At 39.2% G+C, this 288,358-nt stretch overlaps 1 protein-coding gene and 1 pseudogene across 2 annotated transcripts; one reads left to right on the top strand and one right to left on the bottom strand.

The window, feature by feature from the left end:
* Nucleotides 1-154,518: 154,518 nt before the first annotated feature.
* On the bottom strand, nucleotides 154,519-155,671 carry LOC127194303 (serine/threonine-protein kinase VRK1-like; annotated as a pseudogene).
* Nucleotides 155,672-236,406: 80,735 nt separating this feature from the next.
* Nucleotides 236,407-238,624, top strand: Lratd1 (LRAT domain containing 1). Of its 2 annotated transcripts, none has more exons than XM_051143496.1 (2): nucleotides 236,407-236,625; nucleotides 237,656-238,624. In XM_051143496.1, the coding sequence occupies exon 2, from the start codon at nucleotides 237,692-237,694 to the stop codon at nucleotides 238,568-238,570; it is 879 nt and encodes a 292-aa protein (XP_050999453.1). In that variant the 5' UTR covers nucleotides 236,407-236,625; nucleotides 237,656-237,691; the 3' UTR covers nucleotides 238,571-238,624. The 2 variants fall into 2 exon arrangements, with proteins under 2 accessions (XP_050999453.1, XP_050999462.1); XM_051143505.1 differs by lacking the exon at nucleotides 236,407-236,625 and adding an exon at nucleotides 236,778-237,010.
* Nucleotides 238,625-288,358: the final 49,734 nt, after the last annotated feature.

The raw sequence follows: 288,358 nt of genomic DNA, 5'->3' as shown, positions 1-288,358 counted from the left end.
TCCAGATTTTTTTCTTTTTTTCTTTTAGATTTAATAAGGGGATAGGAGACAAAACAAGTATACCAGGATAAGTACTAAGTTTGTGTAAAAGACTGTTCAACTGTAGGTGGCAGTCACCAGAAACAAGGAGTAGAAACAGAAAAGTGGAGCTGAAAAAGATCAGACTATACATCTGAATAATCCAATCTGCAGTTCTACAAAGCACCCATATAATGTTGTCTCAATAGTAAATCAATATTACGGCCTGGAGTGTCAAGTGATTGAATTAAGAAAACAGATTCAAAACTCAGCCGTTGGTTAAATTTTCAGCTAGTGCATTAGTTGTGAGATGGATGGCAGAAATAAATAAACACCAAAGCATCAAAATTTTAAAAGGGATGACACACATGTGTATCAATGAATGGTGCGGGAGACTGAGATATGAGAGAATCCCTTAAGAAGAATTCAGGGAATTAATGAGTCAAACCCACTCGAGAACAGCAGTAGGAAGAGTGATAAACACTAAGATCCTTTGACAATGACAAAGCCAAAAAGGTATATCAATGGAAACATATGAAAGATGTTGAAATGAAAGATAATAAAATTTGAATGGGATCCTAGGAGGTAGAGATAATAATTTGGCACAGGATCAATCATGGGCAAGAAAACAATAGAATAGAAATTAATAAAAGCAAACCAAAAAAATACACAAAATAACAACAACAAAAATTCCAAAATACAACAACAACACCAAAACCACAACCAACCAACCAAAAATAATATTTTCAAAAACATACATGAATGATTATTTCTGATATACAAATAATCAATCAACTAACAGGACTTATTTGAAATGCATGATCAATCCCTTCTAAGAGCATTAATACTGAACAGTACATGTGTATTTGTGTACTACTACAGCCAGTAATGGCAGAGGTTTAGAAGAAGCAACATTCAATTCTGTTTACTGTTAGTATCCAGTAATATGTGCTGGTCTCTAGATGAGGAGGTAAGCAAGTTTTTCTTAATTCCATTTAAAGAGATTTATACTAAAACAGTGTAAATGAGACTTTGACATACTTACACCAGTAAAGGCAATTAAATATTACCATTACTTTATCAAATGTGATAGGAAAATACATGTATAGCTTTTGGAAATCCCTTAGCCATAACTATGGTAACCAGTGCAGTGCTGTGATTGTAAGATTGTTTTCAGATGAAGTCACTACTCTGAATAAGTCACCTCTTTTTGGAGGAAATCCTACTTTGATGAGGTACCTGTTTGGATTGAAGACATTAAAACTACATCTTCCTTTAAATTAACTTGAACATTTTTCAGAAAAAGTAATATTTGATTTATCTCCATACTTGTAAGGGAAATTTTAACATGATACATGAATGAAACAATAGTGTTAAGAACAGCATTTTGTTAGGGAAACTTTTATTAGTTTGTATGCTTTTCTTTTCCCCATGCTTCAGTAATTACTGGGCTAGCTCTTTAGGTGCATATAATGGCTCATTTCCTCTCCCAAGAAGCAGTGTTACCTAAGGCAGGGTTCTGGATGGAAATGTGACATCAGAGACAGATGGGAAGAAGTGGGTGTTGTGCAGACTAAAGAATTCTAGAAAAAGTTACCTGAAGCAAAAAGCAGATATTTGAAAAGCCACAAAAAGTATCTGCACTGAAAGTGGTCAGCACTTTGCAAAAGAGTGACTTGCATGTAGTTGCATGCTTGTTTGCATGTGGGTGTTTTCATGTATGTATTTGCATGTATGTGTGCAGATGAATATGCCTGTTTGTGTTTATGCAGAAGTCACAGAAGGATGTCAAGTGTCTTTCTTTATCTCTACACACTTTGTTCTTTTTGAGACAATGTCTCTTGCTGATCTTGGTGCTCACCATTTAGTTTACGCTGACTGGCCAGTGAACTCCCACTGTCTGCCTGTCATCACCATGCCATAAATGCTGACGTTACAGGAATGCTGGCCCATGCCTGGCTTTAACATAGGTCTAGAGGTTTTTACTAAGGTCCTTAAGCTTACATGGCTAATTCTCTTTCTTACTGAGAAATTTACCAATCCTGTCTACACAGGTTTTATTTTCAATATACCACAGATGATTTAAGACCCAGGGATAACCAACTTTTTGACACTTTTTGACTTTGTGACCTACAAACATTTTTGTCTTTATTCATAGCTTTTATTGGTAGCATTTAACTCGTTGAACATTCCTAGTGGTTGTAAACCCCAGTGAAAGCAAGAAGAGGGAGGATCTACATTTACTTGGCATAGTCACTCTTTGGGCCTTGCCCAATATGTCCAATCTCTGTAAGTCAATTTAATAAAATAATTGAGCTATAGTTAAAAATTTAAAGATACACCTATGCTTTTTATTATAAGCCTAAAATAACATTTTATCATAAATGATTACATCTCACTTAAAATTCCAAAATATATCACATTTCTCCAAACATTATGTGCCATTCTATCCATATGTTAGAGCTTCAAGTCTTGATATGATAAGATTGAATAATGAAGCCTCTAAAAGTATGACTAAAAAGCTGGGTGCTGTGGCACAGCCTGTAATCCCAGCACTCAGAGAGACAGAGGCAAGCGGGTGTCTCTGAATTTCAGCCCAGCCTGGTCTACAAAGCAAGTTCAGGATAGCAAGGCTACAGAAAGAAACCCTGTCTCAAAAAACCAAGTAACCGCCCTTCAAAAAAGGGAGTATGATGAAACTGGGACTCTATCTCTCTGTATTTCTCTGTCTCCCCCCACCTCCCCCCGTGTGTGTGTGTGTGTCTGTGTGTGTGTGTCTGTGTGTGTGTGTGTCTGTGTGTGTGTTTGTCTTCTTACCAATGAGATTCAATGCAAAAGGACTTCCTTTCATCTCTGCAAAGAGAGAAGTCACATTAAGAGTTGATGTTCTATCATCTGAGGAAAACAAGGACCTTTAGCTTCAGTGATAGTTATGTTTAAACACGAATGCCCCCCAAAGATACCTGACAAAAGCCTTCTGCACATGACTGAAGATGACCACAAGGTGCCTTGAAGTTGTAGGTAAGGTCAGTTTTCATCCCAATGCTGAGATTCTTTCTCTGGTTTAACTGATAGCCCAAGGCCTTTTACTAAACTAACTTGTATAATAAACATTGTTGTATGGATTAATAAAAAAGACAAAGTATTTATTTTCTCAGTTTCAGCCTTACAAAATGTCTTATACTTGGCTCATTAATAAGATATAGCAATGATTGGTGACGTGCTCAGTTCCATCCTAGGCACCACCTCAGCTCAGCGGCAGCTCCCCTGCAGTGACACAGTCTGGGTGGAGCACTTGTTCCACCACTGGCGCTAACTCAGAGCAGCCGCAGTTCTCCTGCTGTGGCACAGGCCAGACAGAGCTCTCGGTTCCACCAGCTCTAAGACTCTGGTTGGACACAGTGTGCAGTTTGAATCCAGAATTCCTGGCTGAGATTGGTGGTCAGTTCGGGCCCTGAGTCAATAACTGACCACAGCACGCACTTTGGGCCAAAAGGTCCTAGTGGAGCTTGGTGCGTAGTCCCAGCCCAAAAATTCTGGCTGAACCCTGTGTGCATTTTGGGCCCAAAATCCCTAGCTGAGCTTGGCAGACGGTTCAGGCCCTGAGAATCTAGCTGAGTTCTGCCCGTGGTTCGGTCCCAGTGCTCCTGGCTGGACTTGGCAGGGAACACAGAAGGCTGTGGATACCTTGGCCTGACCCAATGCTCATTCAGAGACCCAGAACAATTGCAGGATCCACAGAAGAGGGGGACTGAGGATCACTGGCTGTGAGAGACCAAAACAACAGGGCTAACCTCCTAACATCCACACCAGTGAAGCTTTGAGCTCGTAGCCTAGGGAAATCGTAAGAAAACAAGTGAATCTATCGTCAGACACCCTCCATTCAACTCTGGAAGCTACCCAACAAAAACAAAGACGGCAAGATGTCTAAAGGACAACGAAAAAGCATATGCAAAAAAACCCAAAACAACATGGCGTCTCCAGTTTCCAGCTATCCCAAAGAAAACCACCCAGAGAACTCAAATACAACGGAAATACAAGAAAATGACCTCAAATCCTTAGTAATGAGGATGATAATGGAGGAAACAAATAAAATTCGTAATCAAATGCAGGAAGACGCAGACAAACAGGTGAGAGACATAAAAGAAGCACATAGAGTGGAACTGGAAAAATTGCAGGAAAATGCAAACAACCAGATGAAAGAAATAACTAAAACGGTTCAAGCTCTGAAGACCTATAAAGAGGCAATGGAAGAAACTCAGGAATATACAAAAATCAGATGGAAGAAATCAAAAAATCAGTTCAAGATCTGAAAATGAAAATGGATTCAATGATAAACACACAGACAGAAGAAAAACGAGAACGTGAGACCTCAGAGAAGAAGGCGAGCAACACAGAGGTGAGCTTTTCTAACAGAATCCAAGAGATGGAAGAACGAATCTCAGGGCTAGAAGATACAATCACAGATATTGAATCAACCATTAAAGAAAATGCCAAATCCGGAAAACTCCTGACACAAAACATCCAAGAAATTAAGGACACCATGAAAAGAAGAAATTTGCGGATAATAGGCATTGAAGAAAGAGAAGAATCAGACTCCAGGGCCCAGAAACTATTCTCAACAAATCATAGAAGAAAATTTCCCCAATCTAAAGAAAGAGATGCCTATAAACATACAAGAGGCCTACAGAACACCAAATAGAATTGACCAGAAAAGAAAAACTGCCCGCCACATAATAATCAAAACACAAAACATGCAGAACAAAGAAAAAATATTAAAAGCTGCAAGGGAAAAGGGCCAAATAACATTTAATGGTAAACCTATCAGAATTACACCTGACTTCTCAGCAGAGACCATAAAAGCCAGAAGGGCCTGGACAGAGATCCGGCAAACCCTAAGAGAACACAGATGCCAGGCCAGACTACTTTACCCAGCAAAATTATCAATAACCATTGATGGAGAAAACAAAATATTCCATGACAAAAACAAATTCAAACAGTACCTATCCACAAACCCAGCTTTACAGAAGGTACTAGAAGGAAAACTCCATCCCAAAGGGTCAAGCTACAACCAAAACTACCCAGGAAATAGATAACTATCCCATGGCAAAAACACAACTACACAAACGCTCGACTGGAAACAACATCAAAATTAAGACTCTTAACAGTCACTGGTCATTAATATCTCTCAACATCAATGGCCTCAATTCTCCAATAAAAAGACACAGACTAACTGAATGGGTACATAAACAAGACCCAACATTCTTCTGCATCCAAGAAACATCTCACCCATAATGAAAGGCATTACCTCAGGGTAAAAGGTTGGAAAAAATATTCCAAGCAAATGGTCACAAGAAGCAAGCAGGTGTAGCCATTTTAGTATCGAACAAAATAGACTTTCAACCAAAATTAATCAAAAGGGATGAGGAAGGACACTTCATACTCGTCAAAGGTAAAGTCAACCAAGATGACATCACAATTCTGAACATCTATGCTCCCAATACAAGGGCACCCACATTTGTAAAAGATCTCCTAAAAAAGCTTAAACCACACATCGATCCCCACACAATAATAGTGGGAGACTTCAACACCCCACTCTCACTGAAGGATAAGTCATTGAAACAGAAACTAAGCCGAGAAATAACATCATTAACCAATGCCATGGGTCAAATGGATCTAACAGAATTCTATAGAACCTTTCACCCAAACAAGAAAGAATACACCTTCTTCTCTGCACCCCATGGAACCTTCTCCAAAATTGATCACATCCTAGGTCACAAAGCAAGCCTCAACAGATACAAGAGGATTGAAATAATACCTTGTATCCTATCAGATCACCATGCTCTTAGGCTGCAATTCAACAACAACAGAAATAACAAAAAGCCTACACGTTTGTGGAAACTAAACAACTCTCTGCTAAATGACACCTGGGTCAGGGAAGAAATAAAGAAAGAAATCAAGGAGTTTCTGAAATTCAATGAAAATGAAGAAACAACATACCCAAATTTGTGGGATACATTGAAAGCAGTGCTAAGAGGAAAATTCATAGCACTAAGTGCCTTTAAAAAGAAATTGGAAACATCGCACATAAGCATCTTAACAACACAACTGGAAGCCCTAGAAAAAAAAGAAGCAGAAACACCCAAGAGGAGTAGACGCCTGGAAATAATCAAACTCAGGGCTGAAATTAACAAATTAGAAACTAAGAAAACAGTCCAAAGAATCAACAAAACCAAAAGCTGGTTCTTTGAGAAAATCAACAAGATAGACAGACCATTAGCCAAACTAACTAAAAGGCAGAGAGACAGTATTGAAATCAACAAAATCAGAAATGAAAAGGGAGACATAACAACAGACACTGAAGAAATTCAAAGAATCATAAGATCCTACTTTGAAGGCATATACGCCACAAAATTTGAAAATCTAAGGGAAATGGACGATTTTCTTGATCAAGTTCACTTGCCAAAGTTGAATGAAGAACAGATAAACAAGTTAAATAGTCCCATTTCCCCTACAGAAATAGAAGCAATCATCGATGGTCTCCCAACCAAAAAAGTCCAGGGCCAGATGGTTTCAGTGCAGAATTCTACCAGACCTTTAAGGGCGAGCTAATACCGATACTCTTCAAGCTACTCCAAAAGATAGAAATGGATAGAAAATTACCAAATTCATTCTATGAGGCCATAGTCTCATTGATACCTAAACCTCACAAAGACTCAACAAAGAAAGAGAATTTCAGACCAATTTCTCTTATGAACATAGATGCAAAAATACTAAATAAAATACTTGCAAATCGAATACAGGAGCACATCAAAGATATCATTCGTCATGACCAAGTAGGCTTCATTCCAGGCATGCAGGGATGGTTTAATATACGGAAATCCATCAATGTAATCCACCATATAAACAAACTGAAAATAAAAAACCACATGATCATCTCCTTGGATGCAGAGAAAGCATTTGATAAAATTCAACACCCATTCATGTTTAAAGTTTAGAGAGATCGGGGATACAAGGCACTTTCCTCAACATAATAAAGGCTATACAGCAAGCCAATAGCCAAAATCAAAGTAAATGGTGAGATACTCAAGGAAATTCCTCTCAAATCGGGAACAAGGCAAGGCTGCCCACTCTCTCCATATCTCTTCAATATAGTACTCGAAGTTCTAGCCAGAGCAATAAGACAACAAAAGGAGATCAAGGGTATCCAAATGGAAAGGAGGAAGTCAAATTATCCCTCTTTGCAGATGATATGATAGTGTACATAAGTGACCCTCAAAATTCCACCAGAGAACTCCTACAGCTGATAAACACCTTCAGCAAATTGGCTGGATACAAAATTAACTCAAAAAAGTCTGTAGCCTTCCTATACACAAATGACAAGCTTGCAGAGGAAGAAATTAGGAAAACCACACCCTTCACATTAGCCACAAGCAATATAAAATATCTAGGAGTTACCCTAACTAAGCAAGTGAAGGACTTGTATGAAAAAAATTTCAAAACTCTGAAGAAAGAGATTGAAGATGACCTGAGAAGATGGCGTGATCTTCCTTGCTCATGGATCGGGAGAATTAACATAGTAAAAATGGCCATCCTACCAAAAGCAATCTACAGATTCAATGCAATCCCTATCAAAATAACTACACAATTTTTTAAAGACATTGAAAGTTCAATTCTGAACTTCATATGGAAAAACAAAAAACCCAGAATCGCTAAAACAATCTTGTACAATAAAAGATGCTCCGGAGGAATCTCCATACCTGATCTCAAACTGTACTATAAAGCAATAGTAATTAAAACAGCATGGTACTGGCACAGCAACAGGCTGGTTGATCAGTGGAATCGAATCGAAGACCCAGATATGAATCCACACACATATGGTCACTTGATTTTTGACAAAGAAGCCAAATCCATTCAATGGAAAAAGGATAGCATCTTCAACAAATGGTGCTGGTCTAACTGGAGGTCTATGTGTAAAAAATGAAACTGGACTCATATTTGTCACCTTGCACAAAACTCAAATCCAAGTGGATTAAAGACCTCAACATAAAACCAGAGACACTAAGCCACTTAGAAGAAAAAGTGGGAAAGAGCCTGGAACATATTGGCACAGGAGACAACTTCCTGAACAGAACACCAACGGCCCAGGCCTTAATGTCAACCATTAATAAATGGGACCTCATGAGGCTGAGAAGCTTCTGTAAGGCAGGAGACACTGTCAAGAGAACAAAGCGACAGCCTACAGACTGGGAAAAAATCTTCACCAACCCTACATCTGACAAAGGTCTAATATCCAAAATATATAAAGAACTCAAAAAATTAAACACCACCAAACCGAATAACCCAATTGAGAAATGGGGCTTGGAACTAAACAGAGAATTCTCAACAGAGGAGTATCAAATGGCTGAGAAACACGTAAAGAAATGCTCAACCTCCTTAGTCATCAGGGAAATGCAAATCAAAACAACTCTGAGATTCCATCTTACACCCATCAGAATGGCTAAGATCAAAAATTCAAGCGACACCACATGCTGGCGAGGATGTGGGGAGAGAGGAACACTCCTTCATTGCTGGTGGGAATGCAAACTAGTACAGCCACTTTGGAAATCTATCTGGTGCTATCTCAGAAAAATGGGAATAGGGCTTCCTCAAGACCCAGCTATTCCACTCCTTGGAATATACCCAGAAGATGCTCCAGCACACAACAAGAAAATTTGCTCAACCATGTTCATAGCAGCCTTATTCATAATAGCCAGAACATGGAAACAGCCTAAGTGTCCCTCAGTAGAAGAATGGATAAAGAAACTGTGGTACATATACACTATGGAATACTACTCAGCTATTAAAAACAAGGAATTCCTGAAATTTGTGGATAAATGGATTGAGCTAGAAATGATCATAATGAGTGAGTTAACCCAGAAGCAGAAAGAATCAAATGGTATATACTCACTTATATCTGCATACTAGCCCAAGGGGCATGTCCCACGAAAGCCTTCACTTACCAGGAAACTGGGACAGAGGGGAAGGCATCCTATTGGGACTCTAAATGAGAGACGCATGGGAGAACAGCAAAATAAAAGGATCCAGAGGGTCCTAGAAATCTACAAGTAGAACAATATGATAGGCAGATTTGGGCCCAGGGGTCCCGCTCAAACTAAGGCACCAGCCAAGGACAATACAGGAGGTAAACTTTAAACCCCTTCCCAGATCTAGCCAATGGTCAGAATATTCTCCACAGTTGAGTGGAGAGTGTGATACGACTTTCTCACGTACCATGGTGCCTCACATTTGACCATGTCCCCTGGAGGGGGAGACCTGGTGGCACTCAGAGGAAGGACAGCAAGTAGCCAAGAAGAGACTTGATACCCTATGAGAATATACAGGGGGACGTAATCCCCCTCACGAACAGTCATAGGGGAGGGGAATAATGGGAAAATGGGGGGGGGGGAGGAATGGGAGGATACAAGGGATGGGATAAACATTGAGATATAACAAGAATAAATTAATAAAAAAAATAAAGGAAAAAAAAAAGGTATAGCAATGAAAATCATCACTTAAAAGTTAGAAAAGAGGAGGAAGTCCCCCTCAGTAACAGTCATAGGGGAGGTGAGTAAGAGGAAAATGGGAGGGAGGGAGGAATGGGAGGATACAAGGGATGGCATAACAATTGAGAAATAATGTGAATAAATTAATAAAATGTATTTTTAAAAGTTAGAAAAGACATTCATATATAAGAAAAGGGAGTAACATTAGGTCTGCACATATTATGGCCATCTAAGTATAAAATTCCAATATCTTAGTGAGAATGTTTAAGCTAATAAATGAATCCAACAAAGCTTTGTTGTAAGTTCGAGGCCAGCATGGTCTACAAGTCCAGGACAGCCAAGGCTACACACACACACACACACACACACACACAAAAAAAAAAAAAAAAAAAGAAAGAAAGAAAGAAAGAAGAGAAAGAAGAAAGAAAAAAATTCAACATGTAAGATGTTGTGATATTTTGATAAAATTATATAAACTATTTAAAATGGAGATTAAGAGGGAAATCTTCATATGCAATGGCAACAAAACCAACAACACATTCAGGAAAAAATTAATCAACATTTGGAAACAATAAATGAAATAATAATTTATATATATATATGTATAAATTAAGAAAACCTATTAAATTAAGGAATTATACAATAAGTTAAACAATAAATTAAGAAATTATATTTGTGTGACATTTATAATCATATGTATAATATGGTATTTTGTCATTAAAAATAGAACCAGAAACTATAAATTAACAAGTGTCCCTAAAAAGAAGATTTCTGGTTTATAATATGCTAAAAGAAAAACTATCCCACTTTTCTTGAAAGATCTGAAAATATATAGGATAATACTGAAAGGCCTTCTCTCCTTTCTGTGTTCTAACTTAGTAAATAAACTAAAACATGCATCATGTTTTATTCTTATTAATCATTTTTATATATTTTTATATTTAATTACCACATTAATCCTCTTCTTGATGAAAATTGCATTTTAGTCATGAATCTTTGAGCATAGATCAGATTCACATTTTGAAATTGCGCGCATGCGTGTGTGTGTGTGTGTGTGTGTGTGTGTGTGTGTGTGTGCATGTGTGTGTGTGTGTGTGCATGTGTATGTGTGTGTGTGTTGTGTGATAAAGACCATGACAACAAAAACAACTCAGGGGAAACAAAGGGTTTGTTGGTTTTTGGAGGGGTTGGGGGGGCTTTTTTGGTTTTGGTTTGTTGGTTTGGTTTGGTTTGTTAGTTTGCTCATATTTCTCTGTCACAAGGAAGTCAAGGAAGAATTCAATCAAGAGCCTGGAAGCAAGAACCATGAAGGAGAGCTGTTTCCTAGCATGTTCTCCACGGCTCCCTCACCTTGCTTTTTTCAACAATTAATTGAAAAATTGTCCATAGACTTTCTTACAGGCCAATCTGTATGTACGCATTATCTCAACTGAGGTGTCTTCTTCAAGCATGACCCAACTTCATGTCAAGATGATAAAACAACCCAACCAGAACAGTATATATGTATGTGTGGGCACATACACACATGCCATGATGTCCAGGAGAAATCAGAGACAACTATTGCTTCATTGCTTCCAGCATATGGCTTCTAGGGAGCAAACTCAGGTAGCTAGGCTTGTTGGCAAGCACCTTTATTTACAGAGCCATCTTGCTGGCCCATAATAGTCAAGCATTATAAGCACATCTCCTTGTTCTTCTAGCTCTCACTGCCTTCACAACTTTACATTTAGTGTTCTGATTAGTTTTCAGAACGCACAGTCAGGACAAGTAGGAACCCTTAAACTTCAAAATCTTCTACACACAGAAGATACAACTGTCCCTAATTTCTGTGTGAAAAACATGACTTAGTAAATTTCCCTGGGTTTTTAGTTTACAGGTACTCATAAGCCAAGGACATTTTAAATGACAGCCAATCTAAAATATTAATAAGTTAATATAGACTATTTAGTAACTCTTAGAATTGCATGTTGCTCTCACACACATTACCTTATACCAATTTTTGAAGTTGTGGTCATTCTTGTGTTGCATGTGACAGATGAGTAAATAAATATTTAAAAGTGCAATAATTAAATATGTCTCTCCACTTAGCATAGCAGACCTGAAACCAAGACACACTGTCAACTTCTATAATACCTAGTGAGATCATCTTCATGACTTCAAAAACATAGAAGCAAATTTATAGAGGTAAATGCTGTCCTTTTATCATTTTTCTCAGTGTAGAATGTATAATCTAATAGGAATAAAACATTTATTGGATGTTACATAATGGTTGTGTGGCAAATAGTGAAAGAGTGAATATGTTCTTGCTTCCTCTTCCATTTAATTAGACATACAGTAATTATGTGAAACATAATGTATTGGAAACTTGATTCTAGCAATGCCAAGAGTATTCAGAATTTCTCTATTCATATGCACATACATATATATATGCATATACATATATACTTACATACATACATACATACACATGCATAAAAAGAGACAAAATATTTACTATATAAGTATTCACTATATATTCCTAATAATGTGTTTTTCCATTCTATATGCTACACATAATGAAGCATCAAAGATATCTAGTTTTGATAGAGCACTTTTAACTAATAAGTATGTACCTTCAGAAAAATATAGTTACATTTTCTGAACACTGTACCCTTACCATGAAGACTGGCTTAGGTTAAGAGTATGGTATGTATCTTGAATCATTAATGTGACAATCCAGACAGTGTGTTATAAGCATGTAGAATCATATCTACATATAGTAAGGGCTTAAAAAATATAGGCTCTTAATATGCCATACTTCCTATAAATTTCTTTTTCAAGGAAAAAAAACCTAGTCTTTCCTCTAGAAGCATTTGGAAACAGCATCACTCATTACCCATACTGAGAGGAGCCAACATCTTGCTCAGAAGAGGCAGGACTAGAAATTACTAGGAAACATGTGTAGCACAAGAAATGATGCCCATTTTATGCTGTGACAATCAGGCACCAATAAATGAAGCCCTACGGTCTTGCTAACTGAGACCATTTTGCAGCCACCACCAACACCAAGTGGAGAACAACCCTCTGGCAGGATATGAACAGACGGCGATATTTCTCAACTGCAATCCCACAACCATGAAACTTGGCATACCCAGGCATCATTTTCACCCTGAAGAAAAATGACTTTTAAGGAAATTAAATACCAGCTGCATGAATCCCAACCAAGAAATGAGAGAGAAGTAGAGAGTGGAGTATGCAACTTAGAGAATCATCTGTATTTACCTCCTCAGAAAAGAAGCACTTTATATCACCAAAACTGAGTATTGATGGGTGAAAATGCAGGTTGGAGAGTGGGAAGCAAAGGAAGAAAAACTTCAGCAATTAACACATTTTGACCTTTCAAGTAGGGGGTAGGATTATACATTTTCTATGAGTAATTGAACTATGAGTAGCTGGCATGAACATTAAAAAGTATGATTCAAAATATAGATAACATAAAAGATAACTGTAAAATAAGTGCAAAAATTTTCAAAGTGTCATGTATACGTTATTATTCTTTATAAAATTTGTATTTTATCATCGATAGGCATTCTTTACTCACTTGCAGCCAAGTATCAGAAAGTTTCATTACCATGATATAGAACATAATAGGCAATTATAGATTTATGAAGCCTTTATTTTTATGTTAATACAACTTAGCATGTCTACCAAAATCTTTTGGTAGGTTTACTAAGCCCCAGGGATAGGTACTACCCGAGGGATGCTGATCCATGTCTTGACTTTGCTTACTGTCCACTTAGACATACTGCTGCTGCTGCTGCTGCTCTAGCAACCACAGTTTGGGGAGCTCTGCTACACTCCCAAGCTCATGATTTATTTGTGATGTTCTGGTATTCCTAAGACTCAGCCATTCAAAACATAAAGGCAAAAATCATGTTTGGAATGACTAATTTCAACAAGATAACTATAAAGTTACAAAGTCTTGTGCATACATTGTACAGAATACTGGAGAGCACATGCTAAAAGTATGCATTAGTTTCTATGATTGAGTGAAGATCTTGAGAAACTGGCAAAGGTGATATAGAAATACTCAATTGTTAAGAACTGGAAGCAGTAGGGATGAGAAAGTCAAGCCTCCTAAATTGGATAGAACAAGAAGAACAAATGTTGTAATCTGGACAGGACACCCACTGGCATCCAGCAGTAAAGCAGTTGAAGCAACATTTTGAAATCTGAATCAAAACACATTATTAAAAATAATAGTGTCAACAACAAAATCAAACAAACAAAACCTATACAGGGTAAGTTGACTGTAGAGTCAAGGTCAAATGGCTGTATTTCTACTCAAAAGATGAAATGGCATACTGGGGAGTATTGATGCTTACATGACATCTATCTAGTCCACTCCTTTTTGTTGATAACAGATTTCTAATTCTATTCAGGCAGGATGGTACCCAGTCCTCATTCTGTGTAAATTATGATTTCTGTAGCGTGATTGTTCTAGAAACAAGAAGGTCTGTACTTGAATGCACAGTAAGTTTACAAAGTGATTTCTGGGAATTGTTTTTGTGATCAAAGAGAAAGACAAAGATGAAATGTCACTCCTGATTCCATGGTTAGCATATGAAGAGTCTTCATGCTTAGATGTGTAGCAGCCATCTGGTAGCCCTGAGTGGGGAATCCCACTGGCTAGCTAAAGATGGAAGTTTCAAAGACCGAAGACTATGGATACCTGATCTATCCATCTCTAGGCTTCATATCAAATTGCGATCACAAAGTTGAGAAGACAGTTAAATCAGTACAATTATTGCCTTCAAAGCAAGACTACTGAGTTCAATATCCAACTTGAGCAAGGCAGGATAAGGAAAGCAGAGATGGGTGAATGCCCAAGAGTCACATGCCAGCTAACCTAATCTACCTAGTAAACTCTAGGTCAAAGAAAGACATAGTCACAATAAATGGAAAACACCTGAGAAACATTATTTGATAAATACACTCTAGTCTCTATATGCATACATAAACATCTGTGCATAACCCCCTTGCACCTACATAATACTATTTGGTGGGAGGGGCACTTGTTAACTTATTTTAGTTCTTTTTGTTTGTTTGTTTAGTTGCTTTTGTTTTGTTTTGTTTCTTCAAATCAGGATGTCTCTGTCCTCGGCTCTCCTGGACTCCCTATGTAGACCAGGATGGCATCAAACTCATAGAGATCCACCTGCCTCTGCCTCCCCGGGTTCTCGGATTATAGGCATGTGCCACCATGCTCAGCTTTATTTTAATTCTTAAGAGGCAAATTTATACAGCTGCACATAAGGAGTGAGCCATAACTAGACTTAGAAAAAAACAAAGACAGGTTTTTTTTTGTTCAGGACGTATTTAGTCTACAAAGCCAAGCATTTGGAGAATGACAACACAGAACTTTAGAGGATTGATTATCCTTCTAAGTTATATATCTGAACATATCAATCCCATTTCAAGTTAAGTATATCAATGTAAATATAAGCAAGAAAGGATTCTTCAAAGAATTGTAATACAATGATACTTACCTGGAGCCCTGCAATGAAAATTCATTGCTACAGTCAACTATAGATATATTCAAGGGGGTAAAGGGGAAGGGTGGCCTTTCAAGAAAGAATGAGGCAGAATTCTGTCTGTGGCAGAAATGAGGACATTTTGCCCAGTGGCCAGTTTGCCGCATTTGAAGCCAACTCCATAATGAGGTTCTTTGATGCTCATCTTCTTCTTTGAGTTAACAAGTTAACAAGGAATTAACTTGCCTTGTTGTCAGATAATCTTAAATCAATAAAAACCATCTTTAAATGCCATAGTCTGTAGGTCTCTGAGATTTTTGAAGACCATATTTAACTATTTCACCTCATATATCCATAGAATCATATCTACCTAATAGACCTAGGTTATATATTCTTGTAATAAAATTAGACTAGTTTTTGACATGAACATGATTTGCATCCATATACAAAATTCAATACCTTTGAATTAAAAAATAACCTTATTTGTGAGTAACAATTAGGGTCTTCAGATGAGGAGTAGATTCAATATTCTACTTTTGTTCTATCCTCCCTCTATATTTCTAAATACCCCTTTGCTTCTTTTCAGCTCCTATCTCCTTACTTACAAAAAAAAAAAAAAAAAAAGAAAGAAAGAAAGAAAAAGAGATACATCCCTGAGTCAAACCTAGTTTCCCCTCTGTAAAAGACCAATAATACTTATAACTAACTCCCAATGAAAATAAGCATCTGTAGACCAAGAGAGTAAACAGAAACTTATCCAATTCCTCTTAGAGGAAATGGGACATCATTCTCTTAAGGTTTCTTTAGGCTGATTTTGGGCAAATAATTCCTTTGAAGGTCCCCCCCCAAAAAATTGGGGAAATGGTTAAGTAAGGCAGGGACAGAATTTGTGGTCCATTTTTCATAAGTTGTGAAATTCCAGGCTGCTATCTTTGATTCACTTGGACTTGAGTTTTGTGCAGGTGATAAATATGAATCTATTCACATTCTTATACATGCAGACATCAGATACTTTCTTTTTTCTGTTGTATGGTTTTGGCTCCAACTGAAGAACTTATAAAGGTAATGTGGTAAATTTACACGATGGCCTATGACTCAGGTATTAAAAATAAGACATTATGAATTTGCAGGCAAATGGAAAATACCATCCTGAGTGAGGAAACCTAGATCCAGAAATACACACATATAAGTTGACATTATCCATAAAGTATAGGATAACTGGTACAATCCACAGACCCAAAGAAGCTGAGTAACAAGGAGGGACCAAGTGGGGATGCTGGAATTCCACTCAGAAGGAAAAGTAGCCATCTGAAGTAGAAGGAAGGATGGAATTGTGTGGGATAGGGGGTGAGGAGGGGAACAGGTGGGGGAAATCATGGTGGGGAGAATGAGGGGAGAGGACTGGGAGAGAGAACAGAAATTGGTGAGGAGTCATCTCTGGGATGATCTGTAGCCCTGGGAAAGGTGGGGCTCCATAGAGTCTATGGAGTGACTCTAGCTAAGATTCCTAGTGGCTGGGGCTATGAAGCCTGAAGCCGTTGCCTCTTGTGGCTGGGTGGGACCTCAGTGGAAGGGTGCAGACACCAACCCACCACAAAACCTCCTAACTAAAATGTGTCCTTGCTACAAGATGTACAGGCATAAAGCCAGAGAAAATATTGAGGGAATGGCCAAGAAATGACTGGCCCAACTTGAAATCCATACCATGGGAGAAATCCAACCCTGACAGTATTAACGATACTCTGCTATGCTTGCAGAGAGGAGCTTAGCATAATAGTCATCCGACAGGCTTCACCCAGCACCTGCTGGAAACAGACACAGAGACCCACAGCCAAACAATAGGCAGTGTTTTGGGAGTCTGTGGAAGAGCGGGGAGGAAGGATTGAGAGAGCCTGAGTGGGTAAGGACACTACAAAAGACATACAGAGTCAACTAACCTGAGCACATGGAGGCTCACAGAGAGTGAACCACCAACCAAAGAGAATGTATGGACTGACCTAGCCCCTCCCCTTCCTCCTGCACATATGTAACAACAGACATGCAGCTTGTTCTTCATGTGGGTCCCCTAACAACTGTGGCAGGGGCTGTTTGTGATGCTGTTGTTTCCTTTTAAATCACTTTTCTCTAGCTGAGCTACCTTGCCTGGCCTCAGTAGGATAAGATGTACCTATTCTTGCTGCAATTTGATGTGCAAGGACGCGTTGGTACCCATAGGGGCCTCCCCTTCTCTGAAGAGAACAGGAAGGTGGTTCGAGGACTGGTGTGAAGGAGGACTGGGAGGAGAGGGAGGAGCGGGTTGTAATAGGGATGTAAAGTAGATAGGTAGGTAGGTAGATAGATAGATAGATGATAGATAGATAGATAGATAGATAGATAGATAGATAGATAGATAGATGGAAGTTTTTATGTAGCAACCTATCATGGCAGGGATGGGGCTATATGTTTGGCTAGCATTTAATATTATTGCAAAAAACTAGAACTCAGTGCTAAGACTATATGAGATTTCAACAACATGTTTCTGAACACAAACAATTAGAAGATTGTTATCCTGATATTCTTCTTGCTTCAAAAGACATCCAAAATGAAAAGGATGTAGAACTGGGGCTTGATTTAATATTTACATTACAAATTTGCATGACTATGGCTTAAATTGAAGTGTGAACACCTCAAATTCTCACCTATTCATCAGGGCTCTCCCATAAATATCTTCTCTAGGGATAAATTAAGGAATAAATTCCTTATCACAAGTGAAGGACCACTAAAAGATATGTTTTTACCCGAACCCAAAAGATGCTAAACTTAAGCTTATAAAATCCCAAACTAGCCAAACATTCCAGAAGCACAAAGTCACAAACAGCCAATGGAAAAAGAGCCCAAATATCTGGTGGGGTGTTCAGGGAAAGCATAAACAACAGAAGGTTAGTAATCAGAAATCACATGACTCCAAGCTGCAAATTGACAAGGGTTAATGTACAAATAAAGATTATTCTCTGATCAAAGAATCCACCATTTCAAGTTGCTAACTTGGAAGTGTTATAGCAAATGGGAACTTGGAGGCACAGGAAGGAAGCCAACACTGAATGAGAAGTAAGGGATTAAAGCTTCTGCAGAGTCCTAGTGTACTTATGTGAGACACTCAGAGTAAGGGTGATTTCCACATTTTATATTATTCTTCTCCTTGGGGCAGAGTTTGAATTGACAGGACAAAGCTGTAGCATATAACTCGACATTTTAAGAAGCTCAGGCTGGCCCTGAGCATTAATGCTATCATAGCCAATTTTAAATAGCATCAGGGCAAGCTACAGAATGTAGCTAATTTCTCACCCTTTAAGTATATATGGATTGTTTACATTTAAAAATTAGCATCTTTCTATCACACAAGAGATATTGGAAGCAACACTCTAGCCACAAACACCCTGCTCTGCACCCATATCTTGGTTTTAAGTGTCACTCCATAAATGGAGCCAGAATGTCATGAAGAAAAGACTTATTTTTGGCTAAGTAAAGAAATATGAAATGAGCTTGGAATATCTCCAAAGTACCAGAAAGCAAGGATCTTGGAGTGAGTTTGGAAGAGAGAGGAGGATAATGAAGAAGGAAGGAAGGGAGGGAGAGAGGGAAGGAGGGAGGGAGGGAGGGAAGAAAGAAGGGAGGGAGGGAAGAAAGGAGGAAGGGAAGGAGGGAGGGAGGGAGAGAAGGAAGGAGGGAGGGAGGAAGGAGGGAGGAAAGAAGGGAGGGAGGGAAAAAAGTAAGGGAGGGAGACAACGAACTTATAAATACACAAATGTATGCATTCAGTATTATTAAAATGTTGTCTAATAAGATAAATAAATGAGGGATAAATATACCAAGAGAAGCCTGCACATTTCTTACAGGTAGTCTATCCTTCTGGAGGAGGGGAACTGCCTGCCTCATTCACAGTGGCTGGAGAAAGCTACTTCTTCAGTGATCACAACACAAAAGAAGGAAATTTAAAAAGTAACTAATAACAACAAAAAAGAAACTACATGGATGAGAAGCCTGACAAAGTCTCTGCCTTCACCAAGTGACTAGAGTCACAAATCCTTCTCTCTGTGCTCTTCATCCAAAATGTCCAAGCCCAGTCAAATGAAGGGAACAAAGAGACAAATGCCAGTGTAGCCATTTTCAAGATGGTACCATCTGCTCTTCCAAATTGGCAAAGCAACAAGAACAAAAGAAGTTCGAAAACTGTTACAACCAAGAGGGCTTTATAGAGACGATATTAAAATCCACTTTGATATATTGAATGACATCTCTCAGTGGGAATAAGATCATTTGTAAGACCTAAGATAGAAAGTGTGAACACGTGTCAATATGAATGTGCCAATGTTGGCTCATTAATTATAAGTTATTTATTTCTGGGGATTTGTGGGAAATACATTTGGAGTTTTTTTTTCCCCAGCAAATCTAATTATTCTGATACTGTTTAATAATAAACAAAGAAGGATGTTTTCTTACTAATACAAGATGCCAATGTGTACTGCCCTTTCTTTCCAAACTCAATTGTTGTCCCATATAGAGAGAAATGTGGCAGAGCCCATAGCTGCAGAGGAATGCAGTCTGCTGTTAACATCTTGCCAATTCAACTTTGCAAGCTGAATAACCTCCAGCAATTAAAATTCATCCAAATAAGATTACATTGTTAATGCTGAGAACAAGACTATATGAGGTAATAGAGAAATCGTGGAAAAGGAGAAAAATTAAGGGAAAGGGAAAAGGAAAAATAAAGGAAGAAAAGAGATGCTGCAGCCACTTCAAAGTACCAGAAAGAAAGGAAATTTTCCAGATCCTCTTTCTACTTAAGCCCCACCCTGTATCCCATAACCTGCTTTAGTTTCCACCAGATGCAGCCCCTAAGCCTTCCCATTCAGTTCTAAATAAAGGAACAGCTGAGAGTGGGAAAGTCATCAAATGCTATTCACTAACACCAGGTGTTCGACCTGCCTCCTGGACCAGGGAACAGAGGTGGACCATGTGCCCTGTCACTGTGAACAGTCTATACAGAGAACAAACAGGCTTGTGGTTACCCTGATCCCTCCCCCTCATCACTGCCACCCTGGAGAGAACTACTGACAGAAGAACAATATAGTGACCTCATACGATTTTAACAAGTCTACATTGATATCAAAACTGGCATTTTCAGATATGTATAAATATGAAACAATAAATCATGAGAAATGTATAATATATGAAGAGAAGTGTTGACTCAAAAGAATGAAGTAGAAACTAAGAAAGTGTAAACCATTACAATCCCTGACATTAATACCTTAATCAATATTTGTTGGGAGGTCTTAAGAAGAGAATAAAACATAGCATTAGCAAAGATCCCTTGACAGGAAAAGTTTGATTTTTAAAATCAATATATTACCACTTGATAGATAACATTGACATTGAGAAAAACTAACACTGCCATTTAGCAAGCCCATGTTACCAAACAGAAAAAAATCCAGATCTTATATTTATTACTCTTTGCTGTTGTAAAAGTATGCCTTAAGTGAATATGAATCATTGAAGAAATAGTTTATTTTGGCTTAAAGCTTCCGGGGGAAAGTCTGTATGATGAGAAAGTATGGCAGCAGAGCTATAGGAAGAAGCTGGGAAATCTCATCTTCAACCAAAAATAAAGAGCAAAAAAAGCAAACTGGACTGAGGCAAGGCTGTTGATTCCCAAAAGTCCAACCCCGGTGATATTTCTTCCAACAAAGCTGCACCACTGTCCCAACCTATGTCACCAGCTAGGGACCTGATGTTCAAATATGTGAGCCTATTGCTTTCTCAGAAAACAGGGAATAGGGCTACCTCAAGACCCAGCTATCGCACTCCTTGGAATATACCTAAAGATGCTTCACCATACAACAAGGACACATACTCAACCATGTTCTTAACAGCCTTATTCGTAATAGCCAGAAGCTGGAAACAACCTAGATGTCCTCAGTCAAAGAATGGATAAAGAAACTGTGGTACATTTACATTATAGAATATTACTCAGTTATTAAAAACAAGGAAATCCTGAAATTTGCAGGCAAATGGATGGAACTGGAAATGATCATTCTGAGTGAGTTAACCCAGACCCAGAAAGAGACACATGGCAATATACTCACTAATAGTAGGACACTAGCCCAACAGAGAAGTCTTCACTTAGCTGGAGATTGGAATGGATACTGGGACTTCCTATTGGGACTCTAGGTGAGAGAGGTAAGGAAGAATGGGGAAACAGAAGGATCCAGACTGTTCTAGAATCCTGTAAAAAGACCATTAAGGCTGACTGATCTGGACCCAGGCAGGTCAGCTCAAACTACGGTACCAACCAAGGACAGTGCATGCAATCAGCTTACAACCCCTATACAGATCTTGCCAATGGACAGCACATTCAACAGAATTGTGTGGAGAGCAGGGACTGACTCAGACATGAACTCTGGTGCCCTCTATTAAACAACTTCCCCTTAGTGGGGAGACCTGGTGACACTCAGAGGAAGAGTAAGCAGGCTACAAGGAAGAGACCTGATAGATCTTATAGTGGGAGACAAGGTTCCCTTCTTTCACAGACCTAGAGGAGGGGAATAAGATGAAAGAGGGAGGGAGGGGGAATGGGAAGATACAAGTGAGGGGATAACAAATAAGATGTAATCTGGATAAATGACTTAAATAAATAAAAATTTAAAACATATGGGAGCCTATTAGCGATATTCTCATTCAAGCCACATCTCCCTAAGAAAAGCCCTGACGTTTCTGACAGACTTAGGGAAGTCCTGGGCCATACCATAGGAAAGTGAAAGAAAAGAGTGGATTGAAAAAAATACAATGGATTAAATATGTTTGTTCTTGTTACTTTTCTGTTCTGTGAACAATAACATGGCCAACAGCCACTTGGAGAGGAAAAGATTTATTTCAGTATCACCTACAGACACAAATGCAGAAACTTGAATCAGAAACCGTAGAAAAATGCAGCAGCATAATAGCTTGCACCCTCTCTCTTGCTTAACTACCATTCTTAACTACGTTTCTTAACTACTTCCTTGGGATGGTACCACCCAAAGTGGGCTGGACCCTATTCTATCATTTAGCAATTAAGAAAATGCCTCATGGCCATAGACCAGGATAATTTAAGCAAGTCTTTATTTAAATGTCCTACCTCAGTGACTCTAGGTTTGTGTCAAGTTGGCAGCTGAAGCTAACTATGAAAGTACTGAAAGGATTTACTAAAGTCTTAAGAGAAAAATGGAAGAACTGATAAAACTAAACAGAGAACTGTCCTTGCATTGAAATAAAATCTCATATATACATGTCTGTGGTGATGGTCCAGATTTCTAAGAATTAAGAGAGAAATATTTTAATATCTCAAAAGAAAAAATATGGATGCTTTAACTTTAAAACAAGCAAATTTAAATCAGAAGGAAATAAGAAAAGTTGAATAATAATAGGAGAAAGGGTAAAGATGTTAGGAATTAAAACATGTACATTAAAGACAAGACTGGAGATTATCTACATAAAAGATCCTTGGTAAACCTGATCCTAGAACCACCGTTTGATTAAACTAAAACACCTAGAACCACTGTCCAGGAACAGTGTATGCCTCTATATTGAAGACACCACACACCTGTGTTGCATGGCATCAAGTTATAAGTAAAATAGGAAGACTGCTTGAGAGCCCCAATAACTACAAGAAGTACTGATAGCCAGCCTTATAAACAATATAAGAATATAATCCAGATACAAAGAATTTTACTTATGTCAGAAATTATTTTGCACAATGTCATGAGCATAAAATAAAATTGTAATAATTCCAATAAGCTGATAAGATGACATATGGCTAAATTTACACATAAATAAACAAAGAGGAACTTTCAAGACAGAAAATTGAAAACATTGGAAGTAATTTTTAATCATCTAACAAGGATTAATATCTAAACATATATGGCTTTTACTTAGCATAATAGCAAAAGCTCCAGTAATCATATTTTTAAATGGGCAAAATTCTTCAATATGTACTTCTCAGATTAATACATGCAAATAGAGACAAGCAGGTGAAAAACTAATAACCATCCCTGATCATCAGAGAAATTGTGATATATTGTTTCATGTCAAGTAGAACACTTATAATCAAAACAATGCAAAATGTAGCAAATGCTGGTGTAGGTGTGAAAACAGGAGAACTATAAATGACTTGTGTGACTATATATAAATTAATCCATCCATTATGGAAAACAATGTGGGAACTCATTTTTAAATATCTAAAACTGGACCTTGAATTTGGGGTTCAATGTTACAGTACATGTATAGCATACGCAAGGCTCGGGGCTTAATCTCCAACACCAAAAATAAGTTCAAAGTAGGGAGTCTCTCATAACCCAACAACTCCCTGGACACAGACATACCCCAAATTAATTTCATCAGCAAGTTGAAGAGATGCCTGCACGGTGTGTGCAGTGATACAGGACCGACAATACACAGTATGAAGAATCAGTCAAGGTGTCTCTCCATGGACAGATGGTTAAAATGTGGCAATGGGTTGCCCTTTACCTTAGGAAGTTTAGACATCAAGAAACTGAAGCACATTCTGTCTAGCCACAGAGATGAGGAGCAAAGGACAAATGTCCACCACATGTTCTCATTCATAGGCAGGAACTATTTGATCCCAGAACAGAGAAAGATAATGGTGGCTAGGGACTGGAAAGGGGTAAGATACAAAGTAGGAGGATGAGCAGAAAGCAATGAGACAAAGCTCAACAAAGCAAGTAGAATTCACTCTAGTGTTCCACAGGTCACTATAATGATGTATTTCAGGATAGCTAGGAGAATCAAAAACTTCCCAATATGGAAACACATAGTGTTTTAAATCGAATGCTAAATATCCTGGTTTGATCATTTTGTATTGAATAAAAGTATGGATTTTATTATATATATTCATTGTTCCAATACAATCACTGATTATTGAGAAATGTGGGTACTATGTTCTAATCTAAACTATCTTAAACTGTGTTATGACTGGTGTCTTGACTCCATTGAGATTTGCATGCAGAAAGTGAGTGGCGCCCTTGACCCTGTCACCTGTGATGATATGAGCAAAGCAGCCCTGGACAGAGAAGTTGAACTGCAATGAGGTTGTCTCACCACAGGATGCAGCCAATTACACAAGGATCTGGATGTCCCAGCATTGTGGGTAGAAAGCCAGGCATAGCACCTTACAACACATTAACTAGGCATTGTGGGCTGCATTCATGGGAGGTGGGTAATGCTGGACCACAGAGCTGATCATAGCCAGGAGCAAAGTCGAGCTGTGCACTCACTAGCCAGCTCTGTTGGGAAGTGAGTGCCTTCATCCTGAGACCAGAGTCATGTGGTATTCGCCAAGTGGCTCATATATTAATTATGTCAAACTGAAACATAGCCTTACAGTAAATTTATTCTGCCATTGCAACATTTACATTTCTATATAAGAGGTGTCAGGTTTCAATTAATATCCACAAGCCCTGTTTGCATACTTTCTTTTTTGTTTTAATTTTTATTAAATATTTTACATATATATTTATATTATTACACACATATACAGTAAACTACCTACAACAAGAAGAACCATGAGACAATCAGGAATTATGTGTGTGTGTGTGTGTGTGTGTGTTACATTCATAGTGGTTTGATTATTTGTATTTGGCAGCTTTGAAGAAAACATCTTTCCTGTCTTGGTGAGTCTAAAATTCTGAATGTAAACCAATATCTATCATATCTCATCATTATCAACTTAAAACATTTATCTCTACCTGAAACCATCTTAACTCCTAAACAGCTAAGCTTAGTTATAAACTAAACTATCTGGTCCTCAACACCATCAGATACTTGAGAAGGAATAAAATTAATTACCTGAGTATACAGGGAGTCCCAAGTTAACAGCTTCCCAAATGAAAACATCACAGAGACAGTTTGCTACATGACATATTTATGAGGCAGGAACTATTGAGGACTTGCTTACCCTGTCTTGGCAGAATTTGGCCATTGTCTGCCTGCATCCAAGGTTGACCATTTTTAGGCATAATTCTGTCTGTGGTAAAAATGAGGACATTTTCCCCAGTGGCTTGTTTGCCACATTTGAAGCCATCTCCATAAGGAGCTTCTTTGATGCGCATTATCTTCTTTGAGATAGGCTGAGTTTTAGCAGAAGTTAACCTGTCTGATTGTAAATGTATCTTTGAAATAATAATAAAAACATCTTTAAATGTAATATTCTGTGTGTCTCTGAGGATTTTGAAGACCTTATCTAACTATTTTACCTTATCTTTCTATACAATCATATCTTTCTGTTACACCTAGGATGTACATTCTTGTGATAAAAACAGACTAGTAATTGGTATGATTATGATTTGATAAACTAACAATTAACTTTTATTACTTGCTTTTCCTAAACAGCCTGCAATAGTACTTTCAAAGTATTAAAAGTAAACCTTGTATCATAATTGAGTTGTATGGTTACAATACTGCATATTAGAGTATATATATATATATATATATATATATATATATATATATATATATATATATATATATATATATATATATATATATATATACATACACACATAATGTGGGTAAATAATAATCTTAAATATATGCATACTTTCTTATTCCTTTTACTCTGTTGATTCCCCTCATTTGGCACCAATGAAAATTTTGTCTCTCTTCTGAACTCCGGATCTCGTCTTCTTGCCTTGTCTAACTTTGGACTCTTCTATAAAGAGAGTGTCCTCACCCACTTTATAGAACACTCTGTCATCTTATTCCACATCACAAAACTCCAGGAACTAATCTGAATGGTGTAAAATCTCCTCTGTGGACAAGAGCTTAGGAGTGAATTTATAAAGATTTTACAAGCATTCATCTGTATTCATTTAAGAGGAAGAGTATCTGGTTGGACTTGGGTGTTTTAAACCATAATACTTCTCTGTGTGAGTGACTGCATTTCTCTCTCTCTCTCTCTCTCTCTCTCTCTCTCTCTCTCTCTCTCTCTCTCTCTCTCCCTCTCTCTCTCTCTCTCTCCCAAAGAAAACCTCTCACATTAATGTGCCCATCTCATTAAATCATTCCAATGAGACAATGAACCATATTTCATTAAAAACTAGTGAATATTATAAATAAACTTCAGTAAGGAAAAGTCAATTTAGAAAGATGGTATCTTAATGATAAGGAACAGTGTGAGGGAGGTGTGCCTGAAAACATGTGTGTGCTCCAAGGAGCACAAATAGTTTTTATTTCAAAGAACACGAATCCTGAGGTCACCATGTTGTTGAGTGGCTGAGTTATACAAAAATAATTATTTAGTTTATCAGGAAAAAACATGAATAGCCCTCCAACCCTTGATTATTTTCAAATCGTTTAAAGAGATTGTTGTCCATGTTAAATTGTTCTTAGCTGATATATTTATGTCTTGGTTTATTGCATGGTATGTTTATTGTTGGAAATGTTTTTGAAGTCTTGTACAATTTTAGGTGGTTTTTGAAGCTAAATCTAGCAAAGATCTTGGTTTTAGAGGGCAGAAGGATTTTTTAAAAGCCTTAAAAAATTAGTCTCCAGGCCTTGCACCATTTTAGAATTGTGATTTCAGGATATATAACCAGTTCAGCTTTTAATATTACTTTCAGTTCTTGTCTCTATTATTGGTGCTAAATTCTTAAGGTCCCTGGCTTGGCATTTTGGCAACACTATAGAGCTGATGTTATGATTGGTAGCATCTATTCAGGAAACATGTATGATATTCAGTTATCCTACTCTAAAAGTCTTTCATGAAAAATAAAAGACACTGACTTTATTGCATACCTAATATGTGCTAAGATTTGGGGTGTTTAACAAAGATCTCACAGTTGATACATGGTTCCTTTGTATACCATTTTATATAGTGGCTTCCTGCTTGGTCGGTCAAATTGAATAGGGGAATTGATACTATAGTGATCACGTAGGATTCATGTGATGCCCATTTATTCTCTTACAAATAATGTGGGCCTAATTGTTTATTGACAACCATATTTGTGTTCTTAAATAACCAGAAATAATATCAACAGTAATCAAGTCTCTCCTGCCCATTCTGGATTCTCCTTGTTGTAATATGAAAATATTCAGGGTTCTCTTCATGGCTCATTGTGTTATTTCTGTATCATATTGTCAGTCTGAAACTCAAATTCATGTAAGATTCATTCACCAGTTCATTAGAAAATGGTGTGTTTCATGTCTCCTATATACTAGTAAGTGGGAAAGATATAATAAGACAGTGGTAAATGAATGTCTGTCCTGTTAGCTCTATGTGCTACAAGACAGGAGGTGCTGTGTTCAGGTCTTGAACAGGCTTATTCTGTTGGTGAAGCCTCTGAAATACATTGGAATTAAAACAAGAGGAAATTCCAATCAATGCAATCAGTTATGAGAGCAGTTTTACAGTGTGGGCAATCCATACAATTGTATAAACAGACTGTTGTTGGTCAATAACAGGGAAATCTTAATTCCAGCTAAGCAGAAAGGATTAGACTTACAGAAGAGTTAGCTATTTTATTGGCCTTCTCAAATTATTGAGTACTGGAACCATGGGCTCAAGTTACACAGCAAGTATTCTACCATGGAGATGCACCTGTCACTCTTCTTTTTTTGTTAAGACAGGATCACACTATGTCACTCAGCAGCACTAAACTCCCTATAGAGTCCAAGGTAGACTCAACTTTATAAATCTCATGCCTCTGCCATCTATGTTCTGGAATTCCAGTCTTGAGCTTTCTGCTTCTTAAAGACATGTTGAATTTTGACATAGTAATGCCATTCACAGAGTCCATTCTTAATAACTTTGCATTGTAGAAATATCGAATAATGGACCAAAAGTTCTAGGAAAAGAATGCTGTGAACAAAAGACTTCACATGGGGATACACAGGCTACATTTGAGTAGATGAATAATTTTGCTTCATTAAGTGTCTTTCATTATACCCAATTGGCATGGGAAGATCAAGGCACTAAAGGAAAATATCTTGAAATATTACAAGCAATTCTTGTCTTAACAAAAGCAGATTAGAAAAATTGTCCTTCATCACTAGAGGATGATTCTAAAGAATGTGGACCAGCTCATTTCTTCACTGCTAATAACCTTGACCACACCCAAGGTCTAGTTTCAGTATACATTGGGTACAATATTTAAAGGAAACTCATACTTTGTTGTTTCCATGAAATCAGTTCTAAACAGGTTTAAGAAGAATGTTTGAAAAATAATGTATGGTTATTTGTCTTTATCATCTGCAATAGTTACATCAAATACTTAAAAGAAATTGCATGTTGAGTTGGGGATTCCTCAAGCTTATTTTAGAATGGCCACCATTTTATCCTGCTTTTAAAGTCATGAGAATTTGAGTCTTCATCAGGGACAGCATCGACTTTGAGATATTGATACATCCTCAGAGTTGTATCCACCATTGCCTGTCTTGGCAGAAGTCAACTGGCTCCAGAATCTGGAGTTGTATTATAGATGAGCTGAGGGAGGCAAAGGCCATCATTAGTCAGTCACTGGCATTCTGGAGTGATTTCCTGAATGGACCTCCAGCGAGAAGACTTCAAGGGAACATGCAAAAAAGAGCCTCATATGATAAATAGCCCGTTAGTGACTGTGACACTGTGCTGCCCAATGGCATCAACCCTAAGTAAACTGCCCATCTAAAAAAAGCATTTGTCAATGTTTGTGAGTCTTACATCTGTCTCAAATAGTTCAATATACACACCAGCGTGGAGGAATAAAGCATAGTAAAGTATGAACAGATGCAAAAACTGACTCCAGACATTCAAAGTAAAATATGCAAGCTGAGTCAGCTCTGAATTGGAACTAGAACGGAGTACAGGCCAGAAGGGGCCTTAGATTCAAAGGTTTGTCTTTATACTAAATTGATATGCTTAACATCCCTAAGGTCAAGTCAGACAATGGCAGGGGAGATGTGAAAAAAACCTGACCAGAGGACTGGCTGGAGGAAAACTCTTTTTCATTCCACAAAACATAGAATATCAATAAAGTACTAATAGAAGGTTGGTATTACCTAAAATTAGAAATTTGAATTTCACAATTATGAAATGATTCAATTTTTATAACAAATTATTTCTTTTAGTTCTTGGGGTGCAGGGTTCATAACAAAATCTCAGTTGTTATTACTGTCATTCTGTGTATTATTACAGACGTGAATTCAGTGTTATAGTTGTATATGTCACTGATAAATATAAAAATTAAAATTCTACATGATCCTGCTTGGTTGTTCTAGAGCACTGCATGTAATCTGCTAAGGGTTGGCTTGAGGAAAACTGGGTTAGATTCTGGGAAGGTTGATAGGTTACATACATACATACATACATACATACATACACACACACACATGCGCGCGCACACAACCTACTATTTGTTCTGAATTAGTTTACCTATTAGATAGATACATAGATAGTTTACTAAATGCATGGCATAGAGTAGAAAAATTTAAGTACTGTTTAATATTTTTTATTCTAAATTCTATTCAGGAGAGAGGAAAGTTAAGATGGACTCAAAATAAATTTTTTCTTCTATTACAAAGAAAAATATATGCTATTTATGGGAAAACAGAATGAGCAAAATTCACAAGAATAAGAAAGACAAATGTCATATATCCTCTTATGTAAAATGTAGGTTAAAATGCGTAACTAGGGAGAGAGTAGTTACAGAGGCAGCTCAGCAGATGAAAGTAAGTTCTGCTCTTGTTCAGTTTCAAGAACCTATATCCACCCGCAACCTTCACAGGATCCAATGCCCTCTTCTGGCCTCCATGAATACCTATACTCCCATACATAAATCCATACACAAACACATGTGTAAAAAATATAACATTTTGAAATACCAAAGAATTACTTAGGAATAGAAAATAAACACTAGCAAAAAAAGAGAACACAGTGCCTGTGAGTATATACTTGAAATACATTATGTACGTGTATGAGCCCCACTATTGTGTGCAATTGGTATACAACGATTTAAGAAATGATTCAGACTTGGAGTCATTTTCCTTTTCTCTTATGCATTACTTCTTTGGAAATCTCTACTAGTAAAGAGATTGCCATAAAACGCCTGGGCAGAAATCTACTCATGTTGTTGCTGTCAAGCACGGCTCCTTGGGGAAAGAGATGAAAAGTTTATGTTCAAGTTGCCTGCATGAGGGTTAAGAGGGTTATCAGTGCAGCTAACCCGTGCCTCAAATAACACCAAAGTCCTTTGCAAGAAGAGGGCACCATTTTTCAAGACATGAAGATGGATTGGCATTATGTGTTTTATTATTAAAAAGCCAAAGCTGGAGATGATTAAGTTTCTAGGAGTCACCCAGTGCATCAGATAAGAGGTGGCTCACTTTGACCATGTAATTTCACCGCTGTGTAGCAATCTGAAAATGAGAAAAATGTCGTGTCAAAAGAAATTCATCAGCTCTTTTTTTCCCACCATGAAATATTTGCTAGCAACATGAAGCCAATAGCATGACTTGAGTAACAGAAATACGGTAAAGATTCCTTAAGAAAATAAAGTAGAACTTTGCCATTATTAATTATATAATGATGAGTAGGATGGGTTATTTTTCCCAGTTTTAATTATACGCTATCCATATACTATGACATTGCTTATACAAAAACCCACAATGTAAACAAAGTTAACATAAGACAAAATGTGTATATCATAGTATGCTGGCCAAGAGTAATAAGAGTTCTTTTTATTCTCTATTGAACTTCTAAAATTATTTAACTGCTTCTTTTTAAAATAGGAAAAATGCAACATTTTAGAAGTGATTTAACTAAAATGTGAATGGATAGAGACATCGCATGTCTAGAGAGGTCTGGGAGGCTATGATGGAAATACGGGCTCTTGAACACTGTATACTCACATCTTATCCCATGCTGCCACTCTTTCAGTCACTCAGGCATATGTATCCGTGTATCTCCAATTTATGTCCCTGAATAAAAGTGTGCTGTGCTTTGAATATATGAGGATTGGTAAACAACTTTTTAAATTGCTATATATCATTCTATGGTTTCATACATTGCCTTCAGGTAATTACTTTACTCAAAATTTGTATTTAAAAATATAAAATTCAGTAGTTATTCTTTATTCTATCATGATATAATTTATCAATCTATACTTAGCCCTATTTTTACCAGGCCAGAAAATACATGAGAGATATCCTATCATGCCATATTTCACAATCAACTATTTTTTCATATAGAACTCTTTTTGTCCTTGGCAAAACTGCAACATGCAACCAACTAATATGTAAGTCCTTTATAGGTGAGAAGGTTAACATATTGAGAATTTAAATCATCTAGAAACAAAAACAGTAGTAAATTTATTTTCCCTTCCTCAAGAAAGCTTGGATTTATACTGCTCTGTTCAGCTTCAGGGTCAACTGCAGATTATTAACATAATAGCATGCCCAGAGTCACTTTTTTATTTATTAAGGTTTTATTTCAAAAGAGTTAATTCTTGCCTTATTTTAGACTCTTATAGCCTAAATCCTATAATCAAAAGGAACTTCTATTTAAAAAGAGCCTTGTGTGGTTGCTAATCATACCTGGATGTTTATTTTTTTAAGCAAGCAAGATTTTACTCAAAACAATAAGAGCACACTTAGAAATTTAGACAGATTCACCACACAGAGTGAGTTGCAGAGGCACTGCAGGGCACCTGCTCAGAAAGTATCCTTAGTGAAGATATTTGGAGATTACTTCTGGGGTTTTGAAGGCACAGTAGGATTTTTTGGTAAAGAATTCTGTAAAGAATGTAAAGATTTTTGAAATCTAGCCAAAAGCAATAACAAAATTTATAATAATGGTAGGAACCCATCTTGACTCATCTCCTTTCTTGAAAGCTCTTCTAATGGAAAATAAGATGTTACATAAAGAAATCGCATCTCTTTGTAGTTGCTTTTCCTGTGACTATGACAAAATGAGTGACTAGAAGCTACTTTAGAAAATGAGGATTTATTTGGCTTTGCAGTTTGAGGGTACAGCCTGTCATGGTGGGGAATGCATGGCAGCTGCCTTCGCTCATGCAGATGGATTATGAAACAAACAAACAAACAAAAAAGACATATTAGTGTTTAGATGGCTATGTTCTTCCCCTCTTCTTGCATAGGAGGTCAGCCCATGAGAGGATATTTCTCACACTCAAGATGGATCATTTTCTCTCACTAAGTCTCTAAAAATGAACTCACAGACACACCTCAATCTGTGTCTCACTAATACACTAGTGGTCCCTTAATTCAATCAATATGACAATAAAAGTTAATTATCACACAACTGAAATGTAACTATACATTTTTACAGTGTCAAGCTAATCTCTCTGTATCTTTCCAATTTTAGTGTATGTGTTACAAAAGCAAGCACTATAATCAATTTGTATTTCTTTTTTCAGATCTTGAAAATGCCAATTAATATTTGAATCTACATATACTCAGTAAACTGAGTCAAACTGAAACAGCAGAGGTTTAGAGACTAAAGAAGACACCCTCTAATGAGACAGGACTCCTAGTGGACGGAGGGGAACACCAATCCACCCAAAAAGTTTTTGACTCCAAATTTACTCTACCTACAGGATGTGCAGAGAGAAAGATAGAGCAGAGATTGAGGGCATATCAAACCAATGCCTGGCCCAACCTGAGACCCACCCCATAGGAGAGAGCCAATCCCTGACACTATTCATGATTATCTGCTATGCTCACAGCATAGCTGTGCTCACAGCTATGCTCACAGATAGCTGCCCTATAGAGGCTCCACCCAGGATGGATCCAAACAGATGCGGGGACTCATAGTCAAACATTGGGCAACATGGAGGGAGTCTTGTGGAAAAGTGGAGAGAATGGATAGAAGGACCTGGAGTGACAGAAGAGGCACAAGAAGGCCAACATAGCCAACTAACCAGGGCCAAGAGATCTTGATGAGACTGAAGCACCAATCAAGGACCACTAATATAATGGTCCTAAGCTCCCCTACACAGAAATAGGAAGGAAATGAGCAGCTCAGGCTTCATGTAGGTCCCCTAGTAAGAAGGGTGGTCTTTCTCTGTCATGGACTCTGTTGCCTGCTTTTTGATCACTCCCCGTGGGCTACATTGCTGGCCGCAAGGAAAGGGGACATGTTTAGTCCTGATGCGACGTGATGAGCTGGGAGATTCCCCTTTTCTGATGAATAAAGGGAAATGGGAGAAGAGGAAGGGAGGATGGGACCAGGAAGAGAGGAGGGAGGGGGCTACGATCAGGATGTAACATGACTAAATAAATAAATTAGAAAAAAAGGAAACATGGCAATCTCAACACACAAACAAATTGAGTTTCTTGTTGAAAGGCTTTCCCTTGTAACCTTTACAAACAGTATAGAGTCACTCTCCATATGACATTTGTTTCCCAAGTCTTGTTTCTACAAATGGGGTGATGTCATATGTTAACTGTTTACCATGTGTAAACAAATTCTCACCCTCCAGAAAATAAAATATACCAAAAAGCCAATGCTCAGAAAAAAGTTGGCATAAAGTATTTCATACATATGAGTGCATATAAAAGACATTTAGTCTCCATAAAGCAAGACTGTTGACAAGTCAAATTTTTAAAGAATTTATAATTTAATGAAAAAATATTTATTTGGATTGAAAAGATCATTACCAGAGGACAAAACCACTAATAAATATTAAAATCACGATGCTTACGAGGAAATCAGGAAAAAATGTGAAGAGAATCAAAGAGAGGTGATTGCACACATATCAAATGGCTGGAAAATTCAAGAAGCCTGATAAAGACATTTATAAAACTAATTCAGAGAATAATTAAAAACTTAATCGAATTGAAATACACATATCTTACTCCACTGAAATTCAGGCCTTTGGTTTGTACATATAAAAATTCACAAACGTAATAAAAAGCTGAGAGCAGCACAAATAATGCAGTATATTTGCACAATGAAATACCATGAGCCCAACAGATGCTAACTGGATTTTTGTTTATATCCACAATATGAAATCATATACCTGTGGGGGGGCATACAGATGAACACATGTGAGGCTCTAAAGTGCAATGGAATATATGGAACAACACATCCAAGATAGCCACATTACGGAGAAAGGTGTAGAAGTGAAGCTATGGACCAGACGAAGAATCATATGATTGGTATTCTAGCAGCATAATAATCAATGTAATAATGAGATGTTTTTTATCAATTCTGGATGTAAGGTAAATGGACTTCTGATATTATCTTTTTATAAACAGAAACAAGATGGGTAAGATGTTTCTTAAGAAATTTATTAATGGGGACAGAAGAAATGGGATGGTTTGTAAAATAAAGCTTTGGGTAATAGAGAGGCAGGGGAATTATTTTTCAGATGGTTAATGCTAACCAATATTTCTGAGAAATTGAGAACATCTCACTGGGTAAATTTATGATTCAAGTGAGAGAATGACTAGCCAGTGACAAGTACTACTGAAAAGCAAGAGAGAAATGAGCTTAATACAGCAGTGGAGTCACTGATACATAAATATTTTATTAAAAAATAGAAAGTAAATAGGGATTAAAGTTATATGGTTTGGAAAATTATATTGTGAGTCTGCTGATAGATTTTGAGAGATAGTTTTGCATAGAGCTTTTGTTGCCACTGAATCTTGCTAGAATCTTCTATTGTTGCCTCCGAAGTTGAGTCTGGTGGAAGAGGTGGACTCCAGACGTTGCTGGGTTGATATATAATATTCTGGTCTCCTTGCTAGAGAAGGGAAGCTCCAAAGGAACCAGTGATGACATTACACTGCCATTCCTGCAGAAATCCACCTCTATGTAGGTCATTGCCAACTTTTTGAACTATACTAGCTCCCTCTTGAAAATGGGTACTTCTTGAGAACAAAATCTTTTTTAAATTTTATTAATTTCTTCAGATTACAACTCGATTGTTATCCCATCACTTGTATCCTCCCATTCCTCCCTCCCTCCCACCTTCACCCAATTCCCCTCCCCTAGGTCTATGACCAAGGAGGACCTCCTCCCCCACTATATGGTCATGGGCTATCAAGTCTCATCTTGGTAGCCTGCTTATTCTTTCTTTGAGTACCATCAGGCCTCCCCGCTAAGGGGAGGTAGTCAAATATGGTGTACCAGAGTTCATGTCAAAGTTAGTCCCCACTCTCCACATAACTGTGGAGAATGTTCTGTCCATTGGGTAGATCAGAATAGAGGTTCAATGTTTACTATTGTATTGTCCTTGGTTAGTGCAATAATTTGAGCAGCCACCCTGGGCCCCAAGCCACCCATCACGATGTGCTTCTTGTAGGTTTCTAGGACCCTCTGGGTCCTTCTATTTCCACATCTCCTATATTTCTCTTAGCTAGAGTCTCAGTAGGATGTCCTCACATCTATCCCAATCTCCTGGTAAGTGAAGACTCATGGGGCATGCCTTTTGAACTAGTTCCCAATTATAAGTGAATGTATACCATGTGAGTGTTTCTGCTTGAGAACAAAATATTAGTCAGGAAGTTGAAAGGGCAGGTGTGCTATGACAAAAGACTAGCTTTAGTTCCTCCCTAGAAACTTATCCCAGGGGAAGTGTAGGATGGACACAGGAACAACTTGGAAGATGGAAACGGAGCTATGGCATACTCTTAGAATTTATGATCCTAGACACACACACACCTGAGAGATGAACACCCGCTGTCACACAGTATATATTAAGAGAGCTTCCATGTCAGAAATGATAAAGCAATTCATATCTGATGCCTTCAGTTTTCAGTTTGAAATATGAAGGGAGGTTATCAGCTGAGAGTGATGAGGAGAGGGTTTGAGAAGCAAATTAAATCTGAAGTCCTTATCCTGAACTATGATAAAGAGCGAAGTTAGAGGCACACGGTCAAAGTCCTAGTGACCATTCAAAAGAGCAGAGCCTGTTCTGGTTTGTGAACGTCCTCTGACCAAGTCAGTGCCTCTGTGACTACAGTAATGAAAGGGGTAATTTTAACCTAGGAATGGGAATTTTAATAAAAGCTCAGAAAATAATAAAAACAACACACTGTATGCATGGACCCAATAAGGTACTCTGTTCTCAGAGAAGTGGCAGGCATTTGAAGGAAGAAAAAGAGGACCAATGAGAAGAGACACATATGGGCAAAGTGATATGCCCAGGGAACACAAGGAAAGAAAAAGAGTAGGAGACAGAAGATGTATAAAGCCTCTGAAAGATTAAACAGACAGGTGACCCAGGCATGGCAGGAAGAATATACTCCTTCCAGTACCGATGCCAGCCCAGATCACAACTAAGGATTCCAGAACCATAAGATAGCCATTCTTTGTGGGTGAAGCCATTGACTTCATGGTAATTTGTTACAGTGCAACAGGAAGTTGACATCAGTTGATACTAATATTTAAAATCAGCAGTTCTAAAACTCCTCTGAAATAATATGCATGTTGAAGAAAAAAAGTATAAAATTCTTCAACACACATTTCCAAACATGACATAAAAAGATCTACTTACCAGAATTACAGTGATGAAAACAGCAATGTTTAAGAGTAAAATTTCTTTAAATATTCCAAGTACATTCAATTAATAGCTTTGTTTCAAAAGAATTTATATTTTTAAAATATATTATCCAATGAAACAAATATATCTCCATATGTCTATGATGTGTGCATATTAATATTCTATATCACGTTGATGTAAAGCTCACATTCTCATTGAGCTTCTCTGGTATTAGAATAAATTTTATACTTAATGACATATACTTCTCAATGGAATGTGATGAGTCAAAGAAAAGCATTTATTGTTTTATAAAAAGTCATACTATTTTCTTTAAAAGAACCTATATTCCTCACACTTAACAGATTGTGGGGTCAGATGGAAAGGTGAATATAGGGACAGCCAGTTTTATTATTTAGGAGTCATTTTTAAAGTAAAGAGTTATAAAATTATGTACAACATGAATATTTTATGAAGACAGAAATTGGAGGCTACAAGTTTATAAAAAGTGAAATATCACCACAAACAAAAGGAAATACAGAAACTAATGAAAATGCTTGGTCCCATCACTTTGTGAAGGCTGGTTTGCTATATTCTTTAGACACATGTTCATTGTGTATATTTTTGCAAAAGAAGAATTTCACAATATTGTTTCTGATAGAAATAAGCACTTGGGCTGTATTTCTATAGCTAGCATATCAAAAGATAATTTAATCTTTCCTTTGCAATGGTTGGCTGAATTTAATTTTTCTAAGTTATTAATAGTCTACAGATTTTATTTTTAGCTTCACAATGAACTATTGGCAAGTTATGTAAACTGTAAAGACCATGATCTGCTAGTATTCTTTTGGGAACATTTTTAATATGTTCTCAGATTTGAAAGGCTTTGTTGTTGTTTTTTTCCTAAGAGAGTAATTTCTATTGTAAGCCCTACTCATCACTCTACTTACTGTTGGCTTGTTTCAGGGGACAAACACCTTCCAGGTAGGAACAGTGTCTACCCAGTAAGTTCTCAGGTCCTCTATATTTGTTAGAATGCCTTGATGACTCCACATACATAGCAGGCCAATTGCAAGTATAGAGGGAAATCTGAAGACCTTATAATTTTAAACTAAGCACGAACAAAACAGGCTCCAATTTAAATTACCATTAATCAGATTCCTCAATATCTGGAGCCACTGGACAGGAGGCAGGACTGGAGCAGGGGGGAGCATGAAAACAGAGTAGGAAGACTGTGGCCATAGTCTGCTGTAATCAACAACTCCAGCATTGCAACCATTCTGAAAACAAATAACTAAGTGAATTTATTAATAGGGCTCATTTGAATTCCTTAAACATGTATGTTGAAAGGGTATATCGAGTTTTACTAACTACTAAGTAAATCTTGCTGGTAGAGATAACAAAATTATAGATTGACAAAGGAAGGATGGAGAAACAAAGAGATACTCCAACTACATGTTGGAATAGCAACTAGAAAACAAAATAGATTTGAAAAGCAAGAAACATAGCCATGGCAATAAAGCAAATGCTGAAAATAAGTATTAGCTTTTAGAAAAATGAAAATATAGTTTCCCTGTCCTCTGACTTTATAGCCCAAATTCCTGGGTATTACATACACAAAACTAATACAAAGTAATTCTGAAAAGTGAAGACCTGTAGTCAGATGAGATATAAACTGATGAGCTAAGAGACAATCCATTGCAAAGTTCCTGGGCTTTCCCCTAAAATATGTTGCCAAAAGTTCAAACAGAAGTCTACTCTTGTCATTCAAATAGTAAAGAAAAGAGTCATGCTATGGAATCTTAACTACAGTGGAAATATAAAGAATGAAAGCACTTCACAGGAAGATTAGATTGCCACCACAACAGTCCCTACAAAAGTATTCCGTGCTTCCATGAGATAGAGCAGAGCATGCTGAAGGGAGCAAGGGACACTCCAACACCTCCTGGCAGAAATTCCAGCAGTGTCATCACCCACGTGTTCCGGGAGAAAAGTGAGGGACCAGTCCTCCATCCTTATCTCATTTACAAAGGTCTTTTCTTCCATTATTTCAGACTTTGACCACCCCCCAAAGGTCAGCAGAAATGCTCAAAGTGGTATCGTGAAGACCAGATGGGGAGCCATGACAAGAGACCCCACCCATCGCACCCATCACAGTATTAGCAGAAGGCATCTAGAGAACCAGAACTTCCATCTATGCCCAGCAGTGATAAACCCCTACCCCGTTCAGTATCAACAGAGAAAAAGTAGAGAATTCAGACTTCTGTCATAACTTGACACTAACAAAACAGGGCACCATTTCTGCTGAAGGGATGGTAGAGGAAGCGTAGCTAAAGGAAAAGAAATAAAATCCATAGCCTCAAAAATTAATGAGCATGCTTAGATAAAATAGTCCATCATTAGCATGGAAAATGTGAGCCTGCTCAAAACACAATAGATACCTACTTTAAGACAATAGAAATCCTAGATTTGTTGGGCAAGTTAACATCACGAAAAGAATTCAGTGCATGATTACAAATATACCTGCATCAGTAGACCTAGAGGGGGCAATAAAACAATACAATATATGAAAAAGTGTTTATGGAAACTTTTATTAAGTATAACTTCATTTTTAAAAACTCAGGAAACAGTCTCAACAGAAGAATGGAAATGGCAAAGGAAAACAATCAGAATTTGGAGCTAAAATAGAATCTACTTTATCTAGAGGAACTAGATTGGTTATAGATATGCAGAGATGCACAGAACTACAACAGAAAAACCACCAGCCCTGTCAGGACCAGGAGAGGATGAGAGGATGGAGTCAAGAAATTATTTGAAGATATGCTGTTTAAAAAAAAATTATTTTGCCTTAAAAAGTTGTGCATACCCCAAATAGAATATATAAACTACGATATGTTATATTAACATTCAGTTTCTGTTCTGAAAATGTTCTAGGTCAGGTTCCTAAAAAATATAAATGTATCAGCACTGCTCAATCAAGATGCCTGTGTTCCTTCCTGAAATGTCACAGGAGATTGTTTCCTTGACCTTTCAACTTATAGCAGCTTCCACATTCCTTGTTCTCTCTTCTGGGACCTTCTTCCTCTGTCCTCCCACCTCCCTGGACCTTGATCCTCTGGCCTCAGTCTTCCCCTAACCTAAATTTGTCCTCCATCCTCTGGACTATCTTGCACTTTTCATGTCATGTTTTCCAGCTTTACCTGCCTAGCATCTCCCTCCTCCTTTACTGTCTCGAGCATTCCTTCTACAAGAACTCTTGTTATTGCACCTGCTCTACCTAGATATTGCTTAAACATGTCTGCAAGAGAGTTTTTCACATTCAGATTTCAGGGACTAGGACGTCGATGCTGAGGAGAGGTGATATTTCTTTAGATTACACAGTTTATAGACCACAGCAAACAAACATACGGCCACAACAGCAATGATGACAAACCACTAGCAAAATACCTTGGAAACAAGGAGAGAAATTACATCTTTCCATACAGGAGAAGCAAACTGAATGTTATCTTATTTCTCAAGAGAAAACACGGAGAGTGAAAAGAAATTAAATTAAGTTTTATACTAAATAAAGAAAAAAAAACCCAGAATTCTACCTACAGTAAATTTAAAATAAACATTTTTTTTAATTGGCTGTGTGAATAGCTCAGCAATTAAAGCGCTTTCCATGTCAAAAAGAATCAGGTGCCAGTATTCATATAAGTATATGTGGGAGTGGTGGCTCCTCTGCAATTCCAGACCCAAAGACAGAGATTGAAGATCTCCATATAATACTGCCAAGCAAGGAGAGAGGAATCATTGAGCTCTGAGTTTGACTGAGAGATCCTGACTCAAAGAATTAGGAATAAGAACAATCATAGACAATTCCAAATACCATATTATATACACACTTATGAGCAACTACATATACATGTACTCACATACATGCATACCACATATAACATACACATGAAAAGAGGGAAAGGAATAATGATGTGTGTGGACATGACTCAGCGATAGAGCATGGCCCCAGCACGCATGCTTAGCAGTTTAATTTCCTGTTAAAAAACAAAGCAAAGAAAAAAACATTTCAGATGAGCAAAAAGTTATGAGAAATTGTATACAAAGTAACTTCCCTCAAAAAAATACATCACATAACTACTGAGATGCATGTAAACACATACACCCCAAAACAAGCCCATAAAGGTGAAATGAAAACAGTCATGCAACTCACAAGAAATAATGAAAAAGGGATAAAAGCAATACAGAGAGATAACAATAAATGTAAAAGATTAGAGTAACAATTGTACCCTTTAGTATATCACAAACTATATTAAATGCAAACATCCTACTGCACCAATTAGAAAGAATTTGGAAAATCCATCAATCCACCTCAAATATAATGAAAGCACAGCAGGCTGAGAGAAACAGAATAAGAACATACAAAGAAACAGAATAAAGAAATTTCAATGATATACTTCGACTGTCTATATTACTATCAAATATTTAATTGACCAAATAAAATTACAGAGAAATCAGAGCGTTAGATAGTAATGAAATGATCAACTCATTGAGAAGATGCAAGTGTTTCTTTATTTTTTTTTTCTTGTTTTTTTTTTTTTTTTTGAGACAGGACTTCTCTGTGTAGCCTTGACTGTCCTGGACTTGCTTTAGAGACCAGAAAGGGCCCAAACTCATAATGATCCGCCTGCCTCTGTCTTGCTGAGGTCTGGGAATAAAGGCATGCTCCACCATGCCTGGCTAAGATGCAGTGCTTCTACACATATATGTACCAAACACCAGACCATGACCTGTGAGAGATAGTAAGTATGACAGAAGCCATACAAGGAATAGGTAAAACAGAATTACACTAAAGAGTTAAAATGTCTCTCAGGCTGGAGAAATGGCTTAGCAATTAAGACCACAGACAACTCTTCCAGTGGACCTGGTTTCAATTCCCAGAACCCACCTGGTGCTTCACAGCTGTCTCTAACTCTAGTTTCAGGTGATACTATGCCCTTTTCTGGCCTTTGCAGGTTTACACATGTATGTAATGTATAGACCTACATACATACAAACTGTCATACATGTATACATATATGATAAAATAAAGCTTAATATTCCTCTCTCAACAATTGACAATACTACAAAAATATTTAAGAATACATAAAATTTCAACAGCAGCAGCAGCCAACAAGGAACAAATGACATTTAAAGGGCATTGGTTAAACACGTTTTCTACACATGTGAAATCAAATTAGTAATCAATAGCATATAAACTTCAAACCATATGAAAAAAGTCTAAGATACCTACTGGTCTTAAAAAGATACCTCATAGAAGACTATGTGAGACTTTCTTCTGAACAAGACAGGAATGTTGTACCCATGATAACCCAAGCATGTGTTTGCCTGCACAAGACTGTCAATGATTACATGAATAGACAGACATTGCAACTTGGATGGGAGAAAATATCACAAGGCCTCAACCTAGAGAAGGTGCTGAAGACAGGCAAATGTTGCTCTCTCTCTACGTCATTTCAGGGAAAGGATCCCAATCCCAAGTGTTCGTTCCTAAACACATGTAAATAAAGGCAATACTAATTGAACTCAGTAGTTTTTTAAACATTTTTTTTATCTTTTACATATACATTTATATTATTACACGTATATACAATAAACCATCTATAGCAAGAAGAACCATGACACAATCAGGAATTATATAACTTTTACACTCTTAGTGCTTTGGCTGTTTGTATTTGACAGCCTTGAAAAAAACAGTTTTCCTTTTAATACATATTAAGTGATCATATATTTGAGAGGGTGTGTTGAGGGAACAGAGAAGTTGGAATGAGGTAGATATGATCATTTCCCACAACACCAAAAATATCTGATAGAAATGAAATATTTATACATATGTATGTATATGAATTTATATTAATGAATATTTATGTTATATATAATATATCAGTGAAAGTTAAATTAAATTTACCAAAACCTATAGAATAAAGCCAACATAATGCTGGGTGGGATTTTGTAGCAGTAAATGTTTATATCAGAGAAGAAAATTTTGTAAGTAAATAACTAGGTCCTAGAAACAAGTTAAGGGAAAAATGAATAGTCCAAAACAAAGACAGAAAATAACATGAAAACAAAATGAAAGAAATTAGAGAGCGTGACAATAAACCTTGAATTCCTTCACTAGTGGAAAGCTCTTTATCCGCCTTTTTCTACCTTACTTGTTTATGGTTGTGTTGCTGACATTGGGGTTGGTTTGAGAAAGGATTGAAAGCAGTTATCCTCACTTACATTTCTAGCTTAAATTTTGAAGTTCTAAAATCCTGGCCAAGGTGAGCAGTTAATCTCACATAGGAGGAAAGTATAATTTGGATATCTGTAAACTTTTCCCTCTTTTAAAAAGACCAACTGTTTAGTCAAAAGTGGACTGTGACATTAAACCAACGTAAATTATAAGAAAGCTACATGAGTCTTCTGGTCTCAGTTTTCAGATTTAAAAGTTTTATAGAAACATGAAAGGAAAGTGCCATTGCCTACATACAGAGTAGGGAAAGGAAAAGTAGTCTATCCGAGTTTAAAGTCTTTTTTGTTTGTTTGTTTGTTTGTTTGTTTGTTTGAGACAGAATTTCTCTGTGTAGCCTTGGCTCTCCTGGACTCTTTGTAGACCAGGCTGGCCTCGAATTCAGAGATCTGCCTGCCTCTTCCTCGCAAGTCCTGACATTAAAGGCATGTGCCACCACTGCCCAGCTTCTTTAACAGTCTCACTTTACATGCCTCTGGATAAAACAGAGACCATGCTCACCAACTCCCAACTAATCAAGTCCTCCCAAAGAGTATGTCTCTAATTTTTTAAGATCAAAGAGTTCTATTAAGCTTTGCTCCTGAGCAATATAAGACAATCATTCTTTTCAAAGTCCCGCAAAAGAGGCTGCACTCAGTAATAGAAAGAACTTTTAATGTTATTTTGAGAATTTCAAGATAGCTGACAGCAAAAAGAAGAATAAAATATTGTCACCTCCAGGGCAATCACCAGGTTATAATAAGTGTAATATTCTCTTGTTTTGTCTAAAGATAAGCAATTAAAATATTTCTCTTTAGACCTCTTTTATTCTATAACTCATTCACTAATTTTACTATCAGTTTGTAATATTTATACAAGGGGAAACTGGAGAAATTTGTGAATTTATCTAAGGTTAGGTGTATCACTTGTGTGCCACTGGACGCACTCAGTCCTCCCAGACAGTGATACTGTGAGGAACCATAATGAGAAAGATGACTCATTAAATTGCTTGGCCTGGTCCAATATGCAAGCTCTACCAGTTGTAGGTAGGAGCTTGGTCTTGATCTTGGTCTTCTTCCCTATGAGGTCCACATCTTAGCCATTACATGAAAACACTATAACTGTTGCCACCTGAGAGATGAGGAAAATAATGGAATCTGAAAGATGTTAAATAACATGTTATATTAGTCAGGTTCTTCACAAGAACAGAGGTAAGAGAATGAATTCATATTAAAGGAGGATTTATTTGATTGGTTTATGTAATGAAGCTGTCTTCATACTAGAGTGACTAAAAACCTGGATGCTACTCAGCCTCTCAATCTGGATACCTCAGCAGTATCAGTGTAGCACATGAAGGCTTAGAGTATTCCTGGAGACCTACTAGTCTTCAGTTCACTTTGGAAAGCTGAAGAAATTAGGTTCTGCTGTCAATGAAAAGTATCTACAACAGTAGCAGGGCAAATTAACTCTTGAACAAACCATGAAGACAAGGAGAAAATCAAAAGCTTTTCCTTCAGTCCTCTTTATATATGGGCCTGTGACACAAAATGACACTCATATTCCTTGTAGGTCTTCCCAATTCAGTTAATATAAACAATAAAATCTCTCTGATTCATGACCCAAAGATGTTCTATTCTAGATAAGTCATTACAGGTATGCCCACAAGCTTGTCTCATGGGGGATCCCTCAGCCTGTTAAGTTTAAAATTAATATTAACCATAACAGATGTCTAAGCTATGATTTCACAGCTGACAAGGGTCAGAGGTCAGAATCAAATGCTAAATGCTGACCATAGTTTTCTGAGCATCTCTGCCATCTCAAGTAGGAAAACAATCATGCGGCATTAGTGACTGTGTTAGTTTCCAAGACACCACCCTTCCTCCGATAAGCATCAGAACAGAATGAGGCCATTAGTCACTCTGAAGAAACCCTAAATGAATCCCATTAACCAAAAGCATAGAATCTTGGGGGCATGTCTTAGAAACTCTCTTTGGGGACTTTTCTGAACAATTATGACTTTGTCGCCTTCATCAAAGCATTGTCAGCTAGCACTTAGAGAAGTCAGAAACCTCATGAAATGCCCTGTGGGCCAATGAGTATTTTTTTCACTCAGAAGCAAAAACCCACATAACCCTAGCTTGCAGAAGAGATTAGGTAACCAGAAGCAGGTCAGCCAAGAACTCACTTGCCTGCCCTCTAACCTTTGTAAGGCTTCACATGATCAGCAAGAAGGGAAGACTTCCATAGGTCAACAGCCCTTCCTTTATTACCTTAAATCATATGCAATATTATTATTCTTAGGTACAAAGACAAAATTATAACTAAATGAAACCATCTTTTCAAAGGAGACAAAGAAGACCTGAAAAACTGTCCATCAAAAATAAGTAAATAGGGAATGAGAATAATAGCTTAGCTTGTAAGGTGTTGGTTGGGCAAACTTGAGCACTTGAATTTGAATCCCTCAGAATGTACATAAAAGCTACGCAGAGCAACACACATCTATAATACTAGTGCCAGAAAGTGAAAACAAGTGTATCCTCAAATTTTATTGGACAATCAGTCTAGCTAATCATGGAGTGCCAGATTCAGAGAGAAATCCAAACAGATGTTTATGATATCACTATCAATTAGCATGAAGTATTAAATTATCTGATTTGATAACACATGAAGCAAAATAGCAAGATAATTCATTTTGATTGAATTCGTTGAGAAGCTTAAATTATTGCCTAGACATGGCAGGGGAAATGCATCCATGAACTCAACAATATGGTTGCCTGAACATGATAAATAAAATGACCATATTAGTTGATATGCCAATGTAGATGGGAGAAATTTCATAAGGTCCAACTCCTAGATCGAAGAGGTAATGGTGGTCAATGGCTGTTGAGGGATGGAGAATCGGTTTCTCACAGAGATCAATCCAAAGTGATTATCCTGAACACTGTTACCTATGAGCAATTAAGTGCAGTCAATATACTGTATACACACAAGTATAACAATAATAAGGAGCTCAGAAATTTGGGAGGGAAAAGAGGAGGTAATGGAGGAGTTGTAGGGCATGGTAATGCAGGTCCATTGCACACACATAAAGTGCGCAAAAAATAAAAACTTAAAACGAAACATTTAAATCAGCTTATCAATTTGGGAGATGACATTTCATGAACCTCACATTGTCAATCAATTATCTACACAGCCAAGTTGTCTCTTAAATGCTTGGTCTTTATGGCCCTGCCTCTCAAGTGCTGAGAGTGTGGGCATCTCTAAGAACTTACAGCTTAAACCACAAAAATCTTCCTGATTTTAAAAGTGAAAATAGGAAATGAGTGTTAACATTTTCACATTTTAAAGTTTACAAAGCCCATGTATATGTCTTTAAATCGTAACAAGTCTTTCAGGCAGACAGTAATGTCACTAACACCATTAAGATCCAGAAAAAATAAAGTCAAGGACCAAAGGCCTTGGCCTGCCTTGAAATCTCACATTCTTCACAGTTATATACCTTCCCTTAAGAGCTAACAGTTAGGAGAGGAGAGCTCCCTGTTCTGAGAACTGAGGGAAGTGAAAGAGGGATAAGGAAGGGAGGGTACGACCAGGAGGAAATGAGGGACGGGGCTAAAATCTGGATGTAAAGTTAACAAATTAAAAAAGAAAAAGAAAAAAGAGCTAATAATTATGTATGTAAAAGTTAGTGGAAAAAGGACTAGCCATTGGTACAATCCAGGTTTTTTTTTTTTTTACCTTAGTAGAAATTAAAATTCTACAATAATTTTCAAAAAGCATCCATAGACCTACTGAGTGAATGTTTATACCACGAAAGAATTCTGAATGCACACTGAGGTTAATTATTCATTTCAGGACCCTAGAGTTATATAGCTCTTCATCTCCCATCAGAATCTATAAGGTGAGATAACACACACTCTCACCAAGGTTTTCTGTGGAGAAATGGATCATGTTTTAAAAGTAGAGGCTCAATTCTTCCCCTCTCTAACCATCAAGACATGGTTTCTTACCCAGAGCTGAAACTGGTTCTAATATACTTTTCAAATGTTGTGACCCAATCCACCAACCAATAATGTTCCACCGTTATTTGAATGAAACAGAATTCTTGTGTCCTGAAAAATCAAAATGCACTAAAATGCCATGCATTTCCTTCCTTTCCTCACCCCCTCCTTTATGGAAAGAGAACTTTCAGTTGAAGTGAAGGCATCTCTTCTGCAGACATGAGATGAGATCTCTGTATGAGAGGCATTGGGGCCTTTAGGAAGACCAGATGTGGCCTGGCAAGGCAGAGATCACCACAAGAGGAGAAACAGAATGGAACTGGTGCTCTGAGAAGAGAGACACAGGTAGTCAGTCTTTGTGTCTCTGATCCTCAGTGTCACCTCATCTTGTGAGGCTGAGGAGAGAGACCTGGGGCAGCCTCTCCTGGAGGAAGAATGCTTTGTCAGGAAGAAGCACATAAACCCTGGGACTTCTGCTCATTTTCTCCAGCTGTGGTTGGACTTCCAGCTGCTAGACTACAGGCCTTGCCATGATCAACTCAGATCAAATATAGCATTCCCAAACGTGCCTCCTTCAGTGCAGCTGGTGCTAATGCCTCATGCAATGTTCTTTAACGCTTTAACAGAGTGTGAATAGTTCATTGGAGGAAGCTTGCTATGGATTTTGTTCCTTCTTCAAAAAAATATCAATCTATCAATTAATCAAAAACAAAGAGACTTGTTAGAGTTTCACATCAATGCCAGATCCCAGTCTGGAGATTTCTTTCTTAAAATGACCAGGAAGACTTATTTCAAAAAGAAGACATTGATCATTCCTTGAGCTTGCTAAATTTATTTTCTACTGTTTTGTATGATGTGTGTTTTCTAGTTTTTCTTTCTGTTTCTTTGATAAAATACTAACTAAAACAAACTTGAAGAGGCGGGGTCTTAATTTGCCCTGTATTTCTCCATCCCAGCCTATCAATGAGGAAAGTCAGGGAGGGAACTCAAGGCAGGATCCTGGAGGCAGGAACTGAAGCAGAGACAATTTAAGAATAGACTGTTCTCTGGAGCTCACTCAAGTTGATTTTTATATATCCCAGGAGCACTTGCCCAGGGGTTGTACTACACACAATGAGCTAGGGCTTCTCACATCATCATAAATCAAGAAAATTCCCTCACAGGTTTACTTATAGGCCACCTTATAAAGGTATTATCTCAATTGAAATTCCCTATTCACAGATGACTCTAGCTTGTGTCAAAATGACAAAAAAAATTATTCCATATAGAAAATAGATATGTATGTGTTTGTATATATACATAATACACACACACACACACACACACACACACACACACACACACACACATATATATATATATATATATATATATATATATATATATATATATATATATATATATACTTGTTTTTGAAAAAATAATATATACTATAGTTGCATAGATATTTACCTCTATGGAAAAGAAAGGTCTACAGTGGCAGCAACAACAATGTCTAAGGCCTAGGAAAGTCCTGTTCTTTGTTTTCTACTCCTTTCTATAATTGTTTCCTGCCCACCATTTAAGATTTAGGCAAGTGAGTTACTTCTGTGATGCTGCTGCTTAAAATAGGAGAGAAAAAGTAAAAGATGTGTCAAAAGTAGTTCAACTCAGTCATTAGCAGCAGACAGGAATCAAAGCAGAATGCACCAGTCAGGGCCATGGTCAGATGTGTACAGTGCCCTCTATTCTGCAAGACCTTTGGGAAGGCAAAATGCAAAATGAGCAAGGCTGTTAATGCTGGCAGGAGCAAGTCCAAATTACTTTACAAACATAATGAAGAAGGGAAATCCATAGATTCTCATTTCCTCTCCCTGGTTATGCTCAACACTTAGCTGCCAATCAATTCCAAAAATTGATTATCTAATAGAATGCTGCATTTACAGCTGCAGGAAACAGTGAGTTCACCATTACTAGAAAATAACTGCCTGGAGGAATAAAATGGAATTGGCAAGGAGAAAGGAACATAGGGCTATCCTTCCAAGGAGAGAGACATTAGGAGATAAACATCCTGCCCCCATTTTGCTTTAGAAAAGCGTTTTTGGACCGTCGAGCACTCAGACTATTCTCTTTGCAAATATCTTAAGAACATTTTTCAAGAAATGTAAAAATAGTTTTACTTATCATTGTTCAGATAATCATCTATTCTTGTTTTGTATATTCTGATTTTACCTTTTCATTGTCTCTGACTGGGAAAGAAAAAAGAACACACAATTATTTGGCCATAAACAATTAAAATCAGGTACCTACTTGCTAGAATATTCCTATAATTTTAATTGAATTAGTAATGTCCATTTAAGTCATCATAGTTGTTAACTACAAGAGCTTAAAAAGCTTCTCCCAACTCCTTAAGTATTCCCCTATGCATTGTGTTGTTAACTTGATGAAGAAATTAAGTCTTCCTAAATGTACTTAGGAGTCCACTTCCTGAGTAAAACCCACATGGGTTTTAACTAAGTGGAGTGTAGATGGCTTGCGAGTGTTTATAATGACTGTTGAGTGTTCAAAGACTTCAAATGAGAACATGCTCACATTCAAGAGCTTAGTAAATGGACTGTGTGTATCAAGCACAAAGGAAACTAGAGGTGAAGATATCTAAGATGACAACACAGGACTACAAGTTGCATAAGTAGCAAGCTTTCAGTGGTCAGATACGGGTTAGTGGGTTTTCATCTCTATTGAGAAATAGCTGAAATAACTACTTTATGAAAAGGCAAGGTTTATTTGAGCTCACAATTTTGGAGGATTCAGCCCTAAATAGAAAAGACCTTGGGATTCTTATATTCTTGCTGGTTGGAGAACACATGGCAGAGGAAAGACACATACATCATCTACCAGAGGGAAAAGGCAAAAAAGATGACAATGTTACACATTTGCTTGAAAGGGGACACACCCTATGACAGCTACTCTTGACTATCAGTTTTACAGAATTAATGTAGAGTCATCTAGAAGACAAATATCTAGTTAATCCTGTGAGAGAATATCTAGATTGGGTTATCATCTGGGCTTGTGTGTGAGGGATTGTCTAGGTTGGGTTATCATCTGTGCATGTGTGTGAGGGGTTGTCTACATTAGGCTAGTTGAGGTTGAAATATTAACATGAACTGTAGAACAAATACAAAGGGACAATGGATCTATCGTTGCTTTCTGACCATGGTTGCAATGTGGCTAATTGCCTTTAACTCCTTCCACCAGAGCTTCTCAATCAAGATTACCATACCTTCAAACTGAGTGCCAAATAAACAAACCAGTAAGCCCTTTGTTTATTTTGTTGTTTTTTAGCAGGTGTCTTATTACCATAAAAAAAAATTAACTAAGGTACTCTCAATGTCCTACAGATGTCTCATAGTCCTTTTTTCCTGAACATCCCATAGCCTTCCAGGGGTGACAACCTGAGTCCCAAGCCTTCTGTGCATGAGCTTGTCTAGCACACAGACATTGCAAGATAAGTGGCCATTGTGAAACTCCAAATGATACACTCAGAGGAAATGTCAGAATGCTGTTTCTTTTATAGTAATGACACTGAACATTTATCTAAAACTTCCCTTTTTGGGGGGTGGGTTTCAAGACATGGTTTCTCTGTGTAGCCCTGACTGTCCTGGTCTCCCATTGTAGACCAAGCTACCCTTGACCTCACAGTCATCCATTGGCCTCTGCCTCCCCAAGTGCTGGGATTTCAGGCATGCACCACCAGTTCTGGCTTAAACTTCCAATTTTCAATTCTCATGTTTAAAAAAGAACGGAACAGTCTAGCTCATGCAGTGGACACTAAGTATTAAAGAGTTATCATTATTTATGACCTTGGAAAATATTTATTGCACTGCTGGCTACATCTGGACTTGTTTTCTACACTAAACACCTATGAATATCTGGAATGCATAGACAGAACCTTTACAATAATTTTTATGGAGTGAAGGAATACAGGCTACATTCACCTCAGAAGTTACTGTCTCCTACCGAATGTCAAGAAGCTTTGATAAAGCATGAATCAAAACAACACTTGAGCTTTAGTCCCTTGCTAGGTAAGGCTCATTCACGCAAGAAATGAGCCAGCCTTTCCACCAGCCACTCCTTGTATTTTCATGACCATGAAGAAGGATTAATAAATGTGTGGCTGAGGAAAATTCTAATTAAGTGCAATGCTTTATGAATGGAAAGTCTAAAAATTTATGGAAGACTTGAAAATCAAGAGCATAGCCCAAAGTTACCTAATAAATATGTCTATAAATACATCAGCAGCAGAAAGACCACCGATGACAGTAAAAAGGAAAACCTAAATGAAGAAAACTCACCAGCTCCAGTTAAAAGTTTCACCAAAGCTCTACTGTGGAGGTGGTGGTGCAGCCCATGGATATGCTCTTGTATCGCTAGAGTATTACGTGTCTGTGATCTTCACTATGCTGCATGGACCTTATCTCTCTGCACGAGTTCCATTGGTACTGCTGTCTAGTTAACTGTAAAGGTTTTATTTAAAATAGCTATCTACACACTGTAGATGTGGACAAGTACAGTCATCCATTCTCCAGTACCCAAAATGAGATTACTAGTACACAAAATAAGAGAAGAATGAGACCAACCTCTGCTGTTTACAACACTTTTGTTTTCTTTAAGCTTTATTATTATTATTTTTTTTTTTAGTTATATTTTATGTGAGTAAGTGTTTGGCCTGCATGTGTGTCCATGCACCACCTGCGTGACTGGTACCCATGGAGACCAGAGGGGAATTTGTATCCCTTAGAACAGGAGTAACAACCAGCTATGAGCCACAGTGTGGGTGCCCCGAACTGCTAAGCCAGATATCAAGACCCCACTATCTTTTGAACTGTTTTCAGCAAACCATTGCATAGAATATGGTATGTGTGTTTGTGTGTGAGAGAATGAAAGAGAGAAAGAGAGAGAATTTTTACTTTCCCACGACTTGTTGGGATATGTATCATTTTGGAAAGAGTCTACTCATATTCAAGCAAACACACACACACACACACACACACACACACACACACACACACACGCACACACACACTTTACTATATTCAGAGGTAATCCATCAAATCCAACTGCGATTACTACAGGTTGCAACACATTTTATAATTGTTTCCTTCTTGTAATTTCTCTTTGTAAAATTACGTCCTGAAATGTTTTAGCTCCACACATCAAATAGGTCCTGTTTGTCTTATAAAATCTTTTGATATAAGTAGCATAAAATATGCCACATCTATTTACAGTTTAATTCATTTCATTCAAGACTGCTATTGTTTTAAACTATTTTACTGTCTTTAAAATACTGTTTTTAAATAAGCACACACTTTTCTACTCAGGCTTTTACGGAACATCAAAAAAATGAAGTAGTGTTACATTTTATTTTCTAGTTTGTTTGATTCTTGTTGCTATTTATCTAATAGCGTTCTCAGATCAAGGCAATTTCCTACAAGGGAAACCCTGTACTCACTAAATACAGAGACCTACTTCACTCATTATCATGTTCCTATGGGATAATTAATGCACAATATATGTATATAACAGAATAGATTTCAAACATAAATGGATGACTTCAAATGACAATAAATATTAAGTAAAATGGTAAGAAAACCAAATAAAACTTAGTTTTTAACTAAAATAGCATTTTTGTTATTAATTTTGAGATTCTATCAGATGAAAAAAGGAGAGGGAGAACAAAGAAAGATAATGGGACAAGAAAAGGAAAGCCTTATTACTAATTGAAACTCAAAACCTCCAACCTTGGCTTCCCAGTCATTCTTGGGTCACATGTTGAAAGGATGAGATGTCTCTCCTCTTGTGGATCATCATAGGCCAAGCAAGTGGTGCTGTAGATTCATTTTCTGGTTGTTACAAATTATTGTCACTTTGATGGCTTCTGAAATCCACTAAGCTCTGTCTCTGGGTGAGTCCAAAAGGTCATTTCCAGGAAGGAGTAACCCAGGGCAGAACCTCCTTCTCCAGGGTGGAACTCACCTTCCCATCCTAGCTGCTGGTGTTAGCCTTCACTGAGGTGAATATCCAAGCTTTCAGGCCTTCAGCACCAGATTGGGATGCTGACAGTCTTAGTTTCAGGGACTAAACAGTCCCAGGTTCTCAACCTCCCCAGCATATGGAACGCTGTTGCTAGAGTACCAGACCCTTTTTGTATAAATCAACCAAATAGATTCCCTTGTATAATTTACATAAATTCCCTCAGCTCTGTTCCTCTAGGAAATACACACCAGCAATTAAGGTCTATAGATGTCAGTGTGTTCTATGAAATAAAATGACCTATATCTAGGTCTCTGATTTAGATCTCAGGGATGAACTGGTCTCACTTGCTTAAATTTCCATAGACGGGCATAAATAAACATTGGGGCATATTTGGTGCTAAGTTATGACTTAAAAATGTTTTGAAACATAGAATTGATTTGAAGTTTTATCAAAAATTATACCTAGCCTATTATGTCCAGATCATCTCTGAAGATGCTGGAATTCTAGGAACTTCTGTGCAAGCACACTCTTGGTCAGCAAGGAGTCTCTAGCACACATGGACCACTGAGCTCACTTGATGTGGCCCTGAGAAGAAGGAAGGCAGGACCTGGTGGTACTTTCCCTGGTTCCCATTTTGGGCCTTCACTATGACCTCTACTAATGAGATATCAAAAGCTATAAGATAAATTTCAGCATTAGCACCTGATTATGTTCTATGAGGCTTTAGGCCATGTCTGTCATATCTTCTGTCCCAGTGTATATGCATATATTAAGTCATATATATCACCATATGTGTGAATCATTCATACATATGAATATGAATATAGATAGTAATTAATATATATTTATCTTATAAACTATATGTATATTTACTATAATACCATATTTACTATATTTTTCCATTTTGTGAGAGTTTTGGATATCATACAAAGTGTTTTGATCATATTCATTCCCCCCCCAACTCTTCTCAGATCCACTTCTTTCCATACCCTGCTAACTTTGTATCCTCAAAACACAAAAATCAAGTCCAATTTGTGCTGCCCAGATATTCTTGGATGTGTGGTCTTCCACTAAGCATACTCAACTTATCACAGAATATATTCTTAGAGAAAACAGTCCCTCCCTCTCCCAGTGGCTAAAAATTAGATAAACATGATTTTTAATAGCAATTTCAGCCCAGACAAACATCTCCTCTGTTGGCTTTTGCTTTCTTTTGTCCTCACTGATTTCTTCTTTTGCCTAGCTTTCCTTGAAGTCTTGATATGTACGTGCACTCTATGCCAGGTCCAGGATCCTCAGATCATAATTTTACAGCACTGCACAACTGTACACTTGTAAATAATCACACACACACACACACACACACACACACACACACACACACCATAAGAACACCCCTGCACACAGGCACACATACACGCACACACATGTATGAAAGTGTACTTGCCCTTCTACCTAGCAGAGCAGCATGCAAATAGTTAAATTCCTGACCCATCTTAACTTGTCCTGACTCTTTCATCTTTGCCTCTGTGGTGTTTGTTTCTACCTGGTTAAGCATCACCATTCTTTGTGTGAGAAATGGCAGCAAACTGAGTCAGTGCTAAACTGAGACAGAGTTCTAGATTTTGAGTCAGAAAACCTAGAATAAGGCTGAAGTTCATACAAGCTCTGAGTTGCTGGGGATTGCTCAGATGGGTGCTACCAACAGAAAATATAATTTTTATTCATGAGTGATTCAGAAAGCTCACAGTAGATACAAATACATAAAAAATCAATCCTGGGCACGTCCTTCCGCCATGAGGATTTAATATTCAATATTTAACCACTTATTTTAAATGATCTTATCAGAGATTTCTTCCTATCAAGCTCTATTGGTTTATTCAGGCTGATAGTTAATGTGCATTGATTCTGTACGGCACTTTTTCAAGCAATCAACTCAAAGGCACTCAGCTAAATGTGGGGTCATTTTCACTACCTTTCCCATGTTGGGCAAATGGATCTGGAGAAACAAAAAGGTTAGAAGCCATCTTGGAAGCGTCAACCAGCTTTGCTATCTTTAAAGAAGGAGGAAAAAAATTGAGAGAAAGGAGAAACCACACTGCCTTATTGATAATTCAAGGTTGTTAACCAAAGGCTCCATACCTGCCTCTCCACAAGCCCTCTATTTCCCAGGGATCAGAGAAGGGCAAATTAGATCATATATCTGAAGTGCTTGGACTCCTTGTAGGAATGGGGCCATATAAATCCTAAGCATTGTCACTTTCCATTCTTCTTGTGCCTTTGACCTTAGCTCACTGAAAGTAATTTATAACTGGTTGTAAGGGCAGCTGAGAATAGCTTCATCCACCTGCCCTGCAAACAAGCCTGAGGCAGGGAGTGTGGGCTAGTCACACTCACTTGACCACAGGACTCCCCTCCACTGCCTGAGGAAACATAATTATAAGGACAACAGCCGCTGTCACCAGCCCTGTGGTGCAAGATTGAGTTACTGTCTGATTAAGTTGGTAGGCTGTCGGAGTGCTGCCTCCCACTTATCTGCCATCCTCCCCTCATAAGTGAGAATGGAGCTCACTATAGCAGCATGTCCTCTGGTCTGTAGTGCACTTCATTGGAAAGTGTTGCTGTAGTGTTTTCCCTAGTCACAGTGTTGAAGAAATAAGAAGGAAAAGTAAATGCAAACATTTCTTAGAAGTGTGATGAAACATGTGGCAAACAATATACACTTAAAAATAAACAGACAAAAATAACAACAACAAACCCTCAGCTCCTCCATCCTTGCCTTGTTTAATATAATTTCATTCTCAGGTATCAAACTCAAAGTAAAAAAATCTTTCAGACTGATGTGCTGGGGCACAGCTGCTGTTTGCCAGGGCGCTGCTTTACTGATGCTGTGAGCTGGGCACTGCTGGTATGTGTTTGGGCAATGCTGCACTGTCACTGTGTGCTGGGCACTGCTACATTTTCCTGGTACATTGGGCACCACTGCACAGCTCCTGTGTTCTGAGAACTGCTATGCTACCTCTGTGTGGTGAGCACTGATACACAGCCCATGTCTGCTGGGCACTCCTGTACTGCCCCTGTGTACTAGGCACTCCTGCACTGCCCCTGTGTGCTGGGCACTGCTGCACTGCCCCTATGTGCTGGGCATTGCTACAGTGCCCCTGTGTACTGGGCACTGCCTCACTGTCCCTGTGTTCTGAGAACTGCTGCCCGCCCCTGTGTACTGGGCACTCTTTTACTGCCCCTGTGTGCTGGGCACTCCTGAACTGCCCCTGTATACTGTGCACTGCTGCACTGCATCTGTATCCTGAGAACTGCTGCACTGCCCCTGTGTGCTGGGCACTGGTGCTGTGTCCTTATGTGCTGGGCACTCCTGCACTGTCCCTGTGTGCTGGGCACTGCTGTACTGCCCCTGTGTGCTGGACACTGCTACACTGTTCTTATGTGCTGGGCAGTGCTGTATTGTTACTTGGGAGGATGAATCAGAGGACAGTGAGTTTGATTCCACTGTGGGCTACAAATCAGATGGCTTGAAACCACATGAATAAAAAAAGCCAAAGACAAGATCAAATACAAAATGTTACACTTAAAAAACAAAACAAAGCAAAACAAAAACTTCAGAAGTGTGTGTGTGTGTTAATTTTGAAATAATCTCAAACTTTGAAGAAAAATATGAAAATAACTCAAAGAAGTCCCATGTACCTTTCAGACTTTCTCTAAACAATAATAAACACTTGCTGTATTCTCTGGTTCTATTATATTTGTCTGTATTATTTTATATTATTTAATAGTAACTTTATATAGCAATACTTGTTTTTTTCATTTATTAAAATTGTCCTTTGGCAATTTCATAAATGCATGTGTGTGTGTGGGGGTGGGTGTGGGTGTGTGTACAAAATGTATTCTGACTACTGTCATCTCTCACTCTTATTACTCGCCCATTGGGGTAGCTTACAGACAGGAGCTTATCAGAGTTGCTCTCTGAGAGGTTCCACCCAGCAGAGATGTGAAACATACTGAGACTCACAGACAAACATTGAGCAAAGCATAGGAAGTCTAGTGGAAAAGTAGGGGGAATGATAAAAGGACCTAGAGGGGACAGAAGAGCTACAAGAAGACCAACAAAGGCAACTCACCAGGGCCCAGAGGGGCCTGTGGAGCTTGAAGCACCAAGGACCATGCATGGACTGGACCTAGGTCCTCTACATAGATGTAGCCGGTGGGCAGTTCAGGCTTTGTGTGGGTCTTCTAGCAAAGGGAAAAGAGGCTGTCTCTGACATGGGCTCCATTGCTTGCTTTTTGACCACTTGCCAAAGTAGGACTGCCTTGCCAGGCCACAGGGGAAGAAAACGACCTCAGTTGTAATGTGACTTGATGAGCTGGAGCGGGTGGATGGGGAGCTCCACTTTCTGAGGAATAGGGAAGGGAAGAGGGAGAAGGGATGGTGGGGCTGGGAGGGGAGGAGGGAGGGGCTATGACTATGATGTACAAGAATAAACAAACAAACAAATAAACAAACAAACAAACAAACAAACAAATAAATTTAAAAGATTTGAAGAAAAAAAAAAGCAAGAGAAGAAAACCTTATCCCTGCAAGTTCTTTAGGTACACTCATGTCTCTCCTATATCCACATCCATCACAATTTTTCATGCTGTGCTAGCAAATCCTGACTGTCTTACTCCTTTCCACCTTCTTCATACCAGCTTGGCCTCTACAAAAATCCCAGCAACCTGCTTCTCCAGTTCTTCAGTACTCCCCTCTGCTGATGATGGTGTTTCCACTACTATATTTCTCAGAAACCAGAGGAATCCTGAATGTGAGTTTCAGAATGGTTCAGGGCTCTAGCAGAATATCAACATTGACTCCACCACCAATGTTGTAGACAGTAATGGAGGTATGACAAAATCCAGAGAGCGTCCCCTGGTTATAGGCAAGGGATAATTTCTTATTTTGAGATATTTGTTCCATAAGTAGGCACCTGGTTCTCTATGACTATTTATTCCTTTCCAACTAAATATTATGGTTTTCTAAGCCTGTAATTATATGTCTTGTTCTTGCTTCTCCCACTAGATTGAGTTTAGGGAAAATCCTAGATCTTACAAATTGTTTCCTTCTTAGTTCCCAGCAACAGGAAATGTAGTGATACAGCACATTTGTTTACTTTGCTCAAATTAAACAATAAAATGAGAAATAATGAAGTAGGTACAAGTGAGGGGAGAAAACAAGCATAAATAAAAAGTAAGAGATTTTGTTTTTACAGATAATGCATTGCTGTGAATTTGTGTTTCAAATTAAGGAGGACGAGGAGCTATGAAGATAGGGTGTTATTGCATCGTTGCCACAGCCCTAACTCCTCCAATTTCACATGCTTCTCCTTGTATCTAATAAAAGCAACACAGTTCCATGGAAGCACTGCAGAAAAGCATTCCTTCAGCACTATATGGGAGCTGTTTGGAGGAGCTTACAAGCAGGAACTGCTTTAAACCACATAACAATCCTACAATGGATGTAGTATTTGGGTCTCAGGACAGCTTCTACACTTTATATTTCTGAGGACCCCAAAGAGTGTTAGGCTGTATGGCTTCTATTAACTTTTAACCTGACAGAAATTAAACCTCTTGAGTTTTATATATGTGTTTAATCTTTAAATACTACATGATATATTGACATAGAGGTATACATGGTTTAAAAATATTTCTATATATGATTCTTACAGCTTTCTAGCTTCACAGCATCTCTAATGAACGACTTACAAGTTTCAGTCCAATTCTGCTTTTGCATTGAACGTCTCATATTTTTTGTTCAAGTAAAAGAAGAAAATTAAGCCTCATGTATAAATGTGATTGGATTTTTACTAATTGGGATTTCCAACATTAATTATTAGATAAATGTGATGGGGTATTTGAATCTCTCTCTTCTATAATGGTTATATTATAATCCTAAGTGACTAGTGGTGATTTCTCAAAGTCCAGTGTGAATCTGAAACCTTATTGTGAGAGCTAATAAGGTCAAGTTGACAGGCCCTAGAATGACCTAGGAGGCAAGCCTCTGGGCATGGCTGTGAGGGAATATCTAGCTGAGGTTGATTCACATGAGAACACCCATCTTAAATGTAGGTAGCACCATTCCATGCCCTAGATGTTTAGACTAAGTATAAAGGAAAATGTGGTAGATGAAGAGTATATCCATATCCCTCAGCTTCCTGCCTGTGGGTGCAACATGACCAGCCTTCATGACCTCACCCCTGTGATGGACTATATACTCTGTAGATGTGAGTCAGAATAAGTCCTTTCTTACTTTGCGTTTGCTGAGTATTTTGTTGCAGCAATGAGAAAAGTACCATGTGTGAGCAAGACTTTTGAACTGTGATATATTAATATTTCTTGGTGTATATTATACTTGGAATAGATATGTTCATATATTATTCTGATCTCAAACTTACTGCAATGAACCTCCTGCTTCAGTTTCCCAAGTGGTGAGATCTTAGAGGTGAGCTATCACACCCAGCTCCTGTGTTTCACTTAATTTATTTATTATTTTGATATGTTTTTATACATTATTTGAGAATTTCATACATGCAGACATTGAATTTTGATCATATTCACTCTCAACTCCACTCCATAATTCATGGGCCTTCACTATTTGAAGTGTGTGTACCCATCGAGCTATGTGAGTGTTGACCTTTTGAAACATCTGTCACCTGTATCAGAAAAAAGGTAGCACCACTATTATCACTACTATCTAAAGAGAAAAAATTCAAATATTGGGAGGCTGTCAGGCACATGAATATGAATTTTCCAAAACTAATTTCCATAAGAATGTTAGAGGAGTTTTTCGTCACTGTTGACAAATGTTATTATTTGTTTTCCTTGGAGTAATAGGCTCACTTTGGCCATTGTGAGATAATATCTGACAAACAATTTAAGTACAATTAACTATAATTCATTTGTTATTTATTCTTTTATAAAAGTCTTACATGTCATGAAAGAAAAGTAACTAGTCAACTCAGAACTGAAAGAAAAGTGCAAATTCATTTATATTTTTAAAAAAGGAAGCTCCAGTCTTCATCAGAAATGCTTTATAAATACTTTTCATTATGTAAGGTAGGTTTCTCAATTTAATATCTAATAAAATTGGCTGTTTCTGTTTACTGTTTCTTTAAATGAAGTGAGGTTGATTTTTATTTGTTTGTGTCTTCTCCTAATAAAATCTGTAGGCATTGAATTTCTCATAGTCCATGTAAATCACATTGTAAAAGTGGCAGTGTGTGGAAACCCTGGAATCCTCTGAAGAGTTTCATGGGCCCTCAGTATTACACAGAATAAACTTAATTTAATATTGAATTAACCCATTTTGCAAGTGGGAAAATTAGAATATAGACTCTCACTGAAAATCATAAAATTTGGAAGTGCCAAATCCAGGATTCCAAGGTAAGCATTCAAACTTCACACAATCCAGGGTTTAGCCATCATATCTCACTGTTTTCCCACTATACCTTCTCTGTTCGTGGAATGATTTAGGAAATGTACAGAACAGTGATTCATATGTATGATGTGTTTATCAATGATCTTTGGAACATAGCCCCCACAATAACATGGAACTCTGTTAGAAGTCTGTGTTTAGCAAATGACAGAAAGCGCTTCCTGCAGGCAGATGCTCAGAGAAGGAAAAGCCTTAAAGTATAGACATTGTTACAAGCTACGGAACCTGAAGAGGTTGCCTGAGCTGGTGAGGTATCTATAGTTATATTTTATTTCATGTGTTTGAGTGTCTTGACTACATATATGTGCATGTATCACATGTGTGCTCGGTAAGAAGAGGTCTTTAGTTCTCTTTTAATTGGAGTTACACTTGGTTGTGAGCAACCATGCAGGTGCTAGGAACTGAAGCCAGGTCCTCTGCAACCAGTGTTCTTAACTGCTGTTCAGTTCGAATTTATCAAGTTTGCCTTCTTATAAGCATCCCTTAACACACAGTAGACCTTAGATATTGAAAATTCCCCCGCCTTAGTCACAATCAAATATCTTGAGCTTCTTATAGTTTCTCTCCCCTTTGCTTCTACTTTACTCTACTGCCATATTTCTTCCAACGATACTCAACTGAAATTCCTCTCTGTTAATTAGTGTAGTCAAATGTACCTTCATCTCAACCTTTCAGATTGCTTGAAACTTCTTGTAATATTCCTATTTTCTAGCCTCTCTGATTCCACTTTTTTCTGGCTCATTCTCAAAGGCTAACTCCCTACCACTCAAGGTCCATGCTGGAGTTCCTTTTCATAGTTAGCATCTCATCAATTTTTAGGGCTTAAAATGCACACACCTTTAATCCCAGCACTTGAGAGACAGGCAGGCAGATCACTATGATTCTGAGGCCAGACTGGTCTACAGAGTTTGTTCCAGGACAGTCAGATCTATACAGAGAAACCCTGTCTTGAAAAACCAAAGTAAATAAATCAAACATATTTAATAATTATACAAAGGAGAGAGCATTGGTTCTTAACCTTCCTAATACTGTGACCCTTTAGTACAGTTCCTCACTTGGTGAACAAACCAGAAAATTATTTTGTTGCTACTTCATAACTGTAATGTTGCTACTATCATGAATCATAATGTAAACATCCAATATGCAAGATTTTTGTTATGTAACTCCCAAAGGGGTCACGACCCACAGGTTGAGAACCAGTGTTCTACTTGCTAATGAATCCAAAGGTTTCACCCATTCTTGATCTTTCTTGGCAATCCAGTCCTGTAACCCCAAATATTTCCTAAATGTCTCCATGTAGTCCCCCAATGTCTCAAATAAAACACAAGAAGCATCAAATGCTTGATTTCCCTCCTGAACTCTCCATCACTTCAAGTGCTTCTCCACTCCATTAAGTGATGGAACCATGCGCTCATCTGAGCAAGCAAGAGTTGTGACAAGGCACCTAGGCATTTCTTTCTTGGCCTTACTTCCCAAATGAAATGTATCACTGTATTTATAAAAGAATAGGTAAATGTGCTGGAGTGAGTGTGTGTGTGTGTGTGTGTGTGTGTGTAAGAGGGAGGAGGGTGAAAGAGAAAGAAAGATGGTGGGATGGAGGAAGGGGGAGGGAAGGAGAGGGAACAGAAGAGAAAGGGAGAGAGGATAGGCAGGAGAGGGAAGAGAAACAGACAAAAGACTTACTGAAAACAGATCAATAGTAGAATTCCATTTACTTTTCCTCATTTCAGCATCAGCATTACCCCAAGTCAGGCTACCCTTTCTGCTTCAGTCTTCTGAGATGATGCCTTTTAACTGCGAATTGTCCCTTTGCTATTAATGTGCCTTTCTTCCATGTGTCCTCCTCTCATAAACATATATGTATATATATCGTGTGTCTGTATCACTCAAATACTTACGAATAATCAGCAGATCTCCATCTCAGCATTATAACAAGTCATATCCCGTATTGTCTAACACACCCCTGTAATAGTTGCCTTCTTGTTGGCTTTTAGATCAACTCTGGCACCTAATTTCAAAGCTTTACACATACCTACTCCACCTAACTGGACACTCTTTCACATTTTGCTTCTATCATACTTAGACACCAAAAGATCAATACTTGAAGAAATGGTCCACAAACCCTACAAAGAGAGATCGCTTAACTCATCATTCATGACTACAGAAAGTTCTTCTGCCTTTTGTTTCAGATATGGAAATGTCATTGTTTGTCTTGTCTCAACACACACATTTATCTCTGGTTTATCAGGTAGTACATCTGATTAAACTGTGGCTGTACACCCAAGGTCTTATATAACTGTTCCTGTCAGTTTGTTTTAAGCAAATGAGTACTATGCTATCCTATACCAACATAATTGTCCTACTATATGAAATTCTAACCAGACTGCCCTTTTAACAAAATTATTTTTTTTCTTTATTTTTTATTCACTTTACATCCTGGTTGTAGCCCCTTTCCTCCCAGTCCCACCTTCCCTTCATCTACCCTGCCCCCTCTCTTATTCCTCAGAAAAGGGGAACCCTCTTCTCATCCACCCCAGCTCATCAAGTTGTATCAGCATTGAGCAAGTCCCCTTTCCCTGCAGCTGACAAGGCAGTCCCACCAGGGGGAATGATAGATGGAAATAGAATTAGGGAACTAAGTTCCACCATTGTGTTGTGTCTTGCTGTCTCAAAGTTTTATGCTGATTTGGAAATTGTAATGTTTACTGCTGCTCTTACAAGATGTTTAATTATTTCTTAAATATTTGCAGCCTGTGTAGGAACTTTTAAAGGATATTGTATCTTTTATTTTATTTTGTTCCCTCAAAGCCCTACTATGTAAGCATGGCTTCAGCCCTATTTCACATATAATAAAGCTGAAGCACAAGAGAGCTTTTGCCAGAAAATTAACCAAAGCAACATAGATAGTATGTCATGAAGGCAGGATTTAAAATAAGGGCATCTGTCACAAGGGCCTGTGTCCTTAAGCATTGTTCCCTGGGGCTTTCTACGGTTGCATCGTAAAGAACTTCATCAATCAGTCTGTCATCAGTCCCTCTCTGATGTACACAGGACTTTTTTCCCTTCATGTTCATTTGGTTCTATCCCCTCATATGCACAGAAAATGCAGAGACAAAATTTTAATATAGCTTTTACTGATGAATGATGTGTTAAAAGTATAGGCCTATGGGAGTACGCAGAAGGCAAGTAGCTAATTTACCTGAGAGCATTCCAGAAAATTGTCTCCTTAAGTTAATGTTTTTCTTTTATTTTTTGAAATTGTAATTTAATTGCATCATTTCTCTCTTCCCTTCCTTCCCTCTAAGCCCTCCCAAAAACCCTTCATAGCTCTCCTTCTATTTCAAGGTATTTATTCATTTGACCTGAAGGGTAAGGGAGTGGTGATAAGGACAGGGAAGTTAAGTCATAGTAACATTTCCTGTGCATTGACTATATGATGAGGGACTGGCCTATTATCTAAAGTTATCAATTGATTTTAATTATACATCTTTAAAATATGCAATAGATATGACTATCCAAAATTTTAGGGTAAAAGAACAGTGAGTGTTTCAAGATCCATAATATTTCCCAGTGTCTAGGAGAAAAGTACTTTCTTGTGTTCCAACTTTAACAGGTATGCCTTCTACAGGGCCTTGAGAGTAAGCAGGTGTTTGGGGTAGAATAAAAAGGTACAAAACAAAAGAGAAGGGAAAAACACATATTCAGGCCCAGTGGGGAGAAACAGTAAAGTATCTATAAATTGAGAAGTTTAAAATGCTTCAAGTTCATCAGAAGTAACATCATGGAATGTGTGAACAGTGCTAGAAGATGTTAGAGGAATCCTCAGATGTCATGTTTACAGTCTGGGTGGAGTTACAAAAGTCCGGAGGTTGTAAAGCTTCACTGAGAGGGGAAGATTCCTCATTATGATGAGACTGGACATGTAACTGGCCAAAGACGTACCGTGTATGGATTAAAGATAACCCTCTTTCTACTTGAGATCTTGGAAGCCCAAGACCACTCCTCTTATCACCTCAACGTTTGTAGCTAAAACCCCTACGTGATATATTAGTGGGATAAATAAGTCCTTTGGAACAATTTAATGATATAATTTTATTGGAGTCTACAGAGATGGCTCAGTGGTAAAAATCACCCATTGCTCTTATAAAGGACTTATGTTTGTTTTCCTGCACCCACATGACAACTCACAGCCATCTGCAACTCTAGTTCCAGGAGATTCATAACTCTTCATGTATTGCACATGCTGTATAGACATATGTATGACAAATATGCATATACATAAGACAAAAACAATTTTAGGTAAGATTATTGGTTTGGCATAGAGATCTGCCTAATTTTCTCTGTGTATATAATTTCTTCATGGCTCCTAGCTCAAATTATGTCTAGAGATAGGTATTTTATATCTCATATAATAGGTTTATTGCAATGGAAATAATTTGAGTATGAAGTTCCCTATAATTTGACAGTATTTAAAGGTTAGATTGGGTTCATGATTTTATCAGACTTCTCAATCATAAGATCTTATATATATAGTGACTTTAAGTTATTGAGATAGTAAGCTAGATGTATGAAGTAGTTAATTTAGTAATTTGAGTTTAGGCAATCTCTATCTCTATATGATAAAAATCAAAGTTCAGAAAAAAAGAAAATCTTCTGTGCAGTTTTGCAGAAACACTAACAAAACCAAGAACTGAACTCAAATTATTGCCAGGCCAGTTAGTCTTCTAACTCTCCATTGACTCCCCAAAAGCAAGCCAATTCTAGCTCTTATGTCCTTACTCTTCTAATATTGCCAGCAAAACCATGATGCACTTTTAATGCAATTGCCATGGAAAAAGTCTTCTTCCACTCCAGTAAATCACACTGTTTTCAGTAACTTAAGCACATCTTTGCCTCAACCAACTTAATTGTCAACCTTGACTGGAAACACCTGAAAGTTTCCTGCTCAAGTTTGCTTATGGTGGTGATTTGAATAAGAATGGCTCTCATAGGCTCCTCTATTTGAATGCTTAGTCATTACTCAGTAACACTATTTAAGAAGGATTAGGAGGCGTGGCCTTGGTGAGGGAAGTGTGTCACTGGGCGTGGCCTGTGAGGTTTCAAAAGCTCAAGCCAGGCCCAGCTACTCTCTCTCTCTCTTTCTTTCTACCTGCTGCCTGTGGATCCTGAACTCTTAGCTACTTCTCCAGCTCCATACCAGCCTTTATTCCACCATGTTCCCCACCATAGTGATAATGGATTCAACTTCTGAAACTGTAATCAAGCCTCAATTAAATGTTTTCTTTTATAAGAGTTGTACCCATGGTGTCTTATAACAGTGACTAAGACAGTTGGTAACTATCTTAGGGATACCCAGATAGTTGGCAAATCATGAGTCTGAAATGGTATGTTAAGAGAAGATCCATTGTCAATGGAGCAAGACACTCATATATCCACTAGGAGTAGGATGGAATGCAAACACAGGCGTGGTGGGTTTACTCTTTTATCTCAAGATAAGACCAGTGTTTCCTACTCATGGACTGCATACACACACACATATGCAGGTGCAGGACACATAAGGCCACTATACACATCTGATGACTTAGATAAACATGACTAGTATTTGTCTCAGGTGATAGGCAGATACCAATCACCTGTCATGTACATCTGCATATAGTCTGTCTGACTGCCTGTCATTTACCCAAGTTTTTCCATCTCTCTGGAGAACACTGTCTAACAGAGACGGTTGTTAGGCAAGAGTGTGATCTCTGGTGGAGTCAGTCTTCAATATGATTCCACCTAGAAATTAAAGAATATAAATTATAACATGATTTCCACCCATTTGGAAGTAAGAATTTGTGTTTGTATTTAGCTGAGGGCACTTGAAGAAGCTGCAAGTTATCAAGAACTAGAAGATGCTATGGTCAAGGCTATTGGAATAGATATGAGCTTCACCTTTAGCAGGGTAGCCTATGGGTAGTATATTACAAATGCAAAAGTCTGCAGGCCCATTGAGACATACTCGATTTCTGGCTGGATGAAAATGAGTAGATAAGACTTTCATGGGACATGCCCCTTGGGCTAGTGTCCAGATATAAGTGAGTATATACCATTTGATTCTTTCTGCTTCTGGGTTAACTCACTCATTATGGTCATTTCTAGTTCAATCCATTTGTCCACAAAATTCTGGAATTCCTTGTTTTTAATAGCTGAGTAGTATTCCACAGTGTAAATGTACCACAGTTTCTTTATTCATTCTCCTACTGTGTGACACTTAGGCTGTTTCCGTGTTCTGGCTATTATGAATAAGGCCACTATGAACATGGTTGATCAAATGTTCTTGTTGTGTGCTGGAGCATCTTTTGGGTATATTCCAAGGAGTGGAATAGCTGGGTCTTGAGGAAGCCTTTTTCCCAGTTTTCTGAGATAGTGCCAGATCAGAGGAAGGATAGCAGGCTACCAAGAAGAGACTTGATACCCTATGAGCATATACAGGGGGAGGAAGTCCCCCTCAGTCACAATCATAGGGGAGAGGAGTAAGGGGTAAATGGGAGAGAGGGAGGAATGAGAGGATACAAGGGATGGGATAACAATTGAGATGTAATATGAATAAATTAATAAAATATATTTTAAAATAATAATAAATAAAACTGAAAAAAAAGAAAATGAGTAGATAAGACAAGTTTGGTTTTTGTTGGTGGTTTTCTTCCATGAACACATAATTAATAATGCTTAAATCTAAATTACATTTAAGTTAACAAAATCTAAACAATTCCTTCTATGAAAGCATTATCAGAATGTAACCACTAAGTCCTCTGCAACTGTATGGCCAGCTACATCACTGAAGCTTAGACTCCAGGAGTGATAACCGTGTGTGTGTGTGTCTGTCTGTCTGTCTGTCTGTCTGTCTGAGAGAGAGAGGGAGGGACGGGATGGAGGATGGAAAGGGAGGTGCACACACCACCTTTGAAGAGACTCATTCATTTTTAAAATAAAAAACTACTTTCCCTGAATCCTGGGACAGAATGACTCTAAGATAGATGGGAAGGAAAGGTGTTGTATTTGTTGAGCTCTCAAGCCCTAGCAGTTTTTTTAAATGTCAGTTGTCTCAAACTTTATGTATAGATGCAGTGGTTGAATTGTGTATGTCAGGAATATACACTGCACCCCTAACACCCAGTTCCTGTGAATACGCCCTTGCTGGGAAATAAGTTAGTGTACCTATTACAGTGGCATCCTAACGGCAGTAGGATGGCTCCTAATGTAATATGGTTGGCATCCTTATTAAGAAAAACAAAAATTGCCAGGCAGTGGTGGCGCACGCCTTTAATCTCAGCACTTGGGAGACAGAGGCAGGTGGATCTCTGTGAGTTCAAGGCCAGCCTGGTCTACAAAGTGAGTCCAGGACAGACAAGGCTACACAGAGAAACCCTGTCTTGGAAAAAAAAAAAAAAGGAAAAGAAAAAAGAAAGGCAAAAATTACATGAAAACATACATGCAGTAAGAACACCACATGACGACAGAATCAGAAATTGGAGTAGTGCAATTAAATCCTAAGGATACAAATAAGCTTCCACCAAGTCTCCAGCTGATGCTTTATCTCAGACTCACAGCATCCAGATTGGGATAAGGGTAAACTTTGGTTTCATCCACACAGTCCATGGCATTTCATTTTGAGCAGTTGTAGGAAACTTATATGGTGACAATGATGAAGGAAACGAGTGTTTTGCCCCTGAAGCTTACACTAGCCCTATTTCTCTAAGAGGATTCTGGGCTTTGAGTCTCAGGGCTTGTGTACATGTTCAGAAGTCCTCACAGAATGCTGATGTAAGTTCATGGAGTTGTCTGGCCTTCCATTCTTTAGCTGTCATTATGTGAATCACTGTGAAAGAGTATTGAGGTGTCTCCTGCTACCTTCACTGAGAGACTGACTGCATAAGGGACATCTATAAATGTACTGTAGACTATAAACCCAACCACACCAGAGACATAAATTTATGGTACAGGGAAAATTATCAGGCTTCTGGAATGGGGTAAAATTATAATATGCATACATATGTACATATAGCATTTACCTTCAAAACACTGCCTTGGAGTGGTTGCTATCATTCACCAGGACCAAAATCTCAAGGGCAGAACCCCTATGATACAGGAAAGCCTGCATCGTCTAACAGGATTCAAACATTTGTAAATACGAGATGGAAGCTAATGCAGATGGCAAGGCTGAAATGCCAGCCAGACTCCTTTTCAACTCTCTTGGAATAATTGGGATCTTTTCTAAAGGCATATCTTGAGCCCAAACCTCAGAGTGAGTCACACAAGTGTTCTTTTTTAGATAATAGTGAAATCAAGCCTTAGAGGATTATTAGTCAGCAAAATTCAATTTTGGTAAGACTGTACTTTGGAAAAGGAAATGAAGAGATATGAGGGCAGATTTAGACCTGATGGGGAACAAAATCTGCAAGAGATTGCAGAAGAGAAAAAAACCAAGCTGTCATCTGCCTCCCTACCCTAGTGAAAAGAGAGGACAACTGGAGCAGGTAATAAGAAGTGTCTATTCATAAGATTCAAAATCTCCTCCCATCTGCGGGGTCAACATTAAAGCATTGCCTTTCCTGATACACACCTCTTGGGAGGTCTCAAAGCCAGAATTCCAATTCACCGGTGCTGGTGAGAATGTGAGCTGTCTGGATATGCATTCCTTACTGCTAAACATGCATAGTGTATAATCACCTTGGAAGACATATGACAGTTTCTTATAAAGCCAAGCATGATCTTTCAGAGAATAGAGAAGCCATGTTCTTGGAACTCACTGAAGGGAACTGAAATCTTATGTCTATAAAACAATATGAACACGAATGTTTAAAGCAGATTCCTTTCTAATTCTACCCATCTGGATAACCCAAGTGTCCTTCAGTAGGTATATGGTTTATCCCTAATTCCACCTGTCTGGATAAACCTAGTGTCCTTCAGTATGTAAATGGAGAATCAAACTATTATTCTTCCAAACAATGAACTGGTATAACTCAGCTGAGCTCCGCAGCTGTGAAAAGACGTGAAGGAAAATGAAGGGCATGGCCTTCAGCTAAACGTCACCATCAGGTAAATCTATATGTTATTACTCTTTAAAAAATAGTCAGGAACTATAGAGATAGTTTGAAAAAAATCACTGGTTCTCAGGGGTCTCAGGGGAGTAAATAGGTAGAACACAGAGGATGTTCAACAGCGATACTATCCCATGTTATTATGTCATACATATTATATTATATTATATTATATGTCATTACACTTTTCAAAGCCTATCAAGTGTGTGGCTTCAGGAATGACTGATAATATAAACTACAGACCTAGGGGAATGAGTAAATGCCAACATATGGTCATTGTGACAGGTACATTACCCAAGTACACTTATAAGGAAGTTATAGGTGTTAGAAGCAAGAAGTATATTGGAAATTTCTATATATCTTGCTCAGTCAGTTTTCACTATGAATTGAACACTGTTCCCAAAATATAAAGTTCATTTTATTTCAAAGAAATTGTCAGTAGCTTTCTTCAGTTACCACATTGCTCTTGCTGCTAAATGACCTTCCTTTTTGTTAGTGGTATTCCTTCCTCTAGCTACCCTTCTGTCTCACCCATGTGGCAGCCTGCACTTATGCCACTATCTCAAAATCTTTAGGCCTTTGTAACTGGACCACTGTCTGAACCCCCTTGTGTGAAGCCATTCCCTGACGGGACCTGGGCTATGGCAGATGGCACTGCTCCAGCCGCTTCTTTCATAGAACACTGAACTGAGAAAGCCGCTATCAATATTCTCCTTCCCAAACAAATTCGACCCAAATGTGGGACAAATTAAACTATGGAAACAGTTCTGTTAGCTTTCTGTGGCCTTTATGTGCCTCCCATGCCTATGTTTCTACTTTTATTTGTATTGTCTGATAGTATATAGTCAGCACATAGGAACAGTGGTTGTATGGTCTATAGTAGCTAATTAAATAAAGTTTAGTTCTGCAGAAAAAAAAAATTGGCTATGTCCTTACTTCACTTGGTTTGTCCCTTAGTTTTAAAATCCTAACTTCTCACTAAGCAAACAGATACTCAAATTGTTCTACAAACTCCAAAGAGAGGCCCGTTCATTGTAGAAGGATATATCAAATTCTCACTCTTTCAAGTCATAATATTCTAGATCTTGCTTTACTGAATGTATCTGACAAAAAATAGGGACTCAGATACCTATGAGTATTGTGTCATATTTCTCTCTAATTGATGGTATTTCCACTAAGGTCTAGGCAATGTTCCTATCTGTGAAAATGAACTCATGGGAAAAAAAAAAGGTGTTTTATATTTGCTCTAAAATGCAGAAAGACAAGTGGCTGGCACAGTGAATGAAGGGCAGCAATGAGGAAGCGTTGGGATGGAAGATGAGCAGCCTGGTCTAAGTGTGCTAAAAGTTTGATCTTGAGCAGCAGTTTGTCAGCAGCTGCAGCGGAAGAGAGGAGAAGAGTAGTGTCTGCTGGAGCGGGAGGATTTGGAATGACAAGGGAGAAAGTAGATCTTTACATGAAAGAGGAGTAAAAGGTATGGGCTTTTCAGAAAGCAACAGAGACTGCAAATATGGAGGAAGTGACATAAAAAGGGGGAGAGTGAAGAGACAGAGAACAGCTTGAATATGAAGGCTTTTAAAAAAAACAGAGTGTATATATTATATCCTGCAATGGACATATCTGGATGAGGTTTAAATAGAGAAGAGTGCCCTGGCAGCAATAGAGGAGCTATCTTAGAGGGAATGGTCCTGTGGTGAGCACCTGGGGAGATGGCACAGCTAGTAAGAGTGCTGGAAACATTAGGACCTGAATTAAAATCCCCAGAAACCACATCACAGCCCAGGTGTGGTCACAGGCTCTCCATAGCCCAGTGCTGGGGAGAAAGCACAAATAGCTAGCGAGGCAGCAGGGGCTTGCTGGCTACTAACCGAGCTCCAGCATCACTGAGAGACTCTGTTTCAGAGGAATAGAGAAGGTGGGTAGAGGCAGTTATGCAAAGCTCTCTTCTGGCTTCCGTGCACAGATTTGTGCTTGCAGATCAACACACTGAGCATTACTCACCCCACACACACATACCCCCATACACATATACCCAAAATGGAAGTGAGGCAGTGAGACTTCTTTGATACCGATGTGGTCCCTTCAGGGGCAGATGATTCATGCCTAGAAGATCATTCTGAAGAGTCAAGGACATTAAGTCTGCTTCTCTTCGAAGTGAACTAGTTCAGCACTGACTGACTAGTTAGGAACCAACCCTCAAAATCATGACATCCCCCAGAAAACCGCTTGCTTCCCACAATCCATTCCTAAGCTACAGTAGGCGACAGAGCACTAAACTTAAAAAGTTACCTCTGAGATAGAAGCTGGACCCAGTTCCAATGTGGAAAAATTATTTATGATATTAACTGACTTATTTCCCCATTTAACTATTTTTTCTTCCTTAATTAGTGCCAGCTCACTCTAAGTTATGAAGCTGGCCCTAAAAAAGAAAGACCAATAAGATATCTGTAAGGACTAAGTGAATTCCTTAACAGTGGCTCCCTAAGTATATTTTTGGAAGCCAGAGGTGAGTCAGTAACTGGCTCATTGTTATTCTGTGTGAAGGAAACATTTTTTTCCCCAGATGTATTGCCTAGTGTCTGGTGACAATTACAGCCCACCCATGACTTGGATTCATTCTAATAGCAACTCTTGATTTAGTTGGCAAGACATTCAGGTGCTACGACTCTCTGAGTCTAAATCCAAAATATTGTCTCTCGTCCCCCTGGCCACTTTGTAGTCTGCCCCTGATGACCCAACCCACTCAGGGATCTCAGACTGAGCACCACATCCCTCTCCCTCCCGAGGCCTTTCATGAGAGGGAGATAGGGTGGCACTCAGGAGAAACTTCTTTTCAGTATGTTCAAGTTTATTGCTATTGTTCTTCTGAGGCCAGTGCTGAATGGCCATGGTACCCTTTCTGCACCACGCATGTGCCCTCTGTGTCTAGGAGATACATTCTTGAGAAGCCAGTATGTGGATTCCTAGAATCCCTCCTGGTAATCCTTTGACCCACCGGGACTTCTCACTTTGACAGTTTGCCTTCTCCTCTATTCCTCTCGTCTTCACCTCTGCCCCCTTGAGACACATCCTACAGACTCTGACGGCTTCCAATCCTGGATATCTAAGAGATGTCCCAAGTCTAAACATACTTTGGAGCACCCATCTGGACACTAACTACATGCTGCATTTAACAGCAGGAGTCAGGCTGGCTCTCCTTGCTCTGATAAGACCCTGAGCCACCTGGTACTTCTCAGCTAGTCATGGGGCTCCCACACTATGGTACCTAGACTACCCCCAACAAACCTTCCTACCTGATGGGCTGCACTGCAATGAAGAATGAACTTCACAGGTCAGCATCCAACTGGGAAGGGGAACCCCATGCCCTTCTTGCCAATTCCTTGGAAATCTCTGGTTGATTGCCTGAGAGAGTGTGTTCTTGCCCATGTGTAAGGAAAAGGAGAAAGCTTTAAGGATGACAAACAATTCTTGTGCTTTCATCAGTTGTCTTAGAGTTTCTGATATCTTCTTTGCCTAAGTTGTTCAGGATAGAAGAGTGGAAGTCACAATCTAGTTTAGCAATTGTTTCTTGGCCAAGTACTGGGAGAGGTAACTGGCCAGAGCTTCTTGTTCTTAGGATTGAAACTTTAACCAAAATACTAAAACAATAGGAAAAGCCCCACTCCAGCATCCTATTTTAACAATATCGAGACTTGAAAAGGCCTTTTATCACTGTCGTTGTTCATAGCTCTTGAAGGAATGTGCTTAGAATACAGTTCCACCAGCGACTGTAGTATGTGGAAAACGAAATTCTGGCAGAAGAGTCTTTAAGCAGTTCTGTAAGTGACAAGAGTCTCCTCTGAGCACAGCTAAGGCAGAAGGCTTAAAGATGAGGCTGGTCTCAGTATGTGAGAGGCAGTGGAAAGATTTACTTCTTGATCCACCCACTTGAGATGAAAATGAGGAGTGAGAGAAAACATCCCTATAAATTGGGAGAATTGTAGAGTGTGTGTGTGTGTGTGTGTGTGTGTGTGTGTGTGTGTGTGTGTGTGTTTCTGGAGATAAAAATTTAGTCTTCATGTATGCTGGGCAAGTAATCTGTCAATAAGCTGCATTCTAACTGGAAGAATAAAAAAAAAAATGAGGTTCCCTATTCCTTTCTCTGTGGGGCCAGCACAGAGCTCTTTTGCCTTGCAAGGAACTTTGGTGAAAGAGTAAGAAACATAGGGAGATCAGAGCTCTGGCTGCCGCACTGGAACCATCAGAAGTATCTGTAAGGGTTAGTGGATAAGCAGACTGCCCCCCCCCCTTCAGTGATCAAGCAGGTAAGAAGAAAGCAGTGGTACTACGACCCGAAGGCTATGCTAAGTCAGCCTAGCAGATCATATGGATCTTGAAGGGACAAGATTGGTAGCCAAATCTGACAGAGGACACACACATTAGTAATGACCAGGAAGAAGCCCAATGAGCCAGTATCATAGCACCACTTCCCTGTCCACTCCATCCCTACCTAAGGCCAAGAGTCTGTACAGATTACTTCTCAGCCATGATGGTGCTCTAATAATACAGAAGGAAATGATGGAAATAACTTATAAAAATGGATGTGAAGTATTGGGCTTGAAATTAAAGTGGCTGAATTAACTTCACTTGCAAAATTCCATTTTCCATATCAGAAGTAAAAATAGGTGGTGTCTGAGCCAGGATTAATTTAGATATTGAGAAACACAAAGGGATAGATAAAGTGTGTAGTCTAGACTTCACATTCAATTTTAAAGATAAATGCACTGAAGACAAGACGATCTAAATAAAGCTGGAGATGTAGCCTGAATTCTACCCTTGATTTCAATCATTGCCCAACACCAAAGAGGGCGATTTCCAGAACCGCCTTGGAGAAAATAGAGTATTTAAAGAAGAAAGTGTCTTGCCAACACATTAGCTCTGCACTAGATGAATTCCATCCTGTCATAACCAAGCTGTGTAAACATGGCCTAAACCCAAATCTCTGACTAATGAGCTCCTTGCCTCAATCCTCATGTATTTGGACACACATCTATGTGCACTCACACTGTATAAGAACACTATGGAAAGTCTCCTTTGCAGCAATGAATCCATACATTTTGAGGATAGAGGCAGCGTAATGTAATCCTTAAACAAGGAGCCACTGGGATATAAATTGGACGAGTCCAATCCTGGGTCTGTAATTGACTAAATTTCTCCATTTGTTAAAATAAAGCCAGCCCCAGCATCTGCCCTGTGAGTTGCCATAAATCATAAGCAAATGTGACACATGTAGGAGGGTATAAAGGAGTGAGCTCTCTGTCCTTTCAGACAATCAAGTTTCAGCTGGACAGCCACATGGTGGGGATATTGTCTTGGACTAAGTAACTGCTGCATCCCTTCCCAATGCAGAGCATTCCCTAGAAAAGAAGGCCGTGTGCCAAAGAACAGTGTCCACTTTGAGATAAACCCAACCAATGGTTCTCATTTGGAAAAGCAGGCCAAAGACACAATCTATTTCAAACAGGATAGAAATAGGCCAAGTCACCCTGTGGCTGACTCAGCAGGCTGTCATGGAGTGGCCACTGGAAAATAGTCAAGAAACCTCAGCTGGCTCAAGGCCCAACATTTGCTTTCAACCCTGTGCAGGATATGTGGAAAGTCAGGTAATAGATACGGCTGGCAGTTTCTTCATTTCTACAATGAGTGTGTTTTTTTCTTAAAAAGTACTCATGAGAACTAAATGAGCCAACGTAAAATTGGTTTCAAAGTGGTAAATCATAGTATGAATATAGGTATTATCATTTGCAGAGCTCGAGTTACACTATACATCGTTAGTTCTGAAAATAACATACATAACCCACATCTTGAGTCGAGACTAAACGATTATTTTAAACACTGGGATGGGAATAGAAGGCACTTCAAAGGCTCCTGAATTTTTTTTTCTTTGCTACTCAAGAGTGGATTTATATATAAGTCAGGTAGGTAGTGCTTCTGTGACAGGGGAAAAACATACAAGTGAACAAGCAAATAGCACAAAAGAGGGCCATATACTTATGCAAATATAAACCAGGGCTTTACCTATTGCTTTGGGGAACATTGAGGTATGATTCAATTGGAATGATTATGTCTCAACCAGGAAACCCTCTATTTCTTCCATACATAATTAGATCTCAGTGTTGTCACAATTTTTTCCTTAATAATTAAAAACACTACATTCCTGGTATGGCTGTGTGTATTTGCACATGTGTATGTGTGTGCGTGTTTTCGCATGTGTGTGTATGTGTGTATTTGTGTGCATGTGTCTGTGTGCACTTGTTTGTGTGTTTGCATGTGTGTGTCCATGTGTATTTGTGTGAATGTGTGTGTGTGTATGTGTGTGTGTATAAGGGGCAAGCATGACACAGCATACATATCAATGTCACAAGGCAACTTGTTAAAGCCAGATCTCTTCTGTCACTTGAATCCCATGGATTGAGTCCAGGTTGTCAGTCTTGCTCATAAGTGACTTAACATATGGCCCTTTGCCCTAATACTTTAAACAAATACTTAGGGACATTCTTCAGTAGGAGTGTTAGAATCCTGACAAGTGGGCATGTGAGACTACTGGTATTTACAGATTATTGTTAATAAGCAGAGAAACATACACAGAAATTACAGAAATCATCTATGCTTGTTAGTAGGCTAAAGGGGATATGTAAATAATTTTTGTGAAGATCTACAGGAAGGACCACATATAGTTAAAGATGGCATGAGTCCAGCATCTTGAGCTTTAAAAGAGGAATGGGGATGTGCTGGGTCAGTTGTCTGGTTTGTTTGTTCCTACAACTTGACGAAAGCTAAAGTCATCTGGGAAGACAGAACTTTAGATGCACAAGTGCCTCCATCACACTAACCTGTAGGCTGGTCTGTAGGGCATTTTCTTCATTAATGATTCATGTGGGAAGGCCCAGCCCACTGTGGATGCTCTGACTCCCGGAAAAGTCCTGGAATATATAAGAAACAAGTCTGTGAGCCTAGCCTTTAACAGCTGAGCCATTTCTCCAGGCTGTTAATATAATGGCATGTGCTTGGTTTTACTGTAGCTTGTTATGCCATGTTTGGTTGATGACCATTGGAGGCCTGCTCTTTTCTGAGGGGAGCTTGAGAGAGAAAACTGGGGGAGGGGGGAAAGGGTGAGAGGAAAGCAGTCAGGATGTAATATATGACAGAAGAATAAGAAAGAAAGAAAGCAGGATGAACAAGCCATAGGGAGTAAGCCAGTAAACAGGTTCTTTCCATGGCCTTTGCTTGCTTCAGTTCCTGCCTCCAGTTCCTCTCTTTACATCCCCTCATGATGGACAGTAGTCTGTGATACGTAAGTCAAGTCACCTGCTTCCTCCCCAAAGTTCTTTGGTCACAGTGTTTGATTTTAGCAATAAAAAGCAAGGTAGGTCAGGCAGGAATCGAATGTGTACAAAGTATTCCAGGAAGTGTTTCTTGCTAGCCCTGATACAAATTGTCTTCTCTGATTGCATGCTGGCTACTGTGTCTATAAATATTTTTATATTTTCAGAGTACTTTATGTGCTCTCCTACAGATAGATGCTATTAGACATGAGCTGAGATGAAAGGATTATAATGCTGCCAAGGGCATGGGTAGCAAATGTGCTTGCGCCACCTTGGAGGAGGGTTAACAAAAGGAAACTCAGGCTCAATATTGACTGGATGTGGCAAGTAATGAAGTGTAGTTGGACTAAATATATTAACAGTTTTATTTAGTACCCAAAAGCAGGTTCATTTTATTTTATTGTTTGTATGCTTGCATTTCTTGAGATAGAGTCTCACAGAATAGCCAAGGCTGGCCTCAAATTTTTGGCACTCTTTCTACCTCAGCCACTCAGATGGCTGGCTCAAGTCCACTGTCCAACAGTGGATTTGTATCTAAATGAATGGATAAATCCCATTGTATACATGTGAATAAGTTGGGGTGGGAGAAAAAGTACACTCTAACCCTTTGTGCCTTTAGCTAACATGTAGCCAGCCCAGAGCCTAACTCTGAGGCTTCCTACAGCCAAGCATATTCTCATGAGCAGTCGTCACTGATGCCTTTTCCTTTGGTTCTCAGCATCCCCATTTTATTTTCTTATAACACAATTTTACTGAAATCTAAAGTATGGATTTAGATTTTAAACCAATGAAATATTTTCCCCCATACTTGGAAAATGATGGGCAAGGAAAGCTACTCTGGAACCTAGCATAATGTCTATAGCACACACTCCCAGAACCAATATGACTTTATGACATTCTAAACGGTATCGGGTTTTGCATTTTACCTGAGTCCTATGAGTCTATGACAAAGGTAGGTAAGAAACACCCATCCGTCCCTTTGTGTTCAGAAAATTTTATGGCAAAAATAACCTTTCTGCTTACTAGGTTACTGCTTAAGCAATAGATGTCCTTTTACTTATGAATAGGACAAGACACAAACCCATTTTTTGTCTCTTAAAGGATTGCTTGAAATGCTTGTCCCCCATGACTGATCAAAACAAAACAGTAATCCGGTTTTGCTTACACGTCTTTCTTTCTCCCAAGTTATTGAATCTGGACCTCACCCTGAGTCAGAACACAGCTTTTCATTCTCATTTTCCCCACATGCCACCCTGAGAATAGGCTAGGCTCTCCACAGAACACTGTCTGAACTTTAACCCATCCGAGTTTTCACCACATTTTTCCACACTTGATTTCCTCTCACAAACGAAAGTCTTGTACTTTCCATTGAAATTTTGTTTTAAACACTGTTTGACTGACCTGATCATGACTTCTGCTTATTTCTATAGCCTTTCTTCTCTCAGTGACCATCTAGGTAAAGTTTTGCCTTACGAAGTCTGTTTATTATTAGATATCAACAAAGTGAAAATACGTCCTTAATTGAAAAAAACAAAAACAATAAAAGAAAAACAACCCCAAACCTAGCGAGACCTTTTCTAAACATACAATTTAACATCCTGAGCTGGGTGCTGCTGTGCACGCCTCTAATCCCCGACCCAGGGAGGCAGAAACAGAGTATTTGTTGTGAGTTTAAGGCCAGCCTGGTCTACAAAGCAAGTCCTGGACAGCCAAGGCTGTCTTAAGAAACCATGTCTTGAAAAACCAAACTAAAACAAACAAACAGGGTTCTATGGGTCCCTGTGGGCCCAGATTAGTTGCTTCTGTATGGTTTTTGTTTTGTTTTGTTTGTGGTGTCCTCAACCTCTATGGCTCCTTCAATCCTTCATCTGCCTATTCTGGAGGATTCTCCAAACTCTGCCTAATGTTTGGCTATGGGTCTCTGCATCTGTGTCCATTAGTTGCTTGGTGAAGCCTCTCAGATGCCATTTATGCTAGGTGCCTATCTGGAAATACCGCAGAATATCATTAATTGTGTCACGGGTGGGCTCTCTCTCATGGCACAGCTCCCAAGCTAGGCCAGTCATTGGTTGTCCATTCCCTCAATTTCTGTTCCATCTTAACTCCTGCACATCTGGTTGCCAGGAGAAATTGTGGGTTGAAGGTTTTGCATCTGTGATGGAGTCAAGTCCTTCCATTGGAAGTCTTTTCTGGTTACTGGAGATGGCCATTTCAGGCTCCATATACCCCATTGATAGGAGTCATAGTTAGGGTCACCCTCATAGATTCCTGGAAGTTTCCATTGTCCTAGGTTTCTAGGTCCTGGTCATATAAATGCCACAAGGATACTTGCTCAACTATGTTCACAGTCACTTTATTTGTAATAACCAGAAACTGGAACAACCTAGATACCACTCAAATGAAGAACAGATAAAGAAAATGTGGTAATTACATGTTGGAATATTACTCAGCTATTAAAAACAATGACATCGTGAAATTTGCAGGCAAATGGATGGAAGTAGAAAAGATCATCTTGAGTGAGGTAACTAAGACCCAGAAAGATAAGCATGGTATATACTCACTTATAATTGATTAGTAGTCATAAACTACAGGATAACTATGATACAATCTACTGACCCAAAGAAGCTACGTTACAAGAGGAGCCCAAGGGTGAGTGCTTGATTGTCACTGAGAAGGAGAAATAGAATAAACATTGGAGGGAGGGAGGGTGGGTGGAGAAAGAGGTAGGGAGTGAAGCAAGAGGGACCAAGTTGGGGGAGGACTGAAGGAGGGAGAGAATAAGGGGAGAGGGTACTGGAATTTATCGGGGGGAGGAGTAGCTGGGATGAGCTAAAAACAGTTTAATTGAACATCTTCATCTCTCTTTCCCATCTTGTGCGTGTGTGTGTGTGTGTGTGTGTGTGTGTGTGTGTGTGTGTGTATGTGTGTGTATGTGTGTGTGTGTGTGTGTTTAGGGATGGACTATTTAAATCAGGCTGGGCATAAATCTGTGGTCCTTGACTAAATGCCCACTCCCACCCTACAGTGTTGAGTGACACTATGCAAAGATTTAATCACTTGGCTTCTGTGTTGTCTTCATTAGACATGCAACCCTTCAGAGTAAGAAAGGATAGGAATGGAGGTCAAAAGTTCAACCTTTGGTGTTAGACAACTTAGACTTAAATCTATACTCCTCTCTAACACATTTGCTCCTTAATCTTAAAGAGAACTGAAGTTAACATGCTCTTCACAGAGGTGGAAAGGTTGATAGCTATCGTGGGTCATTAGCGTCAGGATTTTAACACCTGAAAAACTAAGAGGTGTTTAATCTTGAGTAGGTAATTGCTAAATTCACGTCTCATTCCTCCCCCACCTATACTGAGCACATTTTCCATCAAAACTTCCATTTGCTGTATCTTAACTCCAATACAGTGATTAGCATTTATAATTAATTAAAGTATATTATTAACCAACCTCATATATTTTACTGAAAGTCTATTTTTGAAATAACAAAACTAAGGGCTGTTAACTTCCAGCACTGACTCAGAAAGACTACTTCTGGTTTTCTTCTTCCTCCAGCACTTTCATCTTCTACACTTTCTTTAAGAATTATGCATTTGGGGGGGGGGCGTTGAGAGATGGCTCAGTGGTTAAGACTATTGCCTGCAATTACTAGCACTCACATGGCAGCTCACAACTGTCTGTAACTCCAGTTCCAGGGTACCTGGCATGCTCACACAGGCATGCATGCAGGAAGAACATCAATGCGCATAAAATAAAAACAACTAAATCTTTTAAAAAAGAACTAGGCATTGGTTCCCATCCCTGTTTATCCCATGACACAGGCAGAGGCACAAACCTTATGCAACTGTGGCCAGAATGGCAGCCAACATGAGGAGATAGCTGGGCTGTGACACACAGGTTCATGGCCAGGAAGAAGCTGGGATCATGGGAGTGAATTTAACATGGAGAACAAGATCTGGGGCTGAAGAGATCATCCTTGAGGTGTTGTGTTCTTTGTATGAAGAGTGAAGGAGTTGTTAAGTAAAGAAAGGTAGTGGGGCTATGTTTCCACTTACAGGCAAAGGAATACCAAACATCATGGGTATATTAGTACTTGTGATTTTTTAATGGACTGGAGGTGTTGGCATGTTATTTACTATATAAAATACACATATATACTCAATATTAGCATATGTATATAACACAAATGTATTATTATAAATACATACTTAAAAAATAAATTTGTAACAGTATTTCTAATACCAGGGCAAAAGACATGCAGGTAGTTAATGAACATATTTAAGTATGTCTTTCTGTCTCTCTCTCTCTCTCTCTCTCTGTCTCTCTCTCTCTCTCTCTCTCTCTCACACACACACACACACACACACACACATAGACACACATGCACACGCACATTTGTATATATATTAGATATAGTAATATATTTATAATACATTACTTTATATACAGACAAGTTATATGTATACTTGAAAGTCATGTATATGTGCATAAACATATCTACCTTCTAGTTATAGCATTAAAAATGGTTGTAATGACAAGTCAGTAGACATGAAATGCCAAGCATGTAGATTTTGTCTTCTAACTGTTCTTCTGTAATGAAACTTGGCTTGGATAGGGGCTTGATTCAAAGCCTGTGGTAAGAATAGTGCACAAGAAAACTGAGTGACTAATTTCATCATTCTGAAGCTAAAAGCATAGTCACAAAATGATGGATTGTCAAATAAGCCAAGACCACCTTTGAAGGGGTCCTACTGGCTAGTGCTAAGATGATAATGAAAACAAAGACAATAAGACTGTAACTTGTTTAACACAAAAGAAATATGTAGCTTCATCCTCAAATACACAAACAGGAGTTCCCCATTAAGTAGGATACTAAGCAATAAATGTAAATGAAATTAAGATGTTATTTAAATTAATCATATTAATAATTCACACAAGTATTATAAAGATGCTAAACCAATGAGTAAATATTTGGCAAAGGATGGAATAATTATGGCACTATCTTACAAGATACCTACAAATACAAAGACTGAGGCAACCATGTGGGGTGAACCACCATCCAAAACTTGACTTGAATGTTAAGACTGAAGACATGACACATACTGAGCATAATTGTGATGACTAATGGCTCACAGCACACAGCAGCACAGTGATGCAAGGGCAGGTTTCTCTATTCTACTCCACTGTATCTCCAAATCCCTACGTCCATGCTAGTAGGCTAGATTTTCATAGATAAAAATGCCAAAAGCATTTATAGACTGGCAATGATTCTATAAAAAAAAAAGACATGCTCATGATATTGTACTATCTGTTGTCCTGGGCTGATAGCCCAGGAAATCTTAGAATTGTGTCTGGGGCAGCACTCACTAATTTCCCATGCTTGAACCAAGTGATCTCAGACTATTTATAATGTCATAACCTGTGAGATCAGGCCAGAAAGTAAAAGTTGGAGGGAGCAAATGAGTGGGAGATAGGCATGCATATGCCATGGGAAAGGGGTGCTAACTTGTGGATGGCTACTGAGAAGTGAATTAAAGCTCGGAGGAGAGTGCACAGAAAAGCCAGGTGTATGTGACATCTTAGTCTGGCGGTAGTATGAAATAACTTCATCTTATATTATCCAACTGTGTGGCTATATAACTTGACTTGGAAAACTCTTTCCTAGAATAGGTCAATTATAGAAAGACATTATTAGAACTAAAGTCACTTAGTAGATGTGCAGCGTGGCAATGGCCTTAAAAGATTAGCATTTATCTATTTAGCATCCAGAGGCAAATCTTGTTCATGTTGACTGCCATTCAATTCATTACTGCCTATTTACCATTTTTTTTTTCTCTAGAAATCACCCAAAATCTCTTACCTGTAGGTTTAAACAGATTTCTAATGGAATTTACCATTTTTTTTACTTATTTAATACTAAAATCATATTGAACTATTTAAAACTAAAATATTAATCCAGCATCTATTTTTTTGTGAATACCTTCAATATCTAACTATTATTTCTACCCAAATTATCTAGCACTATAGCCAAGCAAAGCTTTCCACAGCAGTACAGTCAGTCTTAAACATATGCCTGTGTGGTACATATGGAAATTTTTCTATTATGTTATGTTCATTAGAGTCAGATATTAGGCACACAAGTAGTACCTGTTCCTAAAACATATAGGTAACTAATTTATAAGTAAACAGATGGATGTCATTAGTACAATTAAATAGTCTATTTTTCAGAAACAGGGTCTCACTCTATCTTCCAGTTTAACCATGGAAATCCTGGCCCTAACTGATTGGTTCTTCTGCCTCACCCTCCAGATTAGTAGAACTGAGTACAGGGACACAAAATTGCATCAAAGTTGAATATGCTAAACAAGGCATGAGTAATTTTTAGTTTGAAGCAGAATTCAGTGGATAAGGAAGTGCTTTTGCTTCGACTGTGTGGTCACGGTATGCTGCTTTCCCTTGGTGGGGAACAAAAGACGCTTCTGCTGATATAAAAATTTCCAATCAGATGTTGGTTATATAGAAGTTTTAATAATAGAAAAACCTCGAGGCTAAGTCTGTTTTTTCTAAGGTTCCTTTTGTTCATATCTACATCTGGACAGAGATAAATATGTCCTTCCTCACATAAACATAACTCCTGGAGAGCAAACGTCCACCCCAATTGATTTCAAACCCCAGCTATGAATAGACTCCACAGTGGTTCATTACTGTAGTTTCCAACTCTCCTCTACTCTCAATACATCTTACAGACAGTAAGATTTATTTGCCTATAACACTCATCTCCCTGCATCTTCTTGCGTCTTGCTCTAATATTCCCTCTCTGACTTAACATGTCAGCACTTTGAAAGAAGCATGCTAGTATTCATCAGCACCTTTTACCTCTTAGCTTGCATTAGGACTGGTGAAATTTCAGGAACCAAGGTAACAACTGTGGAAAAACAAATCGCCGGGGACAGAATGGTCAGAAAATGTAATGCTTTCCTCATATTACCTTGATCTGCATTGCTTTTCTCAGAGATTTTGGCATGTGCATACAGAGGACCTTCCCTGAAAACTTTAAAAGCAACTTGGCCTTGTTTATCAATGTGATTAGTGTTACCCTTAGTGGCCTTAGGGAAGACATTCTTCCCTCACTGAAATACGAACCTGGTAATAAAAATTCTGTGTTCTTTGCTATTCAGATTCTTTCTGCATGTTGGCATTTGTTTTGAAGCCTGAGTGTTGTTATGGTTATACATAGCAGGTGGGGAGGGGGAGATGAGAGAAGTAGTAAAGCCAAGATCAATTACCTAATAACAACCCTCACCCACAGACATTAAAGGGTATTTGTAATTTAGGCACCACAATATGGCCTAATGCCCTATCCTATGTAGCTATTGATTTTCCAATATCAGGAAAGTCCCAGAAAACCTTTCAAGGATGAACTCTTCCTGCTATTTCCACAAGAAAAACGCTGGTTTGTCTGTAAGCACCTAGCCTGGGTAGACTTGCAATTGTGGACCTTCCTTATAGCCTATGACTTAAGCATTTCCTGGATGCCTTTCCAGCTACACTCCTCTATTTTTTCCTAATAAGTTTTAAATTATCTTTTTTTTTTTTTCAGCAACAGCAGTGAAGAAGTCCAAGAAACAGTATACCTGACAAGCAACTATTCTGATTAAGAAGGATGTCCTGAGGTGCTTCAATACTCAAGAAACAATACATAAACCAAAGGAACAAAATAAAGAGCCTCCAAACAAATCCATGCAATGTGTCGATCAATGTTCTCTGACTAGAAGAAAACACAGGAGGGAAAGGATAGTTTCTAGGATAAATGTTTTGAGGAAAGCCAGATAACCACATGAAGAAAGAAATTGGACTGGAATGCATGTACGCATGTGCACACGCACACATATGTACTCACAACTAAGAATGTACTAAGGATACCTAAACGTAAGTCTGAAGCACACGAACTCATGTAAACATTTTTATTTTCTTAAATTTGTATCTATTTGAGGTATGTGAGGGATGTGCATGCACATATGCATGCCACAATGTACACATGGAAATAAAAGAACAACTTGAGTCAATTCTTTTTCACCATGTGGGCCTCAGTATGATCAAATTCAGATCAAGAGATTTGGCATGCCAGGTGCTTTTATCTAGGGATCCATTTTGCTGGCCCCAATAAAATAATTTTTACCAAAATTTCTTCAGATGATAACTCCCAAAGAAAAAGCAACAAAGGTAGAAATAGGAAAGCAAGATTGTATAAGTCTAAAAAACAACTTAGTAAAGAGAGAATTTAGAAAACAATACTTCTAAGCCATCTACCTAGTTAGAGGTTACCACTGTCCAGAATGCAAAATAAAGTCACAGAATTTAGTAGAAATAAATAAATAACCCAAATAGAAATGAGCAAATGGCTGAAATAGCTATTTCTTAAAAGAAGCTATGAGAATGGACAAGAGATACCTGAAAAGGTGACCCTCATCATTTGACTCCATCAAAGTACACTTCAAAACAAAGCTGAGATGGGCTTCTCGTTTTTTAGGGTAGTTATTGTTTATAAAATATAACAGATGACAAACATCAGTGGAGTGTAGAGGAAAAAAGGAGTCCTGTCAAGTTTATTGTTGTCATTAGAGACACAAGTTGATATAAACATTATGGAAAGCAATTTTTAAGTTCTCATCAAAATTATAAAGAGAGCTGTCATATGACTCAGAAATCACATTTTCTGGGCTTATTGTGACAGAGACCAAAATCACTGTCTTAAAGAGCTCTTTGCATACCTGTCATAATTACAGTACTCAAAACAAAAGTTACAATGGGGCGTTGTTCTAAATGTCCATCAATGGCTGAAGACAATTTAGCTGTGTGTGTTTACACAATATGTACACATACATATGTTTATACAACATGTACACACACATAAATATTCAGTTTTAAAACTAGAAGGAAGTCTTCTTTTTGTAACAACAGGCATAAAGGGGACAAAATTAAGGACAAGTGGAAATACAAGTATCCCATCACCTAACTTACCTGTGCATGCTAAAATAATAACATTGAAAAGCAGAGAGTAAGTGCCTGATTGTGAGCCCCTGGGAGGAGAAACAATGAGCAAATGGTCAATGGTATTAAGTTTCTACTATGCAAGACAAGTTACAGACATCTAAGTTGCTGCGCGATAAATGTAAATGCCAACAGGTACATATTTGACATTTGCTAAGAGGTAGCTCTCAAGTCACCACACATGATAAGGACAGAAGAGAGAATAGCATCTCCATGGGAAGTGTCAGGTTTCATAGGGTGATGACGAATTCATAATATCGAATGAAGCATGTTGAGGACCCCAGTTGTCTGGTTCAAATGTATGTAATTGTATCTGTTGACTATACCTCAATGGATCTGGAAATGTCGTCAGACTTAAATTTGGTTTGATGAAAATAGAATGCTGCAGTAATAAAATATTATTTTCACAAAATGAGACTTAAATTTTTGTTGCTACTGTTGTCTACTCTGAAACTTCTCCAACTCCTTCCTAGGACATTTCCACAAACGTGAAGAAGTAGCTTCATAAACACACAACAAAAGTTGCTTTCCACTCACTGAGAACAGAGTGAAAATAGAATGGCTATCACACACATATTCATAAAGGAAGCAGTGATGGGAATCAAAGTTTGTGAATGTTCTGCAAAGGTCAAAGGGGATAGCCACTAGGAAGGGTGACTGTTTTCTAAAGCTAGAGGAAGAGCTATAATCATCTGTAACCAACGAATCAATGAGATAGTCGTGTGCATACAGTCAGGGCACATAAAGCAGAAGGACAGGCTGACTCTGTGGAAGTAGAGGTTAAATACTGTCAGCTAAGCATGCTTTGACACTTACTCCAAAGTTCTCAAGGGTGCATTTATGTACTGTCATTCCAGAGCTCCTGGTTATACTTTGGTTCAGAAATGACATCATCTATCCATGAATGGCTTGACTAACTCTATTCTTCCATGATGCTACAATAAAACAACTGGGGGTTTTCCTTCTTAGCAATGAACTATCTGGATAAGTAACACCCAAGTCAGTGACTCGGTAACATGTAGTCTGACTTCTGCCCATGTTGGCTTGGTGTTTCCCTATACCATGGAAACATTTTGAAATGCAAGAAAAATCTCTAAGATATGAGTTACAATGTGGCACTGTCGCTGGTAAACTGTGTGACCCTTCAACCAGTTACGACCAGCCCTCTTCAACTAAATCTGAATGGCTAATGCCACGGTTTTCAAACAGTTGTTCTTAGAAACCCTTCAAAATCTTAACTAATAAAATCTCCAAAGTTTTTTTTTTCAAACTTAGGATCAAGCAGTTTACTAATGGCATGGACAGACCAAATGGTAACAGCATGGAGAGAGATATGAGAAGAGTTTGGGCCTCTGTACCAGAGACAGACAGCATATGAACTTATCTACAAATATGTCAAAATTGGGAAAATAGAAACCATTACTCACTCATCCATTAAGAAGTACTTCTCAAAAATAGCATCTTATTAACACCTGGCTAAATCAGGAGGCCATTGAAATCTTCTCTTGACTTCTGCATTTGACCTGTTATGATGCTCATTTGGTTGAAGCACACAAAGGAAACCTAAGAAAAGGTGGAATGTGTTAAGAGTTCTTCATATGCTTGTGGGCATTCTTCTGTCTCATGGCTCAACTGAAGGAAGAAAGTGGGCAGATCTTGATAACTATCTAAAATACAGAATCTGAAATTAATTCAATTAACTTCTATTAATCTGTACATTAAAAACCACTTGTCAGTTTTACATTTTTGTGTAATTTGGCTCCTGTACTTCAAATTTACTCACACATCTTTTCCTATATTGATCTCTTAGCAAATACAGTTTTATTGAGCTGTGCCAATCACTATGTTGACAGATCCCATTACACGAAATTTAAAAGTCAACATTTGTAAATATGTTTGTGGATTTCACTAATAAAAATCTTTGAATACTACAATGCTATCAAACTCATTGTAGTAGGCATCTTTTTTAAATTAATACTTAACTGACACTACAAGTTTATTATTGAAAAGCACAATTGCTACCTTTGATGTTATAGGTTCAGTTCATTCACTTACAGAAAAACGTCTGCCAAATATCCAAGCTCAAGGGGCCAGCATAGACTGCTAGGTCTTTCAAATAAGAATGTCCCTTAGAAAAGGTCACCAATTCAACTTGAGCTCAAAACATGTATATGTGCATTTACTTAGCTGACCATTGGGCCACGAGATGTAGTACAAATATTTTGTGTTTGCAATTCTCAAATTGTTTGCCAGAATGCCCACAAAGCAAACCTGTTGGACTCATAGGCACTCTGCAGGATATTTTTAATCCTCAAGGAAAATGCACTAACCTCTATTGAAGCTAGGCAAACAGCCACAGAAAGCTTGCTCAGATTCAAGTTTGCCATGTCACATTCATTCTCACAGTCATCTACTTGTGCAACTGAATTTTTCTGAGACTGTCATGAGAAAAAGCAAAATGCCATGCCAGAGTCCAAGTGCAACAGGAAATGAGGGTGACACCCAGTCTGACTCCAGGGTTGGAGACTCAGTACGATGACCAGATAGTCACATCTAACTGACCTCTGACCTTGAAAAAACATTATTTTTTTTTCAAGTTTCTACAGGTTGTTGGAATGACCCAGTTAAGAAAGAGGACTGGTAGATCTGGTTGAATTGGGTTTGGATTGTTCGGGAGTACAATATCTTTAAGAGTGACTAGAACACTTTGGAGAAAAGCTAGAAAATATTGTTTTATGTGCACCTTTGCTTCCTCACAGATTATTAAAAGTGTGAACAAGGGTTAAAATATTTAATAAAGTAATATTTTATGACACATCAAAGGCCATTGGCCTTTCCTTTTCCCCTCATAAGAGAACAACCACAAAAAACTGTCAGAGCAGTGTTGTGCCACTGCCTTGATTTGTGTGCTTCACCAGCACTTTCTCCATGTCCTTGTAAAGATAGTTGAGCTCTCAGCATCACTGAGAAAGAGGATCTGTTTTCAACATTGTAAAAGCCTCAGGTGTGTTTATCTTACTATATAAAGCACCTGGTTAAAGAACGCTCAAACAGAATCAACATAACGATTCTTCCTGTAGTATGAATCACTGGGCAAATTCTACTTATTAATCTCTGGCTTGCTGCCCTGTTTTTCCATGAGTCACTGCCTTAGAAACCTGGAGAGGCCTCAGTCCTCGTTTATGAAGCTCTCCTTTGTTCTTAGTCCTCCTGACAACAAATGGTCCCCTCTTGAACTCTTGCCCCAGGGTTCTTGAAAGTTTTTGACAGTGGGGCCAGGATTTCTTTATTTTTACTACCCTCAGACTTCTGAATATTTAATCTGCTGAACGAGACAGCAATCTTGACTTGAAATGACAAAATATGAAAGTAGTTAATAGGAGCAAGAAAGAAATTCACTACAAAGGAACCTAGTAGCTCACAGTAAGCATTAGAAGGCTGGCAGACCAGGCTGAGGAATGAACCAGAGGAGTGAAAAAAGTGGAGATCAAGATCTGTGTGGCTGTATTCGGAATGCCTACTGTTTTTTAGCAGTGATCACTTTCTCATCCATCCCTGTCTCCACTACAGTTGTTGTGGATAGCCTTTAACTGAGCCCTCACACCTCTGCCATTCATTCAAGATTCATTTTCCTAAGAGGGAACAAATGACCCACTGTAGCTTAGTCATGGATCTGTACTCTTGTTGTTGGGGAGTAAGGAGAATTTCTTCCCTTTCTCAACTTCCTCTTATATGTTTAGATCTTTCGTCTAATGTTGGGTAATTAAACTGACAAATGTTAATATTATTACTCCTTTAGTAAAGGCCTATAACCTTCTCCAGTCTAAAACAAAGAAAAATATCTATTGATAAACCTATGCCTCATTGTGAGAGAGTTAAATATCAATTGTTAATCTACTAAAATATATGACCAGTATCTCCTGATTGTACCAGTTCCTATAAAGATTGTATAAAACTTCATTTTGCATTTTCGAGTATGATGTAGGAAACAAAATGTCATCTATTACATTTTATAGTTGTTAAATTAATGCACGAAAGAAGGAATGTGAAGAATTTGTGGAGTGCTTAAACATGCAACCAGTGACTATATTATAATTGATATCTATAATTTATCTTCTCTTATGTTTCAAGTTGTTTAGCAGAAGTAACATCTAAGTAAGTTGGAGAAAGTTTCACTGTGGATGGATCCATATACTTAAGGTCCTGACAATTTACAACTAAACTCGTTTGAAACCAGGATGTACCGTGTTCTAGGGAAGTTCCTAAATGGTATTCATTCTCTTTATCAGCTCCATGGAACAGCAACAACCATGTTCCCTGGAGAACTTGACTCAGTCAACCTAGACATTACTCTAATCCTTGTTTTACCTTGTTTCTTTAGGGCTAGGAGGAGTCTGACATGAGAGACAGAAATCTAGGCGTCAATGGAAGGAACCCTTACTAGCTTTTCTTTGGCACTAAAATCTGTAAACTAGTAAAGGCAAAAGTACCAAAAATAGAAAGCAAATGGAAAAGAAATTCATACTAGGTAATTAGATGAAATTATTGCCAGGACCACACTATTCCACCCCTGTCACTAATATTTCACATCTTTAAGAGCCAAGATATCTAGAATCAAGGTACATGCACAACGCATATTTGCTAACAACTGGTCTCTGCTTCCAAAATGAGCCTCCTTGCTTGTGTATTTGCATGGTGAGGGCAAAGGAGTTAAAACAATGTCTTCACAAAGTAGACGAGATAGGGTAAGAAACTCGGAAGTTCCATTAATCGGGGTACTAATCATGCTTATGAGGACCGTACTTGTATAGTCATGTGGTAAAAGTTGCACATTGGTACTATCCATATCAACCAACTTTTCATCACTGTGACAAAGTATCTGCCAATGAAAACTTAATGTATTTTGAGTTATGGTGTGTCCTGGCAAGGAAAGCATGGTAGACATCATAGTGGCAGAAACATGTGGTTGGAATTTCCTAGCACATAGGGCCAGAAGGCAGAAAAATTAGTCTATCTATGGCATTAAAACCTATCCCACAGCAACCCACAATCTCATAAAGGCTCAAGAACCCTCAAAATATCATCACCACCTGAGATGAGATATCTGCATGAGCCCGTTGGGGCTATTTCACATTTTAACTGCACTGGCATCATACTGACAATTACATTTCAAGGTAAGCTGAATGCACGTTCAGATCATGAACTTACCATGTATTCTCATAATGGAATATTATGGTGGTAAAAATAACATCCATGATGCCTTTGAAGTATGGGAAGAAAAATGAGACACAGAGACATATTTAGGTGTTTATTACAAAGAGCAATGAGTCTTTCATGATTGGGGACATGTGTAATCAAATATAATATCTATAGCTGGATGACTTACAGATCCTACAAGAGCTTGATGGATTCCCTGTGGCTTGAATTGATTCCTTCTTATGAAAATTTGTGTACTCAGCATCATAAGATGGCAGGCTGGTTTTTATGAGGTAAGTGGTACTTGTCACTAAAAGTACTGATGTGAACCCATTGCAAAGCCATTTGGATGGCTAAAAATGGGTCTAACCTACAGTCATTAAATGTGGATCATAAAATTCCAGGCAAAAGAAATTGCTTGTTGGCTACAGAGTGGTCTCTTGTTGGTGGTTGGTTGGTTCCATTTTGTTCTATTTAAGGAGTCTCACATTTTGAAGCCCGCAGTAGAAATTTATTCCTACACTTGCTGGTCTGATGATTTTCGCTTGCCCAGAACTGTTGTCATTATGCTTCAAGCTATCTTTTCTTCAAGCAAAAGAATGTTGAGGTGTGCTTCTACTGAAGGGAGGAGGGAAGGACTCCTTCACCTCGCTGATACCATCCCTAAGTCAGGTTAGAACTTTCTTACCAAACACTTTGGCTTGTATCAAACTGTTTTCTCTTAAACAGCCACGGAATAAGCCACGCTCGAATTGATTTTTCTCTTGAATTCACTTGAATCTAATTCACTCAGGTTTCATGCATATAAAACACTGTTACTGATCTTAGCCATCATGATATACAGTAGCATCTTAAATCTGTCTTTCCATTTAACTGACACCATGTGTCATTTGACCAAATCTCACCAATCATTTTCAAGCAGCTTCTAGCGAACACTTAATTTCTGTGAGTTCTGCATTTTACATGCATAAAGAAGAGCCATCATATGATGCTTGTCTGTCAGTGCTTGGCAGATTTTTTTTTAATTTTTTTTTATTAATTTATTCTTGTTACATCTCAATGTTTATTCCATCCCTTGTATCCTCCCATTCTTCCCTCCCTCCTATTTTCCCCTTACTCCCCTCCCTGCCTGTTCCTGAGGGGGATTACCTCCCCCTGTATATGCTCATAGGGTATCAAGTCTCTTCTTGGTAACCTGCTGTCCTTCCTCTGAGTGCCACCAGGTCTCCCCCTCCAGGGGACAGGGTCAAATGTGAGGCACCAGAGTACGTGAGAAAGTCATATCCCACTCTCCACTCAACTGTGGAGAATGTTCTGATCATTGGCTAGATCTGGGTAGGGGTTTAAAGTTTACCGCCTGTATTGTCCGTGGCTGGTGCCTTAGTTTGAGCGGGACCCCTGGGCCAAAATCTGCCTATCATAATGTTCTACTGTGGGTTTCTAGGACCCTCTGGATCCTTCTACTTTGCTATTCTCCCATGCTTCTCTCATCTAGAGTCCCAATAGGATGCCTTCCCCTCTGTCCCAGTTTCCTGGTAAGTGAAGGCTTTCGTGGGACATGCCCCTTGGGCTAGTATGCAGATATAAGTGAGTATATACCATTTGATTCTTTCTGCTTCTGGGTTAACTCACTCATTATGATCATTTCTAGCTCAATCCATCTATCCACAAATTTCGGGAATTCCTTGTTTTTAATAGCTGAGTAGTATTCCATAGTGTATATGTACCACAGTTTCTTTATCCATTCTTCTACTGATGGACACTTTGGCTGTTTCCATGTTCTAGCTATTATGAATAAGGCTGCTATGAACATGTTTGAGCAAATTTTCTTGTGTGCTGGAGCATCTTCTGGGTATATTCCAAGGAGTGGAATAGCTGGGTCTTGAGGAAGCCCTATTCCCATTTTTCTGAGATAGCACCAGATAGATTTCCAAAGTGGCTGTACTAGTTTGCATTCCCACCAGCAATGAAGGAGTGTTCCTCTCTCCCCACATCCTTGCCAGCATGTGGTGCCACTTGAATTTTTGATCTTAGCCATTCTGATGGGTGTAAGATGGAATCTCAGACTTGTTTTGATTTGCATTTCCCTGTTGACTAAGGACGTTGAGCATTTCTTTAAGTGTTTCTCAGCCATTTGATAGTCTTCTGTTGAGAATTCTCTATTTAGTTCCAAGCCCCATTTTCAATTGGGTTATTTGGTTTGGTGGTGTTTAATTTCTTGAGCTCTTTATATATTTTGGATATTAGACCTTTGTCAGATGTAGGGTTGGTGAAGATCTTTTCCCAGTCTGTAGGCTGTCACTTTGTTCTCTTGACAGTGTCTCCTGCCTTACAGAAGCTTCTCAGCCTCAGCTTGGCAGATCTTAACCAAAATATATTCCATGTTTATTCATCTTGCAAATGGTAAAGTTTGCATTTTTTGTGGCTGAATACTATTCGACTATGAATTACATTTTATCTTCCCATCGATGAAAGTATATTTGATTCTGTATCTTCACTAGCAAGCATAGTAAAAAGATTCTTCTACTGTTGGTTACACACACACACACACACACACACACACACACACACACACACACACATACACACACTTGACATTTTTCTATCCAAAAGAGTAAAATTACAGAAACATACTGTTGAACTATATTTTGAGAAACTCCCATAATATTTTTCATAAATAGCTGCAGTAACATGTTTCCTCCAAGACTCTATAATTTCCTGGTGAATGCTTAGTACCATTGTGTAACTTTGATAATAACTATCATAACAATGGCAAGTCACTACTTCATCTTGGTTTTACTTTGAATTTCATGATGATGTTTGGCTGTTTGTATGACTTGTTGTGAGTTTGTGCTAAGGTCTTTGCTCAACATTAAAAATAAGTGACTTGCTTATTAATGACTTAAGTATCTTTGTTACAAATTTTGAATGTTCATCTTTTATCTGACATATGTCATATAAATGCATTGCTTTAGTCATTGATTTTCTCTGCACTGTGTTGTTAGATTCTTTACAGTGCAGGTTCTTTCCAGTTTGATATAATATCTTTCACTCACATGTCTACTCTTGCTGTCTTTGCCTTTGTGCCAAATCTAAACATCTTTGCCAAAATCAGTGGAGTGGAGCTTCTGTTTTTTTTTTTCAAATACATGTAATGTTTGTTGCTTATCTTGCATTTTAGTCTTTAATGCCCTTTGAGTTACCTGAATTTGATATTTGGCTAGAATAATAATATGCTACTAATCTTTGTGTGTTGATTTTATATACTGTAATTTTGGTATTTATTGCTTCTAACATATTGATAACTTCATGAGTTTCCATATTTAAGGTAATACCATGTGCAAACCAGATCATTGAACTTTTATTTTCAATTTTCTTTCTTTCTTTTTTTTTTTTTTTTTTTTTGTCTGATTACTTTGGCTTTGATTAAAATCTAACACTGAATAAAAGTCCTGGAAGTAAGTGTGTTGTCGTGTTCCTAATCTAAAAGAAATCTTCAGCCTTCACCACTGAGTACGATGTCAGCTAATGTAATACAAATGTGAATGTTATAAGATTGTATAACCACAACTGGATGTGAGAAATCCAGGCTCCATTACTCCTGCTAAGAAGCAAAGGCAATAGGAAATAATCAGTCTTTTTCAGTTTGTTTGAAGAAATGTCTCTACACTGACTTCTTACTTATTGACAGCATGCTATTGAATATTCTGGAAACACATACATCATTGGGATTTTTCAGGGCACACACATAACCCTTATTTAAAGTTGGGACCATTTTACCTTCAATGGTCATAAATAAAGGGTTTTTCTTTAATTTAAAAACACTACATCCTGAACCATCATTATATACATTACAGAAACAGAAGATACTTTTTATGAAGTAATGGAGGGGTGAAACAAATACAAACATAATAGAGACAAGAAAAACAGTACCAAGACTGTAAGAGTTATGTATCTATTTAATACTACTCAACAGATTTATAAATACACTATGGAGATCAGCAATTATATATCTCTGGTATATACTTATGTCTATAATTAGATGTCTATGCATATGCACATACATATGATTTTCTGCTATAATTTAGGCACTTATTTCAAAGTAAATCCTTAACTGATTTTTCTAGAGTCTAATTAAACAGACATGTCTGAGAAGTTTTTTAAGTCCCTAAAAGAGATGCAAAAAGATGAAGCTTATAGATCCATTGCTGGATATGCTTTAGAAGAAGGTACATGTAAAATATATTAAATATTTATAGAATGTCATGGGTAGATGAAGGCAAGTAGGAAGACAGAGGTATAGATATAAATGGATATATCACTACAAGATGATAGTCTGGTGAGTCTTGTATTACTTTATCTTTAAGCCTAAGGACCAAAGTCTTATGAGATAATTCAAAAACAAGGAAAACTGAATTCTATCGCTTCACAGACAAAGGACTTCTACACATATAACTCAGTTAGTTTACCATCACTTCAGTTCATAAGGCAACTAAAAATTGCGAGTTTTTGAACATTGCCATCTTCTACTAACCCATAAATCACATTTGTCAGCCTCACCATCAGTGGTGAAGATAGCTTATTGTTTGTATTATTTTCTGTCCCATTACACAAAGGAACCAATGGTTTTATTGATTGGAACTGTCCTTTTCTTTCCACCGTACCATTTGGCATCAGAAGTTATACTGTTTAAAACACCATTCCTACCACAGTTAACCAATCCACGTTTTGTGAGTTGATCTGAAGTGTTCTACAAAATATCTCATCTGGAGAGCATCAACTTTTATAATTCAGGGATAAAATCATAACATGGTCACACTTCAGAGCAGTTGGTAATGATCAGTGAGAACACTAAGGTACATAGAAAGTCCACAGATATGAGAGATGAGGACAGATACTTGCAGCAGGTCTGTCTCTGATGCTGACAACCTGCTCCTTCTTCAACTTCACAAACCTGATGCTCAATCATCTCTGCAAGTGAACTGCCAAGAGAGATTCTTCTTAGCTTATGATTGTTGAAAGCTGACTTTGTCTTAAAAAAGAAAGAGCTCTGACAGATTAATAAACTGAACAAATGAACAAAATGGAAGCATGAATTCATATGACCTTGTATGAGTCAATTTCTACCAAAGTTTTGATATCTCAATATAAACAAGTATGGAGTTGGAGCATATAATGCCTAAGAATCCCTTGAAACATGTTGCCTGAGGGTCTGTGTGGGACCACTTCTTTCTCTTGTGAGTTCCTGCCCCCAATACAGTAAACAAATGGCATAGGGAGAAGTAGTACCTGCTTCCCACATAAAGATTCCTTGAAATACAACCCATGATGCAAAACACAATTCATAAGGTTTTAAGTGACATAATAAAATTTGAAATGACCCTAACTGTAGAAATGAAAAACAGAAGCATTATCTGTTCTCTTTGATGGTCTGAATGCCTAATGAGCAGCTGTTTGCCTGGTATCTTTTCTCTACTTAGTATATAAGTAACATTTGTTTGACATCCACTAGTAGCAAAAATATAGAAATTGCAGTGAGATGAAAGATAAAAGCATGTAAATCAGAAGAAGGGAGGAAAGTGGAAAGAAGACATGACAGAATAAATGCAGGGGCAGGTGGATCTCTGAGAGTGTGAGGCAGGCCTGGTCTACAGCATGTGTTCCAGGACAGTGAAGGCTACACAGAGAAACCCTGTCTCAAAAAAAGTGTGGGGAGCAGAAAGAAAGAAACAGAAAGAAAGAAACAGAAAGAAAGAAAGAAAGAAAGAAAGAAAGAAAAGAAGAAAAGAAAGAAGAAAGAAGAAAGAAGAAAGAAAGAAAGAAAGAAAGAAAGAAACTCAAAATTCCATTACACAAAGGCTGAGGAAATGACAAGAAAGACAAGAAACAACACAAATGACAAGATTCAGCAGCACGCAGCTAAACTCCCTTTAGCCATGGTGCTTGGTTGCAATTTCACCCAAAGAAAATAACAATCCACATAGTACACATGGCATGCCCTGCAGTGGGAAACACACTTTGTTTGGGCGTCGTCAAGAGTCATATGTTCACCTAACTAGGTAGCATTCCTGATCCATTATTTAAAGAAAATGTTTCTAAAGTCAAGAAGTTTGCTAAGCCTCAATCAATAGTAGTAAGGATGGACACTCATGTCTTATCCTCTTTCAACTATGCTCTTTGTACCTTCATATAACTACCAGAATTCCTATTACCATTCTGACAGATTCTTAAGGAAGAATGTGGCCAACCAGATTTCACAGCTTCTCTGGAAGAAGCATCTTCTAGAGCAGTGATTCAGGGTACACTCACAGAACCGCCACCACAAGCATCATGTGAGAACTTTCCAGAAATTCAATTTCACCTCTAAACTTCCTCATGGACAAACTAAATCAGAACTCGGGGATGAAGCCCAGCAACCTGCATGATCCCTGTGACTCTGCTATACACTCAACAGTTGAAGAGCAATAGCTTGTCAACTTTTTTTTCCATTTATCCAAATTTATTATAATGTATTCACATTACATCCCAACCATTACCTCCATGCTTGTATTTTCCTGTTCTCTCACTCCCTCCCTGTTCTGTCCAATTCCCCTCTCCTAGACCTCTGATGGGTGTTGGGGTGGGGAGGATCCTCCTTCTCTACCATCTGACCACAGCCTATCAGGTCTCATCAGGATAGCCTCCATCCCCTTCCCCTGTGTGCCTGCAAGGCCACACCACCAAGAGGAAGTGATGTATAGAACTCTTTCGGGAATCTTATCTATATGTAGGTCCTGACTTTACAGATCTTAAGTGATACCTGGAGCATTTCTAATATGCTTCTATGTACTATTTATATTAGTTGACAAAATGCCCAATATAATTATTACATTAAAGTTGGATTGTCTAAGTGCAATGAGAAAGTCAGTTCCTTTGTCGCACTACACACACTCCAGAGTCTCAATAGCAATGTGTGACAAGAACGTACCATATTGGAAAACTCAAAATACAACATTTTCAGAATTACAGAAAGATCTGTTTCTTCATTTTTTCTATTGCTTTAAGAATTTCATACAATGTGTTTTTATCATAATTTACCATTTTCCAACTCCTCCCAAATCCACCTTGCCTTTCCTACCCATCCAAATTTGTGCCCTCTCTTCTTTTAAATGCATCAATCACAGTTTGTGCTCACCACATACTCTTGGATATGTGGACTTCCACAGGAGCATGGTTAACTTACCAGGAGTCAGAACCTTAAGAAAGCTGACTCTTTCTCTCCCTGAAGCTATCCACTGCTTGTTAGCCATGGGTAGGCTGTAGCGCCTACCTTCGCCCTGCATGCTGGGATTTAGTCTGTTCTGAGCCTTCTCATAGGTCTTGTTCATGCTGTCACACTGCTATGAGTTCATGTGTGGTACTGCCCAGCCTGTTCAGAAGATGTTGTTTTCTTGTGGTCACCTATAGCATCTGGCTCCTACAATTTTTCTGCATCCTGTTTTGCAATGATTCGAGAGCCTCAGGATTAGAGGAAGTGATATCAACGCCCCACTTATGACTGACTACTGCATACTCATTTTCTTCTCCTTGGCTAACTGGGTCTCTGTGTTAATTATTATCTGAAGCAAATAGACAGGGCTTAGGTATATCTGATGGAAATGCATTGTACTCTTGAATAAAATTCTCAAAAAAAAAAAAAAAAAGACTTAATTCTTCTATGTTGGTGATTGTCGTTGTGGTTGATTAACTCTATAAAGTAATGTGAATCACATTCAGGACAGCAATAATTTAGGCTTCTATCTTTTCAATGAGTCAATGCAGAAACATGATTTCTAAGGTCCCTTCAACCACAAAGTTATTTCCCAAGCAATCATTTTGGGCTGTGTGCTATTCTACACACAGGGACACCTCGCTGAGCAAAATGCTCCAAATCATAGTCTCAAAGATCTCCTGTGACATGGATCATTCATGCCTATGGTTGGAGCAAATATTGCCTCAAATAAATTCACTTTCAACAGGAAACAGAAATTATACGGGCGATGTCCAGGGCACTTCCCTTCTCAGCATGAGATACAATCAAAAGGATTTGACACTTGAGAACTAAAGTTCTCTCATAAATATCTTCCTCAGGGATGCAGCTCAGATAGCCCTGTTGTGGACCAGATGCTATAAAAGCATTTCTTCAAAATAGTTTCATATGAAACCCTGAAAGTTCACTTTTCAACCTACCTAAGTCTCCTTATATGTGTATCCCAAGTCTCTGCCAGTAAACAACCCAGCACAGCTATCCAGTAGCCTCTATGCCAGCAATTAAGCTTGTGTGACTCCCTTCAAGCTAGTGCTACCTCTCTCTCTACACAACAAAAATAGGCTATTGTTTCCTGCTGGATTTATTTTTTTCTTAGCTAAAGCACTGCTGTGTATTTTCTGGGTAGCAAATATAATCCAACAGAGAGAGGCAAGCTGGCTGCGTGGAAATAACTTGTGGTTCAGCATATGGTTGTTTCCTTGCACAGAAGCCGACTTCAGCTTTGCAATCATTCCATTCATCGGTCTGAACTAAACTTCTGATGGGAAAATGTAATGAGGCTGACTGAGCCACTGTCACTCCCCAAGCAACTGCTGCAGCTCAGAGACTGGGAGAGGAAGGGTGCTTTCCAAAACAGCTCCATTGTTTTGCATAGGCTTCTTTGCATTTTTAATGCCCCCAAATCCATTTTTATCAATTGAAATCTCATGTTAGGGAATGATCCCAATGTTTGAGGCTTGGCATACCTGCCTCTTATCTAAATATCCAGTCCTGCTTGGTGGTTTATCAGAGACATCTTACCTAGTCTGCTTTGCCGCTACCAAATGGAAAGTCTTTATATTGTTAGTTTTTAAGGTCAGAGAAAAACTAACATTTCTAGGCCTTGGCACATTGTAGGTGCTCATATCTGTTGTTCAAGAAATCAAAATGTTTATGCCACTCGTTTTCTGAGTTGGATAAGATTCAAAACCCTGACCTGCTTCCAATGGAGAAGTTGTCTTTAACAGGCCTCCCATTGTATGTACACTTACGTGGAAAACACAATGGGAAATAGAAACAGATTTTCACAAATTATTAATAGATACTCTCATAGTTTACTTTCACAAATGTATAGATAGAGCATGTTCAATGAAAGCTCATTTGATAATGTGATGAAAACAGACAAAGGTGACAATTGCTAATTAAACTGAAGTGGAGGCAGCACCTCCTAAGGGTGTTCCCAGCAGAAATTTCCTGATTTTTTTTCAAGTCAGTGAGTTTTTTTGAAAACCAAATTTTTTTTACTATATATAATAAAAGTTGAAAGCAGAATAGATGAATAGCTTTTCCAAGGTTACACATTGGTCTGATTCAAATATGGAATGAAATGGACATTTAATTACCCAATGATGATTTGTATAACGTGACTTGTCTTAAAGCTTGCACTTTAGGGAGTTAAGTCATACCAGTTCAGACTTTGTGTTCTGGCCACCAACAAATCACCAAATATTCCTTTTTAGTAAGTGGAAGAGAAAGGCTAATATTTGTTAGCTGTTTGGGTGAAAGAGAAAGACTACCACTTATTACCTTATTAATAGCTGACAACCATTCTATGAGCTCACAATCTAGGAGACAAAGCTCCATCTTTCAAACAGTGAAAGTAGTAGTTAAATGCCATGTCCACAGTCACACAGTTAGAAAGGGATAACATTGAAAGTCTAACTGCAGTCTGGTGAGCCTGAGGCTTCTGTCTTTGTGCTGCACAGAAGTTTGGAAACCACCTGAACTTAGTCACAGTTATGAATAGTACTGTCTAGAAGCTGAAAGGGGTGTGTTGCTATTATTGTGAGTGAAAATGTTCCTTTGACAGAGGCATATGAAGAACACACACTAAAGGTGGACAGAAAGGAGTCCTATCTTTATCTCACCTGGGGCTTTTTTTTTTTTTTTTTAACCCTTGTGAACTTAACAGAGGATTCAAAAAACAATAAACACAGACCAATGGTTCTCAACCTGTGGGTCATGACCCCTTTGGTGGGGTCAAATGACTTTTTCACAGGAGAAGCACATGAGACATTCTGTATATCAGATGTTTATATTATAATTCATAATGACAGTTATGAAGTAGCAACAAAATCATGGTTGGGGGTTCACGACAGCATGAAGAACTATAATAAAGGGTTGCAGCATTAGGAAGGATGAGAACAACTGGGGTGGAGCCAAAGACAGGGAAGGCACAGGAAAATAGAACAAATGTCCTGGGAGATGTATTCATTGAGACAAGTACCTAATTGGTAGCTATTTCCCAGCATTTGCTGTAGGAGAGTCTGGGCTACACGGCCTATTGCTTACATGGTCTGACTTGTGGGTTAAGTCTGTTCAAACAAACAGTGAATGCAAATGGAGGCAAAATTGATTTGGACTTAATCCCATCGAAAGAGAAACATACTTTCATGATCCGTTATTTTCTCATCTCATACATCTCATCTGCAAACAAGAAACTTCATGTATATAAATAACTTGAAGCACTGAAATGTAAAATTCTTCACTGTATATACAATATTCTCATTATATTAGCACGAGCTTTTCATGGGAGCGTGGCCTACCTATTGTGGTTGCCTGAATTCAAACATCTGCTTCCATACTTCACAGTTAGGTTATGCTTGAATTCTTGCTTAGTCTCTTTGGTCTTAAATTTCTCATCTATAAACTAGGATGTTATCAGTGTTTACCTCATAGAACAGAATTAAACGAGTTATATATAAAGTAACCAACAGTGACCCCATAGAGAATACACTACTTAAACCCAGTGACTTTTCCTTATCCTTAGGACAAACATCTCAAAACACCCAGGTCATGTCAGAAGCCACAAATAGTGCCAAACCCTATATATGCTATATATGTTATGTTTCATGCACACACATACATAATAACTACTACAATATATTATGAAAGTTATTTAAAATGTGTTTTATTTCTGGAGTATACCAGTTAATATTTTTGCATCCTTTTGAATACAGGTTGCTAAGATCTTAGGAAGTTAAACCCAGTTCAAAGGAGACATTTGTTTTGCTATTATTCTGTTATGGTTACACTACTGCCTCTGGTGATGCTTACTGCCATTATTTTATTAATTGCTTTGTATTTTTATATCAGAACACTGCTTTATAAATCATGCACTAAGTTCAGTTTGTTGAAGGAATGGTTGGATTAATGAAAATTCTACACCACCACCTTGTATAAGATTAATCTCTGCCTGTCAGATCCTAGGCAAGCTCGGCTTTCAGAAAACTAGTAATTCCTAGTGTTTAAGATGCAATGGGACCAGAATGCAATGGATAATAAATTACAGCTACTGGAGTGGGTTGGAGGGTAATACAAGGCATTGAACGTTTATCACGTGGCCTACAAACTCTAAATAGTTATTCTTGTGGAAAGTCTAGAGATCCCTTCGATTAAAACGATGCCAAGATATAGAAGGAATTTTACAACCTCGTTGACTCAGTCCTTTCATTTTTCATGTAAAGTGACATAGCACAGATTTTGTTCACTGAAAATAGTTTGAGCTTGGCAAAAACAGATTCAGGTATTGCTTTTTTTTTTTTTTTTTAGACCACTAAACTGAATTACCTGAATTTGAGTTCCCTCATATAATATCCACTGACTCTCAAACAGGAAAGAAAAGAGAAATAATAATGAATATTTATTCTTTAGAACAAATATAAATATTTCTGGGTGCAATTTCATTGAGTCATTAAAGAAGGCTTCTTAGAACACTTATCAGCTAATAGAGTGTGAACACAAAAGAATAGTGACTATATGAACTGAAGAAAATTAAAACATTTTTCCTATCAGGCATTGCATGATTCATATTAACTCATGATATAGCAAGAGATTCAAGCCTACAGCATACTTGGGAATATTTTACTGCTGAGTTCAATAGATAGCTATTTGTATTTCTTTACAATTAAGAGACTTGGCCTGGTTTAGGTTACTTTAGTTTGGCTCCAATATCTTCCTCTGATAAGCTTTCCCTGATTCCCCCTTAATGAGGCTTTCTTAGATTTGGCTAATGAAAGGGTTTTGCAAAGCCAATGAGTTCTGCTCCACTTGTCAGATGTGACCAGAAGATTTCTAACTTCAGGAGGGAAAATAGCAAGATCCACAAGTACCATTTCGAGTTTTTTCAGAGGGAGACATTCTGGCACTGCCGAGATTGCACACACCCAGTACCTCGCTAAGGTCTTTGTTCACTTTGTCCACTTGTGAGACAGTGGGACAAAGGATGAGCGCTCCAGAAGAGGCCACACCTCTCTCAGTATGAACAGGAGCTACTCGTTTGATTCCTTTGGGACTCAAATGACAGTGTCCCTTACAGAGGTTCATTGATTTAAAAAGCTCTGGACTCCACTAATGTTGTTGATGTCACATGATATTACCCAGAGACTACTCTGGCCACTCCAGCAAATTTGTAGCAAAGTCACAATCAGAACCCTGGTCCTTTTGTCCCACTCAAGTTCTCTACCTCTTGGCCACTGTATAGAGGAAATTCTACCCATTGAACCTTCACTGCCATGGCATTTTCTTCACAGGCCATTCCTCTATGGTGTTTTTGGAATATACCCTATTTTGTTAAGCCTGAATTCATAAAACTTCTATCTCTCCTCTCCACTTCCCTCTAATCATGCCCATGCTCATTCTAATTATATTTTTCTGGGTTCATTTTATATTAATGTTACTTAAAACACAATAAACCATTTGTTTATGCTTTGAAATGTCAACTAATCTGTCCCAGTCTCAACCAACATTCATTTATTTCTTACTGTGTATTAGTACAATGAAAAGTTTATAACTGTCCCCAGACTGCTCTCAGGACCAACTGAACACATCACCATGTACCCACAACCTGTTTCCATGATAACTCCAGCCACAGCCTATCAGATTCCACTTTACATGAGTTAACATTCTCTCAAAACAACAGTGTAGTATTTCCAATCCTAAACTAGTCACTCCACACTGTGACTGCCATCCTGGGATACTATACAGTGCACCAAATCAAATATCTTCCTTTTGCTTTGTTCTTGGGTTCATTTTCTTCTTTGGTTTGGTAGTTCTGCATTTTGCTAAGGAACAAGCTTGCCCACACGTCCAGCCACTTTATTGGTATCCTAGGCTGGCCTAACCACCACCTGCCTTAGCCCTGAGAATTCCCTGTCCCCTGTGGCTCTCTCTGATTAATGACTTACACAGTCTGGATCCTCCTCTAACCCATATTACTCCAGATCTTTCTTCATCATCTTTATGTAAAGCTCTACCCTAATTAGAAGTCATCTATTTACTTCCTAACAGATCCCATGAAACAATTGCAGTCCGTCCGCATTACACAGGGCAGTCCATCACGTTGGTACTCTCTGTTTTACTGGGGCTTAGAGTGACAGTAGGATAACCATTTTTTAAGCACAAACCAGAATATGAATCACTATATGAATAATGATGTTCTCATGACAAAACTTTAAAAGCTGACATATATAGGTTAACAACTTAATAAAACTGGTTGTTAATGGTCAAAAGCCAGAACCAAGAGACTTTAACATTAACATATTTGCCTACTCAGAGACCAGTTGGGTTTAGAAAGTCCTACTTACCCACCTCATTAAAGTGCATGAGCATTTGAAGGGCTGCCAGACAACCTGGGCTGGTGCCAAGCAGGCAGAAAGAGAAAATATCAGACAAGTCAAACTTGCCTGGTTAGCTTGTGACTTCTGAAAAGCTCCAAGGCTGGTAGTCAAAACCCTGGCCCTCCAATGCAGTTCCCACATCATTCCTTATCTGTCTACTAGCGGCCAGTTGAAAACAACTTCTTATCACTTATTTCGAGGGACGCACTTCTTATTTTTCATAAGATAAGCTTGATATACAGGGGAAAACACGATTTGTGCAATGTCACAAAATCACTGTGTGGGAAGACCAACCGAAACTCAGTCACTTGTCTTCCCATTGAGGGATTGTTTTTAATACCTAAGATGGAGCTGAGGACCTTGAGCATATACGAGTGTACACTGTGACCTCCGGACTCTTGACTGGTGCCCTTCCTGTGATCACAGCAAGATCATGACTTGAAACAGAAATCTTAACACTGCCATAGAAGAGTCCAAAATAAATTACTTTAATAACTAATGAAATTATAAAGAATGTAAACCTAAACCACCTATAACTATGAAAATACATGGAAAATAAATGTACAGTATAGATATTGCATTAGTAGCTATAAAAATAACACAATTGTTTTAAAGATAAGGAGGAATTGATATAGAAAATAAGTTGAGGTGTGTCTTGCTTCCAGTTGGTAACTGCTTTTCTCAGATAAGTAGGCAGGAAACCTTTATAATCGGAAATTCTTCCAATTAAATCCTAGTCCAATCGGTTAATCATTGCAAATAATTATACCCACCAATTTGATTTTCATGAGAAATGTTTGAAGTGGTTAGATGTTTCTATATTATCAGATACAGTCACACTTTTTAACACAATTTAATTCAGTATATGAAGATGATATTTTAGGATAGATCTAGAACTTATATTTAAACACCATCCCTATTTGCAAAGATGCTTCAGTGTTATGGGAGGAGGACACACACTGAATAATCCCAGATGATGAGAGTCACCATATAAAAAACACTGTGTTCATGGCGATGACTATACACATGAAAATGGATGACAGGAATGCAAAACATTTAAAAATTAAAAAAAAAAAAACTTAGCTATGACCCAACTTCCAAATCTAAAAAAAAAAAAAAACAAAAAACAAAACAACAACAACAACAACAAAAAAAAACCAAACCAAACCAAACAAACAAAAAACAAAACCCAAAAAACACTCTAAGAGGAAAGACCCCTCCCTACAAAGCATCCTTAAACAGGATCCTCAATGCATTAGGTGGTGGCGATCACCCCACTGGACTTATGAAGATGACATCAAATAGTACCAAAAGCCATGCTGACTCAGAGAGAGACTTTGTCAGTCTCTTCATTTTGATTATTTCCTTCATCTTTTACGTGGATGGTGGGGTGACCTGACCATGTTTGTGGAACTGGAGGAGGATATGGGCAGATAGGGGCTCTGTTACTGGCATTCTTTTTTTTTTTTTTTTTTTTTTGGTTTTTCGAGACAGGGTTTCTCTGTGTAGCCTTGGCCGTCCTGGACTCACTCTGTAGTCCAGGCTGGCCTCGAACTCACAACGATCTGCCTGCCTCTGCCTCCCAAGTGCTGGGATTAAAGGCGTGCGCCACCACGCCCAGCTTGTTATTGGCATTCTTGATGTAGAGTTTGACTCAGGATGTGTAGTGACTTTGTACTCTCAATTGTCCAAGGGCCTGACAAAGTGGAAAGGACAACAGACTCAGAGCTAACAGCAGCTCTTGCCATACAGTGGTCCTTTGATTTGAAGCACAGGCCCAAGCAGTTTCAGGCTGTAAAGTGAGGAGAGCTATCTTCCTCACTGAAGACCAGCTGTGATCAGGAACCTGCCCCATTCCCCAGTCTATAGGCCCACAGCGCTTAAGGGGCTAGCTAGCCTGTTCTCATTCCCCACTGCTGCATCCACACAACCTCGGCCAGCCTGAATACGCTCCCTGCTTCTGTGTGCCCAGTAGCCTATGCTCCCCACAGCCGCTGACCACAAACAAAAAGCTTTAAACCTGCCATTCCACAACCAAAGCTGAAGGGCAACTTGCAAACACCTGCAGGAGTAGGTGTAAACTCTCAGGACCTTTGTCTAACATCTTTCATACTTCCAAAAAAAAAAAAGCCTTATCATCAGCTCTTGCTGGAGGACTATAGGTACCAATAGAGATACACATATGCAGCAACTGCTTCTGTCGCTGCACCCAATGCCTCCACTTGGCTCTGGTCCTTCAGACCATTGTAGCAGTTCTTAAAAGTTACCATTTGATATGTTACACAGCCTTTGCCTAAAACACTGCCTGGTATTTTGGACACCACCGTTGAAGGCGTATTGTTTACTGTCCATGTCGTTAACTATTAAGTGTGCCTTTGCCAGCCATGGACTTTCTCCACATGTGAAACTTTTCCTCCACTCGATGACAAGTCTTCAAAGTAGGGAACCAGTCATCAAATGTGTTTATATCATCCAGTGGATGATGTGGGTTGGAAGAAAGATAAGCCGGCATGCTACATAAACCAGGACGCACTTGAATTTGGAGGGTATTTAAATGTTTTATGCAAGCGAATAAATGAATATAAGGATTGCTTCACATACAGCTTCTTGGATAAAATGCGTTCTTAGATTATAAAAGGATTTCTACCCAGTCCTTGGTTCACCACCTTGTCTTCTACATGAGAGCAAAAAGCCTCAGAGGAAAGAAAAAATGAAGGTGGCAATTTACATTAGTATGTGATTGACAGGCAGGTGTGCTTACTGCCATTGTCAGTTCCCAACAGGTGGACAATAGACCTGAAACCCAATTAGAACAAACAGAGGAGACAACAGTGAGTTTCTAGGCTGACTGCTCACACACCTACTCTCCCTTGGCCTCACTTTGAAGTTTTGCAACAATAAGGCTGATGAAGGATCCTTTCATTCTCCCCAGGCCTCAGGAAGCCCTACCATAACACCTCCCACATTCTGTGCCTTTTCAGAATCTGGCTAAGGAAAGCAAACACATACACATGCCCCCTAGGGTTCTCCATAACTGTGTGGGCCTTTTATTTCACTGTCCTCTTGAAAGTGTTATTTGTGAAGCTTAAAATATATGAGCTTTGCAGAGGAGGCAGCCTGCAACTCAGGAGAAAATAACACACCAGGACAAGCCACGTGGCTTCGTTTCTTCAGGGACACATTTTGTTCTGGGAAAATGTCCTAATGGCCTCTGATTTCAATGTTATGGCGTATCAGAGCCCCGTGCCTGGGAAAACACAATGGCATTTTATATGATCATATTGTAGTGAAATAATAGCTCTCCAGTACCATAAGCAACAGATTGACGTGCAGCACCTATTGGAAATAGTGAGCTTTGAATGTCTAATCTTTCAAACAGCTCTGTGTAGAGCATCGGTTTCATGGCAGGGGGAAGGGAGATACCAAATACCAAGGTATGACACATATTATAGCACAGCATTAGCAGCTTGTTTGTTGAAAGAGGCAAGGAGAGGTGTACCTTGTTAGGAAAGCAGTAATAGGGCACCCACAGAGAGTGTAGGAGAGATAGAGAGGTTGTTCACTTCGGGGTAATTTTATTGGCATTTCTGGTTTTTAGTTTCCTAATTTTTGCTAGTGTTACTGCTAAATTTTATGTGTTTGTTTGTTTGTTTCTTGAAGCAAATGCTCTGTGCACAGTCCAGGCAAACTTGGAACTAGAGGTATACTTGTCTCACCATCCATATTTGGGATTATAGGTATATGTCAATGTGCCTGGCTTTGATTCTTTTAAAGAGAGATGTTCACATTTACTTCATTTGGCTTATCCTCCTTTAGTAGAATGTATTAGATGAATAGTGGTTCTTCTTATTGTGCTCACAATCATGAAGTGAGTGAGTTTTCTGATGTGCAGCATTATAGAAGACAGCAGGCCATCATTTCTTCCACACCAGCAGAAAGCCGAGCACCAGGCACCTTGTATATCCATCTCCATTTCATTTGCCTTGAGATTTGCTCATAAGCTAAAGGTAGAGGATGAGAATCCGTACGTTTGTAGAGAGGAGAACATTCACGAACTCACTATACCCAGTTCCTTAGCTGACATACAATTTTGAATTTTACTCCAGAAAGGAAGAACACCTGACTATTTGCCCTCAGAAACTCAAGCTTTAACCTTAGTTTCCATTTCCATTTTTGGATAAAATTGTAACAAATGGCCATGTGATGTGTGATTTTTTTTTAAATAAAAAACAAATTTGATCCAGGTTTGGATGGTGTGCACAGACTGAAGTACAAGCAGTCCGTATTTGAGCTTAGCCTGGGCTATAACAGTGAGCTCCACAGCACTCTGAACTACACAAGACTTTGATCAGAACAAAACAACACCAATATAATAACAACAACAAAAGTCCACAGACATTTTTCATCAGCTAGTGTTTTCAGTCGTAAACAGGACACAGTATCACTGAGCTAATCCACAGGATGTTAGAACTCCGCAGAGGCTTCCAGCAATTATAATTTACATTTTCCAATCTCTGGGACATTTGTATTTCTTTGCTTATGGTCCCCTTCCTCCATTCTCAAAATAAAAAAAATATACTACCTCTTGTTTTGACCCTTCTCTTTTGTGTATTCTTATGAATTATGGACTAGTCCAGATAGTCCAGGAAAGGCTGACTATTTCAAGGTCAGTTAATAAACAGCCCCCTCATCTGCCTTATGAATTTCTCCTCTGTTGTGCATAACTGATTACACATTCCTAAGATCTAAGGATTAAGATATGGACAAATTTCAGGTAATAATAACTTTGTCTGTTATTTCAACATTTTTACAATATATTACATAATGCTTCCTGGTTAATAAACGGTTTAAAAGAACCAAGTTTTCCCACTGCTCAGAAGGGAATCTGTGTGTTCACTGAGTGTCAACATGCTAGTCACTTTCCATCAACCAAGACACTTAACCCTCACATCAACGCTCTTTACTGGTTGCTAGAAGGACCTGCTTGCCTGCCAATCCATATTTATCTTCCCTTTTGTGCTCCTTCATTTCATCCATATAGATTATAAAAGTAGGTTCTGTGCAAGAAGAGAAACCAGACTCTGTATTATATTTTATGTTTATATACAACATATATACACATATACACACATATATATGTTGCTCTGTACCCAAAAAAAAGTATAGTATTGAGCTGTAAGGTTTGAAGGGAAATGAAAAGCTTGAGAGTGACACTGATAAGGAGTCAGTCACGAGGATGACAGGCATCTCAGACTAATACATTGAGGTTAAAGCAGGCACATGAAGAGAAAGGAAACCTTGATTTTATTAGAACTATTTGTAATGAACTCTAGCTACTGTATTTCCCTATAATTAAATTTATATATTTAGTTTGACAGAATGCTTAATAAGTTCAATTTTTATATTGTTTGTCCTGTTACAAATTAAAACCCAATCACTGGCCCAAATCTTATTAATGCCTCTTTCAGACACACAGATGCCCTTAAGCAGAATAAACTAAGAGAGATTGCCTCCCACTCCTGGGCAAGTGAGGAGAGAGCAGACACAGGACATGAACACTTATCTCAAGCAGGAACATGGATCGATTTTATCTACATCTCAAAGGATAGATGAGTGCAGCTAAGATATGTCCTCCATATTAATTATAATGAAAATGACCAAGTTGCATGGTAAGACTTCATAATCACCAAACAGTTCCTCTGCTGTATTCTGAAAGTCCTAAGCTGCAAGGATTTCCAGAAAGCATCTTATGAGTGTGGGAGAAAGGTCTTTGAAGCCAGGCAGCTCTGGACTGGGAGCTGAGCTCCTCAGCTGGCTCACCCTGTAACCTGGGGTGAGATATTGAACGTTTCTAAATGTCCTTTCCTCTTTGGTGAAATGGGGTAGCAGGACTTCCCCTAAAAGGTTGTAGTGAGAGTTAAATGGCACACTGTGAACTGCTTACTTTAGAAGCAAACACAGAAGGCACTCATCCTCTGCAAGACAAGACAACAGAGATATGCAGGCTCCAAATTAGCAGCCCCCAAAGCAGAATAGACCTGAAGCCTGTTGATGTGCCCAAGGGCCCAAAACGGACATCATATATGAGACAGGTTTATATCTATTCTACAATACTCTCAGTTTAAATGCTTTTCTTGTTCAGCCAAGCTGAGCTAAAGGCTATGAGCTTCCTGACCTAGAGACACATCTGCTGTTCACAGTGCAATCTATTGCTGTAATTTCTCAAAACACATTATCTAATTAAATAAGAATAAGAAATCATTTGTGGACAATAGTGCCTTACTTCTTGACTCATCCTTGAAGATCTGAGAAGAACACACACACACACACACACACACACACACACACACACACACACACACACACACACACACTATCAGCGTTACAGAAGAGGAGAAATATGGGAATGTACTTGCTGGAGGAATTGCCAGTCTTTGTAGAGGATGAGTTACAAGGCTTCAGGCAGATCAGGTAGCCTGGGCCAATGGAAGCAGAACTAATATGATAGTTTCATTAAGGAGTGCAGGGTCCCATCGGCACAGCCTCACATGTCATGGGGGGATGTCATAGATCATGAAATTCAGGCATTTGCAATTTTCCTCTGGGATTGCATTTGTCTTGAATTATTTAGCACCAGATTTCCTCACAGTGGGAATAGACCAATAATGTGGCTTTTGAATGGGGAGTAGGGGGCCGTCAGGTTGTAATTAATCCATCTCTACGAGATCAATGGGTCTGGCTGAACTAGAGTCCATAAATTATTACAATTAATGTCTTTATGGCCCCCATGAAAGGTTCATGACATGAAAATCCACATTTCCAGAAAGAACAGAGACTGGGAAACACTCTGAAACAGATGACCTCCTGTACAGTGGCAATTACTTCAGGCTACATTAGGCCCAACCATTACAGTGAATGCTATCCACTCGGGAAAAGAAGATGGCGTCTAAAGTAGGCAAAAGTGAGGTGACTTTTCATCAAAAAGCATGTCCCAGCCCAGAAAGCATGCATCAAAAATAAAACCACATGAGAAATAATTCTGATCTGAGTGAGCAGACTCAACCACTCAGGATCTTTGAGATATTCTCCATCTCCTTCCAGAAGGAGCGCTCAGCGTATGGGAAGGCAGGCTCTCTGTGAGCTGGCTCCTGCTGCCATCACTAAGCTCGTCTCTTATCCCTAGTTTAGTCTTGTACTCTGAACTCTAAACTATTTGCTGTTCACCACATAAACCATGCTTTATCTTTGGGATTATTTTTCTTCCTGGATCCTCCACCAGGAATTCTCTCCTTCCTTTTGAGCGTGAGCTAGCTGAATTCTAATGATTCCATTTGAATACGACTTCCTCTCTGTGGTCATTCATTTATTCCTGCCTGCTACCTAGTTTCTCTGAAGTAGACTCCTTCATAACTCACTGTCTCCTGCATTGCCACTCTGAGCACATTTGTATCTTCTGACAAAGTTGTGGGCTTTTTAAAAGCAAGGACTTTGTCTCATATCTCCATTTTCTCAGATCCTGAGGGACTCGTTTTAAGTGTATAGTTTTGGGAAACACAGAGAATGCCACAAATTCTGGCATCTTCCACAGAGGGAAGTATCAAGTGAAACAGACATGAATTTTAAACATGTGAAAACATAGGATTGGCTTTGCCATATGGCAAAGCATCAGAGAAATGCTAATCTTCCATAGGGATTGGATAAGATACTATAATTAAATTTTATACATATATTCATTCTAGTTGGCATTTTCTTTATGTACCCAATTTATATTCCTAAGTCAGGGTTCAGTTAACTGACCAAGAATGCCCTCCAACCTCTATAGTTTTCAACGTCAGTGGCAGGACAGTGAAGTCTCACATTTCTCAGTTCACAGAACATGTTTCATGCTTTTCTTTGGACTATTCACTCTGCCTTTACCACACTATAACTGATTTTTTTTTTTTTTTTTGGCTTACATAAGTCTTCGAGACCAATATCTCATTTTAGATTGGCGTATGCTTAAGGTTTTTTCTGGCTATTGCTATACATACTTGTGTACAATGATAATCATTTCTGAGGATCTCAAATTTGTGAGCTAGTCACAAATTGACAATTATGTCCTGGAGTTTCTTCTGTGGTCAGAAGTAGACAATGGCTGGAGCTGAAACAAGAAGAGGATACGCCCCTGAAGACTGCCCGAGCATCAATCCTATCCTTCTACCTGCCTTGGCCCTCGATGCACTAGTTTAGATGGTAGCTTTAGAGGGCGGATGGAAAGCGTTCTATGGAAGATGCTCATACTAGATCTCACAGATTACAACTCAGGCTCACAAGGCAATGTCCCAAGAGAGACAGAAGCTGTTTTCTCAATGGAGCCCTAGCCTCAGAAGTCAGTTACTCTAAGTCTAGTCAATAGTGGAAGATCAAGCTCCAGTGGGAGATGGTAAAGATTTTGCCACTTGACAGGAGGGGAAAAACATTCTAGCAGTGAATATGAAACCAGGGCTATTTTTATGGTCACCTCTGGAATATGCTTTATTTCTCATGCATATTCCCACCTCTAATCCCTAATACTTTTTCTACATTCCTGATTTAACATCCATAAATAGTTTTAATAGATAAATAGGAAATATAAAATTATTTCTCCCCTGGGTTTCCTAAAAGCAGAGTACTCAGATGTGTGTACCTAAGGTTTATCTAACTGATAGGCAGTCTTCCAAAGTCTCACCTAACTGTACTCTTCCATTTCTAGTTGCTTCTAGCTTGGCCTTTCATTCAAATTAAGTGCAATGAATTTGTCTCTGCTGAACAGACCAAGCCCCTCATCAACTCTTACCTCCATCTCTCTAGGCAGTTTGTCCTATACGAATAGAAATTTTTATCAAGTTTAATAAGCTGTTAACTTTTAGATACAATTTTTATTTTTTATTGTTTCTTAGATTCTGTTATAGAAACATGTGTTATAAATGACAGGTAACAAAATATATGGAGTGACAAACATTGAAATAATTTGCTAGTTTCAAATATTTAGTCAAAACACTTAGCTTGACTATAGACAATGAGGTTGAATATATTGCCCTCATCAGAACTGGTAAAACCAAAGCAAAAAGTGGATGAGTTAAATCACCCCAAAAACTGTCCTTGGAGCTACAGGAAATAAATGAATATAACAAAGAATGTTATATATCTTCAAAGAGATATGAGTCTTCTAAAGAGCAGGATCTCTAGCTTGCAATAGTACCACAGAGTTATTGGTGCACAAAGTTCTAGGGAACTTGAGAATGGCCTGCTAAGTGGCTAAGAGAAATATAATACCTTAATTATGAGGTAGATTTACATATCTCCCAGGGAAGAATGTTTATATAAAATGCAAAGTCACTTGCTATAAGGTTGAGTACCTGAAGTAAAACAGATAAACTGTATGAAAATCTTCAAGTCTCTACAGCAGACCCCAGGTCTATATGCTCTTGTCTCCCACAGTTCCCCTCCAAAGGCAGTGCGCTGTGAATCCTGAAGGAAGAGGGAGCAAACAGGGAAGACCAGATACTGTCTTCTGGGTACCGGAGACAGTAATCTGTCCACTTCCAGCTTGGGGACTGTGGAAGCACAGTGAACAATGTTTCTTAGTTTAATGCAAGCAGATGGAGAGGTCAAAGGAACTTATTTAAAGCATTAGTGACTGCCTCTTCAAATTAAAGACCGCTGAGAATTGAAATAGTTCTGAGAAGCCTTAGTGGCTCACGAGAGTGTATGTCCCCATTAGATGGCAAGCATCTAAGTTCCGTAAACATTAAACCACATGCGATATGCAAGGAGTGCCTGACTGATGGCATGAAATTCAAGTATTTTGGCTGAAGGTAAGGTATGGAGACAAACAGGGCCAGAGAAAGCAAACATTTTGCATTGCACTCCTCCCAATATAATGAAATCACAGGCTCCAAAGGCCATCAAGCCATCTGGTTGGGATAATGGAACAGTTTCTTAATTTTTTTTCCCAAATGTGGGATATCTTTCAAAGTTATATTGATTTATATTCAAAACAAAGATACAGTTCTATTCTAGAATTACTAAGCAATTACTCTAAAATTTCAGCATAGTTTTTTAAACTTTTATTTTTCTAAACTCTCCTAGGACTGTGCCAATATAGATACTTTAATCACAGCAAAAATAGGGAGAAACAAAAAGAGAATTAATATAGAAAAAAGCTTGTGTGAACTATAGAAACAATTGCTTACCTAGTGAGAGAAACAGTTTCAATTTTCAGTTCCTTTTTAGGATTCAAAATAACTTAAAGCATCATTTTTTTTAAACTAAATCATTGCTTTACATGTGTCACTTAAGAAGTTTTAGATTGGCAGTTGTAGATATTTTTAAAATAAACTATCCAACATGAAAAGGCCTTTGGCCAGCATCTACCTCAAATCCAGTTTTTTACAGAGGATAAAATGAAGTAAGATATGCAAGGCGGCTCTCGCTACACTCTGCTGCAAATACATATGGAAAATTGAGTGAATCTCAAAAATAAAGAAATAAATGTGGCCTGGTGTGGTGGCACACACCTTTAATTCCAGCACTCAGGAGGCAGAGTAGGTGGATTTTTGTGAGTTCAAGGCCAGGCTATTTTACAAAATGAGTGCAGGACAGCCAAAGCTACACAGAGAAACCCTATCTCAATGCTCCCCACACCCAAGAATAGAAAGAAAGTATGGAAGAAGGAAGGAAGGAAAGGAGGAAGGAAGGAAGAAAGAAAGGAAGGAAGGAAAGGAGGAAGGAAGGAAGAAAGGAAGGAAGGAAAGGAGGAAGGAAGGAAGAAAGGAAGGAAGGAAGGAAGGAAGGAAGGAAGGAAAAAAGAAAGGAAGGAAGGAAGGAAAGAAGGAAGGAAGGAAGAACAACATAGTTTGTACAACCTCAATTGTTATAAAAGTTAGACATCTACTGGGAGGCATATCTGATAACAGTTGATGCATTAATTTCAATACAAATACATACCAAGTAACAAAGAAGAAACAAAGTTTTTTAACTGAATATAGAAAACTATTATTGGCTGAAATTATCCTGAAACAGAAATAGCCCTGTGCATGAATAATATCATAATTAAATCCTGGTGTAATCCAAATGTTATTATCATAATCTTACCATCTGGAAAAACATGGTCTCTAAAAGCCTGTAGAGAATATTACAATGAAGTTGAGTGCTCTCTGGAAAACACAATCACTGCTTCCTTCCTCTAGGATTGAGATCAACAGCATGGCTATATAGCATTTCCAAGAAAAAGATAATCCTTGATCTTAAAATAAATGTATCATACAAGCTGAAAGATCCCAGTGCCTAGCACTGGCCAGATAAAGAAATTGGACATTCTCAAATGCTCATAGAGTCTTCTTTAAAAAGGAGTCATCACACAGGAAAAGAAGAAGGCAGATCCTGTCTTAGAGGAATGTGTGTCTTTGTGGTTGGGGCACCATGTGGAAGGGAAGAAAGAGCCAATGGGAAAGCAGCCTTGACTTGGAAAGACCAGAGGATGCAACGTAGATTAAAAACTTCACACAAGTACTAAATAAAAACTTCAAGCATGTATGTAAAGGTGGTGCTGTAGCAGGCCAGCCTTGCATAGACAAGAGCCTAGCTATCAAAGGGGCAATGCAGAGAGCTGTGGGGATTCCAAGTTGTGAACAGTTTCCTCTTCTCAAAGGGTCAATGGGAGTTGCCATCTAAAACCAGCATTTGACAAAACAACTCAGCAGATTTCTTTTCTTTCCAGACAAGCAGCACAAGACTGGAGTAGAAATCATCACAGCCAGGACAACAAAAGGCTCACCTTGGGAACACTAGGACAGGCTTCAGAGGCGTTCCAGACACACAGGGAGGAAGTAAAAGGCCCACGTCCCGGGAAGGTATCAGACTCATTAGGAGAAAGGACAGAGAAGGTACACATAACGCCAGAGACAGAATAGAGAAACAGGGGTGAGCAGACAATGAAGGGACATGAGGGCGAAGAAAGAAAATGCCCCCTGTGAAACAGCTGTAGCGATGCCGAAGGACTGACGTTTCTGAGTCACATGAAACTCAGTTCCCACTCCACATGCAGCTGGTACCATGGAGATGCCTGAAATTTATTATGGAATATAGGTCCTTGCTATAACTCACTTACAGGACAGGTACCATTGAGGAAATCAGCTTACCTTTACATGCATTCATTTCCTCATATATAAAATTGGAATGAAAACTTTTCTTCCAAAGGCTTACTATGAAACTAATATACAATCTTCTGTATTTTATCATGAAATCCCCTGTGCTTTATTCAATTTAATGGCTCGCTGTAGTTTAACTGCTACCACTTTCCAATACTTGTGAAGCTCTTAACATGAAAGTGTTTCATAAGTCACAGATTATTATAAACGTGGTCATTTTTATGTGATGTGCATATTATGTAATGGGTATTGAATTTTTCCTTCAGCGTAGTTTCTATTTTTTCTGTAGATTTATTTATTATATGTATATGAGTGTTTTTGGCAAATGTATGTATGTGCCTCGTGGAGGCTAGAGGATAGCATCAGGACCATGTGGAATTAGAGTTACAGTCAGTTGTAAGTTGCCATGTGGGTACTGGAAACACAACACAGATCCTCTGTAAGAGCAAGCACTCTTAGCTGTTGGGCCATCTCTCCTGCCCTTCAATGTAGCGTCAAAAGCTCAGTGACTAAAATCTAGTATACACACACACACACACACACACACACACACACACACACACACACACACACACACCCATTCAAGGACTACATTACAAATTGGGGCTGATACTATAATCAAAAGCCAACATAAGTAATGACCTTAAACCTTAAGCAAATAAACTTGTCCATAAAACTCAGAAACTTGGCAGCCAGGACTACATAGAACACAAAGGTTACCTTATCGTAACTCAGGATCCATATTGTTATCCAAGACAGTGTGAAGTTTTTGGCGTTCTTGTTTAAGTGGTAGAAGGAAGCTGTCTTAAATAGAGCTTTTCTAGTTTAAGTCTCACATGCAGTTAAAATCCTGGGTTTTGTTTCTCCAAATACCAACCACCTAAGCACGTTTTTATACTTATAAGTAGATCAAAAAAGATGAATTTTTCATGTTTGTTTCTACTTAAATTCAAGCCAATCACTAAAAAAAAAAACTATTCAGGGATGGAGAGATGGCTCAGAGGTTAAGATCACTGGCTGTTCTTCCAGAGGATCTAGGTTCAATTCCCAACACCTACATGGAAGCTCACAACTGTCTGTAACTCTAGATCCAATGGCACTGACACACTCAGGCCAATGTACATAAAATTAAATTAAAAAATAACTATTCTATTGATTTGAGGGTTTTTTTTTTTTTTTTTTTTTTTTTTTTTTTTTTTTTTTTTTTTTTGTAAGGTAACTTGGAGTTAGGACTAGAACCTTGGGGACCATTAAGACTTTGTTTTCTCTATTCTGAGCTTATAAAGTAGCTAACTTCAGACCTGTGATGTCTGTTCTTCATTCTGTATAAAGGGGAAAATGGATGGTATCTTATCCAAGGATAGCAAAGAGCAACTGTCAAGTCAGAACTGGAGATCTGGACCTCTAGTGTCTGTGCCTCAAGATCGTGCTCACTCTTGGAGCAATAACTGACTCTCAGCCTTTGCTCCTTAGCAGCAGCTAAAAGATATTAAACCTTTTAATTGAGCCATATCACTAACCAAGGGCTTAAAATCCCTCAGGTGAGCCAGGTTAGAGCTAATTATTGGAGCTATCAGCAAAGAAGTTTCTAGAATACTTCCCCATATCTATATGTCAGTGCCCAGTTCCATATTAAACATTAATAATATCTCAAAATACTAAGCACTTGCTCTGTACTAAGGATGTATTAAGATGTTTTTCAGCTTTCTATTTGTGTGGTCCTTACTGAAGCCTTAAAATCTACATGCTATCAATATTCCTTTATAGCAGCAGGGCACACAATGCTCCTGGATGCGCCTGTGGGTCAAAAGGTGCTGTCACAGGAATTGCCTATCAGATATCCTGCATATCAGATATTCACATTACAAATCACAGAAATGACAAAATTACAGTTATGAAGTGGTAACAAAAATACTCTTATGGTCAGGGGTCACACATCATGAGGGGCTGTATTAAAAGGCTGCGGCATTAGGAAAGTTGAGAACCGCTGTGCTAGAGACAAACTCCCTTGCTCAAGAATATTCAGGTTTAGTATAGTAGGTCCACAGTAGAGCCCAGACCTCATAGACTAGGCTGCTTGTTGTCTTAGCTGGAATTATCATTGTTGTGATGAAACAATATTGACAGCATTTAGATTTTAAGGCTTCAATAAGCAAGTTGTACATTCAGTTCATGTTTCCATACCTCAGTTTATAATCAAAGGAAGTCAGGACAGGAACTCAAGCAGGGCAGAAACCTAGAGGCAGGACCTGATGCAGAGGCCGTGGAGGGTTGCTGCTTACTGGCTTGCTTCCCATGGCTTGCTCAATCTGCTTCCTTATAGAGCCCAGGACCAGCAGCCCAGGGATGGCCCCACCCACAATGGGCAAGGCCCTCCCCCATCAATCACTAATTAAGAAAATACCCTACAAGTTTGTCTGATCTTATGGAAGCCTTTTCTTAATTGAGATTCCCTCCTCTCAGATGACTTTAGCTTATGCCAAGTTGACATAAAACTATGCAGCACAATAGACCTTTTGTCAACTTGGCGCACAAACACATCACGCTTAAGCCACAACCAAGATCTCAAACTTAAAATATAAATAACTTTCAAAGTCTCACAGTCTTTACAAATTTAAACACATTAAAAGTTCAGTCCTTTTAAAATATCCAGTCTTCTTAAACATTCAAAAATTCTTTTAAAAATCTAAATCTCTCAACTGTGGGCTCCTGTAAAAAAATCAAAATTATGTTAAATACTTTATTTCAAGAGAGAAGAACCATAGCAGAGTCACAATCTGAACAAAGCAAAACCAAACTCCACCAGTAGAAATAATTTAATGTCCAATATCTGCAATTCACTCACCATCATCTGGGCTCCTCCAATGGGCTTGGGTCGCTCCTCTGGCTCTGCCCTCTGCTGCACACACAGCTGGTCATTTAAGCTCAGGCAGCCTCCACTCCACCACTGATACTGTTCTTAGTGGCTGTCCCATAGTATTGGTATGTCAAAATGCTGGGATCTTTTGCTGCAACTGGAACATGCTTTGGCAGACAAACTCTCATAGGCTTTTTTCAGGGACTCCACCCCTGCTGCACACTGCCAAGCCTCAGCTTCTATCCATGTCTCCTTCATGTAGTGGCACATGCCTTTAATCCCAGCACTTGGGAGGCAGAGGCAGGCGGATCTCTGTGAGTTCGAGGCCATCCTGGTCCACAGAGTGAGTCCAGGACAGCCAAGATTACACAGAAAACCCCTGTCTCAAAAGCAAAAACAAAACAAAACCAGTACCACCTGCATGACCTTTATACTCCCAAGTTCAGCTGTCAACACAAGGAACAACCTCAGCCACATATGAAACACAGACTCTGTGTGCTGGCTCAGAGGAAAAATTTACAAGATTTTACCTCAGTGATACTGTCTCACTATTCACAGCTGATTCGTCAGCCCCAGCTGACCAGCACTCATTATGGTTTCCCTTTGGTCATTCTGATAATTGTTAATCACAAATGATTTCTTCAGCCCTAGCTGACCAGAACCACAAATTAACTCAAAGGGCCCAGTACAGTTTTTGCTTTCCTCTCAGACTTCACAGCCAGGCCTCCATCATTTGTACTGCTCTCAGTAGTCTCATCTTCAAAGATCCTAAAGAAAATCCCAATGAAGTCTCAACACTCAATGTGCTTTTCTAGCTTAAGGCTACAAGGACTTTCCAGAATCCACCCCCCAAAACTTGGCAGACCTGTCACCGCAAAACCACACCATGCTAGTACCAACTCAGTTAGACATTATATGGCTCTAATGGAATGCCAAATGAAAGTTGGGGAGGAAAGGCTTTATTCAGCTTATGACTCATTCATTCACATCACATTATTACCAAAGGAAGTCAGGACAGGAACTCAAGCAGGGTAGGCGCTGATGCAGAGGCCATGGATGAGTGCTGCTTATTGGCTTGTTCATCATGACTTACTCAGCCTGCTTCCTTTTTTGTGGTTGTTGGGGTTTTTTGTTTTTGTTTATTAAATTAATTTATTCAGATTACATCTAAATTGTTATCCCATCCCTTGTATTCTCCTATTCCTCCCTCTCTCCCATTTTTACCCTATCCCCTCCCCTATGTCTGTGACCAAAGGGGACTTCCTCCCCCACTATATGGTCAGAGGCAATCAAGCCTCATTTCAGTAGCCTGCTTGTTCTTAATTTGAGTGCCAACAGGCCTCCCCACCATGGGGAAGTGGTCAAATATGGACACCAGAGTTCACGTCTGAGTCAATCCCCACTCTCCACTCAGCTGTGGAGAATGTCTTGTCTATTGCCTAGATCTGAGAAGGGGTTCAATCTTTATTGCAAGTATTGTCCTTGGTTGGTGCAGTAGTTTGAGCAGAACCCCTGGGGCCAGATCTGCCCATCATGATGTTCTTGTAGGTTTCTAGGACCCTCTGGATCCTTCTATTTCTTCATTCTCTCATACTTCTCTTACCTAGAGTCCCAATAGGATGTCCTCATATCTATGCCAATCTCCTGGTAAGTGAAGACTTTCATGTGGCTTGCCTCTTGGGCTAGTGTCCAATTATAAGTGAGTATATGCCATGTGAGTCTTTCTGCTTCTGGGTTAACGCACTCAGTATGATCATTTCTAGTTCCATTCATTTGTCCACAAAATTTGGGACTTTCTTGTTTTTTTTTTTTTTTTATAGCTGAGTAGTATTCCATAGTGTAAATATACCACAGTTTCTTTATCCATTCTTCAACTGAGGGGCATCTAAGTTGTTTCCAGGATCTGGCTATAATGAATAAGGCCACTATGAACATGGTTGAACATATGTCCTTTTTACATGGTGGAACATTTTCTGGGTATATTCCCATGAGTGGAATAGCTGGGTCTTGAGTAAAAACAAAAAACTCAGAATAGCTAAAACATCCTTTACAATAAAAGATCCTCCAGAAGAATTTTCATACCTGATCTCAAGCAGTACTATAGAGTAACAGTAACTAAAACAGCATGGTACTGGCACAGCAATAGGCTGGTTGATTAATGGAATCGAATTGAAGACCCAAAAATGAATCCATGCAATATGATTACTTGATTTTTGACAAAGAAACCAAATCTATTCAATGGAAAAAGGATAGCATCTTCAACAAATGGTGCTGGTCTAACTGGATTTCCCCATGTAGAAAAATGCAATTAGGCCCATATTTATCACCATGCATAAAACTCAACATTAAATTAAAGACCCAACATAAAACCAGAGACACTAAATCAGTTAGAAGAAAAAGTGGGGAAGAACCTGGAACACATTGGCAAAGGAGACAACTTCCTGAGCAGAACACCAACAGCCCAGGCCTTAAGGTCAACAATCAATAAATGGGACCTCATGAGGCTGAGAAGCTTCTGTAAGGTAGAAGACACTGTCAAAAGAACAAAGTGACAGCCCACAAACTGAGAAAAGATCTTCACCAACCCTACATCTGACAATCCAAAATATATAAAGAACTCAAGAAATTAAACACGACTGAACCCAATAACCCAATTAAGAAATGGGGCTCAGAACTAAACAGAGAATTCTCAACAAAAGAGTATGGAATGGCTGAGAAACATTTAAAGAAACACTCAGTGCCTTTGGTCATCAGAGAAATCCAAATCAGTTTCCTTTCTTAAGGAGCCCAGAACCACTAGCTGAGGGATAGTACCACCCACAATGGGCTGGGCCCTCCACTACTGATCACTAATTGAGAAAATGTGCTACAGGCTTGCCTACAGCCTGACATTATAGAGGCATTTTCGTAATTGAGGCTCCCTCCTCTCTGGTGACTTTAGTGTATGTCCGTTTGACATAAAACTATCCAGCACAGCTGTGATCAGTCTCTTGCTTAATAGCATCATTATATACTGGTAGGCATCTGTGGCCAAAGCAGAAACACCAAAGCTTGCTAGAGCCTATGTTTTCACCTCTATTTAATGTCTTGCATAAAGTCCATTATAATTGCTTTACCTTGTCATGTGAATGTCTCACCAACATGGAGATCCTGAATTTATTAGTGATGCAAGATACTGGCCTGCAAGACAACACTGGGCTTTGGGGGAGGGGGAATATCAAAGGGCTATTCTCAGGGAAAATGTATGCTGTACACATATGCCACAGTTTACTCTGGTTAGTTATGGTGACTAACCAGATGTCAAAGCTACATGGCCCATATGCACCCACATCATGTTGATCTGACTTCTGGGTCTACCTGATATCCAGCCTCCAGTTTTTATCTGCAGTCCCCTCCAAAGTCACACTGAAGGAGGATAGAAATTACATGGGGTGAGAAATAGCACTCCATGAGAGTTATTTTGGGATTGTTTTTATAAACTGAAATCCAAGGACAGATTTTAGAGGTCTTACATCTCACTGCAAGACACTTTGATTTTTTTTTTAGAATCGTAGCTAAACAATTTTTAAATTAAGGAATAGTTTATCCTAAATTGTTGGTATGACTACTTCATTCCCAAACCATTCTTCTCAGTTCCAGTGTCCAAGTTTGTAATTATGTTTATAAATGAGTTGTCACTAGTCAAATGGTGCTGCTTTAATTGTCCCAGGCTAATGAGAAAAGAGCAGAGGCATATTTAGTATTCAAATGATGCATTCTTGCTGTGTGAACTCCAAATGACATCACTGTGAACTGCAGGGAGGAAAGTTCTGAGAGAGCACAAGAAGTAGGGAGAAAACTGACTTTAATCCAACAAAGTCAGATGATTCGTTAAAAATCAAAGGGACGACCATGCCACAGTCTGGAAATGGCAATTTTCTTTCAACAAAACAAATTACTGTGGAAAATTTAAATTGATTTTTGGCTTTTGTAATTGTTTGGCTTTGGTTTGTAATTTTTACTTTTACTTTAGAGCTCTGTGAAGTGAAAAGTAAGGGTTGGTGCCTAGCAGTATGATTATGCATATTTAAATAATATGAAGATGAAATAGTCTCATTTAATATTGCTGAGGTTATGAAAATATTTTTTTAAAAGAAAGCATAAAATGTTTCGCTACTAGTTACTGATCATGGAGTCCCTGGAAGTCCCCAAGAAATACATGCCATTGCCATTGCTTTTGGTCACCAACCATGACTACATGGCAAGACTCAGATTCTGGACACCATACACTTTGCATATAGTGCATGGAGGGATCAATTTTAAGACAACCAGAGGGTTTCCTCCATGCTAGCTAACTTTCATACTTCCAAAAGGTGTAATGCCTACTACTGAGGAAGAGAAAGACATCAGTGGTTTTACTGAGTTCTGGACCTGTGTGCTGCAATGCTGACCTGGCAGGCAAGATGTACCTACTGGTACAATAGTACCACAACTGATTTAGGGTGAATAAACATCTTCCAAGTTGGGTCTGAGGATCGCTTCACAGGAAGCTACCATATCATACCTGGTACTGTGATCTTGTTCAAAAACTACTAGCTGGAGAAGTCGTGGGCCTTAGGATAGAAACTGCTATGGTTAGTTTGCTAAGTGGACCTGCTGTCAAACTGTCTTCAGAATATTTATGTTTATACTTTTAGACCCTGTTTGCTCACAGCTTATTCAGAGGAGCTTCTTTTTGCAGTGGATAACAGTCACCGCAGAGCTGCATAAATGTTCAAAGTACAGAGAATAGGAGAGCATGTGTTCAACTATAAGTATGTCATCTACATTGACCAGGCAACCACCAACAGCGATGCTCAGGTAATGCCATAGGACATACAGAAGACCATGATGAAAGGATGTAAAAAGGGAGGGTGGGGAAGAGTGAGGCAGTCCTGTAGCTGTGACTTGGCTGTCACAATATATGGAATCACAGAATCACATAGGACCTCTCACAGATCAAATCTACCAATATATGGCATAGATGAAACAGATGATCTCCAGACTCCAACCCGTTGTGAGTGGACAGTTGCCAAGTGTGGCAGAATCACACTTTTGTAAATGTGTGACCGTTTACATTCCCCCTGCTCCATTAGCTTCCCCTCCCTTGTGCACAAATGGGCAGCACTATCTTATTTTAGAAGATTATTTTTAAAAAGTAATGACATCGGGAGGGAATCATGTTGGAGAGACAACAAGGAGTTGGAAGAGGGAAATTGAGGGTAGAGAAGATGATGGGGTATACATACATGAAATTCTTAAAAATAATGGAAAACATTTAAAGAATATACACATACTGCAACTGGCTTCTGAATAGCATGAGAGCTTGGTCTCCATGATGGACTAGTTCCAAAGAGGCAATTGGACCTCCAGACTCAGCCTTCCATAGGTCAAAAATAACAGTATATGACAGTCAGAATAATACCAATACATTACATTAAAGATGGGGGTTTTTTTCAGTTTTTAATTCAATTTTTTATCTAGTCTCAAACTCACATTAATGTTCCAATTAAATTGAAAATGAGGACATGAAGAAAAGATGAGTTTTTAATAAATTGGATTTCCATTTAGGTTTTATGAAAATTACCATGGAAATTATCATGGAAAAGTTAGTTTCTGAAAATAATGATGGAATCAATTGCTTCTATTCTTGGGATACAGGCAAGCTAGCAATTGTGGAGGACTTTTATTCGAGCAACATGGCTGCTCTGATCACATCCAAAGACCTTCTCAGTCTGTGAGAACAGGGTGCAATGCAAACACACCACACACCCTTAATCCCTCTGGCTGGAATACAGACACACCCATCCCTGGACCATACCTTTAAACCCAAACAAAGACTTCTAATTGAATGACAGAAAAAGTGATAAGGAATCAGAGAAAGATCTGGCAAGATGAGTCAGAGATAGGATATGCTGGACTCCAAAAAAACAAAAACAAAACAAAACAAAACAAAAAAACAGACAGATAAGAGAAGTTACTTAAGAGCAGGGGAGAGTAGAGTGCAATAGAGAAAGTAGAGATGACAATATAGTTGAGGAGAGTACAATAGAGAGAGAGTTCAGTAGAGAAGACATTACAGTAGAGTTGAGTTCAGCCCAGTACAGTGTAGCCAGTCTGTTCACAGTGGAGGTCAGTTGAGTTGTGGTCAGGGTGGAGTAAGTACAGTGGAGTTGAGCTTGTTCAGCATTTTGTGGCAGTTGAGTTTGTAAGTTGGTGCAGTTCAGTGCAGGTCAGCAAAGGAAGTTGAAGCCAGAAAATAAGGAGGGCAAGAAGATTAGAAAAAGTTGCCAGAGTTAGTTTGAGGCCAAACAGAGCAATTCAGATGGATGCTGAAAGAACCCAGTTTGAATAAGCCAGCTTGGAGAGGAGTTTGAGAAAGAACAGTTGAGTTGGAACAGCCAGCAAGAATTCAGAAAGAGGTAGAAAAGATGAGCTTATTCAGCAATAAGTCACCAAGACAATAAATTACATCAGGTGAATAAAAGATATTTTACCAGCAACATTAAGGGTACTGGAATATATGGTATCCAGTAATATTAGGTAACTTAAGTTGCCTGAGAAATACAAGAAGTATATTTAGATATGTCTTATTTGAAAATGATGCTAAAATATATTTGAAAATTTAAATTACTGCATAAATTCTTTGTAAATACTACTTACTTATAAACTGATCCAAATAAGTTCATGAGGTTGAGTGATCATATTCAAACTGTATATCAACATGTCAACCAATGTTTCAAAATCTAGCTTTTCCAGTAATTTAACTACGTGGTGCTTTGAATAGGTTTGGCGCCCACAGTTTCATGTGTTTCAATGTTTTTCCGTAGAGGCTGACACTATTCAGAGGTGTGGCCTTTTTGGAATGGGCACGGCCTGGTTGGAGGAAGTGTGTTACTGTGTAGGTGGGCTTTGAGGTCTCCTATGCAGCTATGCCTAGTATAGAAACAGAGTCTCCTACTGGCTGCCTTCAGATTAAGATGTAGAACTCTTGGCTCCTTCAGTCCCACATCTGTGTACACACTGTCATGCTCCCTGCCAGGATGACCTAGTTCTGAGCCCAGGGTCTGGAGCAAAGTCCCTTGGAGTTGAAACCACGTTACCTACCTCATCCTGGTAAGAGTTCCCTGATCCCCACAGGTGAGGGTTCTCTACTTTAGACATTCATCAATGAACTGCTCTCAACAACCAGTGAAGGACACCAGAAACTACCCCCCAATGTCAGAGAAAGTAAGATGACTAAGAACCAGAGTAAAAATCACAAACAACAAAAACCAAAACAATATGGAATCTCCAGAACACAGTGATCCCAAAGAGTTCAAGCCCCGGAACACAAACATGACTGAAGCACAAGCAAATGACTTCAAATGATTAGTAATGAAGATGATAATGGAGGAAACAAACAAAGTCTGTAAACAAATGCAGGAAGATGCAGCCAAACAGATTGGAGACATTAAAGAGATCTACAGAGAGGAAATTAGGAAATCACTGGAAAAATTCAGGAAAATACAAACAATCAGATTAAGGAAATCAATAAAGCAGTTCAAGATCTGAAGATGAAAATGGAAACGATGTAAAAGCACAAACAGAAGAAAGCCAGGAATGAGAGAACTTAGAGAAGAAAGCAGGAAATGTAGAGGTAAGCTTCTCTAATAGAATTCAAGATATTGAGAGTAGATAATACAATTGTAGAACTTGATGCAACCATCAAAGAAAATGTTAAATCTGAAAATTTCATGACACAAAACATTCAGGAAATCAAGGACACCATGAAAAGATGAAACCTAAGGATAATAGGCATTGAGGAAAGAGAAGATGCCTGGATCCAAGGCCCAGAAAATATTTTCAACAATATCATAGAAGAAATTCCCCTAATATAAAGAAAGAGATGAAAATAAACATACCAGAGACCTACAGAACACTGAATAGAATAGACCAGAAAGGAAAATTCTCCTGCCACATAATAATCAAAACACAAAATATACAGAACAAAGAAAAATATTAAAAGCAGCAAGGAAAAAAGGCCAAGTAACATATAATGGCAAACCTATAAGAATTACACCTGTCTTCTCAGCAGAGACCATAAAAGCCAGAAGGGCCTAGACAGAGGTCCTGAAAGCCCTAAGAGACCAGAGATACCATTTCAGCCTATGATACCCAGTGACAATTTCAATAACCATTGATGGATAAAACAAGACATACCATCACAAAACAAATTCAAACAGTACCTATCCACAAATCCAGCCATACAGAAGTTACTAGAAGGAAAACTCCAACCCAAAGTGACAATCTACAAGCAAAATATTACAGGAAATAGATAACTTCACTGTTGCAAAACATAACCACATAAAAACTCTACTGCAACCAACATCAAAATCAAGGGACTTAACAGTCACTGATCATTAATATGTCTCAACTTCAATGGTCTCAATTCTCCAATAAAAAAGACAAAGACTAATTAAATGGATGCATAAACAACATCCAACATTTTTCCGCATTCAAGACAAATATCTCAGCCACAACGATAGACATTACCTCAGGGTAAAAGGCTGGAAAAAGGTATTCCAAGCAAATGGACACAAGCAGCAAGCTGGTGTAGCCATTTCAATATCTAATTAAAATAGAATTTCAACCAAAATTAATCAAAATAGATGAGCAAAGATACTTCATACTCATCAAAGGTAAATTCAACCAAGATGACAACACAATTCTGAACATCTACACCCCCAATATAAGGGCACCCACACTTGTAAAAGAAATATTAACAAACCTTAAACCACACATTGTTCCCTACACATTAATAGTGGGAAACTTCAAAACCCCACTTTCACCAAAGAATGGATCAATGAAACAGAAACTAAACCAAGAAATAATGACACTAACTGATGTCATGAATCAAATGGATCTAACAGATATCTACAGAACTTTTCACCCAAACACAAAAGATTATACCTTCTTTTCAGGGAAACTTCTTCAAAATTGAAACAAAGCAAGCCTGAACAGATACAAGAGGACTGAAATAATACTATCAGAAATAATGATTCTATCAGATGACCATGGATTAAATCTGGACTTCAAAAACAACAGAAATAACAAAATAGCCTACACACACATGGAAATTAAACAAATCTCTACTCAATGACAACTGGGTCAGGGAAGAAATAAAGAAATTAAGGACTTTCTAAAATTCAATGATAATGAAAGAACAACATACTCAAATTTATGGGACACATTGAAAGCAGTGCTAAGAGGAAAATTCATAGCACTAAGTGCCTTCATAAAGAAATTGGGAACATCTCATATAGACAACTCAATATCACTTCAATATAGTTCTTGAAGTTCTAGCTAGAGCAATAACACAACAAAAGGAGATCAAAGGGATCCAAATGGGAAAGGCAGAAGTCAAATTATCTCTATTCATAGTTGATATGATAGCTTACATAAGTGACCCCCAAAATTCCACTAAAGAATTCCTACAGCTGAAAAACACCTTCAGGAAAGTGGCTATATACAAAATTAACTAAAAAAATTAAATAGCCTTCCTGTATACAAATGACAATTATGTTGAGAAAGAAATTAGAGAAACTGCACCCATCAGAATAGCCATGAGTAATATACAGTATTGATGAGGAACTCTAAGCAAGCAAGTGAAAGACTTTTTGGAAAAAAACTTCAAATCTCTGAAGAACATTGAAAGTGACAACAGCTGATGGAAAGATAACCCTTATTCATGGATCAGGAGAATTAACATAGCAAAAATGGCCATCTTACCAAAAGCAATTTACACATTCAATGCAATCCCTATCAGTATACCTACACAATTTTTTAAAGACATTGAAAGATCAATTCTCAACTTCATATGGAAAAACAAAAAAACCAGAATATCTACAAACAATCCTGTACAATAAAAGATCTTCCTGAAGAATCTCCATATCTGATCTCAAGCTGTACTATAGAGCAACAGTAAATAAAACATGCATGATACTGGCATAGCAAATAGGCTGGTTGATCAAGGGAATCAGATCAAAGCCCAGAAATAAATCCACAAACCTATGGGCACTTGACCTTTGACAAAGAAGCCAAATCTATTCAATGGAAAAATGATAGCATCTTCAACAAATGGTGTTGCTCTAACTGGATGTCCACATATAGAAAAAATGCAAGTAGATCCATATTTATCACCATGTAAAAAATCAAGTCCAAATGGATTAAAGACCTCAACATAAAACCAGAGACACTAAATCTGTTAGAAGAAAAAGGGGGCAAAAGCCTGGAACTCATTGGAGAAGGAGACAACTTCCTGAACAGAGCACCAACATCCCAGACTCTAAGGTCAAGAATTAATAAATGAGACCTCATGACTGGTAAGGCAGAAGACACTGTCAACAGAACAAAGGGACAGCCTATAGACTCAGAAAATATCTTCACCAATGTTCCATTGAACCTACATCTGACAAAGGTCTAATATCCAAAATATATAAAGAACTCAAAAAATTAAACACCACCAAACTAAATAACCCAATTAAGCAATGGGGCTCAGAATTAAACAATTCTCAACAGAGGAATATCAAATGGCTGAGAAACACTTAAAGAAATTCTCAACATCCTTAGTCATCAGAGAAAAGAAAATCAAAATGACTCAAAGATTCCATCTTATACCTATCAGAATGGCTAAGATAAAAAAAAAAATTCAAGTGACAACACATGCTAGTGGAGAGGGGCTGTGGAGAATGGAGAACATTCCTTCATTCCTGGTGGCAATGCAAACTTGTACAACCACTTTGGACATCAATTTCACACTTTCTCAAAAAGCTGGAAATAGGGCTATGTCAAGACCCAGCAATTCCACTCCTTGGAATAAACCCAAAAGATGTTCCACCACACAATAAGGACATATGCTTAACCATGTTTCAGTGGTCTTATTCGTAAGAGCCAGAATCTGGAAACAACCTAGATGTCCTTCAGTTGAAGAATGGATAAAGAAATTGTGGTACATTTACACTAAGGAATACTACTGAGCTATTAAAAACAAGGAACTCCTGAAACTTGCAGGCAAATGGATGGAACTAGAAATGATCATCCTAAGAGAGTTAAACCAGACCAAGAACTATACACATGGTATATACTCACTTATAATTAGACACTAGCCCAACATGTATGTCCCTTGAAAGTCTTCACTTAGCAGGAGATTTGGATAGATGCTGGGAGTGCTTATTGGGACTCCAGGTAAAAGCGGTATTGGAGAATGGGGACATAGAAGAACCCAGAGGGTCCTAGAAACCTACAAGAAGACCATCAAGGCTGGTAGATGTGAAGCCAGGGGTTCTGCTCAAACTACTATACCAACGAAAGACAATGCATGCAGTAAACCTATAAGCCCTATCCAGATCTAGCCAACAGATAGCACATTCTCTACATTTGTTTGGATAGTGGAGACTGACTCTGTCATGAACTCTGGTGCCATCTATTTGATCACTTCCCCTTGGTGGGGAGTCCTGGTTGCACTTAAAGGAAGGGTAAACAGGCTACTAGGATGAGATCTGATAGGCTATGATCATATGGTGAGGGAGGAGGGCCCCTTCTTTCACAGACCTAGAGGAGGGGAATATAATTAAAGAGGGATGGGGGAATGGGAACATACCATTGAGGGGATAACAAGTGAAATATAATCTGAATAAATTACTTAAATTTTAAAAACCTTACTGAATAATATCCCTATTAGCAATAGATGCTACTTTTATACTTTGCTCATTTGGATGGTGCAATTACTTTCACCATGTCATTTTGAAGTTGCTTTGATTTAAAGATTTAAAGACAAACAGTGCATTTTCTCAGATGCACTGATTGAATAGAAATATGAACAAATACATTTTCACTGCGTTGAATCATCTTTAACGTTTACAATGTGACATTGTTATAGGGAGAGTAAATGAAGGACTTTAGAATATATACATGCTTGAATGAAAAAATGCAAAGGGTAAAGCCTAGCTTTTCCATATGGAATCATCTAGCAAATGTATGTGATTGAGTATATAAATTGATACAATCCTAGAAGTCACGCTTGTGGTCAACTGTGAGAAAACTGGACAGGATAGCATCCTTGTCTGGTTCCAGCACATGTGCTTATACTTCCTTCAGGAAGAGCTTGCTAACTGAACTAAACTCGATGGTTGTTTACATAATAGCATTGAAATGTTTTTAGAATAAGCTGCACTCCTCTAAACAATTAGTAGTCAACTTAGAATCAGCCTTAGAAAATTAAGCCATTGGGCCCTACCAATTGAGCTTTCCCTCTACTGCAATGCACAACTCATTTTTGTCAAGATGTTTAGATCTTCGGGGAAAATTGTTCAACCTAAATAACAATGGAGACTAGCCCCCTTCATCACCACAGTTTTGTTTTTATTTGGGAATGAAAAAAGGGATGGATTTTAGAACATATAAACTATGGCAGATAAGAGGCATACTCATGAAGACAAAAGAAGAGAAAGATGGGGATTTGTGAATTTCTAATATTTATTTGTTTTTATGTATTCAGGTGTTTTTGCATGCATGAATGCAATTGTACCACATGCTTGAAGTGCTCATGCTGGCCGGAAGACTGGGTTGGATGCCCTGGAACTGGAGTTACAGATGCTTGTGAGTTACCATATAAGAACCAAATCAATGTCCTCTTTAAGAGCTTCCAGTACTATAAACCACTGAGGCATGTCTCTAGGACATTTCCTTTTTATTGCAAATAGATTTTTAATTTGATATATTCTGCTTATAGTTTCCCCTCAACCAGCTCCTCCTAGATCCTCCCTACTCCCCCCTCCTCGCCATTCTCTCTCTTTCTCCAAATATTTAAAAATTAAAATAAATTTAGATAAAATCAAGACAACAAGAATAATACAAAATAAAAAGAGGAAAATAAGGCAAGGAAAAAGCACATAGATACAGACACAGAGACATACACATATCAGCACACACACACAAATCCCATAAAATACAAAAATTCAAATGATACTATATACCTTTAATGTAAAAAATATTATGAAACAAAAAAATCTCAAAATTACCATGCCATTGAATTTATTTTGTGCTGGCCATCTGCTGTTGGGCATGAGGCCTGGCCTTAAGTCTGATTTATATACACAGTATATACATTTCCAGACTTTCTTGGAGAAAACTGATCTTTCATTTTCAGGAAGTCACCAATTGGAAACAGCTTTTGAATTAGGGGTGGGTGCTTGTGCCCACTTCTCTTGGTTCTGGGACTCCATCAGACCCAAACTCATACAAGCCGTGTACATACTGCCAACTTCTCTGTGAGTACATATGTGCATTGTTTCTGTTGTATTTAGAAGGCCTTGTTTCATTGGTATCCTCCACCAGCTCTGGCTTTTACAATCTTTTTTGTCTCCTATACCACAAGGTTCCCTAAGCATTGAAGTAAGGGAATTGATGAAAACATCCCACTTAGGATGGAGTGTTCCAAGGTCTCTCACTCTCTACATAGTATCCAGTTGTTGGTCCCTGTACTTGTTCCCTTCTACTACAGGAGAAAGCATCTCTGATGATAGCTGAGTGAGACATTAGTCTATGAGACTAGCAAATTTTTATTAGAAGTTATTTTATTGTTATGTTCCTTTAGCAGAATAGCAATATTTTGTTTTCTACCAGTCCCTGGCCTATATAGTCTCAGGTTTTAGGATACCTGAGCTGTGTCAGAAATGTGTTCCTTTTCATGAAGAGGATGCTAAATCAAATTAGATATTCATTGGTTACTCCCACAAGTTTTATGCCACTAATACTCTAATGCCTCTTCCAGGAAGGCTGCTATTGTTGACAGTTTGTACTTAGTTTGTAACTCGGTTGGTGTTTACTTTCCCCTTTGGTAGCATGCAGGGTACTTTCCAGTACCATGAAAACTAGATCATAGAGGTGAAGGCCATATGCATGCACCAGCTCAACTTCTTCGTGCTCAATGACTTGTATAGATGTTGTCTTCAGCAATAGGGATTTGCCATCACTTTATGGAAAACAACTATATCTTATCAACAGCCAGGGTTGTTTGGGGTTTCCCATGGGACCCTTTGGCCTACAACTCAATTTATGTTAACCCAATCCTAATACTGGAAGCTTCATTTTGTAACAAGATGTCCAGTTGGGTCTCTGTTACCCATTATTTGGAGATTTTATTTAGATCACCTTCAAATACGTATACATTTTAAAATCTACTGTAATAGGTTTCTATACTACCCTGTAAATAGCACTTTATTTTGGTCTTCTTTCCTTGTATTGCCTCTCTTAGTCCCCTGATTCTTCCCTCTCCCCACTTGATAGTTGATCCTTCCATTCCTGTCTAGCCCTTCCCTCTGTTGTCTATCCATAATCACCTAGTCTATTTCCCCTTCCTATGCCCCTGTCTATAACTCTATACCTACTCCTGTGGTCCAAGGAATGTAGCTATGGAAATCAGTGTGGTGGCTCCTCAAGATGGGAATCAATCTATCTCCAAATTTCCAACACAATTCTTCACAGAACTTGAAAGGACACTTCAGCTTTTTATTGAAACACACACACACACACACACACACACACACACACACACACACACACACACACCATAGCTAATGTAACTCTGAACAAATGAAATGCTGGGTGTATCACAATCCCTGATCTACAATTTTACTACAGAGCTAAAGTAATAAAAACAGCATGATATTGACATAAAAAGAGAAAATTTGAAAAGTAGAATCAAATAAAGACACAAACCTAAGTACCCACTCCTATGTACACCTACTTTTTTATAAATAAGCCAGAAATATACACTAGCAAAAGGCATTTTCAGCAACTGGTGTTGATCCAACTAGACGGCTGCACGTAGTGTCCAAATACATCCATACTTATTACCCAGCACAAAACTCAATGCTAAAGGAATCAAAGACCACAACAAAAAGAAGATACACTGAACCTTATAGAAGCAAAATGGGAAGTAGTCTTGAAGTCCTTCTAACAAATGAAAAGACTTTCTGAACAGAACCCTGTTGGCACAGACACTAAGGTCAATTTTGGAGAAAGTGCCATGAGCTGTTGAGAAGGTGGTATATTCTTTTATGCTTGGGTGAAATGTTCTATAAATATCTGTTAGTTCCACTTGGTTTGTAACATCAGTTAGTTACATTATTTCTCTGTTTAGCTTTTGTCTGGATAGACAAACTCTCATGGAGAGATGAGGTATTGAACTCACCCCTTATCAATGTGAGAGGATCAACATGTGATTTAAGCTACAGTAGTGTTTCTTTTATGAGCCTAAGTGCCTTGTATTTGGTAAATGGATTTTTATAATTACAATGTCTTCTTGGGCTTTTTCTCTGATGAGTACATAGCACCCTTCCCTATCTCTTCTAATCAGTTTTGGTTTGAAGTCTACTCTGACAGCTAGTAAAAGGGCTACACTGGCTTGCTTCTTGGGTCCATTTGCTTCAAATATATTTCTCTACTTTTTACTCATATTTACCCTTGATGTTAAGGTATGATTTTAGATGCAGTAGAAGGATGGATCTTCTTTTTATATCCCACCTGTTTGTCTGTTTCTTTTTTGGGGAGAAGTGAGACCATTAATGTTGAGAGTTATCAATGAGCAGAGTTTGGATTTCCACTATTTTGTTGTGGTATAGGGTTTTTATTCCCCCTCTTTTGACTTGCTGATTTGCTATTATTTATTTCTTTTGTTTTCTTGTGTGTAATTAATGTCTTTAGGTTGAACCTTTCCTTCTAGCTCTTTCTTTTGGGCTGGCTTTATAGATCGATGTTTATTAATTTGGTTTTATCATGGAATGCTTTTTCTCCATCTATTGTGTTTAAAAAATCAGGATGAATACAGTAGTTTGGAGTGGCATCTGTGGTCTCTTCAGATTTTTATAACATTTGTCCAGTCCTGCCTGGCATTCTTTTTCCTTGCTGCTCTTAATATTCTATCTTTGTTCTGTATGTTTAGTTTTTTGATTAATTATGTATCATGAGAGAGTTCTTTTCTGGTAAGGTGTATTTGTTTTACTGTATGATTCTTGTACCTTGATAAGCATTTCCTTAAGTTAGGAAATTTTTCTTCAGTAATTTTGTTGAAAATATTTTCTGTGCCTTTGACCTGGGTTTTTTTTCCTCCTTCCTCAACTTCAATTATTCTTAGAATTGGTCTTTTTAGAGTACTCAAGACTTTCTGGATGTTTTATACCTGGATTTTTTTTACTTAGTATTTTATTTGGCTGAGGTATCCATTTCTTCTAGCATGTCTTAAATGCCTGAGAATCTTTTTTCCATTTCTTATATTCTGTTGGTGAGGCTTGCCTCTGTGGTCCCTGTTTGAAATCATAAATTTTTCATTTCCAGTTTAACCTCATTTTGGGTTTCCTTTAGTGATTCCACTTTCATGGCTTGAACAGTTTTCTTCATCTAATTCCACTATTTGTGTAATCATGGATTTCATTAATGGATTCTCTTCATGTCCTCTTTAAGTCCTTGAAGATGTTAATAATGACATTTTGAAGTCCTTGTTTTGTGTTTCAGATATATTGCATTTCACCTGGCCTATAGTTTTTGGGTTCTAGTGGAGGCATATTGTTTTGGATGTTATAGTGTTTTTACACAGGTGTACTGGCATCTGGGATTGAGAAGATTTTAAGTCTAGGTGTTGACATTTGGTGTTGTGTTTACTAATTGGGTGCTCCGTTCATGGTTTCTGTTGCCCTATCTAGACCTTAGGAGCATGTGGTAACTTTGAATCACCTGCTAGGGTGTATTTCTGAGCCCTTGCTCTCGTGAGTAATTAGGATCCTCAGTAGAAAGTGTTTCCGGGTAAGGGGAGCTGAAAAGAAGGAGTGAAAATGGGCTAGAAGGGTGGGCACCTGAGAGGTCCAAAAGAATGAGGAAAAATGGGACTGTCAAGAGGATCTGTGGAGTCCTCAGGAAACAGAGCCATAGCAGGAGGACAGGCCGCTGCAGGTAGGCTGCTATAGGGCTGGAGATGAGACTGGGAACTTAAAGTTGGAGGACTGGAAGGAGAGTGAAGATTTCCTACCTGTTTCCCTGGCTGGTGTGGCAGCAGTAGCCTTTAGTGTGTGTGTGTGTGTGTGTGTGTGTGTGTGTGTGTGTGTGTGTGTACATGCTTCTGTTTCTGAATGTGGGCTTATTCATGTGAGTGCTGTGCTAGAAAAGAAAGTCCCCCGGAACTGAAGTTATAGGTGGTTGCGAGTCATCGTGTGCTACAAGAGCAGCAAGTACTCTTAACCATTGAGCCATTTCTCCATCCCCAAGAAGGAAAATGATTTTAAAGGTGAAGTGAGAAGAGCTATATAAAATGGTGTTTAAATAATTATTCTTAACGATGAGGATCAGTAACAAAAGTGCTATTCGTCCAGTGTTGAGCAGGTGTATGCCAGTAGCTTTCTTTCGAGAAGCAATATATGTATAAGGTTGCAATAACCTATGTTCAGGGTAGAGTTTTCAGAGAATCTTTTAAATAATTTTTTGTCAGGGTATGTATATACATACATATGAGCCCCTCCTTTCACTTTACTTATTATAAAAGGTTTCTTTATCAATTTCATGCCTAGCATAGACTTCTATACTGTTGCATTCCCCCTGGCCCCGCTTTTATTTTTTTAATTGCTCTGTGTTCTAAGCAATCCACAGCTTCCTTCCCTGGAACCTTATATGTCAACCAACACTTAATACGAACAGCACTGTGAGCAAGGTCCTCTCATTAATCTCTAAAAAGGAATGTTTCCAATATTTTTCTGAAACTTAAGGCCATTATTTCTATGACACATTCAATCCTGTTTTGACTTAAAATATTTTCACTTAGAGCAATGATCTGGCTTCTATGCGGCTAAAATCGGCGTCTGATCCACATTTAGAGTGAGTGGCCCACTCCACCACTCACCGCCGGGAACGATTCCAGGGTAGGAGCTTTCTCAGCTGTGAATCCCTCAAGCTCTCAACAAGCCTGAACACATGACAGGTAAGTGCTTGTTAAGCTAATTTTTCGTGCCTTGCTTGGCATGCTGCCCTCCAGTGCTCAGAGTGGAGTCCTGCCAGAGGCACTGCTCTACCTGTGTGCCTAGGACTCAGCAAGACAAATGACTACCAGATGTCTTGAGGCTCATACTCCTTACAGCTCCCATGCCCATACCACTCTCCACCCTGGTAATGAGTTCCCCAGTTTCCTAGCCTCCAGTTCAGAGAGAAAGAGTCCCCAGAGTTTGGCACACCTTCCCATAATGTACACACTCAGCAGGTCCTCACAGGTCTCCAGATGGCATCTCTGCCCACACTGTTGCATCTTGCGCCATGACTCGAGGAGAAGGCAGGAGATGGGGGAAAGAAGCCTGTGGGCCAAATAGACACAGAGTGCATTGCTGAAGCTGACAGCACCTGGGCGGCTTTATGCTTCCACTACTCACTGTTCTATGACTCTGGCTTTTAATGGTAAAATGGTATGAATACAATTTAGGAGACAGTTACTAGGAAAATTAATTAACTTAAAATATTTAAAATATCACCTACTACTGACCCAGTGATGTTAGTGGTGTGTGTGTCTGTGTGTGTGTTTGTGTCTGTGTGTGTGTGTGTGTGTGTGTGTGTGTGTGTGTGTGTGTGTGTGTGTGAGAGAGAGAGAGAGAGAGAGAGAGGAGGGGGTCTGTCATACCCTATTCCTATATTAAATATCTCGGAATACTTGTCAGCCCAGAAGTGACTCCACCACTAAATTATGTTTAGTATTCTTTTGTTGCTTTTTTAAAAATGATCATTCTTCCTCTGGCCAAAGCCAGCATGCTTTCTTAACAGAAGGCCCACACATAATCAACTGAATAATTGATTCAAGGCTTAACTACTCTTTCACAGCCTTTAGTCCCGGCATGGATGAGCTTAGTTTATCCCTTGTCTGAGCAAACTTCATTGTGGCATGAGCTTACATGTAGAAACTAAGGCATCTCTACAATAAGACACATTCCTTCTTCTTGTGGGCCTGATTCCATATAGCCCTTTCCCCAATTAAGAAAACAGACCCTAGGAGTGGAGAGTCAGTGACAGTATCTATCTGCTTCCCTGAGAGGCCTTGGCATTGGTTACAAACCAGAGAGGTTAAGTTTTAAAGGAGAAGGTTCTATGACTGTATTGTCAATAAACACACAGTAAAAAGTGGGCTATGTGATGAGTGTTTAGGGGAAATGGTCCATAGCACTAGATGTAACTGATGCGCCCACAGAAAAGGGTCAAAAGTAGTGTCCAGCGCTGTTGGAGTTCTCTGTTCATCTGCTATTCATCTTAACCCATAGTAACCTGGTTGCTCAATTTAATGTCCTTTAATCCTCTCCACTGAAAACTTTGACTCTCTGTGTCTGCTTTCATGTTTCATCCTTCATATAAAATCGATTTCAGACTTTCACAGAACGGTCAGTGTCTTCCCCAGAGAGCATTCTCAGCACTCTTGCTTGACTCCTTATCTCACAGCTACCTTGACAGCAAACTCTCCCTAACAAGATGGTGTTTTTGGACACCGTGCCACCCCCACCCAATCCCACCCCTACTCCTGCACCACTGAACAAGCACTTTCTGTTCCTGACCTTCATGAAGTATGTCTCAGTGTCTGGGAAGGTATGTGTCTGCCCTCTGCAGCAGTGGTTCTCAACCTTACTAATGCTGCAGCTCTTTAATACAGTTCCTTGTGTTGTGGTAGGCCCAAATTATAAAATTATTTTCATTGCTACTTCATAACTGTAAATTTGCTACTATTATGAATCATAATGTAAATACATGTTTTCTGAGGGTCTTAGGTGACCCCTGTGAAAAGGTTATTTGATTTCCCAAAGTGGTTGCAACCCACAGGCTAAGAATCATTGCTCTACAACGTAAGACTACATAGCAGAATAGGGTTGAGCAATTTCACCAGTGTAATTAAAGGTCCCTAATGAATTCATTGGAAATAAATATAAAAATAAACATTTTCTGGACCAGATTGATTTAGCTAAAAGTTCTTGTAAGAGTTACTAAGACAGTAAGAACCTGACCTGGCTGTTTAACATGGAAGAAACTGGTATACTGAGGAATTGTGAGCAGCCTTAAGACTTGAGGTTAGCTGTTAGCCAGCAAAAGCTAATACCTCCACTCATAGGCACAAAAATTAACTCTGCCAGCAAACTGACTAAGATAGGAACAGCATTCACCCCCATGTGTGGCCTGACATGAAAACAGACCTGGACACATTTTCTTTGTTCCCTGGCAGGAATTAGCATGGAGGAGCCTAGGTTGCCATGTCTGGATACCTGACCCAAGGAACTAGCCACAGTCAGATGGGCCAATCAACAAGATTCTGAGAAAACTGCAAAGGTTTGTGGCTAATAAGGCATAAGAAATAATAGTAGAGAATATTCTGACCATTGGCTAGATCTGGGAAGGGGTTTAAAGTTTACCTCCTATATTGTCCTTGGCTGTTGCCTTAGTTTGAGCAGGACCCCTGGGCCCAAATCTGCCTATCACATTGTTCTACTTGTAGATTTCTAGGACCATCTGGATCCTTTTATTTTGCTATTCTCCCATGCGTCTCTCATTTAGAGTCCTCACATTTGACCATGTCCCCTGGAGGGGGAGACCTGGTGGCACTCAGAGGAAGGACAGCAAGTAGCCAAGAAGAGACTTGATACCCTATGAGAATATACAGGGGGATGTAATCCCCCTCAGGAACAGTCATAGGGGAGGGGAATAATGGGAAAATGGGGGGGGGGAGGAATGGGAGGATACAAGGGATGGGATAAACATTGAGATGTAACAAGAATAAATTAATAAAAAAAAAGAAAGAAAAAAAAAGAAATAATAGTAAAATAAATAATAAACACATGACCAAATCCAAACCAAATACAGAAATATCAGTTCATATTTACTAATTACCTGAACTCTAGAATGCTTGCACTTTCAGTTAGTCCTCAGATTCATGCCCTAATGCACTGCTGCCAGCAGCCTTTAGAGAGACAAGTTGGAGAAGCCTCACAGAAATTTTTCCCCTCCTAATGAGGTCGCAATGGACATGAGAATACAAGGGCGCACAAAGGGTAAATGGATGTAAGCCCCTGGTGAATTCCAGGAGTCAGGCAGCCCTACATCGCAGTGGAGGACATGAAGGGGGAGAGGCATTGGCAGAAATAAAGATAATAAGAAAATATCACCCGAAGGCTCTCATGGACTCTGCAGACATAGAAGGGGAAATAGATGACAACTACAAATGCTCTTTCACATTCTTCTGGGGGAAAAAATGTAGGCTTGAAGACAAACCGCAGTGCTAGAGCATTTGAGTGGTATGCACACAGTCCTAGATTCAGTCTCCAGATTCTCACAAGGTAGAAGGGGAAAAAGCATATCCTATGAAAAAAGGCTAAAGGTAAGAAAAATATATACCACTTAATATAATACACAGGAGAGTCTAATGGAGGGCTTGCATTTCTATAAGATTAATATATAGGTTTCTGCTGATGATTTAAAATCATGACTGAAAGCAACTTGGAAGAGGAAAGGTACATTGGTTTACACTTCCGTGCCACAGCCCATCATAGAGGAGATACAAGGCAGAAACCTGTCGCAGAGACTGAAGCGGAACAATATTTGCTGGCTTTCCTTACACAGTTTGTTCACCCTGTGATCTTATACAACACACAAGCATCTTCACAGGGCTGCATTGCCAACAGCAATCTGGACCCATTCACATCAGTCATTGAGACAATGGCCACAGGCCAGTATGATGGAGGCAATTCTTCTTAAGTTGAGTGTTCTCTTCCAAGGTGACTCTAGCTTGGATCACATTGACAGAGTCTAACAGGTACAGGAATTGCTTTCTGTGCTTCTGGCCAGTGTAACAAGCACAAGCAAAGGAGGGGACCATTGAGTATTGATTCCTCTCCTGGAAGGAACATGTGTCACCACTAGTCTCAGGACATCTTGGTCCTGGAGAGGAAAAACTACCAGGCCACTCTCAAAGCAACCTTGGCAACCTTAGGGTGGTTTCAACAATTTTCTTCCCTATATTTAATCACTCTGATTTCGAACCTGTTTTCTGAAATGGTTGTGAAATTATCTTGTTAGCTGTCGTGAAATATTTCTTCAGTGGGTTGAGGCAGCAGTCATCATTTCCCACTTGTAGGATAGAGCAGTGAGGAGCAAAGTGGAAACCCATTGTGTGAGGTCAGAATCCTGTCACTAAGCTGTGTGTCTCAGCTCTTCCTCCCTCCTGGCCCTGATGCTGCTCTGATGATGCAGGTCTAAGCACGGTGCATACGTCAGTCATCAGACCAACTTTATAAGTGAGACACAAACTGTGCTCTGAAGGTATGAAGAAAGTATGAACAGGGATTCAGTCAGAAGACAAGGGACAAACTCTACTTTCTTTTGTTCATATTTAAGCTTCCATCTGAGGTTAAATTTGAAGAACATATTCTTCTACAGCAAAAAGTCAAAGCAAAAGGGAAAGTTGGACAGTTACTATGTCCACACATTTCAATTTCTTCATCTTTATGAAAGCTTACCTGATTTTGTGGTAAGTTTGCAAGTTTGATTCGGGACTTTCTCGCTAAGACATTAGGAGGTATGAGTGAGACAATGCTAATATTTTCATGGGCCGTGTATGAATTATGAGGGAGTCACCTAAAACATAGTGACAGTAAGATCAAAATGTAAAACATGAGCAGAGATTGAAGGAGGAATCATAACACTGTTAATCCAAAATCAATGGCTTGAATGTAGAAGATAGTTCAGTCAAATCTAATTTATTAAAACTAACTAGCATTTAAAAATTCCTCAGACTTACTATTTTATTATCTGTGACTCTGTTGATGTGATATTCTTGTTGAAAAGCAGCTAAAGGAACTAAAATCGATCAAAATTATTCAAGTAACATCTCACTATGATAGAACAGCTCTGCATCTAGGTTACTGTGCTGATCATCTATTTGTCAAAATCTGAAGATATTTACTCTACAGGGCAGTTAGGTGGTTCAGCAGGCACTTCCATGCAAGTCTGATGACTGGAGTCCAATCTTTGAGTCTTATAAAGAGGCAGGAAAGAACAGAATCCTGAACATACACACACACACACACACACACACACACACACACACACACACATACATGAGCATATGACATAATAAAAATATATTATTCTATAAAAATGAACTTTACTTAGTGTAACTATATTTGCCAGATGAAATAATAAAAACTCATAAATACACAAATTTGACTTCACCAAAGTTAAATAAACTGTGCTACAACATACAACCCAGATAGTGAAGACACATGTAGACCTAAAGATAATACGTTCAAATCACTTGTCAGGTAAGGAGTTGAACACCAAGACATGCACAAAGCTCATGACTGAAAAGAAATAAGATAAACAACCTAGCTTATAAGCCAAGAGTATACAGCTAAACATTCCTCAAAGGGCACAGAAATGGATAAGCACATGAAAAGTCAATTTCTGTCATTAGGTACTGGAACTACAAATCAAAATCACAATGAAATACCTACTAAAAGACTACATCCCCCAAACTAAAATCATATATTAATGAGGGGGCAGGAAAATCGAACTCTTCGATTGTTGGGTAGAATGTAAAGTGGTACACCTGCTGCTTTAGAAATAGCTTTGCATTTGTTTGAAATGTCAAACATATGCATTACATGTCACCATCTCCATGCCTGCTGATTAATCCAACATGACTGACAATACAATATCCTGTACATGAACATAAATAGAAACATTGTTCTTCATATAAGCCAAGAGTAACAACAACTCAAATGTCTATCAACTGATAAATGAAAAATTAAACAAAGCATGTCCAACAATGAGACATTCTCACTAGTTAGTGAGAACAGCATAGAGATACAGGTTACAAGATCAATACACTAGAAAAACAGCCTTCCCCATAGTTAAAGTAGGCAGCTACAAAAAGCCCCACATATTCCACTTATGTGCCATGCACACAGTCAGCAATTATACAGAGATAGAAAGTAAACTGATGATTATTGGAGCCAAGTGAAGAGGGAGAGAATGGGGGACGTGACTTCTCAGAAGACTTAACTTTTATTTTTATTAAGAAAAATGTCCTAAAATTGGTTATAGCCATGGCTGCTCTGATCTGTCACACTTCTCAATATATTGAATTGCCTACTTTAAATTGTGAATTGTATGGTAGATGAATTGTGTAACATTAAAGCTGTTGGGATAATTATACTTCAATAAATTTCATTCAAAGGAGACAGAACACTTGAAAATGCCGTGCAACCCACAATGAAAAAGGGAAAATACATACGCAAAAATGGAAATACAGTCATATATATTAAGAAAATTATCAATAAGGGCTGGCCTATGGCACAGGAGTAGAGTACATTTCTGTTATTAACAAGGCCCTAAGCTGTACCTGTGTCCCAGCAATAGAAAGAAAAATACGTAAAAGTGAAAATAATCATGGAGACCTGGACTTGGTAAGACATACCTGTGATCCCATACTTGGGGGCTGGGACAGGGGCATGATGACTTCAAAGCTAGCTCCGACTCCATAGTGAAACTCGGTCTCTAAAATAATAAAAAAAAAAATCACCAATAAACATATAAAAGCATGTTCAATATATTAATTATCAAGCTGATGTATACAAAAAAATAAGATACGTTCCTCCATGACTGACAAAATTGAAGACTGACAATATATATTGTTGGTAAAATTAAAATTAAATTCTCTTCTTACCCTTGAGGCTTAGGCATGTTCAACTGAAACATATTTTTAAAGAATGTTTTAAAATGAGGGGTATTAGGGGGACGTAATCCCCCTCAAGAACAGTCATAGGGGAGGGGAAGAATGGGAAAATGGGGGGGGGAGGAATGGGAGGATACAAGGGATGGGATAAACATTGAGATGTAACAAGAATAAATTAATAAAAAAAAATGAGGGGTATGCATAACATTTTATTTTAATTTCAAGAGAAGAGAGCGTAGGTTTTGTGTTCAAACGTTCAGAGAATGTCATAGCAGAACACAGATTGGGAGTGAGAGACACAAATGAATCAGCTTGCACCCTTCAGCTCAGACTGACAATCTTGGGGGTCTGGAATGAAGGCCTGGCCAGCCAAGGAAGCCAACTGAAGGTAAACAGTGATCTTACTAGCAAATACAAATTAATTATAGAAAAAAATTTTCAGCTTGGCCTCACTATGCATACTGGATAAATTAAATTCTATAAACACCTGAATGTTAATTTTTTTAATTTTTAAAAAATTAAAAGAAACATGAGTGTTAACAGTTTTTGTTAAATTGCATTTTTAAAATTATAATGTATTTGTAAGCCATTCTGATGTATGTAAGATGGAATCTCAGAGTTCAAACTATGGCACCAGACAAGGACAATATATGCAGTAAACTTCGAACCCCTACCCAGATCTAGCCAATGGAAAAGACATTCTTCACAGTTGAGTGGAGAGTGGGGTCTGACTTTCATACGAACTCTGGTGCCCCATATTTGACCATGTCCCCTGAATGGGGAGACCTGGTGGCACTCAGAGGAAGGATAGCAGGTTACCAAGTGGAGATTTGATACTCTATGAGCATATACAGGGCGAGGAGGTCCCCCTCAGTCACAGTCATAGGGGAGGGGAACAAGGGGAAAATGGGAGGGAGGTGTCGCGTCCCTTCCGACCAGCAGAAAATAAGGACACGACCTGAGCGTTCTTCTCCAGGCAGTTTATTCAGGAACCTTTTCAGCAAGCTTCTTCTTCTCCCGCTCGCTCGCTTCTCCTCCCCCAACACCTCCGCGCCCCTTTATATCCTCTGCCTCAACCAATCAGCAGCTCTTACATCGGTAGCTCCAATTGGTTCCCAACAAGGCGGGATGCATACGTCAGAGGAAAGCACAGCCCACAACCCAAATAAGGACTTGTTTACCAGGAGCAGAATTGCAAGTCATCCTGCCTGGCAGGTTGCCAGGCGCCATCTTAGTGAGGGCGATAGCTTCAGCTTCCCACAGGGAGGGAGAAATGGGAGGATACAAGGGAGGGGCTAACAATTGAGATGTAATATGAATAAATTAATAAAATATATTTAAAATAATGTATTTGTAATGTCAGAACTCTGAATATTCTTTTTTATGGGAGCCTGCTAAGAAAATCTTGTTAAATCCAGACATCAGAATGGTAGTTACTGATAACTTGAACATATACATATATATGGCATGCATATTAATATACTAAAACTTCTGAAACAAGATTATTGAAGGAAAGCATACACTCTGAAAGGTTAAATGTGAAAATATGTCTTACCGAGGTGGAATCATGTAGAAATAACATGTAAACAAACCAATACTCAATTACAGGATTGAAGCAGTAATAAGTCCTCACCAAAGCAAAGCCCAGGACCAGAAGAGTTGCCACTGAGTCCTACCAACCATTCAAAGAAGAGCACAGCAATGCAGCATTCCATAGTGGGAAGTAGAGGAGCATTTGAGCATGTCCACAAGAGCCTGAGTTATACCACTTAAGAAAGGGGAAAAGGTATGGGTTTCAGGGAAGAAGGAAGGTGGAGAGGAAGAGGAGGAAAAGCAGGGTAGAAGAAATTCAGATCTTCTTATACATTATCTCTCAAATTTTAGGAGAAATCCCTTCTTCCAAAATTCTCCTACCTCATTTTATTAAGCCATCCTTACCTAGATATCAAAAATAAAACAATATGAGAGGGGAAAGGGGGTATAGTCAACATACTTGAACAACATAGATACTAAATTTTTAAAAAATGCAACCAAAATATCCAAAAGTATATTTAAAATGACTTTTTCTTTAATCAAATAAAACTCATCCAAATGATGAAAGGAAGCCTCAAAATATGCAAATCAACAAATAAGTAAAACATTTCAGTAGAATTCAGAACAAAATCACATTATTATCTTAACAAACGTGTTTGATAAAATTCAACATCCCTTAGTACTAAAAAGTGGCAGATTTATAGTTATATAGGAATGTAGCTCCTTATATAAAGGTCACACAAAATAAGGCAACAACTATCACCATAGTATATGTAGGGTAGCTGGAAACCTTCTAAAGTATCTGAGCAAGAGAATGAGACGTGCTTTCACCAATTGCATTCAGGATTACAGAGTGAGTCTTAGCCAGAGCAAATAGGCTAAGGAAAGAAATAAAGTGCATCCAAATAATAAAAAAAACAAACAAAAAAACCGTAGAATCAAATTGCCATGTTTATTACAGATCATGAGATATTATATGTAGACTATACCAAGCATTTAATGTAACTAATCAAGAAATTCAGGAAAGTTGCAAGTTGATACAAAGTAGTTGCATTCCTATGTGTAGAGTGCAAATTATGTACCGGAAAAACTGAGACAGTAATCTTATTTATAACCGCTACAAAAATCCTAGTAATGAGTTTAATCAAAGCAATGAGAGATCTTTACAATGGTGAAAGAAACTAGAGAATCTACTAAACAAAAGATAGTCATACCATATTCGTGGATTTCAAGAATTATTTTCAATGTTTGTATTACTGAACACTTACTACAAATTCGATTCAATTGTTTAAAATACTACCAATTGTACTTATCACAGAATTATAGAAAACTTAAGATTTGTATGCAACTACATAATCACATACCTGTACACATGCACAGGCACCCCAAATCCTTAGTATTCACCAAAACTAATAAAGCAGAAGATATTGTACTACCTACCTCAAAACATATGCTGAAACTTGAGTAATCGAAATAACACAATACTGAGCAAGAGATGGCAGAGACAGATGGAGATGGAGATCTGAAAATATGAAATGGGACCCAAGAGAGTACTTAGCATTAACCCAACACATCTATAGAAACTGGCATTTATTAAAGGTCCTGAAAATATGCATTTAGAAAAGATAATTTTGGGCTGGTTATGTGTTCTGTGTCTAAAAGTGCTTTTGTCTCATGGGCCCGATGACCTGACTTGGATTCCCAAATCCCAGGGCAAAAGGAAAGAACCAAGCAACTACTGTTAAGTGGTCCTCTGACCTCCATATGCATGTCCAGATGCCCACCCCACTACCTACCTCCAAACTGTCATCATCTTAATACACACAATTAAGTCAAATAAAATATAAGTGATTTTTAGAAGAAAGGACATTCTCTTCAAGATGATTCTGAGAACTTGGTTATCCACATACAGAACATAATGCTAGACCCCTTAACTCTACAGCTACAAAAATCAACTCAGAAAAGATTGAATGCTTAAGGACAAGACCTGCAGCAATGAAATAAAAAAGAAAACATCAGGGCATTGGCACAGTGAAGGATGTTTTAGGATAAGTTACCCAAAACAAACCAAAAGGAGAGAGAGAACATTGCATCAAACAAATATTCTAAGTACAACAGAAGAAAAAAAAATCAACCAATTGAACTCTACTCATGAAAAGGAGTCGATATCCAAAGTATAAAAGGACTTGAAACACTAAATAGCACAGGGCACATATAAACAAACATTCACCACACATAAATAAAAACATTTAAAGTATTCAATTTAGAGAAATGAGCTAAGGCAAAGTTTAATGGTACACATCTTTAATACCAGCACACTAGAGCAAAGGCAGGTGAATCTCTGTAAGTTCGAGGCCAGCCTGGTATACATAGTAAGTTCCAGAGCAGCCAGGGCTGAGAAAAAAAAAAACTGTCTCATGAAAATAAAACTAAAACAAAGAGTGCAGAGCCTGAACAAACATTTCTCAGGGGATTGTACATGAATGGTTGTGGGGGTTATGAATAAAATGTTCTCAGTACTGCTAGTCATCAGGGAAATGCAAATGAAAACCACAAAGGGAGTTCTTTGTACTCCAGGAAGAATGACTATTATCGATAAGTCAAAAGACAACAGGAGCATAGTAAAAGAAAAGCATCATTTTATCCCATTGGCGAAAATGTAAATGAATACAGTGATTCTGGAAATAGTTTATTCAAAACTTGAAAGTGGAACCCCAAGTGATCTAGGAGCTTCACTCCCAGGTATAAATTCAAAGGAAAGAAATCAGTCTGGGAAATGTCTGTGCTCTTATGCTTGTCCCAGAAGCATTGGCGATAGTCAGGAAATGGAAACAACCCAATTCATCACAAGACGAATGGAGAGTATTTGCTACGTATACACAGTGGAGCACCATCCAGCCACGAATGACAATGAATACTTACATATGCAACAAAATACTTGGAATTGGATATGATTGTGTTAAGGGAAGTAAGTGAGGAAAAGAAATGCAAACATCACATGATTTCACTGGTGTGTCATCTAAATATGCCAATGTAGGGCCAGTGAGAGGGCACAGCAGACAAAAGAGGTTGCTACCAAGCCTCATGACCTGAGTGCCATCCCTATAATCCATAGTGGAAGGAGAAAACCCACTTCCTAAAGTTGTCTTTGAATTCTGTGTAGTTAAATTCTTTAAATTAAAAATCACCCATGGAAATAACTGTTACAAACAGGAATGGATACACAGCAGGATATAACTGAACCAGCTGCAAGATACATGGGTCATATAATTGTGACAGTTATAATATATATATACATTTTAGAGTCATTTGAAATTATTTGTTTATTGTGGCTATATATAATTTATATAGAAATAATAAATAATCTAAATATGTCTTTGACCTATAAATGTTGAGGTAAACTTAGAAAACTCACATATAGGTTTGAAAAATAATTTTATTCACATGCCTATTGAGAAGAGTAAAATTACCAAAGGCAATATGTTTAGGTTATTTTTCTTTTCTCTAAGGAGATCATATATTTTCTGAAAATCAGAAACAAAATAAGAACAAGAAGAAACTATGGAAGGGGGAGTTTGGATGGAAGGACCCGGAGGGGTCAGGAGCTCCACAGGGAGACCATCAGAGCCAGCGGAACTGGACCCAGGGGAACTGTACAAACTGATACACCAACCAAGGACAAGGGATGCAGGGTACCTGGACCCCCTGTTCAGATGTAGCTGATGAACAGCTCATGCTCCATGTGTATAGGAGTGGGTAGAGAGGGGACTGCCTCTGACAGGAATGCTGGTACCTTCTATTAGATCACTGCCCTTTGTTGGGGTGGCCACGGAGGCTCAGGGAAGACTGGAATGTAGGCTACCTTGATGGGATCTGATAGACTGTGACCGAACAATTGGGGGACAAGGCCCTCCCATCAGGGGTGTAGGGGAGTGGGAATGAGACATGGGATGGAAGAGAGAGGGAAGGTGGGAACTGGAGGATAAGAGCATGGCATAGACCTAGGGGAGGGGAAAAGGGTGAAAGATGGAGGGAGAGAGGGAGGGAAGATAAAAGTGAGGGGAAAACCATTGAGATGTAATCTGAATGAATTAATATTAAAAAAGAAAAAAGAGCATGAAGTAAATAATAATAAAAAATAAATAGATAAACAAATAAATAAATTAAGTTTTGGCAACAAAGACATGGCTGCTGTTTTTAACAAAATCTCAATCATTCAATTTTACCAATAAAGACTCAGGAGCCATAGGCTAGGGTGAAAACCTGCTAGCTCAGAGACAGAGAAAGCACCTAGCTGACCTTACTCCTCAGCAGATGCCTCAAAAGGAAAAAGGAGACTTCCTTTTTCTCAAAAACAAAAACACAAAACAAAAAAAATCCCTCAAACCGAGGTCCCTCCCTTCCTCTGTGTCTCTTGATCCATCCTCCTGACTTCTTCTTAAGCTCTCTGTTTTTTTCTTAAGTTCACTCCCTGCCAACTGGTTGTTTCCTCTGCCTCTGGACCTATGGTTGATATTATTTAATCCCATCTTGGATTAAAGGTATGCGCTAGAGCTGAGCCAGACCACAACTAGAAAAGGGTTTTTCCATTAAACAACACAATCTCGAAGGTCACAGTGTGATCAAATATCCTGCAACACAACACATGGCTTCAAAAGATTAAGTGAATTGTCCAAGTTCACCTGTTTACCTTTTACTAAGGCTGAAAATTTTGGATCACATGTTTTGTTGCCTAATTCAGAGGTGTTTATTCTACAATTTAACAGTCTCCCTAATACTGAGAAAAAAAGAAAAGAAAAGAAAAGAAAAGGACCCAAAACCCTAGTGAATTAAAGTATAAAAAAATCTTATGGCTTAAAAGAGCACAGTATATTATCTTGCCAGCTAGAGGTGAGAAGTCTGACGTGGGTCTCACTGAGCTGAAAGAACTGAGTCAGAACTACACAGCCCTCCTGGAAGCTAAGGTCACTCTCCTTGCTTTTTCCGCCTTCTACTGACAGGCTTTATTCCTTGGCTCATTAACTCGGGCAACTATTATATTATTTTGGGCTCCAGACTCCACCACCGTATCACCTTTTCCAAACCTCATTCTCCAGTTTCTCATGATTAGATTTCACGTCCCTGCATAATCCAAGGAGACACCACACTTTAAGACCCTTAGTCACTAAGGGAGATGACTCTGTCAGTAGCCTTTTTGGAATATCCTGCCTGTGCATCCCTCAGAGTCTACTACTTCATAGCTCAATGTTAAAAATATCAGTTGAGGGACAGAACAGAGAGACAAGAAGGTAACGTGGTTAAAGGTTACCTTGGGCTTAAAAGGTTGAGCAGAGTTTTAAGGTAGGAAGAGAAGGGGAAAGGGGAATAGGGTGTAGGTTAACCAAATCTAAGGACACCTGACAAGGCTTTATGAAAACCCATAAATTAGCAATCTAATTTCAAAATACATGGGTTAGGCATAGGTTAATTAGTGGAAACTGTGGTACGAGATATGGGATTTCACCCTGCAACTTATTGGTCAAGGAGACCCTGGAGGTCTCCATAACAACCCAGATTATTGCCATTGATCTTGGATACCCACAAGAACTACGTGAGCAGATGTAACCGTATGTCACTGCTCACATGTACACAATCCTCAAAAATAAAGATTTCCTCTTAGGAAATTCTAAGAGGAAAATATAACAGTTTATTCCCTCATAAATCTAGAGTTGTGGAGCAGGGATGCTCAGTTCCTGGAGCTCACTGACCACCCTAACTTCCAGGTCAGTGAGAAAGCCTGCTGTCTAAATGGTGTGCATGCATATAGTGCCTGAAGAATGTCACCCAAGATTTCCCTCTGGTTTTCACTTGAACACTCACAGGTTCGTACATGCATGTGAATACAAAATTTTTAACCACAACTGCAAACCTATTTTGCCTGGTACAGTAATATGTTCCCATTTGGAAAGATTAGAACACAGCCATTTCCTAGAGCCATCATTCAGCCCCAAGAGCTATAGACATATTTTTATACACTATTTTCTTTTTGAAATTATAATGCAGCTACACAATTGCCCCCATTTACTTTTCTCAATTCAACCTCCCTCATGTGCTGCCATTCTCTCTCAAATTCATCACTTATTTGTTGTTAATTGTTGATAAGTTTCACACACACACACACACACACACACATTTCTAAATATATAAATATAATATGCATGAAGTCTCATCAACATGGATGCTTAAACAAGCCCTGAAAAAACAGCAACACCAATAGACTTGCTAACATATCAGGTGGGAATCTCAAGAGGCCTTATACCTAAATAAAGGAGTACAGCAACTAAGGAATTCTGAGAGCTGGAGAATTCACCCTCCCCAGAGAAAAGCCTCCTAATTGGTTATCTACTATGAGTGGGCTGCCCTGAAATCACATAATACAATTTATATTATACAGAATAAACAGGATGTATTCATATATTTATGAATATTTTTAATTATTCCTATAGACCAAATCAGGATTAGGTAAACCATTAGTAAAAAAGCAAGTGAACAGACAAATAAGCAAACAAAAACAACAAAACACAAACCTAAAAGCTATTCAGGTGTTAATCCTATAAGAAGCAAGGTAAATTTACCTCTATGATAAAATGGGATATAGTAATAAACAGAGTTGTGACAATATATCCTGCATGGAAGTGCAGACAAAATGGAGAGTCTACGAGCCATTTTTCAGTCTCTGTTCCCCTCAGACATTCCACACAACTCACTGGGCATCTGGTATTGCAAGGATTAAATGAACCAATACATATAAAGTGCTAAGTGGGCTGTCTGCAGCCACCATGAGCACCCAACAAATGCTGGCACTTACACTTAATGGTGGCCACACCATGTGCGTAGGCCAGGGAGTACATCTCTCCCTATTGTTTTCAGGATCTGGAGCAAGAATACAAATGCAAGAACACACATCCTGAAAGTTACAAATCAAGATGATGACTTTGAAATATGTCATTCTCCCACTTTGACAAAGAGAACTATGCAATGAAAGGATAGGCCTGGATTGAATTTAGTTCTAGGAATGGGGAAAAAGAAGAAAGCACCCCGGAATCCATAGAAGGAAGGAAGCTCAGGCGATTCTTTGATTTTTGCTCAGAGAAATCAGAGTTGAACTTCTGAGCTACCAAACCCATTGATAACAAACTGTACTGTTCTGAGTCAGTGCATCTCTGATGAACTGCAACCATAAAACATTAAGACACCTTCCCCAGTCTTGCTCTCTTCATCTGTACTGTCACTGCAGGAGAGACTACTGTAGCTTAGGCTGGATTGGGGTCTCTTTCTGAAGACACATGTTAGGCTTTGCACATATTTCAGTCTCTAACACTCAGTGAGAGTTCACTCCGCACATGTAGAGCAATGTCTGTGGCCCACGGGCTGCTTCCAGCCGCCTCTTTGCTGCTGTTTCCACCTTACTATAAGCATAATCAAGTTTTAATTTTTGTGGCCCCTGAGCTCATTTTCTGCACATGCCTTATCAGCTTCATTACATTTTATTGGCCTACTTCACATTGCACCAAGCCCTGTTGAAATTCAAGAACAAAAACTAAATCGGACTTTGAAGTCCCAGCAAGTGGGACTCATCGGCAAATGTCTCCAGCAGAACTCAGTGATAATAAGCCACTTAAGCTAATTTGCTGCAAATCACTCCTCAATCTACTGCAGTGGTCAGATCTGGATGGGCAATTTCAGAGAAGGAGATGAGATCTGCTTGTTCTTTTTCATCTGCAAATCTACTTAGTCATATAGGTGGAATGATAATAAATTTCATTATGTTTTATTGAAAACTTCTCAGTGATTATAGATCCATTTGTGAGGACATTGACTCCTTTTGGAAAACTCAGAACAGTGGGTGTAGCTAGCATGTCCTTGTGCTAACTGGGAAGCATGAATGTGACTTTCCTAAACACGAGCTAATTACAGGTTCCCGAGGACACCCTTCAACAGAAGATGCCCTCATTTCAGATTGTAAAGTGTCCTGTGTTTGATACAGTTACGTGAAATTCAACCAGATAAACCTTGGCTTGTAACAAGCCCTGAACATCCTCTTTGTGTGGCTGTAACTCAGTATTTTTGATAATCAGGGTTCATGGTTACACTAAACTGTGCTTAATTCTCCACACAGTGTATGAGTATCTATTCTTATTTTTTTACACAGGATATTCATTTTAATAAGGTTTGTTTTTCTAAAAATCACCATTCAATTATTAGTACAAACTCACAAGACTCACATAAAAATAAAACACAAATTGGAAAAAGAAGAAAAACAGCAAATAAATAGGCTGGAAAAAAAATCAGTGTCTGGAATCTCCTTTGCTTCTGGGCTTTCTTTCTTGCTCTTGAACTGTCAGCACTGCTGCAGCTGGTCTCTGGCCGAGACATGCTCCCACGGATTGCTTTTTGGGACTCATCCCTTCAAGTGTGTGCAGCCTCTTCCACCTGTGTACCTGAGCCCTCCGTGTTTTCCACACTACACATGGTGCTTTCCTCTACTTCTTTCTTCTGCTTCTTCAAGGCTGGTTTTGTCTTGACATTTCCATTCTCCACAGCACTAAAATCCAGTTAGCCATCATTGTTAACTCCTACAGCTTTTAATCCTTGAGAAAGAACGTCATGTAACTTTTGATAGAGGTCTTTCAGTGTAGTCCAGGAGACTTTCCAGATTCTCTGAAATTTCGCCTGGCTTGATTTTCTCAGGAAAGCATTAATCCATCAGAGCTGCAACATTGACTCTGAATCTAGTTTTGGAATCCCTGACATAGCTAGGATCGTTCACGCTCTCCTTCCAATGAAGACCGCTGCTGAGCTGCTGGATCATGTAACAACCAAATATGTCCACATCGCCATGTCAATGTCATGATGAGGCCATGGCCGTTGTGTGCTTTGATGCTGGCAGATTCCAGGGTGCCATCGTGGCACCTTTTGGAATCTTCTTTCTACTCTTTATGAACTCCATCTAGGCAGTACTGAGAAGCAAGCCCATAGTCTACCAAACACATCTGGACAGGGCCCTTGAAGCTCGGATGAAGCCTGGAGGCCTCACTGTCCCCATGCACATACCCATGCTCATGGATGTGTTCCAGGATATGCAGAATTCTTAAGCTTAGAACAGTTTTTCTAGAGAACTTTTTGGCATTTGTTTCAGGTATTTTCTGAAGGTCACTCCCAAAGCGGTCCATCAGCATAAACGTGTGACTACTCCATTTCTATCATGTAGTCCAGATCCCCAAGTCTTAGGAATGCCAAGGAACTTCAGTGTATGTTTATGAAGCCATTTCCAAATTTGCTCTGTGTCAGCAGCCCACTGGTCGAAATTTAATTCAGTGAAAAGAGGTCCATTGTCACGAGGTTCCACTTTCACAACAAACGGCATGTCACTGCTAACCAGTGTGAAAGAATTTCTGTCTGCAAAATATATGCAGCCAAAGCCACCTTGGCGAGTAGGCAATGCTAGTTGTCATCCATTTTCAGACATGTCGGTTATGATCTCCCCAGCAGCAAACGGCTCTGAAAGGCGCCTCTTTGCAGGTCCATGTCTTTCAGCCTGAGCTGATTTTACAGGCTGCATTTTCACCAAAGCAGCCAACTCTTGTCTTATTTATATATAGATGCAAAAATCCAGGAGGGTCAGCCAAGTTTGTGTATAAAGTAAAGTACACAGAAGTATCAGAACCCATAACCCAGCCCAGAGCTTTGGACTGGAGTTTTTGTTCCCCTGGTTACTTCATCTCTAATGCAGAGTATAGAACAGACTCCAACAGAAACAGGGGATCTTTGATTCTCTAAGCATATGGCAATGCACCAGAATCTTGAACTCTAACCATACTAATTGATTGTTGAAGAGATGCTTAAAACACAGTTCCACCCCTTGGTGAGTGACCTGCCTAGCAGAAGAGGGTACGAGGACTTGTTAGAAGCAAGTTCCATGAGATCTGGCACTAGAACCAGGGTGTTCCATCACCTCTTGATGCTTATGTCTGCAGAGCCCACAGATGACCAGGTCCACAGTTACAACAAAGGCATCCATCGCTTGCCTCAAAGTTTCTTTCAGAGATATAATCCCTGAAAGGCTACCAATGTTCCAGTAGGTGGTCCTGCAACTATGCAGACCCAGGCACCACTAAGTGTACTCAGTGGGTTTGAGAAGGAAAAGTGGGTGGATACAGAGGGTATTGGAGGGGAGGAACAAAGGGTATATCCATGTACATGTACATGTATAAAATATACATATATACAATTCTCAGGCAGTAAATTAAAAATAAATATTTTTATAAAAAGCTGTGCTTATTCTCAGCTGAGATATATTTGTGGGGGAATTCTTGGGAATAATAAGTCTTTATGCAATTAAAAAAGAAAGAAAGAGAAAAAGGAAAATAGAAGGCAAGCCACTAGAGTAAAATGATACATGTGAGGAAGTTATATAAAATTGTCACTAATGTATCATGCGGGGCTAGACGTGTGGGTGAGTTGGCCTTAGCACAGTGTCCTGGGAGGAATGGAAGGAATTGAAATTCATGAAATAGACAGAAGTCAGTGCCAACTCTAAATTTAAAGCAACCGAAAATCATATGCTATGCCTACACATTCTGCCCTGAGCCGTCTTTTACCCTGCTAGCTTCAGGTGCCAGGACAACTCAGCAGATTTTCTCCTGTGGGGCAAGAAGCAGTGGTGGGTGACAATCTCTGGGTGGTTCAGACTTAAAAATGTTCTAAATTTTCACTTGTTCTAATTTTAAAGCATCACAACGAGTTGATCACTAGTGGTGACATGTCAATCATTACTGAGAGTATTGAAGGTTTCTTGGGGTTTCTCGGGTTACAGAGAAAAGCGTTTGTCTCCACTTCATCTAATAATTTGATAGAAAGGCTCGGCAACATAGACCATAGGTTTACGTGCAGTCCAATGATGCTGATTACATTATTCCAGAGCCTAGAGCCAGAGGACCAGTATCTTGTCCCTACTTTGGCCTTACAGTGTCCTGAGACTGTACCTGAGCCACTTCTCCCCACCCTTTCCCATCTGATGAAGCACCTTTCAGTCCTAGCTATATCATGGTCCTCACAATCATACAGTACTTTTTCTTTATGTCTTGCTGGTAATATTAAAAGTATAAAACCATCTCTTTTCTCAAGGGTTTAGATACATTTCTGCTATACCGTAAGCACAAATGTGTTCCAAGTGTGCAACTCGTGAATCCCCCTAAAGGGAATAATCCAAAGTCTCATTTATTTTTCAAATGTAAATTTAAATCAACTTAAAGATACTTTAGGAAGAATAATTACACTAAAATAAATTGATCATATAGAATTCCAATCCCAGGTGTGTGCAAAGACTGTTAGTGAGCTTGTCATTGTCACTTTGATGACATTTGAATGACTTCTATCATTCCTTCCCACACAATACCACCCAGATGGAAGGGCAGTTCAGAGCCCTTAAATATACCACACGTTATCAGACATGCCTACATTTTTAGGAATTGCTGCTTTTGTACTTTCTCTACTGGATCTCTTATGCCAACTGTCATTTGTGAAGATACAAACCAATGAGGCTATTCTTTATCAAAACAAAGTTGCCACCCTCTAAAACTTGCATCTCAGGCTTGACAGATGCTTTTCTCCAAAAGATTCCCAAGCACAAGCATTGTACCTGGTGCTGTCATGCAATCAGCCCCATGGCCAGGATGAGATGTGAGAAGATGATGACCTGGAGGTAATAGAGAGAAAGAATTCCCTGAAGATTTACTAGTAGAAATTATTAATAAGAACATCATTGATCAAGGAAACCAAAGAGGGATCGTGAACAGAGTCATTTTTTGCTGAGTGGACAGATCTTCTGTGAGACAGTCGGGACACTCAAAGGTTAAAGTCAAAGGCTTAACTACTTTGAGACATGAAAGGTCAATCTTAGAGGAGAAGATCTGGAATAAGTGACGACTCAGTCTACCAGAATAGAGCATGACAGTTGAGCATTTTGATGTGCATTCTCTATTATGTAGCTCAGAAAAATACAGAAGGAGACAGACTTTAAGAGGTATACAAGAGTGAAGACACTGTAACTCTCAGAGCCCAGCATATAAGAGGGTTTTAGTGAATGCTTTTATATCCAGCCCACAAGCATCCCAAGGTCCTCCTACAACCCATCATTTCTTCCTGGTCTCACCAGCACTCCTAGTAACTCCAACACTAGGACATCTTAACACTGTGTATGACTCTACTGCCTTTCCACTCATCTCAGATAAGAACAAGCACACTTTTATGCACAGAGTTTACAGTCATTCCATTATCTAAGTGCCCTTGCCTATGGCTTGGCATTCCTAGGCTTCCTGAAGGCATCTTTTATCAGTGAGGCATTGCGTAATCAATTGAAACAGAAAAACAAGAATGACAGAGCAGGGACTCAGAGGGTAAAATGCTTGCTCTTCAAACCTGAAAACCCAAGTTCAGATCCCCTAGAACACACATAATACCAGACACAAGAGAACAAACATCTGTCATCCCAATGCACTAATACTGCAAGCAGGGAGCCAGGGACAGGAGATTTGCCAGAAGTTCAAATCCAAGGAGCTGGGCTTAAACAACAGTGAACAAACAAGATATAGTTTCGAACAGTCTGGAAGGCAAAGATGGACACACAAAATTGTCCTCTGATCTTCACACATTCACCATTATGTGCCCATGGTCACATATATGCACAAAAACATTAAAAAAGTAATTGAATTTAAAACTAATAAAAATAGAAAACCAGTCCTCTGTGTCTGCCCAAGTTTATTCATTCTGTCCCACTTATAATGCTTTATTTTCCTCCATAGTTATTTTTATCCCCTAATGTCATAATTGCATTCTTACTAATTGCATTCTCCTTCTTACATATAAGATACCCCATAACAGGAACTTTGCTTATTTTGTTCTTAGATTTATCCAAAACAACTATAACAATGTTTGTGCCAGAGTAGGTATTAAATCAATATATTCTGAATGAAGAAAGCATTAATATTTCTAGCTACAAAAACACATCCCCTCAGTTTCTTCCATACCAAGTTAGAGCTATGATAGCATTTGCTGTCTAATACTGTACATATATTCCATTGAGGTACTGAAATCTGAGCCTCTCATTCACTCCCATATTTCTTATTCTGAGCCTTAGATTTTTGTCTCCCTTTCTGTAATAATAAGTCCTAGCGTAAAATGTTGCTGGGCCTACTTCAGTTACGGCGATACTCGGGTCTGCTGTCCAATATCATTTCGCTTCCCCGAAGGGATTGCAAGGATACAGCAGACAAGCACTGCTTGGAAACGTCCCCGCAGTCCTGCAGTCACTGCCTCTCACTTTGAATGGAGGCTGATAAAGATTGACTACCTTTATGTGGTAGCAATTCATCACACTTAGAGTCTCTCATTTGAACATCAATCTTATGAATTCACTGGGAGACTCAATAGTGTAAATATATTATTCATAAACTGGAGTGAATCCCTGCTCACCACCAGAACCATTTTGACAATAAATCATAACATGTAAATGTTGTGGGTTTTCCCCCCTCTTCCTTTGTACTCATTTTATTTGGAGATTCAACAAAACACATATATAAGAAGAACAAAGAACAGCTAAAATGATTCTCCAAGAAGGAGCAGAAACTCATAAAACAAAACCTTCATTAAATGCACAACATTTGGGAACATCGATGTGCTCACACCATTTTTCTTCCCAGAGCTGACAAACCATTCTGGAATCTTTCTTACTGTATTTTTACTCGGACTGTGTTCTACAGTTATGAGCACACTGCTCATATGGGAGGTGCCCACTATAACTCAAATATTTAGAAACTGGGACCATTGACTGCTCAGAAACCACAGTCAAAAAAGCAATATCTTAAAGTAGATGTTTGCTTTATAGTGTAGGTACAGAATGAGTAGCAGAACTCAGTTCATACTTAATTTCTAAAATCTCTTGTCCTTAGCAGCAACCAGTTTCTCTCACATGTGAACCAAGACTCACACTATGTTTGCTCTCCTACCACCCACTATACTGGAGTTGCATAAATTAATGCACACAGATGTTTTTACTATAAAGTGTAATGTGAATGTCTGTTCACATGTATTGGTATATGTTAGATGACTACAGAAAATATAATTTGGTTAGTAATATGTTTGAAGAAAGGTTTGAAAGAAACACAATGAAATAAAAACTTCAGATAAGCCATGTAGCACTTTGTTAGTATCTCCCTGTTTTCTCCTCCTCTCTCCTGTCTCCAAAATCGTTATACATTGTGCGTCTAACAGTTCCATTTCCTTATAGTCTACCTCTTTCCTGTCCTGCTTGCAATTAATTATGCAATATGAATATATATATTCAAACAATAAAAGTCAAGAGATAAGCAAAGAAACTATGGTATAGCTTTCAGGCACCGAAAGAGTTTTGAAAGTTGAAGAATAAATCTATCACTTACTATTCTCAACCAGTTATACAAATAATTTCACCTAAGACCCAGTTTCTACTGCCATAATATCAGGTTGGTAAATGAAAATCTATGTCAATGTATTATTTACAGTTAATATGATAAGATAAACATCGACCAACACTGGATAATGCCACATCCATTATATTTCTCATAATGTCCTGGTATAAATGGAAAGACTTAATAGAGAAGGCAAAATTGTATTGAGAATTCCTGATTGGCATTTAGGTACAATTGCTGTAATAGCAATAAACCTGCAATCTAATCGTTTAACATTCTGGGGCCTGAAATGCAACCCCAGAAAATTGGAAAGCAATTCATGCCTGACTGACTTACGGAATGGTTGGAAAGTTCAAACATTTCCATGTTGAAAATCATTTCTAAAAGTGCTCTGCAAACTATAATGACTTTGACAGGGCAGTTAATATTCCAGAATCTCCCCTCAGACATTGCCTTAGGAGGTTGCATTTTCCAGACACTTTAGAGCCAGAACTGTCCAATCACAGCTCTGACTGTGTCTCTCCATTCAATGCTTATTAACTCTCATCCCTTTGCATAATTAATTGCAAGCAGGACAGGAAAGAGGTAGACTATAAGGAAATGGAACTGTTAGACGCACAATGTCTAACAGTTTTGGAGACAGGAGAGAGGAGGAGAAAACAGGGAGATACTAGCAAAGTACTACATTGTCAAAGGTAAGTCCTGGAGGCAGAATTCAATTCCAGATCTTTCCTTGCTGTACCCAAGCTTTGGAAAACATTACCAGTAGGTCCGCCATTCATATCAACTTATTCTACAGGTCATGAAATTAAAGATCAGAAAAAGAAACCAGAATGAAAAATATCACTGTGAGTAACAAAGCCCACTAGCCTCCCACCATGAGCCATGAGTAAATCCAGTCAGTTCTTACATAGAACTAGCCAGGATGTCATCTTGATTGATAGTTTTGATAACCACCATTTAAAACCATGTTGTGTGTGTGTGTGTGTTTCAGAACAATCATTTTCTTTCTTCCTTTATTTCCTTCTTTCTTTCTTTTCTTTTGTTTTATTTTTTTGGGTTTTGTTTTGTTTTTCCAGACAGGATTTCTCTGTGTAGCCTTAGCTGGCCTGGAATCACTTTGTAGACCAGGCTGGCCTCGAACCCACCTGCCTCTGCCTCCCTAAGCGTTGGGATTAAAGGCATGTGCCACCATACTTGATGAACAGTCTTTTTCGTTTATGCCTTTTATGTTTATTAGTTCCTTGGCCATTCTGTGAATGATTTTGATCATATACACCCCTTGATGTTTCCCAGATATACACTTCTTTACTATGCACCCAAAATTTTGTCCTCATTTCTTAAAATCCATCGTGCTATTTGTACTGCCCATACATACTCTTAGCTATGTGGCCTTCCGCTGGACATTGGCCAACACCACAGTAGCTGAACCTGTAAGGAAAACTGACTCTTCATCTCCTAGTAGCTATCAGTTTGCAAGAGCTCCTAGGCTATCAGTAGGATGTTGTGCATACTTTTGTTCTCCATGCTGGGATTTCATCTATCTTCGGCTTCTCCAGGCCTTGTGCATGAGTCTAAACTGTTGCAAACTCACATATGTAACTGCTCTGATATGTCTGGAAAAATATTGTTTTCCTGTAGTCTTTCACTATCTGTGGCTTTTACACCTTTTTCTGTTCCTTTTCCTCAATAATCCTTGTGCCTTTGAAATGAGAGCTGTGACACTGATGTCCTGTTTAGGGCTAAGCATTCCATGGGTTCTTGTTCTCCGCATCTTGACCAGTTGAAGGTTTCTGTGCTAAGTGGCATCTACAGCACAAAAGAAGCTTTGTGATGAGGATTAAGGTGTACATGAATTTATAAGTATAGTAAGTCACTAAGAAATGTGTTGAATACTTTGACCATTTAGCAGAGTATCTTCCCTAGGACCTCCTAGCTGAAAGTTCTTGTCCCCAATGTCAACAGCACATAAAAGCTTCAACTTGTAGAGTGGGCCTTAAATTGAGTGAGAAAATGGTTAGGTACTGCCACAACACCTGTGCCACTATTGTGCCAGTGGCCATATCCTGCCAGGTAAATTGTGGTAGTTCACATAGCTGACATTTGGACACAGAGTAAACATTATATTTTTTAGATCAGAAGAAGAGTTATGTTTCAAGCTAATTGCCTCAGTGCTTACTGCAAGTTCATGACAGAATGAAGACTTGGAACCACCTTGCAAATCCTGCTCAGATCTTTTGGTGCTTCTCCCATAAACTCCATAGTTCTTCCCAGTCTCTTCCACCTGAATCTGAGCCTATGGTTACTATAAAAACAGTGGACCAGGTGCTTATTGAAAATAATTTGTTATTACACATTCATGATGTGTATTTGCTTCACTGATTCATTGTCAGCTCCTATTTTTCCCTTTAGGATGCAAAGGGACAATCAGCCTATCAAAAATGGAACCACACGGAGCTATTTAATAAATTTTAGATGAAAAATACAGCTTTCAACTAAAGCAGCTGTTCTGTCTTTTGACCAACATGTTCTACACTCTAAACACATTATTCATTAAATCAATTTTAGCCAATTTTTTGTGTATGAAGAGTTCTGTAAAAATGTAATTATTAACTGTCAAATGCCAGATAGCACAAAAGCATGCCAGCCTCAAACATCTGTGTCCACATTATCTTCTGCCCACTTTCTACTTAAAATAAATTAGGTATAGGCAGTTAACAAAACTCCAGAAGTTTCTTCTAATGTTAGTATCTCCAAAACTTTAATTGAAGACTTATCAATAAACACTTGACAAAATACTATGGCCATTGTGTTATACTTCGCAATATGAATAGTTCCCAAAATCTGCTTCAAATGTATGGTTCATGGGATGAGACTATTGGGAGCTTGTGGATCTATGGAAACAGGTTCTATTGAGAGGCCTTTAGGTCATTGAGAACATCTTTGAGGGGGTCTCTCAGGCCCTGGGCCCTTCCTCTATCACTCTAGCTTCCATTCAAAGGGCAAGTGGCTTTGTTCTGCCATTCATTCTGCCCAATGAATGTGGTATTGCTATAGATCCAAAGTACAGACTTAAGCTGCCACGGATTGGACCTTCCAAAACCATGAACTAGATTAAATATTTTCCCACTGAAAAGCTATTTCCTCAGTATATATATATATTAGACAAGATGTTAAATGCCAAATCTCCATGTTTAGGATCTGTCAACATCACTTTAATCCTAGCCACAAAGACTGTTCCACTTTGAGCTTCTCCATCTTTCTTCCCACATCATCCACCAACAAATGACTTCATAATTCTATTCAGATGTATTTCTACTTATTTAGATCAACAATCAATTTTAGGTCTTGTTTTATGTAACACTCTGTCCACAACATTTTAGCAAACTTCAACCTTCAGCTTTGTGCGTTTTTTAAAAGAGACCAACTGGATGAAGCATTCAGAGTAAGTGAGTCAGAGAGTCATTACTGTGTAATAATTACTTCATGAGTCTTTGTTTAAGTAAAACAATTCCAAGGTGTGCTAATTGTACAAGTTTTAAATAAAATAAGCTACAATTCTTGAGTAATATAAATATGAAAGTTTCTCATTAACAAATAGCAGACTATTCTTTGTTTCTGCAGACCTATATAAATAATTAATATATACCTTCTACTGTTCACAAGAAAAATATGTATATATATAGTATTTAACATATATTATTAATATACATGTTATTATATCTTATTATATGCTCCCTTAATAAATGGAATGGAATATAGAGGTGGGGTGGTATTTTGGTGGTAATTCAGTCATGTGGGCTCTGGGATTCAATTCTTTAGCAAATAGGCCTTAAAGAGTGTACACATTTGGTCTGCTATGCAACTTTATAATAATCAGGTAGCTACCCACTAAGCAAGGAGACTCACCAGTACTGAATCTGGTTAATCCTGGTTCTTTAGTTCCTTGCCTCTGAAGCTATGAGAAATAAACTTTTCTTGTTTACAATCTATCAAGATTACAATACTTTGTTACAGCAACTCTAATGGACTAAGACATAAAAACAGTATATTCCAGCAAAATAGTTTGGCAGGCAATTCAAGTCTCAAGTGAGCATCTGACTACTTTATATTGCTTCTCAATTATAAAACATCTCTATTGATTTAATATATCTCTTAGAGATTGGTTAACACTGCAGCACAGTTACAATTTTCTTGTATTTTGTATCTGAGGACCTTAAGGAAAGTTAATAGAGTAAATGGATGAATAAATAAACACACAAGGAACATGTTCATTTGTCTTATGAAGTAGGCTTGCAAAAATGCAATCACTTAACTGAAAGTCCTTTTTGGGAATAGAGAGGGGACAGTTCTCAATCACAGGAAGTATGGACAGGCTGATGAGAAAGAGACAACAGTGTGTATATAAAAGTTCTGGGAAGGAAACTGACATCCATTTGACAACTACCACATGACAAGTACGCCATGTGACATGCATTATAGCATTTGAGCTTATAGCAGCTAAAGAAGCCAATAATACAATCTACCTTTCATAAGCAAGAAAGGTAAGACAAGGTGGAAAGATAACTTGCCACTGACTTAACAACCTTGGGATGTCTGGCCTTGAATTTAAACCAGCCTACATGTCTCTGAAGTTCATGACTTAAAACATTGTGCAAGGACCTGGGTTTTGTTCTTTGTCCACTCCTCGGGGAGCAAATAGTACAGCACAATTTCCATGACCAGAATGACCGGCTTTGTAAGAAGAGTCACAAAAGAAGAAAGTCAGAGGTCTGTCTCCCAGTTCTTATGTGCTTAATGAAGCCATGGGGAAGCTGAAGAGGTGAGTATGGCCCCTGGTTCACACACACTCTTGCTCAAGGCAGCAAGCTGTCACCATTTACGCTATGATCAGGAATGGGTTATACCTGTATATAAAACACTAGCAGTCACCTATCAGCGGGACCAAAGGAAACCTTTGTGATTTGATGTTCTCTCAGAATATCCGGGGAGTAGCCCCTAATTAAGGAGTGAAACTAGCAGCACCCAAAAAAGAACTAACAATGAGAGACCTTTGAAGTTCACAGAACATTTCTTATGGCAAGGATCACTTATTAGAAGAAATCACCACTTCTGAAGCATCCTCTGTGTTTGCAGCACTGTGGCTTTCCATGTATTGTCTCTCGACATTGAGGAAGAAGAACAAGTTGATGGCTGACTTATGCCTTGCTTACTGAGGATGATACTGAAGGTCATTGAGACAGTGAATCAAGTCCATGCTTTTCACCCATTTCCCTGCCCATCAATGTGTCAGTTGCAAAGAGCTATCTGAATATTCATTTCTTCCACAAGATGTTTCCCATTCTAAACTGCGTGAAAGACTAAGCAGAAACACCGCCAATTCTTAGCTTCTAAAACCTGAGCTTATGCTTCACAAGTCTGTTTTGTTTCAACATGACTGGAATTAGTCTAAAACTGAGAAATCACCTAGAAACAGGTGTTAGACATGTTTCACAGCTATGACTCCAGAGTGGGAATCACAGAAGGAAGGTTTCTTTCCATTTGGAAAGCTCCAAACAGGCTGGAAATTGAATTCTATCATCCTAAGAGTCCAGGGGTAGAGAGTAATGTAAACACAATGAGGTGGAATCACTGGTTAAGAATGTTAAATGTAAAGGATACTGTAAAGGCAGTGCCCATCCGGAACAAAAGGAGCTGAAAGTGTGACACGGGATTGAATTTAGGGATGAAATGAACTACCCAGATTTCTCCCAAAGTGCCTGGATATCCTTAGACATGGTCATAGAGACCCGACACTGATTTAGTAGAAAGAATATAGACATTCATGTTAAACATGAAACTAAGCTTGCGAGATAGAAAATGCTCTCATCTAGAAACCAGCTGAATGGATGTCTGCAAACCAAGCAGCATCCATTTTATGATTTGTAGGATATTCCCTAAACTTGCTCTTCCATGAGGTTGTTAGGGCACTAAGAAGAGATAATATCAAATCACAAAGCATCACAGTGAAATAAAATAGAAGTGAATGTTCATTTGTACAAGCAGTTCACCAAGTTCTTCAATTTTAAAAAGAAGAGCATTTGAGGACACAGACAAATAAACACAATAAAACAGAATCCACAAAACTTAGAAGAAAATGAAGCTTGAGGAAATCAAAGATGTTTGTGGATTATGAATAAGGAATTAAAGTTTTGAGATAAACAAAAAATGGAAAAAGTGGTAGGACTGGTTTTGACACAGACTCTTGTGTTTAAAATGACAGCAACAAAGAAGAACAAGTCAGGGCCTGTACTGACATTCTCAGTGTACTTACTGCTTGGCACTGGGACTGGTAAAAGGATTAACATGTTTACTCTCAGGAAATGTCACCCATGGAATCATTATACTCTCAAAGATGTTAAGAACAGCACTCTTAAGTTGTCCTCTAATTTTAAGATTTGATGAAAGTTTACAGAGCTTGACAAGACAAGTTATTAAATGAATGGCTAGTGATCCAAATGAAAGCATAGACAAAAGAGCAACTTAATCTTATGTGTATATGGATCAGTGACTTCCCTCCTGTTACAGAAGCATGGCTAGTTATAGGGTGTATGATAAAACAGATCAGAAAGCAAGACAATTACAGAAAACCATTACTGGTCCAAAGGCAGAGAACTGACTGGGATATGCTCAGCCCCAACTCATACCTTCTGCAATGTAAGAGCCAAAAGCTCAGGAAATATCATGGAAGAGGGACTGGAAAGATTTAAGATCTAGAGGACCAAGAAATCTGCAAAAACATTGTCTTCTTGAGATGACAGTGAAGCTTCACCGATACTTCTCAGCAGAACAGCTGTCCAAACAAGACCTGAACAGTGACAACATCACTAGTTAACATGCCAATATGGATGGGGAAGATCTCATGGCGACTTATCCCAGATGGAGGGTTATAGGTGATACAAGACTGATGAGAGGAACAAAATTAGTCCTACCCAGGGATGAACCTCTAAAAAGCTATCCAACACAAAGTGGTTAGCCCTAAAAACATATACATACAAGAAATGTTAAACAGACTTGGTAGATTTTGTTTACATAATTACGTTTGTGAGCATGCATACATGTGTAAAACAATAATAATTAAAGAAAATAAGTTTATGAATTTGAAAGACAGCAGCAGAAAATATGGAGTTAAAGAGAAGAGGAAGAGGAGGAGAAAAATGATAAAATTGCATTTTAAAGTAAAATTAATATAAACAAAATATATAAAGGGAAAAACAATCAATAGCTGGCTGTTTTATCTTGATTAAGTTATTTGATTAGGTTAGACTTCACTGCCCTCGTCTCTTAGAAGGAGGTAGACAAATCAGGAAACTCTCAAGGATCATTCTAGCTCCAGTAATCTAAAACCTATGTTTCTACAGAATCATCTATAAAAGAGAACTACTCTTTTGCACAGAAGGAATTTCCTCTGTTTTGAAGAAACGTCACTCTAAATTGGGGGCAAGAAAGGGGTGACAAAATTCCTCTGTGAAAACAACAAGTATTAGGTATTGAGAGAAACTGAACTAGACAATCCATGGGGCTTGATTGCCTCATACCCAAACCAGCTCATGCTAGCTGCCATTTACCTTGATGTTGTCTTTAAAATTACAAGAGCCTAAATTATAGAGTGTTTTATAACCAAAACCACCTACAAGTACTACCAGCTTCTTGCCTATTACTTTTCTTTTAAGACCTTGATGGCCCCACCTACACACACTTCAGAGTTCAATTTCTCTCCTTGCTTTGCTTTCTTCTAAAATCACCATCTGTGAAATCTGGGTTCAGATACACAGTTAACAATTGAATAAGGTACCATGCAACAGTCTCTCTTTTTGAGTCCCCCCCCCAAAAAAGTGATTTCTTTTTATGTAGCCACAGAGGAAATATCTCCCAAGAGTCTGGAGACAATTGTTCAGGTCCAGGTGTCCAACCCCTAGGTGAACTGGGCTCGTGGAACCACTTTTGTAATGAATTTTTCTTTCAGAAAGATACATCAGCAAGAAGTGCAAGAGTTGAGTCAGACTCCAAGAGTGGAAGAATAGAAAAGCAAAGATGATTGAAGTTCTTAGTGAAGACAAAGGAGAACCAAGACAAGGGAGGGTAAGGAATTGACTTTTGTACAATAATTGCTGTGTCTGAGTGTAGTGCTAACCTTTTAGAAATCATTGTTCCGCATTCTAGTCGTCAAACACAGGATTTATATTTCCTACCCAACTTATACACAGAGCCCAAGGGTTTTGACTGTGACTGGTCACATGAGATCTGCTGTAGAGTTTGTCTACTTTTAGTGGTAAGTGTCAGATTTTGAAGCAGTTTGGACTTCGTATTTGGAAATTAAGGCTGTCACGCCTCTATTATATCCTGTTACCGTGCAATAAGCTCTTTAAATTATTGCCATTGCTTAATTTTTAATGAAATGGTTTTATTTTTCTTTGATAATTTCGTACATGTATACGATTTATTTTGATTCTATTCATCCTCTACTCTCTACCCCCAACATCTTCCTGGTCTTCCTCACCAAACTCACTTTCAAACTTCCAGTCTTCTTTACGGTTTTGGTAACAATTGAGTCTAATTTGTGCAGCCATTGTACATGAATGTGGGACCATCTACCAAATCATGGTCTACCTCCCAGTGGCCATACTTCTAACAGACGCTAATGCTCCATCCACAGCAGCCATCAGTTAGGTGTCACAACTCATGGGCTCCCTCCCCAATACATACTAGAATGCTGACTGCCTGGTTCCCATGTAGCAACTGTATCTTCTGTGTGTTCCTAAGCACAATGGTCTTATCATTTCCAGAAAACAATTTCATTCAACTTCTCAAAAACTTCCAGCCTTGTGCTCTTTTCATCTTCCCGTCCATGATATTCTCTGAGTCTTGGAGAGAGAAAGAATGTGTGATATTGATGTCTCATTTATGGCTGAGTACTCCACAGACACTTGTTCCCTATTCTCTTACCAGTTGTGAATCTATGGGATAACCCCTCACCACTATACTAAAAAGCTTCTTTGATGAAGACTGAGCTACAGTAATCTAAAGTCATAAAGATACACAGTTAGGGGGCAATTGGTACTATGCCATGGGTGAAAGATAATTCTAATAGGTTCATCCCTATGGCTTATGGGTTTGTGGCCAGATTTACTATACCGTGTATGAATTTTCTTTGGTAGGGTGTGTCTTAAATCCAGTAAGAAAGTGGTTAGTTACCCCTGTAACATCCATGTCACTTTTGCACCCATGGGCATATCTTAGGTGGTCATTATTGTAGTTGACAGATTTCACACTTGAATAAAACTGTGGATGACTTTCCTTCCTATAAGCCTATAGAACACCTTCTAGTACTATGAAATCCAAAAAGGAAACTAACAGACCAGCACCACCTTGATTTCAACATGCCCTTTAACTGAAGTGTGGTGTCTTCAGCAATAGAGTTTTACATCAAGATCCTTTGTGTAACCAAGAGCAATGGCAGCAGACTGTATGGTTTGGGTGGACGTTAGGTCACCCATGACCGACAACTCCAAAATCGGTACTCTACATCTGGCAAACTGTGGCTTCTGGAAAAAGTATTGGCCCTCATATAAAGTAGCTTCATTTAACACCGCTCTTCTCAGTGTGAAGCTCACAAAATAATAAACTAGTAGGTTTCCATATAACTTTGTCAAACATCCTTATAGCTCAAGAGTATCATTTCAAGTATGTGAAAGCATGTAGCCATCCATTTCATGACTACTATACAACAGATAAATGTCTGGCATGAGGCTCAATTTCAGCCTTTCAACCTCATGATCTGTGTTTCTTTCTCTCTATTTTATCAAAATCAGAAGTTGAAAAGGAAAATTATTCTGGTTGCCCAGTGGAAGATTGCATCATGCCCTAAAGGGTAGAGTCTCTATCTGCTCCAAATGGGAGACAGATGATTGCAAACATGACCCAGATGTTCTGAAACAATTCATTACTCATGTGGAGGAACTTACTAAGGAGAGAAATGCAGAAACACAAGCAGCTGTGGAATCCATGTAGTCCAAAAGGGGGGATGTGGCTTTAGGTTTTGCCTCTGTTAGGGTAGAGGAACAAGAAAATCCTGTGCAACTGACATAGGGATTCCATAATTTGAATATGTCCCTGGATCAAATGAAGGGTATACTGGGCTTCCTGGGGAGCTGCCAAGGAGAGGGACTGATATACTCACATAGAAAACATGGAGTCAGTCTCTTTGCTATCGAAAATAAGCTGAATATGCAGACAGTGTGCTGAAGCAAAGATTTGTATGATCACTCAAGCAATGTTCTTTGCCCTGTAACTCACTTTGCCCAAGCCAGAATGACAATAAGGAAAGCTCTGTCTGGTGCCCACACACCACAGAGTAGCACCTGTTTCATTCTCTGTGCCTAATGAAGTCTTCACAGATGAAAGCACAACATTCAGCTATAAACAATAATCAACCCCAATCCACCCAGAGCCAAATTACATGTTTGCAGGGATTGAAAGGGCTGAGAGTACCCTCTTGCAAGTGGTTGTGCAAAATGTTTTCAGGCCAGTGTTTCTAACAGCATCCCAGGACCTAGATGCAAAAATATAATAATGCATCAATATTGATTGTGACCTTGTGATCTACCAAATATTTTTAATAGACCATTTTCAATTTATCTCCAGCACCAGTATGTGGGGTAGTTATTCAAATTTACATTTATAGTGTCATGAAGCTTGAATGGAGCGCCTGCATTGCTTGATACTCAGTGGACAATGACAACAAAACTGTGCCCAGGGATTCTGCTTAGAATGATAGTGTGACTTCTTCCTACATAAGACCCTTAGGAAATGTCTCCACTGTGACTTGAACACAAGAATGTATGGCTCTAAAATACCTGTGTTAGTTATTTCATAAGATATCAGAACTTGATTTTTTTTTTCAAATACTTGAAAGAAAATAGTGGTTGTTGTACCTATCAAGTACACTTAGGTAGACTCTATCTTCAAAACATTCAAGATGACTAGCGCTCCAATATGTGACTCCCACATAGGAAAGCTAGCAAGCAATAAACACAAGGCACAGTCTCTAAGCAGAGTATGAACTTAGGCATTTCTGTGGATTGTCTGTCTTTGTAAGGCAGTTTCTCAGTTCTAAGTTCAGGAATAATTCCTGCCAAGGGACTGGGTGATATTGAGGCATAAAGAAGACTCAAACTGTTTACAAATATTTATTTTTATTAATACCTGTTAGAATTGGGGGGTGGTGAAAGAAAGCACCCTAGAGTATGTTTCTAAGTGTCCTGTACAGATACAGGCAAACTTACTACATTAATGCCAGATCCCTGAGTATGGAGGTACCATTCCACACAGCTGTGGGTATGCACCATACTAGGTCCTGTGAGGCACACTTTGATGAGTGTGACCAACATAGGCCTCAAGAAGTGACAACTCAGAAAGAAAGTTGGAATGAGCCTGAGGAGAATGGGAGGGACTAGATATCACATGCCCTGGGCCTTTAGCTGCTATTGTTAGTTCCTATGATTGAAAAGTACGTGATCCTGGAGATAGCCCTGCTGTCAATGTGGGTGACAGACTTTCCAGTACTAATAACTTCGAATACAGACTTGGGACTGTGATTGATAATTAGATGGTGGAATGTGAATAGTCCTCAAAAAAGAGCTGGCTTGAGGACGCAAGCCGGAGTAACGAGAAAATCACACACACACAAAATTGCAATCTAAAGACTAAGCCAGAAACAGGAGCAAATAGTCAAAACTGAAGGAAGAGTTAGGTGCTGGAGAAGCAGAAATAAGCAGAGAAAGCAGCCAGACACACAAGGCCAGCGAAGGCCACATCAGAAGCTTACATGTCTCTTTAAATGCAGTAGAAAACCACAGGGAGATTTGAAGTCAGGGGATGAGATGATCTGATTTATGATTTTTAAAATACCATTCTGGCTACTGCACAGAGAATGGATAGTTGCTAGGTGAGCTAAATGGGAGAAGAGATCATTTAAAGACTATTGGAGTTACTCAGGAAGAAAATGAAATGAGCCTGCATCGAGTACATTGGGGAGAAAGAGAAGTGGACAGAGTGGAGATAGATCATATTGGAATAGCGGCAAGAACTTGCTGATGGATTGGCTATAGATACAGAAAGAAAAACTGAAGGATTAAAAAAGGACCCTGGTCTTTGTCCTGACGAGGTAGAGAAACACTTTGTTCCTGCACTACATTAACTAGCCAAGAGAATAGAAGAAAGCGCTGTTAACCATTATATTTGTGTATGTGACAGAATACCTGGCAAATGCAATGTAAGGAGAGGTTTCTTTAGGCTCAGATGTGGGTGTAAAGTATTGTTCACTGTTACAGAGAAGGCATAGTGACAGGAGCATGAGGTGGCTGGTCAAATTGTTTCTGACCACCGTCAGGAAGCAGGGAGAGACAGATTTATCCTCTATCTCTTAGGGGATTCCAGATATTGTCCATCATTAACCATTACAACTGTATTAAAATAAGCGAATTAGATGTCCAAATGCTGATTCCTATGAGACAATAGAATATGTAATTTTGGAGCTTAATAAAGGAGCTAAGACCAGGAATATGCATACCAAAGATATGATGGAACAGGAGAAACCTTTGGAAGAATGTGACTTGAAATCAATTGTTAAGAGACCAAAGAATTCCGAACTTGGACTTGGTAAAGAAGAACCACACAAACACCAAATCCTTATGAGGTAGATGTGGAAACAATGACAAAAGCATGTCATTCTTCTGTGTGTTCAATAAACATCTATAGGCTGTGTAGTACATATTAACCTACGATCTCCAAATTAATGCTGGTGAGATGAGCTCACTTCACATGACCTATGCTGCTCCTGATTATCATGTGACTGTGTGGTCCAGGAAATAGGAGAATTGTACAGCACATTTGGATTGTGATGAATTCAGGTTCATAGAACAGGATTATTGAGAAAGGTGGCTTCTGATGTGGCACATATGAATGTACTGCATTAGAAGACTAGGAATGAGGCAGGTAGGAGTCTCAGGGATTTTATTCCATCCAATGCACCCTAGGAGGGAAATAATCTACTTGGCCATAGTATAGAATGCAAAAGATTACTGAACATGGTTAAAGCATGAAACAAAAACCACATTAACTACCATTACTGGAAGCTTTGGACGTCAATAGGAAAGTTTAAAGGACTTTAATTCAGGGTGTGAGTAGATAGGTATCTTCAGAAAAGACATTGTTATATAGAAGAATACAAATTAGGACAAGACAAAGCAACATGAGTTTGAGTGGTGGCTGGGATATAACATAGACAGTTACATCACAGAGGATAAGAAAAATTGTCCTATTAAAATTATACAGTGAAGGCTCACACAGATGTTTGGGGTATGAAATGGAAAGTGTTGAGGGGAAAATCAGAAGTTTTTCTTAATGGCTCAAGTAACCAGATGGATAGTGTTTCCATTCACTGGGCTGAGACAGCTGCCTCTGAGCTCACAATGCATTTCAAATTCCAGCTACCCCTCTTTCTGTTTTCTGTGACCTTAATAGGGTTATTTGATATACCAGGGGACATTATATAACCTCTGAACCATCACTTTTTCAGCTTGGAAAAATATAGATCATCAATATTGTTTGATGGTTGCTCAGACGATATAATACATGATGTTCACAAAATTCAGAGTTAAAGCGTTAATGTTTCTTATGCACCATGTGGAAGGTGAACATGTTACCCAAAGCTATCTATATCCAAATCCCTGGACCCTGTGCCTGGTTACCTAATACACAAAGGTAATTAAGTATGCAAGTGGAATTGTTTTGTCAATCAGATGATCTTTAGTAGTTAGGGTATCTTAGGCTACCCAACATAGCAATAAATGGCCACATTGGATATGGAAAAGGAAAGGAATGTGTCAGGAAATGTTGATAGTCTTTAAAAATTGACAAGGTCAAGAAAACAAATTCTTACTACAGCCTGTCTACATCATAACAGTCACCTAAAGGGACCCATCTCACTCTTTTTCCATAGATTATAAGATAATATGCACCATTTTAAGCCACCAAATTAATGAAAGTTTAAAATAAAGACCTAGCGTACACTGCAATAAATATTAACAACACTAAAATCATTATAGGAAATAAGTTATTCAAAGGAGGGAAAAAGGGGGCTGAAGGGAGTTGAGAAAATGGTTAGATTTTTGCTTGGTGAGTACTTTGTCATGTGCAAGGACATGAAAATGACAGGCATGTTTGGGGAGCAGTGAACGGGGTGGGGGGTGGGGCGGAAGGGGGACACAGACCTTGGTCTAGGCCATAGGTGGAGACAATTACAAAACTGAGACTTGGTGCCAAGCAGAGATATCTGTTATGATTCTACTCTCAGTCAAGACGATAGTTCATCTCAGATGACAGGCCCACACAGCCCTTGAGCCAGCCTTCCCGCTATCCTTTTTTATTTCCTTTAAGCTATGATTCAGTTTAAGGTGACCATAGGGAAGCAAAAGTACAATTTTTGAGAGATTTCTGAGGACTCTGCTCTCGGGATGAGGACTATTAAAGGCAACTCAAATATGCATGCCTTGTCTCTTCACGTCATCTCACCCCAGTCAAATGAGGGCCTCGCTTACGAAGATGGTGGACTCTGGGGGAGGGGGGGAGTTGTCCAGGTTAGACACAGTTTATTGGCAAGAACTGCCTCTGTTGTTACTGTGCTCAAAACAAGATGAATTTCTCTGGGAAATACATTTCTCAGTATCTGTGACATGGGAAAGGCTGTCTTTCCCAGCTCTCCTCACAGATTGCTGAGATCAAAGAGGAAATAGGCAGGAATTTTGCAAGCAGAAAAGAATGACACATCTGCCTCCAGCACTCCCAAGAGTGAGGGCTCCCAGTAGCACCTCAGTCGCTCACGTTTCTGTGCTGTCCGTTTCCAAGTTTAATCACATATACATGTATCATAAAGCCGCCTCTTTATTCCTGTGTCGTCTTGTCACCACGGTGTTTACTATTCCCTTCCCAATCAGCTGCCTACTTTGATCACTGTTTTGCTTTCTTGTTAAACAGATTTCTGAAATTCACTTATTTGCAGATCAGTTCCACAATCCTAATTGCTTGTGCATAATCTCAAAGGCTGTCAACGAAATCCCCGGGGGAGAAGACTCACCTGGGACATATGAGCAGGCAGCAAGACAGATGTATGAAACCAGATAGTTTTGCTATAATAAATGCTCATTTTGAGTTTCATTTTCTGTTACAGAATCAAGGAAAAAAAATAAAGGCATCAAAGTGTTAAGAAGAGGCAATTTCATTGGTTATATACCAATGATAATTTCATAATTAATTGAGATGACTGTTATTAAAATTATATGTTCAGAGTAAGTTTCAGGGGTTTGATTTTTATTGAGTTCATCTTTCTTTTTCATAGATCCGCTTGGAGTCTTCAACTGCTTACTTGTAAGCCATAAAAATACCTACTGCTTCCACCGTGAAACCACTTCTGTCACACAGAAAGCAAGAAAATGCCTTTAAAACGGTACCATTCCAAAGGCCTGGCCAGATAGCATGCTGGCCCATGTACAGAATGATCAGACAGGTGAGTTTAATCATCAACCTGATGTTTGACACTAGTATGCCCTGCTGGGCTACCCACCCACTAGGTGGGTTAATCTGCAGCAATAATGAAGTTGGAGCATGCTCAGACAGGGAAACAGCCATTAACATCACATCGCAGGCCACTCACCTTATCAAGAGTTCTTCTGTGCTGTTGTCCATCACCTTAGCAGCCTTTCTGGTAAATCCATCCCTCAACAGCCATGAACACAGTGAAGTCTATCCCACTTTGAATGTCTAGGTGATGTCAGTGCCTTCCTTTGAGATCCCTTTAGAATGTGTGTCATCACTTCACGATAGTTTCTCGGCCTTTTCGCATTGATGCTATTCCATGAACTCCTTTCACACAAGGATCTTATGTCATTGACCAGTGCAGGGCCTGCCAGATGCCAGAGCCAACCCATCTCATGTGGTCAGTGACTAGTAGAAAAGATGAAAGAGCACATGAGGAATTTGAACTGGGTGTTGCTATAGGCAGCTAGGTTCTTCATTGATGCAAGGAAACTGGCTTCAGAAATCAATTAGAGCAAAGGTCTCCTATTCTGACCACAGCTCAAAAGTGCCCTAACATTAGACAGAGCAGGTGAGAGCAAGCCAGTGAGAGGAGAGAGAGAGAGAGAGAGAGAGAGAGAGAGAGAGAGAGAGAGAGAGAGAGAGAGAATTCTGCAAATTCATTTCTCATAGTGGTTTGAAAAACTGTAGGAGCATAAATCCAAGATGAGTTCATCTTGAAATAGTTAAAGAAATCATGAATCAAGAAATAAAAATGAGTCAAAGAAAGTAATAATGATCTTATTATCAGATATAGGTGACACAAATCCTTAATATGGAGAGTGCATATTTGTGCAACCATGATGTCAAGAACTTCATATTTAAAAAAAAGCAAGTCGGCCAACTGAGAATGGACTGCATGATTTGATTTTACATTTTAAATGTCTTGAGGACCCAAAATGCAACAGACAGCATCATTGCCTTGCTGTACAAAATGAAAAACTACCTGACAGAGAAGCTCTGCATCCATGTACACTCCCTCAGCTCACTGAGTCCCGTATTTCTGTCATACAAGGGAGATCTGAGTGACTTCAGAACTTTAAAATCCTTTCTTCAATTTCAAGCTCATGTTACAGGTAACAGCATGACTGTATTTTAATTCCATAAAGGAGAAAACACATTGCTACTAAGGACCACAAATAGGGAAGAGCAGAAGAGCATAAAAATCTGTGGGGCTAATAATGTTGAGTTATAAGTGTGGATGACACCACAGGCTTTTAAAACAGGCCATCCTTTACTGGCCCCTCCTCTATCTCTTAGGAGCAGTATGGACCTATATTCTTTAGCTCTAGCTCTTGAGTTTAATTTCCTTCTCTATAAAAGGAACATGATTGTTTATACTTTTCCACTTTGGCATCAGTTTGTGTATCCATAAGCCCTATGCCAGTTTTTCTCTGATTATGACATCTTGATATAAATATAAAATAATTATCACAGTGGAAAAGAAGAGGAAAAGAATCAGAAGAAAAATGAAACAGAAATGGGGATACCACTGGTCCCCAAAGGTAGCTATAAGAAGGGAACTGGAGGAAGCAGGAAGAAATTAGGAAAGCATCATTTGGCAGATAGTTTTTAGATATACAGACTGATATCAAATCATGAAGGGGCGAAGAATTATCTCCCTTGTGTAGAACAGGAGACGAACACTCAAGAGCTACAAATTAAGGAAGTAGGGGTATAGTGTTTCTTAGGGAAATAAGAACTAGAACATGTGCCTCTTGCTTCTAGGCTACTTTCATCAGAGAGAATACAGACTACGGGGTATGACATCCTATACGGTCTACATAGTCTGGCAACTTCATCTCTGCACCAGCTGTTTGGAGAAACATTATTTTCTGCTTCAGCCTTAGCAAGAATAAATATGACTTGAACCGTATCTATGTATGTCAACACAGAGTAATGCTAGTAGTTGTCTGGCCAGTAAATACACCATCAGTTCAGCTGACATAGAGTTCTGGACATGATAAGGCTCTTATTGGGCCAGCAAGATGGATTTCTTAGTGAAAAACTTGTGTCACCAAATCTGGCAACCAGAGTTAGGTCCCTAGGACCCACATGGGAGAAGAGAACAGATTCCCAGAGGTTGTCCTCTGACCCACCCCTACCACTTACAACGTGATTAGCATGCACGCACACTCTCTCACACACACACACACACACACACACACACACAGAGAGAGAGAGAGAGAGAGAGAGAGAGAGAGAGAGAGAGAGAGAGAGAGAGAGAGAGAGAGAGAGAGAGAGAGAGAGAGAGAGAGAGAACAATAAGAGCACCATAACACTATAGTGGTGCAGGGTCTTTTGCCCTAGAGGGGGTAAAAATTTCAAGGAAACAGAAGTAGAGTTGCACTGAGTGATAGGGTGAGAAGCCTGTGCCAAAAATCAGGTGAAACCACAGAGAAAAATTATCAGGTCTTATTGTATCTAATCTGCAATAGACAAGAGTCATAGGCTTTCTACAAGGAGTTTGCAGTTCTTCCCAGAATCCTCTCTTGCCTTTTTCATCATAAGGTCATAACTAAACCCCAACCCCATGTACCTTGTGTAGAGCATGAGTGATGACCTTGCTCTTTTGTGGCTGTATAAAACCCATCTGTCAGCATGGGAGAATAGGGAAATAGAAGGATCCAGAGGGTCCTAGACACCTACAAGAAGAACACTATGACACACGGATCTGGGTCCAGGGGTCCTGCTCAAACTATGGCGCCAGCCTAGGACAGTATAGGCAGTAAACTTCGAACTCCTGCCCAGATCTAGCTGATGAACGGGACATTCTCCACCGTTGAGTGTCTGACTTTCATGCGAACTCTGATGCCCCATTTTTGACCATGTCCCCTTGATGGTGACGCCTGTTGGCACTCAGAGGAAGGATAGCAGGTTACCAAGAAGAGACTTGATACCCTATGAGCATATACAGGGGGGAGGTCCCCTCAGTCACAGACATAGGGGAGGGGAGTAGGGGGAAAGTGGGAGGGAGGGAGGAATGGGAGGATACAAGGGATGGCCTAACAATTGAGATGTAATATGAATAAATTAATAAAATATTTAAAAATAAAAAATAAAGTTTTCCTTCTTAACAAAAAATAAAAAATAAAACCCATCTATCTGAAATACCCTATAGGTAGTAAGACTAACTTTGTGCTTGGCACAGGCAGTAGTGAAGAGATGTTCACAATTTCCAAGCATTTTGAATTTTTTATCTCATTGGAGCCTCATAATTCCTACTATGGACCCTCACCTCCAACAGTTTGCCCAAAATCGGCATACAGGAAAACCTGCCTCCAATTTCTAGTCCACTAAATGGCCATCACAGGCTTCCTTGTGAGAGGAGGCCTAAGCGATTCCACCAAAGGATGTGTTCTCACTACACTTCAGTCTTGACCTTATGCACACTCTGTTCTTTAAAGTTCTTTGATGGATCACTTTTTTCAACATGAAAAGCTTCAAGAACTACTTAAACTAAAATTACCCTTCCTTTAAAATTACTTTTTATTTAAGGGTTGAGAGCAGGAAGATAGTCTTTCCCAGGGAAAAGCACCCCAACTGTTGACTGATGTCAAATGACAACCTTGAAAATGTACATTATACAGATTCGACAAGTTGTTTTTATGTATATATGTTAATAAAGACCCGTAACTTTGACAGAGAGCAGAGCTAGGGGCTCCCTGGAAGGGTTTTTAAAGAGGAAAATGAAAATAAAATGATAGAATTATGGTGTATGCAATCTCAAAAAATTAAAAATAGTTAAAAGCCAATAATTATGAGTTTTGAGTTAAGCATGTGCTTGCAGTGAATTCGCCAATAAAATACAGTTCAGATATATGCTACCCTATAAGTAGCCACCAGCCACAAATAATGGCAACACCGATGCTGAGCCTTTATGAGCTTACAGAGTCAGGACTAGCTAACTGCTAAAAACCTGGCAAAATGTTCTGAAACCCTGATCCATCATCATTTCATAAGCGTAGTGGAGAATTTACAAGAGTGTCACGTGTTTGAACATAGCTTGTTTCCCATAAGCCTGGAGTAACAGACACCTGTCCACCAGTCATGGGATCCCGTCTGCTGCTGTAGGGTTTATGATGATGTAAAGTCCAAATGGCTGCAGCCTGGCATGGTACTTAGCAGCCAGCTAATCTCATTATGCTCAGTCTCATGCAGGAATGACTTGCCCAGGTCGTAAAATAACTTCATGATGAAAGTGAGACTGAAATTGTGAAGTTAACAGTCTTGGTCTTAGTCCTTTTTCTATTCCATTCTGAAAACTTTCAGATGAATTCTCCTGAAATCAAAACAATTAAAACAACTCATTTTAAAATTAAAAAAAAAAAAAGTCTGCAGTGAAATCCTTATTTAAAAAAAAAAAAAAAAGTCCCTAGAACTCACATTAAGTACAGAGTAGAAGAAATTGTGCAGACCAGACATCTTCAGGGTTTGAGAAAAGAAATTCTGAACATCACTTAACATTTGTTTTAAAATATGAGTAAATACCAGTTTCTAGGGTATAACATTATTAACAATTATCAGAGCAAAAGAGGTCTGCTGAGAAGTTTAAGTAACAGGAAACATCATAACAAATAAAGCCTGGGAAATTTAGATAAAGTTGGAGCTACAAAAGGGAAATGAAAGGTGATAGTCAGGATTAGCAAGGCCAGGATGGCAGGAATCAAGCCATCTGCAGCTTGGGTACATTCACTTGATGAACTTGAGGGGTCTGGGGTCCCAACTCTTCTTAGAATCCGCTTTCGTCATTGGCACCTTTTGAATGCTCACTTAAGGACTTACCTCATGTCATTCTTCTGCCCTCTGAGAGTTATACAATTCTAGTGTGTCCAATCACTTTGTAAAAAGTCACACAATGTGCTGTGTCACAAAGAACAGTCAACTAAGAGCCAACAGGCATGGTCGGTATGTCACAAGGTACTATCAAGGCTTAATTGGGAGATCCTGTGACTTACAGTAGTGCTCAGCTTTTTCACATTGTGACCCTCTACTGTGTAAACAAACAAAAAGCTCACATTTTAAAACTAGAATGGTAGAGTTACAATAACAAATAAAATCACACAAAAATATTTTGCTATGTTTTAAGTAAGTTTATAATTTTGTGCTCAGCTGCATTCCAAACACACAGTCCTTGGGTTGCAGGTTGAACAGGTCTGTGGGTTCACACCCTCATCTGCATGGTCCCAGACCTGAGTTTAAAGAAAGGTGTGACACAATTCAGAAGAAATTATTAGTCATTCTTTTGTAATAATTTCCTGTTATTTGAAACACTACATCCTGGAGGGAGGCTCCATTATGTCTTGGAAAGTAAACACACACACACACACACACACACACATACATACACACACACACACATACCACACCTTGGAAGGTTTCTCAGACGTCCTGTAAGACAGACCCATGGTCTGATAAGCAGTAGCAGTTATGAAGAGGGCAGTCTTTGACTGTCTGCTAAGCCTCACACAAGTTATGGGGAAACCTCTGAGAATGTAGGTTTGGGAGTTAACACCCACACTGCCATGGGCTTTCTCGTGACGCAGCTACCATTGAGCCATCTGTGCTCCTGTGATTCCTTGCTCATGCTCTGTAAGCAAGCCTAGTCAGCTCATTGTCTTACAAATTAGACTTGGATGGAACCATTTACTTTGGTCTGCTTTTTGGTCCTGTATCTCAAATGAACAGACATTTATTTGTGTGCCTCTGGAAAAGTCACACAACAGTCAGCTTTTAGACACCTAGGATGTGACCTTTGAGATTCAAAAAAATATCCTAAGACTCTGCGTAACAAACATGTTTGCTTCATTGAAACAGACAAACCTACTTGAAGCACATGACACTAGTTTCCATTCCATTTGGACAATTTTCTACCATAATGGCTTTGGGCAAGATCTGTAATGCTTTGGAGCCTCAGCAGAAGGGTCATTTCTAAAGTGTTGCTGTTCAGTTTTTTGTCACACCTTGTACACCATCTGCAGAGACTACAGGCGTCATAGGAAACATCTGTTCCCACCAGCGCCCTCCAAAAGTGCCTACTTCCTAAAGTGCCTGGGAATATTTAGTGTAGGGCAAAACAGTTCATTCTCTCTTCGGTGTACTTAATTTTTCCAGCTCTGGCAGTTATATCCTGAGCGTTGTTGCATTGGTAACACACTGCTTTATATTTTGCAAATGTGCATGCTCTTTGAAAACTGACAGGAATTGTCAAGCTGGAAACCCACACACTGTGGGAGCAGGAATTATGAGGAGGTTGGGTAGTGACCTATTCATTTGTCTGAGCAAATATGAAAAAAAATTACTGACTTTGTTTTTTTTTTTTCAATATTTACTTGCTTCCCTTTCAAAATAATTTACATCAAGAAGCATATCGGGTGCTTGTATTCATGTCGTGTTTCGGAATTTCACCCTCCCTACTACTGAAGGCTATTTTCGTTCTAGGACTCCAGCTGTTTAAGCTCTTCTGCCACCAGAAAATGAAATTTGTATTTAAGATGTTACATTCTGCAGGCTCTGGGCTGAGGAACGAACCTTCTTAACATCACCGCTGGAAGGAAACCCCAAACACGCATTAGCTTCCCAAAATTCTGCTGAGACTCGGTTTGATCTGCTTTTGTTTTAAGTGCTCTAATAATTTTTAAATAAACTTCCCTTCCTGTACGTGAGAGCTCCCGTGTGCACCTTATCAATGAGCTGGAAATGCGTATAGCAAGGGTTATTAATCAATTGAGCCTGCTGTGATTAGATAATTAATAAAGGAAAGGTACTTGACAAAAAGGATAGATTTTAAATTTTTAATACCTTATCATGAATTAGTGAGTAGAATTTTAATGGGCACTTCAGCTTCCTACTGTTCAATTTGGCAAAGGAAAAAAAAAAGAGAAGCTTTTCTCTGCTTGCTGGGGGTAGTGCAGAGAGTAGGAAGGATGTGCTTGAATCCAGGGGATATTGGTTCTAAGTCAGTGGGGTTTGCTGCTCCCTTTGACCTTCTGACCTCTCTTTACCTGTCTACACATGCAGGGGTACCAGAAGAGGCTAATGCTCTTGGATCACCAGCATTTTTTACTGGTATAAATTGGTGAGCATCATTCTGAAGATCTTGACATCCTAGGCAAACATTTTACCACTGAGCTCCACCCTCATCCCCAGAAATCACTGGATTTCATCTCTAATAACACTCTACACCCAGCCAGCCACACAAAGGGGAAGGGAAAATAACATGATGTTTACTAAATTTTGTGTCTCAGGACAGATATTGGAAAATATATTTAGAACTCTTAAAAATCCTCAGTCTCAAGGGAAAAGTTAATTATTTAAATACAAGGCAATTGAGTTTATTAAAAACTTAATAGTGTCATACAAAGTGTGTATATTGACCTGGGCTCCTGACTAAACTGGACCGCCCAGCTAGAGAGTTCTGGAAATACAAACATTCTCTACCACATGTGGCTTATGAATTCTTGGAACTCAACCTGGTCATTATTCCGGCAAAGCAAGCACTTTGATAACTGAGTTCTTTCCCAAGACCCTAAGCTAGAAAGCTATTCAACACCACTAAAATACTGAATCTTTCTAATACTAGAAGATACACAAGGTTACATTCTGCTCTCCAATTCTATAAACTGCATAATTAAAGACTGTCCAAACCCATAATCAGAGTGTTTAAAAGGTATACACCCTCTTAAAATGAATTTTCTTAACTGGGTTTTCTGTTTGCAGCAAGTTGGTAGCATGTTTTAGAAGTAAACGCTGGCTCATTTGTTTTTCCAATTTAGTCTCATGATTAATTTGATGATAGAAGAACCTAGAATTTTATCAAGTTACACTCTAAAGACTCTGCTATTGCACCCCGAAGCTTTATATTCTTTTCTAATTGTCCTTTACGAAGCTATCTTTGAAGAGTCTACTTACTTCAGCTGTTACATTAATGTGTTCTTGATGGGGAAATACAATATCCTAATAGACTATGAAGCTTCATGTATTTTCTGCATGCCATACAGAAGAAATGACTATTGTATACCCTGAGTTACATTACACTTACATTTTATTCTGCTACTCTCTGAGAAATATAGATAAAAGTGACTTTGCTTCCCCTATTGTTTGTGGTCACTGCTACGTGTACAGGACATAGTTATCTGAGAGAATTATCTGATCTAAAGAACTTTGAAGTAACCAGACTTCATAAAGGTGAAGTTAGTTACAATAATTGCCAGCTTGGAAATTGATTATTTGAAAAATGCATGATATTATGATGTAACTTATTTAGACTGTGCAGGTTACGTTTGAGAATATATGTGCATATGCATGGACATTTGTAGCAACAATTAATAGAAGTAGACCATGAACATGAAAGACAGCAAGGAGAGGTAAATATGATGGTTTGGATGAAAGAAAGAGATGAGAGAAATTATATAATTATATTATAATCTGACAAAGAAAATGAAAATATTACTTTATAAAACTTAGCTGAACTTTACAAGTATATAATGAAATATTTTGGAAATGGAAAATAGGATTCAAGTCCTTTTGTCCTTTAATTCCTAAATAACAGATTTGTCATGTGCAAGGGTTAATGCATATCTCTAAGTGTATAGAAAAATAGGCTATTTCAGGAACAATTAAATCAAATGAGGCAGAATATAAATGAATCCCATTTTAGGCAAATATGACAGAAAATTCATGCCACATGGATTTGCTATATGTAGTAACTAGGATATTTATTATAAGCTAGAATTGATTACAGTGCCCCAGATAAATGACTTAATCTACCAAGAAGGCTTTTTATTTTTGAAATTCTTTTTTTTAATTTTTTTTATTAATTTATTCTTGTTACATCTCAATGTTTATCCCATCCCTTGTATCCTCCCATTCTTCCCTCCCCCTCATTTTCCCATTATTCCCCTCCCCTATGACTGTTCCTGAGGGGGACCTCCTCTCCCTGTATATGCTCATAGGGTATCAAGTCTCTTCTTGGCAACCTGCTGTCCTTCCTCTGAGTGCCACCAGGTCTCCCCCTCCAGGGGACATGGTCAAATGTGAGGCACCAGAGTACATGAGAAAGTCATATCCCACTCTCCACTCAACTGTGGAGAATGTTCTGACCGTTGGCTAGACCTGGGTAGGGGTTTAAAGTTTACCGCCTGTATTGTCCTTGGCTGGTGCCTTAGTTTGAGTGGGACCCCTGGGCCCAAATCTGCCTATCATAATGTTCTACTTGTAGGTTTCTAGGACCCTCTGGATCCTTCTATTTTGCTATTCTCCCATGCTTCTCTCATTTCGAGTCCCAATAGGATGTCCTCCCCTCTGTCCCAGTTTCCTGGTAAGTGAAGGCTTTCGTGGGACATGCCCCTTGGGCTAGTATGCAGATATAAGTGACTATATACCATTTGATTCTCTCTGCTTCTGGGTTAACTCACTCATTAAATCATGAATTGTTCATTCATTGCCGAGAGTTTTTCCAAGTTTTGCAAAACATGGTGTAGGTCAGTAGAAGTGGGTGAAGGCTTTGAAAGTGTCCAGTGACCAGTAGCCCTTGCTTGGTCACTAGTGAAATGGCATGGATCATGGAATGACTTTGCTTTTCATTTCTAAATCTGATGTTTACAACTTTCATGATGCTCCCAGAATATACTTGGCACAAGGTTTACAGCAGCTAGCTCCTGCCTTAGCGAACAAGTGGCTCATTGTACTGAAAAGAGCTATTTCACATGGAAAGGAAAAGTAGGACTTTTTTTTTTGAGGACACAGTCCAGAAGCTTCTAACCTAAGTAGAACTTCTGGAGTACCTCCGTGGAGTCTCAAAACTGATCAGGGAGGAGGGTGCTGTCACCAGGAAGAACGGGTGCTTCCTGCAGGGTCACGGTTTCATACGTGAAATACTTTTTAAAAGACACAGAAGGAAATTTCAAGAATGATATGATTGTCATTTGAAGGGTCCAAGTGGGGAGAGACAAACTAGAACTTTCAGCAGTTAACAGGAGGAAGGAGCTGAATAAGAGGAAGAAAAATAAGGCCACCCTTCATGAGTTAGAGGACAGATAATCTGAAAACTCGGTTACGGAGGATTGGATGGGGGCAGGGACCCTTCAGTGAGACCAGGAGAACACCAAAGGCCTCAGGACTTGGACTGGTGTGTGGAAAAGAGAAATAAAATGTAAAGTTATAGTTTCTGGATTAGAGCTCAGAAAGTAGCAGGCTTAACACTAAAAGCAATGGATCAAGGGAGGGCCTTCTGGGGCCTGTAAGCACATTCCTCATTAAATGAGAGTTACTCTGCCCATTGTTTAGCATGTCTTCAATCTTATGGCTGCAGTATGTCCTCACGACATAAAATAGAAATTTTCTGCTCATTACAAGGGGTCTGCAGCCTTCTCTTGAGAAGGGGAGCTCCTAATCACCTACATTTGATGCTATTACCAACCAATGAGAAAGCAAGTTGTAGAAGAGGTTAGTGACAGCCATCCTGTTTGTGTCAAAGCATGGTATAAGATTGCAACTCCCATGTCTGAAAAGAATCTCCAGACATGGGAGGCATGTGCTCTCTGAATCATCCAGCCGTGGATCATACTGTTTTTTTTTTTAATCAGAGGAAGCTAAAATGAATAGCCATCACATCTCAAGTGGCATTGGGGAACAAATGGTTGCAAATGACCCTTTTTTTTTCTCCCCATCTTGCCCCCTCACAGCCTCTATCCACAAGGTGCTCCAAGAAGCAAAGACAATACACTAAGGCTCAGTGGGGACCCTGGCCTGCATAATGAATGCTGACTATTGTTCAGGATAATCAATATAGAGAATGGGAGGAAAGCATGGCCCAGAATTCAAAAAGCTGTGCATTCCGCCTATAGCAGGACCCACAAACAAAATGTTTACTGAGGCTAATCACTGCTTCCTTGCTCCTTTAACATAATGGGACAATTGTTCCTTTGGGGAGAAAATGAGAGAAATAGTAGTCATAGCCTGAAGTGAGGGTAAGATTACCAAAGACTCTAATTGTTTCCTATTAGATCGAACTCCTAGTTTCTACACACAGCCCAGCTGCAACGGTGAAGGTGGTGATTAGAATAAACACCAAAAGTAAGAGAAAAGGCTTGTATAAGCAAAGGAGAAGAAATGAGACCAAAGGTTTTAATAACCAAGTCTAGGGTTCTGGTTACCCCAAGCACTACACCATATCCTCAATTGCCACCCACCCACCTTCAGTAAATGTCACTCACAACCCTTTTGAGGATTAAAAACCTAGGAGCAGTCCAGTCATACTCTAGTACATGGCAGTGACATGGTAGGAAGCATAGATGAAGAATTCGCTGAAAAATGGCACCTGTGATGCAGGCTCGCTGTGCAGAGTTCCACACTCGAACCTTATTGGGTTCCTCCCTTGTTGCCATGTCTTAACACCTAAGGAGCAGAAACTTGACAGAGAAAGGATTCGTTCTGACTTATAGTTGCAGAAGGCACACAATGCACCAGGTGGGACAGTCATGGTAGCTACAAGTTGAGGCAGCTAGTCACATCCCATCTACGTTCAGAAAGGAGAAAGAGAGATGGCAGCCTGTGCTCAGTTCCTTGTGTCTTCTTCATTCAGTCTGCAAGCCTAGTCCAAGGGATGTTGCCGCAGACACTCAGGTTGGGTATTTTTTTTCTCAGTTAACTCTTCCTGGAAACACCCTTAATTCTCCCCAACTGTGAGGTACATTGCCATGGACATCAATGAAGACTAGCCATTACACAATCCCCTGTATCTTAGTCTACACTTGCCTGTATCTGGAGAGATGGGACACACACACACACACACACACACACACACACACACACACACACACACAGATCATAGGAGGTAGGTTTGGGACAAGCTTTGTCTGATAAGGTTCAGAGAATCATCCCAGGGAAGAGACACTCTCTTCTGCTTAAAACTATAGTTGAGAAATTAAAAAATAAAATAAAATAAAATAGAGCATGCCCTGGGCTCATATCTCAAGGGAGCTTGACACACAGAAATAAAGCATTAAAAGACACCGGTTTCCAGAAAGGACTGAGACAAGCTTACAGCTGGTGCCTTCTCTTGGAATGTACACCTTAACACATTCCACACAGTCTACAGTTTTTCCCTAGAACTGCAAATAAGAAAGAGAAGCAGAAACTATGTTCACCCATTACTGCCCATAGAATTACAGCATTCTGAAGACTGGAAAAGTTGTAAATCTTCCAAGGAAGACCTGGAGGTGTCATGTGGAATAGGAGGCTTAGCTGAGCTGCTTCCAAATATGATAACAAAACTATAAGAACCAAAGGACGGCTTTCAAAGTCAACTGGAAGAAGACAAATGCAAAAGAGGTCCAGAGTCAGAGGGACATTAATCTGAACGGTAGTAAGCCATGTAATGCGTAGAGAAGTGGAGGCATCCCAACGACTTGATTAGACAACTAATTATAATTGGCAATGCTGTATGGCTTAGCTAATATGATGAAGAAAGATGTGTGACACTGTCAAATTATACCTGCAAGAGTAGAGTGATGTCTATGGCATTGGAATGTCGAGCGAATATTTCACCTGGGAATATAGGTGTTGTCTCTGTGATGGCTTCTATAGCATCTATCCAGTCTGTCCATGCCTTCCTTGAACCAGAATTTTTACCTTTCATCCGGGAGAGAAGATCCTTAGCTCTAGAGTTTAAATTACCTGCGCTTTATTCTGACTTGGTATCCGCCAACAGTGGGATCCTTAAGCAAGGTATAGGACCTCCCTCATCATGGGTGGCCTTTCAGGTAGGCTTCAGTGGGCATGAAATGGGAGCATGTGTACAAGGCACACGGCAAGACTGCCTGGAATGACACTCTCCTCATGACCAGCAGTTGTTAGTACCACTTAGTATCTTCAGGAATTTTCCATTGTGTCAGATTTACTGCACATTTGAAGAGCTCTCTACCTATACTGACAGCATTAAAATCCCAGCTACTGCATGGTCAGAGCCACTGAGGCAAAGGTCTGGTTTTGACTCCATAATACAGTGAGGGTTACATTAAGAAGCTGTCGAAAAACAAAACAGAACAAAAAAAAACAAAGAAACCTAAAAAACCAGCAAAACAATGACCACAGTTAAGAGGTCAAAGAGAGGAAAACTAGAAAGGGAAGGAAGAAGGACAAGGAAATAGGGTCTTAACCTGCTTCAAAATTCAACACTTCATTAGCACTAGCAAGAATCAAAGGTCAAAAGGCTAGGACATTGGTTGAGTCTGCACAGGGCTTGCCACACAAGCATGTGTGCCTGGGTTTGATGCCTAGCACACATACAAAATGCTTGGCAGGCACATGCCTACAACCTCAGAGCTGGGGATGTAGAAACCACTACGAGTTCGCGGGATCTCTGGTTAGTCAATCTAGCTGAATTAACATCTCTAGGCTCAATAAGAAATCCTATTTCAAGACGTTAGCTGGACATGGAACTAGTCAAGGCAGGCTGATGAGCTCTTCCAAACCCATGGCCATACAGGAAATCCTGCTTAAACTCAGTGGATAAATATATATATATGAATATCAAAAAGCGAATAGTAGGAAGCAGCAGTTATTGATGCTTAGAGACTGGAGAAACTGAGGATTACAGTACTCCAATTGTGATTTAGACATGTGCATGTACTTTAGACATGTATGAAAATGCCAAAGAATAAATTCTATAAAAGTTTTTTAATTATATAGAGAACAATTGGAAAAGACTCCTGATGTCAAACTCTGAACTTCACAGTCAGTTTCACACACACACACACACACACACACACACACACACACACACACACACACACATTCACACACATACACCCTGCCATGCATACCTACAACACAAGCATGCAGGCATAGGTACATGCATAAACACACAGACACAAAGCAAGATGTCATAAGTAGACAACACACCTGACATTATTAAATAGATTGGAATCAAATTGTTGTCAGCAGAGTAAAAATATTCCATAAACTTAGTGTCAGATTATTTATATAGGCTTAGATGAAACCTGAAGAATTTAATGTTTCCTCTTGTGTCCTACCCCCACAATATTCCATTATATAAATGAAACTATTTTAGATTTTAAAAAATCAAAAACACTTCTGGTTACAGCATCTTGAATAAAACGTATTTGACATGTGTTAAACCAGGTAGACAGCTGAACACAAGAAGAAAAGGTGGACGAGTGGCAACATGGATTCTCAACCTTTAGTTTCCAAAGCTCATGTTTGTATCTGTAGCCACCAATAGCTTATATTCCACAGTGTCTGTCAATTAATAGCCAATGTTATGAACATACTTTATTAAGCTAAAGTGTGTACTTTCCATTTAAATAAATTCAATAATAACTAAAAACCATTGGCAAGAACTTCAGCCAATTGTCTACTGTGCCAGCCAATTGTCTTATACTGTGGGTGAGTATAAGAACCGTGGCAGTTGTTAACAATGTGCACCTGTAATGCTTCAACAGCAACAGATACAGCGACAACAAGCTCCTAAAGAGATGAAATGTGTCATTGCCCTGAACTTTGTACAGCTAATTTACCACCTCCCAATGGCCCTTCAAATGAAGATAAATATTACTCTGTGATTGAAAGCTAATTTATTTTGAACTTATCTGATACAAAAACAATGTCATTTCTATTTTCACTTCAAACTATTTGCTTACAACTCAAATCTAAGACAACAGTTCCGGAGGTAAGCAAGTGTGGGCAGCAGCGCTGAGGAGCAAAGAGTCCTAAGAGACAATTCCAGGTCTATTTGTATTAATTATACAGAATAAATATTATGAAGCCAGCCCAGAAGGTGGATAGTTCAGAACAAATAACATATGACTTGCTGAGCGTGGCTCTAAGTGTCTTACAAAACAGTCATAATTGTCCCACCAACACACTTATCTCTTACAGAAAGAGCAGGCTGATGAATGTTGATTCAGAGAGAAATAATAGCAACACATCAAATGCTAAAACAGTGGTTAGATGTGAACTGCAAGAGTCAGGGGTATTTGTATATTTTGTCTCATTCTGTATCTATCTCCGGGACTAGAATATTCCTGACCCAGCAAAAGTGCTTAATAAAGCCTGAATTGGCTAATGAGAAGCACTGGGAGATGGCTCTCTAAGAGCTCCCTTCCGTGAGGCTGTGATGGCTTCTTCTTCCAACTAGTCACACCTGCAGCTTGTGCTATTTGCATGAGAAAGAATGTCCTGCTTGGTAAGAGCACTACAGTCAAGGACCCTCTATGTCCCTTCAGTCACTTAAATGAAAACTATTTTTGTCTTCTCCTGAGAAAAGCAAAATCAATGCCAGTAGCAAAGAAGCCCAGTTCTAAATACTAGGCTCCAGGGTCCTCCTGCTTTTACCAGCTGCGTGGCCTGGGGTCTCAGTAAGAACCAACAACTAATATACCTCAAGCATCTTGTAGCTGTGAGAAGCTTGAGACATAGTCAACAAGAAAGGGAAATGAAGTTTTAATAATAAAGAGAAGTCACGTTTAATTTGCCTACACAGTAAGATGCCTTAAATGATCAAATTAAAGCAGGAAAAAGCAGTTGCCACTTTTAGTCAGCCAGGATCATGGCACTGGATTTCAGTAATAGCTGCAGCTTGTGTTAAAGAATTCGCAAAGCCATGGAAAGAAAAGAGAGAGATTGAATAACCCAGACAGTAATGAAGAAGCAGCTGAAATAGAAGGCAGGAAGGAAGTGGCCGAGGGTTTTCAACTGTATTCCAGTTTAGCACACATCTCAGGGATGTCATTTGAAAGTTGAACCAATGCAGAAGCTACTAGTTTTTGTACTTTATACATACAAAAATGTATACATACAAAAAATTTATTTATACATACAAATTTATACATACAAAAAAAAAATCCCTCTACTCAATTTTTAGCTGGTAGAGAGGAAAACAAATGGTGCTGGGGACGGGGAGGAGAAGGTCAGTTTTAATTCTATTCTTTTCATGGGGTGAACAGATTATAAACACAAGCTGGCATCTGCTAATCATTTGTTCTGGACAAACAGTAATGAATGTTTCAAAGAGTTCAAAGCATCTTGATTGATCAAAGGGGGAAACTGGTTGGAAAAACACACTGAATTCAGATAACAACACAAATGCTCAGCGGATCAACAGGTCGAACTGTCCTCCTCACGTCCCTCCCTCCTCGGCAAACAGAGTGAGCCCTGTCTCCAAGGCCAACTGGCCCAAGGGATGCACCAAATGTGTAACAAATGTTCCCCAGAACTAGCACTTTTTTTTCAAATGAGAAGCAAAAAGCAAAGCTTGACAGCTGAATCAGAAGCCCAGATTGGAGCAAAATGCCTAGCCGACAGCAAAGTCCAATAAAGGTGCACACAGGCTCAAATGAACAGGAGAGTGAGGGCTGCCATCTGTGCCCTAGGAAACAAAGACAATTCTCAGCACAAGTTTCTTCAATTGTAGGTCCTGTAATAAACTAAAAAATGATTCTAATCGGAAATAGAAGATAATAACATTTTTCAAAAATGTATCATAGTGATACTGATGAGATTTTAGTACATGGTGCTTCAATTTTCTGTTTAAGAAACTCCTTGCCTACTTAGATCATTTATTAATCTATTGGCCCAATTGTTCACCACAAAATCTCTAGATCTTATTGCAGATCTTTAAAGACTTGATTAGGCTGTCTGGTTTCCACACAAGTATTTAAACCTTATTTGAAATGTGGAGGGAGCACATTATTACATCGTCTTCAATTCAGGGTTACATTGATAAACACCACAACAACCAGGGGCTGGCGAGGAAGCTCAGAGAGTAAGGTACTTGCTGCACAAGCCTGGAAACTTGACTTTGATGCCCCAAACTGCCACAAAGGTAGAAGGAGAGAACTAACTCCAAAAAGTTGCCCTCTGACTGCCACATATGTATTGTGGCACAAATGCCCCCTTCCATGTAAACCCATAAAGTTTAAATAATTTGTTAACATTATATTTAACAGATCACATCATTCACTCCAGAAGCATGAACACATATGTGAAAGCTGTGGATAGTAACACGGCCACAGGTTTGGTAAAACTGGGAAAGTGTCTTAACAACTTCTGCATGCCTCTCTTTACCATCTTTGCAATTCTGTCCCAGGTGTCACAAAGTCTTTCGGCGGAGGGCGGGGTGGGGCCAGAATGCACTTGTCTACCCACTGAGTTTTACTTTTGAAAGCAATTTCAAGAACCAGTAGTTAAAGCAGTGAATGTGACATCTTTACCAATCTTAGGAATTGTATAAGAACAAGTCACTCCGGATTTCTTGATAAAAACCAATTTGGAGAATATTACTCAGAGCTGAGAATCAATGGATGGCATTCCAGAGTTCCTTGCTGTAATGGCGCCTACAGACTAACTCTCTTACGGTTTCCTACCCACTCCCAACTACATGCTGTGTGAGGACAGTGGGTGAGTATAGTCTTACCCCATTAGCCTCCCTTTCACTGACTGGTGTACCAAGAGAAGAAAGAGAAACATGACATTCAACAGCCATAAAAGTAAGGGCCCAGAGAAAATCCTAGGAAAAAGAAAACCAGATATTTCTGCAAGCAGTGTTCTACACTCATGGGAAAAAAACACTTCTTCTCTGACACTGGAAGAAAAAGTTCCCCTCTCCCATTTCCAAATTCTCTTACACTATGGAATCAAAGATCAGGACTTTGGGCAGCGGGTATACCTAAGGAAGAAGACCATCACTGCATGGAAGGGTCACCTTTCCTCCTCACAAAAACACAATTGGCTCAGCATTTCCCCAGAGACCCTTGCAATGAGCCAGAACAGAATATTAATTAAACAAGCCTCACCTAAGCTGAGAAATTCGTTCCTTGAAGCCAACAGAAAGCAATGGAAAACCCACTAGAGCCTGAATTCATCCCAGTTAGACATATTTCAGATTTACAGAACCAAAAGATGAATATGGTTGTTTGAAGCCAGGGTGTATTTAATCATGTCTTACGTTTGTCCAGAATTGAGTAGACTTTTTTTCCTGTTACAAATCTTCTGACCCAGGCAGATGCAGCTCACTGGAATGGAGCCTTCTCTTCAGACACAGATCCTGACATACCTTTGACTGAAGGGTTACAGGTGTTTGCACCATCTCTAGCATGGAAAGATTACAAATACAACTTTCTTAATCCCATCTTGAAGAGTCAGAAAAAAAACTTAGAAAACACAGCGTCAGTTCCTACACACAGTTGGCAGATGACAAAGGCCAATTCCTCACCACCAATCAGAAGAAAAATATATCTATCACACAACCTCTCCAGAAGTGACCTGAGCCATACCCTGCCTTCTTACAAGACTTAGACACTTCCTCTTAGCATATGTCCCTTGGAAAGTATTTCCCCATTTTGAACTGTGGGATGCAGAACTAAGAATTAAACTGCATGGACTCCATCCAGTGACTCTGTCTCTTGTGACACTTACTCACATCTATAAGTCTTGGAATAGTCAGATCTGTCTCCATTTCTTGCTTTCTTGAGGCTGTTTATTCTCCACTGATAGCAAGATTCCACAGCATGTTTTTTCTGTATATTAGTCACTTCTTTCTAATGCCACAGGTAGATTTAAGGAGCCTCTGTCTTAAGGGTAATCTTGCCTATCGACTCCATCAGTCTAAGTTGAAAAATCACCTTCAGCAAATTCCCAAACATCCAAATCATGTGTGGCTACAGAAGCCAATAAGGATCAATATACCCCAGACCACCTGCTCCGCTGCACATCCTTCCATTCTTCTAGGCTTTAATATTCCAGCCTTGAAATAGCTTTTCTTGCTGAAGCCAATTTTAAATTTTTTACCTTTTTTATTTTAATTTTATATTCAGAATACAAAATAATTGTTATCCCATCACTTGTATCTTCCCATTTCTCCCTCCCTCCCGCTTTCACCCTATTCCCCTCCCCTAGGTCTAAGACCGAGGGAGACCTCCTCCCCCACTATATGGTCATAGGCTATCAAGTCTCATCTTGGTAGCCTGCTTATTCTTTCTTTGAGTGCCATCAGGCCTCCCTACCAAGGGGAGGTGGTCAAATATGGGGCACCAGAGTTCATGTCAGAGTCAGTCCCTGCTCTCCACATAACTGTGGAGAATGTCCTGTCTATTGGGTAGATTAGAGTAGGGGTTCGATGTTTGCTACTTGTACTGTCCTTGGTTAGTGCAGTAGTTTGAGCAAATGCCCGTGGACCCCAATCCACCTGTCAAGATGCTCTTCTTGTAGGTTTCTAGGGCCCTCTGGGTCCTTCTATTTCTCCATCTCCTATATTTCTCTTACCTAGAGTCTCAGGAGGATGTCCTCACATCTATCTCAATCTCCTGGCAAGTGAAAACTTTCGTGGGACATGCCTTTTGGGCTAGTGCCCAATTATTAATGAGTATATACAATGTGTGTCTTTCTGCCTCTGGGTTTTCTCACTCAGTACGATCACTTCTAGTTCCATCCATTTGTCCACAAATTTTGGGATTTCCTTGTTTTTAATAGCTGAGTAGTATTCCATAGTGTAAATGTACCACAGTTTCTTTATCTATTCTTCAACTGAGGGACATTTAGGCTGTTTCCAGGTTCTGGCTATTATGAATAAGGCTGCTATGATAATTTTTAAAATCTTTTCCCTATCATAGATGGCTAAGTCTACAAGTGATCTTGTTCCTTTCTTTTTGTCTTCTTTGTCTCTAGACAGAGTGAAGTTTAAAAGACTTTAACCTACTTTCTAAGTTGCTTCTGCCTCTTCTAATGTCATGTGGAATGAACCTTGTCAGCTGGATCATTAGCTTTGCTTCCTTTCCTCTTCCTCTTGGGCCAGTCACACATGCCTCCAGGTTCTATCTTGGTGTTCCAAGCAGGAGAGATATGGATCCTGTCAACTACAGATAGCACAGCAAAATAAACGCAGCCCACCACCTAAGAGGTATCTTGTGCCAGCAATTTACATCAAACTCTGGCCTCTTTTCAGACTTGGTGACCTTCTGGATGACATTTCGGACGTGTTTTTTGAGTTCCCTGACTCTAGCTAATACATGCCATGCCTGTATTCCAGCAAATAGTTGTGTTATTTTGAAAAATGACAGACAACATTTGTTACATATGTATGCTTTTATGACCAAACCTCAGGTAACCCCTTGGCACCTTTCCCAGGTTTTATGTTGAAACACCCATTGCCCTTGACACTGGCTGCCTCTTTGTTAAGAAAAGGTCTATTAAAGGTAAAGCTACTCAACCATTCATGTCCTGGGGAAACATTTGAGCTCACTCACTGGAAACTTATCACATAACCCGGCTATAATTTAGGGGGGAATCCAGCATGTGCATATGCCCTGGGTTCTTAGTTGTTTTTTTTTTTTTTAATTCTACAAATAGCTATGTATACATGGACATAATTTTTGTTATCTGACTTGTTTTCTGTTACTCATGTTATGTTGGTTAAGAAAACCCCTCCCTTGTTCTGTCTACATATGTTCCAATTTGGTTTCCTTTTACTTTTCTACTGGTCCTTTCTGACCAGAAAATGAAGGATTGAGAGGGGGGGCTACTTCCTCTCCAATATTACCAATGTAACCTAACCCTGTAAACAGTCTACCAGACATAGGATGCTTTATGCTTTTCCCCCTATTTTGTAAGATCTTTATATCAATCCACTGTGGTGACATGTCACCAACAGCACTGTTGCTTTCGTCAGCTGTTCATTGTTTAATAATGCAGCCTTTCCCTATCGCTGGCATCAGTCTCAGTTCTGAAACCCATAATCTTACTCAGCGATTATGAAAGGAATAGCCTAGCACCAACTTGAGAACAAGGTCAGGAGTAGTCACTAGATTCTAAAAGAAATGCAAATCCCAGGGGTTCTCTCTTTCCCCTTGATCAAGCAACGGCAAAACTAGAGAGCACTTCTTCAGCAGCTTAAAAGTAAAAGCCAAGGAAAATCCACCACAGAGGATGGTTCTCTGTATTACCTGGTTGCTCCCACTGTAATATAAGGTCTCAGTAAGGCAACATTAGTCTGTCACTATGATGCCTTTGGGTCCTTATTCCACTTGATATGAACTTACCAATCAAAGCGGTACCCATGTTTGACATACCAGTAACTATGGACAAATATTCTGTTTCCTGTGGGGTTAGCTTTCTTCCTAATGAGCAAAAAGATGAGGCTGTTTGATGTCCCAAACTTACAACTTGCCTTTTACCCTGTTTTCTAGTTTTGAAATATTCCCCCCCCCCTCAAAAAAAAGGTCTAAAGATTGTTCTCTGAGCCTGGAGTTCAACAGAGAAGCCTAATCCAACCCCTACCCAGGTGAAGTGGCTGATCCCACAGAGAATTCCACTTTATATGTTCAGAATGTGACTGAAAGGCAGGCTTAGGCTGCTTCCGCTGGGGTGAATATGACCACTTAAAGTGAGTTTGGTTCCCTGGAATGGAATGCAAAACGTACAAGTCATCATTCTTCATCTCATTTGAAAAGCCAGGGAGAAAAAGAAACTTTCTGAAAGCAATGATGCCCACGCTATGGTCTCTGGCTTAGTGTGGCAACTGACAACCTGTTAGAAACATACATCTAATAGGCTTCAACCAGGCCCACTAAATCAAATCTTCCAGAAGTGAATCTATAGTCACCATTTTTCTTTTTTACCAACCATCAGATAATTCTCATTAATAGTAAAATGAAAGAAACACTAGGCTCAAAACCATGACTATACCAGTGAGGCCAACTGTGTCATCATTGATGAAACAGAATGAGAAAGTCAGAAGGGAAGAAACACACTCCAACCTTTCCTTCATGGAGAGAGACAGCACCCTGATCTATATCAAGTATTAGCTTTCACACATATCATGCATGTCTCTTCCAGTAAGATGACTTTATAGAATGTGAAAAGGACCAGCTATTTAGAAGCAATTCTGAGTTGCTGAATCCAGCTCCTCACTGCTGTCTATCTCCCCATCACTACCAAAGCTTTTATTTCTTAAACCTCAGTGGGTGCAGTGTGTTAACCCTATAGGGAAAAGTCTAACCTACTTAGGATCTAAAGCAAAGTTGGTCTCAAACTTGCTTACATGTTTCTTCTCAGCCTAAGGTACAGCCTTCTTAAATTCTGTGCTGCAAATGGAGTAGGCAGCTTTGAAAACTAGGAGCCAAGGAAAGACCTTCCACCTCATACAGTGTTTTCCTATAACAGAAGCCTACAGACGCGGATTACAGGGCTGTCCAAATGTTCAGGGGCTTTCCTAGACTTTCATTCACAGCAGCTCTGAAGTGAGTCTACGCATCTGCATTTTGTCAAAGGTCTCAAGCAAGGGCAGCACAGGAGTCCTTAGGTCACCTGTTGAGAAATCCTGCCCTATATACTTAGTAACACGAAGGCTGGTATGCACTGGACTGTATGCAAGTATTGACTAATAATGAGTAATGCCTGATGTCACGGCAATAGTTTCCATTGCCAGACATTTCCCCTTCACAAAACTTCTATGCCTCTCTTATCAAAACATTCCAGCAAGAAAACATTTTCTTTTCATGTTTAAAAATACAATGACGTCCAACAGGAGGATCCCACAATTCTTTTTACTTAGGTGTCTCGCCCTTAAGGGACTTCATCCTTGAAAGGCAGTGCTTCAGAGGTGAGTCAACACTGAACCTGATGGAACTCGGCCAGGGAGATCTAGACTCATGGTTATATCCTTGTTCCTTGTCATTCTAGCTGAGCCACTTTCCAAAGGATGGGCTTCCATGTCTAACATTAGATAGCTCCACAGCTTTGTCATGGGCATCTGTCATTAGAAGAGGATATAGTACTGCCATGTAAAGGCATAGGCAGAATTGTGTCATCTCTGAATTTACCAACAATTTTTTCTCCTGGAAAGCCTCAAAAATAAAACTATTCTGCTCAAGTGAGTTATGCACCTTATTTCCAGACACAAAGAAAAAGGCTGTGTCTGCACAATAGTAAAATGAAAGATTTGCAGGATCCACTCTGGCGTTTTACCTGCATCCAAGTGTTTAGGAGTCATTTGGACAAATCATTTTTTGTTAACTTTACTAACCTTTTGAAGTAGTTCTCCTTCTATGCACAGCTTTTTAAGAACCTCAATTTCATCAAATGGAACATAGAAATGTCCTAATACAGAAGCCTGCATTCTGATTTTGGGTTTGCTGCTGGCTGCTATATAACCTCAGGTAAAATAATTGACCCTGTTAAGTCCCAGTTTTCTTATAGCTAAAAGGAGACAAGTAAGGAGAAATGTTTGGTCTTGATTTTTTTTTTCTCTAAGTAGTGAATAAAGGAGTGAGGAAATGCTGGGTTGAACTCTAGAGACTATGAAACACTCGTTAGCCTGCGGTGGATGGTTGTAAGTCCTGGACATTTCCCAGTTCTAACTGTGTTTTGTTACACACACACACACACACACACACACACACACACACACACACCACACACACACACACACACAAACTTTCATTTTCTTCTTCCATTTTCATGGGTATTTGATGTACATGCCTGTGTGTATTTGTGTGGGCACATGTTATGTGTGTACACAGTACCTGTATCTGCACAAGAGTAAAGGTGTGTGCATGTGTACGTGGAGGGCTGAATGTAATGATGGAGGATTCATCCACAGTCTCTCCTCCACTTTAGTCTCCATCACACTGAGAGCTCACCAATAAGGAACTGGGGACTTACTTTAGATCTGGAAACTGTCAGCCTGGGATGAAAACTTGGTCCTGATTTAAAGCGCCCTGGAGTCAGTGGTTGTTGGCCAAAACTATGAGTATTTGACTCCCTGATTATGCACTTAACAGTAGACGGGAAGACAGTGTGCAGAAACTGTTTCATTTTATTTTGCAGGCTCAACTAATGTAGGTAATTAAGACTCACTGCCTAATTAACTTCAAATAGCTATACAGAGAGTAACATAATTCTGTTATTTTCTAAATATCAAGGTTTATCCTTATACTAAAAACAAAATTATGCGTAATTGAAGGTCTCACTCTTTATTCTAGCACATTGTTTGTGAAGTGACATCCTCGTAGAATTATACAAAATTCACATAATGCCCTCTGTTTACAAGGAAAAGCTAAGAGGGACCTACAGGTTAATGACAGTATATGCCTCACAGCTACTTGGTGATGAACACTGGTCTCAAGGAAGCTCTTGTGGCAGATTAGTGCTCTTTCAAATTAGCCATTGAATGTACACCTAATCCATTCTCTATGCTTCTTACAGGCAGGTTTCATTTCTGTTTTTAATTCCTCATAGTTTATTGATTTGAAGTCAAGGGTCCTTTTTACAATGTGTAGCAGGGTGGCAGGCTTAATAGCAAAGAAAGAGGATTCCTTTAAAAAGATTTTTTTACTCAAATATTTGTTTTGTTTTGTTTTCATTTTCCACAACCTATCAGTGAGTCAAGTTGAAACCCTGTCCATTAGGAAATGGTGAGTTGCAGAAGCAAGTGGTTGGAATAAATTAAGTCAGTTATCCATTGCCCTGGGTTTAGGACACTCTGAACAATCTATAACAGTAAAACCTAGCAAGCACTATCCTGTTTAGAGCCTTGACAGAGTCTGCCTAACCCTGAGTGATGTTCTGGGCTAGAGACTGATGAGATCAAAGAAGGGATTTCAAGAGGAGGCCAGAGTACCATGGAGCCAGGAAACTGATTGTGAACTATATCTCAGCATCACTGCAGAGATCTCAAGCTCAGGTATCCAGTGAGAAGTCTGCTCTCTAGAAAACAAAATTTAAATGACAGGTACTTGGCAGACTCGGGAGAATTAAAACGTGTGAAGAAAATGTAAGTTCGTCTCTATAATTCGTAGAGTTTTATGGCTTGTTTACTATACCCTGGTCCCTGGAGTTTACCTTGTGAACAGACATAAGGCAGGTGAGGTAATATCCCTTTGTATGTTTTTGTCTTTATTTTGCAAGAGAGCGATCACAAGGCAGGTCTCGCTGCTGGCAGAGAGACGGGAGTCACATTGGAATCCTAAAGGTGGCCTACTCAGAGAATGAGAGTCAGACTCATTCTTAAAAATATATATATATTCGTTCTGGAGGGGGAGACCTGGTGGCACTCAGAGGAAGGACAGCAGGTTACCAAGAAGAGACTTAAGAATATTTTTAACTGTGAGGTTTTCAAATGAAAAGCTGATTTGCATGAGGGAAAAGGGGAATAACCTAGGATCCCTACGTGATAGTTGTCTGAAGCTGCCTCAGCTGCGGGAAAGTACAGCTACGCTGGAAAGTCCAAAAGTCCACGGCAGAATCGCACTGTGTTCTGACCTAGTATCATGAGAGATGAGGATGTTATAGTTAGCCTGGCACCAGCAGTAGGCAAACCTCAGATTTCCTACCTGCGACAGCTCAAGCCTTTGGCTTCGAATACCTGCACACCTCCTCCTTCCTCAATGCCCAGAATACTAACCTCCTCTACCCTGTAAGAGGCAGCATTTCCCTTGCTTGTCTCAGCCTAATTCTCTGATGAATTTCCTAAATCAAAGTATCTTTTCCAGTTTGACTGCCATCTTATCCCTAAATGCAATATCGAGAATAGGAAACCCTGAACTAGGCTCCCTACTCCAGCAACTGTTGATGTCCTAGGCCGTGTCAGTTCAGCAAAGAGGACTTGGTTCAGTTATTTTGTCTGGATATAGTTTACCAAGGTCACATCCTCCTCAGCTCCTACTTCGCCAAGTAGAAATAAAGACTTTTTTTTACCTTTCAGCATAATCAACAGAATCTAGTATGGAGAAAAAGATACTGAATAAGAACATTGAAGAATCAGTATTGTTACTGCTCTCTGGGACTTTAATGTATGGTTGAGGGAGAGTTTGTTTGAAGATTTGAATTGCAGAAGCAGAATAGACAAAATGAGTAAATTCTCTGATCACACTGAAGTGGCCTCCACTCCAGAATGAACACATCTATTAATGTATTAATTAATAGATTAACTAGTGTAGTAATTAACCAATTAGTGCATTAATTAATTAATTAATTATGGCACCTTACATGAATACACGGTTTTTACTTTAATCATTGCTAAATCTTTAAGAAGTACCATCCTCATATAAGCTGCCTAACCTTAGCTAGGACCTCAGGCCTTACCCAACTGTTGGGAGGAGAGTAAGCATGGTGCCACAGCAGCTCAAAGTCTCCATTTATACTCTGTACGAGTAAACAGAGCTGGCCACAGGGATGATTCCAAGATGGGAGCATAATTGCTGGGAGGCAAAAAGGAGATTATTTGTGAGCAATGGGATACACTATCCAGCCACAGTCTTTATGCCTAACTATGTTTATGCCTTTGATTAATCTTTAGGATAAACATTATCATAGCATTTCTTTTAAGCTCTAGGTAAAATAGTCAAATAGGAAAAAAACCACCCAATAAACAGATGATACAACTTTCTGTCTAAGTTCAAACCATGGCTTTGGTTTTGTCTAGCTCTCTAATTCAACCAGCCATTTGACTTGTCTATAGAAACAGGGTGATAAAGTCCTGAGGATGCTAACAGGGCAATATATCAATAAAGTGGTGGAGGGTCTGGACTAGGTATATGGCTCTGTGGATAAGACCACTTGCTTTGCAAACAATGAGGACCAGAGTTTGCATCTCCAGCACCTATGGAAATGCCTGGAATGGCTCCAAGTGCTCAGATCCAATCATCTGGACTCTGAAAAAGGCTTTGCTGAAGTCCTAGCTAAGGCTGGACAGCTGGTTATCCACAGTACTAGGTGTCAGAATCTAGCAGATCCTCAAAGGTCTCTGGTCAGCTGACCAGATTGAAAGGGTTAACTTCTTGTATAGTGAGTGACAATGCCTCAAGGCAAGAAGATGGAGAGGTACAGAGGAAAACACCTAGCATCACATTTTGGCCTTCCTGTGCACTAGCAGAGATGTGTACATCTGCACACTCACACTACACCACGGAGAGACAGAGAGACAATGGGAGAAGAAGAAAAAACCTTCTTATAAGTCTGCTACGCTATGCCCAGGCCAAACTCTCTAATTTAGAACAAGTTGTGACAATGGAGGTTAAGTATCTGTCTATGGAATGGCATACCATCTTATCTCTAATACGTCACTCGCATGATGGCTCTGTAAAGAATGAGTTACTTCTCTGGTGTGGAGTGTGGGAATTCTGATGGGCAATCACAGTGACAGATGTTGGGGTCTGGAGCCAGCTCAGCTTGCTTTTAGGAAACCATCACAAACAAGATCCATGTTTGCTAACACAGAGATTCACATCTGAAAGATCAATGCAGAAAACATGGTGATTTTGAGAAAGGAAAAAGCCCAACTCTATTGCAGTCAGGAAGTGTTATAGTTGAGATAGACACATTACATAGCCATCAATACACAGGCACGTGCGTGAATGGCTTCACGTCTGCGCCCAAGCAGGCAAGCTGGAGGCAGGGAGTTCTGAGACACATTTCAAATGCTGCTCTTAATCCTTAATTACAGATAAAAGCCAACAGCTCAAGCCCCTTCTATTTTTAAACACCCTTCAGACCTCATTAACAGAGCTGGAGAAATCTCCAACTCGACTCCTCAAAATAATCTGGGGATGTGAGGTGGCTGTGTTTTTACTATGAACCAGGTAGGAGGGATCCAGCCTGGAAGGAAGCTTTGAGGATGCCTTGGGAGCCCAGTGTATACAGGAAAACCTGCACCAACAAAGACTGTGCTCTTCCCTCAGATAGATTAGGTGTATAGATAGTGTCTTGGGAGATAACCAGTGAGATGCAGCAGAGATTAATAGCTGAGCTTTAACTGGACACCACCGACTTCTTCAGCAAGCTCTCTGTGTCAAGGCAGAAGGCATTTTCATCTCATGCTTTATAAGTTTCTTGACTTGTAGAGGACTGGTTCAAGGAATTTTTTTTTCTTGAGCTCCCTAGGACAAACACCAACCATTTAATACCTTTATTTTATTTAAATAGGAAATAAACATTGCAAATAGTACTTTCTCTGCATAGCCTTGGCTGTCCTGGACATGCTTTGTAGACCAGCCTGGCCTCGAACTCACAGAGATCTACCTGCTTCTGCCTCCCCAAGTACTGGGAGTCAAGGTTGGCACCTACCTGAAAATACTCATTTAAAGAGTAGAAAATTATGAAAAAAAAATAGAAATAGAGAGTAAACATATAGCTTCTATAAATGGTGCCAGGCAAGGGGAAACAGGTAACCAAACCCCAAGGCTTTAATCTATACATGTACATGTGCATATCTGGAGGCAGAGGCACACACACTTGTGTAGAGCATGTGTGGAGTCCAGAAGTCAAGTTCTTCACTTACCTACCTTGTTGAAGAACTTGGTGCTCACCAATTAAGTTAGACTGCCTGTCCAGCAAGGCTAGGGGACATCCTTGTCTCGCCCTCCTCAGCCCTGTATAACAGGAACCTTCTGCCATGCTTCACTTTTCACATGGGTCCCTGCTATGAGAACTCGGACCTTGATAATTACACAGCAAGCGCTTAGTTAACTAAGCCATCTCCTCAGTCCCAAACCCGAGTTTAATGACAGAAGAAGAGCTAAGTTATGGTTTATTTATGTGATAGAGGGCAAGGTGGCCATTACAGGCCAATTTATGGTTTGTTTGTTTGTTTGTTTGTTTGTTTGTTTCAGATAACATGTTCGCTCTGTAAATAAGACTGAACTAGAACTCACTATGTGGCCCAGGCTGGCCTCAAACTCCTGCATGCAGGGTTTACAGACAGAAGCCATCATACCTGGCTTATATGTTTTTATACTGAAAGAATATATTTATGACACAATATTATAGGAAAGTTGTAAATCACATGTCTTCTGGTGAGATAGATGGATGGGTGGAAATAGAGACAATCACACGAGGAAAGGGACAAAGAAGGAAACTACAAAGAATTGGAAGTAGGATTTACCTTAAAGTTGCTGCCTCAAAATCAGTTTTTATGTGTTACTCTTTTATTTCTTTAGTTCTACTGTGCTTTGATCTAAAAGCAATTTAAAGTTGCTTACAAAATATATACAAGATAAAATTAAATTTGAGAAAATGTAAGCAGGTGGGGAATGAATATAAGAAAGATAAGATATAGCTGGCAGGATGGCTGGTATATAAAATACATTCTGTGAAGGCCTACATATCAAGAGATCAGCCATAAATTCACACCTAAGCTTTCTTGCCACAGGTACAGAAAAGGAGACGCAATACTCTCTAACTCCGGAAGACAAAACAAGGCATCAAAAAGACAATAACAACAACAAACTCCGTTATTACATTTAAGAACACAAGGACCAAATGTGTCCCATGATGCTCTTGCTCAAGAGGACCTTGCAGACAATGATGAATGGTAGGGGTAATGCTCCCTGGCCTTTATAGCCCAGCCAAAAGATTACAGTATCCTCAGTCAGTAAGTCGTTGTATAACTGAAGGCAGAAGCCCAGACTATAAGAAAACAAAATAGCATCTACATGGTAGATGGTTCTTAATTGCCGGGCTCTCTGGTAATTGAGTCCACACATCCCTTCATCTTATCCTTTTAAATTCTACTGAGTATTATGACTATCATTTATAAACATAACTATGGGGTGGAGAATATTTCAAATTCAATTACCTATCAAGTGGCTGGTCCACATTCTCACCCTGAATTACCAATCTGTTGTATTACTTCACAGAACAGGAAGAAGAAGAAGAAGAAGAAGAAGAAGAAGAAGAAGAAGAAGAAGAAGAAGAAGAAGAAGAAGAAGAAGAAGAAGAAGAAGAAGAAGAAGAAGAAAAAGAAGAAGAAGAAGAAGAGAAGAAGAGAAGAAGAAGGCAGAAAGAAGAAGAAGAGAAGAAGAAGAAGAAGAAAGAAGAAGAAGAAGAGAAGAAGAAAGAAGAAGAAGGAAGAAGAAGAGAAGAAGAGAAGAAGAAGAGAGAAGAAGAAGAAGAAGAAGAAGAAGAAGAGAAGCAGAAGAAGAAGAGAAGAAAGAAGAAGAAGAGAAGAAGAAGAAGAGAAGAAGAAGAAGAAAAGAAGAAAAAGAAGAAGAAGAAGAAGAAGAAGAAGAAGAAGAAGAAGAAGAAAAAGAAGAAGAAGAAGAAGAAGAAGAAGAAGAAGAAGAAGAAGAAGAAGAAGAAGAAGAAGAAGAAGAAGAAGAGGGCAGTTTTCCCTACAGACTAGCATTACAATGAGATAAGTAGAGTTTAATAAAAACAGCTCATGTGTATTCAACTTCCTTTTTCATAATTTTCTGGCCGTTTGCCAATGACTATTTTCTCTTTGAATTACTCAACCTTAGGTCCTTACAACTCCCCAAGCACATTTGTCTCACTTGATTTTGAATTGAATCTAAGAATCCCTGAGGCATGTCTTACTCTTTACTTGATGGTGGGCACATGTGCACATAGTGGTGTGGTCCTTATCATGGAATTCCTACAGTTCAGGTGGAAAGACTGTCACTCATCAGAGGATGTCTGTAAGCTCCCTGCTCACCATGAGTTTAAGCCTCTCCCCCTCCCCTGTGTGTGTGTGTGTGTGTGTGTGTGTGTGTGTGTGTGTGTGTGTGTGTGCGCGCGCCTGTGTGTTGCATGTACATGAGTGTTCTATTGTGTACATATTTTCATGTGGAGGCCAGAGGAGAAATTCAGGTGACCTCCTCTACCTAGTCTCTATTTGAGTGCCTTGAAATAGAGTCTCTTCCTAAACCAACACCTCACACTTCTGCAAGGCTGACCAGCCAGAAAGTTCTACAGATCTGACTACCTCAAGCTGTGTGTGTTGGATTTATACGCACACAAAGGCATGCCCAGAATTTTATGTGCCATGGAGGATCTGAACTCAGATCATCACATTTGCAGAGCAATGCTCTTACCCACTGTGAGGTATCTCCCCAGTCCATTTCAGTGCAGGCTCTTATCATGGACTTGGCTCTCTGCCTCCTTAGATGATTTAATTCTAACTGTGCCACCTTAATCTGTACTTTATTATACCCATTATGTAGAGGGAAACACCAAGTCCCAAGAATTTTAAATACACTGAAGAAAACAATATTTACTAGAATTGGTTATGTTGGATGGAATTAAGTGGTCTTGGGAAGTATAAACAAAAACATCTTTAATTCTTGGGAACACTTTCCAAAGAACCTCCAAAGCAAGGACACTGAGCAGCTACCTCTGCCTTGCATATGAGTGCTTGGGGTCCTAATTCTAGTCCTCAGGACTGCACAGCAAGTACTCTGACAGACTGATCCATTTCACTGAGCCCAGATATCCACCTACATAAGTGTGGGCCTATTCCCCGGGGAAGGCCCACCTAGAGGCACAACAAGAACAGCAACACAACTTAAAGCTTTTTCGCTAAGTGGTTGTACGCTAGAAGTTAAAGCCAGTACTAACGAGAGATGCAGAAATGAACTTTATTTTTTTGCTTGCAGGAAATTCCCTCTCACCTCACTGTTCCAGTCTTTCATTTCACAAGAACACACCTACTCTAACATACGCAACAGTGGCTTATTATAGCTTTTATGCACACAGAAAGCATTTGGTAATCAAAGATAATTCTTCTCCCACATGAATAAATGCAGTTCGGACTTGTCTATCGCTAAAAGGCCTCAAAGGAATGGAAAACACAAATGGGCATGATTTTCATTCTAAACTGTTTTTAAAATATGTTCCAGCACGTTTAATAGCTGAGGGAGCTATGTGTCTGTCAGCACATCTCTTTCCTGAAAGCTCCTTATACGCCTTGCTGAAGATGAGGATCAAGCCCAGCCTTTCATCTAAAACAGCATCTGATCGAGCAAATGTTTCCAGTTACCCCTTTGCTTTTCTCTAGGTCTGTGGAAATTTCATGCTTTCAGGCTGGTATTATAAAAGGCTTGTCACTGGAAACCACAAATATGATTGGGTTTTGCTTAGAGTCCCTGCCACTTGGTACCAGGTAGAGGCTTTTTCCTCTTGTTTCAGCCAGAGAAGTGAAGGAAATGTGAGCTCCCAGGGACGAGACTTTAAGACTGCCAGAAAGTCATTGCCCAAAGAGCACTGGGGGGTGGGGGGTGTGAGTCTCACTCCATGTTGTTCAGTACATATCGAACTCTTTGAATGTCCCAATTCATAACTGCAACTCTTTGCCAGTGCAGTGGGAAATCTGCCTCTGTACTGGAAGGAGTTTACTAGTCTTTTTCTGAAACGCTCCTCCGTTGCCAGGGCGGTCCCAGTCAGCTGTGTGTACTGGAAGCACTTCTCTCCCCACCTTCTCCAGCAAGTTCACCACTCCATCTCTAGCACCACTTCCTCTAGTAAAGTCCAGAGGATTCCACTCCCCCATGAACCATTGCTATCGTGTTCCATAGATTGTCTCTACCAGAAAGCAACATTCCTGAAAGCCGGGTCTGAATGGTGGTAGTTCTTCTCCATCTGTCACGGTCTTGCCTCAAAAATGAAACTCGATGGTTTCTCAGATCAGAAGACTGTTAGGTGATCAGAGAGAGTGAGAAGGGATGGAAGAGAGAAATTAAGTCAGAGAAGGGAAATGGATATAGTGGGAAGGAATTCATAGATCTACACTGATGGATCCATCTATGAAAGCACGATTACCTCAGTTTAGATCCTAAAACCCACTTGGGCCACTCCCACATGGGGAGGATGTTATCATGTTTAAATAGGAATTTAGTGGCCAACGTTTTCTTCTGTGTTACATATACTGTAATCGAAAAAAACAAAAACTGAGCAGCTAGGATGGCTGCACTAAGATGTATATGTCACTAGAAAAAGATGTAATGCTGGAAAATCTATAGACTGCTGTTAAGACAGTAAGATAGACTTGAAATTCTGACAATCAATGTGTTAGTTTGTTTTGATAATCATTATCAAGCATCAACAAAATAAGGTTCTAAAACCTAGAGCAGCTATTACTTTTTGTTTTTAATGATGAAGTAAGACTGTCAAAGCAATGAAGTGCAGCTCCATTGGGACTGCACGCCACAAACTCCAAATAAAGCATCAGGCATCTGGTCTTTGCTGTCCAGTCACTTTTAATATGGCACATATGGTAATTTAGTGCTTGAAATGTAGCTCCTACCAGACATCCTCTAAGTACAGAGCAGATACCTATTTCATTTTAATATTGAAATGTAAATATTTTGCTAAGATGTTTATATTAGATACATAAAAGTGATAATATTCTGGATATGTTGAGTATATAGTAATATATAATTAAGTCAATCCCTTTTCTTTTTATCGTGATAATTTTTAATTAGGTCCTAGAAAAAATTTAAATTATGAATGTAACTTTCCTTATATTTCTTGAGACAGTGCCTCTTTAAGTTATTAAATGAGTAAGCTATTTCAGAACACCTCAGATTTTGTTCATCAAAACTCCAAACACTTAAAAAAAATCATTTTATTATATTACCATCATTATATCATCACGGTGTGAGTGCGTGGGTCTGTGTTTATATGTGTGTGTGCATATGTGTGCATGTATGTGTGTGTATCTGTGTGTACATTTGTAAGTATGTGTGTGCTTGTGTGTATATGTGTGTCAGTACATTTGGATGTGTTTGTGTGTGTGTGTGTGTGTGCATGTATATATGTGTGTGTATGCATGTGCACAAGCTCAGGCAGGCATGTGCCGCAGTGCATGTGTGTAAGTAAGAGGATACTTTCAGGATTTGGTTCTCTCCTTCTACTTTTGTTGATACGGGGTATCTTTTTTTTAAATTTATTTATTTATTAATTGATTCATATTACATCTCAATTATTATCTCATCCCTTCTATCCTCCCATTCCTCCCTCCCTCTCATTTTCCCCTATTCCCCTCCCCTATGACTGTGACTGAGGGGGACCTCCTCCCCCTCTATACGATCATAGGGCATAAAGTCTCTTCTTGGTAGCCTGCTATCCTTCCCCTAAGTGCCACCAGGCCTCCCCATCAAGGGGACATGTTCAAATATGGAGCACCAGAGTTCATGTGAAAGTCAGTCCCCACTCTCCGCTCATTGATACAGGGTCTCTTGTTTCCCCTACTGGACTGTGTGCTCCTCGTACAGTAAGTGCGGCCACTCACTGGACCCTAGCTCAAACTTTTACGATAAAATGTTTGAGAAGAGATTATATTTTAGAGGACCTAAGGTGGACATGCTAATAGAACCTCACCAAATGACTTTACATATAAGACTGTATGTTTGCAAGAAGGGGGCAAAAGTACTTAGAATGAAATCTCTCAAAATGCTGATGAAAGTGAGTGACAAAATAAGTGATGATCATCCTATAAAGAAAAATGATTAACTCTTGGTTTCACAGACTTCCTTAGCTTTTTGGCCCTGTTGCCTTTGTGGCAAGGAATATATCACAACAGGATCGCAGAAAAGAGAAACCTACAGTCCCAATGCAACCAAGAAGCAAGGCAAAAGAAGAATCTTTCGGAGTCTCAATTTCCCCTCCAAGGGAATTCCTTCAGTAGCCAAACTTCCTCCATTTGACCCTACTTCTTGAATTCCATTACAGCTCAATTCACCAAGTGATAAGACAAAAAGCCCTTAGTGCATCACAACTAGATTGATTGATTCAACAAACTTCATTAACTCCGTTGTCACACACTTCACTTAAAAAAAAAGAAAGAATTATTTACTTTTATGTGTATGGGTGTCTTGCCTACATGTCTGTCTATGTGCCACATATGTACACTTCCTGTGGAGGCCTGAAAAATGTGTCCTATCTTCTGGAACTGTAGTTTAAGGTGATTGTGAGCCACTATGTTGGTACTAGAAATAGAACCTGGATCCTCTGGAAGAGCAGCCAGTGCTTTAAACCTCTGAGCCATCTTTCCAGAATCTCACCTCAGTTTACTTTTATAAATAGGTACCTCCTGTCTGGAGTTTCTGAAAAAGGTTTTTCAACTTTAGCACAGCCAGGAAATGTAAATGATTAAAAGCAAGGAAAATAGAAGTGTTTTTAGTTGCTCATTTATACCCCAAACCTGCAAGTTCCTAACTGTCCCTTGAGCCTCCTAAACCTGCTGGGGCAGGCAGTCAGCAAAAGATTTCATAGAAGAAAACACTGTTGGCAGGACAATGCAAGAGAATTTTAGCTTGCTGGAACTGGTTCTGCTTCAGTAGGAAAATCCTTCTCCTGACCTTTCCCTTTGGAAAAAGGAAGTAAGGAAGAAGAGGAGGAAGGAAAGAAGGAAGCTAAAGTCAGTTCAGAAGACTCTGTAAGAGAAAACGCGCAGACAAGGAAATCTCTACACATATTTGCACACCTCTTAATCACAGGGCAAAATGCTTTGAATTCCTGACATCATGTCAGCAATATCTGAATAAGGAAAGATGAGAGAGTCGTCAACCAGCACCCTGAATCTGACTTCTACAGCAATCTGTTTAGAATACTAATGAGGAAAATCTTATGAATTTATGAGAGAACAGCAAAATGAGGCTCAGTATGAGCCTTTTGAAGAATACTAATAACAGGGAAACAACATTAGGTGTCATTTGCTTCTGTGAGAAGGGCTTATGGCACATCAGCTGGTATAATCCTTTGGCATGTGAAGGTCGATGTAGTCTTTCCCAGGCTTTCCGAGTGCTGTTAATAACCTCTCTCAGCTATGGTAGCAACTAAAATGCCTTCATCATTTCCCACAGCCCATAGGAAAGTGGCACTGGGTCCTTCTTGTCCCCTCTTAAAACTCACATAGGCTATGATACTCCCAGCAATTTCCATCCTTATTTCACAGAAAAGATAAAGTCAGACCCAGAGAAAACAAATGATTCTCAACAGCTTTTAAACTGCCCTGCTGGAGAGCCAGGCTAGCATCATCCATCCCAGCCTTGTAACTCTTTAATCCATTACACACTATTGTGCACTTGTTGAAAGAAGACAGAAAGGGCTTATAATCAACCCTGCAGTCATCAGAATGATTACTGAGACTGCACTGCGTCTGGTCCACTTCAAGGAAGCATCCAGCAGTGTCTCACAGAAGAGCATCCATGGTCCGAATACTTGTGGTCACAGGTGACAGGGATCAAAAGTGTATGTGTGATGCTGAAACCCTGGTTCAAATTTTAAAAAGAACGAGATGGAAAACAAGATGGAGTTTCAAGTGAGTTATAATTTTTAAACATTAAAAAAATGTTCAATATGTGTTTCCTCTAACTAATCAGTGCATAAGCTCAGCCTTGACATCTGAATCAGCCTTAGCTTAACTTTGGATGAATGAAGCTCTGCTCAGTTGTGACTGTTAGGTAGACTAGCCCCCAGAAAATTCCTAAAGTAGACCTTCCCATTTCAAAGTAAAAGATAATGATGATTTTTTTTTTTTTTTTGCACTAGGGCTCACTTACTACAATAAGATATACATAGCACATACAGAGCACATTCAGAAAGAGATGGAGGAAAAATATGATTCTTCTTCATCCAATGAGGAGGATGAAAAATGACAGTTGAGTTATCATTTACTTCAACTCCTTCATCTTCTGGCAGGAATATCGAGAGCCAGATTAGGAAATGAAAATGCCCCTCGCCCCCCCCCCCCATGCTAGCCATTTATCAGGGATTCGAGCAGTATTGTAATTAGGAAATGAATCTTAAGGGATTTGTTGGAGTGGCTGCTTAAGTCTATGAAATGTTCAGTAGCTTAATATGTTTATTTGTTTGTTTCTTTGGGGGTGTTTTAAATTCATGGGTGAAACAGGTGGTGTTTGTTGTTCAAGTTCTTTAGTCTTCTAAGAATTGGAGTCAGAAAGAAATTAAAACCTTTTCCACATACATATTTTAATTAAAAAAAAAAAAGCTTTGACACATGGTCCAACTCAATGGTAAATGTACTCCAAACAATATTGCATACTGACTTGACCTTGAAATAGTCAGTTTCAAAATAACCTGTAAAATCTTGACTGACCGCCCTCCCACTGTTGTTTATTAATTGGCTAGTTGCTTGGTTTCTTGTTGATTCTGATTGGTTGGCTCATTGGTTGACTGTTTCGTTGATGTATTAGTCAGGATTCTCTAGAGGAACAGAGCTGATATATATGAGTTAATAGAGTGGCTTTGGGCTGTGGTCCCAGGAATTCAACTGTAGCTATCTCCCTAAAGAAAGAATCAAGTAGTTATACTACCTACAAGACTGGATGTCTCAGCAGTCTGGTACCAGAGTCCTAGAGATCTGTTGCTCTTTAGCCACATAGGAATATCACAGAAGTTGGTTCTAATTCCAGCAAAAGAATGTCCCTGCTACAGCACAGATAACCTTGCCAGCAGGAGTTTGGTCAATCAAGCAAAGAGCAAAAGCTTCCTTCTTCCATGTCTTGTTATATGGGCTACCAAGAGAAGGTGTGCCTCAGATTTGGAGTGAGTCCTCCTACCTCAAATGATCCAATAAAGAAACATTCTTTACAGGTATGTCCAGCTGTTTGCATCTTAGCTGATTCTAGATATAGTCAAACTAACAACTAAGGTTAGCCTTCCCATTTGGTTTCTTGGTTGGGTTGCTGTTTTATTCTCAACTTTTGTTTCTTACTAGTTTGAGGTGAAGTTATCCAATCTCCAAATACAGTGAATTTTGAAATACCCTTTGAGTATTTCAGATCTGAGGAAATCTTCTTTCCCTTTAAATAATAAAAAGACAGATACGTTAAAACAAATAAGCAAGAAAACGTATCTCAAAGGATCAGACAATTGATGAGCAATAAAGATTAGAACCTCAGGGAAGAAAGTTGTTCGGAGAGGGGCACAGAGGATGCTGGCCTCTGATGGATTTACTGATCATCGGTCTAAGCTGAAAGCTAGAAGCACAGGCATGACACTCAACTAAAACCAACAGGCATGTAACCCCAAGGGCAATGTGACTAAACCCTAAAAGAGGAAACACTGAGTTAAAATAATTGAAGATAGTTCATACAGATTTAAAGCAGCTATCAAGAATGAGCTAAAGAAAATAAAGGGAAATGTAGTCACACCAGAATAAGCTTTTTATCATAGTTATAATTGGTTCGTAGAAAATATCCAAACATTTAGAGAGGAAAAAATATTGGAATGAAAAATTGATCACAAAAGTAAATCATAGACTAATGAGACACAGGTTATTTGTTAATAGTAACATGATTATATCTATAGACAATACGAAAAACAATATGCTTTGTTAGAATTAGCCAGTTTAGCCACCTACTAGGTATGGTTTTCTCATAAAAAAAAATCAATTGTATTTCTCTACATGAACAACAAATGACTAACATTTGACATTCAAAACCTTTAAAAAATGTTCTTAATACTGTCTTGTGGAATTGTAGGTACACTTAGAGAAAATGCTGTTGTGTAACTAAAGAAAAAGTAAAGACCATGTCCTAATGACAATGGCTTTGTTAGACTAAAGCTTAACTAGAAGTGACTGAGACAGGAAAACAGAGAGCTCTGGACACAAATGCCATACTTATAAGCTGGCACTGGGTTACTTACACCACCATAATTCTATGCCTGCCTTCTTCTCTGGTGCTCATTAAAGTTTTCTTTCCTGAGCCTAATAGTTTATGGGTGCCCCATAATACCAACCACACTATACTCTTCAAAAGTAACCATGAGTCTTTCTATCAGCAAATCATGAGCCTTCTGAAGGTTGTCATCTTATGTCCTTCATGTCATTGCCACCAAGACTAAAGACAGTGTTAACCAAGGTCCATCACCAGACCGTATGAATGAAGGACGAAAATATAAATTACTTTCCAAATAATATTACTAAGTAAAATAATATAGAAATAAAGTAGGTGGGGAAACAAAAGATAAGCTACTAAATAATGAAATAATGGAGATCGATGGTGGGGTCAAGGCATAAGAATTATTGGATAAGCGTGGCTAGTGGAGCAGCTTGGCCTATATACAGCACAAGGACACATGGAACAATAGCTGTAAGAGACGGAAGAGATGGCTCAGCTGTTAGGAGTACTGGCTGATCCTCAAGAGAACCTGGATTCAATTTCCAGCACCAACAGGGTAGATAACAACTACATGTGACTCCAGACTCAAGGGGTCTGATGTTCTCTTTGGGCTGCTGGGGCACTAGGCATGTACATGGTCCACAGACATACATGCAGAGGAAATATACAATTTTGAAAAAGATGTGAGCCAACTCAGTTATCAAAACCATATTTTGTTGAATCCCTTTTGCCCCCACCATACTCCTATCTTATGAAGGAGACTATCAACTCTTGGAAATTTGATTAATTGTTAGTACAGAGCAGTACTTACGAAACTATCATATAAATTCTCTACCGTTCAATGTTGCTGATTCATGTAAGGGGAAGAAGCCAATACCTCAATCAACTGACAGGGGAAAATTCTTGAGGTTTTTTTTTGTATCAGAAGGCATACTACAATGTATCTTCTACCACACTTAATTCCACATTGTGGAGAAATCATATTTAATTGCATGCATACACTAATTGTGTTTACTTTCTGTGCACTGTGTGCCACTTTCAAATTCAACTGTAGTATTATAAAGCCAGGATAAGACTGATCATCTGAGGATGGGGTAAAATATTAGGTGTATAGTTAATAAGGAACATTAATTTTGGCAGCTTGCTTAAAGTGTTTGTTCTTGACTGCTTTATATAAATGACTGGATATAACAAGATCAGCCATCAACAATCAATGCAGGACCCTTGGCACTAACATTCTCTGATTTAATTATGGATGAACTTACCCTTTCTGAGCTTCACAATGTTACAAATGCAATACACATAAAATATCAACTATTTTTGAACTCTGGTAACTTCCAAGACCAGTAATATGTGGGATGACACTCTCATGATGACATATATAATGCTCTCTTTTGATGCTGAACAACAGTAATGAGCCAGCCCTATGTTCACCAAAGGACCCACACATTCTATGTCCCAATGTGTTGCTGAGTGGTAGGAGCTGTTGAGTAGGATAGATGAATCTAATGACATATTATGGGTTTATTGAGACAGAACTCCTTTGTATGTTGAAGAATGTCCATTTTAATATTACTGAAGTTTCTTGAGAAATTGCCTTTATGAGGCAAAAGTTTGATATTTTACACATGTTCCTTCATCATTAATATAGTCCACAACATCGCTTTTTGAATTGTCATTTTTATTCCACTAAGTGTCACTGCCCATTATTAAGCAAATAATTTGAGTAACTCACGCTACTATAATATATATATATGTGTGTGTGTGTGTGTGTGTATGTGTGTGTGTGTGTATGCTTTTCTAATTCTGCTGATTTTATATGTTCTTTGCATTTCTGTTCACTCTTCAAACTCAAATAACAAAGAACAGTTTTTACCATGATATTGAACCTAATTGAAATTGTCTTTCCCATAAAAAATAGGTAGTAGCTGCTTTTTTGTTATATGTCACAGAGACCATGTATTTTAAAAAACAACCTTCAGCTTCATCATGATATCAAGCCCAAGGTACAATGTGGCAGGCACAGGTTAGCTCTAGACCTGGAAAAAAATGAAAGTATCTTTGGAGCAGGTTAAAAAGGCAAATAGGAACAAAGACCCTGAAGCCAGTATCTCCGAGGCTGTAGCCGCTGGTTGATTTGGTAAAACTGATTTCACTGCCTCCTGATTCACTGATTTACCTGTCTTATGTATCAAGCTACCAACAAATTGGAAACTTCTCAAAGGCAAGCTCTTCGGCCTCCTCTTACACCTAGCCTTGTTTTAAAACATGAAACGGTCCAGCACTGGAATGTCGTCTGGAAAATCATGAATGAATAAAGGGAGATGAGAGGACAATCCACATCATAGGAGGTAAGCATACACCGCTAGGCCCATTTCAGATCTGCTGGCTCTTTGAAGTTCTTCCAGGGCACAGCCTGAAGGTCACCTCTGATGCCTGCTTAGAAAGTAGTGCAAGGGTATCTTACATTGTCTCAAGCGTTCCGGGCTCTACAGAGCCTGCAGTGGTCCATGAAGAGGGCAAAGCAGACCTCCTTCCTCTCCGGAAGGCCAGTGCAGAGCCTGAGACCAAGGCTATGCCGAGCCAACCGAGAGTTAAACAGCACCGTTTTGCTATGAAACAGCTCGTATTTATTTATATGCAGTTGTTGTTTTCCTTTCTCCTTGCACATGTGCTACAATTCTCCCCAAACTAATTACCTAATTACAGATGGTGAAAGCATTTAAAGGATTAGGCTGAGATCCCTCACATGTAATGTGGAGGTACCGATGTTTAGTAACTGCTCTGCTGAAGAATAACCCAGCCCCCCTCACTGCTGCTGAGTCATTCATTAGTCTGCCCCCTCCACCCATATGTTTAACCAGCTTTAATCCCTCCAAGGTACCACTAAATACTACCAGCCATTTATACTAAACACTTTAATTAATCACATTAGCGGCCATGTGTTGACCCTCTCCTCTCCTGAATGCCACTCACACAGTTTCCTGGGGGGAAAGAACTGGAACACATATTTCTATCCATGACTACCAGGCACAGAGTAGCCAATTCCTCATTTAAAGATGGAGTCACCAGCATCTCAGACAAGATACGTCATGGGTGTGCTGCTGCTTTTTTACCCTGCTCTATGGTTTGTGGAGGAAGACCAAAAGGGGTGTACACAAAAACAACACCCTACTCAGAAACATGGATGCTCCCAGTGAATGTTTATGTACACCAGCCAGTACCCTTGGGAGAGTCCTTACTCAAAGAAAGTTAGGTTATACTATAGGAACAAACAGCTCTGAAGCCTTGTGGGAAGGGCAGTAATGGTCATATTCCACACATGCAAATTACAGTGTGGGTCAGAGTGACACTGTTGTGGTTTCTCAGTAATGAAATGGGTCAGAACCCATGTCTATATCTCCAGCACCTTAACATGAAAGAGAAGATACTCAAAGGCTAGAGAAATGCAAGTTGGCTTTCCCTTGCCTCTGCCTGAGAGGACAGGTGTCACTTGTAAGACAAATTTTATTGTTTTGCTCAACCACAAGGAGACTGGGACATACCATTTATTATGTTCACAGAAAAGAAAGGACAACCAATACTAATGTTTATTTAAAGACACTCTGTCTATTTGTCTTTACTCAACTACTTATTGATTATTGGTAATAATACTTCATTTTGTTACAGTGAAAGCTAGGTTACAAAGAAGTGTGTGTGTCTCTGTACGTGTGTGTGTGTGTGTGTGTGTGGTGTGTCTGCATGTATGTATCTGTGTGTTATATGAAAATGCTCATGTGGAGGCACATGTGTAAACATTTGTGGATTCTAGAAGTCAAAGAATGTCTTCCTTGATGACTCTCTACCTTATTTGTTGAGACAAGGTTTCTCACTGAACCAGGAACTTATTCATTTCACTAAGCCAGCTGGCCCATGAGTTCCAGGAACCCACCAGTGAGATCCAGCTCTACTGCCCAGTGCTGCGGTTCCAGATGTCTGTCATCATGCTCAGCCTTCACAGAGGTACTAGGGGGTCTGAACCCAGGTCCTCAAGCTTACCCAGCATGCGCCTTACCAACTATGTTATCTTCCCAATCCCTACAAAGACTTTTACATTGCCTTATATTTCGTTTTTATTTTGTCATGCTTCACAGAAGAATCATGACTAAACTCGGGGTGAACAAATAGGTATTTGGGGAGGGATGCCCACTCTACCACACCTATGTTTCTACTCCAGTGGTTCCTACAGGCCTTCTCAGTGTGGGTACAGTGATGAACAACTACAGAAACATTCTAAAGTTCTGTGTGGTTTGTCTTGAAAAGAAGGCCCATGCTTTTATTTGAGTTTTACTTTGGTGAACTATTGCCTTATGAAGTATTAAGGCTGCTTAGTAAGTCAGAGCATCTGCTGTGTTCCTGGAGTGGCGGATGCACGTGGGAAGCCACTGAAGAAGGAAGGTATAAGAAGTAGCTAGGAGACAGATGTTCGGCTACAGACCAGGTATATATGTTCACTGGTTGGAATGATGGGAGGTGAACCAATTGGTCCAGAGTTGGGCCTTGGATAATTTAAAGTGTCAGCAGAAGAGCTAGGAAATAGCATCTGGGTTCAAAGACAGCAGTAAGAGCCAGGAGATAACCATTACATATTTTTCAAAATGCTGGAAAAATCCTCTCCTCTACACTTGAAAGAGAAAGAATGAAGAGAGGGAGGGAGGAAAAGAGGGGGAAGGAAGGAAGGGTGGAGGAGGGAGGGGAAAGGAGAGAGACTAGGAAGAAGAGTGTGCTTCCTAGGGTGCTCAGAAGGCACCAGACCTGAGCCAAGAATGAGCAAGCAGAGTCTGAAACTGTAAGGGGTCTACAGGATTCCCTTCAGGCTTGGAGTGCCTGAATGGAGGGTGGGGGTTGTTAAGACCTCCAGCCACTCTTAGACAATATGTAGTGAAACACTTTATGCATGCCTTTATTGGTGAAACAGCTCAAATCCCCATGTGTGTGTAACAGCTTATGCACACCCCACCATTTCAGGGTGAACAGTGTTATATGAACCTTCAACAGTGTGGGGCAGGGTGGGGGGTCCAGGGTGAATGCATTTAATTGGTTGTAGCTAAGATACTGGCAGTGCTCTACTTGCATCTAGGTGCCAGCTACCTCTGACCACCTTGGGGGTCTCAGTGCTAAGTGTTCAGAGTCAGGTAGGGAAACAGGGAAGGAGCTTGTCCCACCCCTGCCATCTCAAGATTGAGATTTTAGGGGTTTGAACATGTTCCATCTCTCCAATCCCATGCCAGGTTTCCTGGCAGCATGGTCCATGTGCCCTACAGAAGGGGAAGGGTGGGAAGGAGAGGCTGGTTTAGACATGCTGTGTATAGACTGTAAGGCTTGGGGATGGGACTAGATTCTTTCTTTCTTTCTTTTTTTTTTTTTTTTTTTTTTTTTTTTTTTGCCTCTGGTCCCTCTCAATACATGAGGTCTGGTGCTGAAAGGAGGAATATCACTCTGGGCTTGGCCTGTCATTTAACTGTAACTACCCCAGTGAGAACGCATACTAAGTGGTTAGCTGTGGCTTGGCATAACACAGGCTTCCCCTGCACTATCTGATACTTTGACAGCTGAAAGAAATGTGGCTTAAAGACAGACATGGGAAGGTATTCAAATCACTAAATGTGCACTCAATGACTAATCAGAAAGTATCCCTCCTTCTGCATGCCATGAGAACCAGAAGTTCCGAAGTATCCCTTCCTTCTCTCCACCTGGTGGACTCCACTGTTCTGCCATCATGTCGGTGATGCCCATGGCTGCCTTTGGATTCAGCTCCTATGCCCAGGCATTGCCTTTCCTGAGTATCAAGTTTCTTAAACTGTAGCTATGTAGTGACTGCCATATTCTAGGGGACATACATCTAAAGCACAGAGTTCAACATGCTGACCTAGGATGTGAGGAAAGGAAAAGCCCAGAAGGCAAGCAAATCTCATTTTAATTGTCATCTGTGTCCGGAAGTCTAGGGTATGCAGCTGCATAGTAACTCACATTCTAGAGCTGAGTTGAGATAGATAGATAGATAGATAGATAGATAGATAGATAGATGGAGAGGGGGGTGGAAAAGAAGTAATGAACCCAGAGAGACGTTCACCTGACACAAGAAAACACTGACGTTGAGCACATCCTGTGGGAGGGGCCCTGACCCTGATTTATGTCAAACCCTTCATTTTAAAACCTTATTATTTCAAGGAGTTATAAACAATCTCATCCTGTCAACTCAACTAAAATGTTCAGATCAAGAAATCCAGGCTTAGAAGTGGCTCCTTCAAGGTCCAATATACAAGCTACCATTCAAACAGCAAATAGACCAGGTATGTAAAACCCCTTGAACGTGTCAAGCACCCAGCAGAAGGGAAGCCATAATGGAATTTCTTCACATTTATAGGCTGGCCAGCCCCATTGGTTTACACTCTGCTTTGATGAAGTTCTGGGAAGCCAGCCAGGTCACTTTGGGGATTTAGATAAAGCTAACAGAAATAGATCGGCTCTTTTCCCTAAGCCCAACATTGAGGCTGGAATTGAGTAACCCAGCCAAGGATAGCTTGCTGTCCCCACGTGAATGTTCCAGAAGTTGCTAGGTAGATATGTAATGGTAATAATCTCTCACCTCTACAATGTACACACCAGTCTATATACCTTGCAATGTTCTCTACCCGCACACACATGATCATTATGGAATTTCTCTGGAAGGGTCCAGGCTAGCATTTCATTCTTATTTTTAAAGGATGTAACTGAACATGGAGCATAGAGACACCCCTGCTCCACTGTCATACTTGGTAACAAGTGATAGGGCTGGGGGGACAATGCTACCTGCTTTACCATGTACCTCATCATTAGGTGAAATCAAAGAACATTATCAACAGCCACAGTTATTTGTGTCTCAGCCATATCTCTTTTACATATCTCTAACACTGATCTATAGAGAGGATTAGATTTAAACACAATTTTATCCTAAAGTATTTTTTTTAGGATCACTGATAAATATACCATTAGTCTAAAACAATTCGTATAAAGTGATATATCTGTATATTCAATTCAGCATGTTTCAGGTGTGAGGAACCTCATAAATTATTGCCACTTGGCTCCCTTCTGAGGGGTGAGGGATGAAGGAATTGAAGCCAAGCAAAGGGAAGTAACTTTTCCCAGTTGTCACAAATCCATGGGGGAGTCTAACACTGAAGAGCAGCAATTCCACTTCTGCCCATTGACCCAAGTTAACCACCTTGTCTTCCATTAGAGAGGCTCTACTGACCTGTGTGCACTTAAGCAACTCCCACAGAGGAGGCTGGCAGGGGCCCATCAGCATCTATAAATGTGTTCTTTTTATTGTAGTGTTATCCGACAGAGTCAACATCACCATCCGTAACTTTCTACCTAAAAATTCCCCTCTCTGAACCTCATGCCTAACCCAGGAATAAGTGCAGACAATTCCTGCGCCTCACACCCCACATGAAGGTATGCAAGGGGAAAGTCCATATCAGTGTTTATTGTTGAACATGCACTCTGCCATCTTACTGTCACTGGACCTCTGTGTATCTCAGTTTCTCTACCTGTGAAGGGGGATCCTGTGCCTTCATGAAGAGCTCAGTTCTCCTGTGGCATCTGCAAATAGGAACACTGCTTGGTCTCTTCTCAATAAACATATTTGGGTTGCTGATTTCCCTATCAATTATTCATTATTATCTCACTGACCCACATTCATCATAGTTTTATTTAACTAGCAGCACCTTTGCCCTTATTGTATGCACTGTACAATAGGAAGAGGAAGCACACCGAAGGAAAAACACCCCGTCCCTGCCTTCAAGAAGCAAAGAATTGAAAGACAAAAGGGCATAAAATAGAGTGGGGACAGGAGAGTACCTACAAGCAGTGCAGGAATGACAAACAACATGTCACATTCAATAGTCCATTAGGAGGCCAGATTCTCCACTTGTTTGGGAAAAAACAAATAAAAGAGGTAATAATAATTTTAATTCCTCTCTATGCTCCGCCTATGAATAAAAATTCATGGAAAGAAGCCATCTACACGGGCTTATTGACTAATTAAAGCTTGAAAGATGTGAAGAGGGTGAAATTTTGCAATTCCTAAGCCTGATTAACTATTTAAGAGACAATTTTTAGCCTTATATATAGTCGTCCTTTGCCCTCATCACTCCCAGATCTAACTTTATGTTACTGGCCAAACCTAATGTGCTGACAATAGATTAAAAACCAAAACAACAATTTAAAAAACTACTTTGGATTGTATGAACTATACGGAACTTAATTCTTCCTCAGTCCAAGGGCTAAGAAAATTGTCATATTAAATCCCAGGGCATATCTCAGATTTTTTCACTGTGTTCTACATACCTGCTTAATATTTCTGCCGATGTATTTCTAAAATGCCTTGGTTTATAACTTTCTTTGTTCTGTTACCATAAAAACTCTATGAACTTGCTTCCACATTGAAACATGGAACCTGCGGTGACCTAATTCTGTGTTTCTGATCCCAGTCACTCTTATTTTGGCTCCAAAATGAACTATCTTGTATTCCTTTTGAGTTGAGAGTTGTGTTCATGTGTTAACACTCCCAGCCAGCACAGGAGAATTCTACTCTGGCTTTTTTCTAGAGAAACAAGCCTCCCAAAGGCTTGGCCAAATTAAGCATCCTCACTTAATCTAGCCACAAGTGGTAGTTCCTGAGTCTCACTGTTCCCTCTATGCCTTTCTTAGTACCTAAACCCCCTCTACTTACATTATAGTTGTTTGTAAATCTATCTTTGCTCTTTCCATTCCAGAAAGACATTAACTGTGTCATTAATTGTCTCATCTTTCTTTACCTTACATTCACAGTACATTTTAACTATACATAATAACCCTCAGATATTTATGGATATAAATACATTTAATAGAATTGACTTCCTGAAAAAGGCAATTCTTGCCAGTTTTCAGTCTGGTTGTACTTCCTACATGCCCCTAGACTTGTGTTAGGAATCAATTTAAACTAAGGAATGTGGTTGGGAGGAAGATAGGACTTTTCTCCATTCACAGAGCAGCTGGGAGGCTGCAGAGGGGCCCCTAAAGTATAGTCTAACAATCAGCATTTCAAATACAGACATGAATATATATACCATAAAGCAGTCAGTCAAAAACAAATAAATAGGGAGCTTGGGAGAATGGTAACAGGGCTGCCTTGGTTTCTTTTCTAGTGTGAGAAAATTGATTGTCTTTTCATAAGAACTCCAGGTTACAACTCATCACAGCAGGGCAACCATAGTAGCAAGCACTTCGGGGAGCTGATCCCACCACATCATAGTCAGGGCCAAAGAACAAAGCATGTACGCATGTGTGCTCAGCACGTTTTTCTCCTCTTTATGGAGTTCAGAATCCTCTGACCAAGGAATGATCCTATCAACAGTAAACATGGGTCTTCTCTCACTAAATTAGAGTCATTAAGACTTGGGCTTGTCTGCCATGATGCTGGGTGCTGTCTGGTTGGCTGCATTAGCTATGACAGGAGGTATGGTTGAGCTCCAGAGGGCTCTCCCTGCTTCTTTGTGCTCTATGACATTTCTTTTCCATGGACATCCAGCCACACAGGGAGATCTTGACTGGAAAATTTCCCCATGTTCCACATTCCTGTTTCAGATAATGCTTCAGACTTCTTCAACTTCATGGATGCCTGTGTCCACAGAATGCACAGTAAATGTCAAAACTGCAAAATGCCTTAGGACCTTTCCCCAAAATACCATGACTTAAGTGTGGACATAACAGAGGAATGTTATCTTTCATGGTGCTTTAAGGATGCTCTCGGTTCTCATGTGCATCTGTGGTGAGACCCAGTGTGGAGTCTCTTCTTTAATTCAATGGTAAGCAGAATTCCAACAAAAAGACTCTCAAAGCCAGTCAGAGATAGCATGACTAAAAATGGCTCAAATCTCCTTACTCTTATTCCAGGTCCTCTTCATTAGTTAAAATTTATAAAACAACAAGACACTTCTTATCTCTCTTCCCTTTATTCAACATAGAAGCTACAGCAAGAAAAAAAAAAAGCAATACTTTCCAAGAAGCATATATTTACCATAATCAAGAGAGAGGACCTCCCTGGACAATTAACTTCCTTTGGAAAGCAAGAGAATACAAAGACACAGAGCATGCGATAGTTGCAGTTTTCTATTAAATCACCCTGTAAATAAAGTAAGAGTTTCTGCCAATATCTCAGCCTACTAGACTACTACCTGGGGTTTTTGTGCGGGGCTGTTGCCATCCAGACGGAATTCCCCTTTGCTGTTCAATCATGTGCTACTATTATTTGTAACATTTCTACAATCACCCAGCAATAATAAACTTGAAAAATCAAAGCCCTGTGGATGCATGGAGATTTCCTTGTCACATAAACAGTAGGGTAGGAAAAGCATTAGTGTTTCATTTCATTTACAATATCGCCTTTTGATGAAGATCCGCAAGAGCTCTCAACCTTCCTAATGCTGTGACCATTTAACATACAGTTGCTCATGGTATGGTGACCTCCCAAACCTGAAATTATTTTCATTGCTACTTCATAACTGTAATTTTGCTACTGTTATGAATTGTGATGTAAAAATTTGTGTTTTCCAATGCTTGTAGGAAAGGGTCAATTGTAACCCAAGGGGTCATGACCCACAGGTTGAGAACAGCTTCTACAAGAGCAAGAGGCAATTGGCACGTATTGTAAATTGGTGGTATCACAACAACACACAGATATAAAGGAAAATGCAATAAAAATTGTTACAAGCAAGATAAAACAAGGCGTGGCCTCCTGGAACCACAGGTGCAACTTACGTCACCTAGGTAGGTATTTCTGTATAGCTGGAAGATTCTGCTACATGTCTGAATATCCCAAAGGAGCTTAATGGTTAGAAGTAGGCAAGCTTCATTCCTTTTATTTTTCTTCTACTCATGAACACAAAATATATGTCAGTAGACTATTATTAAGATAGTTTCTCAAACTCCCATAGTTAACATTGTCCATTTTCTGACCTGAAAGAAGGAAATAAATTCAAGTACACAAGAGGATAAATTGCTATTTTTTTAAGTACAGGAAAATAGAAATGGTATGAGGCTAACACTTGAGAATCCACTTAACACCTATCTCAGGAAATCTATTTTCATTAGTTAATAAGAATATATGATTCTATTTAAAATGTATCCATATGGTACTCCATTGATACAATCTGTTAGCATATGGTACTTACATAAAATCTACACAAGTAGTATTTATGAATCAAAAAACACAATGTAAGGTTTTCCAAAAGTGATCCACAATTTAATTTAGGTCTTGTCCTGTAAGAAGATACCAAGCTCTCGCATCAGACTGTCTATAATAGATGACGCCTTGCTGTGATCATCAGTTGATGCTCAAATCACAGGAGAGAACCCAGATAAAGCTTCCTACACTGTTTTGGTTTTGATCACTCATGTGAAGCTTACATTAGAGACTTCATTCTCCGTCCTCTTTCAAATTCAACACCTTGGAGTTCTTCCTTCAAAATGCATAAACAGAAGAAGGAAAAGAAGGAATGCCTCAAATGCACAAACCCGAAGTGATACACATGTCGGTTCTGCTCAGGCTCCCAGTAATGAGGTTCAAAGGGCTAAAACACTAACGACAGGGGGCTGCAGATACACAGACTCATCTATTCAGGAAGGAACAAGTCTGTCACACTGAGTGGGCTAAATGTATTGTAAAATTCAGACACAGAAGAGAGTAGCATCACTGTGGGTGACAAATATTTTTTTTTTCAGATTAAAGCTGCTTTCAGAAATAGATTTGGTGGAAATGTCAAAGGCTGTATCATGTGAAAGGGGCACAGTAACTAGGATCTAGGAAGTATATCCTACAATAGTGAGAGATAGGAAGTAGGATGTCTTTTAGATGATAGAAAAAAGCAACGCTGGTAAACAGTGGATGAGACATGAAAGAAAAGCATGCATAAGGAGTTGATGCTGGATCATATTTTGGATTAAAACAAAAAGAAAAAGAAAAGAGCAAAACCACATTTAGAAGAAGCAACATTGGAGTCTAGAAAAAGTTAGCTCAAAATCATTCACTCTCCTGAACTCATCCCACAAACTCAACTACCCACATGGTCACTAATCCACAATGGTTATATTTTCTACTCCTCTATGGGCCAATAAGGCGGGCTTATTGGCTATTGACAAATGAAAACTTATACAGAATTCATATTTGGCTATTGCCAAATGAACACTTATGCAGAATTCATATATCGAAACAATAATTTGTGGTGTGGTAGAATTTTGAATTAGAATGACATGCTTTGCGGGGGGTGGAGAGTGGGGGAGAGAGGAGTAATTAGATTATGAAATCTGGGCTCCTGTTTTAATATTACTGTCATTCTCTAAAAGAATAGAGAACTCTCCCAGCTCCTCAACAGGTAAAGACACAGTAAGACAATGATGATGTATAAGCTAGGAAATAGGCACACACCATGACCCAAACAGAACACTATCTTGAGTTTAGTATCAGGTCTCTGATACCAGTGTTTCAGTATAAGGTGGGACAAGTGGTAACCCGGAAGGCTTTTTCTGACTGTGCCTACTTCACACCACCAGGAACCAATTCACCATACAGTATCACTCATACATTTACATATGTGACTTTTTTTTTTTTTTTACTTAAAGCCCTCTTATAGCTATGATAGACCACCACAGCTAGCACACAATATAAACCTTCCAATTCACAATCCCAGAGGCTTAGAAGTCCAAAAGTGAAGGTTTGTGAGGGCCTGTATGTCCCATAACCCCGCAGAAAGTCAGGTAGGGACAGGGAGGGACAGGGAAAAAGCAAAAGAGCACAAGATAAAAACAGAAAGTGCTCACAATGACAGCTTACTCCACAGAGACATGTGTACTTCATATATGTAGTGTCTTTTTTGTGGTTGCAACTTGGAATTTAATACAACCATGTTTCAACAATGAGTTTTGGAGTGGACATTCATACCATAGGACCTTCCCACTCTCTCTAGCTCAGAAATGTCATTTTGTTCAAAGTCTCCTTGCAAAACAGCCTTATCCTGAACTCTCACACAGTTGACAATGCCCTTCTCTGTGCTTTTAAATACTTGGTTTCCATTAGTTTCCTTCATGTCCTATCCTTCCCTGCCCACATAATACAAGCTCCACAGAGAACAGAGATGTGTCTTCTTCACTGTGGAATTATTAATAATAACATTAATTAATGATAATATAGATTATTATTAAAGATGAATAAGACAGAATTCTTTAATTAGACTTAATACTTACTGATACCTTCTTCTGATGCATACAGAATATATTCTTACATTTAATGCTGACCAAACATTCTCATGGAACGATATTTTTCTCTGTCTATTATAGGTAAGGTGAATTAGGAATCAAGTATCTTTTATAAGGCTATACAGTTGTCAAGTTGCTGGATGACAACTTGAAACCATGTATGGAAAAGTGCAACCTTTGTGCTAAAGCCATTCTGTGATAAGAAAACAAGCTCTGATGTTCAGGTCAGAGACAAAGTCACTGGGCAATTTAGACAGCATTGGTGCTAGAGAAATGATGGAAAGAGAATAAGAGGAAAACAAAAATTCAGTGGCTTGCCTTTGGTTGCTTGTTTTAGTGTGTTTTTGTTGGAGTAGTTGCTAAGTATATGTTTTTAAACAGAAACTGCATTAACTATGTGTTGACTGTGGTTACAGTCAAACTTTTGACATCTTGAAAGCATATAAATATATCATTAGGAGAAAGATAAATATTAAGCAAGAAACAAACAAATCATGGGTAAACTATCCTGTGAAACAAGAAGAAAGCACTAGTGAGCAAGAGAAGCACACATCCATGCAGCCCTGTTGGTTTTGCTCTTTTAGAATAACCAGTTGTCTAGTTTTATTTAGCATTAAGGTGTCTCTGTCAATAAGTAAGGCAGTTATTAAAGTCAGCCACAGATTCCCTACTCTGTGGTTTAGGTTGTAAAGGAATTAACTTGAAAGCAGGGAGTAGGAAAGGAAAAGGGAATTTGAAGGAGGGGAGAGAGGATGGAAGGGGAAGGAAAGAGGAAAAGTGGGGAAAAGGGAAGGGAAGTGGGGAGGGGAGGAGAGGAAAGGACAGGAAAAGAGGGGAAAGTAAGCTAAGGGAAGAGAAAGAGAGGAAAGGGAATGGCAGGAAATGAAAGGGGAGGAGAGAGGGGAAAGAAAGGGGAGAGAAGGAAAGAAAGAGAGGGGGACGGACATAAGGGTAGGGGACAAGAAGGAGAGCAAAGGAGGGAAGAGGGGACAGGAGGGAAGGGATCAGGGAGGGAAAGGACAAGAAAGAAACAGAGGGAAAGGAAAGGAGGGAAAAAAGGAAGGAAGGAGAGTAGGAAGAATCTCGCTGCTAAGAATAGCCAGTTTACTTCTTTTTTTTTTTTTTTTTTTTTTTTTTTTTTTTATTAATTTATTCTTGTTACATCTCAATGTTTGCACCAATATGTGTTAACCTTCTGCCTCACTCCTGGATGGCACACAGTGATTGCAACAAAAGTGCAATCGTTACAAATATAGGCCCTCTAACGAGCTTGTACCCTCACAGCACACTCAGATACAGCCAATCAATAGGAAAAAACAATGCAGAGTGGTAGTATAAAGGGAAAGAAACAAAGCCCAGACTCGCCATGTAAATTTGGATTGCAAATTGTTCTCTTTTCAAATCAACTTCATATAAACAAGTCTAAAATGCCTCTCACTTCTGCTGAAATGAACCAGAAAAGGTGGAGAGCAAAATCCCAACTGTTCTTAATGGGGCTGCCTCCTAGAAGGGCTGCCACTGTACTGGAGAGTTAGCAACTGATTTCCTACATCTGACTTGCTTTGCTAGTGATTATAAAACACTATCTAGCATGCCTGGGATGCTCTTTAAAATGCAGCTTCCGGGCTGGAGAGATGGCTCAGTGGTTAAGAGCACTGTCTGCTCTTTTAGGGGTCCAGAGTTCAATTCCCAGAAACCACATGGTGGCTTGCAACCATCTATAATGTGATCTAACGACCCCTTCTGGCAGCAGGTGTACATGCAGATAGAGCACTAACATACATTAAGTAAATACATCTTTTTTTTTTTTGTTGTTTTTTAAAGATAAAAAAATAAAACCCATCTTCTTAGAGCAAATCCTAAGTTTCAATGGATTGGGGATGAATCTAAGCATCTGTATTTGTTGTTGTTGTTGTTGATGGTGGTGGTGGTGGTAGTGGTGCGTGTGTGTGTGCATGTGTGTGTGTGTGTGTGTGTGTGTGTGTGTGTGTGTGTGTGTGTGTACCATTCTTGGTTGCCGACTTGACTACAACTGGAGCTAACTAAAATCTAAGTGGTTACATACTCCTGTGAGAATTTTTATTCATTTAATCATTTAAAGTAGGAAGACTTCCCTTTAATCCAGATCTTTTGAAGCAGGAAAATTCACTTCTAAGCTGGACCCCACCTTCGAGTGTCACCCTACATAAAGGACAGGGGAGAAGAAAGCTTTCACTCTTTACTTGCTTATTCGCCCTTTCATTGGCACGTCCATTCCTTCACTGGCATGAAAGCCTAATATCTTGAGAATCCTGAAGTATATACCGGAGACCAGGTAAGACATCCAGCCCTTGGATTGAACAATTACTGGATTCTTAGACAGCCATTGTTGGACCAGTTCTGTTCCAGTAGAAAAGTGATTCTTATCCTTTCTAATGCTCTGACCCTTTAAGATAGTTCCTCATGTTGTGGTGACCCCCAAGCATAAGATTATTTGTATTACTACTTCATAACTGTAACTTTACTACTATTATGAATTATAATATAAATGTCTGATATGTGACCCCTGTGAAAATGTCGTTCAACCCCCAAAAGGGATCACAACCCACAGGATGAGGACCATTGCATTAAAAACTTCTGACGAGTAGTGTGTGTGTGCATTATGTGCACAAGCATGTGTGCTTGCAACTGTGCACATAAATATGCCCCAGTGGAAGTCAGAAGAAAAGATCAGTTGGTCACTATTGCTCTCCAGCTTATCCCTTGTGACAGTGTCTCTCTTTGAAGCTGGAGCTTGGTGTTTCTTCACTTAGATTGGTTGGCTAGGACAAGCCCCCATGATACCCTTGTCTCTCTTCAACCTTCCTACCCACATATCTCCGCTCCCATAATAGTGCTACAATTGTACCAGGCTTTGCCTCAATGTTTGTGGGAGATCTGGGGACCTGAACTCAGGTCCGCATGCTTGCTCAGCTTACCCATTGAAACTGCTCCAGTATGGAGAATTTGCATTTTTCTCAGCTATACTGATGATTTTAGAGGACCATCTGAAAGCCTAGTACTGAATGTCACATAGCCAGCATTCTTGTACAGGACCTAATTTAAAACATGTTGAGTATCAGTGTGTTCAAGGTATCAAAAAATAAAACAAACACTGAAAGTTTGGTGCTTAAAACAGAAACTGCCATGCAAACATGCATTGAGTCAGGCCAGTTCTGTGAAGTTACAGTAGGTACCAAGCCTCATTCAAGTTTCACATACATCATGCAAATTTGACTGTTCTTGGGGCTTTTCCTCAAACACTTCTTAGTCTTTCCAGGGGACAAAAAAAGGAAAACAGAGAATCAACCTATAATGTGAGTTGGTGGTGAAGAAGTGTTTTGATATCTTTAATATCTCATGGCCAATACACACGCAGGGTTACAGAAACATAAAGGATGGTCTTGATTAGAATGGGTTGAGGGGACATATATATAGCAACAGCGGGCACTCCGGAGTTATATACTTTGAATGGAATTTAGATGAGGAAGGGAACAAAGCAAAACAACAACAACAACAACAACAACAACAACAGTACACTATGTGTAATAGCAACCCAGGATCAACTTGAAAGGCTAACCTATTACTAACACATTGTGGTAAAACGACACCTCCTACCAAATGCATGTCTTAAATGCAAGAGGCCACACAGGAAGACATATACTGGGTGTAGACATCTCTGCATAATTCAGACACTGCAAAATATTAAACATGTGGTTTCTGAAGGCTTTGCCAGAGAGTATTCAGGAGTCTTTAGGGATTCAACGATTTGATGTCACTAAAGATAATTTAATAGGAACATTCATTTGTAGATAAGAACTGAAACTATAATGAAAGAAAGAAACAAAATAGCCAATAAGTGGTGGGAGACAAACTCAACGTCCTAGGAGGCCAATTAAGCAAAAGTAGAACATTTGAGTATTGATACATGAGGACAGGCAAAGGAAGCAGGACTCTTATTACTCGAGGTTACCCTATGATTCATGTAGACTAGAAAAATAAGACAGTAGGCAGAGGTAGGTTAGTCACAGGGATACTTCAGGAATTTACAGAGCACACCTAGTCTGAGGCAGGAGTTAATGAGGGCAACACAGCCATTGTGGATTCCTTAAATTCGGGGGATCTGTCATGGACCAGTGTTGTAGACCTAGGTTTGAGCTCCATCATACTCAAAATTAGCTGAGTGATGTGAACTTTCTGAAATGTTACAGGGACTTCAGGCAAGTTGATCCTGAAAACAGGATAAAATTAACAGAAAAAGAAGCATAAAATAATTTGTTTTTGAGATGTGTAGTCTCTAAAGAGTAGCTGCTGCTATAGATAACCACAAATAATGGAGATTTCAGTTTGTGACTTCCTATCTCAGCCACATGATACATTAGTTTGAGAAGGGACATTATCTGCTTTACGGAGCCATTCAGGAACTCTAGTCTCTAGCCCAAACAGGAAGTTCATGGGCATGTTAACCTTTTAGAAGATCAATCTGAGATTGAATGGCTTCCACTCATTTCCTCTTCCATTCACATTGCATTGCAGGTCTTGGTGTTCAGTAGATTGCCTTAAAAAAGGGCAATGGGCTCTGTGAAGCTCTTGTACAGGCTCTGTTCCCAAGTGGCTACATAGTATTCTTCAGCACAGATCAACTGCCGGAGGAAGCCAAGGACAGGAAACAGGACTAAGTGATACATGCTAAAAGTAGGGCAGATAATTAAAAGCAAAAGCATTGCTTCGAAAACAATGACAGAAGATGATGTTCATGGAAAACTCTCACTCCTGAGTCCTTTCTCTAAGGTCATTTGAAAGGATGTCAGCCTGATTCAAAATCCCAAGGACCCAAGGGCCCAAGGCTCAATCACTAGCATATGAAGGACAGGCACTCCTCTGGTGAAGGAGAAGGAATACAGAGGCAAAGCAGGAAGATGACACCAGAAGAAAAAGTGACATACAGATAGATGACTCTTAAGTCACTCTGAGACCCCCCCACATTCCTGTTACTCACACTTGAAAGTGTTCGCTTAAATGATTCAAATTCTTGGGTACCCAGGTGTGATTAGTCCTAGAGTTCACATACATAAACTCAAAGGGAGTTTTGGGTATGGCCATGCTCTCCAGATGCTCCCAGGATTCTCCAAGCCATTAGAACCAATACTATACCCTTGGTGGGGACAGCCATGGCTCTCTAGGCTGTAGTTGTTACCATAACTAAGACATATGATTCTCTCCCCGCTTCTACCAACAACAATAGCAACAAGATAACACTGATGAAGACTCCCTGTGACAGCTGCTGTTCTCACAAGCTCAAGTGTGCAGTATCCCCAAGAGGCACACAGTATTTTTATCTATCTTCTTACAGATGAGAAACTGACATCCATGGGGAGCTTCCGGGTGGTGAAGAACAGCTCAAACTTAGCTGGCTTCCAGTTGAGTTAAAGACAACTATCTTCTAGTTTCTATAATACTGCGATTCTTCTGTGTAGAAGCAGGGGACATGGGCTTTAAAAAATTAACACATAAAGCAACTTACAATGTCATGTGCTGGTCTTGAGCATTTCCAAATACTGGATTCTTTCTAGTCTCTTTGTAATTGCCAGAGTTTACATAACGTAGACGCATAGACCTCAGTTTATTCTTAGATTCTTTCTTTCCCCAGTTTCATTATATTTCAGAGAGGCCCCTGGTATGTTTATTCCCATTTGTGAATAAAACAATCAGTTTTTTATCCTGACAGGAAAGAGGGGATGGAAGAAATAACCAAAATCTGCATACTAACATTTAAACATTAGGGAATATATATCCATGCAGTAACAAAATTTTATATGAAATATCATTGGGAACATTAGGATACTAAGTAACAAAGAACAGCCTGTTCACTTTGCACTCTGGGGTAACAGGAAACATAATGGGTAGGATTGAACAGCCTGTGGACCGCACAGGGTGCCACATTGACCTTGGGGCTGGAGGACTAAAAATTAAGGTTTTTCAAAATCAAAAGCTGAACTGCCTTTAATGAGTTCTTCTCAGATATCAGCTCAGACATCTTCCCAACATCCCAAAGTCCAGTTGATAACAAGAACAATAACACTTCTTGATTTCAGAAATTACGTGTTCAACTCTCTCGACTTCCATGGCAAAACTGAAGTGTTTGTTGTGTATATCAATTACTAAAAGTATTTTTGAAACATGTAGTCACTCCTTTCAAGGAGGCCAACTTATTTTCTAACAACTTACAAGTGGACTGCCTCAGTTACTCTTCTATTGCTGCAAAGAGACACTGTGACCAAGGCAACTTATAAAACAAAAGTGTTTATTTGGAGGTTTACACTTTCAGGGGTTTAAGGTTCATGCCCATCATGGTGGGAGCATGGGAGCAGGAAGGCAGACATGTTGCTGGAGCACTAGCTGAAAGTTTACATCCTTACTCACAAGCATAAGGTGGGGGAGGTGCTGAGAGTGGCCTAGGCTTTTGAAACCTCAAAGCCCACCCACAGTGACACATCTCTTCCAATATGTCCACACCTCTTAATCTCTCTCAAGCAGTTCCATCAATAGAGACCAATCATACAAAAATATGAACCCATTCTGGGGGCCAGTCCCATTCAACCCACCACTTGGACAATGGTCAATTCTCCGAAACAATTTAAGTAAATATAACTATACAGATGGTTGATTTAAAAACCATCATCAGTGCTTATGAAGTTTTCCACCTTGATAAATCACTACACTTGGCTGCTATGAAGGTAGCCAAGCAACATTCATAAAAGCAAAGCAGAACATGATGTGTACCTTGAGAAGATTCAGCCAGACTGTCCAGCAGAGAAAGGCTGGCAACACACACCACTCTCCTGTGAACACAGGCCAACCAGCTAACTTCTTTGAAACACTCGTTTTTGTTGTTGCTTTTTTTTTTTCATACTGCGAAGCAAGATTTAGTCCAACAACAAACACTACAGTTTGTATGAAAAAGAACTAAACTTCTTATAAACTTTGACTAGGTTGTTGTTTCTGCCTGACCTTCATATATTTGCTTATTTGCTACAAATCAGATATTAGTGAATGCCTTAGAGAGGTCTAAAGATTAAATTGTCTACCTAAATCTCTGAGCACAGGGAAGATGGCCACTGTAGTTCTATTGGTTACTACTGATGAAGCCCATCCTGTGCCAGATGTTGCCAGGGAGGTCCAGAATTCAGCTGGGTAGTCTGCAAAGCACACGTGTGGTTCAGAAGGTAAGTCCAAAAACTTTTGTAATGAAATGCAGTATTTTGAGGGAGTGAGGGAGGAGAGAGAAGAGAGAGGAGAGAGCCTTGAAAGACAGCAAGAAGGAGTTGGGGGAGGGGGGATAGAGGAGGGGGAGAGGGAGAGAGACAGACAGACAGAGAGACAGAGACAGAGACAGAGACAGAAACAGAGACAGAGAGAGATGGGTTTCAATGAAAAGTAGCGTTAAGACCCAACCAGAAAGCCCAAAAATTGTTCTAAAGCTTAAGGTAGTGTTTGGAAACTGTTGGTCTAGAATTTCCTTTTATGAAAGAAAGTCACCTTGTTGGATCCAGTACTAGTGCATTCATTCCATCCTCAAGGACTAATGGACACTTACCCCCCCCCGGCCCCCCCCCACGCAGGCACGCACGCACACACAAAACCAAACAAAATTCCCTTAGCTATGATAATTCTAGAATTGTGAAACAGTTTCATGCAACTAATATCAGCTAGCATTTAAAATTCAGTCTATTCATGGGAAATGGGAGGCTGAAGACAAAGGCGCATTCAGGGATGGGGCCAGCCAAAGCTCAGACTTTCTTGTAGCCTTTGACACCTACAAGGCTCTCCTTTTAAAACTAGGCGCCATAGCAGGCGCTGGGTCAGCACTTTCACTTGGCTCAAAGGACAGGCGCTGAGCACCATCCTGCAATTTCTAAGCCTTCTGTGACGACAGGAGCAGAAGAGAGTGCGCGACAGTCAGGAGCCAAACAAGACTCCCAAGTCCCATCAAAGCAGCCTCAAAGACAGGGCTCCCGGATTTTATCCACTCACAATGCCTGGACCACGCAGAGTGCTTTTTTTTTCACCCCCAAACTCAGCTTTCCTTCTGGAATCTGTCCCCTTGGAATACAGAACACTAACGCGGGCGTACAGTGTTCTCAGTTACCCGGGACTCAGTTGCAAAGGAGCAGCGGGGTGCAATTGCCACGCCCCTCTTGAGCTCCGCAACTGGAGCTCACACCTACGCTCCCAAAGCAGCTAGGTTGGAGAACGCGGGAGGAGGGGGGGGGAGGCGGCGGGGGGAGAGGGAGGGGGCTGGGCACGGCGGAGCACAATTGTGGCCCGCCCCTGATCCCACCCCCAGCAGAGATTGGCAGGGCTCTAGCGCCTGTTTCAGCCAATGGACGCAAGCTGGGGCGGTCCTGGAAAACGGCTGTTCAGGCGATTTAAGAGTCGTCCGCGCGGCTGTCGGGAAGCCGAGTGGAGCCAGGACTTGCCAGGTGAAGCAGACGCCCAAGCCAGCCTAGACGCGGAGCGCACCCGCACCGCTCTGGGGACCGCACTGAACTGCTTGCCTCCGGCTGACTCTGAACCGCAATCACACGCGCCTCCAGGACCTACTCACCGCTGCCACCTCCACAGCACCCATGGGGACCTGGAGACTTTAAAAGGAGTTTGGGGTTTCAGGCGCAGGGAAATCACGGGTACGAATAAGCCGCTTTCTTTGCCTTAAAAATGGGTTTTCTTCGTCCGATTGTGTGGATCGTGTGCTGGGTAGGAGAGAGAGGGGCTCTTTGGGTTGAAAGTAGATCTCTTTACACACACACACACACACACACACACACACACACACACACACACTGCACTAATAATATTCACCATGGATTTCGCCTTGCCTCCCTTGTCTCTTTGTTAGGTTATTTTAGACAGAGCAGCCTCGCCCTGGCGCAGTCCGATTGGCTCTGCGAGAAGGCAGGGAAACAGAGGGCAGAGTGTACCTGCCTGCGTGGGCAGGTGTGCCCAGGCGCTTGAGTGTACGTGCATTGGCAAGTGTGCAGGCGTTCGTCCGGAATTGTGTAGGAATTGGGGGTAAGAGGATGCCAATATGTGGTCGCCAAAATGTGTTATTGTGGGTGTATGACATTAGCATTGTGGGTGTATGTACCAGGCTGTCAGTGTCTGGACTCCAAGTGTGCAAAATGTTGCTGATGTCAAGTGAATCCTTGCAAACGAGTCTGTCATTGTGCAAGCCACTGTCAGGGATGGGGTGTGACCCGGTGCAAAACAAGCAGGTGGGCTGCAGAGGATGGCGACCACAATGTGAGCTCAGCTTGCTCTAGCTTAGGGCCCTAGGGCTTCTCTTGACACCCTCCCTTCTTTCTGAGTACCCAGCTCCCACCTTGCCACAACCTGCGCTCTCTTCGCCCACTTGAACCAAACATGCTCTCTAGTCCGCCTGCGCTTTCTCCTGTGGAAGTTACAGGGCAGGGTTCCCAGGCAGAGTCAGAGGCTGGCTGAGCTGGCATGCTGTCTGCTCTGGCCCCCGAGACTGGTGCTGTCTTCTGTGTCCCCTTTCCTACCCCAGGGAGGATCTGCAAAGTTGGCTGGCGCAGGGGACTTAAGTGCCTGTGCTTAGGCAAGCTGCAGGCCCTAGGGGAACTGAATGCCTTGGGCAGGGGACACCAGGAGGGTCAGCTCGGACTCTGACGGTGTCTGTCCTCTCTCCCTCGGCAGATCTCAGTTCCTGGCCCTGGCCTCGCCGCGTCATTGATGGGCAACCAACTGGACCGCATCACCCACCTCAACTACAGCGAGTTGCCCACTGGGGACCCATCTGGGATTGAGAAGGACGAGCTGCGAGTCGGGGTTGCCTACTTTTTCTCCGATGAGGAGGAGGACCTGGACGAACGCGGGCAGCAGGACAAGTTTGGTGTGAAGGGCCCCCCAGGTTGCAGCCCCTGTCCAGAGAGCCCCAGTCGCCACCACCACCACCTGCTGCACCAGCTAGTCCTCAACGAGACTCAGTTCTCCGCCTTCCGGGGCCAGGAATGCATCTTTTCCAAAGTGACCGGCGGCCCTCAGGGCGCCGACTTAAGTGTCTACGCGGTCACCGCGCTGCCAGCGATCTGCGAGCCGGGCGACCTGCTGGAGCTGCTGTGGCTACAGCCAGCGAGCGAGCAGCCCGCGCCAGCCCCTCACTGGGCCGTCTACGTGGGAGGCGGGCAGATCATCCACCTGCACCAAGGCGAGATCCGCCAGGACAGCCTGTACCAGGCGGGCGCGGCCAACGTGGGCCGGGTGGTGAATAGCTGGTACCGCTACCGCCCGCTGGTGGCCGAGCTGGTGGTACAGAACGCCTGCGGCCACCTGGGCCTCAAGAGCGAGGAGATCTGCTGGACAAACTCCGAGAGCTTCGCTGCCTGGTGCCGCTTTGGAAAGCGCGAGTTCAAGGCTGGCGGGGAGGTTCCCGCAGGCACGCAGCCTCCTCAGCAGCAGTATTATCTCAAGGTACATCTGGAGGAGAATAAAGTCCACACGGCCCGGTTCCACAGTCTGGAGGACCTCATCCGCGAGAAGCGCCGCATAGACGCCAGTGGTCGCCTGCGAGTGTTGCAGGAGCTTGAGGACTTCGTGGACGACAAGGAGTAGCCTCAGAAAGGCAGCCGGTGCGCCGGTTCCCATGCCCGGAACTCCCTTCCAGTTCCCTCAAATCTGCACCTCACTCCCCCTAGCGCGCCCGCCCAGGGCCAGCGGCTGGAAGCTTTGGGAACAAACTCCGGCAATGGGCAGGCATGTCCCTAAGACAGCTCCGTTGTTGGTGACTGTGCAGGGGTGACCCAGCCAGCGCCTTTCTCCTGGGTTCTGACGGGAAACGGGGAGGGGGCAAAGGGGAGCAAGGACACGACCTTTCCAGCGAGCCAATGGTCAGTGACTCTTCATCGGACAGGGCAAACACTCTTAGTCACAGGGGACTGTCACCACAACCGCTCCCTTCCCATCCCCAGATGCGCACACACAGACCAGTCAGAGGGGAGAATTGGTCTTTTCGGGCACAGTTCAGCTCCGAGTGGATGTGGCCCCGGATATCAGAATTCTCATGAAATCGAGCCTGTCCCTGTGTACATGGGAGCACTTGCGGGGGTGGGGTGGGGAGGGTGCTCCAGGTAACCCTGAGGCTGCCTAGAACTGTCTTTGCAGCTCTCCAGCCCAGGGTCTACTGACAATGAATTCCAGGCTGCTCTGGGCTTAGTTAGATAGGTTTGGCTTCCCCTTTGCACAGCTGGAAACAGACGCCACCCGCCACCCCCCCCCCCCCCCCCAGCCCCCAGACTGACAGACGCCTGCCAGAAGCGAAGTCTTCTGGGTCCAGGGAGGAAATTGGCACACCTCCTCTTTGGGTGAGGAGGGTCAGCTTGCTCCAGTAAAGGAGATAATTCACCTTGTGTGTGGGCACTTGAATGTAGGAAGGAGGCGGCTTTTTGCTCAGAAGCCCTTGCTTGCTTCCCTTACTCTTGAGTTTCAGAGAGTTCTGTTTTCCAAGGGACCAGAGGAGAGGGCAGCAGGGAGCATCTACAACATTCCAGAAACCAGCATTAGGACAGCCTGGCCAGCGTCTTTAGTTTGGCTTTTCCTTACTAGAAGATCTCAGAAGGCAGGGGGCCGGAGGAGATTGTTTTTTTTAAATGAAACAGCAGTTTTCCAAGGATGTCAACAAAGCCTACAGTGTCGATGCTTCTCTTGATCATTTTTAGCAACATGCTAAAGAAATTTCAAATTGAAATTTTTATTTTCATGGCTTTAATCCATGATAGCTTAAATATTGGGGGCCATTAGGAGTGGAATTTAGCTAAGACCTTAGCTGACATTGCCTTTCACTCTGATTTATCTCAACTCATATGAGAATTCTGTTTGGGGATATAATTCTTCTTCTTCTCTCTCTCTCTCTCTCTCTCTCTCTCTCTCTCTCTCTCTCTCTCTCTCTCTCTCTCTCTCTTTTCTTTCTGGCTTTACAGAGCAGCCCTGTGGTGGTAGAGCTGTTCATTAATGTGTGCATATTGTACTGAATTTTTGTCAGTTCAAGGGTCTGCTGGTTTGGTGAAAATTGTGAGCAAGTTCCACAAGGGTTCTTTTCTTCGTGTTGTATTTCATCACCATTTCATCTTTGGTTCTCCCCACCCCCCCCCTCACCTCTTGATCCCTTTTGAAAGGAATCTAGGGTTCTTGGGCTTTGGGCCCTCTTCTGTAGTCTGTCCTACTGTTTATTTCTGAGAACAGGAAAGTGTTCTCAGAAGCAGGACAGACTGTGTGTCTTTCAAAACGTAAAGGTTACTGAAACTCCTTCCTTTGGGCAAGAGTCTGTGGATTTTCTCCGAGGGGTACAGCCCCAGCCTAACTGACCGTTACTTGATTCTACATGCTAGACACACCTTAGAACATATACAGTCTCTCTAAAGGGACTTTGTCAAATAATGGTGTTTAGCTAATGGTTGTGAGCAACTGCATACTGACAGCTATGGTTTAGTTGAACAGCAAATATTATGTCCAAAGCCAGTTTCTTGGCATTTCAAAAATAATGCAATAAAAACTAGTGGAAGTTAGCTGGCAGGGAAATGCCTTTTCCATGGTAAATGGTTTGTTTCTATTTTGTGGGGATTTTTGTTGTTTTATTTTGTTTTCATGCTGGACTCATTCTCTGATCTTGAGTCAAAAGGTCAAATCAATGAAATATGAACTAAAGTATTTTTCTGAAGCCAATCAAGTGATTTATTTTTTAAAACTGTTTATGCTTTTCTTTCAGCACATACAACAGCAAAACTTTTGTAACAACTAAACTTAACCTTTGCATGTATGGAAAACTGAAAGTAATTTATTTCTCTAACTTAGTCTTTTGGCAAATGACATATCAATGACCATAAACTGGAATTCTTTATAGTGTCTCCACACACCATGTCTTGTGTCCTATAACTGTGTCTTGGCTCCCTGCTTAATTAAACACCTTCCTAAACACTTGTTCGACAGAACTCCTTGCTGCTGTGTCTTCCACCTGTGAGTGAGTGGGCAAAAGAAATCATCAGTCTCTATCATACCCATAACTGAATTATTTGATGGTACGTATATGCTATCTAAGGGGGCCATGCTAACAGGGGACTGGTTCATAAACTCTATACTTTCTGAAATGTGAGAGCAATGAAAACAAGATCAGGACAGATAAATAGCATTTATTATTAGATTGATCTACCAGAGTCTTGGTGTATGATTTACAAATTCACAATAATAAAATGCTGATTTAAAAAAGGAATTTGAAAGGGGGTTCTAAGGTTTCTCAAGCTCCTGTGGAAATGATTGCTAGCTCTTGGTAATTGTTAATTAAAAAAAAACCTAATATGAGCACATAGTAGAGAAGATATTATTTAATTGCTTCATTCTGAAAAGGGAGTTTTATTTTAGAGTATTATTAAGGAAGTTGCTAGAGCCACAAAAGTTGAAGATCCTTTTGTACATGTCCCTTGAGTTTTATTATGTTTCTCTAGATTACAGAATTAGGCTGATTACAGGGATTAAGCCACAAGTCTCTGAACATTTGCAAAAGGATGATAAAGTAACTTTAGTTTTTTATGTCCTGGGGGAGCTCTGTAATCACTCCTATGCTGTGCAGAGGGTGAGGCTGAACTCTGTTCCACCCTCACCAAAGTGGAGGACATCTCTACCTTTTCTTCCCTGCTAAGGGGCACATCTGAAAGCAAACGACTACCTTAAAAAAGGAAGAAATTTAAAATGCAGTTAAACTTACTTCATTAAGCAAACAAATAAACCAAAAATAAATAAAACATATAGGAAAGATGGGCTAGGAATGCTTTTGGGGAAAAATGCCCTCAAATGCCATTACTCTTAAAAATGTACTCTTTTATTTGAAAAAGAAATCATGTAGAAGTTGTATATGCTGCATTAAAAACAAACAAACAAAAACCCACCTGTATCATAAGCTAAATTAGTAGGTATAAGATATTTCACTATTTAACATTTAAGTGTCCTTTATGTCAGCATTTTAGTAAAAGAATTGCATAAGTTAGTCTGCATTTAGAAAATATGATAATTTGCCAGACACAGCAGCAAGTTTTAAATTTATTAATGTTGTACAATTTTTTATTCATCTTTTCTCCCTTCAATATCATGTTTCTCTGATGAACACTTATGTTTTAATGATAGCATTTTTCAGAAAAGCATATTAATTGATATTTTCAAAATCATGAATTTTCTGAGTTCTCAGTTTAGTTACCCTCATGGTCTTCCACCAGACTCTAGTGACTACTTCGGTTCAGCTTTCAGCATACCTAAGAATTAAAGGGCCAAGTCACCTAATGCACAGAGTAAAGGCAAACTGGAGACAAGTTAATAGTAAATTACACAGCAATTATAAAGGCCCCTCATTTTCTCTTATCAAATGAATATCCTCAAAGCTCCCTGCTATGTCCTTTTCTTCTTCCTGTTGACATTGAGCTAGAATGTAGGCTGTGTGTATATGTGCATGGGCTATGGGCCCATCATGCCTTCCCTTACAGCAAATGAAGATATTGGTTTGTGTTTCCTTTGAGAGACCATCTGCTGCAGTCAGAAAAAAACTAAAAATGTAGAACAAAGGCATCTAGGCACTTTGAAATAAAAAGTTTCGCTTGGAAAATACTTCACCTAAAACCCATCAATTTATTTTCACTGAGAAGGTTTAGCTATTAAAAGAATACAGATATGCACCTGTCCATAATGGTGTACATTCCCCATATGTAAACTTCCGCCACTAGCTAGATATTGTAACAGACACACACACAGGCACACAAGTGCACGTGCGCATGCATGCACGCACACATAAACACACACACACACACACACACACACACACACACAATGGGTGGAACACACAAACTCATAGATTTTTTTCTTTAAGACCAGAATGGAAACTGACTTAAGATTTATAAAAACAGGAAGCAGAATGTCCACGGGTTAAAGATTAACATAGTTCCCGGGTAGTTAGTTGAGCAACAAAAAGCTGTGGCTAAAAACCAAGCATTAACAAACAACATATGTGTGACTTATCCATTTAGTGCACCCCAGCACCACCCATGTGCCCTACATTTTTCTTTTTTCTTATTTTCTTTCATTCTTTCTTTCTTTTTTTTTGTTCATTTTGTTGTAGTTGTTTAGTTGTTTGTTTGTTTTCTGCTTGTTGTTTGAAAAAAGGTCCCACTATGTAACCCTGGCTGGCCTGAAACTTTTAGTGTAGACCAAGCTGTTGGCTTCAACCTCAAAATGGACCTCTTGCCTCCACACGTGAATGCTGGAATTTTAGGTATGTACCACAACATCCAGCTTAGTTTCGTGTTTTGAAGTTGAGAAAACAAAACAAAAAAATCAAAAGCAAGGTTCAAAGGAAAGCCCAAAAAAAAAAAAAAAAAAAAAAAAATCAGGAGGTAACCGAAAAAAATAAGGATGAGATGAACTATGGAAGTTATAAAGTTTATTGAGCTCATAAGCGTTTCAATAGGGGATAACTGCTCACCATTCTAACTGAAGACAACAGAGAAAAGCTAAGACCTGATTTTCCAACCTTTTAATGATTTATGAGATTCTCTTATAGCATAACTCAAAGCTTACCTTCGAGGCTGTGTGTTACCTCATTGGACATCTCAATATAAGTTTTTCACATATTTAAATATGTTTCAGTGAAGAATGGGCTTTTCTGCTCTAGTTATGAGTGGGATGCATGCTTTCGGCGGCAAAATGCCCAGAGGAGCAGTGCCCCCAGCCGCATGTTTTCACTAGGTTTTCTAATGTCTAAGGGCATGTGGCACATGGTAGGAACGTGTGTCTCATGAGCTCATGGTTTTCAGTAACTCAGAGAACACACCACTGGCCTTAGGTATGAAGGTGGCATAAGCTGACAGAGCTGAAATTGGCAGAGATGCCTGGGAGAGCTCTGAAACTTCTTCCTCATGACACATAGGCCTCAGGGCTTCACATTCAAGGGGGTCTGAAATATTCAGTTTCGCCTTTGGAAAAATCTATCAAGGGATCTTGTCTTTGGGTCAGAAGGGTAGAGGCAAACTAATAACTCTGACTCTGGCTTCTCCCACATCCATCTCTCATCTCGAGGAGAGACTTGTCTAGCATGAAATCACAAGATTATTCATTTAGAGAGGAAGGATATTATTGTAGCTCTTGGCTACAATCACAAGAAATAAAAGTTTTCTTCATTTGTAGGCAAAGACCAGAATACAAGCTTACCTTGCTGGGATAATTAGACTTAAAGCCATTTGGTCAAGGTGTGGTTCTTTTTCCCAAATAAACATTACTTATTGGTACACACTAAAATAATTGCTGTGCTAGCTGGCTTTTATAATCCAATTATTTTTGTTTATGAGCATAACTTCTCAAGTTAGTTTTATCCAGATAATAGGTACTTATGAAATATTAGATATGAATAGAGGTGGCACTTTAATTTCTATTCCAAAATAAATGCTTCAAAAGTCAATATAAGCCAGGCTCACACTTACCATCCAACCTCTGAATGCTGTGGCAAGAAGAGTATAAGCTAGAGCTATCCTGAACTATACCTTGAAAATTTATCAAAGCAACAATTCCAGGTTCAAACAACAACAGAAAGATCATATTTGGCTTCTGTATTGATTGATTGATTGATTTTGCTTCTAGTGTTAACACGTCTGAGATATGAATCCAGATATTAATATTCTGTTCATGCCCCAACTGGAAATAATGAGATGACTTTATTGTAAGTACGCTTATGTTTGCATTAACAAATAAGTTATTATAAATTCAATTATTGCTCCCTCTAATAGTCCTGCAGCCTGCTAGCTTGTCACTAAAAGTGAAGTCCACTGTCTTCAGATCCTCCTAAACGGTACACAAATCTGGGGGAGTCACTGAGGGTAATTTCATAACAGGTTGCAACTCCCAACAGCATACATGTTCTGTTTTTTGCTTTTCAGTGGTAGCATGTCTCTGGGGGTGAGAGTTCTGAGCAAAAAGGAAGCATAAGGTTCACGGATGAGTTGGTAGATACAACTCACGAACCTACAGGTGCTTCAGTTAAACTAGAATTCCAGTAAAAGTCCAGCAGTAGTTTGAGGACATGTGCATTGCATTATATTTGGGATCTATTCACGCTACAAGTTATGCTTAGTGAAACTAGACTGTAGTCACCTTAGTGTAGACCCTGAGATTTAGAGCTGTCAAACTAAGGGCACATACTTCCTACCCACAGCACTAGGGTTGTCACAAATCCCTAGGTGACTTTTGGGTCCAAACTGTGTTCATATTCAGGAACAAGCAGAGATTTTAGGAGAAGCCACAGAAACCTGTAACACATTAGGACCTATAATTACGGAGGGAGCTGGATGTGTCTCTGTGTGAGAGAGGATTGGCAAACATCTGCCTCTACCCTTTGAATGGATTGTGCTTTATAGTATATGCCAATCATTTTCCTGCCTTTGGGGAACATGTCCTACAAACAATGAGAAATACTCTATGCCAGTTGCTTTAATTATATCAGCTATTTACTCGATATAGGTTGTTACTGCAGCTTGCTCTCTTGCTCCCCCATGGTTGGTTCCTCTGTATGAACACGTAGGGCCATGGTGATCTTTCTACACACAGTTACATTGCTCAAAAGATTCACCCCCAAATATTTTAGTAGGACAATGACAATCCTCCAGAGTATGAATTGGCCCTTGCCTGCTGCGTGTCCTACAACTTTCAGATCCAAGACATCTAGGTTTGTAGAACACAGGCTTCCTTGGATTCCTATCTTGCCCATTTTACCAGTCTTCCTGTCTCAGTTCTGGAGTGACAAACCCATATTTATCTGCATTTCATGACCAGAATCTACCCAAAACTATTGAGTGATTTTGGTCATTCATTCTAGAAACTTCCATTGTACTTTGCTTAGAATACCCCCATACACTCTTTTCTCTGTGATAAATGTCAGTTGAGTCTTTTCTATCACATCTGTTCAGTCTGTGGAGGACAAAGAGATTGTGTAACTTGGTCATTTTTTTTTTTTTATCATTGCTAAGCCTAGCACTATTTAGTCTTATCGAATGGATGGAAAAATCTGAGAGTGGAAGAGATGACTTTCCACATTACAAATATACAAAAAGTGAACATGAACTTATATGTGACTCTCTCTACATATCACGCAGTGAGAAGCTGGTTTCTCTTTAGGAAACTAGGTAAGATCTTGAAGGCTTCATATTGCACTATAGTACAAATGGCAGGAGACTAACCACATATAATATAAAAGCTTTCTCTCTCTTCAGCAGAGTAGTATATATTCTTCAGGAGTGACCTTTATGAATTTCATTACTATGGAAATGCAGATTTTTTTTTCTTCTTGGTAATTTAACTTCTGCTTAGGTGGTACAACATAGCTGCAAATGTTATAGGCAGCAAAGGATTGGCTTTCAAGACGTAAACATGCAACAAGGAATTTTCCATGTGAGTTACTTTAATAAGAGTACCTATAACTGCCCTAAGATGTTCAGTCAGTACAGAAAAGTGTACTGAAAACCCAAGTTTTCTTGCTTATTACAAAGGTAAATTTTCCCCAATCTTACCCCTAAGCCATTAAACCTACAGCATGTGAGGAAGAGGAAAGGTCGGCTTGCTTGGCATTTCTCTGATGGTGGAGGGTGAAAAGGAAATCAGCCTCCTTTGATTCATGTCTTCTGGACCTCCAGGCTGCTTGAGCAGCTAGAATAATTTGAAATGAAGTTGAGCACTAAAAATGTAGCTAAATTAATGTCTTATGAAATATATATGCTTCTATATTTAATATTTCCCCCAGAATTCTTAGGAAGGTTACCCTGGAGTTTTCCAGGAAGTTATTATTCTCTTAACACCTCTAGGCATTTCATAGAATTTAATATGGTTTGGGTCATGCTATGGTTGTCAGTACCTAGGGGAAGCCATTTCAACTTGGGATTTTAAGCCATATATCTCATTGTGCGTAAGGTAGGAGGGGGTGCCAAAGCTCAAGAATCACCTATTCTAGAATGAAATACAAATACCAATTGAAGATTTGAAATCTAAAGAACTGGGGATGCTGGTGAAGCACAGTTTTTACCCAAAAACCAGTTTCCATAGTAGACATCTTTCATTAAGCGTCTTACCATTCTAATCTCAGAACTCTATATGCTTGTATGCCTCTGCTTTATCTGTGTATGATTTTATAAGACAGGATTGACAAAGGAGAACAGACTTTGGACAAGTTCCTCCATTCTCTATAGACCAACAAAGCTAGTCATCAAGACCAAAGCTCTTCTGCTCTGGTGCTCTCTAGAGCCTTTAAGGACTGACTTATCATAGCTTAGTAGAGAGAAAAGGCTCCTGGGAAGCATGAAATTATTTCCCAGTTGGTCCTGTTCAACTTTCTTCCAGCCCTTTCCACATCACTGGCCTCTGAAGTGTCACCCTTGACCTATCATTACTGAGAGCCCTAAGCAGTAGACCTTACCTGTGTCCCAAAATTTGTCACTATGTTCCTTTGCATGATCTGGTTCATTTCTGAAGAATGCCCTTTTCCCCTGCCTGGCCACAGTTCAGAATCATCCAGGTCCTGTGTCTTGATAAGACTGACATCCTCACCCCACCCTGCTTTTCTGTGAACCTAGTCTTCCCTCCATTCCACTTTACCAGCCACAAGAAATCAAGACAGCCAGTGAATCCTCCTACACAGAACTCCTAGAACAGTTTACCCAAACCTTGAAGATGCATTTCGGCCATAAACTATTCTGGTTTTCAGGCCCCAAGTTCCATCAAACGTAGTTTAGGGCAACCCACTTTGCCTTTTGAGATCACTTTTCTCTAGAGCCGTGCATTAGGCACTGCCAGTTGTAGTTTAGTAGTGGCTACTATCTCGTCCATGTTTGATGCTCAAGCAGTGCTGATATGACTCAATTCAGTTAACTTACTGTGAAAGTAACAAGCCTATTACAGCAACAGTAAATGCTGACTTTAGGTATGAATGTCTTCATCTAGTTATTGATTTTGAGAAAGGGTCTCATGCAGCCCAGGCTGTCCTCAAACTTACTATGTAACCCAAAATGACCTTGAACTTCTGGTCCTCTTTCTTCCTTCTCTCAGTTGGTGGTATTAGACTGTGCTACCACAGTATCCACTTTATGGGATGCTAAAAGTCTTGAACCCCAAGCCTTTGTTTTCAGCCATGTGATTACAAAGTATACTTCCAGCTCCAAGAGCCAAAAAATGTAAAGGTGGCCTCAAATTCAATCAAGCAAGCAAGCACCTAGTTGGCTCCATAAACAATCTTGTCATTGTTGCTCCAGTGGGTACATCTTACAGGTCATTATTGTAGCGTGCAAGATTCAGCAATGAATAAGACCAGTTATCTCATTTCTTCCCCTGTCAACCAGCAGAGCACCTTCTAACATCATGAAAGCTAGTCAGTAAGGAGAATTTTCTGGTCAGTTTAAGATTTATTTCTCTGTATTCTAAAAGTAAAATGTTAGGTATCTTTAGCAATAACATCTAGTTATGGTAGGAAACCGAAAGCAATGGCAATAGCCTGGCTTGATCCATAGGTGCAAATTCACTTTTGGTGCTATAAACATGGCCAAAACTCATGGCTAGGAACATCATAGACCCTACAGCAGAAGCTATTATTACTGTTTTTCTGAAGGACAGCATGACGTTGTTCAAACACGCTTCTAAATATCTGTTTCTATCCTGATCCTTTCTTGCTGCTTCTTAGCAGTAGGCAGTCGCTAATATGGAAACACTTTACTATTCAAAGTGATAAATACAAGGAACAAATTTGCGCCATTAATGTGACAGCTATATCAATCCTTCTGCACTTCAGGCTTGAAGAACACTGTGGAAGCCAGACTAGGGGAGAAATGCTGGGAAAGGTTGTGTTTCACTGGACATGTCTGTTGTAAAGGTAAACTCAAAGCAGCTATGGTTACCCACACAAGTTCTGTGCAGGATCAAGAGGGTTAAAAATTCCAGCTCAGATGTGGTAGGGCTCCTAAATGAGAGTGCCCTTGGCAGTCGTTGATGGCTGCTGGTGGAGGTCACTTTTCTTTAGGACTGTGGACACAGGTAGATTCTTCATGCCCCTGTGAATGACCCAATACCTACATGCATATGAATGGCACTAATTGGACTCTGTGAGGTTAATTGATTAATTAGAATGAGATCTGATGAAGGAGGCAAGAGCATCATTAGCCCTAATTCACTACAGACTAGAACATGGATAGTTATCAAGGTACAATTATTTTTAATTCTACAGGGTCTAAGAAAAACACATACATCAAAAGCATTGACTGGCATGGAATATTTGAATGATGTTATTAAAATAATTACACCTTTCTGGTAGATTTCTAAAATAGTTTTGGGGAGTCAAAATAAATATTTTTATTCTTTTTACTTTCTGTTGTTACTATGTAAAAGTCTATTCGTAGTGTAAGTTTGATTCTAAAATAGCTTAAACAGAAGATTTAAATGTGCAGAGGCAAAGCCCTTTGGCTATTGAACTATCACAATTAGGATGCTATTAAGCACGCAATTTACCAATCAGTTTACTGTGCACTATAGACAAGATCTTTGATTGATAGGTAGATTAGTCTATTAAGACTTTGTTCACAGGGTTGGGATAATTTCTGTAATGGAATGATGTGCAAATACTGAGGACTCATGGATTTTGCTGAGCCAAAGCAGTTATGAGTTATGAGGGATCATCTCACTGAAGGAGAGACAGGAAGACACAGCCACCTGGTATGTCAGACACTGTGAATTGGGCAGATGCACAATACAGAAAGTCTTTTAGGATAAAGATTCATTAACCAAAGTAGAGTCGATACTTGAAGTAGGATAGCTGATAAGCCAGAACTAGCCACTCCAAGATAGGATATTGGGTGACAATTACTTCAATTATAAAGTCTGCTATGATTAAATCAAAATGGTCTCTATTCATTGTGATATTTTTATTCATTGCATAAATTAAAAAAAAAACATGTTTGAGGTAAATTAAACCTAAGTTTATTGTTCAAAGAAACTAAGTTATTTTATATTTTGAAGGTGGCCTTTGGCATACAGCCTTTACTTTCCAAATGTCTCTGTTGATTACAGTAAATATCTCCATGAAGTCCAAAACATTGTACAAGCAAAAATGCACCTACTTATATGGAATCTTCATTTGTTTTTTTAAAAAGGAAAATTCCATAATCTATGCAAAGATGGAAAACTTTGCCATAAATTTCAGGTAGAAGTATGCCAGGCACCGAACTGCAGTTCCTTCTATATTGAATCTTATGTTAATGAATTCCAATGAAAAACAGCTGACTTTATGCATTTATTTTAATAAGCCTGTGAAAACAGTCCATTTGTGGTGTAAAAACCCCTTGTCTTTTAAAAATGCTAGACAGAATATTTTAATAAATTAAATTTGTCTGCCTGTCAAATCTGTCAAATTGACAAGAGCCCCCAAGGAGGACTGCTGATGTTGGAGCCCTATTTTTACTGTAGGATTACATTTGGAATTTAATATGGGCTACTTAGGGAAAGAATCCATCTATCAGAGTAACTTTAAGCAGCAAATTTTAACATAGTATTTTAAATCTCCAAACTTATAGGGCTAGGATGATTTTATTTTCTTGGAAAACCCTCCTATCATCTGCAAAGGTTTCTGAAATGCATGTGTTTATAATAATGAACTGGTTTAAGAAGACAAGTCCCAGAACCAGGAAGTAACTGTGGATAAAGACCCACAGATTTGAATGTCAGGTCATGAGTTGTCATCTTCCCAGTGAACCATGTGTCATCTGGGTCTTAGTGTCATCAGTGAACAAATGGCATTAGGAGTTGGTAGGGGGCAAACACCCATCTCATCATCACATCAGGGATGTGCTAAAGCCATGGCTCCATCAATAAAGTGCCTGTTGTCCAAACTCAAGGAGTTGAGTTTGACCCCGAGCACAGGGAAAGACAGATTATATGAGAAATGTTTATAATAAAAAACACTGGGGAAACTGAGACAAAAGCGTCCCGTAAGCCCACTAGTCAGCTAATGTAGCTCAGAACTTAGTAGGAGACCTTGTCTCAACAAACAAGGCGGACAGAACCCAAGGAACAACATGAGAGGTCAGGCTCTGGCTTCCACACACCGAGCTATGTGAATGCACAACTGCATACACCCCACACACAAATGATCACAAGTCTCGTAGTTAGTCCACCATCACTTTAATTCAAGTATTTTAATCTGGAGCCATTATCCTGTTTTGTACCATTTCCTGGGATGATTAATGACTATTTTTTTCTTGAAGAGAAAAACATAGTTAATATTTTCAGTTTATATAAGCGTAGTTATACAAAACCTTGAGTAGACGTTGGTTAACAAAAAGTTTTTCTTTTACTCTTAAAATAATGTGCATTAAATAAATGAACATTATATATAATATACATAGACTAAATAGTCATTAGGTTTTTTTCTAATCCAAGCAAAAACACTAGATGGGCCATGTATTAAATACATGAATCACCTAGATTCGTTGTCAGCCTCCTACAGTAAAGTCTTCAAGCACAAGTACATAACAGAGTTAAAAAATAGAATTTAGCTTCTATCTTGAGGTGGTTTTATTTTTCATCCTGCACTTTAAATCAGAGATGTATCTATTGGCTAATACTCAAGGTATCTGTGTCTGTCACAGTGGGACCAGGTCTCAGTCAGCAGGTTTCTTATGTATTGTTAAAAATATTAAGTTGTTTATCATGCATTGGCAAAAAGTCCTTCAGGAACAATTGGAGCAGGGCCAGGGAGGTGGCTCAGTGGACACAAGGACATGGTCTGTAGAGTGAGGCATTCTAGTGTCAGGACCTTCAGCAGAAGGAGGAAACTCACCCTGAGAACTGTCTCTGAGCTCTCCAAGTTCACCATAGCATGCATGCCCCATACACACATAATACAATTTGACAAACCTTAAGAAGTAGAAAAGAAAATTATAGCTGTACATTATGTTTCTAATTTCTTATAAAGGGTATTTTTTAAAAGATTATAAAAGTATTATATGGTTTCAATTATTTTTGATATCCCAAATGCTAGGATAAAATATTAACACAAAAAAATCAGTAGTCTTCTTATATACCAACAGAAACCACACTGAAAGAGAGATCAGGGAAACAACTCCTTTTAATAGTCACAAACAACTATAAAATACCTGTTAAAACCTAACTAATGAAATAAAAGACTTCCTTTACTACCATGAAAAGTTTAAGATACTGGTGAAAGAAATTAAAGATGACACCAGCAGATGGAAAGCCTCCCTTGTTCATGTATTAGAAAAACTAAAATTGTGAAAATGCTCATCCTACCAAAAACAACCTACAGAGTCCATGAAAAACCAGCAAAAATTCTAAAGCCATTCTTCACAGACATAGAAAAATGATCTAAATATTCACTTAGTGGTGAAAAAGATAAAAAAGACCCAAAGCAATCATGAGGAAAATGAACACTGTGAGATGTATCAAAATATTTGATTTCAAACTGTACTGCAGAGCCACAGTAATAAAATCAGCATGGTCTCTACACAAAATAGACACACAAATCAATGGAATACAACAGTGAATCTAGATATAACTCCATACAACTATATCTGCCTGGTCTTTGACAAAGATGAATGCGTGTGTGTGTGTGTGTGTGTGTGTGTGTGTGTGTGTGTGTGTGTGTGTGTGTTGGAGAAAAACTAGCATCTTCAACAAACAGGGTGGGAAACCTAGATTTTAACATACAGGTAAGTGAAGCCAGATCCTTACATCTGATCATTCACTAAACTCTACCACAATGGATTAAAGACTTCACCATAAGACATGATACCATAAAATTTCTAGGGGAAAATGTGGGGAAGCATACCTCAACTTATAGGAACAGGTAAAGACATTTTGAATAAGACTCTAAGAACAGGAAATAAGAACATCAATTGACAAATGAGGATCTCATAAAGTGAAAAATTATCTATATAGCAAAGAAAACTGTCAGTCAAGTGAGCCAATAGAATGGGAGAAAATCTTTGCCTGCTAAAGTGTTTGAGGGGACATGCTAGTGAATGACTTTAAGGCCAGCACTTACAGGCCGGAGGCAGGCACATTCCCTTCTGAGGTCAAGGCCTGCCAGAGCTGCATAACAAGACACTCACTCAAAAACAACAACAACAACAGTGTTCAACATTCTGAGCTTTCAGGAAAATGTGCTTACACTACTTTAGGATCCCATCTCCTTCCTGTCAGAACGACCATCCCCAGGAATACAGATGACAACTGACGCCAGCCTGCATGTGGGGAAAGGGGAAGTTTTCTACACTGTTGCTAGGAATGTAAGCTAGCGCAGCCTTTTTAGAAACAAGTCTGGAAGTTTTCAAAGAAACTAGAAATGGAATCACTATAGGACCCCAGGATGTCACTCTTAAGCATATCCCCAAAGGACTTTATATTCTATATTCATGAGCACCCATGTCCATTGCTGCTCTCTACTCACAAAAGCTAAGAAATGGTATCAGTCTAAGTGTCTCTCAACTGATGGATAGATAAGGCAAGCTGGGTATTACTTAGCTGTAAATAAGTGAAATAATGACATTTGCAGGTAAATGGATGGAAATGGGGAAAGTTATACTTAGGTCACCCAGGCTGAGAAAGAGCACATGTGACTGCTAATTTTAAATCATGTGCTTTGTGTGTTTATTCAGGAAACTAGTAATAGACACATGGGCAGAGGGATGCAATTAAGGGAGTGATACAATAGATAAAAGATGAAAGTAGAGAGGGGATGCTGGGGGCAGGTAGTGGTTGAATCAGCATGGGAAAATAGGGATCAGAAAGAGTTAAGCAAAATGAAGTGTGCATGAAAAAGTGGCGTGGGGACTTATGCTCTTAAAGCCCATGTAGAAAACATAGTAGGAGGAAATAGTATAAGGTGTGATTGAAATAACAGATCAGATACTGTAAGATAAAGGATTAAGTAGCGATGGGGAACAAAGATGAAAATTAAGTATAGGAGTGGATTAACCCAAAACTAGAGATGTTTAAAGAAGCCATTTGAAATTTCACTAGTTTTTAAGCAACTAAGGTATAATTCAAAACTTAAGCAGAGTTTAAACCGAGGAATCCTGCATGGCTGAACAATACTGCTCCCATAAAACATGAGTTATTAAATAAAAATCTTAGCGACAAGTTCAGCTTATCCCCGTATGAATCATCATTCAAAGAGGCCTCAGATATATCCAAAACAATGCAGGCTACTGCCATCTCTTTTATCTCTTCTGGATGCCTATTGGAAGCTAAGGAAGGCCACAGTAAATGCTTGAGGAACAAAAAATGTTTGGGAAGTAAAAGGTCATGTTGTAAAATTCAGTTTTAAATATGTATGTTTATGCCCTTTGATTTGTGCTGCTCTCAACCTTAGTCGGAATAGCAAAACCTGAGTAGTAGTTAGCTACTGTTCAAAAATGTGAGACTAAGAAGCCGTGAATGTTCATCTTTATTAACGACTCCTTCCAAAGCCCAGAGAATATAGAAGAGAGGACAGATGAACATAAGAGCCAGAGAACGAGAAGTGGGGCTACGAAATGCAGGCCTCTGCACATGACATGGGTGTTATACACATGAGTTCATATTAGTTATGGTTACCCAAGCAGCCCCTCCTCAAGGTAAAAGAGGTAAAAAGTTTCAGAATGCATGGGAGAAGGCCTCTTGATGCCCCACCCATACCTGAGGAGATAAAGGCAGTTAATAGATGCTGAGGGAGGGGGTAGTTAATTTTCTTTGTCAGCAGCAACAGCCATTGGTGTGTTGTTCATACCTCAGTGGATGGCCCCACACATATTTGCATCTAGGCAGCACTAATTAAACATAGTGAGTTCTCTTTAAACAGACGGGAAACTGGGAGAGATATGGGAGACACTGGGTGGAGGAAACTGGAAGATAGAAGTGGGTATGGACACATTGCATATATTAAAATTTCAAAAATAAAAATGTTCCTGTTCCTGACTCTAAAAGTCAGTCCTGGCATGATGCTGCATGAAGAACCCCTTAATGTGCACAGTGGCCTATCTAACTTAACTAAGAGAGCAGTCTTGTGAGAGGCTTCAGTGAATCACTGTTTCTCTATGACCAGTCTCTTGAAAAAATATCCGATGACTCAACATATGGTATTTCCATTTCTGAATGAGATTAGTTATTGCTTATGAACCATGGGCTGAATAGAGAACAAAATAGATTCCAGCATGTAAAATAAGTCATTAAACCGTTGAGAGAGGAAAGAGTGGCTAATAGAATGAACAAAGGATTTTGAAATTATGGCTTTAAATCTAATTCATTGCTTTTTGGGTATGGCATGGTCTTGAGCATCCACTCCCTCATTTTTAAAGGGGCATCACGAACCTGCATTGAATGTTTTTAACAGTGGTTCTCAGCACTTTGCTGGTTAAAGGACCCTTTCACAGGGGTCATCTAAGACAATTGAAAATAGAAATATTTACATTAGGATTCATAATAGCAAAATGACAGTTGTGAAGTAGCAGTGAAAATAATTTTACGATTATGGGTAACCACAACATGAGAAGCTGTATTAAAGGGTCACAGCATTAGGAAGGTTGAGAGCTAATGGTCTATAAAATAGTCCATCTATAGAATTTTGCATATAAAATGCCTTCCATGTGTTGTTCCATGTTAATAACAGTGTCTCTCAAGTGCTTCAGGGTATGAGCACATATGTGTGTGGGGTGGTGGCATGTAGAGGGGATTCTGGGAGAAAGCTCGTAAAGCAGTTGAGAAATGGATAATGTGATTGGCACGTTTTTATAACTGACTCTTCCTCGCAAGGGTGCACCTTTTCTACCATGAGATGATGAAGTAAGAGAGCTTTATATGAACTGACATTTGCCAGACACCTTGGTTGTGGTTTTACCGGCTTCCACAAATGTGATCCATAAATGTGTTCTGTTTATAAACCATCTAGTTTATGGTACTTTTTATAGAAGTCCAAACTACAGCATTGATTTGTGAGTTGCCTAAACAAGTCCTCTGTCATGCCACACTGGATTCCCTACTTTGTGCCATAGTGCGCCATTACTTTTCTGTCAAATTGATTTAGTCAAAGCATCCAGTTAGCATCCTGCTGTTGAAAGAAACGAGCATGCACTGGGGTACACCAGCATGGGGGCTCAGTGGCTTTGTAACTTGCTTAAGAAAACTTCTGACAGTTCATAATTGTCCTCATTTCTTTAACATACTTGTTTTTATACTGGAAATAATTCTTTCTTTCCTTGGCATAACCTGCTTTACCTTTTTAAAGTAATACTTATTCATTATATTAAATATGAAAGTTCAAAAGAAAGAAAAATGTGTTTATGGTCCTATTGCCTAATTAAATTTTTTTAAAAAATCACAATCTATGTATGTGGACCTTTCATTGATAATATTTCTAATCATGCCTTATTTTCTCTTTATTCATAAATACAACTTCACATCATACATTTCATTTCTTAGTATACTGCTCGTATCACTAAACCCCATGTAAACATGAATTTATGGTTGCAAATGATTGTACTAATGGATGTCCCATGGTTTATTTAATCGTGTTCATAATCAAATATTTGCATAGTTTACACAGCTAAATGTTGAAAAAGGCTGCAGTGAGTATTTGGGTAAATATTTTTCTTTATTATTAGTTATCCCATCAGACTATGCTTCTGGATAAAATTTACAGTATAAAGACACACACATACACACACACATACACACACACACACACACACACACACACACATATATATATATATACATATATATTTAAAGTTCCTATTTCTACCACCCTCATCGTCACCAGAGGACTCCATTATGGCGTCCTTAGTATGCATTTTTTGTGTTAGACCAGCCCATAAATATTTTCTACATCAATTATGCATGTACACAAATGACATCATCCTATACACTACACTACATATTGTTTCCTCTTTAACCCCTGACACTAGGTTTTTACGAGCCATCCATGTTGTTCTATAAACCTCTAAGACTACTGAAGGCTGTGTGCTCAGTTCTGTGCACATAACATGCAACACTTTTTATTCTCTCTTGAGTGGATTTTCACAGACTGTGCCCAGTTGTGCCGTACAACACTCTGTGGGGATAAACTTCCCTGGACTCATTATCCCTCCTCCCCCTTCCCAGAACATAGGAAGCTGTATAGCTATGGCTTGCTTATTTGCGACCCTCCAAATTTCTATTTGGAAATTTAATTTCTCAGTTGTCAGTGTTGGGAGGACCTAGTTGGAGGAGCCTGAGTAATGGAAGCATATCTCACAATGGGTTAGAGCCTTTCTTGTGGATATGAGTTAGACAGATTCCTGATAAGCAGACAGGTGAGGATACAGGCCGCGACTAAGTAATAAAGGCAGTAAAAGTCCAAGATGGCAGCTGGCTTCTTCCTCACCATCCAGACGTGAGACAAACACCCAACAGCTTAAAATAAAGTTCTTGTGCGGTTTTTCTCCTACTAGTATGAGCACTGTTGCTAGACTAGCTCAAAAAGTGCAAAGCCAGACCAGGAAATACTTACACAGTAGCTGTGAGCCAATCAGGCATCCCGTCTAACCTACTTCAGCTAAGGAAGACTCTTCAAAGACAAACAAACAAAAAGGAGCCCCCAAGGGGGACAAGGCATTAAAGATCAATACCCCTAAATAGTAATAGGTTCACTTTCTTTAAAAAATTATTAATTTTTTTTCTAGGAGACATTAAAACGACTCTTATTTCTTTCTCAAAAATATCACAAAATTGGAATGATACTTTTTTTTTTTGAAGTAGTTAAAATCTGTACAGAGCATTTTCCTTTTAAAAATAAGTTTCTTTGTTTTTTGTTTGTTTGTTTGTTTATTCACTTTAGATTCAGGTCATAGCCCCATCCCACTTAGACTCCCAGTTCCACCCTCCTTCCTTCTCTCCTCTCCACCTCCACTATTGGTCAGAAAAAGAAAGCCATCCCCCTTCCCTTCCACCCCAGCTCATCAAGTCACATCAGTGCTGAAAGTGCCCTCTTATCCTGTGGCCTGCCAAGGTGGTCCCACCAGGGGGGAAGTAATTGAAAAACTGGCAAAAGTCCATGTTAGAGAGAGCCCCTGCCCCTCTTACTAGAGGACCCATATGAAGCATGAGCTGCCCATCAACTACATCTTTGTAGGGGGCCTAAGTCCCAGTCCATGCAAGGTCCTTGGTTGGTGCGTCAGTCTCAGCAGGCTCCTATGGGCTCTGGTCAGTTGGCTATGTTGGTCTTCTCGTGAAGCTCCTGTCACTTCAGGTCCGTTTCTCCTTTCTCCCACTTTTCCACAAGGCCCCCTATGCACCATTCAGTGTTTGGCTTTAAGTCTCAGCATCTGTTTCAAGGTGCTGCTGGGTGGATCCTCTCAGAGGACAACTCTGCTAGACTCTTGTCTGCAGGTATAGACGAGTATTGTTAATGGTGTCAGGGGTTGGTTCTCTCACATCAGGTGCATCTTGGTTTGGGCCAGACATTAGTTGGACATTCCCTCAATCTCTGCTCTATCTGCTCTACCTTTATCCCTGCACATCTTCTAGGCAGGCTAAATCTGAGTCGAAGTTTTTGTGGGTGGGGTGGTGTTCCTATCCCTCTACTAGAAGACTTGTCACTTTACCTCTTGATTGTAGCTCCTTCCTCCCAGTCCCCTCTTCAACACCCTATCTCCCCATTCTACACTTTCCTTCTCTCAGAGAAGGGGGAAGTCCCCTGTGGGTACCAACACATTAAGTCACTGCAGGATTAGGCACATCATCTCCTACTGAGGCCAAACAAGAAGCCCAGTTAGGGGAAGGGGACCCAAAGGGAGGTGTCAGAGTCAGAGAGGACCCTCACTCCAGTTGTTGAGTGATCAACAGTAAGATCAAGCCATGCATCTGCTACCTATGTGCAGGGAGCATAGGACAAGTCCATGCATGCTTTTTGGTTGGTGGTTCAGTCTCTGTAAGCCCCCAAGGGCCCAGGTTAGTTGCTCGGTCTGTCGTTTTGTGGAGTGCTTGACCCCTCCAGCTCCCTCCATCATTCCCCCAATTCTTTCATTGGACTTCCCAAGCTCTGTCTAATGTCTGGCTGTGGATCTCTGCATCTGTTTCTGTCAGCTGTTGGGTGAAGCCTCTCAGAGGAGTTAATACTAGGCTCCTGTCCACAAGCAGAGCAGAGGAGTATTAATAGTGTCGGGGATTGGTTCTCTCCCTTGGAATGGATCTCAAGTAGGGCCAAACTTTGGTTGGTCATTGCCTCAATCTTTGCTCCATCTTTGTCTCTGCACATCTTGTTATTTTCTTTGCCAAGCTGGATGTGAGCCTACAATGGCAAGTGGCCACAATGATTGAGTCCAGAAGACAGTTTTTATGAGCCTAACATAGACCCTTTTATCCATTTCCTCCTTGGGTGAGTATGAGAAGGACACAGTCTTAAATGTTATAGCAGCTTTATCTTTCCCTCTGCCACTTAAGTTTCTTTTTCTCATGGGTTCCTATCTACATTCACATCCGGTTTAAAAAAAATTTTTTCAGGCACATGACACTACAGGAAGATTTTTATTAGTCATTTTATGCTCTAACCTTCTAGTGGAGGCCAGGTTAGCTTGGGCAGGAGTCCAGTAATTTGTGTTTACAGTAATGGTATCAGAGCTGACTCAAGGGACTTTGATTTTGAAAATGAACCATCAGATTTTTATCTCTTATGCAATCACTTTTTAAAGTTAAGATTATTTGACCCTGAAAACTTCCTACACTTCACTACAAGTTGGTAAAATTAATACTTTGCTTATACACGGAGGCAATTAGCCCCTGTGAGTTGTACAAGCTATACCAATGATATAGTGAATTTGGTATTATTATTATTATTATATAGAATGTACCAATGTTTTATTTCACTAGGCATGATACTTAGAAAGTCCTTCTTGAACAAATTATTTCATGCTTTCATCCAGCAGGTTTATATTTCTGTTTATGTATATTTAAAGGTATAATTTATTCCACATAGGTTATAGGTCTGTGTTTATTATTGTGGCAATCCATTTCAATAGCCACCTTACTCTGAAAATATGAAATGTTTTCTATATTCTAGTCTATGTATATGGGTTTTTTATTTTTATGTTTGTGCCGTTGTCTATGAATAGTTAGTACTGTATGTGTCAGCAACATAAAATGCTGGCATCTTTAACCATGCGTTTAATAATGAATAGGACTGATCATCATTATTTATTTTCAGTGTTATTTTTATTTTTCCCTGAATATCCTGGCTGTGTTCATTGCTAGTCTTGTTTCTCCTGTGAAGTATCTAACAAGACAACTCAAGGAAGGAAAAGATATTGCTGGTTTATAATTGTAGGGATATGGTCCATCATGAGAGAGGCATGGAACAGAATGTTGCTGGTAACCTTTAACCACAGTCAGGAAGTAGAAAAAGGTGAATACTGGTGCTCTGCTTCCTGTCTCCCTTTTACTTAGTACTGGACCCCACCGCATGGATTGGCACATGTTTAGGGTCTACTTCCCACCTCATTTAACCTAATCTAGATATACCACACTGATATGCTCAGAGGATCTGTTTCCATAGTGATTCAAAATCCCACAAAGTTGATGATTAAACTTAAATATCACATTTGCTTACTTGTTTTTCTTTACTATGCTGTCTAGAACACTAAGTCCAAGATTAAGTAGAGATGACAGTAATAAGTATTTGTGTATTGTTCCTGATGACAAAGAAGTGACTTCTAAAACTTTATCACAAGACTAGGGTTCTTCATAGTTTTTTGGTTTTGGTTTTGCTTTTGTTTAGGGGGTTGTTGGTTGTTGTTGTTGTTGTTGTTGTTGTTGTTGTTGTTGTTTTCATTTTCTTTAGAAATTCTATATTAGGGAAGTTCTATCAATTTTTTTTCTTTTCAATGAATTTTACCCACAAGCTAAAATGTTAAAGAATGACATTACTAAATACTTTTATGATACAAAATTCCCAGGATTATTACATACTACACATAGCCAGTGATAGTGTCTTCTGGACCACTTCTATAAATCTTAGAAATATTCTCAGGTATACATGCCAAGCATCTACACATTGGTACAACCATAGGTATGTATAAGACTCTTAACACCAATATTGTTAGACTTACCAGGAAGCTGTGAACAATAATTTATATACTACATAGTATAAATAATGTATTCTATGCTCAATAGAGATACACACTACTGCTATGAAATGAATAAATTTATATTCAGTGATATAGATAAAAGCCATTAACATAATATTGAACAAAATAATGCTTACATATTACTGTTTATCTTATAAAATTACTAAATTAATCCAATGTGTTATAAACATAAATTAATTTATGTGTATAAAGATAATAGCTACCTTCACATAGGTTCTTAAAAGACTCATTGAATGGTTTTATTTAAGCTAGTTTAACTGATGATTGTGAAGAATATATGGAGGGCCTCTAAACCATTGATAATATTCTATTTCTCAATCTGGGCGATTATTACAGAATTATGCTTCTCTCTGCTCAAATAAATACACATATTTTTAAAAATTTAAGCTTATTGAACAAACAAATGAAGCAATGGCTGAAATCTGGTATAAATTAAACTGAAGAGGGCTCGTTCTACTGTGAAATAAAAAGCTGTGATTATTCTGTCATATTTTTTTATTCCCTGTTCCACTTCTAATGAGCTATGAGGTTTGTTTTGGTTTTGTTTCTGTTTTTTGGCAAGTCACTTTCTTACTTTGAATTTCTCTTCCTAATTGCTCAAAAATGAAAGCTGAAGTAATAATAATAATAATAATAATAATAATAATAATAATAATAACAACAATAATAATCCTTACTCTCTCATCCTATAGTACTGTGAAATAGGAACTTGCCCTGAAGTTGCTTAAGTTTCTCATATTGACTACGAGGGAAATCTGTATTCTTTGTTATTTAAACTCAAGCATCACCTTCCTGGGTTTCTTTCATCCTTTTTTTCTGGCTTCCTCTGTGATCCTTTAACACAAACAGCCTGGGGAAAATCAATAGTCACTTTTCTTTTTCTAAATTAAGCTATTTTTCTGGCTTATATATCTATCTTTTGAGAATACTATACTATGTCCAAGCTGATAAAACAAAAATACCCTAAACTAAATAGATTATGAAGAAAAGAAAATTATTTCACATCATTCAGAAGTAGGGAAATCCAAGGTCATGGTGCCAGCAAGCTGAATGCCTCATGAGAGTCTGAATCCACAAGATGGCCACCTACAAAGTCTAATCCCTCATGACTGACAGGAAGGAGTTCTCTTTGACATTTCTTCCAGAAAGAGTTCATACCTACTAATGGGTATTCTTACTAAAGGCCCTGTAACTCAAACTCCCATCATTCACCACTATAATCATGAGGTGAGTATCTTATGAATGTGGCATGGAGGCAGGGGCATCAGACTTTAGACTGTGTCCAGTTGTTTCTTTGGCACAAACCTATGCCCATATTTTTGTTTTGTTTTGTTTTGTTGTTGTTGTTTTTGGACTTGCAAAATTGAAAATCAGGCCATAAAATGGATAACTAATTATGTTAGAATACACATGCTGGACCATAAGATTGGTCGGTGAGACCATCAAATCCTCTGCTGCTTGCTCTCATCCCAGCACTGAGAATTTGGGAAAAGCAGATTAAACAAATCTATTCTCTTTCACTTTGAGAACACAACTTTGTTTTCTGCTAACTGTACCTTCCTGCAGCAAAGTCAAATCTGAAGTTGAGCTGTCTGTACGTCTTCCAGGAGCACTGTCTAGGCCCTCCTTGTAGCTGGGTTTGGTGATGTGACAAGGTTCTGACAGATAAAATGTTCTCTGAAGTGATTTTTTTAACTCCCTGTGCTCCTGAAGAGCTGTCATCTGGGAAGGCCCTTTTCTTCTTCTTTTTATATTTCTGGAATTGGGACCAAAAACGGCATACGTTAAGACTGTATAAACAAAGGTTAAAAAAATTAGGAATATTGGAGACAGGAATTCAGAGAGAGGCACAGCCCATAATTGACAGACATGCTTATATCTGGAAGGAAAAGTAAGACAGCATCTATCACCGTAACCATATCCTCTATGATATATTCCTTGGTGTGTACCACCCAAACTCCAAGGGTAGGAAGTGTCTCTGATACAGGTACTGGATGAGGCACTGGCTCTTAACTAAAGCTTTTAGATACATTGTTAACATTTAAGGCTTTCCTTGTCTTCTGCTTGCATTGAGCTTTCTGGAGGCCCAACACTGTAAGAAAGAGAAGAGTAGGGCTAGACCACAGTTTTCATAGAAGTGACAGGAAGTATTTGGGAAGGAGGGAAATGTACAGATTAGTCATCTGGACTCAATAAAGTCATCTATTAGCAAAATAAATAGCAGAATTCATTACTATGGATAATTTAAAGAATTTTGAATTTCTCTCTTGGAAAAACAGTAGATGAAGCAAATGGTAAGTTCTAAGACAAAGAGAAGCAGAGAGAGTAAAATCTAGAAAAGACCAAGAGCATCTTAAACAGTTTCAGCAATGCATAATCAATTCATCTTTGGTGCTGTGAAATTTACAAAATTGATCTGCGTTAAGTATAATAAATTCTCAAAGGACATAAGCATCTTTATTCACACTTACCCTCTGCTATTATGACCATGAATGGAAAAGGACACAGAGGATATTGTACTCATTAAATCTTTTATTGATTCACCATTTACTTTCTGCCGCATATTCTTTGGATAGCCGAGTGAACAGAAAAAAAAAAAAAAATGTCAGCCATCATCATGATTCCATAAGAGAAACAAAGAGTAAATAAACCAAACATGCCACGTAGGGCTGAGATGTGAGCAGCTGAAGTGTTGCTAAGTGCAATAGTTAATACTGGAGGACCAGAAAGGGAGTGTGGCCCAGATACGGGTGTGGAGTGTGTTATTTCAGAGTGGAAGGTGTAGTCTACCTTTATGATATTTAAAGAGGGATTTGAACTAAGTGAGGGTGTGGTACACAGCCATAACACAGAGATGACATCACCAAGCAGTGGCTACAAAGACTGTGGGATGAACTCTTTCAAGTACAGATGGCATCTGTGCCAGGAGTACTATTGTTCTCCTCTCTGTGCCAAGAAAGACAATGCAGGTATTAATCTAAGTATCATTCCCGAGCTACGGCTGCGTCAAAACCTGCTGATTCCCAAGAGTAAGCCCAGGAAGAAAGCCAACTGCTGTGCTGTCCTTCAGTTCAGGCTTTTCACTTTTATCCCATAATCTGCATCTTTGGAGAGATGTTGAAGTAGAGTAGAGACAAGACAGACCCATGTTAGTGATGGATACACAGCATCCTCTAGATCTGGGCAGCAGATCCCCAACTGTATATTGAGATCACCCATGAAGAGGTTAGATGAATTTTTCCATTTCAGTAAGCTGTTGAAGTTAGCACAAATCTATATTTACTGTCAAAAAGTGTTTGTTGAGTCTTGCAATAACCTGCTGTTTCACTCATGATAAATTTTGTTTACTGTACCTTTTATTTGATGCATCTGGTTCATAATTCATTGGGCTCATTGATCTTTTCTTATTATCCCAAGCAACATTTTAAAATATGAACCAAATTTTCAGGTATTCTATAGATAAATTTTATTGAGGTTTCTTATTTTTTGTTTCAATTAAGATTTTATGTAGAAGAATTAAACAATAGACTAGGCAAAGGATATAAGAATAAGAACCATGGAACTCCTTTCACTGGGCTGTCTACATATCAATAAAATTTTTTATTGCAGCATAGCCATGTTTGTATCTTTATTCACAATTGTCTGTGATATAGGGGTATTATGGAATAGCTACAAAGAAATGGCATTTGGGTTTAAAAGAATAGTTAGACAGTGGGAAATTCTTTGAATGGGAAGCTCACAAATTATGTATATCTTTGGACTACCTACATCTTTAAATCACTAACTATGCTGCTTTATAAATCTAGGCATAATTTTTCATTTTATTTTGGAAGGTCTTGAAACAGTTTTCTTTACCCCTTTTCCATTTTTTTCTTTATTTCTTATTTGTTTGTTTATTTGTGAATCTGTTGTATGAACTAAGTGTTCATCAATTGTTTTGGACAATGCTTTTTCTATCTCTATTACAATGACCTTCTTAGTGTCAGTAACATGTTTAATGGTGTTATTCACATTTTCCATGTCTTACTGAATATATGTCCTATATGGAGAAAGGCCTTTTATCAGCATGACTTCCCTTCTGACTCCTGAATCTAATTCTCTAGCATTTTCTCTTGTATATCAGCCACAACTTTTTTATCAACAGTATTTACACACTGGTACTTTCAACAAGAAATTTTAACCTAAGGTTTGTTTATTATAAACATTAATATATAATATAACATTTTATATTTTAGTAAATACTTTATTAATTCCTTGTCTTTTATACAATGGCTTTTGATCAGACTCATCCCCCACCCCTCCCTTCAAATCTTCAAGAGTCCACTCCCACCTCCATATTCCCCAATATGTGCCTTCTTCTTAACATTTAATAACCTATTGAATCCAACATGTGTTATCCATATACTTCTCAGTGTGGAACCATGTAATAGAGTGTAGTGATAAACCAGGACCCATAGTCTTGAAGAAAACCAATTCTCCTTCCTTCTGATGCTATCAAATATCCATCTCACCTCAGTTGTGTAGCTATCTTTTAAATTCCATTTGGAGAATGTTGCCTTTTAATTGGAGATGTTTGTTTATTTATATTTGGATGTCATTATTGATCTGCTCATGTTTTAAATTTAAAAAATTCTGTTCTTTGTATCTGGTTCCATTATGGCTCTCTCTCTCCCTCTCCCTCTCTCTCTTTCTCTCTCCTCCTTTTGGTGACAGATTACTTTCAATCTTCTGTTGAATTTTTATCTCTGTGACTTTCAGACCTTGATCTAGTGACTAATGTCAGAATTTTATATAGGATCAACATAAACTCTTCCCGTATAACTAATAAACATAAAACCATACACTTCTCCCACTGTTGTCACAGATTTTACCATTAAATTTACTGTAAAATCCATACTATACCATTACTTTTGCATTGAAATAACCATCCCTTTTGAAGTAAATTTTAAAGAATCTTTTGCATTTCTCACATATTTGCCATTCCACCTCTATTTCTTCTCACAGATTACAAATTCATCTGGTGGGCTGGCTTAGAATTCAGTGAGAGATTTTACCAAATCCATTTCACCTTCCCTCATGACATGTTATCATTTCTGGATAAGACTTTAAAACTTTCAGCAACTTGTAATATGCTTCCCTTTTCTTCCTCCCACCATTGTCACTACATTTATCACCTAGTTGTCATTCTTATTGTAAACACAGTATGACTTTTATTCTACTCCAGGTCAGTTCTAACATTTTTTAAATTAATGATTTTTGTGACTGTTAGGAACAATATGGTTTTCCTCATGTGCATTTTGTGTGAACTTCACAGACATTTATTTGCTTGATAATTATTGATAATTGAAAATATTTCATTCTTCAGATATGAATTATTTACTTTCTACTTTCCTATTTTTCTTCTCCTCCAATTACATGCCTCTTTGCCTGTTAGTCTACTTAATTCTTACAGAGCACATAGTTCAACTCTTAGGATTTTATTCTACTTTCCCTCTTTTAGCTAGAATTATTTTTTAGCACTATATCACTTCTGTAGTTAAAATTCTGATATTGACCCATCTGTGTAATTTTATGTTTTCCATGTATATTTTAGTTAGAATTTAATGTAGAATTTTCTGTGCTTTCTATTTGTACTGTTCTTGCCTCCCCCTTGCCACCTACATCATCGATCTTCCCTGAATCTTATTTACTGTATTTATGACAGCTATTACAGATCCTGATTGTCTAATGCCTAGCCCCAGACTCTGGGATCATCAGCAGATGCTCACACACTCTCTGTCCAGTTTCTCAGCTCTTGATGGGTCATTTCATCTTTGGAATGTTGGAGTTATGCCTACAACAGCTTGGGGTCCAGGTAAGACTTCAGAGAAATGTACATGTGACTTTTAGGACTCCTTATGGTTCCTGATTTCTTTCTTTAACATTTACCCTCAAGTCTCAGAAACCATGATAGTTTTAATCTCAAACTTCTGACTCTTGGAATGTAGCTACATTATGCTTGGGTTGTATATCTACATCGACAGAGTCTGAATCTAACACCATGGGAAATATTATAGAAATCCAGTCTTTGCTCTGTTAGGTTTTCTTGGTTCATAGGCTGAGTTCTCTTCAAGTGCCTGCCTATTTGAGGTCACTATCAGTACTGATAGGCAACTGCCTCCTCTCCTCCAAATTTAGGATCATCACAAGCTGATGCATTTGTTCAGTCTAACTATTCCACCTTACAGGATTCAGGGAGTCAACACTGATGATGGTTCTTAGAACTAAAGCCTCCAAGCTCTTGTCAAGTCTTCTTAGTACCTGAGGCTAAGCCTTAACTTTACAATCCATGTGATGTTGGAACAGTTCACCGAGTGGTCCTAGATTTCCAGATAAGACTCTAAGACCTCCATGATGGACGGAGGTATCAGATAACTTCTGAATGCTACCAGCCCAGGGTGGTAGAATGGGCAAGATCAAGATCATTCTCATCACAACCTCAAAGAAGAGCTGGTTAGTATTGAGACACTAGTTAAGATGGGATTACAGCTTGAGTTCTTTCTGTCATCTCAGCCATTGAGATGAAGCACTTGTCATTGTTGTACAGCGAACCAACAAAGTCATCTTGATATACTTATTCATTTTTTATATTTATTTATTGATAAATCATATTGAAATTAGCAGACAACCAAGCTCCCTATCAGCAAAAGCTATCATGATGTTATACTGTGATTAAAATCCACTTAATTTAAATTATGATATTTTGCTTTGCAAAGCAGTCTTTAATTAGGGCTTCATATCAAATGAGAGGTTTAAATTCAAATATAAGTTCAAGGCCAAGTGTCAAAGTTTAGAACTCTCTAGATTTGGGTTTTCTTTTGTGTGGAGTATGGTCTTTTAGAAAAAGGTATTATTGAAATTAAAAACCTTATAAAAGTCAAAATAACTCGATCTGACTTCCTGCGGTGGCATTTTTACAATCATATCTTATTTTAATCCTTTTGTTTTTATGCTTCACACAATTATAACTGTTAAGGCACATTATTTTAGATTTATGTTGGATAATTGTTTTTATATCTAATGAAAGTGCAATTTAAACACTTTACAAGAATTAAATCTGTTTATAGACTTCTAGTCAGACTTTGACAATGTTTCTCACATGTTCATATTATAAAGACCTGATATAGATAGCTCAGAACATTTTTCTTTACTTTTTCCATATTCTTTGTTTGAAATGCTCTCTAAAAATGATACTGCTGGATAAAAACGAGGATAGATTTTGGCTGCCAATTACTTACCTTTTATAGAGGCCCCAACTATTACTTTTAATTAACCCAGAAAGTTTTATTCTGCCCATGACCTTGCCATTTTCACCAACTAGATTGTCATCTTCAGTAAACTTTTCCTGTTAGCTTTCTGGGTTTATTTTTTTCTATCCATAGTCAGACTCAAATGTTCTTTATAAAGCCCCATTGAGTTCTCAGGGGTGTTAGTAGACACCCTATTCCATCCTAGCAATGCTATCCACCACAAAAGATACACTGCTTTAGTTCAGACTCATCAATTCTTTCTATCCCAATGCACAAACTGTCAGTTGTTTTATTAAACCCTTAACGCTCCCAGTGAATGATACATAGACAACATTTAACAAATAGTTGTAGATAAATGTGGGGCTCATGGGCTGTGCCTCCAGGGGAATTGGCATGGGACTAGCAAGATGGAGCATGGTCAAACCCCAGAAATCTCAAATTCTGGATTTAAAACCTCATTCTGAGAAGGGAAGGTGTGGAACAAAGCTCTCTCCTTATTTCCATGACTGCCTCGGGAGCATGTTTCACAACCTCCAGGTGGGTGGCTACATGTAGTCAGTCACAGGAGCTTATCACCTGTTATCTTTCCCCCATGCAAATAGAGTATTCTCAGTGTCCTAAATCTCAGCCACGCCAATGGGAAGAAATCATCTTCAAAGCCCCTCCCCACTGCCCAAGGTTTATAAGTCCCTGTTTCATATGAAATAAAACAGCAAGCACCATCTACCTCACTGAAAGATGTCTGAAGCTGGATAATTTTTCTGAACTGTAGCCCTAGGGAAAGAAGGTCTTCCCTAGTCCCCTAGAGTTTATCACTGGATTCCCCCTCCCTTGGGACTCGAATTCCAGCCAGCCAAGCAGGCACTGAAGAACTGCTGTGGTCACCACTAGAGCTTCCCTAGCTGCTGTTCATCTCTGCCTTCCACAGTACTGATATGCAGGAGCTAACTGCAAGCTGCTCTCAAAGCAGCCACCTCCTTGCCAGAAGGTTGGTTCTTTGAGAAAATCAACAATATTGACAAATTGTTAGCCAAACTAACTAAAAGGCAGAGGGAGAGTATTCAAATAAACAAAATCAGAAATGAAAAGGGAGACATAACGACAGACACTAAGGAAATCCAAAGAATCATCAGGTCTTACTTGAAGTAAGCCTATATGCCACAAAATTTGAAAACCTAAAAGAAATGGAAAATCTCTCCCAAATTTGAATCAAGATCAGTTAAACAAATTGAATCATCCTATAAAACGTAAGGAAATAGAGGCAGTCTCCCAACAACAACAACAACAAAAAGCCCATGACCAGATGAATTTAGCATAGAATTCTACCTCAGAGAAGAGCTAATACCAATTCTCTTCAAACTATTCCACAAAATGCAATCAGAAGGAACATTACCAAACTCATTCTATGAGGCCACAGTCACCTTGATACCTAAACCATAAAAAGACTCAAGAAAGAGAATTTCAAACCAATTTCTTTTATGAACATTGATGCAAAAACACTCAATGAAATACCCGCAAACTGAATTCAAGAACACATCAAATCTATCATTCACCATGACAAAGTAGGCTTCATTCCAGGCACGTAGGGTGGTTCAATATACAAAAATCTATCAATGTAATTCACCATAGAAACAAGCTGAAGGAAAAAAAACCACATGATCATCTCCTTAGATTGCAAAAAAATGCATTTGACAAAATCCAACGCCCATTCATGTTTAAAGTTTTGGAGAGAGCACGGATACAAGGCACATGCTTAAACATAATAAAGGCAACATACAGCAAGCCTACAGCCAACACCAAACTAAATGCAGAGAAACTTAAATAAATTCCACTGAAATCAGGGACAAGACAAGACTATCCACTCGCTATATCTCTTCAATATAGTACTTGAAGTCCTAGCTAGGGCAATAAAACAACTAGAGGAGATCAGCAGGATACCAGTCAGAAAGGAAGAAGTCAAATGATCACTATTTGCAGATGATATATAATAGTAGATGCTATACATAAGTGACCTGAAAAATTCTATCAAGAAAATTCTACAACTGATAAACACATTCAACAAAGTGGCTGGATACAAAAATCAACTAAAAAAAAAAAAATCAGTAGCCCTCCTGTAGAGAAATGACAAACAGGCTGAGAAAGAAGTTAGGGAAACTACACCCTTCACAATAGCCACAAATAATATAAAGCATCTTGGTGTAACTCTAACCAAGAAAGTGAAAGATTTGTATGAAAACAAAAAAAATTCAAATCTCTGAAGAAAGAATTTGAAGATTTCAGAAGATGGAAAGATATCCTATGCTCCTGGATCAGGAGAATTAACATAGTAAAACTAGCAATCTACATATTCAATGCCATTCCCATCAAAATAACCACAGAATTCTTTACCAGCCTTGCAAGATCAATTCTCAGCTTCATATGGGAAAACCAAAAACCCAGAATAACTAAAACAATCCAGTACAATAAAAGATGTTGCAGAGGAATCTCCATCCTGGATCTCAAGCTGTACTATAGAGAAACAATAATAAAAACAACATGGTACTGGCACAGAAATAGACTGATTGAGCAATGGAATCGAACTGAGGACCCAGAAATAATCCCACATGGACACTTGAATTTTGACAAAGAAGGCAAACCCATACAATGGAAAAATGTGCTTCAACAAATGGTGCTGGTCTAACTGGATGGCTACATGTAGAAAAATGAAAATAGATCACCCTACACACCCTACACAAAACTGATGTCCAAATGGATCAAAGACCTCAACATAAATCCAGGGACACTAAATCTGTTAAAAGAAAAAGTGGAGAAGAGCCTTGAGCTCATTGGCACAGAAGACATCTCTCTTAACAGAACACCAACAGCTCAAGCCCTAAGCTCAACCATTAATAAACGGGATCTTATGAAACTGAAAAGCTTCTGTAAGGTAAAAGACACTGTCAACAGAACTAAATAACAGCCTACAGACAGGGAAAAGATCTTCACCAACCCTACATCTGACAAAGAGCTAATATACAATATATATATATATACCTCAAGAAATTAAACACTATCAAACCAAATAATCCAATTAAAAAATGGGGTACAGAGCTAAACAGAGATCTTTCAACAGAGGAATATTTAGTGGCTGAGAAACACTTAAAGAAATGGACAACATCAGTATTTACCAGGAAAATGCAACTCAAAATGATTCTGAGATTCCATCTTACACCTATCCAAATGGCTAAGATTAAAGACTCAGGTGACAGCAGATGCTAGCGAGGAATGGCGAGAAAGGGGAACATCCCTCCATTGCTGGTCTGAGTGCAAATTTGTACAACCACTTTGGAAATCAATCTGGTGTTTTCTCAGGAAATTGGGAATAATTCTACCTTAAGACCCAGCCGTACCACTTCTGGGAATATACCCAAAAGATGCACCACCATACAACAAGGACATTTGCTCAACTATGGTCATAGCAGCTTTATTCATAATAATAGAATCTGAAAACAACCTAGATGTCCCTCAACTGAAGAATGGATAAAGAAACTATGGTACATTTATACAATGGAATATTATTCATCTATTAAAAACAAGGAAATCTTGAAATTTACAGGCAAATGGGTGGAACTAGAAAAGATCATCCTGAGTGAGGTAAGCCAGACCCAAAAAGATACAAATGGTATATACTCACACATAAGTAGATATTAGCTACACCATACAGGATAACTACAATACAATACAGAGACTGATATATCAACCAAGGACCATGTATGATGTGGACCTAGACCCTCTGCTCAGTTGTAGTAGCACAGTCTCTTTGTGGGTCCCACAATGTGGAGAGTAGGAACTACTTCAGACATGGACTCTGGCCACCAAACTTTGATCACTTCCCACTAGCAGGGTGTCCTTGTCAGGAGACAGAGGAAAAGGTTCCAGGTAGTACAGATGAGACTTCATAGGCTGAGGTCAGATGCTAGGAGAGGAGGGCTCCCCTTTCTGAGGACTAGGGAAGGTAGGGAGAGAATATGAGGGAGGATGATATAACCGGGATAGGAAGAATTTAAACTGTAGAATAAGCAGGTAATTTATATATTGCTAATCCCACTATATGAGAATAGCTCTGTGACTGGCTGAGACATGATGTCTAGGCATAGACAATGCTTCTTGTTGGCTACAGAACCCCTATGAATTATTATTAGATGTCATTCTTGATAAGGCATGAATGAAGATGTTCTGTGCATCACACACACATTATACATTTATAATTTTAGGACTGTATAATTCTTGTGATAAATAGTATGTTTTCAGAACAAAAGAACCAGACACTGACATTGGATCAGACCTGACAGGATTCATTCCTCTCAGCATGCTGGACACTGACATCTGCATCCTTCATGTTCCAGCACCAAGTGCTTCACTTGCTGTTCCTCATCAGATCAAGACAGCTCCCAGGACACCTTCGAAGAAAGCTTCCAATCCCAATGGGTCCAGTATTTCAGACTGTCCCACACAGGACTCTAACTAAGCCTGGAATTTCCCAATATTTAGAAACTGAACTACAAATGCTATTCCTAGCTTTTTAAAACAATTTTCCCAATTTTATCTGGGCCCCTACAAAGGTATTATTCATCCAAAATCAGCTGGAAGAAACCTTAAGAATATGACACACCATTTCCTTTAAGGGATGTTGGGTAGGCTTTTGGTTCCTTTCATGGCCTATAGAGGGTTATTTTCAATGGGAGTTCATTATAAGTTATTACCAGTCTTATTTAGAGAGAAAACAAAGTTGGACACAAGGATGCCTCTCTTTTCCTTTATCTTTCATTCTTAGGTGGAGATAGGGGTTGAAAAGAAAGAAGGGGGAATATAGAAATATATAGGGAAGATAGAACTAAAAGTAGAGTAGTGAATCTACTTCTCAACTTAATGCCTCAATTGTCACTCACAAGGTTGTTTTTAATTCACTGGTATAAAATTTTGTAAATAGATACAAAATAAGTTTGATTTTAGATGCAGTGGTATAGAATTCAAATGGAAAAATATTCTTCACACATAATATATAGATTTCTACTCTAATATGAGATATTATACCCATATAAGTCAATTATAATACAAGTTTACATCCAATACTTTGAAAGTGCTATTGCAGGTGGTTTAGGATAAATAAGTTATACAAGTTAATTGCAAACCATGGTCATATCAAATATTAGTTTATTTTTATCATAAGAATATACATCTTAGGTACAACACATAGATATGATTCTATAGAAAGATAAGGTAAAATAGTTAGATAGTTGCTTCAAAAACCTCAGAGCTATACAGAATATGGCATTTAAATTTTTAAAATTATTTTTAAAGATTCACTGACAATGAGACAGGTTTATTCCTGGCAACACCCAGCCTACCTCAAAGAGGATGATGTGCATCAAAGAACCTTATGGAGATGGCTTCAAATGTGGAAAACAAGCCACTAGGCAAAATGTCCTCATTTCTACCCCAGACAGAATTCTGCCTAAAAAAGGGCAAACTTGGATACAGGCAGATTTGATGGCCAAACTCTGTCATGCGGGATAAGCAAGTCCTCAATAGTTCCTGCCTCATATATATGTGGGTCAGATATCTTGGGCCAGATGAATGAATATGATGCTCCAATATTATAGAGCGTTTTGAATAACTATTTAGCTAGCAAACTGTTTTTGTCATCTTCTCATTTGGAAAGTGACTAATCCAGGTATACTCAAATAATCAATTTTGTTCCTTCTCAAGGCTCTGATGGGGTTGAAGACCAGATAGTTTAGTATTATAATCAAGCTTAGCTGTTTAGGGGTTAAGATGTTTTTAGGTCTAAATAGATGTTTTAAGTTGCTAATGACAAGATATTATAGATATTGATTTGCATTCATAATTTTAGATGCACCAAGATAGGAAAGATGTTTTCTTCAAAGCTGCCAAATAAAAATAGCCAAATCACTAAGAATGTAACATTTATATAATTCCTGATTATGTCATGGTACTTCTTGCTATAGGTAGGTTATTGTATATAAATGTAATAATATAAATGTATATGTGAAAAATAAAAAAGAACAGTAATACTTATTGCTGAGAAAATCTCCTTTACCCACACTTCCATCTGGACCAGAAATCTTATGACACAGACTTCATTCTGGCCTCACTTGGTCCCTGTGCTTCATCCTTTTCTGCCCAGAGACTGACAATGCTGAAATCTTCTCAAGGAGAAGTGTGTACTTCCTACTTAGTGCATCTGGCAGCCCTTCTGGGAGATGTGGAACCAGAGATAAACCTAATATTCTCCTAAAAATAATGAGGGTGGTGCTTTGAATAGGTATGGCCCTAAAAGAGGCATGTGTCTGAATGCTTGGCCATGGGGAGTGGCATATTAAAAGCTGTGGTCTTGTTAGAAGAGATGTGGCCTTGTTATAGGGAGTGTGTCCTTGTGGGGCTGGGCTTTTAAACGTTCAAGCTACACCCAATGTGAAACACATCCAATCTCCCTGCTGCCTGCGGATCCAGATGTAGAGCTCTCAGCTCCTCCTCCCTGTCTTCTCCAGCATCATGTCTTTCTGGATGCTGCCAAGCTTCCTGCCTTGATGATAATGGACTAAGCCTCTGAGACTGTAAGCCAGCCCCAGCCAAATGTTTTCCTTTATAAGAGTTTCCTTGAGAATGGTGTATCTTTACAGCAATGGAAACTCTAATGAGCAAACATATTTTATACTGTCTGGCCACGTATTTTGTTTATCACTTCATTTTATTTGTCTTTCTTCGTTGATTCATGTTAAACTTGGTCAGCAGATATTAAGACAATCAGACATTTTACTGAGTTCTATAATAAATTAGAACATTTAGGTAACTTTAACTAGAGAGGTGGGGTGTGTGTGTGTATGTGTGTGTGTGTGTGTGTGTGTGTATGTGTGTGTGTGTGTGTGTGTGTGTGTGTGTGTGTGTTAAGTAAAGTAAGTCACCTTTAAGGGGTTGTTATTCTATTTGAACTTCAAAAGTAGGCAATCTTCAGATAAATACCCTACTGCTGCCTCTCCCCCAGGACAGTCAATACAATACTTCAGAAAGGCTATTACAGGTACAGAAATGAGAAAGTAAAGATTCTTGCCTGGCTGGCTATACTTGCCATTTAATCTAACTCACTCACTATCTCTTCAAAATTCATTTTGATTTCTACAGAGAATTAACTGCTACAAAATGACCCATATTAAGTGGAAAGACAGCAAAGAATAGAGAAGGAATATAAAGAAGCACCTTTCCATTTCTTTCTTTAAAGACAGCTCATATTTTGCTCAAAATTTAGAGGATAAGGTGGGAAGTTTTGAGATTGATGAAACTATGATTCACAAAATCCACTAATTCCTAAATGAAAAGAAGGAATTATACTTCTCCTGGAGGATCCAAAACTGTAGAAGAGAATAGTAATCATGTAAAAAGCTTACATCAAGGCTACAGAAGACAGAATCAGAGAAAGTACATTTTTGAAAGTGGTTATCAAAGAGGGCACCTAAGTGGCTCAGACACAGCAGTAATATCAAATAAAGAACGACACAACTTAACATACAAATAACCTCTGATTATTCTGATTGTGATAGTTTTTGTATTGAACAAAACTTTGAATTAACTTTGGATGCAGTTGAGGGATAGTCAACCATTCCTCTTTAGCATAGAAGGAAGAGGAAAGATGCGGTTGGGCAGGCAACGTGGTTGGAGCCAGTCAGGCATGGACATGGCAGAACTGGGCACACACAGGGGATGAGGTAGGGTGGGGAGTCTGGTTTTAAGTCTAAAAGTGACATGGGAAAACTATAGAGTTTGGGTAGTAAATGCCAGATACAATGTGACAACCAAGGAAGTATGAATGCTTTGGCAACACCAAGGTTCTAAACACTCTCAAAGCCAAAATCTGGGTTTGGAGCTGGGGCTCAGTGACTGGAGAGATTTGCAGGGAGAAGCAGTCAAGAAGAGTCAGAGAGTGGCCTAAAATAGAATTTGTTTTCAAGCTGTGCTCCATGTTCCAGCCACAGCTTGATGCTCGGCTTTCAGAGCCAGGAGTGGGATGCATATGGCTTCAGTAAATAGTACCAAACCAGACTGATTTCACCAACACTTATCCCCCCAACAGAGAATGAGCACGTTTCCTCACCAACCTCACTCCTGCCTGCAGATAAATCCTTTAATGGCTTTATTTTATCTTTGGCCAAGGCCTGGCAAAGAAAAAAGTTGATTCTTTGTTTTAAAGTCGTTTGTTGTTGAGTTACTATTCCCAGCAAACATAAGCTTTACATCTATACTTCATACTTCATACGAAGTAGCTGTTGGTGTCTTTCGGATTCATCATGTTGCTCCCTTTCCATTTTATGATAATTTCTATAAATTCTAACTTTTAGGAGCACACCAGATGCCTTGTTGAAATTCTCTTCTTGAGTGGCTATGTGCATTTTGATTCCTAGAACGCTACTAAGCATAGAAACAATGAAATCACATCTTTCAGGAGTTTCTTTCACTGACTTTATTGACAGTTCTTTTCTTTTTTCCCAAGCTGGGGCCATTTAGAATTCATCTCTTATGTGTCCTTTAGTTGTTTTGTTTGTTTCCTTGTGTGGGGGGTGGGGGGTGTGTTTTTGTTTCTCTGTTTGTTTGTTTGTTTAATTTAAATTACTTTGGTTTTGATAATCGAGTACTTAATGATCTGGGTTTGGCAGGAGACAAGGGTCTAATAGACCATGTATTTTAACTGGCTTACGCTGAAAGGACTGTCTTTCTGAGTTTAAGCTAAATTACTGATTCAACAAAAGGAACAAGACGCCTATTTTGGATGCTACATAGTTGAGAGCAAGACATCCCCTCCATCACACTGTGGGTGCATTCTGAGGAAACCCTCCATCGCTCTAACTGCGATCTGTGGTGTAGACACCCCACAACAGTAGGCCCTTCTCCAAGGCCCAGCCTGTCTACATAGTCATCTCCACTTCATGAGGTTCTAATAATAGCCAAAACGAAATGTTGCATCTTTAAGTGCTTTTATAGACACGGTTAATTTAATTTTCATGGTATCTTATGAGGTATTTAGTAGTATCATTCCCACTTTACATAAAAGAAATCTCGGAAACAGAAGCTAATTAATTCCCTAATACCATAGCGCTGACAGGAGGCAACTTGAAACGCTACCCAGGCTGTCCAGCTCCATTGTCCTAGCTTTGAAGGTCTGTGCTGCACAGGCCATGGCCTTAAGCTTCTTTTCTCCATAACATAAACCAGAAGCCAAGCTGGGTGCTGAATGAGTCCATTCTCACACTCCCTGCAAAGGCTCTAATCTAATTTTTCTAAAGTGCTACTCAATTTTCTAATGCCATTTATCCAATAGTCTTGCCTTCCTTATTGAGTTATAAGGTACTAATGCCCTTGTGCATCGAATAGGTACTCACTGAATATTAGTCGAATCAATAGCTGTGAGAGGGTATTTGTAGACTACCCCTTCAGGTCCATTGTCAGCTTTGGCGTGTTGTTAGATAATGTCTGCTGCAGTGCAGGAATTACTCTCTGAATCTGGCTCCTTTGTTCAATATGATCTATGTGCAGTAGGTATCTCCTACAGCTCTTGAAGGGACTGTTTTTCTCCCTACTAGGTTTTGGGGATAGAGGACAGAGGGACATTGGTTGGCACTGCTTACTGACCCTCCTTCATGGCCATGTGTTTTTGGATTATTTATCCCCTGGAAGTTTAGCTGCTGTGGGTGTTCTCTCTTCCCATTTCTCTTCTAACCACCATTTACAAATGCTCTAGAGTAAGGATGCCCCATTCAGCATGGCCTTTCCCCTGAACCTTCAGTAAGTATAGTTACATGGCAGTATCTCCAAAACTTATCTACACTTTCTTTAAAATCCCTTCAAAAATGTCTCCTCAATTTAAATAGCTTTTGTCTGCCATCATGCATCAATAACAGTGTGTAGTTTTGGCTGTTATTGTGATAAATAATCAAGATGTCCTCAGTCTGGAAACTTCCTTGGCTCTTAATTCTTTGAGTTACAACAATTTTGAGATATAAAACACAATGCATTGAGTTTTTTAATTTGGGATATAATTAAACCTGGAACTAATGGCAACATTTTGTTTTCCCAACGGGAGGGAATGAAATGGCCATCCAGTTATCTCTGTGTCTTCCACATCGTCAGGCAAACATCTAGTCTCCTCATGTAACTCTACACCTTTCTTATTATTTCTGGGTATTTCGGAGTTTTGTTGTGTGCTTGCTTGCTTGCCTGTAGTCGTTTACTTTTCTTCCCTGCAAGTATTTTTTTTATTCTTCTCTCATACAATCCATTCCAAACATAGTTTCCCCTCACTCCATTGCTCCCATCCTACACCCCCAGCATCCCCACACACAACTGCCCTCTACCACGGTTCCACTCCTCCTCCATTTCCCTTCAGAAAAGAGCAGACAACCCAAGACATCACCTGAACATGTCATAAGAAGACAGAGTAAGATTAGGCACAGACTCTCATATCAGGGCTGGGAGAGCATGTAACTTTTACCTAGTAATATCTTGTAGCTATGTAAACAGCTAAATTTCTCAAAATCAAGCCATATCATTAAAATCATGTGTTTATTCTAAAAGGTCTTGGGAATTAGATATGACACCTAATCACTGAAATGTGTATTTATCATCTATGACTGAATTCAAATAATTGTCAAACTTAGAAGCAAGTCGGAACATGCCAAGTCTGAGAAAAAAGGGCTTGTACAGATAAAATGATAATTATAGTCCCCCCAGAATAAGCACACCTGGATGGTGACCCATACTTTCATTTTTCAGATTAACAAAACCTAAATGCTTGTAACAAATCAGTTAAAACCACACTGGCCAAAGAGAATAGCACAGGATGTTGATTGGTCATCTGCTACTTCTGTCTTATATTAAAGTAGGCATAGTAGTAAATAGGTTCAAGGCATTCTCAAGTTATTTATTATTCTGAAAGCATCAGGATGTCTACAAAGAACTAAATTGAAGTGGTTAAAGGTTAGATTAACTGAATAATGAGATGTTGGAAGTCAGGGGCATCATGACCACTGTCCCACATACAGATCCTCTAGGCCTGATAGGATTTTGTAAAGCATTTTTCTTTTATTTGTACCATTGTGGCTTCTTGAAACACTAGGATAATGAGTTTGTGTAGCCTTGACCTATTCTCAATTTTAATGGAAATGCCTCTAACGAATCAACAGTGATATGTAGTTAGGTTTTTTTCTATTTCATATGTTCTTTGTAATAGTAAAGAAATGTCCTCATTGTCCCAATTTCCTACACATTGTTGGGAGGGCTGATGCTTTTACTTATTAATCTGAAATGGGAGATTACTGCTTTTAAATGACTTCTCAGCTGCCTTTGAAATGATTGAAAAATACTCCCTTTTCAATCCATAATAAGATATGCTAAAAATAATACCACTAATTTTATTTAAGAAGTTTATTATAATAATACAACACTTGTGGTCATACTATATGTAGTGGTTTAAATAGGTGTGGCCCCCATAGACTCATGTGTTTGAATGCTTGGTCCATGGGGAGTGGCACTATTGGGAGGCATGGCTGTGTTGGAGTAGGTGTGGCCTTGTTGGAGGAAGTGTGTCACTGTGCAGACAGGCTTTGAGGTGTCTTATGCTCCAGCTATGCCAAGCGTGGAATACAGTCTCCTGCTATCTATGAATCAAAATATGGAACTCCCAGCTCCATCTCCAGCACCAAGTCTGCCTGGATTCTGTTATACTTTCTAGCGTGATGATAATGGACTAAATCTCTGAAACTGTAAGCCAGCACCAAATAAATATTTTCCTTTATAAGAGTTATCATGGTCATGGTTCCTCTTCACTGCAATAAAAACCCTAATAAGATGCCACCCTGATCTTTAAATATGATTTTAATTGTCTTTTTTCTTTTTCTTTCCTTCTTTTTGTTTGTTTGTTTCTTTCTTTGTTGTTTATTTTCAAAGTGCAGGTGGAGCAAAGGTTTATTATTCTGTACTTGTCAGGTTTGGGTGAAGCTAATGTGTGGATATTTCTAGCTTCTCTGTGCCTACGAATTATTCTTTTTCTTTAAAAATATTTTTATTGATTCTTTGTGAATTTTTCAAGATGCATTCCATTCCCAATCATTTCTCTATCCCTTCATATCTGCCCTCCACTCTTGCAACCCCCTCCAAAGAAACAAAATATAAAAATAATAGAATTTTAAAAATCTTTCCATGGAAGCTGCAGTGTGTGACAGTATGTTCCGCAGTATACCCTTTTACTCCAACAGCATTATTGCAAATGTTCATTGCATTGAGTCTTTGGTCTGGTTTGAGGCCGCTGGCTTCTGCTACACTATGTATGGTGCCTCATATTTGACCATGTCCCCTGAATGGGGAGACCTAGTGGCACTCAGAGGAAGGATAGCAGGCTACTAAGAAGAGACTTGATACCCTATGAGCATATACAGGGGGAAGAAGTCCCCATCAGTCACAGTCATAGGGGAGGGGAGTAAGGGGAAAATGGGAGGGAGGGAGGAATGGGAAGATACAAGGGAGGGGATAACCATTGAGATATAATATGAATAAATTAATAAAATAAAAAAATAGAAAAAAAATAGTGGATCATCACTGGGACCCGTCTTGGATATCCTACTGTTGCCTGTGTCATGGGGATCCTGCAGTTTTGGACAATTTCAATAGCATAGGAGCTGAGGGAAAGGAAGTTAGAAATACTCCAGATAGCAGACACATAGGAAGAAGGGCTGTGACTAGGCAATAAAGATAACAACTTTGTGAGATAGTTGGCTACTTCCTTGCCCTCCTGACCTTAGATAAGTGCTTGATAGCTTAAAACAAAATCCAGCTGGCATTTTTTTCTCCCAACAGTAGACCCAAGCCCCCTCTGATGCACCACCCTGCCAAGCTCAAGGTCAGTTCTAGATATGCTTACACAACAATTATGGGTCAACTAGCCATACTGTCTTTGCTCAACTTGACCAATTCCAGATTAGGGGAAGACTCTTTAAAGACTAAAATCTTCAGCCCTTAAGGAGAAACTAGATGTCTCAGGCTCCTGTGTCCAGCCTCTGCTTAACAGAGATGGTCTACCTATCTGTCTGTGTTCTCTCTCTGTCTGTCTCTGTCTCTCTGTCTGTCTCTGTTTCTGTCTCTCTGTCTCGCTGTCTCTCTGTCTCTGTGTCTCTGTCTCTGTCTCTGTCTCTGTCTGTCTGTCTGTCTCTCTCTCTCTCTCTCTCTCTCTCTCTCTCTGTGTGTGTGTGTGTGTGTGTGTGTGTGTGTGCACATTTCCTCACTAGTGGATTCTCTCTGCTATGTTTGAGAGTTTCCTCACTGCTACCCATTACTTTTAAGTTTTTCCTACCATTTATTCCTTAACTAACAGAGAAGACAAATGTGATCAAGAATCCTATCCTGTCACAAAATCATTTTATGAAAATATAAAATACATAAAATTGTGTCATTCAGCTGCATATTATCTCAAAATTTTTTATTCCATGTTTTATTCAGCCTTTTCATTCTTGGAATACATTTGATCCTTTCTGTTTACATGCACACACACACCACTCACACACATACAAAAATAGTTTGGGTATTATTGATTCCCATATGTATTAGTGCAGCACACCCTTTGGTTGCCTCAATAAGGAAAAAAAAAGACATTTCAGTTTATCCATTCTTCTCTTTGGCTTATAAATTCCTTTGTTTCTACATGTTGTTGCCTTTTCTCTTGCATTTTCTTTATTTCTTATTGGTCCTACCCATAACAAAACCTAGTAAATGTTGTGCTTAATTAACTCAGTTCCATATAATTCTTTTAATTTTAAATACAGTCCTTTTCATATTCTCTATGCTGCCTATGTTGTGCTTAATTAACTCAGTTCCATATAATTCTTTTAATTTTAAATACAGTCCTTTTCATATTCTCTATGATGCCTAGGAATCTTCTTATTTTTGTTGTGTTTTTAATAAGCATATCGTATTTTTGTTTTCATTTCAGCAGGAACTGTTTGGGCTATACTTTTAAGTAGTATTATCTTTTCTCTGTTATTGTCACAGGTTTCATTTATGTCTAATGTTATGCCATCAGGATAAGAGATAAGAAGTAACATAGTTTCTTCTCTGGAAGAGTTTTAAGCATTTATTGGGCTGGAGAAATGGCTCTGTTGCTAAAAGAGTTTATCCTGAGACATGAGTTTGATCCATAGAACACATGTGGTGACAGAAGAGATCTCATTTCTGTGAGTTGTCCTTTGGCCTTCATATACATGCCATGGTGCATGCACATGTGCATACACACAATGTAAAGACAATTTTAAAAGAATTTTTTGCAATCTCTTAAGTTTTCAGAACAGATTACCTATAAACCTTAAGGGAAGCCTTGTAGTGCCTTAAAGGAAACAAATTAAGGAAGATCTTTAATAAACATATTTATTTCGATAAAATTTTGAAAAGAAGTAAAGACTCAATGACGGACATTTCACCCAACTGATCACATCGCCCTTTTTCTACCCACAACTCTCACCATGAAGGCATGCACATGACATAGCATGTAAGCATACATATGACATAACATGTAAGCATGCACATGACATAGCATGTAAGCATGCACATGACATAACATGTAAGCATGCACATGACATAGCATGTAAGCATGCACATGACATAGCATGTAAGCATGCACATGACATAGCATGTAAGCATGCACACGACATAGCATGTAAGCATGCACACGACATAGCATGTAAGCATGCATATGACATAGCATGTAAGCATGCACATGATATGGCTGGCTAGAACTGGCTAATGAATTTCACTTTACCCGAGTGGCAAATGGGCACTTACAAGTTGTGTCCCTTGTCTAGAGAAGTTCCTGTCCTCCTTCAAGAGAAAGAGAGGAAGAGGTTTTCTGCCGCTGCTCTGTCCACGTACATTGGGCCCTTGCATGGACTTTAGATAGAGCAATAAATCAGAGATGTATTGTCAACTGCTTAGGCCCCCACACGTGTGAAATGTTATTACTTAAAACTGAATAATGTCTAAGTTTATTTTTAAAATCTAGGTATTTCCCAATTGCTTTTAATAGGAATTCATTCTTGCTGTTATAAACTTTTGAGAGATTTGGGAAAGTGATTGTTCATGTATTTGTTTGTACAGCTATAAAAAAAAATCAATGTAATTTGATAGAATCTAGATCATTTGACAAATAGGAGGTATCAGATATCATGGAAAAATGAGGATCAAAGAGCAAGTTCTGTGCTTAATTTCATAAAGATAACACAGCAATAAAAAATAATAGTGAATAGGTAAATGCATTTCTGTGAGCTTGGCTTGAAAGTGTGTAGAATCATACCTTTGAAAGAACCCAGGCCAACTTGTATCCCTGCCTTAGTCTGTGCTGCTTGGATGACCAGTGTGGCCCTAGTTACTCCACACTTGGTTTTTGACAGCACCCAGTGTCATTTCCATGTATCCAGTACAGTTTTCTGTTGCCTCACTATACTGGAAACTTCACTGATGCTGTAAAGTGGACTAGACTTTCCTGAACAAATGATCAGTATGAATCGACAGAATAGCTAAGAGACAAACATGGAAAGAAAATTCATAGGCTGGTGGAAACTTGAGTCAGCTAGGGTACGCTATTCAAAAGTTTGCAGACTTGTTCTTAGGCAAGATAGGAAAAAAAAAGGGGGGGGGGAATTTTTCAGCCATATCTGTCCAATAAAACAACCCTCAAGCTAACAGAACACAAGAATGAGCATTTCCCCTTCATTCTTTCCACTTCCGTCAGAAGGGCTCTAGAGTAATTCTAGCTAAGAACGTGTGCTGTGGGAAGCCATCACCTTCTCCTAGGTCCTACTTTTTCCAATACAGTTGATGATAATCATATACTAAGGCTTCATTCTTTAATGTGCTCTAAGTTCATATACTCCCTTTGTAAGTGAAGAAAACATAAGAAGCAGGAAGTAGAAAAGGCCATAGTTGATAAGAAAAGAATAAAAGTTGAATTACTGTGGTTGGGTCCCAAATGAGGAAAAAAAAAAAAAAATCTAACATTGTTTAAGTAAATGAGAGCAATGTCACTTGGGTTCTTAATTGTAATCTTTATTGGACAATTGTGCTACAATTTTTCTCATTAAATAAGGAATTATATGCCTTAGTAGTCTCTCATGTAACTTTTATCCTCTTCTATTCTCTATTTATTAATACAAGTGTCCCTGTACTTTGTTGCACATTGATTAGATTTATAAAGAAACACTTTTTTGCATATCAATGCAGGTGGACAGCAGTCTCCCGGGGAAAGACCTAGCTTAACATTACCAAAGAATGCCTAAACTATGGAGAATGAATAGACAATGCAATATAGGCCCTGAACCAGATCCTTGCATCTCCCAAGAAATTCAGCGGGGCTCTTCACAGCTGACACCTGAACACTTCCAGATCTATATATGAACGATATAGGCTTCTCGTTTATGTCTACCTACACTTCTGGTAACACAACTCCCTGAAAAGAATGATTTGAATGCAATGGAAATCATTCATGAATCAAGCTCAGTAGATTTGGAAAGCTTTCTCCCTCCCCCTATACTTCAGTGCAAAAGGGGAGAGTGGAGCATCTAATTTTAGATCTATCCACATTCAGCCTATTTGAAACCAACCAAGATATAAACAGGAGTTAGGATTTTAAAAAAAGTGACCTTGAACCGGGCATGGTAATGCACACCTTTAATCCCAGCACTCCAGAGGAATTCAAGGCCAGCCTGGTCTACAAAGGGAGTTCCTGGTCAGTCAAGGCTGTTATGCAGAAAAACCCTGTCTCAAAAAAACAAACAGTCAGTTAAATTGCTGATAAAATTGAACTAGAAAAAAATAGTCTGAACAGATTGCCTCATATGTCATAGCCTGCTTTTATTGTTGTTTGTCTGTTTTTCCTGCAAGCTACTCTTCATTCCTACAGGTAAATTTACTCACTTGGTCCCACATGCAACTGTCAAAGAATCTAGGGTCCTCCACCAACAAAGAGCTTTTCTTGATGACTAATCAAATGGAACAGAAACTGGAAACATTTGTATCCCACCAGCAAGAGAAAAATGAAAGACTTGGGATTAATTAGGTCAGCCTAATTCCCTCTGGAGGTATGAGAGTCAAGTGGATACAAGGATAGGTATCGTCCTTCCGGGTTTCCCAGACTGAAGGACCTTTTCACATGGGCCATCAGACACACTAGGGAAGAAAAAGTGATTTATTACTGTGATCTCCCTCTCTTAACACATACCCCAAATGAAAGACTTCATAGCAAATTCTGGATCACCCCATAAAAGCTCATGTTTTTTACAGATGTAGTCGGTTGAGTGGGGCTGGAGTGACTAGAAGTGGTGGTAGAAAGTATAAAATAGAAGTGATAGTCTCTTGTAAAAATTTCCCCAGTCAGGTGAAACTTCCTCCTTATCCCACCCAAAGCTCCTTGCCAAGTATCAAGGAAGTGAGTATCTTTTTTTTTTTTTTTTTTTTTGGTTTTTTCGAGATAGGGTTTCTCTGTGTAGCCTTGGCCATCCTGGACTCACTTTGTAGACCAGGCTGGCCTCGAACTCACAGTGATCCGCCTACCTCTGCCTCCCGAGTACTGGGATTAAAGGCTTGCGCCACCGCACCCGGCTTGAACTGAGTATTTTAGCAGCGTTTCAAAGTCCCAGGGATAAACTTCAAATGGGAAGGAACACAAATCACAAGCTATTTCCCCTGTGATAAAGTATGTGTATATTAATTCTCAAAATGAAAATGAAAACAAAGATAAAGTCCACATGCAACCTTTGGAGAAGTTCTACCTTTTTCATGTTGTCCAATCTCATTTTTGCCAAGACTCCTAAACTGAAATAGAAGACGATGTAAGGGGATGATGGGTTTAGTCAGCTCAAGTTTAGGTTCTATATATGTAAGATACAACTTGATGCACACATTTCGCATTGTTGGGACCACATAATTGAGGAGAAGCAACATAAGGGAGGGATGATTTATATCAGCTGATGGTTGGAGGGCACTGGACATTATAATTGGTACAAAATGATGCTGGCAACAATTTATAGCTATTGCAGTAAGTATGTAAAGCTGTCTGTTCACATTTCTGTAGGTGCACAAGAAGAGAGAGACTAAAGCCTGAAGCAGGGATATACCTATCATCCTCAAGAGCTGGCTGGCAGGGACCCATTTTCTCCAGCTACACTTCACCTTTCAAAGGTTCCAGAGTCTTCCAAATGACCATGACAATCAGAGTACCAAGTATTCATACAAATGAGCTGGCCTGGGGAAGTTTTATGTCCAAACGGTGATGCTTCCCCCTCCCTCTCCTTTGGGACAAAGTATGTTCACAGGAAGGTTAGTGAGGTGAAAAGATTATCAACACAGGTAAATGGGCACTTGGCTTCAAATGCCTCTTGCATTTCTAACTGTGAGACCCTAAATGAGACATTTCATCGTTACCTCATCCCTTAAAAACAGAGGCCTGAAAATGTCTGATATTTAGTTTTATGCATTACTTAGATTCAGTCGATCAAAGTCACCAGATGTAGAAGGCGCCTGATGTTAAGGGTAAAGAACTCTGATATCACATTTCTGCAAATCCACTTATTACCTAGCAGATAAGAATAAGTATGCCCATTTTATATATGAACAAACTTGAGCTCCTAGGTATTAAATGATTTTTTTCAGGGTAGATGAGAGAGATCAGATTAAAACTGTAATTTAACCCAAAGGTAACTCTTCAGACACCTTTATAAAATAACATTTGCACTATTTAAAATGTCACAGCCATGCCATACACCTGAGCTCCTGTGATCCCTACCATTTTGAGAACCACTTCTCAGATAAATAAATTGCAGCTTCCTGATGTGAAGTTGCCAAGGTCATAACGGTCTTGGGAATCAAGGCTGAAACAGCTCCAGGTGGCTCTTGGGCTGAATGGTCGAAGGCTGCCCATTTTCCCTGAAGCAGCCCACACTTGGCCACTTCTACCACAGCGGATAAATGCCAATCACTGGGGCTGCTTCTGACTCAAACAGACAATTCCACTCATTTCCGGGGATGGAGATTTCCAAAATAACTCCTTTTCTTTGACACAGCCCTATCTTCATGAGGCACTATTTACTGCCTCTTTGATTACAACCATTAGCTATTCAGACACAGCTGCCCTTCAGGAAGCAACATGCCTGGGAGAGCCACACATTGAGCTGTGAAATGAGTTGAAGCCAAACCAGGGAGATCTAACCCAACCAACAGTGACTGAGTGGCATGGGCCTTACTTTGGTGATGGGAAACTTGAACCAGAGGGAGGAGAGCATAGTTTACAGGTGACAAGGGAAGGAACCTACCCTATTTTTTCATTTCAAATAGAGATATGTAAATCATAAGGCTCTACTGAGCATCTGATTTAGTTCAAGTTCATAGTCATATCACAGGAGTCTTTTTGTTAGTTGTTTTGTTGGAGCCACTAAACAGTACCTAATCCAACAGCAACTCTTTTCTTATTTTTCACATACATATCCAGTCTGGGTTGGCTGTGGTCCTACTCCACAATATTTTCACTTAAGCACCCAAGCTATGGCTGGTTGTCATGTGTCAATTTTGTTCCCTCAAAAGATGACCAAGGTCTAACTTCTACGTCTATGGTCTTATTTAGAAATATAATCTTTTCAGCAAATCCATATAAGGTCCTTAGAATAGAAGCCCTTTGCACGCTGTCTGGTGTTGTTATAGAGAGGGAAAGTGTGGCTGACCAGGCAAATACACACGCAAGGGGAGCACCAAATGAAGATGAAGATAGAGACAAGGTTTTTAGTAATGCAAGCCTGGAAATACTC

This window comes from Acomys russatus, chromosome 1 (assembly GCF_903995435.1).
Source record: "Acomys russatus chromosome 1, mAcoRus1.1, whole genome shotgun sequence".
NCBI classification, from domain to species: Eukaryota; Metazoa; Chordata; class Mammalia; order Rodentia; family Muridae; genus Acomys; species Acomys russatus.
Note: the sequence above shows the minus strand (reverse complement) of the source record. Positions and strands in the feature narration are given on the sequence as shown.

Bases quoted from the DNA above. Each gene is read 5' to 3' on its own strand.
- Lratd1 (XM_051143496.1), top strand. From the start codon at position 237,692: ATGGGCAACCAACTGGACCGCATCACCCACCTCAACTACAGCGAGTTG.